At 43.9% G+C, this 288358-nt stretch overlaps 2 protein-coding genes across 3 annotated transcripts; both read left to right on the top strand.

Annotated features, from left to right (window-relative positions):
- The first annotated feature begins 23667 nt into the window (after window positions 1-23667).
- On the top strand, window positions 23668-206547 carry HTT (huntingtin). 2 transcript variants are annotated; one of them, XM_075857408.1, is made up of 67 exons: window positions 23668-23981; window positions 40118-40201; window positions 44145-44265; window positions 55263-55322; window positions 56307-56386; window positions 57539-57677; window positions 58331-58472; window positions 59325-59503; window positions 60554-60758; window positions 62991-63038; window positions 67175-67255; window positions 67916-68268; window positions 70743-70866; window positions 71160-71275; window positions 71579-71690; window positions 72561-72698; window positions 74152-74310; window positions 74698-74795; window positions 76230-76369; window positions 85009-85072; window positions 86269-86369; window positions 89063-89209; window positions 89653-89773; window positions 90327-90472; window positions 100023-100174; window positions 101787-101989; window positions 102312-102438; window positions 103315-103436; window positions 104649-104759; window positions 105222-105299; window positions 107202-107425; window positions 107510-107588; window positions 108302-108463; window positions 109020-109075; window positions 109183-109331; window positions 109455-109591; window positions 112136-112252; window positions 112481-112603; window positions 112701-112939; window positions 114303-114445; window positions 117263-117470; window positions 122310-122454; window positions 124170-124349; window positions 131644-131820; window positions 132634-132710; window positions 133037-133175; window positions 134442-134564; window positions 135883-136096; window positions 140375-140520; window positions 140599-140776; window positions 155735-155824; window positions 156072-156259; window positions 158072-158198; window positions 159434-159534; window positions 160329-160483; window positions 161397-161536; window positions 169388-169470; window positions 171757-171887; window positions 175951-176080; window positions 191010-191165; window positions 193471-193661; window positions 194062-194176; window positions 195410-195623; window positions 197061-197166; window positions 197625-197787; window positions 203884-204044; window positions 205179-206547. In XM_075857408.1, exons 1-67 carry the CDS (start codon window positions 23887-23889, stop codon window positions 205390-205392), a joined length of 9327 nt encoding a protein of 3108 aa, XP_075713523.1. In that variant the 5' UTR covers window positions 23668-23886; the 3' UTR covers window positions 205393-206547. The 2 variants fall into 2 exon arrangements, with proteins under 2 accessions (XP_075713523.1, XP_075713513.1); XM_075857398.1 differs by lacking the exons at window positions 23668-23981; window positions 40118-40201; window positions 44145-44265; ... (5 more) ...; window positions 60554-60758; window positions 62991-63038 and adding an exon at window positions 64288-64376 and having other exon boundaries at window positions 67175-67264; window positions 122310-122463; window positions 131644-131824; window positions 132632-132710.
- A 39938-nt stretch (window positions 206548-246485) lies between these two features.
- On the top strand, window positions 246486-263386 carry MSANTD1 (Myb/SANT DNA binding domain containing 1). The gene is made up of 3 exons (XM_075857421.1): window positions 246486-246781; window positions 253138-253410; window positions 259262-263386. The coding sequence occupies exons 1-3, from the start codon at window positions 246528-246530 to the stop codon at window positions 259500-259502; spliced, it is 768 nt and encodes a 255-aa protein (XP_075713536.1). The 5' UTR covers window positions 246486-246527; the 3' UTR covers window positions 259503-263386.
- The last annotated feature ends 24972 nt before the right edge of the window (window positions 263387-288358 follow it).

A 288358-nucleotide genomic window follows, 5' to 3' on the forward strand; every position in this document is an offset into this window, starting at 1 on the left:
CATGGCATCCAGCACCTGGCCTAACCACCACCATCTCAAATTGTCAAACTCCCTCGGCCATCTCCAACCTTATCCATTGCCAATAGAACTCTTCGGATGTTTGTCACTGCTGAACGGCCCTTTACGAAACCCACCTGCGATGGGCCTATCAGTGAGGGCAATATCAAAGCCAAACGGTTGGCCATGAGCTTAGCCAATACCTTGAGGACCTGATCGATAAGCGAAATCGTCCGATAAGAGGAGGGACAATCAAGATCTCGACCCTCTTTAGGTATTAGCTTGATGTAGGCTAAATTATTTCGGAAAGCCCGATCCTGTCCTGACAATACGTTTTTAAACAGGCTAGTCAAGATGTGCGCCACTTGCGTCCCCAGAACCTTATAAAATTCACCTGGGTATCCATCAGGCCCAAGAGACTTGCCCGAGGGCAAGGCCATAATTACACTCCGCACCTCCTCCGCGGTTATCGGTGCGTTGAACGCGTGTAATTGTTCCTCAGAGATTTGAGGTAAAGAAAGGTTTTGCAAAAAGGTCTCGCCCTCCGGCAGTTCCCCCGGGTCGTCCCGGTACAGAGAAGCATAATAATTCCCCAGTAATGTGTTAATGGACTTTGGGTCTTCTGTAACATTGCCTCCCGGGGATCTCAGGCGTTGGATACAGTGGAAAGGTCTCTTTCCCCTAGCCAGGTTTGCTAACAATTTCCAGGTTTATCTCCAAAACGTCTGTAAATTACTTCCTGCTGGGTCCTAATAAAATCCTCCCGACGCTCAGCCCATATATCGAAGTCTCCCCTGACTGATATCCATAAGGTTTTAGAGAGTGGGGTCTGCTTTACTAAAAAATCGGTATATGACCGTCGCAACGCTGCACTTGTCTTCTCGTATTGTAACCGTACCACTTTTTTAAGTTTACTAACATGCGCTATAATGCGTCCCCTCAAAACTGCTTTTGCTGTGTTCCAAAATAGCTGAGGATCAGATACATGCCGCTCATTCGTAGCCCCATATTCAAGCCACCAACCTCTCAGAAGCGTCAGAAAACTTTCATCCTTGGCCAAAAAGGATGGAAAGCGCCACAGATAAGCGTCTCCCTTAGGATGAGTATCAAGCAGTTCTATTAAGACAGGTGCGTGATCTGAAATAACTAAGTCTGTAATTGAGACCTCTTTGACCATGGGAATTAATGCACGACTAAGTAATACATAATCAATACGCGACCAAGAAGAGTGGGGGTGAGAAAAATGAGTATACTCCCGGTTACCAGGATGAACATGTCTCCAACCATCAATCAAAGATGCAACCGACAAAAGACCCGCCAAATAAGAGCCAGCGACAGGGGTCGTCAGATCTGTAGCTAGTCTGGACGATCTATCTTCCTGCTGCGACACCACCCCATTGAAGTCCCCTCCCACCACTATTTCCGGAGATGAATCAAGGAGCAAGTTGTCACGGAACTTATCATAAAAGGGTTTCTGCGAGCTATTCGGAACATACACATTATATAACCTCATCGTACCCTGAGGACTGTGGAGTTGGAGGTGTATCATCCTGCCCTCGTCATCTGTAACTACATCAGTGACCGTATGAGGAAATGCCCTACGAATCAGTACCAAAACCCCTGCTTTCCGCTCCACTGCAGGGGACCCATACACCTCCCCATCCCATAGTTTGAGCATACGTGGGAAATCTTCTTTAAGGAGATGGGTCTCCTGCAGTAAGACGACATCTACCTGAAGTCTTTTCAAATGGCGCAAGACCATCATACGTTTGGCTGGGGACCTAAGCCCTTTAACATTCCGATTTTCATGTCACAGGTGTACTATAAATATGAGCAACTGGATAGGTCATTAATACGCGGGCGCCAATCCCTATTGAGGGGCCAAGATGGTGACAGCTAAAAGATATCTCCCGAGTGAGTAACTGCAGTCTAAAAGTGCAACAGTAGATTCCAATGGGAACTAATGCAGTAAAAGGCACATTAAACAAAGTGCAACAGTGCATAGGAACAAGTAACAAGTATATCCAACAATATATGTCTAGGACTCCCAATATTCTTGTACTTAACGTTACACATCTACTCCCCTCCCTGTTGTACAGTTAAGAACAAGGGGAACAACCTCAGAAGATAAACCCCAAGACATGACTTTTTGGGAGACCAGACTCATGCCCTTCCCTCCCGCAGCAGTGTAACCCATATTGACAATTAGTTAGGTATACTCAAGTAAGTCCCAATGTTGCGACACGAAACCATCTCGCTCAGATACATTCCTCAGTCTGGCAGTCGCGATCCACTTTGACTGCCTTGTGTGTAGTGCGCTGTGACTTCGGACTACATGGGGACCCCTTTGCTTCGGTCAAAGAAGGAGAGCTTCGCGTTGATTAGGCCGATAAGGGTGGCCTGCGTCTAGGTGAGGAGATGGATGTCCCCATATCCGGGATCACGATGTAGCAGGTGAAGATTCAGAAGCTAGGAATCGGTCCGCTGCCGCCGGATCTCGGAACGTCTGGAAAGTTCCATCTGGGTGTTTAATGCGAAGAATAGCAGGATACAGGAGTTGAAATCGAATGTTCTTCCGAAACAGCAAGGAACACATGGCACTGAAAGCTCGTCGTTGTCTTGTAACATCTGCTGAATAATCTCCCAAGAGGAGTATACGTGCACCTTGAAAGGTAAGTGGTTCCCTTCGGGTACGGTAAGCATGAAGGATGTCTTCTTTATCCACAAAATCCAAATATCGCATTATGACTTGTCGGGGCCGCTCAGTACTGCCAGCATTATGGTCAGATGCAGGCGGTTTGGGTGGGGGGTGAGCTCACAGCTCTATTTGGATGAACGGTGAGATTAAGAATGTGTGAAAAAAAAGAGAAGTCAATCTGTGGATGAAATGCTTCCTAAAATCCACAAAAACGAAAAAAAAAACCCTCCTGGAAGACCCATCATCTCAGGTAGGGGCAGTTTAACCGAAGGTGTCTGTAAATTCATTGATTACCATCTTAAAAGTCTGGTTACAAATTTGCCTTCTTATCTTCGTGACACCGCTGATCTGCTACAGAAGATCAGCGGTGTCAGTATTGAGGAAGATATGCTTCTCGTCACAATTGACGTGGAATCGCTTTACACGAGCATAAGACATTCGGATGGGTTAAAAGCAGCGGAGTATTTTCTCTCGATGTCTGATTTGGAAAAACCCTTGTGCTCATTCATTATTAAAATGTTGGAATATGCCCTAACACATAATTTTTTTGTTTCTAACGGTAACTTCTACCTGCAGCTCCAGGGCACAGCAATGGGGGCAGCGTGCACACCGTCGTACGCCAACCTGTTCCTGGGGCTGTGGGAGAGGGATCTCTTCTCAGATGTAGGGGATGACTCAATGGACCGGGTCCTTCTTTGGGTCCGCTACATTGATGACATCCTGGTCATTTGGAAGGGTACACAGTCTAACTTGGATGCATTCATGATTAATTTGAACGCAAATACACTAAATCTGAAATTCACTTATAAATCGCATCCTAAACAAATAGAATTCCTTGACATTTAACTTTTTGCAGATACACACGGCTTCTTCCAAATCGACGTATATCGCAAGGAGACCTCCGTGAATTCACTTTTACATTCTTCTTCCTCCCATCCTCCACAGACTATACAGGCAGTCCCCATCAGACAATTTTTGCGGATCAAGAGAATATGTTCATCAGACAAATTGTTTGAGGAACAGGCAGAGGACTTAAAAAATTGTTTGCTCAATCAGGGATACAGTATGAGGCCCATCAAAAAGGCTTATCATAGGGCGAAACATAGTCCCAGAGATGACCTTCTCTTTCCTAAGAAAAAGATAGACACACAGACCCAGGTAAGATTTATAACCAGCTATCATTCCAGATGGTCACAGATGAGGGACATTTTTAAACGATATTGGCCCATTTTATTGACAGACCCCACATTGGAGAGATTTATCACAAAATACCCGAGCATCACAGCAAGACGCTCCAAAAACTTGAGGGACCACCTGGTGAGGAGCCATTACGATCCAATGAAAACAAAATATCCTTTTGGGACCAAGGGCCCGAAATGGGGCTGTAACCCTTGTGGACATTGCATCGCATGCCCCAATATAGAGAAGGTATCAACATTTACAAATGCTCTAGGTACTAGAACATATAACATCACCCACCCAATAACCTGCACCACAAAGGCTGTAGTATATTATGCAGTATGTCCTTGCCCTGAAATCTATGTTGGTCTTACATCTAGAGAATTGAAGGTCCGAGTAGAGGAGCACATGGCTGACATCAAGCGAGCAAGCGGGTTGGACAATTTGGAAGATCTTAAAACAGTAGCCCGACACTTTAGGTTACACCATTCCTGTGACCCATCTCAATTAAAGGTGAGAGGAATTGATCACATTATATCGGGTATGAGGGGGGTTGCCGTCAAACAAAAACTGGCACAATGTGAGACCCGCTGGATATGGACTCTTGGGACAATGTATCCACATGGTCTGAAAGAATCTTTGAGCTTCGCTCCGTTTCTATAACCATTGACTCCTAGTCCTGGTTTTTTAATCGTTCCATGCTTTGTATTATTTTATGTGGCTGATTACCCTCTCCTCTTCTATTTTTTTTTCCCATATAGAATTGGTCATTTATAATCTACAAGGGAGTCACCGAGTGGACTCAATAGGAAGAAACAAAGAAGAAATTAGACATCACTTATATATATGTATATATGGTTTTGATCATATACCCCGGCTTCTTTCCAATTGACATATACTCAGTGTGACAACATTTATCATTCTTTAATTTATTTATTCTTCATTCATCCCTTATCCGCTTTCACCCACACATTGTCTTCTCTTTTTTTCACACATACTTAATATCACCGTTCATCAATTGATTTTTCTTGTTATTCCATACAATCACTCACAACATGCACTTGCACTTCACTACCCTCATGTGCCGTTATGGTCTTTAAAAACTCCCCCCCCCCCCCACATTCCCTCCACCTTTTCTCCCCCTTCCTTTTTGTGTTGGCTGATCACACTGGCCATCCCGGTATTTATTTTATGTCATTTTGTTTGATATTTATTCACCACACATCGGTCACTTATCATTATGTATTTTTCATGAGAATTTCTTTTGGACCGTCTTCGCACTCCTTAGTTTTGTCCCACTTCCCTTTCCCTTTTTTTAGTTTGTTCCCTACACGGGTTCCCCCTCCATGACACGCGTCCACACTACACACTTCTTTAGTGTTTGTCCCCATGTTATGCTGTATACATCGGTTTCTTATCTCCAGTGTAATATAATACTATTATAGATAACCACGTTTACAATATGTCTGAAGAATAATATATTTGTGTCCACTTAGTGTTTTGTCCTCTGATTATATATTAGATACCTGCCACACTCTTTTCCATACATTGTGGTTACATCGCGTATATTATTCTTTTTCTTTATTCCATTCATTGGATTCAGCGGTGGGCGGGTGCGCTCATGGGGGGGAGTGGTCTACGCACCTTCCGTCCGTTGCCTGTGACCAGGGCGGTATGTGGGAGGCGCTGTCAGTCATCGCTGTCCCACAACTTCCCTGATGACGCGGCTACCGGTAGTGGGGCGGCTTCCATCTTTGTAACCCCCATCTGACGCCGATTTCCTCCTTCCGTTTGTTCCTGGTGATTTCTTTCATTCACAACACATGGGATAGACAGTATATAGGAGGGGGTCCCGCTAGGATGATGCCACCCCCAGACTAAGGATTTGCCGAAACGCGCTCCGGGTGAAAGCGTCCCTCCTGTGTACGACCATAACTTTTGGTATATAACTCTTTTCTACATTTGTCAGTCATTCTATATTGGCAGTTCTGACATGATCCAGCCCTCTGTAGTATATCATTATTAGCCTCTCCACTTTTGTGGTCTTGGCATATTTATCAAACATTGTGTGTATTCACCATTGCATATATTAAATTGCCGCACATTCAATAACTATCTGATACACTTTACATATGGTTCGGCTGTTTCTCTTGGTCTTCATTATATACTTTGCCTGTATTTTGCTATAAATATGTGTAAATAAGCCTATTACATCTATTTAATGCTTTGGTCTAGCATAGGTTGACGCCTATTCATTGTGTGACTCATCTTTTTATTCCATCTTTTTTATCTTGTTATGTCTAAATGTAATAAAGTTTATATTTTTATATCTTTACAATTTGTGCCCAAGTTGATCATTTTTTCACTTCATAGTGTTTCTTTAATATAACTAAGACCCAGTCTTAGTACCTAAGATCCAACTTAGGTTTTTATCACATAACCTTATGCATCTAAATATGAAAAATAATAAAAACATATATATACAAAATTATATTACCTTTATTCAGATGAAAACTTAAATCCTCAATTCCTCTCTATAGGTTCTTTTAGAATCCTTCACTCCAACCCTGTGCGTCCCATCAGACTGGCCTCTGGTTGACAGCAATTCAGCTGGAGGTCTTTATTTTTAGTGAGTTCATAGAATAACTCACCCCGTGCACGGTAAGCAGTCCTCGGGTAGACGAGGCGTCAGGAGGTGTGGGATTCCCGGCCAATCGCACCATTTGTTAGAAGAATTTTTGTATCTATCAATGAGATTCAAGGAGTCACCGGAACAAATTGAAGTATTGCGGCCTTTTATCCTCGTTAATGAGGAGACAAAACGACATCAGATTAAGTCATCTTTCAGCCTCTGTCTACCTCTATCCTGAATGACAGAGTTTTTATACATATTCTGAGAATAACATGTCTGGACTAGTTCTTGTTACATTTTGCTTCATATATCACAATTGACAAATTAGAAGTTAAACCTTTGTCTGGAAATTCTAATCTTTTTAAGAATTTAGCTACCCCCTCCTCATATATAGTATCAGTTATCTTAACAATAAAACATACTAGACATTTTTTTTAGTCAAGGCTTTACAAATACACAGTTTTAGTCTTCATTACATAAAGTAATTATAAATGTAAAACTTTTCTAACAATAGTGCCACACAGCTACCCCTTGTGTATAGTGCCACACAGCCCCCCCCCTTGTATATAGTGTCACAAGGCAATGGTGCATCCGAGAAAGTTGTATCAGCCAGGGAGATGTCACTCAAACATTTCGGGTTTGGAGGCAGGACTATGTGACTCTTCAGAATAGCGGCACCGCCCCATGACCCTCTAATGAGTAATTAGCATATAGTGTGCGGTGTTTTAAAAGTGGATTTTAAATATTTTTCTGCATCTGAAAAAAACATACATTTGGAAATAATGTCAGGTCATGTATCACAACATGGTGGCGGTTCAAGGGGTTAAAACTACCTGACTGATTCCCATTAAATATACAATGAAATGAGAACAATTCCATCTGCCCTGCAATTTTGTTATTATAAATATATCCTATATAACTACAGATCCAGAACCAAGCTCTGACATATATACAGCACCAGAACCAACCTTAGTACATAAATACAGCACCAGAACAAACCTCAGTACATAAATACAGCACTAGAACAAAGCCCATACATATGTACAGCACCAGAACCAACCTCAGTACATAAATACAGCACTAGAACCAAGCTCAGTACATATATATACATCCCCAGAACCAAACTCATTACATATATACAGCACCAAAACCAATCTCATACGTATATACAGCACCAGAACAAAGCTCAGTACTTACATAGGGCAATATCTCCGTGCCAAACGTAACTGCTCGGACGAGCAGTCTTTTGAATTGGAGTGTAGTGGGCTTTTCACTAAGTTTTTGGCACGTGGATATCCCAAAAAATGGCTACACAAAGCGTATGCCAGAGCGAGAGCCACTGATAGAAGAGATCTATTATGTGAACGTAAATCCGTTACTGATCAACAATTAACAGTCACTGGCAAATCTGCTGTAATGACCAGTGTAAGATGCATTGGGACCTTTGATACTGGCTCCCAACAGGTTCGTGATATTCTTGAACGTCACTGGCCGGTTCTCCTGGCAGACCCTGACTTACAGGGTGTTGTTCCTTCCACACCAAACATCACATATCGAAGAGGTAGAAATCTACGTGACTATCTGGTGCATAGTCATCATTCTGGAGTGATTTCTGTGTCAAAAAATTGGCTGAAGACATCGGTCACTGGTTCTCATCCATGTGGCCGATGTTCTTTTTGCCACTTAATGGCTACTACAAAAGAATTTACCAATCCACTTGATAACAGATCCTATCGGATTAAACAATTTATTAATTGCCGTAGCAAGGGAGTTATTTACATAGCCAGCTGCTCTTGTCCTAAGTTATATGTAGGGAAGACAATACAAGAATTACGGAGGAGAATTTCTAAACATCTAAGCACTATAAACCAAAAAGAGGATACACCACTGTCTAGGCACATCCGTCTTGTACATGATGGGGACATTCGCTCCTTGAAATTCTGGGGCATTACGCAAGTCAAACTTGGCCCTAGAGCAGGTAACCTTGACCGCAAGTTGTTACAGGAGGAGGCACGTTGGATCCATCGCCTTGGATCTCTCAGCCCAGGAGGCCTCAATGAGGGATTTACGTTTGCTGCTTTTCTGTGAATCCTACACGTTACCCAAACACTGGAACTATACTTCAGTTTGTGTGATTATTCTGGTACTGTACTGACAATGTAGTCATTAAACTCTTTATAATCTGCCTTACTATCCACATTTCTTATATCAATATACTACTATCAATCATACTTAGTATTTGCTTCAGGTACCCCCCAGGCTACAGCTTGGTAAGCGACATAGCGGCGGTTTGAATATTTTGATCAATTATAACTCACTGCGTTTCTTTATGAGTCACTTTGATAGCAACTGACTCTGAATGCTTGGTCTCTACTAAGCCCGATGAGTGTAATATCTCATACCTTTTATCTATCCATAGATATTTTTGTATTATTCTGTATACTACTTATATCGCTGTCTGACATAAATGGCATTCTTACTATGCCGTTCTGGTACACCTTTGCGCGTATATCTCTGGTATTTCAGCGTGTATACTTGTATACTAATTTGCAATGCCTATCATGAATCTGCTCATTTTGATTTACCCTAGTTTATTAGCGCATTGATCTATTAGTCCACTGATAACCTTCCCAGATCACAGTAACATCTTTTGTGCTGCTTACAGTAATTGTAACATCACCTTTAATCACCTCACAGCGCCAGCGTGTTAAATTGTATTATTATTGTATCACTCTGTTCACATTGTGCGTTTGTGCACCGTTTTACAAACTCTCTAGTAAACTTTTTTTTTTTTTTTTAATAAAATTGTAATATTATTGTATCACTCTGTTCACATTGTGCGTTTGTGCACCGTTTTACAAACTCTCTAGTAAACCCTTTTCCTTTTTTTTTTTTTTAATTTTATTTTTTTGCATAATAGCAGTGTCCCGATACTGTGTATAGCGATTATCTTGCTGTCCGGCATATACGGCATTCTGATTGAGTCATGCCAGTACACCAGTGTGTCTGTCTCCGTGTGTAGACTCGTACACTTATCTACAGTGTCCATGATAACTCTGCCTATTATGTCTTTCTACCCTATAAACGTATTGATCTATAAGCCCACTAATAACTTCTTTAGATCATAGTAATATTGTTGTGCCGCTCACAGCAACTATAATATCGTCTTTAATCAGGGCACAGCGTTTGTACCTAGAATGGTACTATTACTAATCACATTCGTTACTATCCCATCACTTTCCTCACTTTGTGCCTCTGTGCACTTATCTATAAACTCATCGGTGACCTCTTTCTTGTATTATAGTAATGTTATAATTATATGTACAGCGATTACCATCAAGCAGCCTGGTGTGCTTGTGCACTTGAGTGCTGTTCATTGGTGGCATCTAACTAGTAAGTGATTGGTGGCAGAATCTGTCAATCAACGGAGGAGGAGGCTCGGTCCTCTATTCCTCCTTGGATAGGCTATCGACTGATTGTGGACACATGTTCAGCTAGTTGCAGTGAATACTTAATGAGACTGACACCGCCGCTCGCTGTCATTGGCCCCGATACCCCTGAGGACGCTACATCGTAGCGAAACATGTCGGGGGGGCTTCTACCTTTATTTTAATAATTGTCCTATTGACACCTTTGAATCTAACTAATAACTAACTGCATGTAGCGCTCTGTGGTTGTGGTACTTAACCCTTTCTAGACAGAGCTCTTACGTCTGGCACTGTGCTAATTGCTGTCAGAAATGGACATTAACTTTTAAATTTCATGTAGTCTGTCCTTGTTGCAAATTGAATAAAGACTTTTTTATTTTTACTCTTTAATAATGGTTGGAAAACAGGGCTTATTTCTGCCGGCAGGCAGCCTTTTTTGAACAGTACTTACATACAGCATCAGAACCAAGATCAGTACATATATATACAACACCAGATCCAAGCACAGTACTTACATACAGCATCAGAACCAAGATCAGTACACATACACTACCGTTCAAAAGTTTAGGGTCACTTAGAAATGTCCTTATTTTTTAAAGAAAAGCACAGTTTTTTTCAATGAAGATAACATTAAATTAATCAGAAATACACTATATACATTGTTAATGTGGTAAATGACTATTCTAGCTGCAAACGTCTGGTTTTTAATGCAATATCTACATAGGTGTATAGAGGCCCATTTCCAGCAACCATCACTCCAGTGTTCTAATGGTACATTGTGTTTGCTAACTGTGTTAGAAAGCTAATGGATGATTAGAAAACACTTGAAAACCCTTGTGCAATTATGTTAGCACCGCTGTAAACAGTTTTGCTATTTAGAGGAGCTATACAACTGACCTTCCTTTGAGCTAGTTGAGAATCTGGAGCATTACATTTGTGGGTTCGATTAAACTCTCCAAATGGCTAGAAAAAGAGAGCTTTCATGTGAAACTCGACAGTCTAATCTTGTTCTTAGAAATGAAGGCTACTCCATGCGAGAAATTGCCAAGAAACTGAATATTTCCTACAACGGTGTGTACTACTCCCTTCAGAGGACAGCACACACAGGCTCTAAACAGAGTAGAAAGAGAAGGGGGAGGCCCTGCTGCACAACTGAGCAACAAGACAAGTACATTAGAGTCTCTAGTTTGAGAAATAGACGCCTCACAGGTCCTCAACTGGCAGCTTCATTAAATAGTACCCGCAAAACGCCAGTGTCAACGTCTACAGTGAAGAGGCGACTCCGGGATGCTGGCCTTCAGGGCAGAGTGGCAAAGAAAAAGCCATATCTGAGACTGGCTAATAAAAGGAAAAGATTCATATGGGCAAAAGCACACAGACATTGGACAGAGGAAGATTGGAAAAAAGTGTTATGGACAGACGAATCGAAGTTTGAGGTGTTTGGATTACACAGAAGAACATTTGTGAGACGCAGAACAAATGAAAAGATGCTGGAAGAGTGCCTGACGCCATCTGTCAGATTTGTACAAGGTAAAAGGGATTTTGAATAAGGAAGGCTATCACTCCATTTTGCAACGCCATGCCATACCCTGTGGACAGCGCTTGATTGGAGCCAATTTCATCCTACAACAGGACAATGACCCAAAGCACACCTCCAAATTCTGCAAGAACTATTTAGGGAAGAAGCAGGCAGCTGGTATTCTATCTGTAATAGAGTGGCCAGCGCAGTCACCAGATTTCAACCCCATAGAGCTGTTGTGGGAGCAGCTTGACCGTATGGTACGCAAGAAGTGCCCATCAAGCCAATCCAACTTGTGGGCGGGGCTTCTGGAAGCATGGGGTGAAATTTCTCCCGATTACCTCAGCAAATTAACAGCTAGAATGCCAACGGTCTGCAATGCTGTAATTGCTGCAAATGGAGCATTCTTTGACGAAAGCAAAGTTTGAAGGAGAAAATTATTATTTCAAATAAAAATCATTATTTCTAACCTTGTCAATGGCTTGACTATATTTTCTAGTCATTTTGCAACTCATTTGATAAATATAAGTGTGAGTTTTCATGGAAAATACAAAATTGTCTGGGTGACCCCAAACTTTTGAACGGTAGTGTATACAACACCAGAACAAATACAGCTCAATTTAGTGTAACCCCTGCCATATAGGTTTGTACGGCATAAAACTACAGCTCCCAGCATGGCCCGAACAATGGTGAGGATATGCTGGGAGATGCTGTTTCACAAGAAATAATCATACCGCCCATAATCTCGCTGCAGATCATACAGCGACTACAGTGCTGATCATGTATTGCGGGTTGAAGCGTTGGATCAGGTTTCCACAAGAGAACTAAAGCGGCCGACAAAGTCACATGTTTGTTGCATACAGCTAGAATGGAGGAGGAGATTGCCCCCCAGAAAGGAATAATCTTTGGACAGCTCCACCAGATGTGCGAGAGTGAACCAGTGTGGGCTCTGCAACGCCAACAGAGATCATCTGGGGAGAAACCTAATTTGAACAAAAATTCCGGGGTCCTATACCACAGAGTAAGGGTTTTAAATGAGTTTTCTTGAACTCTCACACATCTAGTGAAACCATGAGAACCCCTAAGTATCTGGGTTAAGTCGGGTTTGTCTATAATCATCCCCAATTCCACTTCCCACGCCTGAATGAAATTCGGTTTTCCGCCTGCAGGGACTTTACGAATCAAGATGTCAGAATGGATTTTGGACAATAGTTTTTTAGGGGGTGAGGGGAAGCGGGTGAGAACATCTAGCCAGGAGGCTGCAGGGAGAACAGGGAAGCTATTTTTGAAAGTTTTACACGAATGGCGAAAACCCCACAAGTGCAAAGAGTTAGTATGGTGCGATGGTAAAATGGATGAGACATCTGCGGAAATCAGGTCATCAAAGACCTCTGAAATAGGGATGTTCCCTAATGAGTCCCAGATGCCCTCCAGTGGGGGTTTACCGCCCAATATAATAGGGACCATACGCAAGGGGGCGTGCGGGGAAAACTGTGTGGGCGGATCTGTAGAGGCAAGATAGGAGCGAAAAGCTATTATAGTGCCTCTGGAGAGTGGACTAATGTTTTTTGGGGACAGGAAGGTGCGGAAACAATCCCCACAAAAGCGGGGAGTGTATATCACCCAATAAGTGGCGTTCAAGCGCGAAATGGGGGGGATCTTCACCTCCTCTGCACAAGGACACCCATCTACTTAAATGTGCCGCCTGATAGTAATCAAACGGGTCTGGCAGACCAGCCCCACCCTGGTGCAGTTGTAGGGACAGTGAACAATACGACAGCCTGGGGTGCTTTTTGGACCACAAGAAACGCGCAAACACTCTCCGTAATTTAATAAAAAAGGACAGGGGTAGGAAAATGGGTACTGCCTGAATTAAGTATAAGAATTTGGGGAGAATGTAGGTCTTAAGAAAGTTTTTCCTGCCCAACCATGCCACAAAGGGTAAGGTTAGACCGTCCAAGTGTGTTTGAATGTGTTGTAAGAACGAGCTAAATTTGAGAGTGTACAAAAGGGCCGGATCTCTAGATAAGAGGATACCCATGTGTTTAATCGCAGTGTTTGGCCATTTAAAGGGTGAGCTTCTTCGAAGGATCACCGGGAAAGCGGGTCCAGGGTTACTGATAATGAGCAATAAATCATCTGCAAAGGCAACAGTCTTGTGTGTAAAATTTCCTACCTTTAGACCCCTGATCTCATCTGACCCCCGGATCTTCTGGATGAGAGTTTCCATGGTTAGTATGAAAAGGGAAGGGGATAAGGGACACCCTTGCCTGGTGCCATTCAGTATTTGAAAGGATGGTGAAAGAGTGCCGTTAAGTTTCAATCTAGCCCTAGGGGAAGAGTATAATGAGAAAATGGCCTGAATAAACCCAGGCAGGAAACCAAATTTTGACAAAACGGCTCTCATGTATTCCCAATTGACGCGGTCGAAAGCTTTCTCCGCATCAGTACTTAAGAATACCAAAGGGACGTGTGATTTTCTAGCATAATGTACGATATTTATTAAGCGGGTAGTGTTGTGTCTGCCTTCCTGTCCCGGGACAAACCCAGCCTGCTCCGGACCAATCAGGTTGTGCAACAAGGGTTTAATCCTGTTTGCAAGTAACTTAGCCCACAGCTTCACATCCACATTCAGTAGTGAAATAGGACGATAGCTACCACATTCAGTCTTGTCCTTCCCCTCTTTGGGGATAAGGGTAATATGAGCTTTGAGGGTTTGAGGCAACAAATGGGAGCCCTGGAGTAAGTCATTGCAAACAGCAAGAAATTTGGAAAGAAGGAGACCCTGAAATCATTTAAGGTAAGAGATGGGAAAGCCATCAGGACCAGGGCTTTTTCCCTTGGGTACCGAACTCAGCGTGAGGGTCAGCTCCTGTATGGTAAACGGGGCCAGAAAAGGAATTCTATCCGTTTTGGAAAGAGAAGGCAGACTCAAAAAGCTCAAGAAATTTTCGATGTGAGTGGAGGATTGTGCATCTACCGGCAGATTATAGAGAGAGGTGTAAAAGGACAGAAATTCCCGGGTAATATCGGCGATATCCGATACGGTAGAACGCGTGTTAGTTTTAATTTCCGATATATGAGCCACCCCCACCCGTTTATTAACCAGGGAGGACATAACTTTAGATCCCTTATCACCGTGCGCATAGAATTTAAATTAACTACGTTGATATAGTTTGGCTGATCTGAAATTGAGAAGGTCCCTAAGTTGGCGTCTTCAGCTTCTTACTTTTAAAACATTTCTGCACCTATGAAAGAAGTTAAAATTCTCAGCACCTCTAAATATAATAAAGCGCCATACACTGCACCTCTAACTATAATAGCGCCATAGACTGTGTCCTAGATAGTGCCCACATATGGACTCCAGAGCTCCAAGGCAATAGTGCTAACCACTGAGCCACCGTGCTGCCCTACATATAGCTTCCCCTATAGATAGTGCTCCACGTATAGCCCACCTCTGTAGACAGTCTCACATATAGCTCCCCCTGTATATAGTGTCCCACATAATGCCCACCCCTATAGAAAGTGCCCTAAAAAATAGCTCCCCTATAGTGCTCTACATATAGCCCACCCCTGTATAGTGTCTCACATATAGCTCCCCCGTGTACATAGTGCTCCACATATAGACCCCCTGTATATAGTGGTCCACATATAGACCACCCCTGTATATAGTGGCCCACATATAGACCCCCCTGTATATAGTGGCCCACATCCCCACATTTAGACCACCCCTGTAGATAGTGCCCCACATCCCCACATATAGACCCCCCTGTATATAGTGGCCCACATATAGATGACCCCCCCTGTAGATAGAGGCCCCACTATAGATAATGCCACTAACAGTTTTATTAGAGAAAAACATTACATACTCACTTGATCCCGTTCCCGCGCAGTCCGATGGCAGGTCTGAGCAGGTCTGCTGGAGCTGAACGACGCATCGTTCAATGACGCTGATTGGCAGGGCAGAATGATTTGCCCCGTCAATCAGCGCCTTTCAAGCACAGAAGCGGCGCGATGACATCATCGCGCCGAAAGCGTCGTTGAAAGGCGCTGATTGGCGGGGCAAGTCATTGTAAGACCATTCAGCCCTAATGCATGTATTTGGCTGTTGCTAGCATCGGATCCCCGTCCGGTGCTAGCGACGCCTACGGGCATGAGAGGGCTCGGCGGCGCGGGCCCCGTAGTAGCGCCACTACCGCTGTAGCAGCCATAACGGCTGTCAGCGGCGCCACCTGGCATATGTGGGGAGGAGTGTCGGCTGGCGACATGGGCCCCCTCAAGCTGCAGGCCCCTACTACGGCTGCTACCGCAATAGTAACACTTATTTGCTATCAGTCCTGGACTGCACAAAGACTTTTTGTGAAATACAAGGATTTCCTATAATAAAGACTGAGCCCCTGAATAAAATAGTACCAAACGCAGTACCCCTAAATATTATAGCACCATAGACTGCGCCCCTGAATATAATTGTGTCAAACACTGTAACCACATACACACAGACCCTGTAGATATCGACACACACAGCCCCCCTATAGATAGCACCACCCCCCCTGTGGATAGCGCCACACCCCCTGTAGAGAGTGCCACAAACATCCCCCTGTTGATAGCGCCACCCCGCTGTGGATAGCGCAACCCCCCCCCCCCCGTGGGTAGCGCCACACACATCCCCTGTAGATAGAATTACACACAGCCCAACCTATAGATAGCTCCACACACAACCCCCTGTAGATAGCGCCACACCCCCCTGCAGATAGCGCCACCCCCTGCAGATAGCGCCACACACAATCTCCTGTAGACAGCGCCACACCCCCCCTGCAGATAGCACCACACCCCCTGTAGAAAGCGTCACATACAGCCCCTGTAGATAGCTTCACATACAGACCCCTGTAGATAGAGTCACATACAGCCCCCTGTAGATATCGCCACACACAGCCCCCTGTAGAAAGCGCCGCACACAGACCCCTGTAGATAAAGCCACGCACTGCCCCTGTAGATAGCGCTAAACACAGACCCCTGTAAATAGCGCTACACAGCCCTCCCTCTCTTTAACCCCTTCGCGCCATTTCACGTACAGTTACCTCATGGGAGATGCCCTTTTCCCGCATCTCCACGTAACTGTACCTGAAGGAGATGGAGCTGGCTCAGGAGCTGAGCCAGCGACATCACCGCCGGGTGACAGCTGTATGTTACAGCTGGCACCCTGAGGTATCGGCCAGGACCGGAGCTAGCCTCCGATCCGATCGATTAACCCCTCACATGCTGCGTTCAATAGAGATCGCAGCATGTGAGGAGTTTATAGCCACCGGCACCCCAGCAACGTGATCGCTGGGTTGCCGGTGGCTGCAAAGGCGATCGGAGGGCTAATACTTACCTCCCGGTCTGCCAGTAACGGAATCCTTCTATGCCCCGTCGTCGGCGGGGCCCAGGAGGCTTTCGGTACCATCGGCAAGATGGCGCCGGCTCAGCTTCCGGCTCAGAAGCTGAGCCGGCGTCATCAGCAGTGGGTGTCCGCTGTATGTTACAGCAGACACCACGATCTATCGGCAGGAACCGGAGCTAGCGCCGATTCCTGCCATTAACCCCTTCAATGCAGCGATTCAATGAAATCGCTGCATCAAAGTGGTTTGTATGCAATCGGCAGCCCTGCCATACGATGGCAAGGCTGGCGACTGTTACTATGGCAACAGGATGCCTAACAATGGCTTCCTATCTGCCATTACGTTAGCCGGTTAGGCCCCGCCCAGAGGCGGAGCCTGATCGGCTTGCTGTCAGTGAACAACTGACACTTCTAATACATTGCACTACATAAGTAGTGCAATGTATTATAACATCAAACAAACAGTTGGACCTTCAAGTCCCCTAGTGGGACTAAAGAAAAGTGTAAAAAAAAAGTGTAAAAATGTAAAAATAAAAGTTGTACAAAATCCAATAAAAGTTTCAAATAATAACACAAAACACAATCTCCCTTTTTCCCTTATCAAGTCATTTATTATTGAAAAAAATAATAAAGCCATACATATTTGGTATCGCTGCGACCGTAACGACCTTAACTATAAAAATATTATGTTATTTATTCCGCACAGTGAACACCGTAAAAAAAAGAACTAAAATATACTGACATAATTGCTATTTTTTGGTCACTTTGTCTTCCAAAAATTGAAATAAAAAGTGATCAAAAAGTCGCATGTACCTAAAAATGGTACGTATAAAAACTATAACTCATCTCGCTAAAAACAAGCCCTCATACAGCTCTGTCGACGAAAAAATTAAAACCGTTATGGCTCTCACAACTTGGCGACAGAAAAAATCTATTCTCTTTACAAAAGTTATTTTATTGTGCAAAAAGTTGTAAAACATAAAAAAGTGCTATAAATGAGGTATTACCGGAATCGGACTGACCCACAGAATAAAGCTAACATGTAATTTATAATGCGTGGTGAACGCTGTATAAAAAGAACTAAAAAAATATGTCAGAATTGCTGTTTTTTGGTCACCTTGCCTCCCAAAAAAAAAGGATAACAAGTGATCAAAAAGTCGCATGTACCCCAAAATGGTACCAATAAAAACTACAGCTCGTCCCACAAAAAAAAACAGCCCTCATACCACTACGTCTATGAAAAAATAAAATTAGTCAAGGCACCAATAAGCCAGGAAATAAAAATATGCAGTTGTGCCGGCCCGAGGGGAACGTTTCTTCTGTTTCAAGTGGCGAATTATCAAGGCCCCTAAAATTAGGGAACCAGGAAGGGGAGGGCCCAAACATATCTGCTGGTAGTGAGGGCGCCCGTATTATACCAGGACAACACTTTCCCAGCAAAATTCCCCAAACTTCAAAGGTGCCGAGTGTGGACCAAAAGGGGAATAAGTAAAGACCATTTATTAGTGCGACACCGGCCTGTGCAGAAAGGATTGTGTCACAGCATAACACACATCTATGAATTATTTTATTGTTTTTTTTACCCCACTATACCACCTGACTATGCCCCTTATATACTCCGCCCGCCTTACATGTACCCCCACATTATAAACTGAAACACCAGTAAGACTCAAAACAAAACTACTACAAGCAAAATCCACGCTCCAAAAGCCAAATGGCGCTACCTCCCTTCTGAACCCTACAGTGTGCCCAAACAGCAGTTTACTTCCACATATATGGCATCGGCATACCCGGGAGAACCCTTTTAACAATTTTTGGGGTGTGTGTCTCCAGTGGCACAAGCTGGACGCCACATATTGGCATATCTATTGAAAAAACATTTTCACTCTGGCAGAAATTGGTGTGCACTCGATGTTGCAATCACCTGTGGGGTTAATATGCTCACTACACCCCAAGGTGAATACCTTGAGGGGTTTAGTTTCCAAAATGGGGTCACTTCTGGGGGGTTTCCACTGTTTTGGTCCCACAGGGACTTTGCAAATGCGACATAGCGACCAGAAACCAATCCAGCAAAATCTGTACTCCAAAAGCCAAATGGCGCTCCTTCCCTTCTGAGCCCTACTCTGTGTCCAAACAGCAGTTTATGACCACATATGTGGTATTGCCGTACACAGGAGAAGTTGCTTTACAAGTGTTGGGGTGCTTTTTTTCATTTATTTGTTGAGAATATGAAACATTTTCAGCTAAAACTACGTCTTATTGAAGAAAAATGATTTTTTTTATTTTCACTGCCCAATTCTAATAAAATCTATGAAACACCTGTGGGGTCAAAATGTTCACTACACCCCTAGATGAATTCCTCAAGGGGTGTAATTTTGTGAATTGAGTCACTTTTGGGGAGTTTCCACTGTACTGGTACCTTAGGAGCTTTGCAAAAGTGACATGGTGTCAAGAAACCAATCCAGCCAAATCTGTGCTCCAAAAGCCAAATGGCGCTCCTTCTCTTCTGATCCTTGCCGTATGCCCAAACAGCAGTTTATGACCACAAATGGGGTATTGCCGTACTCCAGAGAAGTTGCTTTACAAATGTTGGGATTCTTTTATTCCTTTATTTGTTGAGAAAATGAAAAATTTTGAGCTAAAGCTACGTCTTATTGGAAAAAAAGGATTTTTTTTATCTTCACTGCCCAATTCTAATAAAATCTATGAAACCCCTGTGGGTTCAAAATGCTCACTACACCCCTAGATGGATTCTTCAAGGGGTGTAGTTTCCTAAATGGAGTCACTTTTTTGGTGTTTTCACTGTTTTGGTCCCTTAGGGGCTTTGCAAATGCGACGTGGTCTCCGCAAACCATTCCTGCTAAATTTGAGCTCCAAAAGCCAAATGGCGCTCTTTCCCTTCTAAGCCCTGCCGTGGGTCCAAACCGCTGTTTATGACCACATGCGGGGTATTGTTTTACTCGGGAGAAATTGCTTTACAAAAGTAGTGGTGCATTTTCTCCTTTTAGTCCTTGTGGAAATTAGAAAAAAATAGCTAAACCTACATTTTCTTTGAAAGAATGTCGATTTTCATTTTCACGGCCTACTTCCAATAATTTCTGCAAAAAACCTGCGGGGTCAAAATGCTCACTATACCCCTAGATAATTTCCACAAGGGGTATAGTTTCCAAAATGGGGTCACTTTTGGGGGATTTCCACTGTTTTGGTGCCACAAGAGCCTTTCAGACCCGACATGGAGCCTAAAATATATTCTAATAAAAAGAAGGCCACAAAATCCTCTAGGTGCACCTTTGCTTCTGAGGCCGGTGCTTCAGTCCATAAGTGCACTAGGGCCACATGTGGGATATTTCTAAAAAGTGCAGAATCTGGGCAATAGATATTGAGTTGCGTTTCTCTGGTAAAACTTTCTGTGTTACAAAAAAAATAGATGAAAAATGAATTTCTGCAAAAAAAAAAAGAAATTTGAAAATTTCACATCTACTTTGCCTTAATTCCTGTGAAACATCTAAAGGGTTAAGAAACTTTCTAAATGCTGTTTTGAATACTTTGAGGGGTGAAGTTTTTAAAATGGGGTGACTCATCGAGGGTTTCTAATATATAAGGCCCTAAAATCCACTTCACAACTGAACTGGCCCCTGTAAAAATAGCCTTTTGAAATTTTCTTGAAAATGTGAGAAATTGCTGCTAAAGTTCTAAGCCTTGTGATGTCATAGAAAAATAAAAGGATGTTCAAAAAACGATGCCAATCTAAAGTAGACATATTGGTGATGTTAATTAGCAACAATTTTGTGTGGTATTACTATCTGTCTTACAAGCAGATACGTATAAATTTAGAAAAATGCTAATTTTTGCAATTTTTCGCTAAATTTTGGTGTTTTTCACAATTAAATACTTAATGTATCGAGCAAATTTTGCCAGTAACATAAAGTCCAATGTGTCACGAGAAAACAATCTCAGACTCGCTTGGATAGGTAAAAGCATTCCGAAGTTATTACCACATAAAGTGAAACATGTCAGGCTGTGTCCTTAAGGCCAAAACAGGCTGTGTCCTTAAGGGGTTAAATAGCGCCACACTGCCCCCTGTAGATAGCGCTACACACAGACCACTGTAAATAGCGTCACAAAGCCCTCCCCCTCTTCTATATAGTGCCACACAGCCCCCCCTTGTATATAGTGCTACACAGCAATCCCCCCCTTTAGATATAATGATACACAGCGCTCCCCCTTCTATATAGTGATATACAGCAATCCCCCCTTGTATATAGTGGCACACAACGCCACCCCCCCCTTGAATATAGTGCTACACAGTGCCTCCCCCCGTTGGACCTGCAGCCCATAGCTGCCCCCACAGTATAATGTCCCCCATAACTGCCCCCACAGTATATTGCCACCCACAGCTGTCCCATATAGTATAATGCCCCCCATACAATATAATGCCCTACATAGCTGCCCCATACGCTATAATTCCCCATACAGAATAATACCCCCTATAGCTGCCCCATACTGTATAATGCTCTACATAGCTGCCCCATACAGTATAATACCCCCTATAGCTGTCACATACAGTATAATGCCTCCTATAGCTGTCACACAGTATAATGCCCTCCATAGCTGCCCCATATAGTATAACGTCCCCTATAGCTGCCCCATGCAGTATAATGCCCTCCATAGCTGCCCCATATAGTATAATGCCCCCATAGCTGCCCCATACAGTATATTGCCCCCTATAGCTGTCACATACAGTATAATGCCCCCTATAGCTGCCACACAGTATAATGCCCTCTGTAGCTGCTCCATACAGTATAATGTCCCCATATGTATGTACCTAATAGAAAAATAACAACATAATTACTTACCTATGCCAGTTCCCACGACATCTGGAGGATGCTTCTCCTCCTCTGCACTGTCCCGTGAGTGACTCGGTCCAGACAAGCGCGATGATGTCACTACATCGCGCCTGCCTGCGCTGAGCCGCTCACAGTAGAGTGAATGCTGGAGCGAGGCTCCAGCATTCAACCCAACTAAATCTGTCTCCTGAGGACGCAGGTTCAGTTGGAAGCAGGACCAGCGCGGTCCACATCGGCAGTTAGCAGCGCTAGAGCGCTGCATAGTTTTTTAAGATTATGTGCGGTTCGGGCGGCTATGGGCCCCCTGGGAGCCTCGGGCCCCGGGCGGCCGCCCGAACCACCCATATGATGATCCGCCATTGTGTGCCAGCCACAGATTACCTCGCCCTCAAAGTGCCCAGACACATGATTACCCATGAGGCCAGCAACTGCACTGTGAAGTTGGTTGTCCTGATGCCACCGACATTCGGAATTTGACAAATGCTGGACGCAGGGAGTTTCCAGGGTTCGGGATTTTTTTTCTTTCAATTCAGCTACTCTACGTTATTTCTGTTTTTAGAAACGTGAATCCGTCTGTGATTGATTTCTTTTGAACTACGGAACCCGTTCACAATGGTGACAAACGGAAACCATTAGCAAAGTTTCTAAGCTAAGGTTTCTGTTTGCCTTTCCGTTGAGGGGTTAACCCGACGGAAACCTCCGATGGAACCCCTCAACATAAGGCTGAATTCACACGAGCGTGTGCGTTTTGCGCGCGCAAAAGGCACTTAACAGCTCTGTGTGTCAGGCCCGTATGATGCGCGGCTGCGTGATTTTCGCGCAGCCGCCATCATTATGACACTCCGTTTGGATGTTTGTAAACAGAAAAGCACGTGGTGCTTTTCTGTTTACATTCATAGTTTTACAGCTGTTGCGCGAATCACGCACGTCCCACGTGTGGTGCGCATGATTTTCACGCACCCATTGACATCAATGGGTGTGTGATGCGCGAAATACGCACAAAGAATGGACATGTCGTGAGTTTTTTGAAGCGGACTCACGCTGCGTAAAAATCACGCAACTGTCTGCACGGCCCCATAGACTAATATAGGTCCGTGCGACGCGTGTGAAAATCACGCGGGTTGCACGGACGTATATCCCGTTCGTCTGAATAAGCCCTAAGGACAACGCTGATGTGAACAGGGCCTAAGGCTATGTTCACACGGCATATGTTCAGGCTGAAAAATACTCAATTTATTTTAAGAGAAAACAGATGTTTTTGGAGCTTATTTTCAAAGCGTTTTTTGATTTTTGCTACATTATCAAAGCGTTTGACAATGGGAAATGAGAAAAATAATCTTGTAAATTGTCATGTCACTTTTTTATGAAGCGGATTTCTCGGAGGCATTCTCAAATTCAGCAGCGCAATATACGCCTTCTATAAACTACACAGGGGGGGGGGGGATTTATCAAAACTGGTACAAAGGATAAATAGAGTAGTTGCTCATGGCAACTAATCAAGTTGCTGCGTTCATTTCTCAAAGGGCCTCTGAGGAATAAAAGGTGTAATCTGATTAGTTGGTATGGGCAAATACTCAACTCTTTCTTTGCACCTATCATGATATACCCACCCACCCACCCCCCAGTGTATTTTCCAATTAAATCAACAACTGTGTTGCTAATAGCAACCAATGGTAAACCAGCTTTCATTTTCTTGGGGCAGGTTAGAAAATGAAAGCAGAGACTGGATTGGTTGCGATGGGCCCCTCCTCGGTTTCTCCTTTCCATGACACAATAGTAAACACAGTCCCCGGCAGCTGCTACCCATGTGCTCCAGTCACTGCGACCGGTAGGCGGAGCTTCCATCACAAACCACGCCCCATGACCTTCTTTTCACTACCCGTTGCTAACAGGTTCCGCCTCTTCCTCGTTACACCAATCATGTTTTGGGTTATGTCACCTGACAGTGCCTCGTTATTGGTCGATTTTCCTGTCATTCTGTTGGCTGTGACGCTTCGCATTGGTTGGGAGAGGTAAAGCGGGTTAGGCTGCGGCCGGAGCTGTCAGTGATGATTCCTCCCGGTGCTGGTGACTGGTGATGGCGGTTAGTGAGCGGCGTCTGGTAACAGGGAGGTGGCGGAGTGTGGAGCCCGTGGAGTGAGCTTGACTGGCCGGGGTTGTGGTGACTGATAGAAGCCGGTCGCGGCCTTGTTTGCGCTGCTGAACGAACATGGCCACCATGGAGAAGCTGATGAGAGCATTCGAATCCCTGAAATCCTTCCAACAGCAGGGACCGGCAGTGACTGAGGAGCCGGTGCATAAGGCGTGAGTACCCCACAATGTCCCAGGAGAATCACAATGTAACCCCGATATCCTGCAGCCCCAGACTGCGCTCTGTCCTCGGGTTATGTGTGGTGCGACGTCCGACCAGTTGTGGGACTTTATTATTCTCTTCAGAGTAGTCAATGGAATTGTCATCAGTCATCGAGCGATCTCCATCTCTCAAAGGAAGACGATGGTCGCACGAGGGTCACATCACTCAGAGCTCCGTGTTTTGTGAGCGGGTGCCGGCGCGCAGCGACTGTGAGGGGGTGCCGGCGCGCAGCGACTGTGAGGGGGTGCCGGCGCGCAGCGACTGTGAGGGGGTGCCGGCGCGCAGCGACTGTGAGGGGGTGCCGGCGCGCAGCGACTGTGAGGGGGTGCCGGCGCGCAGCGACTGTGAGGGGGTGCCGGCGCGCAGCGACTGTGAGGGGGTGCCGGCGCGCAGCGACTGTGAGGGGGTGCCGGCGCGCAGCGACTGTGAGGGGGTGCCGGCGCGCAGCGACTGTGAGGGGGTGCCGGCGCGCAGCGACTGTGAGGGGGTGCCGGCGCGCAGCGACTGTGAGGGGGTGCCGGCGCGCAGCGACTGTGAGGGGGTGCCGGCGCGCAGGGACTGTGAGGGGGTGCCGGCGCGCAGGGACAGGGACTCCGTGTGTCAGCCCCGTATGATGCGCGGCTGCGTTATTTTCGCGCAGCCGCCATCATTGACACTCCGTTTGGATGTTTGTAAACAGAAAAGCACGTGGTGCTTTTCTGTTTTCATTCATCCTTTTCACTGCTGTGGCGCGAATCACGAGCGTCCCACGGAAGTGCTCCCGTGTGACATGCGTGGTTTGCACGCACCCATTGACTTCAATGGGTGCGTGATGCGCGAAATACGCCGAGATATTGAACATGTCGTGAGTTTTTCGCAGCGGACTCACGCTGCGTAAAAATCACGCACCTGTCTGCACTGCCCCATAGACTAATATAGGTCTGAACGACGCACGTGAAAATGAGCCCTTTTAAAGATGTATTCTTGCTGTCATTGAATAGGATCATCTTTGTTTGCACCCAGAGGCAAAAAACTTGTCCTGATCATGTCCAACTGACACAGGAGCATTGAGTAAAGGTACGTATCTACACACGCAGTGAATACACCCTAAGGCCTGATTCACACGAACGTGTTAAACATCCGTGGGACGGCCGTTGAAACAGTGGCCGTCCCACAGACCGATGTTATTCAGTGTGGCCGTTCACACAGCCTTTGTTTCAATGGACCGTGTGAAGCGTCCGTGCGAAAATAGGACATGTCCTATCTTTTCACGTATCGCGCATCCCTCCATAAACTCATCTATGTTGGATGCATGACCTCGCGTCGCGCAGCGCCGAACACTGTCGTTTTTCACGTCTGAGGTGCGCAACGCTCGTGTAAATAAGGCCTGAGCCTCATTCACACTTGCGTATATTGGGCAGTTATTTTCCATCCACATTTGAAATCCAAAACCAGGAGTGGAGCCAAAACATGAGAGGCGCCAATCTTTCCATCCCTTTCTCCGCTTATTTTCCTTTCCTGGTTTTTACTTACAAATACCGATCAAAATATGCAAGTGTGAATGAGGCTTTATCGTCACTTGTGTCAGTTGGACGTGATCAGAAGAACTTCTAAAACCCCTGTATGTAGGATTCAGAAAACACAACTTGTTATAGAAGTCGATAAAACAAGTTTATTCTGTGATTTGGTAGTACTGAAATTCTCCGGTTATGTATGTATGTGTGTGTATATGTATGTCATTAGCATGTTAAACAGTCCTTAGCTGATGCTGTTGACTGATCTGATATTATTATTATTATTATGCTGGTTTAGTATTTATATATGGTTTTGTTGCTGTTTTTTGCCAGATATATATTTTGTATTCTTTTTGGATGTACTTTATGGCCAATTGGGAAGAAGAGATCCGTGATCATGATATTTAGCTTTTCTCCTCTTAGGGTGTGTTCACACAGGGCGGATTAGCAACAGCTGTCATTGCAGTAAATCGGCGGCATATTACCATAGCAGCAAAGTGGTTCAGATTGAACAAATGTCATCCACACGCTGCAAAAAAAATCTGTAGCGAAAACGTTCATAAATTGACCTGCAGTGTTTTTGTTTTTTTAAATGTATTTATTTATTTTTTTAAATCCTCGACATGTCCATTTTATTTTGCGGAATCGTTTCACTTTTGTTTCGCTTTGTCCCCATTTAATTTAATGGGGAAGTAAAAGCCGCCACAGATAGCAAATGTTGTTATTTTTGTGGTGAGAAAGCTGCGATTCCGCTGCCCAAAAAATCACAAATCTGAAAAAAACAATAACTTTTCAAGGTTAAATATAATAAAAATGTTTATACTTATTCCCATAGCGTTGTCATAGCGATGGCTCCTTGTTCCCCCTGCTATGCTCAGTGCAGCTCCACCTCCTGGGATGACGTTGCATCCCATGTGACTGATTCAGCCAATCACGGGCTGCAGAGGTTACATGGGCTGCAGCGTCATTACAGGAGGCCGAGCTGCACCGAGAACAGAGGGGCCTTTCAAGTGTTGTGGTGTTTTGTTTTTTTTTGGGGGGGGGGGGGTTTATTTTTTTTATTTTCTGCAGACTTGACTCCAGTCGAAAATCTGCACCACAATTTGATGGGTTTTCGGCCCGAATTCCCTGCGGTTTCTGGGTTGGATACACTGTGTACTTTTACGCAGCATATCCACTCTGTGTGAACGTACCCTAAATGCCATAAACAGTAGCTTGTCACTTCTGATGGACTGCAGGGAAAGCTCAGGAAATGTGCAGGGAAATGTGGAGGGATTCCAATAGAAGTGCGTTGGGGAATTGCTGTATATGGACCTCACTGCTATACAAATGTATGTTTAGTACAGGTGGACCTCCCCTTTAAGTAGCTTGTGACTCTCAGCATGACAGCCAATAGCCTTGGATTTGGCTCCAGAAACCCCTGTCGATCAGTTGATGTTGCCAGCTATACACTTCCCCTGCAGCGGCCGCTGTAGGATAAATGTGGTATTACATGTTTGCGATTTAAATTCATGGTTGACCATGTTACATGTGGATGAGCAGTGTCCAGAGTGTGTCTCACGGTTTGCTGTATGGGACTGCTGGCCGAGCCCTGTACTCGGCTATCTCCGGTAGTTCCGTACAAAATGAATGGAGCAGAAGCGCTAATGCGTGACCGCAGCTCCCAGCATTCAGGGGACTTGGGACCCCCGTTCTCTTGGTAGGTGTTCAGCAGTGGGACCCCCAATGATTTAAACCCTTCTCCCCTATCCTGTAGGTAGATGATTTGTTTTGGTGGGTTGACCCAAGAAATTAGGAGCCAAATAGCATATTTTGGTCACATTTGTGACCGTTTTTAATCACCATCTGCAGCCCTGCCTGAAAGAGTATTTGTCGTCATGAGGAAACCCCTTTAAGGCCTAATTCACATGACCGTGTTCAGTCTGTGATATACGGACCGCATGTTGGCCGCATTTCCCGGACCGAACACACTGCAAAGAGCCGGGCTCCTAGCGTCCGTTACCTATGACGCTAGGAGTCCCTGCCTCTCAGCGAAACTACTGTCAAAACATGATTACAGTACGGGACAGTTGTCCCGCAGCGAGGCAGGGACTCCTAGCGTGATAGATAACTATGATGCTAGGAGCCCGGCTCCCTGCAGTGTGTTCGGTCCGGGAAACACTGCCGACATACGGTCCGTATATCACGGACTGAACGAGCTCCTGTGTGGGAGGCCTAGGACTGTTAAGATTTATAGAACCCAAACTTTACCATTCAGGTTTATTGCTCGATCAACACCACTTCAGTATCTGCCAGTCATCCTAAAAGTAATTGATCGCTTTACCTTTGGGTGCTATTTTGCAGCTTATATACACTGTTCATCCGTAACATTAAAACCACCTGCCTAATATTGTGTAGGTCCCGAGTGCCGCCAAAACAGCTCTGACCCGACGAGGCATGGTCTCCACAAAACTTCTGAATGTTCCTGGCGTATAGGCCACCAAGACGTTGGCAGCAGATCCTTTAAATCCTGTAAGTTATGAGGTGCGGCCTCCATGGATTGGACTTGTTTTTCCAGCACATCCCACAGATGATCGATCAGATTGAGATCTGAGGAATTTGGAGACAAGTTAACACGTTGAACTCTGATGCTCATGTGCCCATTGTAGACCCTTTCGGCAATGGACAAGGGTCAGCATGGGCACTGTGACCGATCTGCGGCTACCCAGCCCCAAACGCAATAAGCTACAATGCTCTGTGTTCTGACACTTTTCTATCAGAGCCAGCAGTAACTTTTTTTTGTGCAATTTGTGCTACAGTAACTCTTTTGTAGGATCGGACCTGCGGGCTAGCCTTCGGTGATTTTAACCCCTTTACAACGAAGGATGGATATATATCCGTCCTATGCAGGAGCTAGTTCCCACATAAGGACGGATATATCCGTCCTCTGATCGCGTAGGTACTGGCAGTGTACCCACGCGATCAGCGGCAAGAGCACGGCTGTTCCAAACAGCCTGGCTCCTGACGCAACTGCTGGAATCGAAGCGCGCGCTGATTACGGAAGTTTAACCCATTTGATGCCCCTGTCAATAGCGACAGCGGCATAAAATGTGTTCGACAGAGGGAGGGAGCTCCCTCTGTCACCCCATCGGCACACCCACAAACAAATCGCAGGGCGCCGTTGGGTTTCCATGGCAGCTGGGGGCCTAACAGAGGCCCCCAGGTCTGCCTTCAGCAACTGCCTATTAGGCCCTGCCAGAGCCATGTCCTAATGGACTGCCTGTCAGTTTTACACTGACGGTCAATAATGCTTTTGTACACTAAGGCTATGTTCACACGGGGTCTTTTGCCGAGTTTTTTGACGCGGAAACCGCGTCGCAAAACTCGGCAGAAACGGCCCGAGAACGCCTCCCATTGATTTCAATGGGAGGCGTCGGCGTCTTTTTCCCGCGAGCAGTAAAACTGCCTCGCGGGAAAAAGAAGCGACATGCCCTATCTTTGGGCGCTTCCGCCTCCGACCTCCCATTGACTTCAATGGGAGGCAGGAGAAAGCGTGTTTTCTGCCCGCGGCGCTCAATGGCCGCGGGCGAAAAACGGCGCGATCATTGCTATTCACACAGAGTATTTTGGGGGAGGAATATCTGCCTCAAAATTCCGTTTGGAGCTTTGAGGCAGATATTCCTCCCCCAAAATACTCCGTGTGAACATAGCCTTATCAAGACCCCATGCACACGTCAGTATTTTGCTTCAGTATTTGGAAGCCAAAACCAGTAATGTAACATAAACAGAGAGAACCTATAATAGAAAGATTTTCACCTCTTCCGTGTTTTGGACCCACTCCTGGTTTTGGCTTCCAAATACTGAAGCAGAATACTGACGTGTGCATGAGGTTAAGTGTACCAAAGCGTAATATAAGCGATCAGAAGATCGCATGGGCAAGTAAAAAAATATAAAAATGTAAAACAGTTAAAGTTTATGGAAAAAAAAAAAGATTACAGTAAAAATCAAATCAAATCACTTTTTTCCCCCAAAAAAGTGGTTTTATTTAGTAAAAGTGTCAAAACAAATAACACATACGCATATATGATATCCCCACGATCGTAACGATTCGAACAATAAAATTAACGCATTAATTAAACCACCGGATGAACGGCGTCCAAAAAAAACGGCAAAATAATTTTTTTCTCACATCCCCCCCCCCCCCCATAAAAAACAAAATAAAAGTTAAGTCCCATGTACCCCAAAATAGTACTAAAAATAAAAAGTTAAGTCACCGCTCTCGGAATTCCTTATCTTGTACTGATCCTGACTATACTCCAGAGCTGCATTCATATTTCTTTTAATTGCCACTGGACTGTCAACTTACTGTTTACAGACCTATGGCTTCGTTCACAAACTGCGCCAGGGTCCCGCTCCGATGTTCCGTCTGAGTTTTCTGTCACAACGGGACCCTGACTGACACAAACGGAAATCATAGGTTTCCGTTTCCATCACCATCGAGTTCAATGGTGACGGATCCGGGGGCCAATGGTTTCCGTTTGTCTTCGTTGTGCACGGGCTCCATCGTTATGACGGATCCCATAGCGTAGTCGACTGCTCCATTGATTCCGTTAAAATGACCTATGGTTTGTGTCAGTCAGGGCTCCGTTCCGACAGAACGTCGGAACGGGGCCCTGTCGCCGATGTGAACGAAGCCTAAGTGGAATTTCCATAGTGTGGTGCACTGCATTCTGGGAGTTTTTTTTTTTTTTTCCTATATCTAATAATTGTACTACGCTTCCCAGAATGTATAAATCTCCAAAGCAAGCTCTGCATAGATACTGAATCGGCAGGGGATGCAGGCGGATTTGATCTAAGGAGCCTGCAGAATTGTGAATGCAGCTCTGGAGTATAATACAGGATGTAACTCCGGATCAGTACAAGAGAAGTTATACAATGTATTTACAAATCCATTACATGGTGGCATTGTTTGCTCTCCATCAGGGGTTCCAGTATATTAGTCTGCCGCGCTATTCTTGCAATCAATAATAACGGATCCCCTGACAAATCTGACGGATCCTATTGTTAATCAATAGGAGGGGTCAGGATTCGTTGGGATCCTGTTGAGAAGGGATCAGTCGTGGCTCTTTGGTCACATTAACACCAACATTTCTGTTCATAAGAGTCTTGTTCTGGGAGTCCTCGTGAATGTTTTACATAGAAACACCAATGTAATTAGATGAATCATAGTCGTCCTGGATCAAAGTCCGTCTGGATGAGGGTGATCTAGATCTGTTGTGCATTTCTTTGTTTGACTTTTTAAAATTGTTATTGCTTTATTGGCCCTTCCACCTAATGCAATGAGCTGTAATGTCTTCTATTTGTAGTCGGTTTATTTCCCTGGTAGTAATACAAGTCACAGGGAACCACTTGACATCGACTTGTAGTCTGAATCCTCCGCATGCAGTAACTCCTCCCACAGTGATGTCATCCCAGAACTACATTGTCCAGCATGCTTAGCTGCAATTCAGTATGGGATGATTTTCCACTATCCATATATTTTTTCAGTGTGTGTGCAAATGTATTCTTTATGTGCTTGTACGTATATATTTAAAGGGGTTTTCCAGCCAATAAAAATGAATGGCCTATACTCCGGATAGGCCATCAGTGGCGGATGAGTCAGGGTCTGACTCCCGGGACCCCCACCGATCAGCTGCTGTTTTGAAGGGGCCGCAGCGCTTGCACGAGCGCTGCTTGCCCTTTATTTCTTCTTGCTCACTGTGACTGTTTGACACGCTTTTAGTGGCAATTCACAGGTATTGCAGCCTTCTCCCCCATTTAAGTGAGTAGGAGAAAAGGCTGCAATACCTGTGAATCGCCGCTTGTCAAAGATTCACAGTGAGCAAGAAAAAAATTAAGGGGAAGCAGCGCTCGTACGAGCGCTGCGGCCCCTTCAAAACAGCTGATCGGGGGTCCCGGGAGTCAGACCCTGATCCATCAGCCATTGATGGCCTATCCTGAGAATAGGCCATATATTTTTAGTGGCTGGAAAACCCCTTTAAAGTGGATGTTCTGTTCAAAGGGGCATCCGGGTTCAGAATAATGGTCTACTTTTTCTTTAGAAATAGTGCCACACATGTACGTGGGCTATGCTTGGTATTGCAGCCCAGAACCAATGTCTGCTTTGGACAGTCCCTTTTTGTTGAAGGGTTTCTTGACCATAAATTGGGGCCCCCAACAGTGAGCTGTTATCTGTGGAGGAAACCTGGCACCATTTGCTTAAAGGGTAACTAAACGTTCAACAAACTTCTGACTTGTCATATTGGCAAGTCAGAAGTTTTGATCGCTGGGGTCTGAGCACTGAGACCCCCACCGGTCGCTAAAACGAAGCTGCAGAAGCGCTCGTATGAGCCCTGAGCCACTTGCTTTCTGTTCAGCTTTTCTCGGAAAACCGAGCAGTTGGCGTACGGACTCTATAGAAAGCCTATGAGCACATTCACTGCTACATCGGCTTTCCGAGAAAAGCCGAACAGGAACAAAGCGGCTCAGCTCTTACCCGAGTGCCCCTGCTGTTTCGTTTTAGCCATCGGTGGGGGTCTCCGTGCTCGGACGCCCAGCAATCAAAACTTCTGGCACTGTCATAGACCTGTCAGAAGTTTGTTGAACGTTTAGTTACCCATTAACCCCTTAATGACCGGGTCTGGAAAGGCCTTAATGACCAGCTACATTTTTCTGTTTTTGCCTCATGACTTTCAGCAGCCATAGCTTTTATTTTTATTTTTTCATTGACGTAGCTGTATGAGGCCTTGTTTTATGTGGGAGAAATTGTGTTTTTTTTTTTTTGTTTTTTTTGTGCAGTTTGTGGGTAGAAAAAAAATTCACTGTGTAAGTTATAGAATTTATTTATACGGTGTGAATATAGGAAAAAACGATTCTCTGAATTATGTGGTTTTTTTGTTTTTTCGTTTTTTTTCCCCCCCCGTTCACGATTCATGCTAAATAACCTGAATTATCAGGTTCTTATGGGTGTGTAGATACCTTAGGCTTCGTTCACATCTGACGTTCTGTCAGAGCTTTCAGTCAGAACGAGACCCTGAACAGTCACAAACGGAAAACAGAGGTTTTCGACTACGCTATTGCTTCCGGCAAAACGACGGTACCGGTGCACAACCGAGAATAACGGAAACCATGGGCAACGGATCCGTCACCATTGAAATAAATTGTGATGGAAACGGAAGCCTCTGTCTGTTCAGGGTCCCGTTCTGACTGAAAGCTCCAACGGAACGTAAGAACGGGACCCCAACGCAGATGTGAATGAAGCCTAATGCGTAGGTTTTTTGTTTTTTATGTAATGTCGGCGCAATAAAATGTATTGAAAACCTATTGAAAGTTTTTTTTTTTTGTTTTTTTTTTTTAAATCCCACTATGGGATAAATCTATTTACACATTTACATTTTTTACTTATAATATATTAGTATAGTCCTGTGTACTAATACATTACACTGTGTCACTTTGATACAGGCTGCTGTTAGGCCAGCACATAGTGTTCCCTAAGAGCAGGCACTCTGAACAGACAGCCTTGGGGTCCTTTCTAGGTCCCCAGGGCGGACTGCACAGGGATTCCTCAGTCTTAGAGCGCGTCATGGGGTCTCCAGGGTTTTATTTTGAATAAACAATGTATTACATTAAAGGGAATTTGTCACCTAATTTTTAAAAACGTTTTGCAAGAAAATACAATCAGAAAATAAGAACAGAAAAAAATATATATTGTTGGCCTGTCTCCTATACATGATTATGGGGACGGCCATCTTGCCTGAGCTCTTGCTCTCAGCTGTGACAGCGGTTCAGGAGATTTGCTTTACAGCAGCCACATGGATATAATAAGACTTGGTCAGAAAACGACTCATTGATTTCTGATGCAGAGTGTTGTGGGCATGCTCTTTGACTTGGGCAGGGAAGGGTGAGCTTTGTCCACCGTTAGTGGTGGATCTTGTGTAATCTATATAGGTGTTACCTGTCAGTGTAATCCTGCCTGTGATAATAATGAGATGATGCTGAGAAGTGATCTCTACAGAACAGGAAGGATCAGTCTATTATGAATGGTGGATCCTGTGTTATCTATATAGAGGTGTTACCTGTCAGTGTATTGTGAGGCTCATTGACTGCAGTAAAACCTTTTCTCTATATAGTGACATGGAAAACACCACTAAAGTCACACTTGTTTATTTCAACGTGAGGCAGGGGCATTTTTTTTTTTCTCCGGGCGGTTCTTAGCGCCTCTCAGAAAAAAAGCGGCATGTCCTTTCTGGCCGTGGTTCCGCCTCTGACAACCTATTGAAATCAATGGGAGGCAGAAAACACCTGCGCGGCTCATTTGCTAGCTTTTTTTGTGGTGTTTATTTGCCCATGGTCCTTGCATTGACTTCACTAGCCACGGGCGGAAAAAAAAGCGCAGGCAGGTCAATGGAGGAAGGAATTCTGAGGCAGATTTTTTTTTTCCTGCCTGCAAAAAAAACTGCGTTAGAAGCCTTTATCGGACGGAGAAAATACGCAGCAATTCCGCTACGTGTGGAGAAACCCTAGTAGGTTCTATCGGCTTTCCGTCGGGGGGGGGGGGGGGGGGGTTCGTGCTTTTACTGGACACAATGGCGCAGCATGCTGCTCTATTGTCTCTGGCAATTCCTGCCGGATCTGCCTCCGACGTAGATGTGAACGAAGCCTTACAGGGGTATAAGCCGCTCTTGCCTTTGTGGCCTCCTAGTCTGCTGCTGACACTTAATCAAAGAAGTGATATCTGCCATTGTTCTTTACGCTTTTAGTTTGTATAAATGACTCCGTAATAGAAAAGAAAATGCGGATGTAATGCTATAAAAAAACAACCACATATGATGCAGTCGAAAATGTTATTTACACCACGTCCATCGCAGATTGGATTATCAAACTGTTTCTGGACAATTCACTGTCCTCCCGGCCTATAGATTGGCTTTGCTGTGTGTCAATTTGGAGCGGTGACATCGTCTCATCACCCCCCCCCCCCCCCCAGCTCTTCTGAAGTGGAAGTTTTTAAAAGTGCCAAGTGGAAAACTGGTCACATCCGACCGCTCTCTGTAAATTGCTTTTACAAGTGGAGATATAATGGGCAGCCGGACCGCGGGTCTCAGACTTTGGTTGCAGATGTTCCTGGAGCGATTTCGATCACTTTGCCCTGCCATTTATTTGAGCAACTAAGGAAGGTTTTATATACAGGTTTTATGTTTACCTTCAATATATGAAATCATTTGATGGACCGCATGTGATCTGCTGGAATGATCAGGCCGGCCCCTTTAATAAAGAGCTGATTTATGCCATTCAATGCACCATGCTGTCATTTTTATTTTCTCAATGGGGCAGAGTATTTATTTTCAGAGAGGTTTGAAAGATAAGGGATCTTATTGGTTGCTGCTTTTTGGACTGAGCAGATTCCTCACCATTTTGAGGGTATGTTCACACACAAACTCAAAAAGTCTGAAAATACGGAGCTGGTTTCAATGGAAAACAGCTCGTGATTTTCCGAAGTTTTTTTGAGCCACTCGCGATTTTCCGAAGTTTTTTTTTTTTACGGACATTTTTGGAGCTGTTTGTCTATAGAGTCTATGAAAAACCGCTCCAAAAACGGCTGAAGAAGTGACATGCACTTCCTTTTCACTGCTGGTTTTTTACGTGGCCGTTGTGAAAAACGGCTGTGAAAAAAAGTCCCGTTGGAACAGAGACATTTTTCCAATTGAAATCAATGGGCAGATGTTTGGAGGCGTTCTGCTTCCGATTTGTCAGACGTTTTTCGTGACGTTCTTCGGCCCGAAAAACGCTCCGTGTGAACATACCCTGAAGATGTCCGCTAGTGGAAACAAAATAGTTTAGATCCTGAGGCCGAAAACCTGGCCATGACTCTTAGGATATGTTCAGACGCTTAGCAAAAAACGTCTAAATTACGGAGCTGTTTAAGAGCAAAAACAGCTCGTGATTTTCAGATGTTTTTTTGAGCAACTCGCGTTTTTTGCGGCGTATTTTACGGCCGTTATTGGAGCTGTTTTTCAATGGAGTCCATGAAAAACGGCTCCAAAAACGTCCCAAGAAATGACCTGCACTTCTTCTTTTTCTGCGCCGTATTTTGAAAACGATGCGTAAAATTACGCCTCGTGGGAACAGAACACCGTAAATGCCATTGCAAACAATGGGCAGATATTTGGAGGCGTAATGGTGCAGTTTTCTCAGGTGTAATTCGAGGCGAAACGGGCCGAATTACGTCTGAAAACATTGACATGGCACTTTGATCTATGTACCGCTGTTCGTTTTCAGCCCCCTGGATGTTAACAAGAATGGAAACCTTCACTGACGGCAAGTAGAAATAATATATTTGCTAAGTTGCGTTACTTATCATTCTACAGCGATTTAGGCTTTATTTACAGAACCTTATGGGTAAACCATTCCAAATTGAGTTCAAACCAATCTCTTATCACATCGGCTGCCACTGATGCTTATTACTTGGCTGATACATCGTATAATTACAGAATGTTTGGCCTGTTTTGGCTTTGGAGGACTGTGAGGAGCTGCCCACCGAGCCTTATATTGTGCACAATGAGGATCGGGAAAATTGGTAATCCAGATTCTTAAAAACTTTGCCAAAGGCAGGAAACTTCAGGTCCAGTCTGCTTCTCTGCAATGATCAGTGTTCGGGTATGTGCACACGGCCTCTTTTCAGACGTAATGGAGGTGTTTTACGCCTCGAATTACGCCTGAAAAGACGGCTCCAATACATCGGCAAACATCTGCCCATTACTTGCAATGGGTCTTAAGATGTTCTTTGCAGACGAGCTGTCATTTTACTCGTCGCTGTCAAAATACGGCGCGTAAAATTACAGCCGCGTCAAAAGTGCAGGACACTTCTTGGGACCTAATCGGAGCCGTTTTTCATTGACTCCAATGAAAACCAGCTCCAATTACGTCCGTGAAAGACGCCGCGAAAACGCGTGCACTTGTAAAAACGTCTGAAATTCAGGAGCTGTTTTCTCCTGAAAACAGCTCCGTAATTTCAGACGTATATGGCGTTGTCGTGTGCACATACCCTAAGTCCGCGGAGAACTTATTAGGCAACTTATAGCTGTAGAGAGAATCCTAGGTGACGCTCGCGATGACTACATGAGCTCCATATCTCTCTAACATGATTGTGTTTGGCCTCCTTCATAGACCAAGTGCTCTCTTATCAACTAATAACCTGTAATCTTTTTATTTTATATATGTATTTTTATTATAAAAACCCAGTATTCACACATCTCAAGGGGTGCAGTTTTTTTTATTTTGACTTTAAGGGGTATTCCCAACTTAGACATTTTGTGGTATATGCGTGGGATACGCCATAAATGTCTGATAGGTGCAGTTTCCAGAACTGGGACCTGCATCTATCTACAGAACGGGGATCATCCAACCCCCATCCCGCCTGGTGAGTCGGCCGTTGGCTGGGACGTCTTGGCGGACAATGAATAGAGCTGACCGCACATGTGCTCAGCTTTTTCTGTAACTCTCGTATCACGGTATTGAGACAGCCGCGGCCACCTCTCCATTCATTCTCCATCTAGACGTGAAGGATCTATAAATCAATAGTACAAGGTACTATTGTTTTATAGATAAGGTACTTTGTTGCATATATTACAAAAAAATGCCTCTTTCTGCACTTACCAGCCCCAGGTTACAGCTGCTGCCCATAGATGTCTATGGGGAGGGGAGGAGGGAGCTGCTGCAGCCAAGAAAGGCAGAGAGACAGACACTTCTTCTTGTAAGTGTTTCACTCTCTCAACCCACTGCTAGATCCACAGTAACACTGGTCATTACTTCTGTAAATTGTCCTCCATACTACTTCTGCTGAGGGGGTGCTACAGAGATATAGGGGAGCAGAATCACCTCTTCTCTGTGTGCAGTGTAGGGGAGACATCATAGCAGCTAGTCTACATCCCTCTAGAGAGTCTGTAGAGGGGGGAAACGACTCAAAAAGGGCAAATACAAGTCATATGATGGTCAGAAATAGTGTTATTCCTCATGTGCGCACAACTTTTAAAGGTGATCGATCAACAGGTCCCTCCATTGTTTCGTTTGATCTGTATTTAGGATATTACATCTACTAGACCGGATAACAACAATGGTTCCTGGTAGATGGCAATATGCCTTTTGTCTGCTTTGCTGTAGATGAAGTCTGCTCTAGAAGTATTGCTGCCAGGGGAGAATACAGTGCTGCATGGAGGTACCATATGGCAGCACACAGATCTCACCTCCGGGACCCCCACCTGTTGGAAACGGGGGTCCTGGGACCCCAATTTTGCAATGCTCTACATGGATGTAGCTGTCTTGGCACCTATCCTGTGACTGTCGTATATGTCTAAGGTGTAGACACCTTTTTTTTTTTTATAGCTGTCTTTCTATGTTGTATTAAAGTGGCTTTTCACAAAGCAATTTCTTATTATGGGATAATCAAGACGCAAACCCATTGGGAGACACTGGCAAAATCACCGGACTACTTCAAAGTCGGCTGACGGCTGCTGCGTAATCCAAGCCTTCGTGACCAAGAGGCATTGCACTCGGTTATCTCCCATTCACTACAGGGGCGGATTCACACACGGCAGATTTTGTTGCAGAAATTTCCATTTATGTGAATGTGGTTGTTTCTGCAGCAGGGGTTTGGGTTTCTGCGAGTTACATTCAGATAAATGGAACGGAATTTCTTTTCTGCAATGATCTGCCGCGTTTGACCGTACCCGTATTTTTGGTCTCTTGTAGTAAACCGTACAAATCCCTGGAGAAGTGAATGTGTGAAATATTCAGTCCATTAATATCCTGTAAATCATCGGAAATATTATTGTATTAACTAGAATGAGCTCTTTGTAGCATTATCTTCCTTTTCAGAGGTCGGTGCTTTTCCTTAAGGTATTATTAGTATTATTGTTATATATTTTTTTTTTATGATGGGTTTGGTCAGCAGTTAGCTGTGGATAAAGGGTTGGTATAATGCTGGTATGTAATATATCCACTTCATTCTGCACACTTGGCCGCGTCAGGGAACTTGTGTAACGCATGGCGCCCAGGACGATGACTGGGATCCATGTAGTACACGGTTGTGCTGTGGAGACGTGGAAGCCGCTCTGTACTGTGTCTCTCCGGACTGGCTAATAGAGAGGGGTCCGGAGCGTGTGGACAGGGGTTGTGCTGATGGGATAATCCCTTTTTAGGGCCCCCTTAACATCTTGTTATTGTACAATGTGTAGTGTGCACATCAGGAAAGCTCCCGCTATACATTCTAAATGTGTCCATAGGAATCAGTCAGCCCGACCGAGACCAAGAGAGTGTCCTTTATGTCGCATCGGGCTGGTATACGTCCTTACAACGGAATCCTGTAAGAAAAACATATACCGCGCACTATACAGTTATTTTTAATTTTTTTTAAATAGGAGCTTATGGGTGAAGTAGGCCACTGCATGGCATATATTTAACGTATACATCGTTGTCCAGTCATAACGTATATATTAAACTAATACTAGATACAATAAACTGATGCCCTTCTATCACCGCACATACTAGTGGCTAATTCTGCAATACTGTGTGGTTCCCGGAACAGTCCAAGACGAGCCTCTTCTCCCGCTATCCTACGTTGTACGCGGCTCCTGAGACCAGGCAAAACGTTTCCTGCGCCCTTCTATATGGAGGCCTGTCTTCTGCTTTATTCCACACCGACCTCCTGACACAAGCCCCAGAATAATGAAAAACCATCTCGTCGTCGTCCTATGCAGTGATACTAGAACAGGCGGGATCCCCAACTCCTCATCTCACAATTGGACAAAACCTCGGTCTTGTACTCTTAGGCCCTGTTCACACTGAGTTTTTTTTGTTTGCAGAAAATTCTGCCTGGAGAAATCAGCTCCGGTTTTTTTGAAGTGGTTTTGCACCACACGCAGTTTTGCTGCGTTTTTATTTTTTGTGGCGTGTTTTTCTTTCCTATTTCTTCCACAGACAGAGGGAATAACCGCAATTTGTTTTTTGCTGAAAAACACGTCAAATCGCCGCAAATAAAGTGGAAAAAAATACGTTTTATTTCTGTCTCCCATTTATTTCAATGGGGTTTTTGAGACGGAAAACCACCAAGATAGGGCACGTCGCTTCTTTTTCCCACGAGCGTTTTTTTGCTCGCGGTAAAAAAAAAACGGCTCCACCTCCCATTGAAATCAATAGGAAGCAACCTCGGACGTTTTTTGCCACGGTTACCGCAGAAAAAATTGTGTGAACAGGGCCTTAGAGCCCCTACCAGAAGTCTTCCCCTAAAATAGTCTGTTAATTTTTTATTTCTTTCGGAATCCTTTGCAACTTTACCAGAACCCCCTATTTTCTGTTGATTTTGGCTATTTATACTTTATTTGAAAAAAAAAAATGAAAAAAGGAAGATCAGAAAAATGATTGTGATTTGAGCATTGGATCGGAGGGTGTCACGCAGAAATGGATTGGAAAATCGAGCGGTTATTGCAAAGTTGTCCCAAACCCTTTTTGAGGGGAGATCGTTGCTGTATTTTACCCGAGTTGATGCCTGTCCTGTTATAACATTTAATTTATTTTTTTTCCAGGAAGAAAGAGCCGTCTACGAACAAGAAAGATCGAGTGAATCATTGTCTGACCATATGCGAGAACATTGTTGCTCAGTCTCTGAGGTATTGCTCTAGTATCCATATTACTCATCATGGTCCATACTGCCGTATCTCTGTATTATTTCTGCTCTTCTTTAAAGTTTACCTCCAGGAGACCCTCTTGGCGTCATACGGTTACCTTGGTAACGTGACTGCCGATCTGTGTTTCCCGCAGTCGCATTTAAACTTCAGGTGGTCGGCGCCGTCAGGAGCAGCTCTGGAGACACAATTTTATATATTCCGCAAGCCTTACTTCCAAAGTCTAACTTGACATTGAGTCACAGGCAGCTCTGTCCTCCATACATTAGACTGCCTCTCCATGTTACACGATTAAAGCACCAGGGTTTATAAGAAGTCTTGGCGGTTAATCGTACAGCTTCAAAAAAAATATTTAGGAATAAGACTGGTGGGGAGAAGGGTGAGAGTTGATGCTCTGGGACCTGCATCTGTCTCGAGAACGGGGGTCCCCTGACCACATCCCCACCTGGTGAAGCGGCTTCTGGCCGCCGCGTCCAGTCTGAGACTGCGGAGAGGAGGCCGGGCTTACGAAAAAAGCATAACTAGCTGTTCGACACGGTTTACCGAACTACTAGAAAAGTGAATGTGAGTTACGGAATCCGCATAGCACAGCGAAATATGGTTTTTCCGTAAGCCTGGCCACCTCTCCAACCAGTTTCCGCTGGTCGGGGGGGACACCGTTCTCGAGATAGGTACATTTATGGCATATCCTGTGGATATACCATCAAAGGTCTAAGATGGGAATACACCTTGAAGGCCATGTTCATACAGAGGATTTTTCCATTTGAAAAATGTGACATGGAATTGGGTGAGATTCCGCAGCTGAAATCTGAGGCTATCCCTTCGGTTTTGCATTAAAACCTGTTGCGGTTCTGCATGCTAGTTAGGCTCATTCAATGAGGCTAATCTGCGTGTAGCTACCCGGTGCTGTTTCTTTTTCTTGTCTTTCTTCTCTGTCCTTTCTTCTCTTTCTTCTTTCTTTCTTCCCTTTCTTCTCTTTCTTTCTTCTTTCTTCTGTCTTCTCTTTCTTCTTTCTTTCTTTCTTCTGTCTTTCTTTCTTCTCTTTCTTCTCTTTCTTTCTTCTGTCTTCTCTTTCTTTCTTCTGTCTTCTCTTTCTTTCTTCTGTCTTTCTTTCTTTCTTCCCTTTCCTGAAATTTTCACCCTGTACAAACAATGGCGCGGTTTCTTATTGAGAACAATGAAAGTCATTTTACAAGCAGAATTCGCGCGAGTTCCATTGCGGGAAAACCCGTCAGAATTGGCATGAATTTCCCTCCATGTGAACAAGGCCTAAGGGATTAAAAGGGCTTTTCATTGTTACACTTAGGGCATGTAAAGCAATCGCAAGGGGCCCCTATTCTCATGGAGACGCACAATGAAATGAATCGGGAATGAAAGTTGTGTGAACGCAAACGTAATTCTGCAGCTCAAGGGTCTGTATCCCGCTGCATAGCTCTAGTAATTTGGTAGAACGTACCTAGGGATTCGCTTTTTGGGAACAGGCCCTGTGATCTGCTTTATATTAAGGGATGCAAAACTTTTTTTCCCCTTGGTCCTAGATCTACGTTGTCCGATTGTACTTCTCAAAGGGACCACAATAAGGTTTTTTTTTTTGCTGTTCTGTACAACCTTAAAACGTATGTGAAACTCCATTCAATGAGCTTTATTCTTTAAAGGGGTTATCCCACGAGTCTGCTTGTCCCAAAACCTGTAGTGTTGCAGTAATCTTTTTTTTTTTTTTTTTTTTTTTGCACTGTTTCTAAGTGTAAATTAGCGGTAATAATTTTTCTTGCATTGCTTGAATCTTGTCTTACGTTCTGTGCCACAGCCAAGCTGCGCTATTGTGAGTGGGCTTTAGAACAGGATCACGTGATCGTTTCTTTCATCCTACAACGTCTAAAAACCCTTTCATCAGGACAGAATATGCCTTAAATATCTGAAAGATGTGGGTCCAAACTCTGCACGTTTGTCGAGAACAAGGGTCTTTTGACTCCGTTCCTGTCTGGAGAGGTGGCCGCTGGACGTTGCATCAAAGGGAGTCTCAATGACCAGATGGCCTGGAGTACGGAAACTGCCAAGCTTTCTGATATACGCTCTTTCCTTAACTCCTATAGAAGTGTCTCATGCTGCTGCTCTCTCCGACCCCTGTGCTTTACACTGCAGCTCTGTGCACTAATATGACACTAATGAGAAAAAGTTTATAAGGTAACCGAGACACACAGACTGAGTCAAATGTACCTCCGTAAGGGCTGGGCCTGAAGATTTTCTCTTAAGAGGTGGCCTAAAATCGGTGGGGCTCAGTAAAATAGCCCAAAGCGTATGCAAGCATTTCACCAGAGAAGGTTAATAGGATAAGGGACCAGTTCTTCTTGAGACCTATGGCCGTTTCAGATCTGGGCAACCTTTTATTTGGGCTTACGGCTTTTTATGCATTTGCTTAAAGGGTTCAACAAACTTCAGACATGTCACTAGTTTTGATAGGTGGGGGTCCGAGCACGGAGACCCCCACCAATTTGCTAAAACGGAGTGGCAGAAGTGCTCGGATGAGCGCTCAGCTGCTTCGTTTCTGTTTAATCAATGGTAATTGAAACCTATGGTTTCCGTTTGTGTCAGTCAGCTCTCCGTTCCGACAGAAAGCGCCGTCTGAACTGAGCCTTGACGCAGATGTGAACGAAGCCTTAAAAATATTTTCCCCTACTTGTGTTCCTGTGTGTTGGGAAGAAGACTCTGCTAGGCAGAAAGCATACTTGGCAGAATTTTTATATACAGATTGTATTTAATAATATATGACGGCTTACAATATAACGGAGTCAGTAAAAGACAAAATAAAGAAACTTCAATTCTTAAGTGCAGTTCCCGTCGTGATTCTGAATATCGCTCCCATATGACTGAGGAGGAGCTTTCTTCTGTGCTCCCATATGACTGAGGAGGAGCTTTCTTCTGTGCTCCCATATGACTGAGGAGGAGCTTTCTTCTGTGCTCCCATATGACTGAGGAGGAGCTTTCTTCTGTGCTCCCATATGACTGAGGAGGAGCTTTCTTCTGTGCTCCCATATGACTGAGGAGGAGCTTTCTTCTGTGCTCCCATATGACTGAGGAGGAGCTTTCTTCTGTGCTCCCATATGACTGAGGAGGAGCTTTCTTCTGTGCTCCCATATGACTGAGGAGGAGCTTTCTTCTGTGCTCCCATATGACTGAGGAGGAGCTTTCTTCTGTGCTCCCATATGACTGAGGAGGAGCTTTCTTCTGTGCTCCCATATGACTGAGGAGGAGCTTTCTTCTGTGCTCCCATATGACTGAGGAGGAGCTTTCTTCTGTGCTCCCATATGACTGAGGAGGAGCTTTCTTCTGTGCTCCCATATGACTGAGGAGGAGCTTTCTTCTGTGCTCCCATATGACTGAGGAGGAGCTTTCTTCTGTGCTCCCATATGACTGAGGAGGAGCTTTCTTCTGTGCTCCCATATGACTGAGGAGGAGCTTTCTTCTGTGCTCCCATATGACTGAGGAGGAGCTTTCTTCTGTGCTCCCATATGACTGAGGAGGAGCTTTCTTCTGTGCTCCCATATGACTGAGGAGGAGCTTTCTTCTGTGCTCCCATATGACTGAGGAGGAGCTTTCTTCTGTGCTCCCATATGACTGAGGAGGAGCTTTCTTCTGTGCTCATTGTCTCCCCCTTCTGGAAAATAGACCAGAACAGTGGGGAAAGGGGAGTGACAACTTTGCTGAGGTCATTTCTGGCTCAAGTGCTTGTCACTTGATGCCATAAGTGAAGTATAATGTACTACTACTCCAGCAATAATTACTATGTCCTGACGGGCAGCTATGGATATAACTGGAGACGATCCACGTGTGACTGGGATTGTGGTACAGTAAAGACATGATGGTCTATGCAGGTTGCCGGGAGCTGCATTGTTGGATTAATTTTTTTTATTTTTTTTTGTATTTGCAGGAATTCTCCAGAGTTTCAAAAGCTGCTCGGTATAGCCATGGAGCTCTTTCTCCTGTGCAGCGATGATGCCGAGTCTGACGTCAGGATGGTGGCTGATGAGTGCCTCAACAAAGTGGTGAAAGTACGACTCATCATCCCTTCTTGTTACCTGTTTATTTCAGTAGAATGGCTGTGTGACACAAATCTGATAGAATAGAGATGTCCTTTGCTTTACTTCACTTCATTTGTTCCCTAATGCAATCCATAGCCAGCCGTGAATGGCAAACATGCCCATAAAGATACCCAGGCAAGAATAAGAATTAAAGGGGTTTTCCAGCTTCTGACAACTGATGACCTATCCAACGGATAGGTTATCAGTACATGATCTGCGGGGGTCCGACACCCGGGCCCCGCACAGATCAGCTGGTCCGGTGCCTCCGGGCATCGGACGTACAAGCCGGAAGCAGTTTTCTCCGGCCACAGAATAGTGGCCGAGCTGCAATACTGTATTCAATTGAATAGGAGCAGACCTGCAGTTGTGCAGCACGGCCGCTATGTATGGAGCCAACTGCTTTCGGGCTCCGTACATAGCATTATGTGCCACAACATCTGGTACCCGCAGGCCACCAGAGCGGCTTATCGGTGCGGGGTCTGGGTGTCGGACCCGCACCGATGACTTACTGATGACCTATCCGGTGGATAGGTCATCAGTTGGCAGAAGTTGGACAACCCCTTTAAAGGGACTTTGTCACCAGTTTATCAATTCTCTATCTCCTAACTAATCTAATTGTAGTTATCAGCATCACAGCGACTGTGTAATTTGTTTTCAGAAACGTTTATTATTTGCAGTTATGAGCATTTTTCTAAATATGCTAATTTGGCTAAACTTGCCAAATAAGAGGTGACTCTATTTACTCTTGGCGGTGTAATGTTTTCTGTATGACGATGTCCAATCGGCATACAGCTTCTCCCCCTTTTCTGCCCAGAACTGCGATCCTGGTGTCATTTGAAAGATTAGAATCTCCTCTTTCATATGCCACCACTATTCTAGGTGGTCACAGCTATGACTATTTGAAGTGATCCCCCTTCCCTCCAGCCTCCGTCTCTCACACTGTGTGAAGCAGCTTCGTGCTGATAGGACAGGTCAGAGGCTGTGAGGAGGCTCCACCTCAAGAAAATTTGCTGGTGTTACCTCCCACTTGTCTAATAAAGGCTCATTTACATATTTAGAAAAAAAAATCTTATAACTTGTAAAATAATAAAAGTTTTGGGACACAATTTTCACTAGTATCAGTGTGACAGCACCTATTAGATTAGCTAGGAGATTGGGTTTTACGAAACTAGTGACAGATCCTCTTTAAAGGCAATGTGTCGCTAGAAAAATATTTTTATTTTTTTTAGTTAAACAGTTAGTGTATAAATGATTAAACCTTGTTCTAATTTTTTCACGAGTCAGGAAATATTATAAATTAGATTCTAATTTATAACATTTCCCAGTGCTGGTCACTAGATGGAGCAATTCCCAAAATTGCAGCATTGGCATGTGGTAAAGCAACCACATTGCTTTATGCTGCAAAATTTGAGAATACACACTCGCTTTAGTGAGTTCACAGAATCCCCCCCTGCCTTATCCTGGCTAGTGCCAGGAGAAAGGAGGGGGTTGAACGTTCAAACATCCTACACTGTGTGTCGCCATTTTTTGAGCTAACACACAGTGTAGTAGGTTTACATACAGTGGTAATCACACACTAAAACACGTACATACACAGACCTAACTTACCTGCTCCTGCCGCCGCCGCTGCCTCCGGTCCGTCCGCTCCGTCTGCTACCTCCTCTCCAAGTGCTTGCATTAGAACACAAGTCCGGAAGTAGTAATCTTACTGTCCGGCCGCTGCTTCCGGTCCACAAGAAAATGGCGCCGGACGTCGCTCGGCCAAAGACCTTCCATTTGGACTGTGTGGGAGTGGCGCATGCGCCGTTCCCACACAGACGGCGTACAGCATAGTGAATGGAACGGGTCCCGTTCGCATTCTCTATGGGGATGTATGTGCCGTATTCCATGTCTGTATGTGCCGTATTCCATGTCTGTATGTGTCGTTAATCGTTAAAAAAAATGGCAAGACAAGAAAAAGTTAAAAAATAAAAAAAATTAAAACACAAACACACAAATAAAACATTTTTTAATAAAACACTAAAAGCAAATTGATATAAAAATTTTTTTTTCGCGACACCCTTCCTTTAACCCCTTCACGACTGCCATACGGCTATATACGTTTACGTTCTAACAGCTGATGCCCTGTGCAGTTAGCACGTGTATAAACGTTGACAGCCTGGAACGGGTTTAATGAGTGCAGTGCTGCTTCAGTTTGACACTAGCATGTCGGCCGGGGCTCTGAGAGCCACGGAATAGAAACCCCCACTGTAGATAGTGCCACCCACAACCCCCTGTAGGCAGCGCAAAACCTTCTGTAGATAGGGCCATCTAAGCTCCCTCCAGCATCGGAATCCCTGGCAAGTGCTCTGGCTGAGGATTCGGCTCCTAAACGGAGCCCCCGCCGTCTCTCCATCCCCGCTGCAGAAAGTGTCATCCCCCTGCAGATAGCAACCCCCTCCTGCTGCAGATGGCATTGCACCCCCCACTGTAGATAGCGCCACCTGAACTGACTCTAGAAGCGGAATCCTCGGTGTCCGATCGCACTGGCTGGGAATTCCGCTTCTAGAGAGGGCCCCTGACGTCACTGTCCATATATGGACAGTGATGTCGGGGGCTACTCCTGGAGCGGACTCCCGGCTCTGGCAGGGGATTCCATTTTTAGAGTTAACCCCTGAGGTCACTGTCCATATATGCACAGAGACATTAGGGGTTTCCTGTAGGAGCAGAATCTTCGGCCAGAGGGATTCCGCTCCTACAGGGAGCTACAGTGGTGCTATTTACAGGAAGAGGATGCAATTTACGGGGGGGGGGGAGGTCGCGGCGGCGCTAACTGCAGCGGGGATATTGCTAAATACAGGGGGATGTTTCTATATACAGGGGGATGTTTCTATATACAGGGGGATGTTTCTATATACAGGGGGATGTTTCTATTTACAGGGGGTGGTGCGATTTACAGGGGGTGGTGCTATCTACAGCAGGTGCTATATACAGGGGGGGTGGTGCTATCTACAGGAGGTGCTATATACAGGGGGTGTGGCGCTATCTACATGGGTACTGTGGCATTATATTGCCATCATCTACAGGGGACACTGGCGCTATCTACATGGACACTGTGGCACTATGTGGGTGTTATCTACAGGGAGATTTACACGATTTACAGTGGGCACTATCTATGCGTGCAATGTGGCACTATCTACAGTGGTATTGAGTCACTATCTACATGGGCACTGTGGCGTTTTCAGGGGGTTGAGGCAAAAAAAACCTAACTAATAGAATTCATCCATTATTTTTTAACGTCCATGAAAATGGATGGCAAATGCCAGTTAAAAACTGTCAGACGGCCGGGAAATGGATTCAAATTTTGACACATGTTGATGCAAAACAGCCATGAAAAACTGACCGATAATTCGTTGTTGACTGCCATTTTTTTCTCACGGTCGTGTGTGTATATAGCCTTATAGCCCTCTTCACTATCCCCTCACAGCGATCCAGGGTGACGGAGAGCGGTGTGTGTGGTGTGCGTGTGTTAGTGATTTGTCTGCTCTTAATAAAAATTAAAACACTGAATTAATGAAACTAATCTAGAAAATGAAAGCCTCATAAGTCTTGTAAAAATAACAAAGTAAAAATAGTTATATTCAAAGCGGTTCCAAACATATTATCGTTTAAAGAAGTGCATATCAAAAATTGAAAATTTGACCTGGACACAGGGGCATCAAGGAGCCTTGGTCATGAAAGTGTTAAAGAGAAACTCCACCTTTATACAATTCAGATAATTTTCCTGCTTGTGCAATAATTATAAACTTTGTAATGTATTTGTTGTACTGTTATATCTTTCTTCTTACTAAAATCCTGCCTCATGCAGCCCACCGTAATGAATCTGTAGCGTTAAGCCATGTTCAGACGTGGCAGAGTTTTTCCGCTGCAAATGTTGGTGCAGATTCGGGGCAATTACACAACGAATCTGCACCAACATTTGCATATTTGACAGGTAATTCAGACGTTGCAGACAGATTTTAGTTTTAGCATTGCAAAGGCTGAAATCCGCAGTGAAATTCCGCTGCTTCTCCGCAATGTAATGAGCTGCTGCGGAGGGGAGATTCTGCACCGCAGCCTCATTTCCGCACAGTTATTTTCTGCAACTTCTGTACTAAAGAGTCTGTCACCAGATTATAAGTGCCCTGTCTCCTACATAATCTGATTGGCGCTATAATGTAGATAACCGTGGTTTTTATTTTGAAAAACGATCATTTTTGAGCAAGTTATGAACAATTTTATATTTGTGCTAATTAGTTTCTTAATGCCCAACTGGGCGTGTTTTTACTTTTTACCAAGTGGGCGTTGTACAGAGGAGTGTATGACGCTGACCAATCAGTAACCAATCAGCGTCATACACTTCTCATTGTCCCAGCCCATTGTTACAGTGTGATTGTGCAGTGAAAGAAGCTGGGCTGGGACAATGAGAAGTGTATGACACTGATTGGTCACTGATTGGTCAGCCTCATACACTTCTCTTTACAACGCCCAGTTGGTAAAAAGTAAAAACACGCCCAGTTGTCTATTAAGAAACTAATTAGCATAAATCTAAAATTGTTCATAACTTGCTCAAAAATGATAGTTTTTCAAAATAAAAGCCACTGTTATCTACATTTCAGCGCCGATCAGATTATGTAGGAGACAGGACACTTATAATCTGGTGACAGTCTCTTAAAGAGGCTCTGTCACCAGATTTTGCAACCCCTATCTGCTATTGTAGCAGATCGGCGCTGCAATGTAGATTACAGTAACGTTTTTATTTTTTAAAAACGAGCATTTTTGGCCAAGTTATGACCATTTTTGTATTTATGCAAATGAGGCTTGCAAAAGACAAAGTGGGCGTGTTTAAAGTAAAAGTCCAACTGGGCGTGTATTATGTGCGTACATCGGGGCGTGTTTACTACTTTTACTAGCTGGGCGTTGTGTATAGAAGTATCATCCACTTCTCTTCACAACGCCCAGCTTCTGGCAGTGCAGACAGCGTGTTCTCGAGAGATCACGCTGTGACGTCACTCACAGGTCCTGCATCGTGTCAGACGAGCGAGGACACATCGGCACCAGAGGCTACAGATGATTTTGCAGCAGCATCGGTGTTTGCAGGTAAATCGATGTAGCTACTTACCTGCAAACGCTGATGCTGCTGCAGAATCATCTGTAGCCTCTGGTGCCGATGTGTCCTCGCTCGTCCGACACGATGCAGGACCTGTGAGTGACGTCACAGCGTGATCTGGCAGAAGCTGGGCGTTGTGTAGAGAAGTGGATGATACTTCTCGTCAGAACAGCCAGCTAGTAAAAGTATTAAAAACGCCCCGATGTACGCACATAATACACGCCCACTTGGACTTTTACTTTAAACACGCCCACTTGGACTTTTGCAAGCCTCATTTGCATAAATACGAAAATGATCATAACTTGGCCAAAAATGCTCGTTTTTTAAAAATAAAAACGTTACTGTAATCTACATTGCAGCGCCGATCTGCTGAAATAGCAGATAGGGGTTGCAAAATCTGGTGACAGAGCCTCTTTAAGTTTTCTAAAAATGTATAGAAACAAATGTAAAAAAACGGCTGCTGCAGAATTCCACGGCAGACTTGTCTTCAGCGGAATGCAACAGCAATTCCGCCAGGTGTGAATGTGCTCTAAGGGTTTATTCACACAGTATGGTCAAATCATGTTGAAAGGCGTGTTGAATTTTTACTTCCTCACTATGGCAATAAAAGGCGCATGCTTAGCGGCCTCTGCGTACGCGTTAGTGACGCAGTTAGCTGTGGTAAGAACGCTCGCTCAGCCGGCGGCTGGGTAACTTGTAAAGTATGGCCAGCTTTACTTGTTACCAAAAATATTCTGCTTGTGAGATTGTATTAGGGATTTACCAATAATGACCTTCCCTAAAATATTATCCTGTGTGTCTGCAGACTAGAGAAGACCTAAAAAGATTCTAGAATACACACAAAAGGGGAAAACCTTTTTTTGTCTGTAAGTGTGAAGATACTATTGCTTGAGACTTCTCACCCAGCACCTGAACCTCCCTGCTCCAATGTCCCTATGACAACACTTCCGCCTCTCCTTAACTAATTATTTCATTGTGTGTGTGGAATTGCCCTCTTAATTTCAGTAAATCTTTTTTTTCTGAATTTGAGAACGTCGGTTCCTTGTGTTCTTTCCTAAACCGCAGCAGGTGCTCGCACTGCAGGATACGCCATATACACAATGTTCAAGCTGCAAACCAGACCCCAAAGAAAATATTTGCAATCGTTCATAATCCCAACCTAGAATATTACACGATATGTAAATGTGCCATTTAATTTCTTAACCCATTTGTCCCACTTCTTTATTTATACCCCCCCCCCCCCCCTATCACATTGACTGACTATTTCTGCCGGTATAATGGACCGTCGTATTCTGGATCTAGCAGTCGGTGTTGCATTGGCAGCTCGTTTTCTAATAACCTTTTTTTATGTATCATCTGTTGAATTAGATTATTTAAAAAATGTTTCATTTTCTAATTTCTCTCAATGATGTGCAGGTGAAGCAGGTATTTGTGCTGCCTTTCAGATTTGAACATCATGTCAATTCTCCTACGTCATCCATACGATTATCTTGCCTTTGTCCCAGAGTGTAGGAGGCCCATGAATAGGACTATGGGAGTACCGGCGGCCATAGCTGTAACCATCTCAATTTTTTTTTTCCACCAAAATGAATAATGGATTTCACGACGGTACTAAAAATGTTACATTTAAACCTATAGTATTTTTATGTTCTGGTTACCCATTGGTCCATTGGTACGGACCTGTATATTATGAACTTCGTTCTTGGCCCTGGCCTTCTGCTGAACCCTTGATTTTTAAGATTTCTACTGTTGTACGCCTTATGGTACATTAATATCCTTTTACAGGCGGGAAAAAGCAAATCTAGTGACCCTTGGAATTTATAGTACAGGCCCTCTGCAAATCACATATATGCCCGATGTTTAGTGTGGACGTCAGGAAAGCTGATATACACGCTGAACTTGTCCATAGGGCTTTATTAGCCCGACGAAGACCAGAGTATCCTTCTCTGTATGGCTATATAATCAGTAAATGTTTTTTTTTAAGGATGAAATGGCGTATTAGACTACGTTTTTCCATCCCGCTGTATCCGCCAAAAAAGGTACACCACACGGTATAGGTGTTTTTGTTTCTTTTAACTTGACGGATCAGTGGCGGATGCCTCTGTATGGCATCGGTCACATGCCTCTGTATGGCATCGGTCACATGCCTCTGTATGGTATCGGTCACATGCCTCTGTATGGTATCGGTCACATGCCTCTGTATGGCATCGGTCACATGCCTCTGTATGGCATCGGTCACATGCCTCTGTATGGCATCGGTCACATGCCTCTGTATGGCATCGGTCACATGCCTCTGTATGGTATCGGTCACATGCCTCTGTGTGGCATCGGTCACATGCCTCTGTGTGGCATCGGTCACATGCCTCTGTGTGGCATCGGTCACATGCCTCTGTATGGCATCGGTCACATGCCTCTGTATGGCATCGGTCACATGCCTCTGTATGGCATCGGTCACATGCCTCTGTATGGCATCGGTCACATGCCTCTGTATGGCATCGGTCACATGCCTCTGTATGGCATCGGTCACATGCCTCTGTATGGCATCGGTCACATGCCTCTGTATGGCATCGGTCACATGCCTCTGTATGGCATCGGTCACATGCCTCTGTATGGCATCGGTCACATGCCTCTGTATGGCATCGGTCACATGCCTCTGTATGGCATCGGTCACATGCCTCTGTATGGCATCGGTCACATGCCTCTGTATGGCATCGGTCACATGCCTCTGTATGGCATCGGTCACATGCCTCTGTATGGCATCGGTCACATGCCTCTGTTTAATGTATATATGAGGAGCTTTTCTCTACATTTATATTAAATGTAGACAAAAAATGTGATTTCAAGTATTCCGTAGTGATCATGTGGAGCTCTCCAGTCTAAGGGTATGTGCACACGAGGGCATTACGTCCGTAATTGACGGACGTATTTCGGCCGCAAGTGCCGGACCGAACACAGTGCAGGGAGCCGTGCTCCTAGCATCATAGTTATGTACGACGCTAGGAGTCCCTGCCTCGCTGCGGGAGAACTGTCCCATACTGTAATCATGTTTTCAGTACGGGACAGTAGTTCCACGAAGAGGCAGGGACTCCTAGCGTCATACATAACTATGATGCTAGGAGCCCGGCTCCCTGCACTGTGTTCGGTCCGGTACTTGCGGCCGAAATACGTCCGTCAATTACGGCCGTAATGCCCTCGTGTGCACATACCCTTATGTGACTGCACTTTTTCTTATATATTCGTTTACTAACTATTCTCTGGTGGATCTTCCCTTTCTTATCATTTCCCTAGTTCCAAGAATAGTCCCAGCTGTTGAAGATTTATCCCCCCTACACTGCCCCCCCCCCTTCCCTTCCTCCACAATTGTCTTATTGTTTCTGGAAATTCCTTCTGTGTGTGAGATTCAGTATTTCAGAAGTCGTTTTCCCAGAATAAATCGATACAAAATTTACATCACAATTAAACTAAAAGTTAAATAAAAACGTCAAGCCCCCCCTGTAATAAACAATAAAATAAACAAAAATGGGCTTAGAGGGAATTGTATACGTCCCGGGGAGCGGCGGCCGCCATCTTGTTCTCTGCGGTGCTGGACCTGATGTTTTGAAGCTGTGTATTTAATATACGTCGCCAGCACTTTCAGTTGATTTTGCGTTTGGCACATCTATATTTCCACAAGAACGTCTCTCTACGCCCAATGTCAGGTCGGACAGGAGTTCACAAGTGGAGGAATAATTTAATGGCGTTTTCCCACAATAGAATAGACGTGTTTTGATTCTGGTGGCCGGCAGAGAGCAGGCCACGTGTTCACGGTCACTCTCCATTGAAATGAATGTGTTATGGAAAGGGACAAGTGCTTCTCAACATTTGTTGTGGGTGTATACCTTTAAGAGAGGCGGCGTTGCCATCAATGCTTCTACCTTATGTATCACGTGTCCATTTGCTCATCAAATGTCTAAATCTATAATGTAACCAGTAAAGACTGAACACGTCCGGTACTAGATCACCTTGTAGTAGAGAACATGGACTCGTGTGCGGCAGATAATTTTCAATGTAATAGACTTTATATAGCGCCAACATATTCCGCAGCACTTTACAATTCAGAGGGCACATGTACAAGCAATTTACTGGGCAACTAAGTAATTAACGAATCGAACGAGGAGTGACGGCCCTCCCCACAAGAGCTTGCAATCTATGAGGAAATGGGGTTGACAGAAGAGGTGAAAGTGCTTTTGTTTTGTACAATGGTCCAGCCATCTTTATACAAAACTGCAGAAGACATGAGGGGGAGACTGATCTGTGATAGGTCGCAGTGATCCGACATCGAGGTGCAGTTAAAACCACATCGAAAACCACTTGCGTTTCTACCATGATTTAATGCTACAGTAAAAAAACCTCCCCAAATTTAAGTAAAAACGCATGCGGTTTTTGGATGCGGTTCTAACCATGTGTGAACGGACCCTTAGAGTTTGGCAGTGAGGAAAGGGCGGTTCTTGGAGATTTTCTGCTGGCATTAAAATGATCGGTTGTCCGCTGCAAATCTCCTGTGTAAACGGATGTTCTGCCGACAATGAATGAAATTGTATGGAGACTGATTGTACTAACGACCCAGGACCGATGATTGCTCCATGTAAATGGAGCTTAATGAGCGCCGATCGACTTGCTATATGGACGATTGGCGCTCAATACAGGCAGAAAATTGACAGTGTAAAAGGATCACAACAATCGCAACGCAACACACACAACACACAACTCAATTTCACAAAGTAAATGAACTGATCAGTAGGTTTTTGAATTGTAGCCACAAGTTCAAACCCAGGACCCCCATACTGATTTGTAGGGTTGTTTCCCATTAATGATTCCTATTGTCTGGCTACTAAAAAATCCTACTTGCTACTGAAGTGGTCGAAGTGGCTCATAAATTCTCCTGTAATTTGTCCACGCCTAAATTGTATCACAAAGTGTCAAATTTTGAACCCAACTATGATATGTCTGTTCAGATGTAGAAGAGCGTTATCCCATTATCATTTGTAAAACTTCAAGGGGTATTCTTAAAATCGACAATTATCACCTATCTGATCGCTGGTACCCCAACGATCACGAGAACGGGGTTCCTGAACCACAGTGAGGAGGTGCTTGAATGGAGCGGCTGACAAGCATCCGCGCTTCTGCTCCATTTGAGGTCTATGGGAATGACGGACACATCGAGTACAGCGCTCGGCTGTTTCCATCATTCTAGACATTGAATAGAGCTGCGGGCGCATGCTCTACCACCACTACATTCAAGCTCCTCCTCATTGCGGTCGAGCAGTGAGGATGAACAGGGGTTTGGGATCCCCGTTCTGGTGACTAGTGGGGCCCCCAGTGATCAGACCATTATCACCCATCCTGTGGATAGGTGATAATTGTACATTTTTGGGACAACCCCTTTAACTTCAAAAACAAAGTTACAAAAGTGTCAAATTTTTCATCTAAGCTACGTTGTGGGGGAAATTTCCTTAAACGAAGTGCTTCAGAGTTCTTGCACAAATTACTCCCTAAAAAAGTGGAGTACGTGGCAGACGGCAGTTTTTTTTTTTTTGTGTTTTAGACACTTTTGTGCTTTCATAGACCGCATGGATAAGAGTGGCAAAATGCGCCAGAACTGTATATGTGATGAGGTATGAGGTGCCCAAAAAATTCTGCACGACCTTCCCATTATGTGTCCATGTTATGATCTCGGCCAGAGGGCTGGACGTGCACCTTCTACCTGGTTTATGTCTCGTGAAGATTACACACATGCAAAACCCTTGTAGGATGGAAATGTATATCTGACCGGTGTGATCGGGTTTCTCTTTTGTTATAGGCTTTGATGGACTCGAATCTCCCACGGCTACAGCTCGAGCTGTACAAAGAAATAAAAAAGGTGGGATCCTCTCCCCTCTGTACTGTACGTCCCTCTGTATTCTAATCATTTATTCATTACAGGCGACAGCCGTTATGCAGAATCCATGTACACGTGTCGTCTATGTATATACTGATAGTGTGTGTATATAGCTGTGCGATATTGTTCTCCCGCCACTCTCCAGCTTTCTCTCTAAAAACACTAATACAGGGAAACTGTCCATCAGAAACTGGAGGATGCCGCATCTCATGAATCGCTAAACTGTGTTTCCCAACCTGTGGCTCTCCAGCTATTGCAAAACTAGAACTCCCAGCATGCCCTGACTGCCACTGGCTGTTAGAGCATGCTGGGAGTTGTAGTTTTGCAGCGGTTGGAGAACACTGCACTAGACTCACAGTATGTACAGAGGATCTGTGTGCGCAAAGTGATAAGTTGTAATTCCACAATTTACTTGAAGGAAAATGCAGTCTCACAATGTGGTCCTTGGACCAAAAATGGTTGTGCACCCCTAGAGCAGGTTAGAAATACCGTTTGTAGCTGCCCTGCACTTAATGAGGCTCTGTCACCAGATTTTGCAACCCCTATCTGCTATTGCAGCAGATCGGCGCTGCAATGTAGATTACAGTAACGTTTTTATTTTTAAAAAACGAGCATTTTTGGCCAAGTTATGACCATTTTTGTATTTATGCAAATGAGGCTTGCAAAAGTCCAAGTCCAAAAACGGCCGTAAAAAACGCTGCAAAAATCGTGACTGGCTTAAATAAATTTTCCCTTGAAAACAGCTCGGTATTTTCAGACATTTTTGAGTTTGTGTGTGAACATACCCTTAGCGGCAACACAAATGTACTGTATGTTTGGGCAATTCCTAATTTCACTCCTATATTTGGGCCATTTTTACATCAGTATGCTGAGCCCTGAACAGTATTTTAGATAATGTGTGCGTGTACTTGTGTAATACAAAAAAATGGAATTGGAATCAAGATAATAGATATACTTTCCTTCTAGAATGGCGCACCCCGGAGCCTCAGGGCTGCCCTCTGGAGGTTTGCTGAGCTGGCACACCTTGTTCGACCACAAAAGTGCAGGTAAATTATCGAAACCTGAAGTGTATCACTGCATACTATGACACCGGTAAACATGAAAAATTGATGGGCCCTTCCTTTCATGACATTCTAACCTTATATGTGTAAACCATTCTGATGACTAGTTCTAAATTATAGTACTTCTTTGAAAGCTATGGCCACCTTTACAATTCATTTAATTTTATCGTCTCTACGCATTTAAAACGAAAATGTCTCGCCATTTGGGGACTACAGCTCATGTGCAGACTGTTTCCATGGTAACAGACAATAAAAACAAACTCTGTGTGGTCACATCCTACAGTCAAACACCCTTTTTATTTGTTGCCTACTTCTTGAAAAGGTACCGAATGTTTGGTAGTAGGGAACAGAGAGTTATGACTGCAGGATCAGACTACACAGGGTTTGTTTGTAGTCTGTTACCATGGAAACGCATAGTTTGGTATAGACACTATAGACCAAAAACTGTAGACATGTTGCATAGTTTTAAATGCATTCGGACAATAGGAAAAAAATTGTGGTTGTGAAGTTGGACATTAACTATAAATGAGTGAGATGCATTGGATATGTAATACATTTTGTATTATGGCTCCTTTATTCCAGAACAGGGATCGGCAGACTTCGGCACTCCAGCTGTTGTGAAAATACATTTCCCAGCATGCCTTGACCGCCTTTGGCTGGAATATTCATGCATTCGGCTGTCAGGATGCTGGGAGTTGTAGTTTCCCCACAGCTGGAGTGACACAGGTTGCTGACCCCTGTTCTGTTCATGTCACTATTGTGTCCGTGTACGCCATGTCTTTTTGTTGATGCATGGATGTGTCTTTGAAATGACAACCATCGATTGAATAACCCGCGGCGGCCAGCTGTTTTCTGGAGAAAAAAATAATCTTCAAAGTTCTCCATGAATTGATGTTAAGAAAAAGTGTTTTCTCTCGTCGTCTTCCAGTCTAAGCCAATGCAAATGTAATTCTATTTCTTTATTATCTGCATATTGGCAGCCTGTTCTGTCACGCCTCCGAGGGCCGATGGAAGTGTTTCTATAGCGCGGACCAGCATTGTGTGTACTAATGTAGGAAGCGTTTAACATAATAATTCCCAGTAATGCAGCACAATCTGCCTCCTATATATTCAGCTTTTTTTTTTGTGTGTCTGTAGACCTTACCTGGTGAACCTGCTGCCTTGCCTCACAAAAATATGCAAACGTCAGGAAGAATCGGTGCAGGAGACTCTGGTTGCTGCGGTTCCAAAAATCATGGCTGCCTTTGGTAACTTTGCGAATGATCATGAAATCAAGGTAAGGATTTATTACTACTGACCTACATGATCGAATCTGCAATGCCGTATTCAGACGAGCGTCTGTCAAATCAGCAGTTTTTCACGGCCGATTTGCACCCGTGCGGGACCTGTTTTCATGGAACCTTCGTAGACTTGGGTCCTGGGATTCGTGGAAACGGACAAAAATAGGACATCCTGTTTTTCTCACTGTCCGTTCACACGGTCCGTTAAATCAACGGCCGCGTGAACCGCTCCATAGAAATGCATGCAGCCATGTGATGGCCGTTAGAAAAAGGCAGTCTCACGGACGATTTAAACACTCGTCTGAATAAGGCCTTACACGCAGGATAGAGCTGTTACCGATCACATCTAAGTTCATAACTTAGATGTGATCGATAACGGGTGGATCCTGCGTGTCAGAGACCCAGTCAGTTCCACGGACCTGACTGATTCAGATGTCCGTGCACGATACAGCTGCTCTGTATACAGGATACAAAGCCGCTGTATCTCAAAGCAAAAATTATTAATAAAAACTAATTAGAAAGTTGCACCAAACAGAAGATAGACATTTTTAGAAAAAAAAAAAACCACTTTAGAAGGCGTACATAGCCTCTAAGATATATATATATTGTATATTGTGCTATAAATGAATAAACGCATTTGATTTTACAGGTTTTGCTGAAAGCGTTCATAGCCAATCTGAAATCTAGCTCTCCCACAATCCGACGCACAGCAGCTGGTTCTGCCGTCCACATCTGTCAGCATTCCCGCCGGACACAGTATTTCTACACATGGCTTCTCAACGTAGTCCTGGGTATACTCCTCTGTTTAATTTCATTCCAATTTGTTCTCACCCACAACCTGATGTTGCTTTTCGAATCACAGCAGTGATGATATTGGGTATATAATATGAATATGTAATAACTTCAGCAGGCTCTGATAAATAAGCTACAGAAATCCAGTAATGCGCATTATTTCCCAATATTTTCTATACCATACAAGCACAACGTGCAGCCCACAATGCCATTCATGACCGGGGCAGTCCGACCTCAAGATGCTGTAAGGTCGTGCTAAAACAGTGTCTTATTGACCTACATCTGGCCGGTATGCATCGGTAACTTTTTATCTGTTTTGGAAAACCATAGTCCACTACGCTTTGCAATACAAGAGCATCTGCATTGGTTCAGAAATATCGCCACCCCTGACCCAGGTTGTATCTGGTATTACAGCTCCGCCCCATTTTAATGGACCTGAGCTGCAATAACAGAAACAAGCCATGGGCAGGTGTGGCGCTGTTTGTGGAAGAAAGCCGCTATGTTTTTCTCATACTGTACATCCCCCTTTGCGACTGTCTGCTATAACGGCACCTGAACGAAAATACATAATTAGCAAGTGACTGCAAAGCTAATTATTGTGAGGTCGATCAGTACTATCCTATTGAAGCTACGTCCGGAAGAGTGTTTTTTTTAATATGTAGGTTGCGAATATTCTAGGTTTCAAAAATTCAAGGCTACATAGTGAGATGGATATGAGTGTGAACCGCAGACTATTCTGTTTTTGGTCTCTTGGTTGTCGCTTTCCTGATTTTAAATGAGATGATCGGGGTGTCGACGACTGTCTATTCTGTTTGTGGTTACGATTACATCCTTTGTTCTTGTCTTTGCAGGTTTGATGGTTCCTGTCGAAGTTGAACGCCCAACTGTTTTGATTCTGGGTGTCTTGTTAACACTACGCTATCTAATTCCACTACTACAGCAGCAGGTGAAGGACACCAGTCTGAAAGGAAGTTTTGGGGTGACTCGGAAAGAGGCTGATATCTCCCCTTCAGTAGAGCAGCTAACACAGGTGAACACCTTATGGCTGCTGGACTCCATGTTTGCTTTTACTGGTTATCTACCACAAGGCAGAAATGTCCTCAATCACATTTAAGGAAATAGACTAGGAAAAAAATGTAATGGAAGGTCTCCACTATTGATTGACCGCCTTCCCTGCATGAATGTGCATATAGAAACCGCTGCCAATTAGAGTAGGACCGCCCACTGGACTCTTAAGTCCAGAGTTAACTGGGATTTAAATAATTAAATGACTGGTTACCCTGTATCTTTTCACACCCAACTCTTTATCAATCTATTCTTATCCTGCTCTAGAACATGCTGCCTGCCAATCAGACTGCATGTTTGACATGACCGGTTCTCTTAAAGGGAACCTGTCCGCTCTTCTTACATACCTGTTTTAGTAAATACTTAAATTCCCCATAAAATAACTCTGGAGCATCTTGTCTTGGAATGCTGGGCTGTGCCGTCCCTCTGTTATTCCTCCTGGTATTGTATGAATAAATTGACAACTGGACGGGACCATTGCCCTTGTTAATAAATCGGGTGCGTCCCTACTCAGTCTGACACTGTCCAATCGGTGGTGACCGTGACACACTAGAGACTCTGCCTATTTCCATATACCCTTCATCAATGGTTGTGCTGTACTGGGCACTTGTCATACTAGGGGCAAAACTCCACTTCATATCTCTTCTTGTTCTGATGGTTTTCTGGAAGTACACTACCATGACACCTAACTTGGGACTATCTTAGTGGTACTGGAACATAACCTGTAAATCCTTTGGCACTGATAACTGGCTGAGGTTCGGGTAGTCTCCACATAAACTTCTTGTTGTTCTGACTTCCTTTGTTTTCTCCTCTTATTTCTCACATTGGTTGACTGTTTAGTGGGTGAAATCGGTTGCACATGTTAATTTTAGCTTTATTTTGGGCATCTTACATTTGCTGGCTGTGGGGTCTCTGGCCTGATAATGTGACACGAGTAGACCGATATGTTGTGTTCATGTTCCTTCTTTCTGCTTTACTGGTGAATTCTCATTTTATTTCATTCTGTGTTTTGTAGATTTATGAACTGACGTTACATTACACCCAACACCGAGATCATAATGTGGTGACGGGCGCTCTGGAGCTGCTGCAGCAGATATTCAGGACACCTCCTATTGAGCTTCTCCATGTTCTGACCGCTCCTGGGGGCATTCCACATGTCAGCGTATGTCGTGATGAAGCTCAGGGCCGCAGCCGCAGTGGGAGCATTGTTGAGCTCATAGGCAAGCATTATAAAGCTACTTTACTGTTCTCCATTTTCAAGTGTTTCTTGGCTGTTCAAAGTGAAACCGGGCAATTATTTATAATTTGTAATGGGAAGCTACTAGGGTCATGTACCACCGGAGAGGTCATCGACACGTGATGTGTAGGGGTCCGACATCCGGATCTCGCACAGATGAGCTGGTCCGGTGCCTCAGTTCACCGGACGTATATGCCGGAAGCAGTTGGCTCCGGCCAAGGAATAGCGGCCGAAGCTCTGCTCCTATTCAAGGGAATAAGAGCAGAGCTGCAGTTCGGCAGCACGGACGCTATGCTATGTACGGAGCCAACTGCTTTCTGGCGCCGTACATGGCATTATGTGCCATAATCAGTGCCCGCAGGTCACCGGAGTGGTTTAACGTTGCAGGGTCCAGGTGTCGATGTTGTCAGAAGGTGGAAAACCCCCTTTAAGTCTTTCACTTTTTAACTCCGCAGGAAAAAAAACACCTAAATGGCTGCATGATACTGAGCTGTACAGGAGAAGTTGCCAAAACAACACCCTCCTCTGACATCACTTAGTGCTCTGCAGCTATTGGCTGAAGCTGCACCTCACAGACTTCCTGCTCTTCCTGCCCCTGCATACACACTACACCTAATACTGTTATATGTATGTGTAGCTGCCCAGACCTATGTAGGCAAATATGATGAGCACACAGCTGATGTCCTGGGGTGGGAGAAAATGTGTCAAGTAGAGAACAACTTTCCACTTCATTATTATTGCCCTAGGTTAGAAGTGTTTGAGTTCAGCCGTTGGTGGTGGTTGCACTGAATACTAAATGTGCAGCAATTTTACGGTAAACTCGGTGGTTCCCGAGCTCAGCGATTTTACACACTCATACTTTATGTATAAGGTGTGTACATTGATCTCTATGTTGGCATGTGTAGAAGTGTAAAATCCAAGCTGCCCTTACGTCTCCGGTTCTCAAACCGATATCTAGAATACATTGCAAGGTTATTTCACATTTATTGTTCATGTTATGGTCACTAAATACTGTACTCCTAAGACCCCTTTAAAGTGACACTGGCTAAAGATGGTAAATCCAGCTTGTGGGTACCGACACACGTAGCGCTTTTGTTGTGGATTTTCCACCGCAAATCCGCAAAAAAAATATGCATGTGTCCGGTGCGGATTTCACCCCTTTTACATTGAAAGGATGAAATCCGCTGTGAACATCCGGAACAGAATGAGCAAGGTGCAGATATGAAAATGTGCGGTATAATCTGATTTACGTGCGGAAAATGTTCCACCGCATGTGAATGAGCGTTTTTAAAGTCTCATCCACATGGCTGGTACTGTAAACCGTAGACTTTCCTTGAACAAATACGCACAGAAAATCTGCAGCGTTTGTCCCGTGTGTAGAGGGCCGGTGCCTGGAGAAGAGACCTCCACTCCTCCACCTAAGTCTCACATACATGGTTTACAGCCGGTTGGGGGAGCATTGAGTGTATTCACACAGGATGTAGGTGCAGACAGCCAGAGGACACCCATAAATCCCTCTTGCGTAGGTGGGACCTGGTTGGTGGGCACCTGTACTACAAGTACAAGCTAGATTCTCAGTTTTCACATGGCGCGTCACTTTAAACTGGTAAGATTGTTCAAGCTTTTTACTTATACTTTCTGATCTGACAAAATTGCGTTACACTGCGCCTAACATAGTGTGTATTAGTTCACTACAATAGCATGATGCTCCACAGCAAAATCCCGCAGAACTCGCCATATTGGACCATGTGATGCTGGACTATCCGATCATCTAGATTCCCCTGAGAAATAACCGCTGCGTTGTATAGTTCCTAAAAAACTTTTCAAGAATGTCATTCTGGTCTTTAAGGAAACTGAAATAGTCTATGGTAGTCTTAAGGAGCTGCCTGCAGAATACAGACTGTTATTTACAGTGGTAGGAGTTCCTAAAGGTAGAGCGTCACTTATAATGTCCAATCTTTATTTTCTGGTAAATCTTTTATAGTCTACGATCACACTGGTCCCGTGGATGTCCGTCTAACAGACTGCTGTAATAATCTTAGATTTCACACTAACTATTGAACTATCTGTATTAACTTCTATTAATGAATGTATCGCTGGAATGACTGTGGGGCGATCCTCTAACACAGATCATACCAGAGAGGCGCTCCCCTCATCTGATTCTGCATGCTCCCTATTAATCTCTGTACACTCTTCCATTATTTGTGATTTGCAGCTGGCGGGAGCTCTACCTGCAGTCCTGTCCTGTCCAGGAAACTAAGAGGTGATTACTGTTTCTTCTTCCCCTGACCACCCATCCCCCCGCTCTGCTTATCACTGTATTTACGGCTTTCCTAATCTCTCCAATCATTTGCGAATCAATTTTATCACCATATTGTTTGCCCATGCGAATGACCAGCAGAATGTGCGCCTGCACGGAGCGAATATACACCGATCAGCCATAACAATAAAACCACTGACCGGTGAAGTGAATAACATTGGTTTTCTCGTTACAATGGCGCCTGACCAGGGGTCTGATATATTAGGCATCAAGTGAAGAGTCAGTTGTTGACGTGTTAAAAGCAGAAAAAAAGGGGCAACTGTAAGGATCTGAGCGACTTCGACAAATTGTGATGTCTAGACGACTGGTTCAGAACATCTCCAAAACGGCCGGTCTTGTGTGTTACCAGTATGTAGTGTTTAGTACCTACCAAAAGTGGTCCAAGGAAGGACAACCGGTGAACCTGTGACAGGGAGCCCATGGCTCATTGAGGTGCGTGGGAAGTGAAGGCTAGTCCGTCTGGTCTGATCTCACAGAAGAGCTACTGGAGCACAAATTGGTGGAAAAGTTACTGCTGGCTCAGATAGAAAGGTAATGGATGGAGATGCACCACATCTTTTTCATGCAAAATTCATAGGTTTATAAATTGAACACACAGTGCTTCTGCCGGCAGGTCAGAGTAGTGATAGGTAAACGTTTCCGGTCAATCCAGACCTTCATCAGACCTTCATCAGACCTTCATCAGACCTTCATCAGACCTTCATCAGACCTTCATCAGACCTTCATCAGACCTTCATCAGACCTTCATCAGACCTTCATCAGACCTTCATCAGACCTTCATCAGACCTTCATCAGACCTTCATCAGACCTTCATCAGACCTTCATCAGACCTTCATCAGACCTTCATCAGACCTTCATCAGACCTTCATCAGACCTTCATCAGACCTTCATCAGACCTTCATCAGACCTTCATCAGACCTTCATCAGACCTTCATCAGACCTTCATCAGACCTTCATCAGACCTTCATCAGACCTTCATCAGACCTTCATCAGACCTTCATCAGACCTTCATCAGACCTTCTGACTGTCCAAAGTTGTAAGCATAACAAAGGTGATGTGGCGTCTAAAATAATTAAGCAATTTATATCGCCACATCTAAAGTGTGTCGTTTATTTCTTTTTTTAGTCCGCCTTGGGGACTCAAACATGCGATCGTTGGATCGCTTGTACCATACATTGCAATACTTCTGTGGAATCCATGCCCTGAATTGTCATTGCTGTTTTGGCAGCACGAAGGGGGCTTGCAACATATTGGGCAGGTGGTTTTAATGGTGGCTGAACGGTGTGTATATCATTGCTATGTCTTTAAAAGTGAACTCTATTACTAATGAAGAGTATAAATCTACATGAAATGTTGCACGGACTTCCCTCAATACTGACCCATAGTACACGCGGTGTGGTACGGACTTGAGGAACCATAACGTTGTGTAGAAGCAATGCTTCTAGAGTAGAATACCTCTCTATTACTGCATGCAATAGAGCCATGTTTTACATGTAAAATAGGAGTCACAGAAAGGTACACTATGGTCTTATAGAATTATATGGGCGCAGTACTTGAGATCTATGTGACACAAATCCTGAATACAGCCATGTGCGTGAACCCCTACTTTGGTTTACGTATTTTGTTCTGGTTTTTCAGTTATGGCAGACAACACGCTTCATGTAACTTAATAGGCAAAATGTAATAATTACACAATAAAGAGTAATTGTATTGAAACCTAAGGCGCTGTTCACAAGTGTGGGATGTGACACGGATCCGCATTAAATCTGTATCCCATGTAAGTGAATGCGGTTTTCACAACACCGCTCACATGCTACGGAAAGTTTCTGTGCAGATTTTTTTTTCACACAGCGGAAAAGCCGAGGATTAGCCCCATTCAATGACAATAGGGCTAATCCTCATGCGGATCTACGGCACATCCGCGGCAGAAATCCATTGGTACGCCTCTTATCTCTGCCGTGAAAATACACGTTCGATATGAATGGCGACGTGTAAACAGAGCCTTAGATGGCTTGTGGGCACTTCGTAAGTTTGCCCTTATTGGATGGACACGAATGTATTTGTTCAAGTGCCCCGTGTGGGTGGTGGGGGACTATTTAAACATTAGAATTTTTTAAATTTTTTTTTAATTTTTTTTAAACTTGGTATAGACTCTATTACATAGAGAAGTAATGAAAAAGTAATTATTCATGATCTAAAGTGAGAAGATTGACTGTATTGTACCGACAGTATTGTATTGATATCAATCCTCCTCCAATGGGTATTTTTGGACACTCCCTCTGATCACATTTTCCTCTGCTTAGAACCCCAGCCTTCAGCTGTAAATTTTTTGGGGACCCCGACAGCAAGTATTCAGTTCTTCTGCAGCACCTGCATTGCACAATTTTCACGGAAACAATAGGTGGCTGTGACGGCTACTGGGTTCCTATTCCAGTATGATACTTAAGGGGGTTTTACACAGGACGATTATCGGGCAGACGAGGGTTCATATAAACGCTCGTTGCCGATAATTTAATTGCCCTGTCTAAACAGGGCAACGATCAGCAGATGAACGAGCAAACACTCGTTCATCTTCTGGTCGTATAGTTGCAAGAAACTCCCTGCATGTCCCATATTGGTGCGTTTTCACGCACCTAAGCGCCCATTGAAGTCAATGGGTGCGTGAAAACCACGCACCGCACACGGATGCACATGCGTGTGCGGTGCGTGATCTGTGCATCAATTCCATTGAAAGTAATAATTAAAAAAAAGATGTGCTTTGCGAGTGCGTGAATAACGCATGCCACTCGCAAACCACACTGATGCATAACGCAACACACACACACGGACAAGATCCACTCGCGTTTTTGACGCGCGTGATTCGGATACGCTCGTGGGAATGTAGCCTTAACTTGTGTGTGCTAATGTGATACCGCAGACCGTTATCAGGAGCAGTATAGGACATTTTTCTTTCAGCTGCATCTGTGCAGTTTTTTTATTTTTCACGATTTGTGGTTTCGGGTAATAACACTTAATTACTTAATTAGTGTTTATATTTTATTTAGTGTTTTTATTGCCAAAGACTAACTTTGAAATATATATTATTTTACCTCATTAGACTTAATAGAACCAAAGTGCAGGTATTGAAAGTTGAGATTAATGTCTAATAATGATCGCTGGTTCACAATGCTAGATGGAGGAGTCAGGACCAAAATTAATTTCTATGAAAGGGTTTTTTTTTTGTTTTTTTTTATTTGGCACGGAAATAATAACCAAACTGGCTCCTGGAGTGAGGTCATTGGCTCCTAAAGTCCACTGTAGTATGACCACCTCTGGATTAAGAACAAATGGCAAGTGCCTAAGGTCTTAGATTGCATATTGCTAGTCTATATGCCTTCACGTTACGATCAATGGGTGTCTGACCTCAGGGACCTGCACTATCCTTAAAAACTACGGCAGTTTCACTGCACAGCCAGGGTCCCATATACCTGTATTGCAGCGTACTGTAACACCCATCAGCCGGGTCCGATAAGCCTTGCATTATGCCATCTTTTCTTCTAGTGGGAAAACCCTTATTACCATAATAAAGGGGTTGTTCAGTTTAGAAAACCCATTTTCATACACCCTATTAGCGAATTCATAGTTATTCGAGGGGGTCCTCTGTTCAGGATCCTCATCTCTTGGCCAGAGTGGAGAGCGACTACAAAGAGCGTCTCTCGCTTTGGAGGACCTGTCCTGTCCTGTATTTTACAGAAAACCCACTGATGTGAATGGGCAAAGTGTAATACGTTATTTCCCCTGTAGAGGTGCTGCAGGGAAATTGAACAATTACTGACAGGTTTTCCCTCAGATTACTGCTGATCACTGGGGGTCTCAGCAGGGGGGCACTTTATGATCTGCTTATTGTTAAGTGACCCTTCTAACAAGTAGGGATTTTCCAAACGGAAAACCCCTTTAATTTTCAAACCCCTCAACTACATTGAACTGTGTATTCACATAAAATGTGTTTAGATGATGGTATCAATCGCTTTATGTATTCTATAATATGTAATGGTTATGGAGACAGTTATTTAATGTTCAGTGTTATCTGGTACGTTCAGGTAAAATCCACCTGGGAGAGGAGGAAGGCTTGGAAGATGAGACCGAAACCAAGTCTGATGTCACTGCGGCTCCGTTTATAGGTCCGTCATGTACGTGTACGACATAATGACCTCCGTACGATATTGATGAATGGGGTTGTATTACTTATGCATAAGCTTGACCTATTAGATTCTCTCCTATTACTAGGATATGCCATCAATGTCTGATCGGTGAGGTTCTGTCAACTGTGTGCCCTGCCAGTTAGAACTAATGGGCGTTCCGCTTGGCTTTTTCTTTTGGGGGCCATTTATTTAATTTGGGTGGTATTCAAGGGAAAAATAGGGATATGGTGGAGGAAGAGAAGGGCAGCATGACCGAGGAGCCCACTGGTGATTTCCCCAGCATGGCGGTCGCTAATGCCACGTCGTGACCTGAGTGAAGGCTCTAGCGGCCAATCAGGAGACCTCTAGAGCCATCACTCAGAGGGGCAAGGTTTGCAGCGTGCAGTAGAGGAGCCCTTGCGCATCAAGTCCCGCCTCAGTGGCACTTGAGATCGACACGCTTGGGAAATTAGACATAATTTTCTCGGTCAGGCGACTTTCACGACTGATAAAAGAATACGTTTAAGATGCCCTCCCCCGCCCCTAAATCGCCCTGTCAGCAGTTACGAGACCTCAAAACTGCTGACGGGTTCCCTTTAACACTGATCTGCCGCTGTATTTTTTATTTTTTTCTCTTATGTTACTTAATTATTTTTCCAGCTGGTGTGAAGAATGAGGAATCGTCTGATATGGGAGCGTCTTCTGCGCCAGCTGCTAACACATCTCTGGACTCTACAACTCATGATATTATAACCGAGCAGCCACGGTCACAGCACACCCTGCAGTCTGACTCTGTAGACCTGAGCAGCTCAGACCTGGCCAGCGCAGTGACAGAAGGCGACGACGAGGACATTTTAAGTCGCAGTTCAAGTCAAATCAGCACTGTCCAGTCCGACACAAATATGGACTTGAATGAGGGAACCACTCAGGCTTCCTCACCAGTGAGTGATAGCTCACAAACCACCACAGAAGGTCCAGATTCTGCTGTGACCCCTTCGGACAGTTCGGAAATTGTAAGTGTGCAGCGGGCAGAGGGGGGATCCCGGTCTTCTACTGAAGGGCCTGACATGTCTCAGAGTTCCTCCATGGAGGGCCCAGAGTTGGATACATCTACCTATTCATCATTCTCCTTTTCACTCTCAGCCAATAGTTTTGAAAAGGTCAGCATACCTCCACCTGAGAGCATGACCTCCTAGGAGGATACCCATGCATGGTGCACCAAAAGCCATTTTTTGGGAACCACCATGTAGTGCATCTGCCTTTCTTTTAAGCAAAGGCACCCCCCCCCCCTTTACAAAGCACGCTTTATTTAATTTTGCACAGTTATTTTAGAGCTTTGCAATAATTTTGCTGCGGCAATTTTCAAACCGGTCCTCAATGAAACCTAAACTTCTTGTGAAACTAATTTCATTCGAATTCTCTCCATTGGTATATAAACAAAATCTGATTGTAGTATTGGTATGTTTTTGATACCCTGAAGAGTACTTCGTGTAACATACTTGATGCTAAGTGCCCCCAAATCTTTCCATTGTGGCCAGTTGATGAGAAAGTGCTATACGGAGGGTAGATGAGTGAATTTAGCACTACCCCCTATGTCAACTACTTGAAGGGATCTTATCACAATGACCGTTCCCTTAACCGTAAGGGTATGTTCACACGCAGTGACCAGAAACGTCTGAAAATATGGAGCTGTTTTCAGGCGAAAACAGCTCCCGATTTTCAGACGTTTTTGTAGCCACTCGCGTTTTTCACGGCATATTTTACGGACGTTTATTGGAGCTGTTTTTCAATGGAGTCAATGAAAAACTGCTCCAAAAACGTCCCAAGAAGTGACATGCACTACTTTTTCGCGGGCGTCTTTTTACGCGCTGTATTTTGACAGGGGCGCATAAAATTACACCTTGAGGGAACAGAGCATCGTAAAACCCATTGAAAGCAATGGGCAGATGTTTAGGCGTATTAGGGGCGTTTTTTCAGGCGTAAAACGCCCGCATTACGCCTGAAAACACTGCGTGTGAACATACCCTTATTCAAAAGCACTGCATTAGAGAGCGGCGTTTTACCTACTTGAAATCCTGGCCATACACTTTCAATAGCTGTCGACTGATTGTTCGTTCAGCCGACCGTTATTCCTAACAAATTCTCCATACACATGCAGTATTCATGTGATTTAGATGGGGAGAGGGTAGTTAACCGCTGCCAGGCGGCTTATCGATATGCCCGATCCTTCTTTTCCCCACCATTTGTCGGGAGGCCGCCATACACATTGACTGGTTTGGCCTACATTAATCTGTGTATGGGGGCCTGAACCAAAATAGCCAGATATGCTGTATTAGCGTTTTTTTGGGGGGGGGATCCCATAGAGCTCATAGTCATTTTTATTTTTTTATTTTTTTTTTAGCATTACATAGGGCTGTTTTTTCTCATTACATGTACCTGCCTTTTTTTTTTATCTCGGGTGTATAGTGCTGCACTGGTGTAGCAGGCCACAGTAAACTTTTGTCCCAGTGAGGAAGTAAACTGGAAGTTGGACCCTCTAAGGCTATGTTCACACGGAGTATTTTGGGGGAGGAATATCTGCCTCAAAGTTCCAAACGGAATTTTGAGGCAGATATTCCTCCCCCAAAATACTCCGTGTGAACAGCAATTATCGCGCCGTTTTTCGCCCGCGGCCATTGAGCGCCGCGGGCATAAAACACGCTTTCTCCTGCCTCCCATTGAAGTCAATGGGAGGTCGGAGGCGGAAGCGCCCGAAGATAGGGCATGTCGCTTTTTCCCGCGAGGCAGTTTTACTGCTCGCGGGAAAAAGACGCCGACGCCTCCCATTGAAATCAATGGGAGGCGTTCTCGGGCCGTTTCTGCCGAGTTTTGCGACGCGGTTTCCGCGTCAAAAAACTCGGCAAAAGACCCCGTGTGAACATAGCCTAAGGAGGGTTGAGATGTAACCACATATCTGTATCTTACACTGAGGGGTGAAGCTCGGTCCACGACTTCCCTGCAGTGCAGCATCTTACTTATTTCGTGGTCTGCTGCAGAGATCTGCTATTGACTTGATGTAGATGTCGGCCCCCGTACCGATGTCGGCCCCCCTACCGATGTCGGCCCCCCTACCGATGTCGGCCCCCGTACCGATGTCGGCCCCCGGGGCTTTACATTACTGTTTATTGAACAAAAAAAGGCTCTCTTCTGTAGCAGAGGACAAGGATTATGGCTGCTTCTGCGGACTCCCACACAAGTCCCAAAGGAGCGGTTTGTTTTATTTTTAGTAGAGCAGATTCAACACTTCAATGTTTTTTTTTTAAATATTTCCAAACACTATGAATTCCCCTTTAATTTTTCCTAACGATTATGGATCTCTGTGGGTCATTACGGGACTGGTATGAAAACTGCTCTTCAACCCCTTCATATTTTAGCATGTCTTTTTAAAGGTTTATTCTTTAGGACTTGAACTTGTAATCATTTATAATTGGCTTATATTAATTTTCAGGTGATGGATGGCTCTGATAACCAGTATTCTGGAATGCAGATAGGACAGCTCCAGGATGAAGAAGATGAAGGGGCAATCCTGCACCAAGGAGAGCCCGCAGATCACTTTGGAAACCCGTCTCTTGGTAATTTGACCTCAATTTGTGGGATTTTTTTTATTTTTTTTTAAATTTGTAAATGGGTTTCCAACCTTGGCCACTAATATATGCCTGGCCAAAGTTTTAAATATGTTGGGTGTTCTTTAGACGGGTCCAGCGGCAGGAATATAGCAATGTGTACGTTTTTATTTTGAACTGCTCCTTGAAACGTTTGTTGTGATTTCTACATATGTATAATTTGGGTTTTCATATTTGTGAGAAATAAAAATAATAGATTTCAGGATTATAAATGTAATCTGAATTAGTTTTTATCTATAAAGGTCTTAACCATCATCTGTTAAAGACCATGGGTCACAGCCGCCAGTCCTCTGATAGCAGCGTTGATCGCTTTGTCACCAAAGAGGAAATGGTGGAGCCGGGAGACCTCGAAAATAAGGTAAAAAAATTCACATTTGTGTCGTAGCCTCCATCACATGCATCGCTAATAAACGACGGAGCAGCTTCCTGCGAGTGCCGCTTGTTGTCAGTCGTGTTACGGTTCCGTCACGGCGTTCTAGACAGATGCCACAACATAGTTGGGAATAGAGGCTAACAGATACTAGTGCCTAGATTAATGTACACCAATGGTAGCACTTGTATGTGCCTCCCAATATAGATATGTCAAGGGCTGTTTGTGCCGTTGCGCCAGAGGTTATAACTAATTTCTTGTCTTGTATGTCTGTCATTCTTATTGTTGCAGCCGTCCAGGATAAAGGGGGACATTGGTCACTACACAGATGACGATGCAGCTCCCCTTATTCACTGTGTACGTCTGTTATCCGCTTCCTTCCTGCTGACTGGACAGAAGAGAGGTAAGATCACTGCTAGAATTGATTTGAGAGAAATGGAGGGAGTTGTCCCACCCCATGAACTTTTAAAAATGTTCCACGTTGGTATACTAGAACAAAAGAAGTAATACTCTCCTTGTCAATCTCGTGATGCCGCTTCCCCGGTCCCCCGCCGGTCTCTGTTGTTCCTGATCCGTCGTTGACATGTCGACACGACCGCAGCGTTCTCCTCAGCGGTGTCATCAGCAGGAAGGACAGAGACCGGCGGGGGACCAGGGAAGCAGCAGCAGGGGATTGAGACGGTGAACATTACTACTTTTGTTATAATACACCATTGTAAGCCGTTGTCTAGAGGTTGGACAACCCCTTTAACCTAAGTGTATTGTATATAAATATGGCGTATAGCATACCCGTTACCTAACCGTTTAAACTGTCCGGCTCAACACACATATATTGGAGTGCTGTCTGCTGCACTGCATTCTGGGCAAGTTTATTTTTTCTACTTGAAAGACCGCTCTGTAAAGTCATTGAACAGGTGGGGGGGGGGGTTACAGGGAGATTTCAACCTGCCTGCACAATAGAGGATATAAGAGCAGATGAGCACAAGACAAGTTACGCTAAGTATTTCTGAAGTTGCTCAACTTTTTATGATTAAATCTATGAACTTGCACGTTAAACTTTTTAAAACAGACCCGTCAATTACTACTGTAGTGAACAGGCCTCTTCAGGCCATAAAGAAGTCGCTGTAGTAGGCACTCATTGTAGGGGATGGAAGGCTGATTTATACAACATATAAAAACACTGTACAACGATCTGTTTTATGTGACCTTAACATTCTAGAAAACTTCTTTCCTTGATGTGTCTGTGAACTTGTTGTGATTTTGTGTTCTCCAGCCATGGTTCCGGACAGAGCAGTGCGGGTCAGTGTGAAGGCGTTGGCGTTGAGTTGTGTCGGGGCCGCTGTTGCTCTGTACCCTGAGGCTTTCTTCAGCAGGCTTTACAAGCTGCAGCCAGAGAGTGTAGATCATCCAGGTAACGGATGAAACTAATATCGTAACAAATACTAATTTTATAACTAATATGAGCCATCAATCAGGCGGGTCATAAAAGTATATTAGGTGGGGGGTCTGACCCTCCGTATTGCATTGAACAGCAGCCCCGAATCCCTGTTCTTGGACGGAGTACAATATGAGCATTCTCCATCCCCCTATAGAACTGAATGGGAGTTTCAAAAAGAGTGCTCTCTAGTCAGTGATTTTGTCAGCAGTGGAGTTCCATAGCTTGGACGTCTACTTCGCTTCTATGAAATGTTTAACTACATAGAGCACCGTTTAATAAGGATAAGGAGCGGCTTATCTCCTTATGAACCCAAAAAAACGGGCATGTTGACATTTAACATGTCCGAACTTTTTTTTTTTTCCTCGCGTCGGCGGGTTCGGCCAACCTACATCTAATGTGTGACCAGCTTAAAGGGTAACTAAGCTTTTATCCCCTTCCCGTCGTAAACCGTTTTCAGATTTTCATTTTTTCCTCCCCACCTTCCAAAAGCCATAACTTCTTTATTTTTCCGTCGCTATAGTCCTTTGAGGGCACGATTTTTGCGGGACGAGTTGTAGTTTTTCGTAGCGCCATTTATTGTGCCATATAATGTACTAGGAAACGGTATCAAAATTTTACAGGGGGAAAAAAATGAAAAAAACACAACTGATTCCTCCATTGTTTTTTGCGCTCCTTTTTTACGTAAGTCACCGTGCAATTAAAACAACATGTTAACTTTATTCTGTGGGTCAATACGATTAGGCCCCCAAGGTGTTATAGCAGCAATTGCCATCCCGCCATTGCATTGTGGGGGTCGCGACGAGCTGCTAGAAGGGGTCGCCCCTCTCTTTCTAGCTATTTAAATGCTGTGGTCGCGTTTTGACGAGCACGATCCCACTCGTTACTGTGAAGTGTCGGCTGTAACATACAGCCGTCACCCACGTTGTATATTGACTGTGAGCCCGCTCCATACTTCCCCCTACCCTGCTATGACGTAGCCATACGTCAAATGTTGGGAAGGGGTTAAAAAACATTTTACATGTTATACGTTTTGATTGGTGAGACCTCCGCCGATCGCTAAAACAAAGGCGCATGGGTGATTGCTACGCCGCTTTATTTTTGATTTTTTACTTTCCGAGAAAAGCAGATCAGAAATTTAGCAGCGCATCGCTCACCAGAGCGCTACCGCCGCTCTGTTTAACCAATTGGTGGGGGTCTCAGTGCTTGGACCCCCACTGATCAAAACTTCTGACGTGTCACTTATATGTCAAAAGTTTTTTAAAAGTTCAGTTACCCTTTAATACTCGGAACTCCGAATGCATCCGTATAAACCAGCCCCGTATCTCGTTACTATGTTACGTTCAACACTCAGTTCCTACTATTTTATTATGCTTTTCTGTATATGTGTTGTTTGCAGGTGACTTGAATGCTTATATCTTCCCTTTAGAAATGCAGTTTGTGTCCGATATCTTGAACTATATTAATCATGGGGACCCCCAGGTTAGAGGAGCCATGTCCATTCTCTGTGGCACCATAGTCTACTCCATACTGAACAAGTCCCGATATGATGCCGAACGTTGGCTGACTGTTGTTAAAAACCGTACAGGTAACTTATGGGGTCTTCGGCATAAAACTGCTATATTTCAGTGTCCTATAAAAAGTACTAATATGAGTAATAGGTGTGATTGCTGCAGTTCTTGGTAGTGCCAGTAGGTATATTTTAATAGCTAACATAAACCTATTTAAAGGGGTAGTCTATTGAAGAAAACCATATCTTATTAGGGCATATGGACTTCATTGGTCTGGGATCTACATCGTGAGCGGCTCGCCACTCTGTCTCATAGAAGAATGTCCATCTGGGGGCCGTTTTCTTTTTTTTTTTTGGGGGGGGGTCAAGCTGGGTGACCTAGCTTTATGGCAATCATTACATCTCCCAAATGATTTTGAAAATTGTACAACGATCGGTAATAGCTGAAATATTCTTTGTTTTTAGGGAACATCTTTACTCTGGAAGATTGCATTCCTTTATTGCAAAAATCCCTTAAAGATGAATCGTCGGTTACATGCAAGATGGCTTGTGCAGCAGTCAGGGTGAGTGGAAATAGGTTCATCTAAAAAATGGCTTCGTTTCTGTCTTAGGGTATGTGCACACGGCCTCTTTTCAGACGTAATGGAGGCGTTTTACACCTCTAATTACGCCTGAAAAGACGGCTCCAATACGTCGGCAAACATCTGCCCATTGCTTGCAATGGGTCTTACGATGTTCTGTGCAGACGAGCTGTCATTTTACACGTCGCTGTCAAAATACGGCGCGTAAAATGACGGCCGCGTCAAAAGAAGTGCAGGACACTTCTCGGGACGTTTTTGGAGGCGTTTTTCATAGACTCTATTGAAAACCGCTCCAAAAACGCCGCGAAAAACGCAAGTTTCTCAAAAAACGTTTGAAAATCAGGGGCTGTTTTTTCTTGAAAACCGCTCCGTATTTTCAGACGTATTATGTTAATCGTGTGAACATACCCTTAAGGTTATAAAGTGAACCACACTGGAGTGCGCAGCATGCGGTCTGATAGTCCGTGGCCTTCCTACTTTTGTCCCTAAACAAATAACTGTCTTTATCAGGCCAGACGGCACTGTAATTGGCATATGGCACACTCCCGTTAAGGTAGCCGCTCAGCGGGTACAATAGCACCATTCAAATCACATTACAAATAGCATCTTAAAGCTGTATGCACATGTTGTAGAATAAATGCAGGTAAAATTCACACTTAATACTGCACATATTTTTATGCATTTTGAGGTGCGGATTTTATTTATTGACGTAAAAACAGATGCAGATTTTCTGCTGCAGGTTTTGATGCGTCGCCCTGTGTATTTTGCTGTTGCGGAATCCTTTTCAGGCTGCCTCATGTGTCCTGTAGATATAAAGCTATTACCAACCAGTCATTTGTGGACGTCCCTGCAGTTTGCTGGAGTTTGCAGTCTGCAGCTTCTCCTGTGCCTTAGACCTGCGGGTCGCCGGCTTCCTGATCTCAATTTAAAATGATCTATATTGGAATATGTTCTATAAAGTTTCTCTCAGATGTGATCTGGCCACATATAGGATTCCTAGTCAAGGCATCCTGGGACGTGTAGTTACTCGAGCTACTGGTCTTCAGGCAGTGATTTTCTAACATCAGGACGGTGGACAGAAGCTGGATTATATTCTTACAGGTGGCATGTGGGAAAATAGAAGACAAGTTATCGTTTGGGCTAGGTTCGGGGTAGTAGATTTGGTCATATGTGTGTGTTTGCAGGCGTTTATCACAGATACTGCCTAGGTTTGGGGTTGTAACTGACCAGCTCTTGTTGTCCTCCAGGCGTAGTGTAATCGAGCTGCAGGTTACCACGTGCGGGTTGGTGTTCAGTTCATATTTGTGTGTTTCTATATTATAAAAGACGGATAAGAAGTTGTATTTCATGGTCTGCATTATATGACCTCCACTCTCACTTTTTTTCCTTTTTTTTTTTTTTTTTTTTCCCCCCCAGCATTGCATTTCCAGTTTGTGTTGTAGCACATACAGCGAGCTTGGTTTACAGCTGATGATAGATCTGCTCACCCTAAAGAACAGTTCTTACTGGCTTGTGAGGACGGAGCTCCTGGAAACTCTTGCAGAAATTGATTTCCGGTTAGTAAAAGAACTCTTAAACTAAGAAATTTATTTTTGCACACATGTTTTTCCTTTGAAAAAAAAAAATAAAAAAAAAATCTTAACCCCTTTCTCAATGTATGACGTATCCTTGCATCATAGCTGGGTAGGGGAAGTATGGAGCGGTCTCACGGGCTGAGCCCTATTAAGCCCTGCCTGCAGTCTTAATAGAAGCCTGTCAGAAAGACGATATACTGCAAGTCCCCTGAGGGGGGACTAATAAAAAAAAAAAGTGAAAATCGGTTAAATACATTTTTCTTTTTTTTTTGTATTTTTATGTACGAAAAAAATCTATTACGTTTAAAACAAACCCCTTTTCCTATTTCACCCCTAAAGCATTGTCATTTTTTTTTTGTAATAAACAAAAATAATTGGTATCGCCACATCTGTAAAAGTCTGAACTATTCGAATATATCATTTAATTAACATGCATGGTGTATGCCGTAAAAAAAAAAAGTAAACAGCCAAAATCAGTTTTTTGGTCCCCTCATCTCCCACAAAAATGTTTTATTAAAAGGTGAATTAAATAATCGTATTGACCCACAGAATAAAGTTAACATGTCATTTTATTGGCATGTGAACGCCATGAAAACAAAGCCCAAGAAACAATGGTGGAATCAGTTTTTTTAACTTTCTACCCCACAATTAATTATATGGTGCAATAAATGGTGCCATGAAAAACCTACAACTCGTCCCGCAAAAATCATGCCCATATCGACAGAAAATAAAGAAGTTCTCCCTTTTGGAAGGTGGGGAGGAAAAAAGTGAAAATCTGACAAATGGCTGCAGCGGAAAGGGGTTAACATATGTTTTTTTCATGATGCTCAAATTAGGCTTTTGTGATTCCTTGTGGGTTATTCTCCACGCTCTCGTTCCATGCCGAAACATATCAATAAACTAGCACGTAACCAGCATGAATCATACGAGCAAGGTGACGACACTGATTGTTTAGAAGTGGCAGTATTCCCGCTTCATGTTGGGGTGTTTTTGGTTTTTTTCTAGCTGTGCTTAACCCCTTAACGCACCATGACGTAACTGTACGTCAAGGTGAGCAGTAAGTTCGCGCACCTTGACTTGCAGTTACGTCTGTGCTTTGACAGTTAACCGCCGTGCGGCGCTACACCGCAGCGGCGGTTAACTGTGCAGGGTGTCTGCCCTGCATTCTCCATTGCCGATCAGCGGCCCATCGCCGCTGATATCGGCAGTTAACCCCTTAATAGCGGCGCTCGATTTTGAACGCCACAATTAAGGTGTTTAGCGCCGATCGGCAGCCCCCATGTGAAATCACGGGGGCTGGCGATCGTACCCATGGCAACCGGACGCCAGACAATGTCTTCCGGGTTGCCATGTACAGAAGCCTATGAGGACCAGCCGGAGGGTGGTCGTCGTAGGCTTCCTGTCAGTGTGACTGTCACGTCTCAATGACAGTTGGAATGTATTACACTACGTAGGTAGTGTAATGTATTCCAGCAGCGATCAAAGCTGCAAGTCTAAGTGTCCCCTAGTGGGACAAGTGAAAAAAGTAAAAAAAAGGATAAAAATGTTTTAAAAAAAGTGATATAAACAAGAACTGCTTTTTTTAGAAGTCTTTTATTATAGGAAAAAAAATGAACACGTAAAAAATAATTACACATATTTGGTATCACCGCGTTCGTAACGACCCCAACTATAAAACTATAATATTATTTTTCCCGCACGGTGAACACCGAAAAAAAAAAAAAAAACAATGGCAGAATCACTATTTTTTTTGGTCACCACCCCTCACAAAATATGTAATAAAAAGTGATCAAAAAGTCGCATGTACGCCAAATACTACCGATGCAAACTACAACCGGTCCCGCAAAAAACAAGCCCTTACACAGCTTTTTTGACTGAAAAATAAAAAAGTTATGACTCTCCAAATATGGCGACACAGAAAATAATTTATTTTCTAAATAAGTGATTTTATTGCGCAAACGCTGCAAAACATAAAAAAACCTATATACATCTGGTATCGCCGTAATCGTACCGACCCGCAGAATAAAGTATAATAGTCATTTATAGCCCAGGGTAAACGCCGTCAAAAATAAATAAAAATCATTGTCAGAATTGATGGTTTTTGGTCACCCGGCTTGCCGAAAAATTTAATAAAAAGTGATCAACAAAATCGTATGTACCCCAAAATGGTACCAATGAAAATTACAGATTGTCCCGCAACAAATAAGCCCTCACACAGCTCCGGTGGTGAAAAAATAAAAAAGTTCCGGCTCCCAGAATATGGCGATGCAAAATGTGCAGAGCGTTCCAAAAGCGGATAAGATCGGGCGCCATTTATAAGTGCGACACCGGCCACATATGTGCGGATTATTATTTATTTACCCCATTATTATACCCCATTATTATGCCCTGATGTACTCCGCACAGCCTACATTTGCGCCCACATTATAAACTGAAATACCAGCAAAACGCCAGAGCTACTACCAAGCAAAATCTGCGCTCCAAAAGCCAAATGGCGCTCCCTCCCTTCTGAGCCCTACAGCGTGCCAAAACAGCTGTTTACGTCCACCAATATGGCATCGCAATACCCGGGAGAACCCTGTTACTATTTTATGTGGTATTTGTGGCACAAACTGGGCACAACATATAGTGCACTAAAATGACACATCAGTGGAAAATTGTAATTTTCACTCTGCACCATCCGCTGCGCATTAAACCCTTTGCGCACCATGACTTAATAGCATGTCGTGGTGTGGGATATATGGAGTGTCTCACTAGGGATGCACGGTGCATCGAAACTTCGATACTGTGCATCCCTAAACGGTTCGATACCGCTATTTCCTGTATTTCGATACTGAGCTGCGCAGCCGCACAGCTCAGTATAGTAATACATGAATGTATGGGAGCGCGGCTGCGGCTGTGTACTTCAGCCACAGCCCCGCTCCTGAGTCATGATAAGTTTGCGGGGTCAGGATGATGCGATGCGGCCAGTGCTGCACTAATGATCTGCGGCACTGAAGACAGAACATGGCGGGCGCACTGCAAAACACCCCCATGTTCTGTCCTCAGTGCCTGAACCTCCGCTCATTAGTGCAGCGCCGGCCGCATCTCCTCATGCTGACCGCGCGCGCACTTCCTGTCAGGAGCGGGGCAATGGCTGTATTACACAGCCGCAGCCCCGCGCTATAACGGCGGAGATCAGAGAAACCTCTCATCTCCGCCGTTATTCCCCTGAATGCTGAGATCACAGCTGACTGCAGCATTCAGGAGAAAATGAGCAGGGGGGATGCCCCTGCATCGCGTCACAGGGAATTCCTGTGACGCGATCGAGGGCCATACCATATATGGGCAGACAGCCCAGGGTCTATTGACGGACCCCAGGGCTGTCTTACCATATTTCATGTTGTTAGGACATACCCAAGTATGTCCTAACAACAGCCTGTGTATTATCCGTCCACAGGCTAATGTACTGGCACATATCTGATATATGTCAGTACATTAGAGTTTAAAAATAAAGTAAAAACAAAGTATTGTTAAAATGAAAAAAAAAAATACACCTTCACCTTTTTTACAATAAACATTAAAATAAGTCTCAATACATAAAATACACACATTCAGTATTGGCGAGCGCAACAATTTTTTTGCATCATTTATGACGTGTACGCTGTAAAAAAAGGAAACACGGCTTTCATACACTTATTAATGTGAGGCGCGAGGTGCGATGAATTTACCCTCCATGTGCCTCACATTAATAGTAATTAACCCCATCATGTACCTCGCACATTAACCCATTATGACTGAGAAACATGATGGGATTAATTACTATTAATGTGAGGCGCGATGTGTGATGAATTTTGAACGGAAGAATTTTTTTTTAATTACTGTTGGCAAAAGTATCGAAATTGGTATCGAAATCGCAATACTAAACGAAGTATCGGTATCGAAGTCCAAATTCTGGTATCGTGACATCCCTATGTCTCACGCACTGAGCCCGTGCCATACGCTGCGGGTGTCAGCTGTGTATTACAGCTGATACCCGGGACTAACAGACAGAAACAGCGATCACGCTGTTACAGGAGCCTGTAAAAATGACAATATACTGCAATACATTAGTATTGTAGTGTATTCTACCAGTGATCTAACGATCGCTGGTTCAAGTCTCCTAGGGGGACTAATAAAATATGTAAAAACAAAAGTAAATGGTTATTATTAGTGGAAAAAATTAAATAAATATTTAAAGTCCAAAAATAAACCCTTTTCACATTTTTTCTCTAAAGTAATGTAAAAAAATTTAAAAAATACACAAAATTGGTATCGCTGCGTCCGTAAAAGTCCAAGCTATTACAATATACCATTATTGAACTCGCACGGTGAACGCCGTGAAAAATAAAGAATTTTAAAACGGCAAAATCACAGTTTTTTTGGTCACCCTGGCTCTACCAAAAAATGTAATAAAAAGTGCTCAAAAAGTCTGATGTACCAATAAAAACTACAGCTCGTCCCGCAAAAAATATGCCCTCACACCGCTCTATTGACGAAAAAATAAAAAGTTGTGGCTCTCGGAAAGCGGGGAGGAAAAACGAAAAAGCAAAACATGAATCAGTTCGTAAAGGGTTAATTACTTTCTAATGAAAAAACTTTTATGACCACGTGGGGTATAGCCGCACTCGGGAGAAATTGCTTTACAAATGTTGGGCAGCATTTTCTCCTTTATCCTTTGTGAAATTGAAAAAATTCAACATTTTATTGGAAATAATGTTGATATTAATTTTCACGCCCTAATTCTAATAAATTCTGCAAAAGACGTGTGGGGCCTAAATGCTCACTATATCCCTAGATAGATTCCTTAATTGGTGTAGTTTCCCAAATGGGGTTACTTTTGGGGGGCTTCCACTGTTTCTGTCTCTCGGGGGCTTTGCAAATGCGACATGACACCCAAAAACTATTCCAGCTAAATTTGAGCTCCAAAAGCCAACTAGCGCTCCTTCCCTTCTAAGCCCCGGTGTGGGTCCAAACAGCAGTTTATTACCACATATGGGGTATTTACGTAATCAGGAGAAATTGTTTTACAAACGTTGGGGTGCTTTTTCTCCTTCATTCCTCGTAAATATTAAAAATGGCTACCTTTTTTTCAGAAAAAAAGTAGATTTTTACCTTTACAAACTAATTCCAATGAATTCAGCAAAACAACTGTGGGGTCAAAATGCTAACTTTACCCCTAGAAAAATTCCTTGAGGGGTGTAGCTTCCAAAATGGGGTCACTATTGGGGGGTTTCCACGGTTTTCATCCCTCCAGTGCATTGCAAACGCGACACGGCACTGAAAACTATTCCAGCAAAATCAGAAATCCAAAATCCAAATGGTGCTTCTTCTCTTCTGAGTCCTGCTGTGGGTCCAAACAGCAGTTTATTACCACATATGGGGTATTGCTATAATCGGAAGAAATTGCTTTACAAATGTTGGGGTGTTTTTTCTACTTTATTCCTTGTAAAAATTTTAAATTTCTACGTTTTTTCACAAAAAAAGTAGATTTTCATCTTCACATACTAATTCAAATAAATTTAGGCTGGGTTCACACGACCATGTTATGTCCGTAATGTACGGAACGTATTTCGGCCGGAAGACCCGGACCGAACACAGTGCAGGGAGCCGGGCTCCTAGTATCATAGTGATGTACGACGCTAGGAGTCCCTGCCTCGCTGCAGGACAACTGTCCCGTACTGTAATCTTGATTACAGTACGGGACAGTAGTTCCACGCAGAGGCAGGGACTCCTAGCATCATACAGAACTATGATGCTAGGAGCCCGGCTCCCTGCACTGTGTTCGGTCCGGGTCTTCCGGCCGAAATACGTTCCGTACATTACGGACGTAACATGGTCGTGTGAACCCAGCCTTAGCAAAAAAACTGTGGGTTCAAAATGCTAACTATACCCATAGATAAATTCCTTGAGGGGTGTAGTTTCCAAAATGGGGTCACTTTTTGGGGGTCTTTACTGTTTTGGTACCACAAGACCTATTCAAACCTGACATGGTGCCTAAAATATATTCTAAAAAAAGGAGGCCCCAAAATCCTCTAGGTGCTCCTTTGCTTCTGAGGCCGGTGTTTCAGTCCATGACCGCACTAGGGCCACATGTGGGGTATTTCTAAAAACTGCAGAATCTGGGCAATAAATATTGAGTTGCATTTCTTGGGTAAAACCTTCTGTGTTACAGAAAAAATGTATTACAAATGAATTTTCGAAGTAAAAAAATTAAATTTGTAAATTTCACCTCCACTTTGCTTTAATTCCTGTGAAACGCCTAAAGGGTTAAAACACTTTCTGAATGCTGTTTTGAATACGTTGAGGGGTGAAGTTTTCAAAATGGGTGAATTATGGGGAGTTTCTAATATATAAAGTCCTCAAAGCCACTTCAGAACTGAACTGGCCCCTGTAAAAATCGCCTTTTGAAATTTTCTTAAAAATATGAGAAATTGCTGCTAAAGTTCTAAGCCTTGTGATGTCATAGAAAAATAAAAGGACGTTCAAAAAACGATGCAGATATAAAGTAGACATATGGGAAATGTTAACTAGTAAGTATTTTGTGTGGTATTACTATCTGTTTTACAAGTAAATACATTTACATTTAGAAAAATGCAAATTTTTGCTAATTTTCTCTAAATCTTGGCGTTTCTTACAAATAAATATTGAATTTAACGGCAACATTTTTTCAGTATCATAAAGTCCAATGTGTCACGAGAAAACAATCCCAGAATCGCTTGGATAGGTAAAAGCATTCCGGAGTTATTACCACATAAAGTGACACATGTCAGATTTGCAAATATGGGGCTGGTCCTGAAGGCCAAAACAGGCTTAGACACTAAGGGGTTAATGGGTTTTTCCTGGCAAAACTAAAAAAAAAGTCTTACTGCTGTTGTGCCGCCCGGACGTGTAACAAGCCGCTGGACTATGTGGCACAGCACCTTGCTCTTTGACACCTGGGCAGGTTGGAGTAGTATGGGTTTAATGGCTGTAAAAAGCTTAATGGGAATGTATCACCGAATGACAACCAGATAGTGCAACATAATTTATTTTTATTTTTTGATTGTAGATTTTTTTTTTTTTTAATTCTATTTTCTGGTCGTGTTAATAGTGGGCAGCCATCTTGCCTGAGCTGCTGTTTACAGCATTTGGAGGTATGCTTTACAGCAGCCACATGGACCATACAAACCTGTAAACCGGATGGGACCCATTGACGTCTATGAGAGTTTTCTAGGCATGCTCTGACCTGTGCAGGGAGGGGGAGGAGGGGATCTGTGTCCATTACCTATTGACAATAGTGGATCCTGAGTAATCTATATAGAAGTATTTCCTGTCATTGTGCCTGCGATGATAATGAGATGACTGCTGGGAAGTGATCTCTACAGAACAGGAAGGATCAGTCTAATATGAGGCTCAGAGGCCAGAGTGAAAACTGCAAGATTTTAGGATTATTTATTTAATATAAATAATAACATACAAAAAAACCCGCCACATAATTTAACATAAAAACTTGCTTTAAATAGGTCACTTTACATTCCCTATAACTCCAGTCCATTCTACATTCCCTATAACTCCAGTCCATTCTACATTCCCTATAACTCCAGTCCATTCTACATTCCCTATAACTCCAGTCCATTCTACATTCCCTATAACTCCAGTCCACTTTACATTCCCTATAACTCCAGTCCATTCTACATTCCCTATAACTCCAGTCCATTCTACATTCCCTATAACTCCAGTCCACTTTACATTCCCTATAACTCCAGTCCATTCTACATTCCCTATAACTCCAGTCCATTCTACATTCCCTATAACTCCAGTCCATTCTACATTCCCTATAACTCCAGTCCATTTTACATTCCCTATAACTCCAGTCCATTCTACATTCCCTATAACTCCAGTCCATTCTACATTCCCTATAACTCCAGTCCATTCTACATTCCCTATAACTCCAGTCCATTCTACATTCCCTATAACTCCAGTCCATTCTACATTCCCTATAACTCCAGTCCATTCTACATTCCCTATAACTCCAGTCCATTCTACATTCCCTATAACTCCAGTCCATTCTACATTCCCTATAACTCCAGTCCATTTTACATTCCCTATAACTCCAGTCCTGCTGTTACACATCGGTTCATGTTTATCAAAAGAAATGGGAAGAAAAATGGTGTTTATCCAAATATATTATGCAGAGAATGTTGTTCCTACGACACCATTGAAATGAGAGCCCCGTTGTGTATTTGAGTTTTTCCAAGTGAAAACTCAACTCTGCTACATCTGTATGTTAAATCATGATCTAGATGGACCGTTTATTTATGTGCTCCAGACTGATAAAGATACTGCTGTAACTGAACTGGCTTGCAGTTTTGCCTATAGCCACACAAACACGTCATAGATGGCTGGCTTTTCGCGTCTTTTTGTAACGTGTGGCCCCTATCAAACGTCTTAAGTTGTGATAAAGTTAGATTGGGAGCCTCGTTGGTGGACAGGGACTGATGTGAATGGTGACCATCTCTGTGAAACACTACAGAATATGTTGGCGCAACAGAACATAATAAAAATGTCACGTCCTTCTCTATGTGCCGCAAACGTCACACATCCAGCTTCTCTTTCTGCAGGTTAGTCAGTTTCTTGGAAGGCCGAGCAGAAGGATTACATAGAGGTGTCCATTTTTATACTGGGGTAAATATGCTTCATCTTTTCTTTGCATATGTTAAATGAATCGGTTACATTCTAGAAATGTGTAAGATCGTTTTGCTCAAACCTTCCATTATACAGGGTGGGCCATTTATATGGATACACCTAAGTAAAATGGGAATGGTTGGTGATATTAACTTCCTGTTTGTGGCACATTAGTATATGGGAGGGGGGAAACTTTTCAAGCTGGGTGTTGACCATGGCGGCCATTTTGAAGTCGGCCATTTTGTATCCAACTTTAGTTTTTTCAATGGGAAGAGGGTCATGTGACACATCAAACTTATCGAGAATTTCACAAGAAAAACAATGGTGTGCTTGGTTTTAACGTTACTTTATTCTTTCATGAGTTATTTACAAGTTTCTGACCACTTATAAAATGTGTTCAAAGTGCTGCCCATTGTGTTGGATTGTCAATGTAACCCTCTTCTCCCACTCTTCACACACTGATAGCAACACCGCAGAATAAATGCTAGCACAGGCTTCCAGTATCCGTAGTTTCAGTTGCTGCACATCTCGTATCTTCACAGCATAGACAATTGCCTTCAGATGACCCCAAAGATAAAAGTCTAAGGGGGTCAGATCGGGAGGCATTTCGTCTGCGGTGTTGCTATCAGTGTGTGAAGAGTGGGAGAAGAGGGTTGCATTGACAATCCAACACAATGGGCAGCACTTTGAACACATTTTATAAGTGGTCAGAAACTTGTAAATAACTCATGAAAGAATAAAGTAACGTTAAAACCAAGCACACCATTGTTTTTCTTGTGAAATTCTCGATAAGTTTGATGTGTCACATGACCCTCTTCCCATTGAAAAAACTAAAGTTGGATACAAAATGGCCGACTTCAAAATGGCCGCCATGGTCAACACCCAGCTTGAAAAGTTTCCCCCCTCCCATATACTAATGTGCCACAAACAGGAAGTTAATATCACCAACCATTCCCATTTTATTTAGGTGTATCCATATAAATGGCCCACCCTGTATAGACGTTTTATGTCCTTCATAAGCCCAGGTGTAGTTGTGTTCTCTACCTGTTTTTCTCTGATAAACTAGGATAATATGTAGCGCTATAACCTGAGCGTGTATCCGTCATGTATGCTGCAGTACAATGTATCGCTAAAAGCGATTTGATAATTTCTCATCAGAACAGATTTGACCGTCTCCTCTACGTTTTATATTACAGTTGCTTCATCTTCAGGAACGTGTATTAAATGGCGTTGTCATCAGCCTTCTGGGAGATGAAGATGCTCGGGTGAGACGCGTAGCAGCAGCCTCATTAGCTCGGTAAGTCTAAAATGACTGAGCGGCGTTGGACGGAGTCACTATCGTCTGTCTTTTAGTCGTCACTGACACGTGGTTGAAGAAAATCGAAAAGCCGACTAGACTTGGAAAGCAAAAATGTTCTTAACCCCTTCCCCCCCCGCTTGCATTCTGGGCTCTAATGACCAAGCCGGTTTTTACGTTTTTCCATCGTCGCATTCGAAGAGCTATAACTTTTTTTTTATTTTTGCGTCGGCATAGCTGTATAAGGGCTTGCTTTTGCGTGACACGTTGTATTTTTTAATAGCACCATTTTGAGGTACATATTATTTATTGACTAACTTTTTTATTAACATTTTGGGGGGGGGGGGGTAGAAAATCTGAAATTTCGCCACTCTTTTTTCGTCCTAAATCTACGCCGTTTACCGTGTGGTATAAATAACACAATCACTTTATTCAGCGGGTTGTTACGATTGCAAAGATACCAAATTTGTATAGATTTTGTATGTTTTAGTACTTTTACACAGTAAGAACTTTTTTTTCAAAATTATTTGTTTTTGCGTCTCCATATTTGAAGAGCCATAACTTTTTTTTTTTATTGTTCCGCCGTTGTGGTTGTATGAGGGCTTGTTTTTTGCCGGATGACTTGTAATTTTTATTGGTAGCATTTTGGTGTAGATGCGACTTTTTGATAACTTTTTTTTTTTTTTTTTTTTTTTATTAACTTTTCTTACTTAATTACTTTTTTTTTTACTAGCCCCATTAGGGGAATTTAATATGCGATTCTCCGATCACTTTTATAATACACTGCAATACTTTTGTATTGCATTGTATTACTGCCTGTCCGTTTAAAACGGACAGGCCTCTGCTAGGTCATGCCTCTGGCATAGCCTAGCAGGCATATCTGGGGGCTTTTATTAGGCCTGCCATAGAAGACACAGACACTCGGCGATCTTATCGCCGGGTGTCGGTGGGAGAGAGAGGGAGCTCCCTCCCTCTCTCCAAAACAACTCCGATGCGGTGCTCGCTATTGAGCACCGCATCTGAGGGGTTAAATGGATGAGATCGATACTAATATCGATCTCACACGTTCGAGCAGGGATGCCCCCAGCTCTCAGCTGCCTTTGGCAGCTGAGAGCAGGGAGATTTGACGCTCCCTGCTCTGTTTACTTATCCTGATGCAGCGCCGTGAAAAGGCGTATCGGTGGTCATTAAGGGGTTAATATACTTTCAATAGTCTTTTTTTCAAAATTCTAAATGATAACCTGTACGGTAAAGGGGTTTTCCAAAATCCTCCTGTATTTCGAAAAACTGCTTTTAAATGGAACCTGTTTGTCGCCACTAAACTACCTACATGCCGTTCTGCAGATAGGGTTTAGTCTTCTAAACCTTCCAGACTCAAAAACGGTCGATTCGGGAATAGTTAGTTAATATATTTACAATTTACTGTCACAAGACCGGGGCCGGCATCGGGTGCACGCGCATAGGACCGTACACTACGCAGTAAAGTGAGGTGTACTATCCTCAGCATCATGTGCGCAATATGCATACTCCTCTCAGTATGTTGTCATTTAGTTTACTAACTATTCCAGAAACAGCCGGTTTCGAGGTTCGCAGGTTTGGAACACCCCCTGCTGCTTAACAACATTTTGGTGGTTGAGTGGCTCCAAACCAAGTGACCGGTTTCCTTTTAAATTGGCTCTGTCACCACATTATAAGTGCCCTGTCTCCTATATAAGGAGATGGGCGCTGTAATGTAGGTGACCGTAATGCTTTTTATTTAAAAAAACGATCTATTTTCACAACGTTAGGAGCGATTTTAGTTTATGCTAATGAGCTTTCTTAATGCCCAAGTGGGCGTATTTTTACTTTCGACCAAGTGGGCGTTGTACAGAGGAGTGCATGACGCTGACCAATCAGCATCATGCACTCCTCTCCATTCATTTACACTGCACTAGCGATATAGATATATCACGGTGTGCAGCCTCATACACAAGCCCTAACATTACTACAGTGTCCTGATAATGAATATACATGACCTCCAGCCTGGACGTCATGTGTACTCAGAATCCTGACACTTCTGAATCTTTTCTGTGAGATTCCGGCAAGTGAAACCAAATCTCGTTTAGCTCCGAGATCTCGCGAGATTTCGTATCCGTTGCTGGAATCTCACAGAAAAGAGTCAGAAGTGTCAGGATTCTGAGTACACATGACGTCCAGGCTGGATGGTCATTTGTATTCATTATCAGGACACTGTAGTAATGTTAGGGCTTGTGTATGTAGCTGCACATAGTGATATAACTATATCGCTAGTGCAGTGTAAATGAATGGAGAGGAGTGCATGATGCCGATTGGTCAGCGTCATGCACTCCTCTGTACAACGCCCACTTGGTCGAAAGTAAAAATACGCCCACTTGGGCATTAAGAAAGCTCATTAGCATAAACCAAAATCGCTCCTAACGTTGTGAAAATAGATCGTTTTTTTAAATAAAAAGCATTACTGTCACCTACATTACAGCGCCCATCTCCTTATGTAGGAGATAGGACACTTATAATGTGGTGACAGAGTCTCTTTAAGGATCCGCTGCTGCTGAACTTGATGGTAGGAGTGTTTTCCCCTTAACTTTGGAAGCCTTATTAACCCAAAAAATATATCCGGACCTAAAAAAATATAATTATTTTCAGTCTTTTCACCCATTTATTGACTTTCCCCACAGGCTGGTTCCAAAGTTATTTTACAGCTGTGATCAAGGACAGGCCGATCCTGTGGTAGCCTCGGCTAGAGACCAGAGCAGTGTTTACCTGAAGCTTCTCATGCATGAGACCCAACCTGCATCTCACTATGCCGTCAGTACAATCACCAGGTGAGGAGTCTTCTCCGGCAGACATAAGATTAGATATTTTTCAGAATTTTTTTTTATAGTTCATCGACCAAGCTTCTTGTAAAGCTGCACTGAATATATGAAAAAAAAATTCAGGGTATTTTTGTATATTACAAATGTAGACTATTATTGCTTTTCCCATTCATTGTCTCATTTGTTTGAAGATTTGTGATTTTAAAAGGGCTATACACTATATGGACAAAAGTATTGAGACACCTACGCTCTCTTCAGTCTCGACGGTTGAGTATTGTAAAATGTTGCCTAGTCTGCTTGTGTCGCGTTCATCTTTTAGTGTATAATTCTCAGGCAGTGGCAACTCGCTGTATGTACCAATGATCATTTCCTCCGTGCTCTTTCTCAGAGGTAACACGTTATCACTTATAAAGCTGTTACTTTGATGCTAATGGTTGTGATACTTCTTACAGGATCTACAGAGGGTACAATATTCTACAGGGTCCGACAGATGTCAGTATGGAGAATAACTTGTCCAAGGTTATCACGGCAGTCTCCCACGCATTAACCACATCAACCACGCGAGCTCTCACGGTAACTTTTAATTTTTTGCTGTCTAACCACTTGTATCCCATGTTAAAAAAAAATAATCCTAAATAATAAAATCTATACCAGGCAGTTTACGCTTTTTGCGAGGTGCCTCTAGATAGAATAGAGATGTTGACTACTACTACGCTATTCTATCCAGCAAACAAAATGTAACCCCGAAGGGTGCCAAAAGGACACTCTTCTAAACTCGTATGATGGGTGCTTATGGGTCTGTTTGACGTATACGCCCGGAGTGTCCCCGATACATAGGTCAAATGTGTTAGAGGGGGCCAATAATTATGATTTTTCTATTAGAAACCTTGCGTAAAAGCACAAAGTAAAATGAGTGGTGGGGGAGTTGTCAGGTTTGACCAACTACAAAGCTTAATGTAGAGGGGAGCATGCCCTACAATACTACAGTGCATAGCTATGGAGGTCACTTTTTAAGCCCCGGTACCGTCAGCTGGGAATCCATGGAACAGACTTTGTAGTTAGAAAATGGTTAGAAATGTTCTAGATGATGCACAAATGACTTCCATGATTTCCGCTTGCTTTATAGTTTGGTTGCTGTGAAGCTCTTTGTCTGCTGTCAACTGCATATCCAGTATGTACGTGGAGTGTTGGATGGCATTGCGGGTACATCATATACTCTGGGTTCCAGGCCTCACGGATCCAAGTATACAAGAATAGGGGACGGTCCTTCAGGTAAATCAACCCTGGGTAATCATGGAAAATTAAGAAGTGAGATTTACACTGAACGAGGTAGATACATTTATTGGGTTTGGCTTTTTGTATAATTGGCAGGGGTGTAATGTGTAGGATTGTACCGTAAGAGCAGTGAGATCACGGATTTCTCTGCCGCTGTGTCTTTGTAATGATTCTTTTTATAATTTTGGTTTTAATGTTTTTTTTAAAAAAAAACATATCACGACCTGTCTGTATTAAAGGGGTTGACTACTTTGTAAATTGGCTTATGCCTTTAAATTGAAAGTTATGGGACTTATAAACACGTTACAAATCGTCAGGGGAAGCACAACTTATAAAGACCAACTTATGAGCAAGTGACATAACGTTTAAAGGGACTGTCACCAGGTTGATCCTGCCCTGTCTTAGGGTAGCATAAAACCGTGCCAGCGACCCCGATTCCAACGCTGTTACTTGTCAATGATGAGGTTTTATAAAAATCTCTCTATCCTCATGCATTATGTATTCATGAGCTGCAGATAGAACAGGCCCCGGCCGCTGATTGACAGCTTTTTTTTATCTGTGTATAAGGAGAAAGCTGCCAGTCAGTGGTAGATAGGCGGTTAGAAGCGGTCCGATCTCCAGCTGTTGCTCCAGAGATTGATTCCATCTTAGTCAGTCTCCTGAACCTCTCCAGCCGTCTGCCCGTTGTTACAGCGTGGCTGGTGAAGACACGGTTCTGAGGGCCCAAAGTCTTTGTGCCTCTCGTCCAGACGGTGTTGAAGGTCAGAAAGCCTCAGCTAAGATGTACCACCGTACCTGGAAAACGTATTTTTGCAGGTGTGAACAGCGTAATTTCCATTCTTGGGTATGTTCTACATCTAGAACTCCTCTGTTTTTCCTGCAAAAATACCTTGATCTGGGACTTGGATTGTGTTCCCTTAAGGCTGGGTTCACACACACTTTTTTTGCAGGCAGAAAATCTGCCTCAAAATGTCGTTTGGCATCTTGAGGCAGATTTTGCTCTGCCTGCACTCCGATTTTCGTGGCATTTTTCACCCGCGTCCATTGAGCGCCGTGGGCAAAAAAATGCAGCGAAATACGCTTTCTCTGCCTCCCAATTGATGTGAATGGAAGGTCAGAGACGTAAACGAACGAAGATAGGGAGTGTCCCTTTTTCCCACGAGCCGTTTCCGCTCGCAGGAAAATAACGCCTCCGCCTCCCACTGAAATCAATGGGAGGCATTTTCTGACTTTTTTTTTATGGTGCGTTTTTGGATGCGGTTTCCGCGTCAAAGTGTCAAACTGTGTGAACTGACCCTAAGGTTTATGCTCTATCCCTTATTTTCCAGCTGGCCTTGACCTTTCGTTCACAAGTGAAAACTTTCCTGCGAGGAGTTGAGCCTTGGACTCTGTTTGGTCAGTGGAGCTCTTCAGGATGCTCTTTTTGAACCTTTGAGGGACAATTTGTTGCATTTACTTTCCTGAAATGGTTGTCTTCTTGGTAGCGGTCGCTTCTATAACACTGGTTTCGAAACAGGTTGCCCTGTCTTGCAAGTCCCTCTTTATGGTCATCCATAGGGATAAGGTGGTTTTACGACCTGTCCCATCTTTTCTCCCGAAGGTCTCTCGGCCTTCCATATCAACAAAGTTCCTCCCCTTCAGGTCACTGCCTATTCTACTAGGGCTGTTGTTGCCTCCTGGACTACAGTACACACTGTAACTTTTCATATATTTTCTTCCCACTTTCTGGGACTTTTTTAGGACTTCCCATCGTGCTGTGTCTTCCAAAGATCTACATGAAAAAAATTGCATTTTCATACTCACCGTAAAATCTTTTCCTCGTTGTATTGATCGAAGACACCGATCTTGCCCTCGTTTTGGTTCGTTCCAGGACCGGGATCTGTTTTGACGGTTTGTCTTTCTCCCGGGAGTTTGGACATATTGTTGTTTTGTGTTTGTCTTAAACTGATTTAGCCAATGTCTGTAGGAAGGGTATGACATGTCTGACGATTTTAAGTCCATGGCCCCAAGTTTGAATTTCTCAAAGGTTAAGCATTTCCTTCTCAACCTCAGAAATCCACCCTTGGGGTTTCCCTTGATCGTTCTCCACACTTGGGCACTTCTCGCATCAAGGAGACTATTTTTTTCAGTTTCTTTTCTGTAGAGATCAGTCTCTATTTCTCGTTTTTGATTGATACAGATTTTGATGTCTAAAAACTGAATTTCAAACATTTAACCCCTTAAGGACGCAGCCTAGTTTGGGCCTTAAGGCTCAGAGCCCATTTTTCAAATCTGACATATTTCACTTTATGTGGTAATAACGTCGGAATGCTTAAACCTATCCAAGCGATTCTGAGATTGGTTTCTCGTGACACATTGGACTTCATGTTCGTGGTAAAATTTGGTCGATATATTCAGTGTTTATTGGTGAAAAATGGCAAAATTTTTAGAAAATTTTGAAAAAATAGCATTTTTCAGAATTTAAATGCATCTGCTTGTAAAACAGACAGTTATACCACCCAAAATAGTTACTAGTTCACATTTCCCATATGTCTACTTTAGATTGGCATCGTTTTTTGAACATTATTTTATTTTTCTTGGACGTTAAAAGGCTTAGAACATAAACAGCAATTTCTCATATTTTTAAGAAAATTTCAAAACCTTTTTTTTAAGGTACTTCAGTTCTGAAGTGGCTTTGTGGGGCCTATGTATTAGAAACCCTGATAAATCACCCCATTTTAAAAACTAGACACCTCAAAGTATTCAAAACAGCATTTTGAAAGTTTTTTAACCCTTCAGACATTTCACAGGAATTAAAGCAAAGTGGAGGTGAAATTTGCAAATTTCATTTTTCTTGCGGAATTTCAATTTTATTAAATTTTTTTCTGTAACACGGAAGGTTTTACCAGAGAAACACTACTAAATATGTATTGTCCAGATTCTGCAGTTTTTAGAAATGTCCCACATGTGTCTCTAGTGCGCTCGTGCACTAAAACACAAGCCCCAGAAGCAAAGAAGCACCTAGTGCATTCTGAGGCCTCTTTTTTATTAGAATATATTTTAGGCAGCATGCCAGGTTTGAAAAGGTGTTGAGGCGCCAAAACAGTAGGAATCCCCCAATAGTGACCCCATTTTGGAAACTACACCCCTCAAGGAATTTATTTATGGTTGTTGTTACCATTTTGAACGCACAGTTTTTTCACAGCACGTATTTGAATTGGGCTGTGAAATTAAAAAATGTCATTTTTTCCAATAAGATGTCATCAAAATTTCTTATTTTAACAGGGAACAACATACCCCATTTTGTTGCCCAATTTGTCCTTAGTGCGGCAATACCTCATTTGTGGTGATAAACTGCCGTTTGGGCCCATGGGAGGGCTCAGAAGGAAAGGAGCGCTATGTGTTTGTTGGAGTCCAGATTAGCTGGATTGGTTTTCGGGTGCCATGTCGCATTTTCAGAGCCCCAGAGGTATCAAAGCAATGGAAACCCACCATAAGTGACCCCATTTTGGAAACGACACCCCTCAAGGAATTCATTTATGGGTAATGTGACCATTTAGGCCCCATAGTTTCTTCACAGAACTTATTTGAATTGGGCTGGGAATTTAAAAAAAATATATATTTTTTCCAATAATATGTCGTATTGGCTAAAAAAAAATTATTTTTACAAGAAATAAAATACTCCATTTTGTTGCCCAATTTGTCCTGAGTGCGGCAATACCCCATTTGTGGTGATAAACTGTGGTTTGGGTCCATGGGAGGGCTCAGAAGGAAAGGACCACCATTTGGCCTACTGGGGATTTTCTGGTGCGAAGTCATGTATGCAGAAGCCCCTGAGGTACCAGTACAGTTGAAACCCGCAAGAAGTGACCCCGTTTTAAAAACTACACCCTTAAGACCTTCATCTAGAGCTGTAGTGAGCATTTTGACCGGAGACATACACCCCATAAACTGTAATGTGGGTTCTCCCGGGTATGGCAATACCCTACATGTCGCTGTTATCAGCTGCCTGGGCACACAGCAGGGCCCAGAGGGGAAAGATGAGGGGGATAAGATGTGCGGAGTGCATCAGGGTAAGTAAAATTGGGGTAAATTATAAACCAAGGGATGTATGATAAATTTTAAAACACTTTCATACAGAGCTCTGGTTTTTCAGGACACGTGTCACATTGATATATTGTGTCATCCCTTATCGCCCTCTTATAGCAGACTTTGTACCTCTTGACTTTTTCTCTTCTTGCCAGTTTGGGGAACTTCTCCTGGAAAGTGTTGCCCTGGTACGATGCGTGTGGCCCCGCTTCCAGAAGTACTGGGTGCCCCCCCCTTCTTGGTCCCTAAAGATTAGGTTCTTGATAACCACCTCTTGAAATTCAAGGAAAGTTCCCGTCTGGCCTGTACATCGATGTAGCACGTACACATTGTACAATGCCATCTGTATGATGTGCCCGGCCAGCTTCTTATACCACACCGCATGGCGCTGTAGGGCTTCAGGACTTGATCTGACAAGTCCACCCCTCCCATGTACCTATTGTAGTCCAGGATGCAGTCTGGTTTGGGGGTCTCTGTACTGGTACCTCGTACAGGTACATGGGTACTGGTGTGGCATCTCTCTTGTCCTTGTACGTGACACACAATATGTTGCTGCTAGAATGTGCCCTGCTCTCACTCCTGAGTATTTGCCCAAGCAGAGTCTTAGGGAGGCCTCTCAGATTTCTTCTAGCAGTGCCGCATGCCGCAGGACTTCTGGGAGCGAGGCAGTTGAAGAATGGGACGCTGGTATAAAAATTATCCAGGTAGAGGTGGTAACCCAGGTCCAGCAGCACCAAATCCCACACAATTTTTGCATTATCTCCAGTAAGGGGGGGGCATTCTGGGGGCTGAATACTGGTGTCCTTCCCTTCATATATCCTAAACCTGTAGGTATACCCGGATGCACTCTCACAGCTTGTACATCTTCACGCCATACCTTGCCCTCTTACCCGGCAGGTACTCGCGGAATTGAACCCTCCCTTTAAAATCTACCAAGGACTCATTAATAGAAATACACTTCTCGGGGGTGAATGCTGGGAAAACCGGGCACTGAAACGGTCTAATAGGGGTCTCCATTTATACAAACGGTCAAAACTGGGGTCATCTCGGGGTGGGCACGGCTCATTATCAGTATAATGTAAGAAGCGAAGTATTGCCTCATTTATTAATTTTTTTAGGTTCCAGTTCAGTTCTGAAGTTGCTTTGCGGGGCCCATATATTAGAAACCCCTATCAAATACCCCATTTTAGAAACTAGACCCCTCAAAGTATTCACAACAGCATGTAGAAAGTTTATGAACCCTTTAGGTGTTTCACAGAAATTTAGAGCAAAGTAGAGGTGAAATGTACATATTTTTTTTTGTCAGAAAATCCTCTTTATACCATTTTTTTTATAACACAAAAAGTTTTATCAGAGAAACGCAACTTAATACTTATTGCCCAGATTCTTCAGTTTTGAGAAATATCCCACATGTGGCCCTTGGGCGGTAATGGACTGAAGCGCCGGCCTCTGAAGCAAAGGAGCACCTAGTGGATTTTGAGGCCTCTTTTTTATTAGGCACCATGTCCGGTTTGAAGAGGTCTTGTGGTGCCAAAACATTGGGAACCCCCCAAAAGTGACCCCATTTTGGAAACTAGACCCCTTGAGGAATCCATTGTGGTTTTCTTGGGGTGCATGCGACTTTTTGATCAGTTTTTATTCTATTTTTAAGAGGCGTGGTGACTAAAAAAACCGCAATTCTACTATTGTTTTTTTTTTTTTTTTTTACAGCGTTCACCGTGCGCTATAAATGACATATTCACTTTATTCTGCGGGGCGATACGATTACGGCGATACCAGATGTTTATAGTTTTTTTTTATGTCTTATGGCGTTTGCACAATAAAATACGTTTTGTAAACAATCATTTACTTTTTGTGTTACCTTATTCTAAGAGCCATAAAGTTTTTATTTTTCCATCAATAAAGTCGTGCGAGGACTTATTTTTTGCGTAATGAACTGTAGTTTCGATCAGGACCATTTTTCGGTACATGTGACTTTTTGATCTCTTTTTATTCCATTTTTTTGGGAGGTGAAGTGACCAAACAATTGTGATTCTGGTTCGGTTTATTATTATTTTCTTTTACGGCGTTCACCGTGCGGGATAAATAACGACATAATTTTGTAGTTCAGGCCTTTACGGACGCGGCGATACCAATTATGTATAGTTTATTTGTTTATATTTATTAAAAATAAAGGACTGATAAGGGAAAAGAGGGATTTTTACTGTTATCACTTTTAAAACTTTTATTTTCTTATATTTACACAACTTTTTTTAATTTGTTTTTGACTTTATTACTTTGTCCCACTAGGGGACTTGAAAGCACGAGGCCCTGATCGCAATTCTAATACACTGCACTACATGCGTAGTGCAGTGTATTAGAGCTGTCAGCTACTCACTGACAGCAAGCATAGTGGGTCCTGACTTCGTCAGGACCCACTAGGCTTCCGTTGATGGCGTAGCCAGAGTCCATTGTTAGGATTCTGGTTGCCATAGTCACGATCGCCGGCCGCTATCGCGGATCAGGCCGTCGATTGTGGCTTAACCCTTAAGAAGCCGCGCTCACTATTGAACGCGGCTTCTAAGGGGTTAATCGGCGGGGAGCTCCGCGATCGGTCCCAGCACATTGAGCAGTGATAGTCTGCTGTCTGAAACAGCAGCTGTCACAGCTCATGAACGCGCCCCGCACGAACGGCGCCGTGTTTACACCATGACCTACTATTAGGTCACTGAGCGCGAACGCTATAGTTAGCATGACCTAATAGTAGGTCATGGAGCGTTATGGGGTTAATATTCGCTAAGAAAATATTTCAAAAGTAGGAGAGGACTCATTTCATATCCTTGTTTGAGATTGAAAAACAATCTCTTTGTTAGTTACAATATATGTTCTCCTCTGAACTACGTTGATGCATAATGTGCTATACGTTCTAATGCAGCTCTTTAGTCTTCATAATCTTTGCTCAAACTATCTATGCACTATCCTATTACCATGAAGAAGTATCTTGTAAAACAATGTTACTTTGTAGCCTACTGGTGATTGGTCAAGTAAACTGTCAATCACTACCGGCTTTAAAAGACGTCAAAAACCGAGCATCCTCGCCCCTAGAGGAAGCTCACTGACATCAGCGAAACGCGCGTTAAGACACACCCTTTTGTAGATAAGGGACATCTTAATCAAGGGATAAGTGATACATGCTCGTAGCCTTGAACTTTATTTGCCCTGCTCTGCTTAAATACAGCGTACGCATAGCGGAGCAATCTCCACAGACTAGCGATCTGTGAAAACGGCGCAGTGTATATTGGGTTGCACACCCGCCTGCAGTGACGGTCTGGGGAGAGAGCGGCATACAAAATCGCCGCTCCTCTCACATAACCTCTGATTGCTGTGACCTCTGCTGGACACGCAAGCTTTAGGAGTTTTCTTTCACTATAAATAAGTGAGAGCGACTTCTAAGGGTATGTGCACACACACTAAATACGTCCGTAATTGACGGACGTATTTCGGCCGCAAGTACCGGACCGAACACAGTGCAGGGAGCCGGGCTCCTAGCATCATACTTATGTACGATGCTAGGAGTCCCTGCCTCGCTGCAGAACAACTGTCCCGTACTGAAAACATGATTACAGTACGGGACAGTTGTCCTGCAGCGAGGCAGGGACTCCTAGCATCGTACATAAGTATGATGCTAGGAGCCCGGCTCCCTGCACTGTGGTCGGTCCGGTACTTGCCGCCGAAATACGTCCGTCAATTACGGACGTAATTAGTGTGTGTGCACATACCCTAATACTGCTGCACTTTTGGTTTGATTCCTCATTAGTTTGCTCACTGTGAAATTTTCAAGCGTGGTTATCAGTGTCAGGCTGATTTTTTTTAAGCATAAATCAAATAGTTGAACCTTAAATGCAGCAGTTTCTGTTTCACGTTTTCTTGTGCCAGTTATTGGTTTAACCCACTAATCACTGATCTGTTCAAGTCTCATGCAAAGAGCAACAACATTCTCCTATAAGGCCCCATACCCACATCCGTTTTTTCCTTCAGGGTGCTAGCCGTTATTTTTGACGGCTAGCACCCTGACCCGTTCATTTCAATGGGGCCATTCACACTTCAGTTTTTTTGATGGTCCTGTTCCGTTCCGACAAAATTAGAGCATGTCCTACTTTGGTCCGAGATTCCGTGACCGCGGGGCCCATACAAGTCAATGGGTCCGTCAAAAAAACTGAAGGCACACGAAAGGCATCCGTGTGTGCCTAGCAACGGCCGGGTGGGCAGAAGCGCACGGAGCGAGAGAGAGATATTGCACTGCACTAATCGGCAGCCCCTTCTCTCTATCCAGCACTGATAGAGAAGATGCTGCTGATCAGTGCTGGATAGAGAGAAGGGGCAGACCTTTCGGCAGAGCATCCGCAGCGATAGAAAGAAAAAGCAGTTCATACGTACCCCGGCCGTTATCTTGGTGACGCGTCCCTCTTTTGACATCCAGTCCAACCTCCATGGATGACGCAGCGGTCACATGGGATGAAACGTCATCCCAGGAGGCCGGACTGGTGGAAGAAGCAGGGAGTTCTGGGTAAGTATAAACTTATTTTTTTTCTGAGTTGGGGTTTTTGAAGGAAACATTAGTAATCTATATTGTGAGCGCCGCGCATGGTACTCACTGTCCAGGGTGCTGAGATACCGCCAATCAGTGCAGCCCCTTTTCTCTTTCCAGCACTGATCGTAACTCTTTCAGCACCCTGGACAGTGAGTACCATGTGCGGCGCACGGAAACACGGAAGTGTACACGGAGTACACACGGGACCCACGCTGATCCAATCACGGACACACGGATCTGTGAAAAACGGGTGTGAAATCGGTGATGGAAGTGTGCATGAGGCCTAAGACACTAGTATGCGTGTTTACTTTACACTCAGTGCGTCTTCTAGGGAAGTCTGAATTGACACATTGTGGCTCCTAGGTTACTCTGTTTGTAACCGTGTTGCCATTATTCACTCCAGCACTTGCTTTTACGGCAATATACTATTTGTTGCTGTTAGAATACACAATATTCAATTCAGACTTCTTTCAATGCACTATCCCTCTCCATTCCCACTAGGTTTTTCATAAAGCTGTATATGACATCCTATGCTAAGTGGGATTTGATATGTTATAGGGTGTTCCATAAGGGACCGCTCACTATTTGGTAATCCATTATTACCACAGCTGGTCTTTGGATAAAAGATTCAATATCTCAACTTCTTGCCCTATTTTCTCTTTTTTCCAACATCCGCCTTTCCTGTATACTAATTTCTATTATTGGTGGTGCACATCAGGGCAGTGAAATAAGAAGTTCAAAGATCTCAATGAGTTGTTTATTACTCTTCGTTTCCATAGTAGTTTGTGGTTTTTGGTATTGGCGCTTTTATGCGTCCGTTCTAAACCCTTTTTTTGCGATTTTGTTCTAACAACCTCTGCGCTTTTGATCTTGAAAGTGTATAAATCCTTGTTTTTTTTTTGCTTCCAGCACTTCCCAGCACAGTCCTTTGGAGGAGTCTCACAAGAGCTGCACTGCTGGCATGGCCAACATGATCTTGTCGCTGCTATCCTCTGCCTGGTTCCCTCTTGATCTCTCTGCTCACCAGGATGCATTGATCCTAACTGGAAATCTATTGGCAGGTGAGCCTAGCCGCTTTCATTATAGCACTTATGCGGTTTTATCCAGGGGTGTGTGCCCTTACCTAAAGTATGTCATAATAACCCTGACAAATTAGGCGTTACTACACATTGTATGGCGAATTGGTCTATATATCATGGTTTGTGTATTAGGGTTTTATTGGAAAAACTCCAATAATGGGTAATTCTCAACCAACCAATCTCCGCCCTGGCATTTAATCGCAATATCAGCGGTTTTCCCATGATAGACATTTATGGCATATTGACTGGATATGCCATAAGTCTCTTCAGACCCCTGGGACTCCCAACTACCCTGTGATGGACTGTTTCTGTACAGTATCTGCTATTCACTTTAAAAGAGTGATTTATGATGGGAACAATTGGTCCGCAGCTGTTAGAGCCCAATGGTCAAACATTTATGGTTTATCTGATCAATGGAAAGCTGGCGTTTCATTAAAACTTAAATAATAATTATGGGAAAACCCCATTATCTATCGGTAGGGGTCTGACCGCTGAGACCCCCACCGATCACACGAATGGGCTTACCTTGCCGTTTTTGGGAGCCCCATAGGAATGGGGCTGTAGTGCGTATTCTCTACCTCTGCTCCATTCATTTCTATGGGGCTGCCGAGCACTCTCTTCTTCAGTCCCATAGAAATGAATGGAGCGGTGGTCAAGCATGCGCACTATTACTCCTTTCATATGTAAATGCATGCAGAATATCTCAGCCAGACTGGACCTCTGCTTTTAAAGTGATTTTGTCTCCGGAGGACAACCCCTTTTTCAAAAGAAGGTAGTGTGGCGAGCTAACCTTGGCGATCCGCTGTTATCGAGGGGCACAGCCACATCTAGGTATTACATGCCGGTTATACAAATTCATTGATGTGCTGGATCTGCCAGAGCAGAAGCCGCTCTCTGTTCTAGCACATAGAGAGGGGGTCCCGAGCAGAGGACCCCCTTCTATGAGGTCCGGATGTCCTAGCCGGCAATATGAACAGGGGTTCTAATATTGAGCACAACTTAGATAGTACTGTATGTAATCATGCAAAATCCATGCAGCCCGCTCACAGAATAGGAAAAAAAAAAAGTTTCAGGAGATTCCCCTTTCCTGTGGTGAGATCTATGCTTAGAAGTGGTGAATATAAACAGATATGGAACCATCTACTTAAAACGGAGTGCATGGGATGTTTAGCTGTTAATAAAAAAATTTTAAAAAAAGTGCTTTATGTGTTAAGATATCATTCTAGCAAATACTATAAACCTCCTGCCGCTCCAGCGCCGATACTCTAATGGTTCCCCGTTGGTTTACATTGCAGCAGTGAAGACGTGCAGGATCGGCACATGACTGTTGCAGCCAATCGGTGACCGTTCATTATTTTAACACATACTCAGCAGCCAGACTATAGATATATAATTTTATATATTTTTTTTTAACAGCAGGACAACCCCTTTAATAAACTCTGTCTTTTTGGGTTTAGGAGTTGTTGTTTTTTTTCCCCTTAAGCCATATTTTTTTACTGATTATTTAAAATTATGAACATCGGAAATTAAAACCTGATCCTATTTTTATCATACATTTGTACCCAATCCATGTGGGGTTGGTATTGCATTCCAGCTACTGCTCCTAAATCTCTGAAAAACCCATGGACACCTGAGGACGAAGCGAACCAGGCAGCTAACAAACCGGAGGAGCCATGGCCTGCACTCGGCGACCGCTCAATAGTTGGGATGGTGGAGCAGCTATTTGTCCACTTACTTAAGGCCATCAACATATGTGCTCATGTGATTGATGATGTCACTCCTGGGCCGGTGGTAAAGGTACGGATCATATGCTATAACTAGTAAGGATTTTGGTATTAAAGGGGTTGCCTGATATTAATAAAAAGAAAAGGCTCGGATTACCCCCTTATAAGAAAAATCTGCTCTTGTCCATGTGTTGTGTCTGGTATTGTATCTCCGCCCTATTCAAGTGAATGTCCATAGGCTGTGACTGGTATAACAAGAGTGACACGTGAAAAATTAGGCCCTTCTTTTTTTATTTTATTTCAATTTCAGGCAACCCTTTTAAAATCTTTTCATGACACCCATGTATTTGCTCATTTTCTATTTGAATGTATATTTATTTGTATTTCACCTTCAGGCCACACTGCCATCTCTTACTAACCCACCCTCTTTAAGTCCCATACGACGGAAAGGAAAGGAAAAGGAAATTGCGGAGCAAACAGCGGCACCATTAAGCCCAAAAAAGGCCAGCGATGCCACTCCAGGTAAATGGGGCAATGAAGCAATAGGGGCCAGCGTGCTTTGTATTCTGGTTTCAGGACAAATAAGCTGTTTTATTGTATATTAAGTTATACCGTTTTCTATTCTATTTCTTATGGTTTTCAAGGTCTCCGCCTATAGCCACTGAATGGAAATTTTCATGGTTTTCATCCAGAGGCTGAAAAATCTGTCCTGGTCATGTGATGGACACACAGGTGTACGGTTTATTACAAGACACGGCTCCGATAACTGTATTGTAACGAGCCGTGCACCGGTGTGTCCATCACATGACCAGGACGGTTTTTTTTATCCTCTGGAAGTAAACCAGGAAAGTCTCGAATGAATAACTACAAGCCGAGATCTTGAGAACTGTGAGGGATTAATAGACTAGGTATATAAGGCAATTGAATAACTTTTTATTATGCAGCGAATAAGCTTTACTTGCAAAATCATAATAACTCCTTAATTCACACACATCCGATCACTTTTAAAATGGTCTACTAATAACAAATTGGTCCCTGCGGAGAGGCACGGTCCTGTCAAGTTGCGAGTCAAAACTGAGATTGAACTTGTAATTTTTGTAAGTTCAGAAGTTTCTTAAAGTCCATTGTCTATAGTTTTCTAGTCCGTGTGCCATAAAGGTATTATAATGGGAAAACCTCTCTAACTCTAATTATACATTCGTGGTTTGACTTCATGACATTTTAAAGGCGATCTGGTATTTAGTAATTCTGAGGAGCCGCTCTCAATATTTTTCTATCCGAAAGCGGATCTGTTTACAGTGGAGCCACGCAACTTTACGGATCATTGTTTTATAGCATTGTAAGTTTTCCTCTTAGTTTCTAACTACTTTTTCTTTTCTTTTTTTAATTAAATAAAAGCTTCTAGGCAGACAGATGCTTCAGGTCCAGCTCAAGCAAGCAAAACTCTTGGCAGCTTTTACCATCTTCCATCATATTTAAAACTATATGATGTATTGAAAGCAACATACACCAACTACAAGGTATGTGTCCTCAAGATCATATCAAATGTAGAGTCCCATGTAAAACCCCCTCAAAAGACAAGGGGGCATTCCCTCCGTCTGGAGAAAAAAAGGTTCAACCTGCAGAGGCGACAAGGCTTCTTTACTGTGAGAACTGTGAATCTATGGAATAGTCACCGCAGGAGCCGTCACAGCAGGGACAGTAGATGGCTGCAAAAAAGGGTTAGATAGTTTCCTAGAACAAAAATGTATCCGCTCCTATGTCAATGTGTAGAATTAGTTTCATCCCTTCCCTTTTTTTCCCCCATCCCTTGGTTGAACTTGATGGACATGTGTATTTTTTTTAACGGTACTAACCATGTAACATCCTACTAATGTTCCTACGTTAACCGCAGCTTTCACTTGGTTTTCATTTTAACTCTGTATAAATATGTGGCTTTCTGAAACCCTCAGCAAGCTTTTTCATCTTTCCACCCATCGGAGAATCACCCACTAAAGTGGGTCCCTATAAACTATCAGGTGCCACTCTGATGCCATGAAAATGGCCCGTGTGTCACTCGGTCGTGTGCAAGAGGGCTAAGGATGGGCTCGGGCACAGCACAGTTTTTCTTCTGCGGACTTTGATACCACTTCATGGCAAATCAGCGCTGTGGACCTTCATTCCCAGGATTGCTGTGGGTCCTGCTAGTTGGACCCCCACTGATCGCCAAGTGATGTCATACTGTAGCCTTATGCCATTACTTTGCGCAATTGGAATACCCCTTTAATTCCATGTTGATTTTATTTATTTTTTTTCCACTACAAGTGGATGGGGGTTTAAGAACTCCATCCGCATGTATTGGACCGTAAATTGTTGCAGATTTTCGGTGCACAATCCACACACGAATATCTGCAAAAAATCTGCCACGCTGGCAGCCCTCTCAACACCGGGTAAGCCCAGTCAAAGTAATATGTATTTGTGTGTTCTGCAGACGGTCTGGATGTTCTTGTGTTATTGAGCTGAGATGTCATAATTAGAATAAACCTAAGATAAATTCCAATCGATGACTATGAATGCAGTTTCTTGTAGTTTAGAGAAATGTCCCATTTTCGGACAATACTTTATGGAAAATGATGACTATCTCAAAATTTAAATATATATATATCATTTTTTTAATAGCCCTTTTGCTTTTTATTTTATTTTTTGGTCATTTCTTTTTGTGTTGGATTGTTCTCATTCTCTGAATTTCCCAGGTGACCCTGGACCTTCAGAATACCAATGAGAAGTTTGGGGGTTTCCTGCGATCTGTCCTTGATGTTTTGTCACAGATTTTGGAACTTGCTACACTACATGATATTGGCAAGGTGAGGACCAACATATGGCGTCTTACTGCATTTCCTGAATATTTTTTACGTTTGGATCGTTTTTATTAAGGGAATACGTGAAACACTTTTTAACATTCAGAACATTCAAAAACAAAACCGTAAGATCTGCAAAGTCAACATATCACCGCAGCATGAAGTAAAGTGCATCAACGTAACGGGATGGTCTCCTCGTAGAAGACAAAAAGACCAGTATGTGGTGCATTTTGTGAATATTTTTTGTATTTCTGGAAGCACGAATAAATAGCCGGTTACCGCACATTTCACAGACTGTCAGTGCGTCCTGGGCGGTGCGACACCAATTTCGGTTTGCAAGGCTGCTACCTGGGCTACGGCGCATACATTTACGAAGTTCTACCAAATTCATACTCCAGCCTTCGAAAAACAAAAAAAAAGGACGGTTTCTGTATCCCCCCCAATGACATCTTGGTTTTGTTTTTACAGTGCGTTGAAGAAATTCTGGGCTATCTTAAATCCTGTTTCAGCCGTGAACCAGTGATGGCCACTGTCTGTGTTCAGCAGGTGAGATTAAACAAGCCGTGTAACACGGGCAAGCGGTAGGTTAGAAATGAGACAAATGCTATCAAGTCCTTCACAGTCTCTGTTCTTGTTACACCTTGGTTGTATTCCATAGACACACATCAGGAGTATTCTCGGGCCTGTACCTCCGACTTATGCCCATGTTTAGCCATACACTGGCATACGTTGACCATTGTTCACAATGTTAAAAACATGAATGCCATGTGGCCCACTGTATAGGACAGCGCGGTCTGCTGCACTTTCCTATAGAGTAAAAAGAAAGTATGCCCGCTTTAGGCTAAACAAACATTTCTTTGGCCTCTGTCTGGTAAATGGGTGCCTATGGGCACTTTCGGCATATGCACTGGGAGCTGTCTTAGGGCACACGCCGAACGTGTCCGTATATCGATATGCGAACATTGAAGTCTCCTTCGGCAATCAACTGTTATCACAAGGGGAGGCTCCATGGAAATGTAGTATTACAGGAACTCCTTTAAATGAATGGGTAACTGTAACACGTGGTTGGAAGTCCACTGGACCCGTGGTCATTTGCAGTGGCTCTGGCTCATAGATGTGGTACCAAGATGGAACTTTTTTTCAGCTGACCCTGCACAGCCCAATTCTTTTATTATTGCCAGCCCCAGTATTGCATACAGAGTTTTTCTCGTATATGATGTGATAAAGCTAATACTCCCCTTGTCTCATAGAAAACGGAGATTGAGCCACTGTATTGCTAGTAGGGCATATGGCTTCTGTGGATGTGTTGGTGCGACGGGTTTCACATCTATTACTTCAGAGCAATGCATTTGATGTTGTCCGGCCTTAGTCTACTTGGATATATTTTGCTTTATCAGATTTCCGTTGGTGCCTCTGCTGCCAGTTTTTCATAGTCTGAGGCAGCACCAGCGATACAATCTGCATATTTTTTCATGTATTTTAATAATTTTCTTGCAGACATGCCCGACTAGTGCAGGTCTTTTTTGGTTACAATAAAAATTAGAAATATGGCATTGTTTTAGTATGTCTTCATTATTGTCTTGCTGTTTTAATTCTGTGCAATGTTAAGAGAACCCTGTTTCTACCTGGAAACAGTCAACAAGCTGTTGTTGTCTGACCTGTTCTTATGTTTTTTTTTACTATCCAGTACTTTAGTGTTTCATGGTTTACTGCTGTCAATTGGTTGTGGGTCTAATTTAGTCATTAGCACCCAACTCTGCAGGAGCAATAATCATCAAGGTTATTCCCACCTCAGGCATTTATGGCATATCCAAGAGGACCCGCACCTATATCTAGAACAGGGGTCAACCAACCCCCTGTCCTGCCGCATCCAGCGTAGAATGAATGGAGAGGTTGGCTGTTCATGTGCTGGGCTCCCTCCATTCATTCCTATGTGATTTATGGAAACAAGCGGACATACGTGCTCTGATGTTTCTGTAACTCCCATAAAACAGAATGGAGAGATCTGCGCACATGCACAGCCGCCCCTCCATTTATTCTCTGACTGGATTCGGCAGCCGGTGGGCACCTCAACAGGCGGGTCCGGGTTGAGTTCTTCTCTTCTGGAGGTAGACAGGGGTCCCAACTCTCGGACCTGCATCTATCTGACATTTATGGCATATTCCATGGATGTGCCATTAATGTCCTAGTTGGGATTAACCCTTTTAACACATGAAACCTACAATTCAGGCAATAGATATTCATATTTTAATCCATTTATTTGGATGTCATTTTATGGATGAGCTGGAATAAGTAAAATAACAAAACATAGGACGATATTTCCAATTTAGTCAGTAAAAATAAAATCTAACATCCTTTTAATATGTTGGTAGAAGGTGGAGCTGCAGTTTATTTCTGAATGTAATCTACTTGTATATTTAGTCATCTAATAATCTGTTTTCTTTTCAGCTATTAAAGACACTTTTTGGGACTAACTTGGCATCACAATTTGAGGCTTTATCCTCTAACCCTGGTAAATCACAAGGCAAGGCTCAGCGCCTGGGATCCTCTAACCTGCGTCCCGGCTTGTACCATTACTGCTTCATGGCGCCCTACACGCATTTTACTCAGGCGTTGGCAGATGCCAGTCTAAGAAATATGGTTCAAGCAGACCAAGAGCAGGACGCATCAGGGTAAGCTGACACATCTAGTGATCCCTCATCTCTTTATTATCACCTTTATAGATGGATGACCTGTTACTCATTTACCTCTTACAGATGGTTTGATGTTCTCCAGAAAGTTTCTTCCCAGCTGAAGAACAACATAACTAATGTTACTAAGCATCGCGCAGACAAGGTAATCTTGTGGATTGCGATCATTGATCATAAAGGATTTTATCGATCACTGACCTCTTGGGATCAGGTCTTTAGCAAGGGTGTCTTGTCCCAATATTCCACTCGCACCTCATTTGTTGCACTCGCACACTGTCAAAGAACCTGCGATAGTAGTTATTTGCAAGGGTCATCATCGTTTTCTAGGCTAAACCCTGCCGAGACACCGGAAAGGAAAAACATTGGTGACCACCAAGTATGCTAGTGACATGTCAGATGTTTAGCGATCAGTGGTGAGACCATTGATCGCTAAAACGAAGGTACAGAATTGCTCACGCTTTGCCTCTTTGGCGGCGATCGGCAGTCCTAGTATGCCTGAAGAAGGGCTAACGTTAGGAAGTCTGAGCATCAGGCTGAAAACGCGCTCATACATAGACTTTCTATGTGAATCCATCTTCAGGCATACTAGGATGGCCGATGGCAGCTGGAGAAGCAAAGTGCCCGAGTGAGCGATACTGCCCGTTCGTCTTCGCGATCAGTGGGGGTCTCGGCACCCGGACCTCCACCGATCAAAACTTCTGACCAGTCATTATGACGTCAAAAGTCTGCTGAAATGAAAGTTACTCTTCAATCCGCTGCTTCAGTGTATGGAAGTTTTCTAATACTAGGATAATATCTCTACAGGAGTTGTTAGTGGTAAAACAGGACATGACCGTTGTTTTCCCTCACCTGTTGCAGAATACTGTTCATAATCACATCCGTCTATTTGAGCCCCTGGTGATTAAAGCCTTGAAGCAATACACCACCACCACGTCTGTGCAACTACAGAGACAAGTCCTCGACCTGCTCGCTCAACTGGTCCAGCTCCGAGTCAACTACTGCCTGCTGGATTCTGATCAGGTAATACTCATTATCTAGCCATAAAAAGCTAATGATGGTGATCCATTGATTACACGTGTGGACCTTCTCTGTAGTTTTAAAGGGGTAGTCCCCCCCCCTTTTTTTTTTTCAATTTGTTTCTTTTTCGAATAGGAAATCTTACAATTTTCCATTGTGTTTTCGAAATTCTGCTCACATACCTTCTTTTTTTTTTTTTTTTTCTTTTTTTTTTTTTTTTATACCAGTGTAGTAGGCCCCTGTCTCTTCACAGTAGATTGGTATTGTCCACAGATTAGTCCGCTGTAATGCATGAGCTAACTAAATAGGACTAAACGTGGCATGGTGATGTGTGGGTGGTGGGTTAAGGACTAACGCCATGTTTAGTCCTCTTCATTTAGTTCTGAGATGCAGGACTAATCTGTGGGCTATACCATTTTTTTAATTTCTTTTTTTAGAACCATGCTATAAGAAATAAATGTTATATTCGAAAACTGTATTATTTCCTCTTCTGCAAATAAATGAAACACATTCAAACCCGACAACCCCTTTTTCACAATTTTCCCATAATTTTTCTTAGGTGTTTATTGGCTTTGTACTGAAGCAGTTTGAATACATTGAAGTGGGACAATTCAGGTAAGGCCCTCTCTAAACTTTCATGTTACTTTATTTATTTTTTTAGCTATATCTATAATGTAGATAATATCCCTTTTAAGTTAAGTGTTTTCCTTTAAACTAAACAGGGAGTCGGAAGCCATCATTCCTAATGTGTTCTTCTTCTTGGTACTGCTGTCCTACGAGCGCTATCATTCCAAGCAGATCATTGGCATTCCAAAAATCATCCAGCTGTGTGATGGTATAATGGCCAGCGGCAGAAAAGCAGTGACCCATGGTAGGTAGACGTGATCTACTGTCTTCTGCGGTCCTACAGGCCTAAATGAAGCAATTATTGTGTGTATCGTTACTTCCTAGTATTCCAGAAGTGGTTAATGTGTGTTTTTACTCTGTATTGTAGCTATTCCAGCTTTGCAGCCCATAGTCCATGACCTTTTTGTATTAAGGGGAGCAAATAAAGCCGATGCAGGAAAAGAATTGGAGACTCAGAAGGAAGTTGTGGTGTCAATGCTTCTCCGGCTGATCCAGTATCATCAGGTGAGGGCGCATCAGCCGTTACATTTTTAAAAAACATATCCAAGGACAGTCATTGGAAAAAGAAAAGCGATCCCAAACTCTTATTACGTATAGCCGGCACAGGTAATGCTGCTTTTTGTTTTGACCAGTCTTATGTGAATAATCAATGACCACTCTTATAGGGTTCAAATCTTCCTAGAGTGGTCATTGTTTAGCCCCACAGAGCGATCAAATCTTCTAAACAGAGACATTAACCCCTTCCCACAGCTTTTCGGTTGAATTTTTCCTCCCCACCTTCTAAAAGCCACACCTTTTTTTTTTTTTTTTTTTTCCGTCGATAAGGCCATATGAGGGCTTGTTTTTTGCGGGATGAGTTGTCGTTTTTCACGGCACCGTTTATTGTACCATATAATCTACCTGGAAACTGGGAAAAAATATTTGTGGGGTGGAATAAAAAAAAAACCGGCGATTCCTCATTATTTTGAGGGACTTCGTTTTTACGGCTTTCACCGTACGGCAAAAATGGCATGTTAACTTCATTCTACCGGTCAATACGATTACAGCGATACCAAATTTCTATAGTTTTTCTTTATTTTACTACTTTTACTAAGTAATTGTTAAAAATAAAATTTGTGTTTTATCGGCACGTTCTGAGAGCCATATTTTTTTCTATTTTTCATCTGATTGAGCGGTATGAGGGCTTATTTTTTGAGGGTCGGGCTGTAGTTTCTACTAGTACTGTTTTGGGGAACAGGAGACTTTTTGATCACGGTTTATTTCATTTTTTGTGGGATATGAAGTGACCAATAAACGGAGATTCTGGCAGTTTTATATTTTTTTTTCCTCTTTACTGCGTTCACTGTGGCGTTACATAATGTTATATTGTAATAGTTTTGACTTTCATGATTGTAGCGATACCAATTTTGTATAATTTTTTTATTTGTTACATGACTTCAGAGGAAAGATTGGACATTTTTCTTTTTTTTTTTTTTTTTTTAACTTCTATACATAGTTAGTTAGTTTACTTTACACTACAATAAACTCTATTAAACTTTTTTTTTTTACACATTTTATTCGTCCCCCTAGGGGTCTAATAACGATCACTGGTACAATACACTGCAATACTAATGTATTGCAGTTTATTGCCATTTTTACAGGCTCCTGTTAAGCACTGCCAGGGCTTAACAGGATGTCAAGCAAGACTGTCCTGGTGGCCATCATTAGACCCCTGGGTTGCCATGACCACCATCGGCACCCACCGATCGCGTTGTGGGGGTGCCGATGAGCTGTCTGAGGGGGATGCCCCCTCTTTCTAATGTGTTGGATGCTGCAAACATAATCGCAGCATCTAAGGGGTTAAATGACCAGCAAAAGCGCGATCGCTGTTGCTGGCCGTTGGTCCCGGGTATCAGTTGTAATACACAGCTGACACCCGCAGCATATGGAACGGGCTCAGCGGGTGAGCACGCTCCAAACATCACCCCCTGCATCACGACGTGCTGTTACGTCGGGGTGCGGGTAGAGGTTAAAGAGGTCTTCCCTTAATCTTCATTTATCACTTATCCCCAGGATATGTGATACATTTCTAAAGCGTGGTGGTCCGACCGCTGGGACCCCCCTACGATCATGAGAACGGGCTTACCGTGCTGTTCCTGGGAGCCCCATAGGAATGTAGCGGTATTGCACATGCTCAGCCACCGCTCCATTTATTTCTATGCCGAAGTTAGCGGAGCAGCAGCCCCTTATAAATGAATGGAGTGGTGGCCGAGCATGTGCTATACGGCTCCGTTCCTATGGGGCTCCCAGGAACGGCAATGTAAACCTGTTCTCGTGATCGGATATGTATCACTTATCCTGTGGATTGGTTATTAAAAATTATTATGGGAAAACCCCTTTAATGGCTTATCCACCACTGAGACCCCACCTATAGGGACAAAAGAGGTACGATCATAATCCACATTTTGCAATCTAAGGCAACTGGCATTGGTGACCAATAGGTGGCGCTAAATCACCTCCTATTTGCAGGTGCCACCAATATTTGCAATATTTGTTTTGCGAGACCCCTATACGTGTGGGTCTCACCTATCAGACATATATTCTATGTCTTGTGGATATACCATATATGTGTTTGGTTGGAATATCCCCTTAAACAGCAGCCCAGATATATAATACTTTTGATTTGCAGTAGGTTTGACCACTGTTTTTTTTTGTTTTTGTTTTTTAAATGTTTGAAAAAAAATCGCAGGCCTTAAAAAGTAACGTTACACCATTTGGAAAGTTGCTCAGGTCCCTTCTGCTTATAAAGTGAATCTGTATTTAGATGAAATACTTGGTGTAAATGGAAATGCTCGGAATAAAATGACCGCTAGATAAAAGAACAACGTATCTTTGAGCCTTGTCCAAATCTCTGCTATTTAAGGGGCCACACTCTATAGCAGAACTTCCATTGATCCCGTTGGACTTTCTTGCCTACTCCTGGTGAACCACAACACTCTGGGTTCATTTCTTTCAGAAGTTTCTGCAAGGTTTTATTTCGGTGATCTAGTGTAGAGTTTTGTATTTTAGGTCCTGGAGATGTTCATCTTGGTGTTGCAGCAGTGTCACAAAGAGAACGAAGATAAGTGGAAAAGGTTATCCCGACAGATCGCTGATGTTATTTTGCCCATGTTGGCAAAGCAGCAGGTAAGTGTTCCTGTCGCACGGTTTTCTTTACATCACATGAACAGAACATCGTGCTGGGGTCAAAACTTCAGTACTCCAACTGTTGTGAAACTACAACTACCAGCATACCCTGACAGGCCCAGGGTTTCAGTGCATGCTGGGAGTTGGAGCTTCACAACAGCTGGAGTTCTGAAGGGCGCAGACCCCTGACATAGAGAATGATGTTTGACCACTTGATTTGTCTCCTAGATGCACATAGATTCTCACGAGGCTCTGGGGGTATTAAATAGTTTATTCGAAACATTGGCGCCTTCATCTCTACGTCCAGTAGACATGTTGTTAAGAAGTATGTTCGTCATTCCATACACTATGGTGAGTAAGACGCAATTATAGCTGTAATATCACGAACATTACACACCAAATGCTCATCATCATTGGTCATTGTGCTTTGTACATTGGTATCACACAGGCCTCCGTGACCACCGTCCAACTGTGGATATCTGGAATCTTGGCAATTCTCCGTGTCCTTATCTCACAATCTACAGAGGACATCGTGCTGTCCCGGATCCAGGAGCTGTCCTTCTCACCTCTCCTGTTATCATGTCAGAATATAACTCGATTAAGGGACCCGGACAATAACCATCATAACTTAGAGGAGGTCGCTGAGCAGAGCCTGGTCAACATTCCTCCAGAGGAAACTTTCTCTAGGTAGATTTTACTCTTCAGTTATTCATCTACATACAACACTGAGCTGAATAATAGCCGCTCCTCGCACAGTTATACTGTAGGGGGAGATTGTAATCCATCAGCACTGTCCTGACCGGCACCAATCAAACAGCTTAGCTGCTATAATGCAATGCATTTTGCTGCAATGCCTTGTGGGAGATGTTTTATACATGCTGTAAGTAGTTGGTATTTCCCAAAATAAATGACATCTGAGCAACTGCTGCAAGGGTGATCTCCCACAGCTTGTGTAAAAATCTAGCAGTTCTTAATGCAGCTTTGGTTGTGACTGGAGTATAAGTCATCACTGAACACAAGTAACATAAAGAAAAGTTACTTTGCATTATATGTAGCTTTAATGCATGTTTGATGAGAACCGCTTGTTTGTGGTTTCGTATGCCCTCTTCTATAGTCCTTCTGATTTGGGGGACCAGAAAGTGCAGTAGATCCCGGTCTGTCAGCAGATCCCTTTCAATCGGCATTACCAAGAGCCATTCAGAAAGACCATGGAAGTGGCATGCAGTACCATTGAACTTGGTTGTGGGGAGTTATACACTGGGCTCCTAGTATTACACTTCAGATTGCCTTAGGCTTCTTTCACATCTGCGTTGGAGGCACTATTAGGGGTCTCTGTCACAGTCCCTGTCAAAAATGATGGACACTGGCGGAAACGGAACCCATTTAAGTCAATGGGCTCCGTCGAGCGCTGATGGTGTCCTTCATGCAACGGATCCGGGTCTTCCGGTATTTTTATTCTGCGTCTATGACGGGGCAGATCAACGGAAATATCGAACGCAGAAGTGAATGAAGCCTCGTTGTTCCTAGTATAAGATGCATCCATTAGATAAAGAAAAAAAAATATTCAAACCAATTAAAATGTCACACGCCGTACCTGGTAATGAGTTATCTGCATCCAGCTCCAGGGTGAGGTGTTCAGTCACTCACATTAGTAAACTGCAGGTGTGCCGACTTACCTGTGTGCGATGCCATCTGTCTCAGCAGTGAACATACTGCCCACACATCTGCTGGTCGGCCTGAGACCTCCACATGAAGCTCTACAGTGTTTTATTGGAAAAAATCATCAAACATGTTTAGTGAAGTAGGTAATGTCAGCAATGTTGTACACTGTCGTGCTTTATACCTGGTACATGATGATCTGACCGTGTTCTTCTTGCTTCATACTGTAATGTCATAAGAAGTCCGAGCGGAGATCATTTATCAGACTGAAGCTCATGAATAGTCCTCGTCTTGTGCCCCAGAGTGGCTCTTCGTTCTTTTCCTGTGTTCTTATATAAACCTAAGTTTTCGAGCTACTGTGGCAGTCATTTTTTATTTTGTCCTGGTCTAGGTTCCTATTACAGCTGGTGGGAATACTCCTGGAGGACATCGTGCACAAGGAGCTGAAGGTGGACCTGAGTGAACAGCAGCATACATTTTACTGCCAGCAGCTGGGAACCCTACTCATGTGCCTGGTCCATATCTTCAAATCTGGTAAATAAATCTGCACACAACGAGCCCGATTTGTTAAGGCCCTTTTAGGCTGTGTTCACATGAGCGTTGGCTTTCCGTTGAGAGGTTCCATCTGAGGTTTCCATCGGGTTAACCCCTCAACAGATAGGCAAACAGAAACCTAAGCTTCGGTTTGCATCACCATTGATGTCAATGGTGACGGAAACGTTGCTAAAGGTTTCCGTTTGTCACCGTTGGGGCAATGCTGATGTGAACAGGGCCTTACTCAGGCCAATTATCAGGCAAACCGGGCGTTCACAGAACGCTCGTTCCCGATCATTGCCTTGTATAAACAGGGCGACGATCAGCGGCTGATTGTATTGTTTGATTCCAGAAATATTAACGTTGTCGTCAGCACATCTCCGTGTAAACCGGGAGACCTGCTGCTGACATGATAGAAACGTATGAGGACGAGCGATCGTATTATTTCTTGTGAAAAGGGCAAACGAGCGCCAATCAACAAGCGGTATTGATCAGCACTAGTTTACATGGCCCACGTCTGGATGATTTCATTTAAGGCGGTTTTTGTTTTTTTAAACATTGTTTCTTACAAGAAGTAATCAGGTTTGTATTCTGACTCCTACAGCTACGCAGTCCGCCTTGTGGATATATTTAAAAGGGTTTACCCAAGGTCCATAAAAAAATAAAAAAAAAACAACAAAAAAAAGTGTAATTCGCATTACACCTGGCTAAAGCCAGTCTGACTGCACAAAATCATATTTTTGTGTTACCGCACTTCGGTGTAACGATACTACCGCTCTGCAACTTCATTGTTATGGGTGGCACTTGCAGTTTCAACGCACCTCCTGAAGACTGCAAGTCCCGTCATGCCCTACCTTGCCCTCATCCTCTGTATGCATTCCCACCCTCTGCTCTGCGCATGTTCATGTTTACAGCTGTCATCGTGCCCAGCCACGTGCGATATACAATGCGCAAGGAAACGAGACTGCGCTGTGAAAGAAAGGGGCTGGCTTACTACTTCAACTTCGTCCCAGGGCCAGTTTCCTTGCAGTCATGTGCTCTGATAACGTACCGACACGGGGGAGAAGGGACTGTGTTGGCGCGTCATCAAAGCGGAAAAAAGGACTTGAACTTCCGGGACCATGTGACTCTGTATTTTCATTCAGGGAATTGGCGCACAGCAAGTATGTTAGTAACTCGCATAATTTAATGTCACTACATGATTGCTACATAATTTTCGGTCACTACATGATTGCTACATAATTTTCGGTTACTACATGATTGCTACATAATTTTCTGGCACTGGATAAGAATGTTAAGTTGCCTGCACACTGTAGATATTTGTCGACTGGTCTGACCAATATCCAAAAGGATCTGCCCACAATATAATGTGTATGGAGATAGCCGACTGTCTAAAGGGGGTTTTACACAGGACGATTATCGGGCAGATGAGTGTTCATATAACGCTGGTTGCCGATGATTGTCCTGTGTAAACAAGGGAACGATCGGCAGATGAACGAGCAAACGCTCGATCATCTGCTGGTCGTATCGTTTTAAAAATAAGTAAAAGATTATTGTTGTCGGCAGCACATCTTGGTGTGTAAACAGGGAGACGCGCTGCCGGCATGATGATGATGGATGGGGACGAGCGATCGGAGTAACGACCACTCGTCCCCATGCATAGCTCCTTGAGACATGAGCAAACGAGCACCGATCAATGATGTCTTGTTGATCTGCACTTGCTGCATCGGCCACTTATCGGCCAGTGTAAAAGGGCCTTAAGACTTGTGGTTTAGGCTTAAGTTGCTTCCCTCTGGGATTGTCCGTTCAAGAAGTTTCTTTAGCTGCTTATCCCCCTACCTATTGTAATATCCGTTTTGTCAAAATGACGGACACCACGATGGAACTTGATGGATCCCATTTTAAGTCAACCGGGTCCGTCAGACACAGTTTGGGTCCGTCAAGCGACAGGTCCGGCACTTTGTCGTGCTTTCTGTTTTTAATGGAAACCACAACGCAAATGTGAACAGAGCCTTAACGCAGAATAAATAACCGGATTCAAGTAAATATCTCTGGTGCTTTTGATATTTGAGCTTTGAAAAATTGCAGTTTTCTTCCCAACCATTAGATGGGGATAGAGCGCCATAGATTGATTTAGTCATTCGCAAGCTGATTTCTCACTGCTTTGAAGGGCAGGTATTTAACCCTTTTGCTGCTGGGACAATTTTTATACTTTTTGCCTAACTCAAATAAAACCTGAATTATAAGAATAATAATTTAAAAAAAATAATCATATTATACGCAGCACTTTACAATAAAAGCCTTAATGCCATTTTCTCATCAAATCTTAACTTTTTATAAAATAATGCGTACACATTCAGATATGTGGCTAAAAGTCTGACCCATGCAACAACACCTCCTAGAAATAGGTTCCTAAAAATAAATTCATTATATATAGAGTTCACACATGTCGCTTATCCCTACGTATTCATGCACAAATCTTCGTATAATCGCCAGAGCGAAAGAGACCAAAGATCCAGATGCCGGTAAACCTCAGAGTCACGGAATCTACATACGTCCTGATTAGGTGGAGGGGGTGATTAGATAAGAAACTGCTCATCTTTTCACCCCTGTAGTAGGAAAACGATTGGTTAAGTGGCAACCAATATGGCTGCCGTTACCGCTTTGGGAAAGCTGAATGAGCGGCAAAACATTTCAGACACCTGAATAATGTAGATTTTTGACGACTCAGATTTGATTATTTAAGTTTTTTTTTTTTTTCTCCCACGTTTTTAGGTGAAATAATCTATAAATATTTTTGATGTTACTTTGTACTAGGAACTTTCCGTAGAATCACTAATGCGGCTTCAAGATTGTTCAAGGGGAGCGGCGACAATGGCACCTTCTACACGTTGGAGAGTCTGAGCGACTTGGTGGAGTCCATGTTTCCCACCCATCCTTCTCTAGTTCTTCTCTGGTGTCAGTTCTTGCTGCTGGTTGACTACACAAACTACAACTGGTGGTCCGAAGTCCACCAGACCCTTAAGTAAGTCCTTGTTCTGTATCTTCTGTAGGAACGGATGTTAATAACTGGACACTCTGTATGTGTGATGTTTGTATTGGATTAGATCTGATACAGTAGGGGCCACCCAGGATTAGAAAAAAAGGGTCTACTTTTTCCCCCTAGAAAGCCCACGCTTGTCCCTGTGGTATTAGGTATTGCAGCTCATTCTTATTCAAGTGAGTAGGGCTGAACTACAATATCAGATAAAACTTTTTTTCTAATCCTGGAAAGCCATATGGGCTACGTTCACATGACAGGTTTTTCCTGAAGATTTTCCACGCCAGTAATCTGAGGCTGACCCTCGGATTTCTGCCACGATTTTGCACTTCTACACAGCCGTGTTCCTGCACGCAGATTACTTCCGTTCAATGGGGATAATCTGCATGTGGCTGACGATTTGTGTGCCAGAATACGCCACAGAAACCGCGTTTAGCATTGAAATGTTTCTTTCAGCAATGCGGTTTGCAGTTCCACCAGCTGAAAATTCAAAGCAATTAGAGACTCTTTACAAGCGGAATTAACGCAGATTCCGACGTGGAAAATGTGTCAGAATCCGCATAAATTGTCGGTCGCGTGGGGCCTACAATTTTTTTTAATCTAGAAGATGGAGCCAAATGTAGCTTGGGCAGTGTTGGGGGGGGGGGGGGGGTGCAAAAGCAGGAGCTGCATTGTTCAAATGAATAGAGGGGTGTCAGTGGATTAGTATTGGGCAAGTGTTTTGACTCCTGCATGTATGGATGTACTGGTACGCCGACCGTTTAATCCTCGAAATCTAAAAAATAAAGGGATTAACAGCTAATGGCAAATTAGACTGTATTCTCTGATGTAGGCAAGTGGCGTGGTTACCTTGTCTAACTGGCCAGATTATAGGCGCCAAACCCAAAGTTGATCACACAGAGAATTATTTCCTGTACAAATTCTGGAGTGGCTCCTGACATTCGCGGCTCAGATAGTCCTAGTGAGTGCAGATCGCGGTAGGGGCCTCACAGTAGATGGCAACTGGCTAAGAGCAGGGCTCCAAATGGTGAGTAGAAAGGTCACAAGTGCAACAAAAAAATATATAATTTGGCTCCTACACTATGATACCAGCCAAAGATGCCCAATAGATGGAGCCCCTGTATGTGCAACTTCTATTGAGGTAAAATAAGAAACCTATATAGTTGCATACATATTGCACCCCCTAGTGGTAGGAACAGGCAGCCAAGATTTTTAAATCTGTTTGGAGGAGTTCAGCAGGACATTGCTCTATACTAATGAAACGTAGCACCAGAGTCTTATATATATTAGGAATCCCTTTAAATCATTCTTGCTGTTAGTTTCTTCTGTCTATTAGATATTCTGTATTTTTTCTTCTGTCCGTTCAGATGTCCGTATGTCCTTGTTTTGTATTCTCCTTATTGTATGGATTCTTATGATTTCTTACCTTAATAACAAACAACTTAAGCATCAGGCTTTGTTATTGAGCGTTACTCTTGGCGTAGGAGGAAGGCCGGCGCAATGATTGTGCTCACAAATCTTCTAGGACTTCTCCTTCATAAATACAATGTTGGCTCCTACGCAGCCATCACACACAGTGCAATTTGTTCCACCAATTTGTATATAATTACTCGGCCCCATATAATTAATTGAGAAGCCTAACGAGTTATTAACTTTTTGCTGCCATGGTTACCACCTTTCACCCAATGTGAAGCGAACGATTCAGGCAGCGGCTTCTGGATTATTATGTAACATTTTCTGTAGTGCCGGCTGTACAGTGAGATGTAAGCCCCCATTAACGGGGTCCTCATTAATTATCCCTTTTACTACATGGTTGATATTTAAAGTTTTCCTTCTTAAGCCCCATGCACACAAACTTATTTTTGCGGCCGCAATTCACCGGCAAATCTGCGGGTGAATTGCGGCCCAAATTATTTCAACGGGCCCATGCACACGACTGCGGTTACCACGGTCCCTGTGTTGCCCAGGTGCCTGGACCGCAAAAAGATAGGACATGTCTTATTACGGCCGTATTTTGCGGTCCAGGCGCATAGAAATGAATTCACGCGGCCATGTGCACGGCCCGTGATTTGCGGGCGGCCCACGGGTGACACTCCGCGGCCGTCAGAGCCTCATATCACGGCTGTGCACACCACTAAGGTCGTGTGCATGAGGCCTAAAACTATTCATATTTGGCCACTTTAAGACCGGATAGAATGCTCGTATGGCCGACAGCTATTTTTCCCGGCTCCCCTATAGACATGCATGCTCGGCTGAGCGTGCGTTCTCAATAGGGAGAAGGCGAAAAGCCGCTGCCCGACTCTTCTGGAAGTGGCTTATCTCCTTCCAAACAAAAGGATCGAGCATGTTGGAATTCATCATGCCCAACTGACATTCGCCGTCGGAGGAGAGTCGGGACACTTACAGATTCTTTAGGTACTCGGCTGACGCCTTTCGAAATCTGCGGTTCCCGCCGACATGCATCTAATGTGTATGGCCACCTATACCCCAAAAACCTTCAAAGATACCCGGAATTCTCACTACGTGCCCTCTGTCATCAGCCACCCAAGAATCTGTATAGAACATGCTCCTTGTGGTGAAAACCTATATATGCTCAAATTCCTTATGTAATCCCTGTATACAGTGCATTCTCCTGGGAGCGAGTCATATACACTGAGCATATTCCTTTCTGCCAGGCAGGCTGCCGTTCTCTCTGCAGAGGCATGGGGATGTAGCATCATAAATAATGATCGACATTGGACATAAAGCTCTTTGGTTGCACTTGATCCAGGTAGCCACATGATTATTACTCAGGACTTATCAATGGGTTTCCCGCAATACCAATATACAAAGCCAATAACAGGGTAGGGAAGTTTCGTAGGTTCCCTTTAGAATGTTGTGAACATAGTTGCGCATATGTGGAATCACTAATTAACCAGTCTTCCCCCCCATACCCACTGTGCTATGGTCCAAGAGAACCAATGCAGGGAATCCATTCCGGATGTTATAGCAGTACATGTGAAACCGCTTTACACAGCTATAGGAAAGCTTCCGGGTGCCTGTATGCAGCGGACGAGCGGCTGTGGGGAGGTTTTACATTGAATTGCCTCGTTTTTGTGATGCACAAGGATTTTGCGATTGTGAAGGACATTGCAGTTCCTTGTTTTTAAATTTTTGTAATTACCAGTATGTCCTTTATCATTCATCAGATTTATTGATCATTTATTCCTTTTTTTTTTCTAAATCTAATCGATTCAGTGTCACCTGGATGCGTTGGGTTCAGTTCTTTTAAGTTTTAGGCTGGGTTCACACGAGCATGTTACGTCTGTAATGTACGGAACGTATTTCGGCCGCAAGTCCCGGACTGAACTCACTGCAGGGAGCCGGGCTCCTAGCATCATAGTTATGTACGACGCTAGGAGTCCCTGCCTCTCCCTGGAACTACTGTCCCGTACTGAAAACATGATTACAGTACGGGACAGTTGTCCTGCAGAGAGGCAGGGACTCCTAGCGTCGTACAGAACTATGATGCTAGGAGCCTGGCTCCCTGCAGTGTGTTCTGTCCGGTACTTGCGGCCGAAATACGTTCCGTACATTACAGACGTAACATGCTCGTGTTAACCCAGCCTTAGGCTCCGTTTTTGTTTTTTTTGTTTTTTATTAAAATGGACACACACTTCAAACAATTTATGCTTATCTAATTGTATACCTGAGATCTATATAGATATATATATATATATATATATATCAACTTTGCCGTTTACTACTTTTAAAATGTAGTAGTTATATCCATGCAAATTCTGTGTGAAGTTACTGCCAATAGGTGTCTCCCTTTCTGTAATCTGCTGTCCACCCCTTATTAAGAAAACTACCGTGTGTTCCGGCCGCGTCGTAGCCGTGATCCATTGCAAGATAGGACAAGTCGGGTTCGTTTTCTCTCGCTAAAGTGAATGGGTCCATAAAAACTATTGGATGCCACTCTGATGCTGTGGAAAACGGCCGGAATGGCACTTGGTCATGTGCAACTGCACTTACATATGGACTGCAGAAGGTCGCTGCCTGCTATACAAGTCTATAGAAAAGGGAGCAGCAGGCGGTAGCAGATAAAGGATCCACAGACACGTTGTCCATACAAGCCTATGGCTGGGGAGGGAGAGCAGCAGGAGGGAATAGAGAGCGAAATAAACAGACATGCTGCCCAGAGAAGTCTATGGGGAAGGGAAGGGAAGGGGGAGCAAAAGCAAAGGAGTGAGAGACCAAGACAGACGTGTTGTAGCTTCTAGTAAGTGTTATATCTCAACCTTGTGCTGGATTCTCAGCTACGCTACTCATTACTGCTGTATAATCTCCTGTGTGTGTGTGTGTGTGTGTGTGTGTGTGTGTGTGTGTGTGTGTGTATATGTGTGTGTGTGTATATATATATATATATATATATATATATATATGGATATGCCAGCAGATTTCCCTTTTCTCTATGTGTGCAGTGTATAGAAGACATGATAGCAGTAAGGCTAAACCCACTGGCTCGGACATCACCGTGTTAGAGCCTGCAGGGGGGATAACTGCTAAAAAATGCAGAATTCAAATCATTATAATGGCCAGAAATGGTGTTATTCCTCATGTACACAAACACGATTGTTCTGAAACGTCACGTGAAAGGGTAGGGATGGTTATAACATTAGGGGAGATTTTTTTTTTTTGCCCCCTTTAATAAAACCTAATGACACGTGCTATGATGTGTTATGGGTTTGCATTACTGTAGAGTGATTTCATGATTCGTTTTGTCTTGTCTTTATTGCTGCGCAAAATCACCACAATAATAAACTTCTCTAACCTGATGTGTAGGAGAAACAACCTGTCCAGTTCCAAACTGCTGCTGAGCCCTCAAATATCAACAGACAGCGACGAAGCCGAGTCCCAGTCCAAGCTAGGCATGTGTAACCGGGAGATAGTCCGCCGGGGCGCCCTCATCTTGTTCTGTGACTACGTGGTAAGTATGGTAGGTGACTTGTATTCTTAGTACAGTGGCCTTGTGTTGGTAATCACTCCTCTACCCTTATATTTTTTTTACTTTCTATTAAGCAGTTTAGTACTATGTCTAATACAGAGAATTATATGTCTCAAGATTAAATGTATAGCGGAAAGAAACTGCATTTTAGATGCAGGATCATAGTTCTGCCCAAAAATGTAAAACTTTTAGCAGCAGCTGCTCCTCCTTATAGTAAATAAAGTGGGCATTGTTGAGGCTATGGAGAGTTCGCTGCAGTCACCCACCTGCTATACAGAGATACCATGTTTACAGGTTTTTTTTATTATTTGGTTATTAACTAAACGCTTTAAAAACTTTTGACTATGTCAGAAGTTTTGATCAATGGGGGTCTCAACATGGAGACCACCACCGATCGCTAAAAAAAAAGCAGTGAGTGCTGTGGCGCTTCGTTTCTGAATGGCTTTCCTTGGAAAACTGAGCAAGTGGTTTCTGGACTTTCTAGTGAGCTTGTACTCTGCTCTCTTGGCTTTTTGAGGAAAGCCGATCAGAAACAAAGCGGCAGATCGCCCACCCGAGCGCTTCTGAAGCTTCCTTTTAGTGATCAGTGGGGGTCTCCGTGCTCGGATCCTCACCGTTTTAATCTTCAGACCTGTCACTGACATGTCCAAAGTTTTTTAAAAGTTTAGTTACACTTTAAGCTGGCCATATATTGGTGAAATATACAGCTGTTTTATGAATGACTTGTCATCTACGCTTGGTTTGTGAAGTTTGCCGTTTTGGACAACAACGCCACCTTAAGTTAAAACGACAAATCGCCAATCAATCTCGGCCTTGTTCTGTGCCCTGGTCTGGACTACTATTGATGCAGATCTGTCAATTTGGCATGAATTACTTCACAAGACTGCACCCGACAATGACTGAAAAAATCCAACATGGCAGATTAACTTTTCCACATAGATCTGTCTCTGCTCGGCATCTGCCAGGCTCGTTCATGTCCCAAAAAGGCGCTGACAGTTGGCAGAAAATGGTCTAAATCTTCCTCTTCGACTGTCCAAAATCCCTAGTACATAGCAGAAGTTAGTACACCCCCCCCCCCCCCTTATTGTTTTTTTTTACTCTGTCCCAGTTAGAGGATGTTTTTATTGGTTCTTCGTTTCAAAAACCAATCCATTGAATCTCTACATATATTTATTTATATATTTTGCTGGCACTGATGCGTTGTACCAAGTGGGCACAGGAGAGAGATTTGTGCTGCTGGTGAAAATCAAACCAAACTCTGAGGTATGAGAAGTGTTATGCCTCAAGCACGCGACAGTTGTGCCACTCGGGCCGTTTTTGATGCCATCCGAGTGGCACCCAATAGTCTTCACGGACCCATTCACTTTAACAGGTGAATCGGGTCCGTGAAAAATGGGCAGAGTCTCCGATCCGAGGAAAGCTAGAACATGTCGTGTCTTTCCTTGGATCACTGACGGGACTCGGACGGCACACACTGCATGCGGAGTTAGGCCTGTGCCGGTTTTCAATCTCTGAATATTAGCAAATATATTTCCGTTCAGTGTCAACAGGCAGAGATCTTGAAAATGGGGTTGAATTAAACGCAAAGTATGTTAGAAAGTTGCTGAACTTTTTCGCGATTTCAGTGATTTAAGCTTTTTTTTTGTAATTTCTATCATTTAATTCTGTTTAATCTTCTTGTTTTTTGTGTGTTTTAGTGTCAGAACCTGCACGATTCGGAGCATTTGACTTGGCTGATAGTGAACCATGTGCAGGATCTTATCAACTTGTCCCATGAGCCCCCAGTGCAGGACTTCATCAGTGCAATACACAGGAACTCTGCTGCCAGCGGCCTCTTCATCCAAGCAATCCAGTCCCGCTGTGAGAACTTGGCAACGGTGAGTGTCTTATTTCTCTAGGAGTAGACGGCTGCCTTTCTTTGTGATTTTGTTTATAGTGGTTTGAACATTATCGCTACTTTGCACTAAAACGAGTTTAACCCTTTCACTGCAAGGGACCGATGTAATACTAAATGACTCTAAGGCCCTATTCACACGACCGGGATTCCTGGCCATGTGACTGCTGATTTTTTTGACGCAGCATTCCCTATATTTGGCCGTTCTACCGGCCGCACGGCTCCCATAAATGTCTATGGGGCTGTGTAAAGCACGGCTGTCACTCGGATGTGATCTGAGTGACGGCCGAGCTTTCTGCCGCTCACACTGTTCTCCTGCTCACAGTGCGAAGTGCATGTGAGGAGGAGGGTACTTTTGTGCTCCCTGTAGGAGCGGAATCCCTAATCCCCCAGCCACCGCATTGCCAAAGCTGTGGCCAAGGATTCCGTTCCAGGAGAAGTCCTTAACTTCACTGCCCATACATGTACAGTCACGTCAGTGACTTCTCATGGAGCGGTCCCCTACGCCTGAAGCGGAATCACCGGCGCTGTGGCACTACCTACAAGGGGGGTAGGCTGTGTGGCGCACTACCTACAAGGGGGGTAGGCTGTGTGGCGCACTACCTACAAGGGGGGTAGGCTGTGTGGCGCACTACCTACAAGGGGGGTAGGCTGTGTGGCGCACTACCTACAAGGGGGGTGGGGCTGTGTGGCACTACCTACAAGGGGGGTGGGCTGTGTTGCGCACAACCTACAAGGGGGGTGGGGCTGTGTGGCACTACCTACAAGGTGGGTGGGGCTGTGTGGCACTACCTACAAGGGGGGTGGGGCTGTGTGGCACTACCTACAAGGGGGGTGGGGCTGTGTGGCACTACCTACAAGGGGGGTGGGGCTGTGTGGCACTACCTACACAAATTAAATTCATCAGTTTTTAAAACGGACAGGGAAAAAAAACTGATGAAAAACGGGTCAAAATCGTCCGGTAAAAACTGAAACACGGCCCGAAACGGAAAGGATGCAAAACGGTTGTTTTTATCGACCGACCCTTGGACCCTGTCGTGTGAATAGAGCCTAAAGCAGTTGTCTGGCGAAAATAAAAAACATTATTTTTTTTATGAAAAGAAAAAGTTTCTTTTTTGTCGGACAACTGCTTTAAGCGCCTGTCTCGTATTGTAATATGGTATCCTATAGTAAACCTCATAATCTAAACTTTTAAATGAAACCAAGATCAAAGCTCTAGGTGTAATATTTGGGCTGCCGCACTCGCTTCAAGTTTGGGAGCTGCAAGAAAATCTTTACTTCCTGGTTTTGGGTCTTTATAAGGGAAGGGAAGCTGCGAGCGAGAGCAAGAAGAGAGATCACAGCCTTCAGGGCCAATTATCAGGCAAACCAGCGTCCACAGAACGCTCGTTCCCCATCATTGCCCTGTGTGAACAGGGCAGCGATCAGCAGATGAACCAGCAAACGCTTATTCATCAGCTGATTGTATGGTTTATACAACCAAAAATATTATCGTCGTCGGCAGCACATCTGCCTGTTTAAACTGGGAGATGCGATTACGTATGATAGAAATGTATGGGGATGAGCGATTGTAGTAATGAGCGCTCGGCCCCATAATAGCTCCTTGTAAAGGGAGCAAGCGAGCACCGATATTTACGAACTCGATCGGTGCTCATTTACACGGGCCGTGCCGGGCTGTGTAAGAGGACCCTTACGGTCATCTATTCCCCTGTAGTGCCTCCAGTGACCACAGTGGGGCGATACAGGGACTTATCTTTGAGTTCTCACCTCCCTTACCAGTCAGAGGATAAGTGTTTTCTGTTCGTCTTTCCTACTACAGGGGTGAGAATATGAGCAGTTACTTATTTAGACAACTTGTCGACTCTGTGACTCGGTCGTTTACCGGCATCTGGATTGCCGAGAGTTTTGGTCTCGGCTTTTCTGGTGATTATGTGAAGATCCATGCATGTGGACATAAGTGTCATGTGTGATCTCTGCATATCCTCCACTTTTATTTGTTGGCGTAGATGCCTATGAGTGTAAAGTGCTGGGCGGCATTTTTGCAATGTGTGAGGTGTCTACTTTGGTAAAATATATGGGTTTGGTGGTATAATATTTTTTTTGTATTGTGTTTTTGTGCGTCAAAAGAATGAAAATGGTCTTAGCAGCAAAAGGGTTATAGAGCTGTCTCGTTGATCGGCGCTCGTGTACACGTCCAGCTTTGGCATTGCTACTTAAAATCCCAACGGCTCTTTGGCACCATGTTGTCTATTGCCAACAGCAGCTGACATCATATTAAATGGCAAATCCTAGTGAAAACCTACCCTTTGAAGATATGGGCACAGTAAAAATGCCTTTTAGTGTTCAGTGAATTGGCAGGAAGAGTAGCAGGAGGGGTCCCTCCCCAATTACAGGCTTTTCACAAATTGGCATCTCAACAAGCTGTTTTTGTTGGATGCAACATCTCTTTGCAGCCATAGCGTGGCATCCTTGCACCTCTCTTGTGTACAAAATAGATTGGAAAGTAGATAGATAGATATGAGAGAGAGAGAGAGAGATATGAGAGAGAGAGATATGAGAGAGAGAGATATGAGAGAGAGAGAGATATGAGAGAGAGAGATATGAGAGAGAGATATGAGAGAGAGAGAGAGATGTGAGAGAGAGAGATGTGAGAGAGAGAGATGTGAGAGAGAGAGAGATGTGAGAGAGAGAGAGATGTGAGAGAGAGAGAGATGTGAGAGAGAGAGAGATGTGAGAGAGAGAGAGATGTGAGAGAGAGAGATGTGAGAGAGAGAGATGTGAGAGAGAGAGAGAGATGTGAGAGAGAGGGAGATGTGTGAGAGAGAGGGAGATGTGTGAGAGAGAGGGAGATGTGAGAGAGAGAGGGAGATGTGAGAGAGAGAGGGAGATGTGAGAGAGAGAGGGAGATGTGAGAGAGAGAGGGAGATGTGAGAGAGAGAGGGAGATGTGAGAGAGAGAGGGAGATGTGAGAGAGAGAGGGAGATGTGAGAGAGAGAGGGAGATGTGAGAGAGAGAGGGAGATGTGAGAGAGAGAGGGAGATGTGAGAGAGAGAGGGAGATGTGAGAGAGAGAGGGAGATGTGAGAGAGAGAGGGAGATGTGAGAGAGAGAGGGAGATGGGAGATGTGAGAGAGGGAGATGGGAGATGTGAGAGAGGGAGATGGGAGATGTGAGAGGGAGATGGGAGATGTGAGAGAGGGAGATGGGAGATGTGAGAGAGGGAGATGGGAGATGTGAGAGAGAGAGGGAGATGTGAGAGAGAGAGGGAGATGTGAGAGAGAGAGGGAGATGTGAGAGAGAGAGGGAGATGTGAGAGAGAGAGGGAGATGGATAGACAGACAGGAGACGGACAGACAGATACAGTGTCTTGCGAAACTACTCACCCCTTTGGTATGTTAAAGAGGCTCTGTCACCAGATTTTGCAACCCCTATCTCGTATTGCAGCAGATCGGCGCTGCAATGTAGATTACAGTAACATTGTTTTTTTTAAAAACGAGCATTTTTGGCCAAGTTATGACCATTTTTATATTTATGCAAATGAGCCTTTCTAAAGTACAACTGGGCGTGTTTAAAAGTAAAAGTACAACTGGGCGTGTATTATGTGCGTACATCGGGGCGTGTTTACTACTTTTACTAGCTGGGCGTTGTGAATGGGAGTGTATGATGCTGACGAATCAGCATCATCCACTTCTCTTCGTTAACACCCAGTTTCTGGCAGTGCACAGACACAGCATGTTCTCGAGAGATCACGCTGTGACGTCACTTCCACAGGTCCTGCATCGTGTCAGACGAGCGAGGACACATCGGCACCAGAGGCTACAGTTGATTCTGCAGCAGCATCAGCATTTGCAGGTAAGTGGCTACATCGACTTACCTGCAAAGTATTTGCTGATGACCTGCTCGTCTATCTCCCAAATCCGCATATATCTCTTCCTTCATTGATGTCCAAGCTGTCCCGTTTTGGAACATGGTCCTTAACCTTTCTAAATCAGAGGCTTTAAACGTTTCCCTATCGACCTCAACAGTGCCGCTCCTTAAAAGTAATTTCCCCTTTTCCTGGCCTAATGGGGGTATAACCTTTCTGGGAATACAAATAACAAATGACCTTTCCCAACTGTTCACACATAATTTCGTCCCCTTACTATCCACATTCAGTGTAGATCTTGGAATAAAAAGGAATTTTCCTGGTTTCGCCGTATTAATATCATAAAATGTCACTCCTGCCTAGATTATTGTACCTCCTGCAGACGATCCCCATCTCTATCCCATCCTCCTTTTGGCTACGTGTCCAACAATGCTTTGGATCCTTCATGTCACCCCCGAATAAGTAGGACAATTGTTACACGCACAAGAGTTGCTGGTGGGGATGGTCTGCTGGATTGTCGTCTCTATGAACTTGCGGCGACCCATGCGCGTGTTCTTGACTTTTTTCACAGTACCCACTCCAAAATATGGTTTTGCTTAGCCCAACAACTATGTATTCGTGCCCCATCCACCCTCCCGTGGACATGGACCTCGTCCATGACTTACTCAACCCAAATCTTTTGTTGTGTCTTAGACTCTCTTGGTGCTGCACTCCTCGGGAGTGGGAGGTGCTCTTGTAGATCCATTAGGCCCACCGACCCCCATTGCTGACAACCCAGCTTTCCCAGCAGGATAAACTCGTCTTTCCTTCTTGGGGAGATCGTCCCATAATCCCATGTACTTTACGTAAGTCCTTTTTGACTCTTCCCTATTCCCATTGACCACGATCCTCTCAACTGAAGCAACTTCAACACGCAACCAGTTTGAATATAACCAATTAAAGCACTTTTATAAAGTAACGCAACGTCATGTCCATCTGCACCGCGCGTTAACGGGCTTTGAATGCTTGTGTGTTTCCACCACGTACCCCACGCACACTATCTCTATACTATATAAATTGCTCGTCTCCCAACGCTCACAACAACTCCCATTCTATTGCAAGGCTTGGGAGGAGGAACTTCGCACGCAATTCACTGACATGCGATGGAAGAGGTGTTTTTTTCCTTTCCCAAAAGGCCTCCATTGCAATACGGGCCCAGGAAACCAGTTATAAAATCATCTCCTAGATGGTATCGGGTCCCTACCTCCCTCCATAAATGGTACCCATCCATACCAGACAATGGTGATGTGGGTAGTTCTGTGTCTCATATTTGGTGGAGCTGTTCCTCCTTGCAGAGTTTTTGGACTGCTGTAGTTCGAACTATATCTGAAGCCACAGGGCTGTTGGTCCCCAGCTCCCCTGAAGCAGCTGTACTATTCGTGTTCCCTATGCCTCGTTCCATACATATATAAAAGATACTTCAAGAGAACCTTTCACCTGCCCATACATGTGCAGCACTTCATGCTTCCCTCTGCTGACAAGCTTTATGGAGACGCTGATTTCATTTTCCAGCAGGACTTGGCACCTGCCCGCACTGCCAAAACTACCAATACCTGGTGTAATAACCACAGTATCACTGCGCTTGATTGGCCAGCAAACTCGCCTGACCTAAACCCTATAGAGAATCTATAGGGTATTGTCAAGAGGAAGATGAGACACCAGACCCAACAATGTAGATGAGCTGAAGGCCGCTATCAAAGCAACCTAGACTTCCATAACACCTCAGCAGTGCCACAGGCTGATCGGCTCCATGCCACGCTGCATTGATGCAGTAATTCATGCAAAAGGAGCCCCGACCAAGTATTGAGGGCAGATACTGGACAGACTTTTTAGTAGGCGAACATTTCCGTGTTAAAAATCATTTTTTGAAATTGGGCTTATATAATATTCTAATTTTCTAAGAGTAACTTTTGGGTTTTCATTAACTTTTAGGCCCTGTTCACATCAGCGTTCGCTTACCGTTGAGGGGTTCCGTCTGAGGTTTCAGTCATGGAACCCCGCTAAGGTTTCCGTTTGACTTTCCGTTGCGGGATTCCAGGATGGAAACCTCCGACGGAACCCCTCAACGGAAAGCGAATGCTGATGTGAACAGGGCCTTAGTCATAAACATCAGCATTAAAATAAAAATAATGCTGGAAATAGATCCCTCTGAGTGTAATGAATCTATAGAATATGAGCTTCACTTTTTGAATTGAAATACTGAAATAAATTAACTTTTTGATATTCTGATTCATTGAGAAGGACTTGTACATATGACGGCTTATTCTGAAAAGTCACCTCAAAGATTAGGTACCCTTTAAAGGCATAGTGTTGCCAGAAAAACATGATTTTTTTTTTTTTTAATTAAACATTTAGTGTGTGGGTGATTAAACATTGTTCAAATTTTTTTTTATTTTTTTCACGAGTCAGGAAATATTATAAATTAATTCTAATTTATAATACTACCCATTTTTGGTCACTAGATGGAGCTATTCCCAAAATTGCAGCATTGCAACATTGGGTTAAAAGCCCTCGCTCTAGTGAGCTCTCAGCATCCCCCCCTCCTTTATCCTGGCTAGTGCCGGGATAAACGAGGGGTTTGAACGGTGTAACCTCCTACACTGTGTGTCGCCATTTTTTGAGCTAACACACAGTGTAGTAGGTTTACATACAGTAGTAAACACACACAAACACGGACATACATTGAAATCTCTTACCTGCTCCTGCCGCCGCGGCTCCCTCCGGCCCGTCCGCTCCGTTTGCTGCCGCTGGTCCAAGTGCACAAATCCGGAAGCCGCGACCGGAAGTAGTAATATTACTGTCCGGCCGCGACTTCCGGTCCACAGGAAAATGGCGCCGGACGGCGCCAATTTCGAATTGGACTGTGTGGGAGCGGCGCATGCGCAGTTCCCACACAGACGCCGTACACTGAAGTCAATGGGACGGGAGCCGTTCGCAGTCCCTATGGGACTGTGGCTGCCGTATTCCATGTCTGTATGTGTCGTTAATCGACACAGACAGAAATGGAACAAAAAATGGCAGCCCCCATAGGGAAGAAAAAGTGTAAAAATAAGAAAAAGTAAAACACAAACACACAAATGAATATAAACGTTTTTAATAAAGCACTAACATCTTTAACATATAAAAAAATAATTTGTGATGACACTGTTCCTTTAAGGAACTGCAAAATGTGCAACTCCACAATATAGACCTTCAAAAGGGACCCTACACTTCAAACATGAGCAGAGAAGCCTGATTTTTATTGTTTGTTTTTTGTTCATTATCATATTTTTTTGCATTTTTGTTTGTTATAGGGCGAACTAGTGGAAAATAATCTGAAAATATAAAATATTTACCCAGAACCTGACGGCCCCCTCTTCTTCTTTATCCATTAGCCATCGTCCCTGAAGAAAACTTTGCAGTGTCTAGAAGGCATCCACCTCAGCCAGTCCGGTGCCGTGCTGATGCTGTACATTGACAAGCTGCTCTGCACTCCATTCCGTGTGCTGGCCCGCATGGTGGATACGCTGGCGTGTCGCCGGGTAGAAATGCTGCTGGCTGCTACGCCACAGGTAAAGGAAAGTATCGACTTTGCTGTAATTGGTGAGCGGCATTGTTAGTCTAGACCGAACAACGTTTTATAGACGACTACTCCTTTCAATATTACTAACCATTCATACAAAATTTGGTATCGCCGTAATCCTAATGACCATCGGTTAAACGGTGTGTCTTGAGATTAAAAGTTCTCTCGTAACCACAGGATCGGTGATCAAATGCTGTTTGTGGGGAACAACCACTGGGACCCCCACCAATCACGAGTACGGGAGCCCCGTTCCTTCAAATGAATGGAGCGGCATGTCACTCTTGCGCCCTTCTGCTCTATTCATTCTCTAAGTCATTGCTGGAGATAGCCGGGCGCTGTACTCTATCTCCGCAGTCCCATAGACAGTGAATTGAGCGGGGAAATCGGGGAACGAGACCCGGTTCTTGTGACCGGTGGGGTTCCCAGTGATCAGACTCCCACCGATTAGCATGTTAACGCCTTTCCTGTGGTTAGGAAATACGTTTTAATCTTGAGATAACCCATTTAACAGGTCATATATACCGCACGGCGAACGCTGTAAAAACAAAACCAAAAATACAATGGTGAATTTTTAAAAAAAAATATATCTTATACTGTTTTATACTGGAACGTATGAATGATGCCATTAAAAAAATACACCCCCCCCCCACAACAAACAAGTGTCTACGTTGATGGAAAAAGTAAACCAATAGCTGCATCCTTCCGGGGTTCAGGGATTTCCTATAATATTTATAGAAAATATATAAAATTTACAGTCAAATATTTGTCTTCACTGTATAATATCTGTGTTGTTTCCGTACAGAATAGAACGTGTCAGTTACCTGTAGGGGAGTTGGACAGAATACAGGAGTATCTGCAAAACAGTGGATTAGCGCAAAGGTAATCCTAAAAATAGTAGAATTGTTGTATGGTGCAGGGTATACATATGTATTAAATGTTTAATAGATGTGGGCCACAACTCTGGGGCATGGAGATGTCAGGAGAGCGGGGGTCCCAGGACTCACATTTGCTAATTCGGGCTGGCTCCTCTCCCCATAGAAGCTAATAGTGGTCGCACATCCTTTTATTGAAGTCTATAGGAATTATGGAAAGTGCCGAGCAATCTTATCCCATCATTAGCGTATTGATTGGCAACTATTGGTGTTTACCATAATTTGCCTCAAAAAATACCTATGTAATTCGCTCTTATTTTTTTACTTCTTCAGGCACCAAAGACTTTATTCTCTGCTGGACAGATTTCGGTCAACTGTGGCACCAGAAACAATCAGCCCATTACCTTTAGTGACATCTCACCCGCTGGACGGGGAAAATCAACCACGGCTGGAGACGTTGGAACCTGATGAGGTGGGTTTATCATATGTACATAGGGTACACTGCCTACAAGTCCAAATTATAAACGTTCAATATAACCAGACAATCGGCCGTTATTACTCTGATCCTGCCAACCGTGTTGGATCATAGAGATAATGGACCTCCTTTATCAAAAATGACGTTTGTCCAGGCCAGTGTAAGATATTAAAGCTCTGATTGGTTGCCAATAGTAACAAGGCCAGTTCTTCTGACAGTCTTGATAAATGAGGCCCATTATGTGTATTAAAAATGAAAATTATCAGTACAATCCGATTTGATCCTAAAGATGTTCTGATCACTACGGTTGTAGAGCGCAGGTATTTGAAAGAGAACTCTTTGGGTAGCAGACATTTTTTTATTGAATAATAGCAAATAATCTGTCCTTTTGGCCCTATAACAAATGATAATGCAAAACTGTATTCTCAGAGTTTAGACCCCTGTCCTGATAATTACCTGAGCAATAGTCTGATTTAACCAAAAATTAGTTTAAGTTAACCAAGCGTCGGTGAACTGTCCTATGAATTGTATTTAAAGGGGTTATCCAGGTTCCTAAAATTTCATGGCAGAAATGATTTGTCACCACTGAGCCCTCTCATTGGCTGCAGTGGGAACCTGCTGCCTGCATGTAAACTATCACCAGGAGTGCCGCCGGAGCATCAGCGCTGGATTGCCGTGGGAAAGAATAAGCGAGTACTTATTTTTAAAGTATTTTTAGTTTGTTGTTTGAGGCCAGTAGTAAAAATTAGGAACCCGGCTAACCCCTTTAATAATGTACTATATGGGGAATAGCCCAATTAGGAAACCTGCCAAATTTTTAGTGCTATATTCTGCTTTTTCCGTCAGTCCCATAGACTTTGGAGTGGCAGCACGCATGCTCGACAGCCGCTCCAATCAATGTCCTTCTCGCTGCAGTCGAGCAGTAAGGAGAAACGGGTTCGGGACCCCCGTTCTGATCAGTGGGGGCTCCAGCGGTGGGGCCCCCCCAGCAATCAGAAAATCACCTATCCTGTGGATAGTTGATGATTTAGGATTCTGAGAAAACTCCTTTATTTTTGGGTTCAGCAGAAATTCCTTATTGGTCATCTCGTTCCGTTCTCTGCTTCTGGTTTTGTGAAAGTCTACTTTATATGTCAGTTCTGTGTTGGAAACCAGTGCCAGATTATCTGACCTGGATTTTTTTTTATTTTTATTGGATTTCTTTTATTCACTTTTAGTAATGTTAATGAGACTGTATATCATTTCTCTCACCTCTCATGACAGGACTGGTATGTGTCTCTGGTACGTTCGCAGTGTTATACACACTCTGATTCTGCACTGCTGGAAGGAGCAGAATTGGTGAATAGGATCCCTCCTTCAGAGCGTCTCTCCTTCATGGCCAGCAAGGTATGACCCACATGATTTACTACTAGAGGGCTTCTTCTCTAGATTGAATGAAACTTACACCAAAATAATATGACCGCTAGGGAATTGGATAGTGGTAAGTTCTCTGTGCTGTCTGACCAACGTCAAATAATCTTTACCAAACCTCAGTCACTCAGATCAGCTTTATCTAGTCTGCTAGATCTTCTTTGTAGCCTCGGAGCTGCAGACAAGCTGTTGGGGTGTCTGCTCATCCCGCCGCTCTGGGTGGGGACAGCAGCCGTGACTCTTGTTCATCACATGCAGAACGGCAGCTCCTGTGTCTGAGAACTTCTGTAAAGGACATGTAGACGTGCTGGTACACATAGAGAATATGTCAGTGCACATATACATAGGGGGAGATGGGCAGTTTTTACGACAGAACAGATGATTCCCCCACCCCCAAAGAACGAGCAGGTTTTATAGTAATAAAATGTCTTGCTCTATAAACATATGTTCACTACATATCCAGAGAGCGGCAGTGTTCTTCTTTCTGGAGGAGAGCTATTTTGCATACAGTTTCCCAGAGGTCATTGCCCTAAAAACCTCCCTGCAAGCTGGACCTCCACAAGGTGAATCATTACCTTCCTGAACTTTAAATGTTTAATTTTAGATGTATAAAATATATTGCAAGTTGTTTGTCTAAATTTTCATAAACTATTCATCGTTTTATTTTTGCTGTAAAGGGAACCTGTCTCTAGGTTTGGAGCCACAAAACCAAAACTGCTCATGTCGAAAAAGTCAGTTTTGGCAATTGTTCGTAAAAGAACTTACAACGCACATGAAGTCGAGCACCGTACGCTGCACATGCGCAATCCAGAGGTGTACTATGCTCGGCAGCATATACGCAATGCACAAGTTCCCGATGCCGCTGGATTAATTTCTTGGACTCAACTTGAAATGTCCATTTTTGACAAGGGCAGGTTTGAAACCCTAAACCCCAGCTGCGTGAGGAAATGCTGGGGGCTTAGTAGCTCAAACCTAGTGACAAGTGCTCTTTCTGGTGAATCTTTTGATGTATTTTCATATTTTTGGGCTCTGCTCACACTTGCACCATGGCTTCCGTTTTTAATGGGCCATGACGCCAAGTCATGTTTTCGAACAGATCCAAACTAATACGATTTACTATGATATCCGTCATGGTTCAATCAGGCTTTCAATATTTTTACCTCGAATAACGCAAGCTGCACTATTGCTTCCTTTGAAAATACTGGAAAGCTTGACTGAAACCCCCAAACACCAGTATGAACAGAGCCCAACTTATGGAATTGGTTGCATTACAACCTTATTTCTTTCAATGTAGGAGTTTAACTTGAGCCTGCTTGCCCCTTGTTTGTCCCTGGGAGTGAACCAGATGTTAGGGGATCAGAACAGCACTTTCTTTGAAACCACAAGGTCTGTGGTTCTGGATCTCATCTCACAGGCTGTTCAGCAGCTTCCAGACGCTCATCAGCTCTTTCTTCCTCTGCGGCCCTTGGACGGAAGCCCCTACAGGGAGAAGCTCAGCACGGTTTTAGGTAAATAACAAAGCACCACACCGCATTACCAATATGTTAAGAATTGAGACATTAGACGTATGGTAAACAGGAATGGCACTCCATAGTCCCAGCGCTACTATTTGTTCAGCATCCACATGATCAATGGAGTAATTGGAGTATCGGATTCTGGATCCAGCATATTTCTGACTGTCAGTATGTGAGTTGCCTGTAGTAATATTCAATATTCCAGTCATTTCAGGCTTGTATATATTGTAAGAACATGCAGACAGTAAATCCAGTGCAGTCGTGTCCTTGCTATAGTTAGGCCCTGAATTATTTGGACAGTGGCACAATCTTCATGATTTGGGCTCTGCTGTCACCACATTGGATTTGAGATGAAACAACTGAGATGCGATTGAAGTGTAGACTTTCAGGTTTAATTCAAGGGGTTGAACAAAAATATCCTGTGAAAGGTTTAGGAATTGCAACCATTTTTCTACACAGACTCCTCATTTCAGGGGCTCAAAAGTAATTGGACAAATTAACATTACCAGAAATAAAATGTTTTTTTTAATACTTTGTAGAGAATCCTTTGCAGGCAATGACGGCCTGAAGTCTGGAACCCATGGACAGCACTCAACGCTGGGTTTCCCCCTTTGTGATGCTTTGCCCGGCTTTTACTGCAGCTGTCTTCAGTTGTTGCTTGTTTGTGGGTCTTTCTGCCTTAAGTTTTGTCTTAAGCAAGTGAAATGCTCGATCGGGTTGAGATCTGGTGATTGACTTGGCCATTGCAGAATATTCCACTTCATTGCCTTATAAACTCCTGGGTTGCTTTCTCAGTAGGTTTTGGGTCATTGTCCATCTGTACTGTGAAGCGACGTCCAATCAACCTGCTGCATTTGGTTGAATCTGAGCAGAAAGTAAATCCCTGAACACTTCAGAATTCATCCGGCTGCTTCTGTCTTCAATCACATCAATAAACACTAGAGACCCAGTGAAGCCATGCACGCCCCCACCATGCCATCACACTGCCCCCACCATGCCATCACACTGCCCCCACCATGCCATCACACTGCCCCCACCATGCCATCACACTGCCCCCACCATGCCATCACACTGCCCCCTCCATGCCATCACACTGCCCCCTCCATGCCATCACACTGCCCCCACCACGCCATCACACTGCCCCCACCACGCCATCACACTGCCCCCACCACGTCATCACTCTGCCCCCACCACGTCATCACTCTGCCTCCACCACGTCATCACTCTGCCTCCACCACGTCATCACTCTGCCTCCACCACGTCATCACTCTGCCTCCACCACGTCATCACTCTGCCTCCACCACGTCATCACTCTGCCTCCACCACGTCATCACTCTGCCTCCACCACGTCATCACTCTGCCTCCACCACGTCATCACTCTGCCTCCGCCACGTCATCACTCTGCCTCCGCCACGTCATCACTCTGCCTCCGCCACGTCATCACTCTGCCTCCGCCACGTCATCACTCTGCCTCCGCCACGTCATCACTCTGCCTCCGCCACGTCATCACTCTGCCTCCGCCACGTCATCACTCTGCCTCCGCCACGTCATCACTCTGCCTCCGCCACGTCTTACAGAGGATGTGGTGGCTTTGAATCATGAGCCGTTCCAAACCTTCTCCATACTTTCTTCCTCTTGTAATTCTGGTACAGGTTGATCTTAGTTTCGGGCCAGTTCACATGGCGTTTTTTGACGCGGAAAAAGTGTTGGAAAACGTGTCAAACGTCCTATAATGCCTCCCATTGATTTCAATTGGAGGCGGAGGCATTTTTTCTGTGACATGCCCTATCTTCTGGCTTCTACGTCTCTGACCTCCCATTGACATCAATTGGAGGCAGAGAGTTTATTTCACAGCTTTTTTTCCCGCGGCGCTCAATGGCCGCGGGTGAAAAATTCCACGAAAATCCGTGTGCAGGCAGAGCAAAATCTGCCTCAAAATTCCAAACTGAATTTTGAGGCAGATTTTTCCACCTGCAATAAACTCTGTGTGAACCCAGCCTTCATGCTGTTCCAGAACTGGGCGGCTTCTTAGACGTTGTTTGGCAAAGTGTAATGTGGTCTTTCTAGTTTTGAGGCTGATTAATGGGTTGCCCATCGTGGTGAACCCTCTGCATTTGCTCTCATGAAGTCTTCTCTTTATGGTAGACTTAGATACTGATACACCTATTTCCAGGAGTGTGTTCTTCACTTGGGTAGATGTTGTGAAGGGGTTTTTCTTCACCATGCAAAGGATTCTGCGATCATCCACCACTGTTGTCTTCCGTGGACGTTTAGGCCTTTTGGAGTTCAAGAGATCACCAGTCCTCTCTTTCTTTCTCTTTTTTTTTTTTTTTTTTTTTTCTGGAATGTACCAAACTGTTGATTTGGCCACTCCTAACATTTGTGCTATCTCTCTGATGGATTTCTTCATTTTTTTCAGCCTAACGATGGTCTGTTTCACTTGCATTGAGAGCCCCTTTGACCTAATGTTGTGGGTTCACAGCAACAGCTTCCAAATGCAAATGCCACACCTGGAATCAACTCCAGACTTTTTACCTGCTTAATTGATGATGGATTAATGGGGGAATAGCCCATGTAGCCCATTAAATAGCTTTTGGGATAATTGTCCAATTACTTTTGGTCCCTTGAAAAAGAGGCAGCTACATATTAAAGAGCTGCAATTCCTAAACCCTTCCTCAAATTAGGATGTGAATACCCTCAAATTAAAGTGGAGAGTCTGCTCTTTGAGCCGATACTGATTATATAATTGTACGTTCAATATGTTTTGGTAAACAGCAAAAATGCTAAAACTGTCACTGTCAAAATAATTCTGGACCTAACTGTATATTTGGGGAATTACCATCGTTTGAACATTCATTTAAAGTGTAACTAAACTTTCAAAAAGCTTTTGACATGTCATAGTAACATATCAGAAGTTTAGATCGGTGGTGGTCCGAGCACTGAAACCCCCACTGATCACTTAAGTGAGGCGATCGGGTGAGCGCTGTTCCTCTTCATTTCTCATCGGTTTTCCTCGGAGCGGTGTACATTTTCAATAGAAAGATTGAGCCCGTACACTATTTGCTCGGCTTACCAAGGAGATCTGATCAGAATCTAATCAGCACAGTGCTCACTTAAGCGCTTCTGCTGCTTCGTTTTAGCGATCGGTGAGGTTTTCAGTGCTCGGACCCCCACCAACCTGAATTTCTGACATGTCACTATGAAAATTCAAAACAAAAATTGGAACGTTTAGTTACCCTTTTAAGGTTTGAGACACGGTTGATAAATGTACTTTCTTCTTGTCTGTCAGCTCAGGGTAGGAGAACACCTGCTGGGGTTTACTGTGACACTTGTAAAGCATTTGGGATCGCTGGCTTGTTTGCCTGCGGAGATTCAGCTTTTGCATTTGTAATAATTTTGGATGTGGTTACGTGTTTTTTTTGCTACTGGGGTATGAATCTGTGCAGTTCAGACTATACGAGTATTTATGTAATAATACGGTGAACCCTCTTCATGATAGGCCTGTAGCTGTATATGGTTCCTGGGTGTTAATGACTGAAAACCACATTTGGTTCAGTTCACACAGAGGCTTTTTTGTCAGGTAGAAAAAATCTGCCTCAAAATTCCTGCAGGATTTTTGAGGCAGATTTTGAAATGCCAGTGTTTTCGATGCTTTTCTTTTGGTGCGTTTTTTTGTTAGACTTCTTTAAAATGACTCCAATACAAAAACCGCGCCGAAAAACTCAGTTTTTCTGACTCCCATTGATTTTAGTGGAAGGCGGAATCCGCTCCAAAAAAAGGAACATGTCGTTTTTCTTTGCGAGTGGTGAAAACCTGCTTTTAAAACAAATAAGTCTCTGCCTCCCATTGAATTCAATGAGGGGAGATTTGGGGTGTCTTTTGGCGTTGTTTCAGTGCCAAAAACCTCTGTGTGAACTGACCCTTACTGAACAGAGAGGAACTGCTTGGCTTTCTCCACATTATAGTCAATGGCCGAATGTATGGTGACCCAGAAAACACTGAGCAGAGCCAACCGTGCTTTACTAGCCCCACTGCCAATTTGTTCTAGTGATTGTTGGGGGTCATAGCGGTCTAACCTCCACCAATGAGGCATTGGTGGCATATTGTCTGGATGGTATGGATATGCCACCAATGTCTGTCATGTGACAACCCCTTTTAAGAATTCTTGAAGCAGCAAAAAAAAAACAAAACTGTAAAAACCTTACACATTTTTTTTTTTTCATGGAAAACCTCATTTACACACCGAGATCATGCTGTTTTCTTTGGATTAAGGTGATGCGGATGTCTACCACTCTCTCGTCACCCTCTGTCGAGCGCTGGCGCAGTATTTGCTGTCTCTACCAAAAATACCTCCATCTTTTCATATAAATCAGGAGAAGGAAGTGGACATTGTGAAGTTCATGGTGATGTCAGTTGAGGTAATATAATATACAGGTATTTTTTTTTTCTCTTGTCTATTTTCTATTAGCAGTGGGTGACTTCTCTTGTCTCTACAGGCCGTGTCGTGGCATTTTGTACATGAACAGATCCCGTTGAGCGTGGACCTCCAGGCTGTGCTGGATTGCTGCTGTCTGACCCTCCAACAGCCCGTCCTGTGGAATCTGCTGATCTCCGCGGAGTACATGACACATGCCTGTTCTCTCATCAGCTGCGTGCGCTTCATTATAGAGGCCGGTAAGTTACTGACCTTTTCTGCATAGAATCATTTCACTGCTGCTTCTTATAAGATTCTTATATAGTGATTTTTCCGTCTTTGAAAATGTTTAGATCCAGTTCTGTGCTGATTCATTTAATAATTTTACTTATTAGGCTGGGTTCACACGAGCATGTTACGTCTGTAATGGACGGAACTTATTTCGGCCGCAAGTCTCGGACCGAACAAACTGCAGGGAGCCGGGCTCCTAGCATCATAGTTATGTACGACTCTAGGAGTCCCAGCCTCGCTGCAGGACAACTGTCCCGTACTGTAATCATGTTTTCAGTACGGGACGGTAGTTCCACGGAGAGGCAGGGACTCCTAGCGTCGTACATAACTATGATGCTAGGAGCCCGGCTCCCTGCACTGAGTTCGGTCCGGGACTTCCGGCCGAAATACGTCCGTCCATTACGGACGTTAATGTGCTCGTGTGAATCCAGCCTTAGGGCTTCACTTCTCCATTTTTATGATGCAGAGCTCTTCGTCCCCAGCTTCTTTTTAACCATAGATTTAAAGGGGTTTTCCATCACTAAGAAATTATTGGCTTATCCTCCGGATAGGCTAACAATAGCTGATGGGTACGGTTCCGACTCCCAGCTCCCCCGCCAATTATCTGTTTTGAAGAGGCTGTGGCACTTATACGAGCACTGCTTCCCCTTCATTCCTTACCTGCTCGTACTGTGATTCGCTGGCACACTTGTAGTGACAGTCCACAGTATTACAGCCTTCTCCTGGTCACTTGAATGATTGAAGGCTGTGATCCTGTGAACCGCTGCGATAAGTGTAGCGACGATTCACAGTACGAGGAGGTTGGACTGAAGGGGAAGCAGCGCTCGTACAAGTGCCACAGCCTCTTCAAAACAGATGATTAGCGGGGGTGCTGGGAGTCAGTCCCCTGCTGATGAGGAATTGATGGCTTATCCTGAGAATAGGCCATCAATTTCTTAGGATTGGAAAACCCTTTTAAATAACACAATTCTAGCTGTCTGCAGCCGCCTCTAGGGGGAGCTTAGGAGTTTTCTACATACGGGTTTATTATTGTAATATTAGGCATGTGGATTATGGTAATAATGTTAGATCTTCGGGGGTGCAACTTCTGGGAGACCCACCGATGGCTAGAACGGTAGACCCCAGTCCTCATCAACCCCACCTGCACAGCGAGGATGATTTAGCTGGAGATTCCCCCCTTTAATTGCATTCATTTTAAGCAGATGGTAACTTATGTCTATTTCTATTATGTGTAATGAATAAATGCTGTCTGTATGTTTAGTGTATTATGCGTTTATAGATATATATACTTTCTATAAAACGTGTATCTACAATCCCCATGCTGCAGATCTTTTCACTCTTATCATAGTTGTCATTGTGTCAGTTTTTTCATTATTCTGTGTATTTTTGCGCAGGGACTTGGATCTAGAATTGCACGCGAGACACATTATCCGTGCAGGCAGCGCTTACAGGGAATTGCCTTCAGTGAGAAAACTAGGGTATTAAATAATGTAATGTTGTTACAAGTCAGTGATCCGTGCGGAGAGCAGAGATTGTAGAGATGCCAGGCATTATTCACTGCGGAGAGCAGAGATTGTAGAGATGCCAGACATTATTCAGTGCGGAGAGCAGAGATTGTAGAGATGCCAGACATTATTCAGTGCGGAGAGCAGAGATTGTAGAGATGCCAGACATTATTCAGTGCGGAGAGCAGAGATTGTAGAGACGCGAGACATTATTCAGTGCGGACAGCAGAGATTGTAGAGATGCCAGACATTATTCAGTGCGGAGAGCAGAGGTTGTAGAGATGCCAGACATTATTCAGTGCAGAGAGCAGAGATTGTAGAGACGCGAGACATTATTCACTGCGGAGAGCAGAAATTGTAGAGATGCCAGACATTATTCAGTGCGGAGAGCAGAGATTGTAGAGATGCCAGACATTATTCAGTGCGGAGAGCAGAGATTGTAGAGATGCCAGACATTATTCACTGCGGAGAGCAGAGATTGTAGAGATGCCAGACATTATTCAGTGCGGAGAGCAGAGATTGTAGAGATGCCAGACATTATTCACTGCGGAGAGCAGAGATTGTAGAGATGCCAGACATTATTCAGTGCGGAGAGCAGAGATTGTAGAGGTGCCAGACATTATTCACTGCAGAGAGCAGAGATTGTAGAGGTGCCAGACATTATTCACTGCAGAGAGCAGAGATTGTAGAGATGCCAGACATTATTCACTGCAGAGAGCAGAGATTGTAGAGATGAGACATTATTCACTGCGGAGAGCAGAGATTGTAGAGGTGCCAGACATTATTCACTGCAGAGAGCAGAGATTGTAGAGGTGCCAGACATTATTCAGTGCGGAGAGCAGAGATTGTAGAGATGCCAGACATTATTCACTGCGGAGAGCAGAGATTGTAGAGATGCCAGACATTATTCACTGCGGAGAGCAGAGATTTGTCATTACATACAGTGAAAAGTAGAAGGACCGGTCCTTTTTGAATATGAAGGGACTTGCCCCCTCCTCTTGATGCATTAGGGACCTGTAAACATTAGGGACCTGACTTTGACCACAATGAGTTTGTGTAATATGTTCGGTACATAGGCGCGTCCCGTACTTCAGATATAGCCGGTGTGTAATGGTGAACTGTTGGGGGGACTGATGTAAATACTGGAGACACATTCCGACAATTGAGGAGTTTTAACCCTATGTGGAAGGGTAACTCCAAAAAGTTTTCCTATACAAAATAAGACGTCTCCCAAAAATAAATGGTTACAAATGATGAGCCTAGTGAAGATGGAAATGACTTCCCGTATAGTAAGAAAATACATTGTTCGCTGTATAAATCAGAGATTTTTTGCTGCCATCGCTCCTGAAGGGAGGAAAATGTGAAAAGTAGCGCTGCGATCGCACGGTTATTATGGTTGGATCGCGTTTATATTTGTCGTACTGTAATAACGTGGGATAGATTATAGGGAATGTCATGTCAATGGTTAGTTGGGTCTTGAGGGATCTTTAATCGGTTTAAGAGCCTTTACTTTATTTGTGGGTCAACAAAAATATTGGTAAGATTTACTTAAATGTCCCAAATATGCCTCTCACGTCACTCGCATCCTCATCCAGCCCCGGTACCTCCCGATCCTGGTGCCGGCTATTTTCCAACCCTCTATAAAGGGTTTTAATGAATTTGAATTAGATTAGATTTTTGCTTTTTTTTTCTCGTCCCGTTTATTGGGGAACACAGAGAGGACCGTGGCTATACTGTAGCTTCTGCCTCTAGGAGGCGGACACGAAGTGAAAAGTGTTAGGCCTAGTTCACACCTGCATCTGATATTCCATTGTTCTGCTCCATCAGAGGAATAACTGGAAGCGCCGAATGCGTTGCACCGTGGACATCACCGACTGAACCTATTGACTTTAAGTTCTGTTGGCTTTTTGTCGGGGTTGGGGGGGGGGGGTGTTCATGGATTTACCGGAAAAAATAGTGCAACATTCTACGCTATTTCCAGTATTTTTGGCGGAAGCCCCTAATTGAGCCTCCCGCGCAGATGTGAACAAGGCCTTGGCTCCTGGTAACCAGCTGTGTCCCTCCTGCAGGCACTAATAAATTCTAAAATGCGGATTAAACAGGCATGGGGGGGGGGGGCCAAGTGCAAGTTTCAACGCTGTTTGGACAAACTGGTGGAGTTTTTATCCTCCCTTGAATACAAGGGGTAACTGAGTTAGGCCGGATTTACACGAGCGTGTGTGTTTTGCGCACGCAAAAACCGCTGCGTTTTGCGTGCGCAAAAGGCACTTAACAGCGCCGTGTGTCATGTTCATATGGATGCGTGGCTGCGTGCTTTTCGCGCAGTCGCCATCATTATGACACTCCGTTTGGATGTTTGTAAACAGTAAAGCACGTGGTGCTTTTCTGTTTACATTCATTCTTTTACTGCTGTTGCGCGAATCACTAGCGTCCCACGGAAGTGTTTCCGTGTGGTGCGCGTGATTTTCAAGCACACATTGACTTCAGTGGGTGCGTGAGGCGCGAAAAACGCCAAAATATAGAACATGTCATGAGTTTTACGCAGCGGACTCACGCTGCGCAAAACTCACGGACAGTGGGCACTGCCCCATAGACTTGCATAGGTCCGTGCGATGGACGTATAGCACGTTTGTGTAAATAAGCCCTTAGGCTTGGACGTGCAATATTGTTTTTTTTTTTTTCATTTCAAATATAAAGAAAGAAAGGAGGAGATGATTGGCTGACAGGCGGCAGTTGTACTGAGTTGTAACTGAGGATTTACTTATTTAGAGTCGTTGTACAATTGAATGTTTTGTTAGACATTAGACATAAATGTACGTTGTAGTCGGTAGGGGGGGGGGCCCTCAGTCTGAGCATGCTCCATACGCTGTGGGTGTCAGCTTTATATTACAGCTGACACCTCGGACTAACGGTCGGAATCAATGATAACTCTGTTCCTGGCCGTTTAACTGTTCGATGAAGGTGGGGCCCTGTCTGTCACCCCATCGCTCCTCCCTCCCGCGAGGTGATTGTGGGGTGCCGATGGTTATCATGGCAGTTTGGGGCCCTAATGAAGGTCTGCCATCTTGGTACCCAGGGCTTAATAGGAGCTGACAAAGTACAATACCCTTATAGAAGTATTGCAGAGTATTGTGTAAGCGATCAAACTATCGCATATTCAAGTCCCCAAGTAAGACTAAAATTAAAAATTAACTAAAAAACTTTAGTTATATATAAGAAATATTAAAAGTAAAAAAAAAAAAACTTTTTACATTTTCCCACTAAAGTAATGTGAACTATTAAAAATATTATATATTTTTTTTAAATCAGACAAGTTTTTATTGAGAATACAACATGTATTACATCTTTTGCATTTCTGATAAAGTACAAAGGAAGCACTCAACAGGAGAAAAACAAATCAACAGCATAACATCGTGTGTTTAGTACAAAGTTCCTGCAATTACATTACACTTTGCATTTCATCATCTTTAGTTGTACCTTCATATACCTCCCCCTCCCTAACCCTAACAACCAAACTCCCCCCCCCCTCCTCGCAGTACCTCCTCTGTTCCCTGATTCGCCAAACCCCTCCACCTCCTCCATCCTTCCTGTATTCCAAACAGCGATCCCGCCATACTTTGAACATATAAATGCGTCAGCCCACCTTCAAATCTCATCTAATGTGTCACATTACTATAGGTGTTCACCCATTTACTCCATTGCTTCTCATACTTATGGATTGCCCCTCTTTTCAGATATATCCGATGTTCCAGTGATACCGTGCGGTTAACATATCCAACTAACTCAGCCACCTCCGGGGGATCCGCTTGCAGCCAATATTTTGCAATTAATTTCCTAGCGTGATACAAAACCTTTTTTGATAGCCAGTAATTCCACTCCATCCCCTCCTTCCTCCCCCATACAACCCAATAAAAAGATCTTCGGTTCCAGTGGGAAATCTCTACCATATACTCTAGATACCATTCCTTGAACTGCTTTCCAATATACATTTAGCATCGGACAGCTCCAAAACATATGTTTTATGTCCGCCCCATCAAACATACACCTGGGACACTCTTTTGTTGTTCTAATTCGCATTTGCCACAACACCTTAGGTGTCCTATACACCCTATGCAATAGAAAGAGTTGCGACCTCCTGTGTGCTACACTAATAGAGACTATTTTGGGCGATCCAAGTATTTCCTCCCATTCTTCATCCGCTATAGTCCCTACATCCTCTTCCCATTTACGTCTAATCTCCACCAGCGGATCTCCCAGAAATTTGGCGAGTAGCATACTATATAGCACCGAAATAATCCCCTTAGTGTCCTGTGCCCCCAGCACCCGTTCCATCCCTCCCATAGTGGAGCAACTCATGTCCACCAGCCTCTCATGTGTCTGCGTTGCATGCCTTAGCTGAAGATATTGGTAAAACCGCCAGTGTGAGAGTCCAAACTCTTCCTGTAATTGTGCAAAAAGCTTGAGAGTCCCTCCCTCGTATAACTGGTGCACATATCTGATCCCTGCTTGTTCCCAATCCTGAAATCCTTCCAAAATATTAAATTCCCATAGATATGGATTATCCCATAAGGGCATATAGTTGGAGCATCCTGTAACCCCCAATATCTTCTTACTTTCCCACCAAACTTTATGTAGTAATAGTAGAGTCGGTTTCCCTCTCGCCTCCCTCCGTAATTTATGCGACTCCATGGCCTCTAATAAATCCGTTCTCTGGCCCATATAGTACACCAGTTTCCCACTAGAGTTCCAATCCTCCCTATTCTTCCATCCTTTAAAGTGTTGTATTTGAGCTGCTAAATAATATATCCACGCATTTGGAATAGCTAACCCCCCCTGTTCAGCTGGTAACTGGAGCGTTTCCATTTTAATCCTGGGGATCCCCCTTTTCCACACCAAGTCTCTAAACAAATTATGTATTCTCCTGAACCAGTGTTTAGGCAACCACACTGGGGCATTGTGCACAATATAGAGAACCTGGGGCATCAGAATCATTTTGATGAGATTTGCTCGTCCCAGTGCTGACAGCGGTAACCCAAGCCATACTTTGGTCCTATCTGTTAACTTATTCATTAATGGTATCACGTTCAACTCGACAAAGTCCTGCACCCTTGCTGATACCGTAATTCCAAGATATTTAAACTTCCGTACACACGGAACTTCAATTCCTCCAACCATCAATGGCGTATCTACTGGCTGGAGTGGTAACAACACCGACTTGCTCCAATTCATTTTTAATCCTGAGAATCTGCCAAACCTCTCCAATATCGTCATTATCACTGGCAGTGAATGATCTATCTCCCCCAGGAACAACAGTATATCGTCCGCGTATAGTGCTATACGCTCCTCCAGCTCCCCACAACGAAACCCTTCTATCCCCGGATGTTGTCTTACCATATTTGCTAGGGGTTCAATCGCTAGTGCAAACAGCAACGGAGAAAGTGGGCACCCCTGTCGCGTCCCCCTCTCCAGCCTAAAAGAGTCCGACATCCTTCCATTTGCTCTGACCCTAGCTACCGGTTCCCTATATAATAGTTGTACCCATTTTATAAAGTTCCGTCCAAAGCCAATCCACTCCAATACAGCCCACAAGTAGCCCCATTCCACGCCTTGGCAGCGTCCAAAGACAACACTGCTCTACACCGCGCCTCCGGAGCATCTGTCTGCAAATTTAAGAAAAGTCTATGTAAGTTAACTGCTGTAGAACGTGATGGCATAAATCCCGACTGATCCGTCCCTACTATTTTAGTCACTACTCGCGACAACCTATTAGCTAGTATTTTGGCTAAAATTTTTACGTCCGCGGTTAACAGAGATATCGGTCTGTAAGAGTCAGGTTGCGTCCGATCTTTCCCTTCTTTGGGAATTACAACTATAGCAGCTTCATACATTGTCTGCGGTAATCGCCCTCTGGCGAAACTATCCTGGAACACCTCCAGCAACTCTGGCAGAACCGTCTCTCCATATGTTTTATACAGTTCAGTGGGTATACCATCTATCCCTGGGGCCTTTTCATTCGCCATAGAACTCACCGCTTCCTGTATTTCCTCTAAAGTAATTGACTCCTCCAACCCCCCTCTCTCCTCCTCCCCCAAGGTAACCCATGTCATTTCTGCCAGATATTCTGACAGAAGATCCTCTGGATAGTCCACCTTAGTGCGATATAGTTCCTTATAAAATGATGTCAGCACCCCTAATATATCCCCTGTTTCCCCCACCATAGTCCCGTTTGCTGTCTGTAGCTGATGTATGAACGCGCTCTCCCGCTCCGGCCGTGCGATATTTGCTAATAATCTGCCCGTCATTTCACCCTCCTCATAATATTTTTGTTGCAAAAACAATCTTTTATTAGCTGCCTGCTCCAGCTGGTGTTCCTTAAGCAATTTTTGAGCAGCCTTCCATTGGGCTAAGGTTTCCGCAGTGTTATTGGTAATGTGACTTAGCTCTGTTATTGTCACCCGGTCTGTCAAATGTTGACCCACCTGCCTTGTCTTCGTTTTTATGTGCGTGATCTCCCTTATATACACCCCTCTTATATTCGCTTTCATAGCATCCCATAGAATATCTGTAGGGACCGTACCCTTATTAAATTCGAAGTATTCTCTCAGGCTCATAGTTATGGTCTCCTCTCCCACCAAGCGTATCCAAAACGGGTTGAGACTCCAGTGCATTCTCAACCCGCCCGTCTGTAAACCTGTTCGGAGCTTCAACCACATTGGAGAGTGATCAGACAGCGATCGCGGTAAATATTCCACCCCTTCCATCCCCATTCCATTATTAAACATTAGGTCTATTCGGGACAGTAATCCATATGTAGATGATACACACGAGTATTGCGTAGTAGAAGGCCACTTTGCCCGCCATATATCCGTGAGCCCAACTAACATCATGTATTTACCAAACCTCGTCAGACAAACATCTCTCTCCCCCCCCCCCCCCATTTGGAAATTTATCCCACCCTTTATCCATTATGTTGTTAAAGTCTCCCATCAATATGGTCGGTATCATAGGCCATCCAGCCAGTTTCTCCAACACCTCTCGTATTGGGACCACAGAGTACGGGGGAGGCACATACATCACCACTATTATACATTCCCAGTTAAACAATTTACAATGCACCCCGACATATCTACCTTCCCTATCCTTAAAGGAATCCAAACAGCTAAACGGCACATCTCTATGCATTAGGAGGCTAACCCCCCTCGAGTATGTAGAATGAAAGGAATGGAAGCTGTGCCGTATCCACACCCTATGTATCTGTTGCACCGTATCAGCAGTAAGATGAGTTTCCTGCAAGCCCATCACTCCAGCGGACTGCCCTTTCAGGTAATCCAATATAGCTCGCCTTTTAGCTATCTCCCCCATACCTCTCTCATTCCAGGACAACAAATTTACCCTACCCCCCATCTGGACATTTCTTGCTTTTGACAGTGGCTATTCCCATTACCTCCAGTGGTCATCAGAGCGTACTGCGTTTCAAACTCCCTTTCCCTCCAAAACCTTTCCCCTCCCCCCACCCTAACCCCCCCAACTTTCCATAAATATACCCTCCTAAGAGGGCTCAGGCTGGCGAAGAAAACTTCACCACTATGACCATACAGCTTCCCACTCACTTCGTAGAGACACATTCTGTTTCCCTACAGTTTTAACCTTCTGAACCAAGAACCTCCCGCTACCTCCTCCGCAATAAACAATTAGTATTTTTATGACTCCAATATCCCATTCTGCCCTTAAACTGACAGCACTTTCCACCCCTCCAACCATTAATGACATATGAACTTCAGCCCAACCTTAGACCAACATATAAATGCATAAAAACAAGGCCTTATGCCCTCATGTAACTCATCTTCCTCCTTTCATAGGAGAGTCCCCTCTTTAACCATCCGCCTGTTGATCACGCCGCCGCTTCCTCTTGATCCGGCCGTAAGCGATCTTCATGACTGTCCAGCCATCTTAGTGCATCTTTCGGATTCTCAAAGAATTGCACGGATCCCAACGCCGCCACCCGAAGCTTTGCAGGATACAGCATGGAATACTGAACCCGATGGTTCCTCAGCCGCCTTTTTATGTCCAGAAATTGCATCCTCCGCTTCTGAACTTCTGCAGAGAAATCCGGATAAAATGACACCTTCACACCGTTCACCCGAATATCTTGCCTTTCCCGGGCCTGTCGAAGAATTATATCTCTATCTTTATAATGAAGCAGCTTTACCAGAACAGGTCGCGGTGGCCGCCCTGGTGGACCAGGACGCGTGGGTACTCTATGTGCTCTTTCCACTGCAAATAATGGGGTCAGCGACTCTTTTCCAAAAACCTCCAAAAGCCATTTTTCAAAAAAGGAATCCGGATTGGACCCTTCCACTTTTTCAGGTATTCCCACCATCCTCACATTATTTCGTCTTAAACGGTTCTCCAAATCATCAGCTTTGGATAAGAGATACTTAACATCCTCCGCCACCGCATTTACATCTCTTCTCATGGGCAGCATTCCATCCTCTAAGTCGCTGACTCGGCCCTCCACCGCTGTTGTGCGCTCTGACACCTTCTGTAAGTCATGGCGTATGATAGACAAATCCTCCTTAATTCCCCCCACCTGGCAGGTAAGCTTAGCCAGCGTAGTATTACTCAGGCTTACCGCCGAAAACACATCTGCCAGCGTTGGGCCAGGCTTGTCCAATCTCTGCATGCCGCCATCTAATCCTCCTCCTGAACCGCTTGAAGCGTCTCCTCCATTTTCCTCCTCCTCCTCTGACTCCATCTGTGCTCGCAGCGGCTCATATCTCGAGCCTGTGCGGCCAGCCTGCTCCTTCCCTCCATCCGACGTCCCTCCATCTGCCTCAGGTTTCATAGGGGCCTTCCTGGCAAAGCGTTCCAGCCTGGATGCTGCCGCCCCTCTCACATCCCTGCTCTCTGCATGCGAGCACATGTCGGCGCCATCTTGCAGCCCCAGCTCACCGTCCTCTGCTGCCTTAGATTTCCTGGACTGGGTCATAACAGCCTCTGTCGGATCCAGAATTATGCCTGCAGGATCACCGCCGTCTCCTCTTTCACCACAGGTATGTCCGCGTTAGTATAGTGGAGTCTCAGGATGATTTCCAGGATATCGGCTGCGGGAGCTCCGGTTCCTGCGTCCTCTTACATACGCCGCTAAGCCACGCCCTCCCACAATTAAAAATATTTAACGTAATTGGTATCGCCACGTCTGTTACAGTCCAAACTATTACAATATAACGTTAACCCCTTAGTGACCAGCCTATTTTAGGTCCTACTGACCAAGCTATTTTTTTCGTTTTTTTTAATAGTCGCATTCAAAGAGCTATGACTTTTTTATTCTTCGATCGAAATAGCTGTATTAGGACTTGTTTTTTGCGGGATTAGTTGTGCCTTTTAATGGCACCATATCGGGGTACGAATAATTTTTCTATTGACTTTTTTATTAACTTTTTTTTGGGGGGGGTAAATAGAAAAAAAAAACTGAAATTCCGCCATTGTTCTATGCATTTTTAATTGACGCAGTTCACTGCGTTGCGTAAATACCAGGTTACCTTTATTCTATGGGTTGGTACGATTACGATGATATCACATATGTAGAGGTTTTTTGTGTTTTTTGTCGCTTTTGCACAATAAAACTTTTTAACAAGAATTATTTATTTTTGCATCGTCTCTATCCAAGAGCCGTAATTTTTTTTATTTTTCCAGCAGTGTAGTTATATGTGGGCTTGTTTTTTGCAGGACGAGATGTAGTTTTGATTGGTACTGTTTTGGGGTACGTGGGACTTATTGATTAACTTTTATTATGGCTTTTGTGGGGCAATGGAAAAAAATTGCAATTTTGCCAGTTTTTTGCGTTTTTTTTTTTATTTTTACAATGCTCCCCTTGCGATTTTAAATGACACTTTAGCTTTATTGTTTGGGTCATTATGGTCGCGGTGATACCATATGTGTAGTTTTATTTATTTTTTACACTTATACTAAATAAAACCACTTTTTATAGAAAAAATGTTTTTCTTTTTACTGTAATTTTTATTTCACATTACTTACTTATTTTTTTAGTCCCACTAGGGGACTTTACGTTGCGATCTATAGATCGCTTCTATAATGCTTTAGAATACTTAGTATACCAGAGCATTATTGGCTGTCATATTCCCAGGCCCCCTTTTTATCAGGCCCCCGGCTGCCATGACACCCCATCAGAGACACGCGATTGCATTTGTGGGCCACCGATGGGTGACAGAGGGAGCTCCCTCACTCCCTCTGCAAATGATTTAAATGCCGCGGTCGGTATTGACCGTGGCATTTAAGGGGTTAAACGGCCCGTGATTGAAGTAAACTTCGATCGTTGCCAGTGGAGCAGGAGCCCAGCTGTCATCAGAGCCTAAGGCCCCTTAGTGACCGCCGTGAAAAGGCGTATTGGGGCTCATCAGTCATGGTGATGCCATGAAGAAAAAAACAAAACCGGTTTGCTGTATTGTGGTCACCTTGCATTCCAAAATAAATGGAATAAAAATTGATCAAAGCGATATTCATAAAACTACAACTCTTCCCGCAAAAATCCAGCCCTAGCACAGCTCAAACGACGTAAGATATAAAAGTTATGGCTCCGAATATGACAACACAACACATCTATTTTTTTTTTTTTTTTTTTTTTTTTTTTTTCTACAAATTGTTTTTGTTTTTTTGTTAAAGTTGTAAAACATTAAAAAAATATATACATTTGGTATCACCGTAATCTTATTGACACTCAGATTAAAGCTAACATTATTTTTACCACAGGGTGAACAATGTAAAAACAAAAAAAACATGGAGGAATTGCTGTTTGTTTTTCCCATCAAAGACTACAACTTGTCCAGCAAAAAAATCTCCTCGTATGGCTATGTTGGGGAAAAAATAAAAAGGTTATGGCTTTTGGAAGGCAGTGCGGAAAAAGGGGAAAATGGCTACGGCGGCAAGAGGTTAATAATGAATAGAAGAATATATGCATGGATTTATTGTATCACATCTGGCTTATTGGATCACATCCGGCTTATTGGATCACATCCGGCTTATTGGATCACATCTGGCTTATTGGATCACATCTGGCTTGTATTTTACTCTGTGTAAATTAAGAATTTAAAGGGAAAAAAAATACCTCTGGTGCGGCTTCTCTTTCTAGACTACGGATTGGGCAACGATTGACGATAACCCTCTTTTTGGTCTGCTCATCAGCTGTGTACAAAAAACGTCCAGACCCATATCATCATAACCGCTGTGACTGCGACTTGTCAGGCATTATAATGAGAGCGCTTATAAAATGTATTGGTGTGATACACGTGGCGCTTATGCTTCTCGTCGTCTGAACGTCCGCTTGTCATGTTTAATTCAGCAACCCGAAAATGATCACATTCTGTGTCTTACTGGAAACAAAAAAATAAGACAAATACGGCGCTCCCCTAGGGTGATCACATTTGGACCGTGGGTGCAGTGGTGGATAGGTGATACAAAAAAGCTCACCTGGTGGAGTTGTGCTGGATGGTTGGCACAACTCAACTTTTTTGCATCTCAGGTCCCAAATGACCTCAGTCCACCGTGGTATGCTGACTCTGGGCATCGGTACCCTGGATATAGGGATCCTCCCAGCGTCCAATGAACATAGAAAGTAATAGAAAATAAAGCTCCTATATGGGGCGCTCACGTTTGGCGGTATTATTGAACACACAGAACATTGGAATACTTAGTTTAAAACTATAAGTAAAATATGAAAATACAAGACGATCAGCTAGCGCCCATACATGAAAAGGCTGGAGCTCATCAATAAAACTAATTGTAACTTTTTTTTTTTTTATCTTTTTATATAAGAATTCAATTTTGCCATATTTAATATAGATATATAGATAGAAATACTTTTTATGTAAGTTTAATATGATAATTTTTAGTTTTATCAATTGCAAACAAAGGAACGGGAGTTTACCACTCCCTTCCTGAACTATTACATCCGGAAGTAATTCCCTTCGGATGATATAAAAAGGAAAGTAATTGTCTGTTTATTTGATAAGCCTGGTGAAGACCTAGGTCGAAACGCGTTGCATAATGTACATTTGTTTGTTTTTTAAAGTCATTTACAATAAATGAAACAAGGGAAAGAAATAACTGTATTTCCGTCATTGAATACGTGCGCATATACCACCAAACGGGAGCGCCCCATATAGGAGCTTTATTTTCTATTACTTTCTACATTCTGTGTCTCTGAAGTCTGAGCTTATACCTTTTATCCTTCTCTCATAAACTAACTGAATGGCTGTCTGTGTATTACATGGATGGGCTGGGTCCGCCAGAGCAAGAGACGCTCTCTCTTTTCGCTCTTCTAATAGGGGTGTCCTAAGCGAGAGATTCCCCTCTGACAGCCATATATATACCCTATTATGGTGTATGATCAGGCATAGTCTTAGTGAGAGAAACTAGTTTAAATTTTTACTTTTTTGTTTACTCGCACCCAGAGCTGTATTCAGAATTCTGTTGTCATTTGGAATTCTGCTGTTTGTCTGCTGTAAACTTATTTCCCACAATGCACCACAGAAAAGTACAGACCTTGAGTCGTCAAGGGGCAGCAGTGAGACTATGCAGCCTGAGAGCTAACAGGAAATCGGCTAAACTTTAAGTGGAACTGAAAAATGTAGCTCAAGGCCTGTTGTAACTCAGGATCGGTACCAGATTGTGTACTTACTGTTTCTTAACCTCAGAGCATTCACTATATAACTATCAAATGGTTTAAGAAAGACAGACTGATTGATACACATCGTCATCTCTGGAACTACTTGTATAGGACTGATACAAAGAGGCCACAAACTGTTGGGTGTCTAAAGTCTTCAAAGTCAATAAGCAGCATTACTATGTGAAGACCCTAGGCAGCCGCATTACTGTGAACCCATACTTTGAGCATTTGATTCACTCATGTCCCCTTATCGGTTAGTAGAGGAAATTGTGTGATGTCACATTTATATAGTAACTGCAGCAGCATGGAGGAGATTATATAGCAGTAATGAGCAGAGTAGCTGAGAATCCAGCACTGGGGTGATATTGAGGGTATGTTCATGCGACAAATGAAAAATAAAATAGAGCGGTTTTAAAAAATAAAAAAAGCCCTCTGATTTTCAGCCGTTTTTTTATACATCGAGCGTTTTTTGTTGCGTTTTTTTTTTTTACGGCCGTCTTTGGAGCAGTTTTTCAATTGAGACAATGAAAAACTGCTCAAGAAGTGACATGCAAAATTTTAACAGTAAGTAAATAATAAAGTTGATCCATTTCAGGTATACTATTAGATTAGCAGAAGTTGATTTACAAGTTAGTCTCTATTTAAGAGCATAATATAGACTGTAAAAAAGGGTCTGCTTACCTCCATGTCCACGACACAAGTCGAAACATCATGGCGTAATACCTTTTGTGTTTTAGTTGCAGTCAAACCTGGGGAGCAACTTCTGAGCCCTGAAAGGCAAAAAAACAGTTCATCAGATGAAAGCGCAGCAGATGATGTGGAATCAGGTACGCGACGTATGTAATAGGAGACCTATATGGACAGCTGGATGCAGACTGTCACCTAATTATTATGCACACCTAATCTATAAATCAGATGTATGTATATATATATATATATTCTGATATATAACCAGTCCATTTTATGTAAAGGGTTAATGTACATTCATTCTGCTTTAACATTGACTATTGCGACTGTGTGTATGTGAGCAGCCATTGTAATCTTGCAGAATAATGAACGTTTCTTCTTGATTAGGTGCAGCATTTGTCCGGACTGCCTGTGTATTGATGTCTGAAATGGTGGACTCCTTGCAGACCGTTTTGATGTTTGGGCACGAGAGAAATGACAACATAGCGGCGTTCCTCACTCCGATTTTCAGAAATATAATCATCAGCTTGGCTAGGCTACCTATAGTCAACAGCTATACAAGAGTACCCCCGCTGGTGAGTAAACTCTGACTTCACATTTTAGTTAAAAGGGAACCTGTCACCAGCATTTCACCTATTGAACTCTACTCACCCCTCACTGGCCGCTGCTGTCAAAAGTTCATTGCCGTTATCCCCTCTCCTAAACTCCTCCGACCGTATATAACGGTCTGCAAACATTTTTCGCCTTTTATCGTAATCGGTCAGTCTCGTTCGGTCCGCTTATGCCCGCCATGCATTCGCCCGTCATGCATGGTCCAACACCCTTTCCTGTTTTGTCCAGGGCTCAAATCTAGTTACTGTGCATGCGCCGCTATGATGTCCCATTGCGCGCACGCACCCGAACAGGACATCGATGCGCAAGCACAGGATTTCGTGTGTGCAGGGGGGAGACTAGGAGCTGTCAATCAAAAGTAAGGAGACAGGGTTAACTCAGAAAGGCTTGATGAATGAAGATATGACTCCTGCTCATTCGCATACGCATACGCATTCCCGATTTAGTAAAGAAAGGTAGCCGCGTCCTTCTGATGAAGAGAACTAGTGCCGTCATGTTACAGCAGATCAGTTGTTTTTCCTTCACTAATCCTTGAAATCGGGACGGGTCATAGAAAATACATGTGAGCGCCATCTGGTGGCTGCTCTCATGTAGCCTCCTTGTTCGAGAAAAGAGGAGTGTTGCAGAAAGCTGTAGCAGGGACCTGTAGTTACTAATGGGGGACGCTGATTGGCAATAAAAGGGGGCACTGTGTGGCTGACACTGTTATGGGGAACAGAAAATTATTTCTGTGTTAAGCAACTTAAACGAGTCATTAAGGCGAAACCAGTATCTGTTTTAAGATCTGTGACAAAGTATTTTACATCATACTTGATCAGCACTTTGACAGGCTATTTAGTGAGTAGAAGTGTATGTTCTAGTTTTAGTGATATTAGGACTTGTTCTGATGACTGTTCCCCTTTCTCCAAATATCTTATCGGTTTATCATTTCTAAGCCAAGTAATACACTGGTATTTTTATTTTTTTTCTGGATACTAGAGTTTACTGAAAAATATAGTTATTTGCTGGTAATCTTCGTCTGCTTTTATTCACGCCTATTCGTTCTTACTAGGAGGTACAGATATCGACCTAGAAAGAAAGATTGGGCCTTTAAAGAGTCACTGTCCTTTCAACAAACTTCCCATAGATCAATAGTACAAGTGAAGATCAGAAACTTTGTAATGTATCTTATTACAGAAATATGTTGTGTTTTTTTATCCATTTATTAGACTCCCCTCCCCTCCTAAACTGATCCATTTACGCTCGCTCCGTTCACTTGTAAAATCCATCTTAAATAAGGGAGAAATTAGACGGGTTTTCAGCTTCACTGAGAGATCATGTTTCAGCTGCTGCCCATTGAAGTATTTGGACAGGAGGAGGAGATAGCAGCTGCAGAGCGATAAAGAGGCACAGAGACTCTGCTGATTGTAGTACATGTTCTACTGTCTCACCCCAGTGCTGGATTATCAGCTACACTACTCATTACATCTACATTATGTCCTCCTTGCTGCTTCTGAGTTTGTGTGTGAGAAAGAGATAGTGGAGCAGGATCTCCTCTTCTCTTTGTGCTGCGTATGGGAGATATCATGGCAATTAGTCTCTGTCAACACTGGAGCTGTGTTTAGGGACAACTGACAGAGCCTGCAGAGCGGATAACTGTTGCTAAATGCAGGATACAAGTCTTATAATGGTCAGAAATAGTGTTATTCCTCATGTACACACACACATGATGGCTAATTCTGAAACCTCACCTGAAATGAAAGATACTTTTAAAATGGGATTTTTATTTTGTCTAGGTGTGGAAGCTCGGGTGGTCCCCTAAAACTGGAGGAGAGTTTGGAACATCACTCCCCGAGATCCCTGTTGAGTTCTTACAAGAAAAAGAAGTATTCAAAGAATTTCTGTACCGCATAAACACACTGGGTAAGAAACTTCATCAACAGATTGAGTTTGGTCTTTCCCTTTACTGTTGATTTCTAGGGATTTCTGTCACTTAAAGAAGTTTTCCTTCCCCCATAATAAACGGCATATTACATTGATACTATTGGTGAGGAGCAGACTGCTGTAGCCGCCACCAATCCAAGAATGAGGGGGTTGGATGATTGATGTTGAATTATTGATCGGTCATCCATCTGCCGGATTGTTTCCCCTCTTACGTCTATGTAGTATACCTTATACTGGTCCACGTGTTTGTGCGTGAAGGCAATAATCTAATAAAACAAACCTTGCCATCTTCTGTATCTTTACTGTTTAATTTTATAGTTCTTTTAATTTAAGAGTGGTTTTATACCATAAAAATGTCAACATTTTTTGAGCATAGGATACTTTTGAAAGCTCTGCAAAAAAGAATCCGTATATAATATATATTCTGCACAGAAGCAAAATCATCCTGTATGAGCCCCTTGGCAAGCCCCACAATCTGTATAGAAGCGTCCAGATTCTGTCCCCGGGGCACTAGTTCATTAGGTCTAGGTCCCCTTTAATTCAGTTGCAAAACACCCACCCAATTATTTCATGTCCTCGTTGCCGCATGTCACATATTTCCTGTTCTAAGGGATGTCACACGAGCTTTTGCCATATTAACGCCTCATCGGCTACACAACGGCTTTGATCCATCAGCCATTGCACTGACCACTCTCAATGACTATCCCCTGTCACTCATCCTTGGGTACAGCGTGTGTCGTCTTTTCTATGCGTAAGCCTCACATTGTGACAGCAGACGGCCTTCTCTCTCACACTGCCGGATCATTGTTCGGAATTGATGGCTGGAGAAGCACCATATGTCACACACACCACTGCTCTCGGACTTAAAGTAATATTTCATTCTGTCTTGAAAACTGCTATGATCCATATTGCAGTACAGAGGGTGAAAAATAGAAAAACCATTCTTCTGTATGTGACCCAGTAGGCAACAATTTTTGCCGGCTTCCCTCTAGTGCTTATGGGTGAAAAACAGAATTTAGGGGGAAAGGGGAGGAGCTTAGACTAAGGCCGGCAGAGCTTGCCCCTTCAGCTAGTTTCCAGCTGAAGTTGGGGACCTGGAGGGGATGTATGTTTATTTTTTTCTCATTTATAGCTTGTGTCCTTCTATAAACCAGTGTTCGAGCAATATCTACATTTTACCCACACTACGCTGACTTCTCCCATTGTTCCTCTAGGATGGACTAGCCGGACCCAGTTTGAGGAGACATGGGCCACTCTGCTTGGCGTTCTGGTGACTCAGCCTATTGTAATGGACCAAGAAGAAAGTCAGCAAGAGGTAGGACCATGGTGCACCAGGGCCACGCGGCAGTTTTTCAACTTAAATCATTTGCAGCCTCATCGAATATTATGGATCTAGTGTGCATTAACTATATGTCCTGCAGTCTAATAGTGATCCATCAAAGGAAGTGTCTCCATGTCCCTGTCAGCCAGAGGGGGAGTCAGAACCTAACTATCTGCTAAGGAGTGGAAGATAATCCTAAGCATAAATCTCAGAATACTTGGAATAGATTTTCTGCAATGTAACTGTAGGGTAATAGGTTTAAAGGGGTTGTCTCATAAAGAAGCTGGTCTGCCAATCAGCTGCTCGGCACGTGTCCAGCTATTATAACCCCTGGCGATCAGCAGCTATCGCCCAGGCGAGCAGCGTCCAGCTACACATGAATGGTCGTCCTGGTAATGCAATAATGTGCCAAGTCTGCCGGAGTAGGGGCCGCTCTTACAGGCGGCTCTCTGTTTTGGCAAATAGAGTTGGATCCCAAGTTAGGGACCCCCTCTGTGATGTCCACATACCCTAATAGAAAATTTATGGACTGGGGTTGTCCTTGATAGCACAACCTCTTAACACCAAAGTGTATGCTAATGCCATTATTCCTAATAAAAACTGTTTTATATGTAAGTGGCGGTCAAGATAAAAATCGAGTCCAGAAAGTCTGATGATCCCAGATTTTTTCCAGCACTGACACCTGTCACATTGATGTAAAAAAAAAAAAAAGAATTTGATTTTATTAAAAGCAGTTGCTTCCCTTCTAAAATACAAAACGTACGCAATTTCTTTGATGTTGGTTCTAGGAAGACACGGAGAGAACGCAAATAAATGTCCTGGCGGTACAAGCCATCACATCCTTGGTGCTGAGCGCTATGACCATTCCATCTGCCGGAAATCCAGCCATCAGCGCCCTGGAGCAGCAGCCACGAAACAAGGCTTTAAAAGCGCTTGATACCAGGTACGTTTTATACTATATTGTATCATTTTGTGTTTTTAATTTGCTAATGTGCTCAAGATTTCAGTCAATGAATGGAAACCTTTAGGGGCTGAAAACCCTTCATGGGGCTTTTCCTTTTCACACGGCTCCGGGGTTGTTACAATGTGTCTGTAGGGAAGACTATCCGCCTGGAGCGCAGGAGAGGAGAACTCCTTCTGCTGCTGTGTTCTCTTATTTTTACTAAATAAACTCTTTTTTTAAGATGAAAAAAGAAAGGTATTTGTGTGTGTGTATATATATATATATTTTTTTTTTTTATTTTTTTATTATTACGTTGTTTTAACTTTTTTTTTTTTAGTAGTCTCACTATGACTAATAGCTGCGTTCTTTTGATCGCTGATATAACTCTTCGGAATACATAGCGTTAAACTCACAGACCATCTATAAGGCAAACTAAAGAGTCTTGTACCTTGCCCCCAGCTGCAATTGTGAGTCCCCTGCACCCAGCGATCCTGTTTCGGGGGAGCCTATGGGCTGACAGAGGGATCACCGTTCCTCTTTCACGTTCCTAAATGTCGAGAAATCTCAGGGGTTAAACGTGATCTCCAATCTCGGCCATTAGAGATCACGTCACCTGCAAGTGATGGCGCGGGCACAGCTCCTGTGCCCTCACCATCACTGCAACGTAATAGTACAGCGGTTCACAGGAATGGACCACAACCCGTGATGTACTGTTACGTTGCAGGATGTAAAGGGGTTAATGAGGGTTTTGCAGCAGATGTATATTTACAAGTAATATGCAAATAAAAATATACAGACCATGATCTCTAGGTCCGCATTGATCCCTAATAGTCCTTTTTTGTGAAACTCCTGGCTACTCCATAAATGCAGAAGGAATATGCCAGTAATTGGGTGATCTTTCCTCTGTTTCTAGGTTCGGCAGGAAGCTGAGTGTTGTTAGAGGAATTGTGGAGCAAGAAATCCAAGCAATGGTATCCAGAAGAGACAATATCGCCACCCACCACGCATATCAAGCGTGGGACCCTGTACCTTGTTTATCTGCCGCAACTACAGGTATTTCTTACTACAGGTTTATACAGTTACTGTGCAGGTTTACTTCACTAGGAAGGGAGTGGAATAAACCTGCTGCGATTGGTTTTGATCTTCCAAAAACAGGTTTGGACATGTTGAAATCCAACAAGCCTAAAGCCTCTTTCCTCTGATATCTGCTGTCAGGAACAGTCTGGAGACACACACGCACGCACACACGCACACACGCGCGCGCACACACACACACACACGAGACCTTTTGCCGAAATCTGCAGGCTTATATGTCAAGTGTACGGCCAAGTGTTAAAGATGTGTAATGAGTTTTATTTGCAAAATCTTTGCTCTAGGTTGAGTGTAGTTACACATTAATGCGACTGTCCAGTCTTGAGCATACATATATGTTACAGACCTACTGTACAGGTGTTGCTTGCATGCTTTTTATTTTCCTCGCTGCTTGGTTGCTCCATTAGGGCAGAGCAGTGATCTGTGACTACAGCTTAGCCACAGAGTGTCTGTGCTCTGAGACACGCCCCCTGTCTTGTTATTGGTTCAGGCTTCTGCTCTGTCCCTCCCCCTTGCAGCTCTGCCTTTTCTGATTGGCTGATGTGTGTAAATACAAGCACATCACAACTAGCCACGTTGTCGGATTATATCTTTGCACATTGGATGTTGTGAATGGTATGTCTGATGTAATGGGAACCTTTTAGGCTGATTTTGCACAAACAGATGTTAGAAAATTTCAGACCTGATTAAAATATATTTGCTCCATAATCACCATGGTTATATGTGTAAATGCCAAAGCACCCCCTTGCCGACAGGTGTCCCGTGCCACCTGGAGCGGTTGCCAGGCTGTCTAAAGACAGCCGGGGTCCTGATCTAATGACCAGGATCAGAGTTCCCTCCGATCCAGGCAGTTTAACCCCTCAGATGCCACTGTCAATTACTACTGCAGCATCTGAGTTGTTTTAGGGAAATGGGGCTCCGTCTGTCAAACAATCAGGACCCCCATAACACAATCGCAGGGTTTCACTGGTTTCCATGGCAGCCGGGGGCCTAACAAAGGCCTCAGGTCTGCCAACAGTATTGTTTTCAGGCCCTTCCAGTACAGAAGTATTGCAGTGTTGTAAAAGCGATCAAACAATCGCATGGTGAAGTCCCATAGTGGGACTAGCAAAATGGTAAATAGATTAATAAAGTTTATAACAAAGAAATGAAAAATCCCAAGCAAAAAGAATGAAAAACCCATTATTTTCCCCTTACAAAATGCTTTATTATAACAAAAATAAAAAAAGCTGCACATTCTTGGTATCAGCGCGTCCATAACGACCCGAACTATAAAACTATTACGTTATTCAACCCATGCGGGGACCACTGTAATAAATATAATAAAAAACCATGCCAGAATAGATTTTTTTCTGTTCATCGTGCCTTCCAAATAATGTAAAAAAGCGATAGATTCGTCGTATGGCACCAATTCAAAACTACAAGCCGTCCCTAAAAAAAATAATCCCTCAGGCAACTACAGTACATCGTCCGAAAAATAAAGTTATGGCTACACAAAAGCAAATACTTTTTTACTTTTTCTTTTTTTTAACCCCTTAATGACCAGGCCATTTTGTGCGTTAATGACCAAGGATTACTTTTTTGTTTTTTCATTCTAAGAGTCGTCACTTTTTTTCTATTCCGTCGACATAGCCGTTTTAAGAGCTTGTTTTTTGCGGGACAAGTTGTATTTTTCAATTGCATCATTTTTGGGTGCATATAATATATTTATTAACTTTTATTTTAGGAAAGAATTGAAAATTAACGGCCATTCCAGCATTGCAGCATTTTCACGTTATAAATTTACCCCGTTAACTATGCGGCATAAATATCATGTTACCTTTAGTCTGTGGGTCGGCACGATTTATGGGGATACCAAATACGTAGAGGTTTTATGATTTCCTACGTTTGCAAAATAAAACCCTTTTTTTAAAAAAAAAAAAAGAAAAAAATAATTAACGTTTTTTGGCATCGCCGCATTTCAAGAGCTGTAACTTTTTTTTTTTTTCCCTCGATGTAGCCATATGTGGCTTGTTTTTTGCGGGACAAGGTGTAGTTTTCATTTGTAGTATTTTGGGGTACATGGGACTTATTGATTAACTTTTATTTTACATTTTTATGGTGGGAATGGGAGGAAAAAAAGGAATTTTGCCATTGTTTTTTTTTTTGGATGCCGTTCACCCGGCGGTCTAGTTAATGCATTAACTTTATTGTTTGAGTCGTTACGATTGCGGTGATACCGTCCGTATATGTGTAGGTGATACTTTTTTTTTTTACTTTTTTTTTTTTACACTTTTACTAAATAAAACTACTTTTTGGGGAAAAAAGTGTGTATTTTATTTTTACTGTCATTTTTTATTTTTTTTCTTCACAAACTTTATTTAACTGTCTTTTTTTTTTTTTGTAGTTCTACCAGGGGACTTCACTATGCGATCTGCTGATCGCTTATATAATGCTTTGTTATGCTTGGCATACCAAAGCATTATTGCCTGTCAGTGTAAAACTGACGGGTAATCTATTAGGCCATGCTGAAGGCAGACCTGGGGGCCTTGGTTAGACCCATGGGAACTCAACGGCGCCCCGTGATTTCTTTGCGGGGGCGCCGATGGGGTGATAGAGGGCGTTCCCTCCCTCTATCAAAACACATTAGAGGCCGCTGTCGCTTTTGACAGCGGCATCTAATGTGTTAAAGTGCCGGAATCGGAACGCGCTTCGATTGCGGCAGGAGCCAGGCTGTGTATAACAGCCGTGCTCCTGCCGCTGATTGCGTGGGTACACTGGCAGTACCCACCAGATCTGGATATGTCCGTCACTATGCGGGAACTAACACCTGCTTGCGACGGATATATCCATCGCTCGTCGTTAAGGGGTTAAAAAGTGATTTTATTGTGCAAAAGTTGTAAAGCATAAAAAAAAACATAAAGAATAAAGTTCTCATGTCATTTATCCCACACTGGAAACAACGTAGTTTTAAGATGCAAAAGAAGAATGGCGTAATTGCTCTTTTTTTTTTTTCCTCCAAGAAAAAGTTAATGAACCCCCAAAATTACATCCCGCAAAACACAAGCACTCACACGGCTATGTGAATAAAAGTAAAAAAAGTTATGGCGATGAAAAAAATCACTTGGTCATTAACCCCTTCAGGACTGAGCCTGTTTTGGCCTTCAGGACGAAGCCGATTTTTCAAATCTGACATGTGTCCCTTTATGTGGTAATAACTCCGGAATGCTTTTGCCTATCAAAGTGATTCTGAGATTGTTTTCTCGTGACATATTGTACTTTATGTTACGGAAAAAAATTTGGTCGATAAATTCAATATTTATTTGTAAAAAACACCAAAATTTGAAGAAAATTTGCAAAAATTAGCATTTTTCTAAATTTAAATGTATCTGCTTGTAAAACAGATAGTAATACCACACAAAATAGTTACTAGTTAACATCCTCCACATGTCTACTTTAGTTTGGCATCGTTTTTTGAACATTATTTTATTTTTCTAGGACGTTACAAGACTTAGAACTTTAGCAGCGATTTCTCATATTTTGAAGAAAATTTCAAAAGCCGATTTTTACAGGGGCCAGTTCAGTTCTGAAGTGGCTTTGAGGGTCTTATTTATTAGAAAGTCCCCATAAATCACCCCATTTTGAAAACTGCACCCCTCAAAGTATTCAAAACAGCATTCAGAAAGTGTTTTAACCCTTTAGGCGTTTCACAGGAATTAAAGCAAAGTAGAGGTGAAAGTTACAAATGTCATTTTTTTTTTACAAAATTCATTTGTAATAAAAAAAATTCTATACCACAGAAGTTTTTACCCGAGAAATGGAACTTATTATTTATTGCCCAGATTCTGCAGTTTTTAGAAATATCCCACATGTGGCCCTAGTGCGCTAATTTACTGAAATACAGGCCTCCGAAGCAAAGAAGCACCTAGTGGATTTTGGGGCCTCCTTTTTTTTAGCATATATTTTAGGTATCATGTCAGGTTTGAAGAGGTCTTGTGGGGCCAAAACAATAAAAACCCCCAAAAGTGACCTCATTTTGGAAACTACACCCCTCAAGGAATTTATCTATGGGTATAGTTAGCATTTTGAACCCACAGTTTTTTTGCAAAATGTATTTGAATTAGTATGTGAAGATGAAAATCTACTTTTTTTCTGAAAAAAACGTAGAATTTTTTTATTTTTTCAAGGAATAAAAGAGAAAAAACACCCCAACATATGTAAAGCAATTTCTCCCGATTACAGCAATACCCCATATGTGGTAATAAACTGCAGTTTGGACCCACAGCAGGACTCAGAAGGAAAGGAGCACCATTTGGATTTTGAAATTCTGATTTTGCTGGAATAGTTTTCAGTGCCTTGTCGCGTTTGAATTGCACTGGAGGGAACAAAATAGTGGAAACCCCCGGAAAGTGACCCCATTTTGGAAACTACACTCATCAAGGAATTTTTCTAGGGGTAAAGTTAGCATTTTGATGCCACAGTTGTTTTGCTGAATTCATTGGAATTATTCTGTAAAGGTAAAAATCTACTTTTTTTCTGAAAAAAGGTAGCCATTTTTAATTTTTACAAGGAATAAAGGAGAAAAAGCACCCCAACATTTGTAAAACAATTTCTCCCGATTACGGAAATATGCCATATGTGGTAATAAACGGCTGTTTGGACCCACAGCAGAGCTTAGAAGGGAAGGAGCGCTATTTGTCTTTTGGAGATCAAATTTAGCTGAAATGGTTTTTGGGTGCCATGTTGCATTTGCAAAGCCCCTGAGAGGCCAAAACAGTGGAACCCCCCAAAAGTGGAAATTACACCACTTAAAGAATCTATCTAGGGATATAGTGGGCATTTAGACCCCACAAGTCTTTTGCAGGATTTATTAGAATTAGGCCGTGAAAATGAATATCAACATTTCTTCCACTAAAATGTTGTATTTTTTCAATTTCACAAAGGATAAAGGAGAAAATGCTGCCCAACATTTGTAAAGCAATTTCTCCCGAGTGTGGCAATACCCCACGTGTGGTCATAAATGTTTTTTCATTAGAAAGTAATTAACCCTTTCTGGACTGATCCATTTTTTTCTTTTCCTTTTTAGTTTTTTCCTCCCCGCGTTCCAAGAGCCACAACTTTTTTATTTTTCAGTCAATAGAGCGGTATGAGGGCTTATTTATTGAGGGACGAGCGGTCGTTTTTATTGGTACCATTTTTTGGTACATACAACTTTTTGAACACTTTTTATTACATTTTTAGGTAGAGCCAAGGTGACCAAAAAAACAGCGATTTTGCCGTTTTAAATGCTTTATTTTTCACGTGAGACGCTCCATGCATCACCCCCCCCCCCCACACTACGACATGCTATGTTGTGGTGCGCGCAGGGGTTAATGTGCAGCGGATGGTGCAGAGTAAAAATTACAATTTTCCACTCATATGCCATTTTAGTGCACTACATGTTATGCCCAGTTTGTGCCACTGAAGACGAATACCTCATAAAATATTAAGGGGGTTCTCCTGGGTATGGCGATGCCATATCTATGGGCGTAAACTGGTGTTTGGGCACGCTGCAGGGCTCAGAAGGGAGGGAGCAGCATTTGGCTTTTGGGGCGCAGATGTAGCTTGGTAGTAGTTCTGTTTGGGGTTTTACTGGTGTCTCAATATATAATGTGGGGGCATATGTAATCTGTGCGGAGTACATCAGGGTACATGTTATCTGTGCGGGGTACATCAGGGTATAATAAGAGGGTATAATAATGCAGTAAATAAATAATAATCCGCAGATATGTGGCCGGTGTCGCACTGATAAAAGGCGCCCGATCTTATCTGCTTTTGGAACACTGCACATTTTGCATCGCCATATTCTGAGAGCCAGAACGGTTTTATTTTTTCTCCACCGGAGCTGTGTGAGGGTTTATTCTTTGCGGGACAATCTGTAGTTTTCATTGGTACCATTTTGGGGTACCAGAAATTTTTTTGATCACGTTTTCTTCAATTTTTTGGCAAGCAAGGTGACCAAAAACCATCAATTCTGAAACAGTTTTTTATGGCGTTCACCCTGGGCTATAAATTACCATTATATTTTATACTGCGGGTCGATACGATTACAGCGATACCATACGTATATAACTTTTTGATGTTTTGCAGCGTTTGTGCAATAAAATCACTTATTTATAAAATAAATTCTTTTTTGTGTCACCGTATTCTGAGAGCGACAACTTTTTTTATTTTTCAGTCAAAAAAGCGGTGTAAGGGCTTGTTTTTTGCGGGACGGGTTGTAGTTTGTATTGGTACCATTTTGGCGTACATGCGACTTTTTGATCACTTTTTATTGTCGATTTTGGGAGGGGTGGTAACCAAAAAATTGTGATTCGGGCACTGTTTTTCGTTTATTTTTTTCGCGGTGTTCACCGTGCGGGAAAAATAATATTACAGTTTTATAGTCGGGATCGTTACGAACGCGGTGATACCAAATATGTGTACTTTTTTTATCGTGTTAATTTTTTTCCTATAATAAAAGACTTATTATAGGAAAAAAAGCATTCTTTGTTTATATCACTTCTAACTTTTATTTTTACACTTTTTCAAAACATTTTTATTATCTTTTTTTTACTTTTTTTACTTGTCCCACTAGGGGACACTTAGACTTGCAGCTCTGATCGCTGCTGGAACACATTACACTACACACGTAGTGTAATGTGTTCTAACTGTCATTGTGACGTGACAGTCACACTGACAGGAAGCAGAGGAAGAACGGCCGGAGGCTGATCCTCCGAGGCTTCCGTACATGGCAACCCGGAGGTCATTGTCTGGCCTCTGGTTGCCATGATAAGGATCGCCAGCCCCCGCAAATACATGTGGGGGGCTGCCGATCCGCTGTAAACCTCTTCAATGTGGGGATCGCAATCGACCACCGCATCGAAGGGGTTAATTGCCGATTTCAGCGGCGACAGGCCGCTGATCGGCAACAGGGAGAGCAGGGCTGACACCCTGCACAGTTAACCGCCGCTGCGGTGTAGCGCCGCGCGGCGGTTAACTGTCAAAGCACTGACGTTAATGAACGTCAAGGTGCGCGAAGTTACTGCACACATTGACGTTTATTAACGTCAAGGTGCGGGAAGGGGTTAAGGTCCAAAATTGGCCTGACTCTAATTAAGGGCCACAGGAATGTTGTTGTTTTTTTTGTGTTGCTGCATTCAGAGAGCCCCCTCCCTCCGTCCAACCACTGTCTTACTGCCTTAGTTATTGACCGCGGCATCTAAGGGGTTAAACTGTGTGTTTTTGTTTTGTTTTTTGTTTCCCCGCTCCCGTCAGGTGTAGCGGGAATCGTTCTGTGCTCTATCGCCACTTGCCTGCTGCAATCTCGTGGGTACATTGGCCAATGCCCATAAGATCTTAATGAGAAATCTCTCGTCGCCAGTCGTAAAGGGTTATTGATTTCAGCAGCCTGTGCTACCAAACAAAAATGATATAATCACTTCATCCATTGCTCGGTTCGGTTTTCCTGCAGGTCTGTGTTTTTTTAGACTGCTGCCTTTATTTTATATTCTGTATGTGGATTCCTGCTTTAGTGACCTTTCATACCCAGCGGGAGATAGCGCGGCACCAGAACACGCCACAATAGTATTACCGGCCATTATCCCTACTCCTGTGTCTCATCCCGCAGGGAAACGTTCATGTCAGATCTCCACAAAGCTCTCAACCTTGATGTTATATGTGGTGTCGTGTCTTATACCATCTCTTTCATTGCGTGTAATTATTCTCTGAAGCCGGCTGCATTCTCTGTTGTTTGATGTGTTCGGGATAGCTGTGGATACAGGGCGGTTTTTATCTCTTGTACTTCTATTTCAGGAGCTCTGATCAGTCCTGAGAAGCTCTTACTGCAGATCAATACGGAACGTGAAATCGGGAACATGAGTTATAAGTTGGGACAAGTGAGTCATTCAAGGAGGTTTTTATTTTTGCTTATAGACGTTCTCAACTCTTCAGTTTATTACACTTTAAAATGTATTTTTCATCTACATGCAAAGGAGGCAGACATGTTTTTTTCAAAGGAGTACTTACCGAAAGGAAAAAAAAAGTTTAGAACTAGACAATATAACGTAGCCAGGTCTAGAAGCCAACTCCAAAAATCTGACTGCAGCGACGACATGCTGTAGGGCCGGGTCCTCACTGCAACTGCGAGCCCGGCCTTACACTTCACGGTAAATCCATGCATTGTTGTGTTTTTTGCCGCAATCACTGTAAAACTGTGGCATGTGTTTACAGTTTTGGTTTTTCCAGGGTGCTGTAATGGTACAGCTCTCAGTAGGCACAACACCCCTCCTCCCCCAGCCTCCTGTCAATAGTCACAGTAAGGTTTCTCACCAGCTCCCTAATCCTAGCAATGACCAGAATAAAGGGGCTGTGACTTTCCTTTCTTTCTTTTCTCTTCTTTCTTTTCTCTTCTTTCTTTTCTTTTTCTTTCTTTTCTCTTCTTTTTCTTTCTTTTCTCTTCTTTCTTTTCTTTTTCTTTCTTTTCTCTTCTTTCTTTTCTTTTTCTTTTCTTTTTCTTTCTTTTCTTTTTCTTTCTTTTCTCTTCTTTCTTTTCTTTTTCTTTCTTTTCTTTTTCTTTCTTTTCTTTCTTTTCTTTTTCTTTCTTTTCTTTTTCTTTCTTTTCTCTTCTTTCTTTTCTTTTTCTTTCTTTTCTCTTCTTTCTTTTCTTTTTCTTTCTTTTTCTCTTCTTTCTTTCTTTTTCTCTTCTTTTTCTTTTCTTTTTCTTTCTCTTCTTTCTCTTTTCTTTTTCTTTCTCTTCTTTCTCTTCTTTCTCTTCTTTCTCTTCTTTCTCTTCTTTCTTTTCTTTCTTTTCTTTCTTTTCTTTTTCTTTCTTTTTCTCTTCTTTCTCTTCTTTCTTTTCTTTTTCTTTCTCTTCTTTCTCTTCTTTCTCTTCTTTCTCTTCTTTCTTTTCTTTTTCTTTCTTTTTCTCTTTTTTTCTTTCTCTTCTTTCTCTTCTTCTTTCTCTTCTTCTTTCTCTTCTTCTTCTTCTTCTTCTTCTTCTTCTTTCTCTTCTTCTTCTTCTTTCTCTTCTTCTTCTTCTTTCTCTTCTTCTTCTTCTTCTTCTTCTTCTTTCTCTTCTTCTTCTTCTTCTTCTTCTTCTTCTTCTTCTTCTTCTTCTTCTTCTTCTTTCTCTTCTTCTTCTTCTTCTTCTTTCTCTTCTTCTTCTTCTTCTTCTTCTTCTTCTTTCTCTTCTTCTTCTTCTTCTTCTTCTTCTTCTTCTTCTTCTTCTTCTTCTTCTTCTTCTTCTTTCTCTTCTTCTTTCTCTTCTTCTTCTTCTTCTTCTTCTTCTTCTTCTTTCTCTTCTTCTTTCTCCTTCTTTCTCTTCTTCTTCTTCTTCTTCTTCTTTCTCTTCTTCTTTCTCCTTCTTTCTCTTCTTCTTCTTCTTCTTCTTCTTTCTCTTCTTCTTTCTCCTTCTTTCTCTTCTTCTTCTTCTTCTTCTTCTTCTTTCTCTTCTTCTTCTTCTTCTTCTTTCTCGTCTTTCTTCTCATTCGTTCAGGTGAATAGGATTGTGTTTGAATTCAGATGCCGCAATTGGTAGGGAATGGGGCTGGTTTGGTAAAACGAAAGGGCTGCAGTAATTCACGAACCGTAAGGACTCCTTCGTTCTAGGCACTGCTGGGGGTTCCAGTGGTCTGTTCCCCTCCAATTAAACTCATGGGATATCCATTTGACATGTCATCAATGCCTATGGTAGAAAAATGCCTTTAATTTGAGTCCATATTTGCTGTAGTCCACACTGAAGAAAACATGGCGTTGTCTTAGTGGGGTATTACAAAATTGTAAACTGTTTGGGCTCAAAATAAAACAAAGAAATAACAAACTTCACCATATACTTACCAAATTCACTCTCTGGCACTGTTCCCTGCCACTCCTGTTTGTCTAAACATGCGCTGACGTACTGTTTATAGTGAGTGACATCACGCTGGATGACTGTGGTGGGCAATCGCTTGGCGCAAAGGTGGGCAGAAGCCAGCGATTTGGCCACTGTGGTCATTTGACATTCCATTACAATAGACAGCAAGTCGCAGCACAGAGGAGCAATGGCAGCGGCACAGGGGACCAAAGCGGAATCGGTAGGATTTGTGATTGCAGTTTTGTTATTTTTCCATTATGAGCTCATATGCTGATGTTTTAAAATCCCGGAAAACCTCTAATAAACTACTATTTTATGTGTTCTCACGTAGGTCTCTATCCATTCTGTCTGGCTGGGAAACAAGATCACCCCCCTGAGACAAGAAGAGCTTGATGAAGATGAGGAGGATGAGAGTGATGTCCCAGCCCCATCTTCACCACCAATATCTCCTATAAACTCCAGGTTTGTCCTTCCTTCGTGCTGTGTGTAAACGGTTTCAGTCTAGTGTTATATGTTCACACACTCAGGATTTGCACTAGACAAACCCGCCTTGGATTTTGAGGATAATCCGTGACAGAAATCTATAGCTGAATCTCGGATTTTTGCCGCAAATTGGCATGCGCATTAGGTCTATTAAAGTTCTAAGGAACTACAGCAGGATGGACATGTTCTTTGTGAGTCATCACCTATTGTCCTGGGCTCTGGTGTCTCGGATTGGTTTGATGATCTGGACAGATCATGCGCCAGTTTTCCTCTCACTACGGTTCCCTCGGGGGGAGGCGAGGGAATGGCATTGGAAGCTAAATCCTCTTCTTTTGAAGGATTCGGTGTGTCGAGCGGCTGTTACCCGTTCGATCTCAGAGTTCTTAGATCATCACAACCTAGATCCCACCCCCCTACCGATACAGTGGGAAGCGCTGAAAAGTTTCGCGTGAGGTATCTTTATCCAACAGGGCTCCAGGCTTAAAAAAGAGAGAGCTTTTAAAATGAAGAAGTTACTGTCTGGTATTCAGTCCCTAGAGTCTGCACATAAACAGTCGAGACAGCCTCAAACGTTAGCGGAATTATCAGAGGCCAGGAATTCCTTGAGAGAGTTGCTGGATCAGGCTCAGGCCTCTTTCAGAGATCGTGCTAGGGGTTTCTTTTACCAACACTCTAATAAGTGTGACAGAGCACTAGCCAGAGCACTCAAGCCATGGGTTCCCACCTCTTATATTCCAACGATTAAGTCATGCTCGGGTGACCTTAAACATAAGCCAGAAGAGATAGTGCAAACCTTTCGGGAGTATTACCACTCCTTGTATAATCTCAGGGGACCTTTACAAGATATGTCCTCTGCTGCTCTGCAAAGGAAAATTGACCAATATGTGGCTAAAACAGCTCTGCCAGAACTGGAAAGGGCTGAGACCGAGGAGTTGAGCGCGGATTTTTCTGATGAAGAAATCCAGGGCGTTATCAAGTCCGCTCCGTCGGGTAAAAGTCCGGGCCCGGATGGTTTCCCGACGTCCTTCTACAAGGCTTTTCTTCCGCAGCTCCTTCCCTTTATGACTAAGGTATTCAATTCGGTCACGTCGTCAATGCCCTTCACGCCGCAAACGTTGGAAGCTACCATTACGGTTATTCCTAAACCAGGGAAAGACCATTCTATCTGTGCCAATTACCGCCCGATTTCGCTAATAAATGTTGATGTTAAGCATTATTCCAAGGCAATTGCAAATAGATTGGCACCTCTGCTCCCGGGAATCATCCATACTGATCAAGCGGGGTTTGTCCTCCGGAGAGAAGCGAGGGACAATACCAATAAAACTCTTCTCCTGATGTCCCACGCGAAGAAAAAGTCCATACCCACTTGTCTGATCTCAGTTGATGCAGAGAAAGCTTTCGACCGAGTCCACTGGGTCTTCTTGAGATTGGCCTTACAACAAATGGGAATTGGCCCGGTAATGATAGAAAGGATCTTTGCTCTATATCAGAAACCCACGGCTAGAGTCAGGGCCAATGGCATTTACTCCGCAGCTCTACAGATTGCTAACGGAACCAGACAGGGGTGCCCGCTGTCCCCATTACTATATGTGATCACAATGGAACATCTGGCAGTGGCGATCCGTACATCTCCAGATATTTCTGGGATTAGGGTAGGTGGTGAATACCATAAGCTGGCGTTATATGCAGACCTCTTATTGTTCATTACTAATCCTGTTATTTCCTTCCCGGTGCTTATTCGAGAATTTGAAGAGTTCGGAAGGGTCAGTAATTTCAAGGTCAATTACACAAAGACGGAAGCGCTAAATGTATCGCTTCCACAGGAGTTGGTTGATCTTCTAAGATCATCCTTCTCTTTCAAATGGCAAGCGACATCTATCAAATACCTGGGGGTTCAGATTTCTGGCACTTTAACGGATCTGTACTCCCTTAATTATCCTCCCCTAATGCAACGTACGCTGAAAGATCTCCAATCCTATGACAGAGCACAATTGTCATGGTTTGGACGTATTAATGCCATCAAAATGGATATCCTCCCTAGGTTCTTGTATCTATTTCAGGCAATCCCTGTTATGGTTCCTAGGGCGTATTTTAAGACATTGGAGGCAGCGTTTCGTAAGTTCGTCTGGGGCACTCTGAGGCCTCGCATTAGTATGAGCTCATTGTCTCGCCCTAAGCTGAAAGGGGGAGCGGGACTCCCAGATTTGGGGTTGTACCACCAAGCTGTAGTGCTTTCTAGAGTGATAGACTGGTTTCATAATGACACCAATAAACAATGGGTGGGGATTGAGAGGTCCTTGGTGGCGCTCTCTCTGAGATCGCTGCCGTGGATTCTGCCGGATCATCGACCACCCCTCTCGACCCTTCCTATGCTTACCCATCATTTTCTCACTCTCTGGGACAGATTGATGGTTCGAAAGGGGCTTTCCCATAGACCAGGACTTCTTAGCCCTCTGTTCGATAACTCTGAGTTTCCACCAGCTGTTCACAAAGCTACCTTTTTGAGTTGGACCGCTTCAGAAGATACTAGGCTATGTCAGGTGATGTCGGATGGGGGTCGCCTCCCTCCGCTACATATGTTGAGAGAGACCTGCCCGGAGAGGACTCTTTCATGGTTGGAATATGCACAATTGTCTACCTTTTTACACTCGGCCCTGCCGGATGGTATCTGCATCTCAGTGACCACGTCCTTTGAATCATTGTTGCTCTTACAAGAGCCACCTACTCGTGTGATCTCCAAGATGTATGCCATCCTATTAAAGACTTCTGTCAATCAGCCCCCTGCATATGTTAGCGCATGGGAAGAGGACCTAGGTTTCTCCATATCTCTGCTTGATTGGGACAGGGTTTTCCTCCTGACCCATAAAATGCCAATGGCTTGCCACGCTCAGGAAACATTTTTTAAAATACTGACCAGATGGTACCGTTGCCCACAGATTCTACATAAAATGTACCGAGAAGTATCAGAGGTCTGTTGGTGGTTTAGCAACGAGACTGGCACGATGTTGCACATTTGGTGGTCCTGCCCATTGTTGCAGACTTTTTGGAAAGCGGTGTTCGACATCTATGCATTGATGTAGTGTGCTCCTATCATACCCACTCCTCAGATGGCTCTGTTATCCTTGATTCCGGGTCCTCTGTCAGGCATAAAAAAGGGCCTACTCAGACATTTCCTGACAGCAGCACGGACAGTAATTCCTAGACACTGGAAGACTTCTGCGGTGCCTACGATTGGTGAATGGGTTGTGGAAATGGACCTACTGTGTAGAATGGAGTCTCTTCTTGCAGAAGACAGAGGCAGCTATGACGCGGTTCTTTATCTGTGGAACGCATGGTCATCCTTCAAATCTGGTCCTCATTTCGCAGTATTCCATATGGTGGCCTATATAGCTAGGTCCTGATTGGGCTTCATCAGAAATGGAGGCGGTACAATATTCCTCTTGTGGTAATGTCTCTGCTCCCAGCACTCATTAAGATTCCTCATTTTCTTTCCCTTGCTCTTCTTTTGTCCGTCTTCTCTTCCCTTTCTTTTTGTCTTCTTTTGGTTTGTCTTAATCTTTCCTCTTCTTACCTGTTCGGGGGGGGGGGGTCACTTTTCATAATATGTGTCAAGTCAGGGAATATGTGCCTTGCAAATATAGAAAGGCATTCTCTACCTCATGTGCCATGTGCCCGACTGTATATTTTTCTAAATGCAGGTGACAACTGCCCCGGAGTAACAAGGATATTGATGTACATAAGCGTTTGCTTCGATCTATATGATAGGATTTGTTTTGATTTGATATGTTCTGTTCTGATCGATTACGAAAGTATTCACGCACTTTATTCTTGTTCTTGTGTGTTTGTAAATTTTACAATAAAAATCTAAATTATGAAAAAAAAAAAAAAGTTCTAAGGAACTAATCTGATCCTTTTTTTCGGAGCTTTTGAATGAGCATAAAATGCCCCACTCAGGTGCATTGTCTGCAGAATGGTTGCGGTTCCTGTTCGGATTTAGGCACGGAGTCCACGTTAGTGATGTCTCCCCTATATCTGTTTGCAGGAAGCATCGTGCTGGAGTTGATATACATTCCTGTTCACAATTTCTTCTCGAGCTCTACAGTCAGTGGATTCTCCCTTCTAATACCGGCAAGAAGACCCCGGTCATCCTGATAAGTGAGGTGGTGAGATCGGTAAGTCGCAGGTTATAGTACTTGACTATGTATATTGTCCACGTGGTGACGCTGTTAAAAATTACTTTGTAGGTTTAGTGTGTAGCCATGTTTTGTGGAAGAGTGGGTGATTGGCATATCTCTAGGTGTTGAGACCAGAGTTGAATATGACTCATAGTAGGTGTCAACTGTGGATATAATACTGGAGAACTAGAAGCTGTAATGCTGCTGTCCAAGTTTCCATGTTCTATCTAGAACTGCATACTGTGGACATTCAGGTTATATTTGAGATTGAGTCTTAAAGGAAACAGGTCAGCACGTTCATGCTGCACTAACCGCGAACAGCATGATTTAGCAACAGATGCCCTCATTCCATTAAACTATGTTTTACTCTAAAGTGCTGAGCTCGGGGATACGTGTCAGCTGGGCAGCTCTCCTCCAAATTCTCCCTGCCGAGCTCAGTTTCATTGAGAGGTCTTCCTCTATATTGGAAAAGACCCTTTAATCAAGCGGAGCCTGCAGGGAGAAGCTAGAGGGAAGTCTCTCAGGGGGACACTTCTCCTCGTACCAAACTCTTAACATTGGCCGCAAGCCGGTGTTAAGATTGATGCAGCCCTAACTGAAATCAATGTACTGACTCTTTCCCTTTCATTTTATTCTTCACATACTGGATAGGACGTAATCGGGCCCAGGCTTAACCGTGTGGTCTATCCGCACAAGTAGTTTCACCCATAGGACCGAATAAAACACACAGGTCTTGCAAGTGCAACGTTGACACGACCCAGTACATTACTGCAGTAGAAGTGAATGGTAAACTGTTGCCAATATTTGTGCAGGATTTGCCATTTACCCTGGAATTCGACCCATGGAGAAAAGTTACATCCCCCTGTGGGATTAAATTACTGGAGTATATAGGTTCATACTTTCTTTCCATGGCCAGCTTAGTCTTTTGTTGCAAAAAAAAATAAATTGGCTTTACAATTCTAGCAATAGAGACCTCAAATAGAAAGAATACAAAAGGCAAATAGGTCCACATGACCCGTGATTATCCAATCACATGTATCGAAACATCGGTAGGTCAGTAAAAATAAAGCAAGAATGGCAGTATAAATTGAAGACATTATAAACGTCAAGTGACTGGACCAATATGAAACCGATTGGCTCTCGACACCTGGGAAGACGAAGCGTAGTGGGAGAGCTAGGAAAGACAAACCTAAAAGGAGGGATTAAAGTGGGGGGGGAGGGGGGGGAGAAAAAAAAAAAAAAAGTTAAACCATACACTTACGTGACCAAAAAACTGAGGTGGTGAGGAACATCAGGCCTGGGCAGGCACAAGACCAGCTTATTCAGTAGTGGAAATGCAGTGGAGCCAAAGGGACCACGTTTTGTCAACTGCTGCTGTTCGTTTCCTCCCGAAGGTGGTCAGGTCTAGATAACGATTGAGGAATGATTGGTGGTGTAGTGGAGTTCCAAAGAGCCGGAACACATTCCCTCGCTGCAGTCAGAGGTGTCTTAAAAGCGAGTGTTTGTAGTTGTGCAAGGAAATGTCGCTGTGATGGAGGACGAAGAGACCCGGTTCGTAAGGCAGGGTGTGACCAGTAACATTAGAAGTAATGGAGTGAACTGCCTTCCAGAAAGGGGAGAGGACATCACAGGACCAGAATACATAAAGAGTGCCATTCTCCACTCCACATCCCCAGCATAGGGGGGAGGTTGCAGGGAACGTCTTATGCAGTACTGTCGAAACTCTCTGTACCAACGTGAGAGTATTTTGTAATTCGTTTCCTGATATCTAGAGGAGACAGTAGATTTGTGGGCCAAAGTTAAGATCTTCTGTTTGTCCTCCGTAGTCCAAGATGCCTAAAGATGCCTTTCCCATTTAGCAATGATCGGGGGAAACCAGTCCACTGGTGGGGAGGGGAACCATCTGTATATCATGGAAAGTGAGCGTCGTACTGGACCATGAGCTGAGCACAGAGTTTGCAATGCAGTGAGAGCGTGGTCTGGAGGTGTCACCGGGGGAAGTGAAGAAAGGAAAGTGTGTAAGCTGGGATAGGCGCCACGAATCCAAGGGGAGTATATCATTCGGGTCTGTGAGTAAAGATCCCGATATCCATTGAGAGTCCTTCAAAAAGTGTCTAACCTGGAATCTCCCTCCTTTAAGCCAATCATGAAAACATCCGCCTGCCAACCCAGGAGGGAAGGCAGGTTTACCTAAAATAGGGAATAGGGTTGAAGGAGAGGGGAAGAGCCCTAGTTTAACGAAAAATCGGGAGGCAAGACGCAATGTCGGACCAATCGTCGGATGAGAGCATATGGCAGTATCGACTGGAGTGTTGAGCCAAGGGACGTTGAAGAGCGGTATAAGTGTGGACACTTGTTCTACTGTTGTTCAGCATTTTTGTGAGGAGTGTCGACACCTGTCAATTATTCTCGTGAGGTGTGCTGCCGTGTAGTATTTATAAGGGTGTGGGAGCGCCGCTCCCCCGAATCCTTTCCGAGTGATGGAATAGACCTGACTATACGTGGGGAACCGGGATGCCAAATAACCTTGGACCATACATGCAGAGATTGAAAGTGGGATATGGATGGGAAGAGCATGAAAGAGGTATAAGAGACTGGGTAGGACATTCATTTTAATGATGTTGCATCCACCAAACCATGAGAAAAAAACGGTACGCCAGGAGTCGAGGCCTGACTTGGCTAGCAAGGGAGGGAAATTTTATGCAAAAGTATGTGTAAGATCAGATGATAGCTAGATACTTAATCGCGTTAGAGGCCCAACTGAAGGGGAAGTTAGTGCGAAGCCTGGAGAGAGTAAATGGAGAAAGAGCCTCGGATTTTTGGAAGTTTATTTTAAAGGTAGATAAATGACCGTATGTATTCAGCTCTTTCATTAGATTAGGGAGAGAAATGTGGGGGTCGGTAAGGAAGAACAAGAGGTCGTCCGCATATGCTGCTACTATTGACGGGAGCCTATGGACAGCCCAGAGATATCAGGATTGTTACGTACTGTGCGAAGGAAAGGTTCAAATGAAAGGGGTCTGAGTAGAAACCATTTACTTTAACCGAGGCAGTCGGGCTAGAATAAAGAGATAAAATCCACGAGAACATGGAGTGTCCTAATCCTACATGTTTCAGAGTTTGACAGGGTGGATTGGGAATTTCTTGCTCAAACGCTTTCTCGGCGTCCGTGGAGAGAAGTAACATGGCAGTATTCCAAGTGTGCGCATAGGAAATAATGTCCAATGCTCTCGGGGTGTTCTCCCTCGTCTCCCTGGAGGGGAGGAATCCGGCTTGGTCTACATGTATGAGTGACCGCTAAGATACCGGCCTCCAGACTCAGACCTCATCTTCAAACAGTTTAGCATCTACATTGACTAGAGGTAGCTGGCACAACGGGTCGGGTCCTTGCCCTCTTTGGGAGTCACGGTTATATGCGCAAAAATAGTAGCCCTCGGCATGCCAAAGTCTTCAGTAAGGGCATTATAAGCGTGCCGAAAACCATCTGAGAGGATAGGAAGGAAGTGTTTGTAGTAGGTAAGAGTAAAACCTTCGGGTCCTGGGGCCTTGCCAGAGGAGGTCTCCTTGATAGCCCAGGCCAATTCCAGAGCAGTCAAAGGGGTCTGCAGTGAAGCAATGGTCTGCTCTGAAAGTGAGGGTCAGCCGGATTTTGTAATATAATCACGAATTTTCGAGGAGCGAGAAGGTGCTGGTGAGTCAAGGTTATAAAGGTTGGCATAAAATTGTTTAAAGGAATGGGCAATGTCTTTAGGTAGATGACGGAGCGTATCAGATTCGTTGTATATTCGCGGAACATATGTACGTGCTTGTTTACGTAAGGCATTCGCTAGGGGCCTACCACATTTATCTCCAAATTCATAGAACGTGCTACGACATTTGGTAAGAGTAGCCTTGGCCGTAGACGTTCCCTGAGAGTCGTATATTCTGACAATCTAGATGTAGTGGGGTTATGTTTATGGGATGTTTCAAGACGTCTCATCTGAGACCTAAGTTTAGGGGTTGTTGGCTACGTAGCAGTTTAGCTCGGGCGCCGTGTTTGATAAAAACTCCTCGGATAAAACATTTATGTGCTTCCCACACGGACAAGGAGCTGATAGTGGGGTCGGAATCCATATGGAAAAAATCCTCCAAGTTCAGTGAGGATCTGCTTAGAAATGGAGGGGTCCTGTAGGAGTTATTCATTCAAGCGCCAGTTACCCTTCGTAGGGAGAGTTCCCTCTAGTGTAATGGTTAGAGACACCAGCGAATGATCAGAGATGTGATTTCGACTGTATTTTTATTGAAAAGTTTCAAAATACACACGGGACAAAAAGACGTATGGGCAGGCCATACAATCCATTTGACATATTAGAAAATCTAATCAGACAAAACAAGACACCGGGAGAAAGACAAAAGGGAGGGGGGGAGAAAGCAAAAAAGGTCAATCAAAGACCAATCAAAGTTCTAACTCAGAGATAACGGTAGCCAATACTTGTCCCACGGATCCCACACCACTTTGAATCTGTCCAGCGTATTGTCAAGTGAGGCCGTCATATGTTCCATAGTGTGAATTTCTCTAATTCTAGTCAGTAAGTCGATGTGAGAAGGAGGGGCAGTCTGTCTCTGTCTCCACTTCCAAGCAATTAGGGTTTTAGCAGCAGTGAGAAAGTGACGAAAAAGTCGAGCTAGGGGTTTCTCCAGGGACCTAGGAGGAACATTCAGGAGATAATGAAGAGGGTCTAGCGGAATATCCTGCTGTAACACCGCCACCGCCAAATCCCTAACCTCCAGCCAAAACTGTTGCACCAGGGAGCAGCTCCAAAAGATATGGAACAGGTCTCCCCTCTGGTCTCTACATCGCCAACAATCTGATGGGATACCCGGATTGAAGCCATGCAAGTGGGCAGGGGTATGGTACCAAAATATAAGAATTTTATATTGATTTTCTTTATATGTAGTACAAAGGGAAGTTTTAGCTGCATGTGGCAGATCATCTGGTCACAACGAGGAAGGGATGGATTTATTCAACAGGGTCTCCCACTTTGACATATATCTATGCCCAGGTGGAGGGGAGTTATCCGGGGACAGCAAAATTGTGTAAATAGCGGATATGAGCCCTTTAGTAGTGGTAGTATGGCGACACAGGTTTTTCAAAGCTCGTAGGTGTAGTGACCCGAGAGGATCTGAAAGTTTGTTGCATATAATGTCTAATTTGGAAATAGTGGAAAAATGTAGCAGAGGGGATGTTATGATGCCGTTGGAAATATGAAAACGGGTGAAGCTCTAGCGTGTGAGGATCAACCATATCGGCCAGGTGGAACACCTCTGCCCCCGTCCACAATCGGACCACTCGGGTGGTAGTACCCCCTGGAATAGTAGGAGTATATAGTACCGAGGTGAAAGGCGGACAACCCGACGCCAAACTAAAGCGTTTTTTGCAAGCTTCCCATACCTCTCGTTGAAAGCGCATGGGACCCAACAGAGACTAAGAAGGCAAGGCCAGCGGGTCGCCCCATAACAACGAGTTAGGGTGAACAGGAACCATCCACAATTTCTCAATTTCAGTCCACTCGTTGTATGCCCGAAGGGATACCCAACAGGGAATGCGGCGAAGATGGGACGCCCAGTAGTACTTCACAACGTCAGGAACAGACAACCCCCCCTGCAGATCGACCAGACAATAAAACAGATTTCGGGATTCTATGTCTGCCTGAACCTGAGGATGGAAGACTGCATTGCCCTCAGTTCCCCCATAGGTACTGCCACTGGTAGGGTCTCAAAGAAGTACAATAATTTAGGGAGCAGGGTCATTTTGACCGCTGCAATACATCCAAAAAAGGACATGGGGAGAGAACCACACCTGGCCATAAGTCTACGCAGTTCTACAAAAAGAGGAGGGAAATTAGCCTTGTAAACCGATGTCTAAGAGGGAGTGAGCTGGACTCCCAAGAAAGTCAGGGAGGCCTCCTTCCAGTTGTAGGTGTAGTTTTGTTTGGGGAGCATTAGTTCTTGGTGTGGGACATTAAGAGGGAGCGCTTCCGTTTTAGAGGTATTAGTTTTATAACCTGAAAGCCGCCCATATCTATGGAGAACGGTAGTAAGGGTAGGAAGGGAGGTATGAGGTTTAGTGATAGTCCAGAGAACGTCATCTGCAAATAAGGAGACCTTGAACTCTTTATCTTGTATCTTGACCCCTGCTATATCTATGGATTGCCGTATTTGAGCTGCAAGGGGTTCAATACAGAGCCGAATGATCAGAGATGTGAGACGATTCTATCAGAGAATCTGAAACTACACTAGAATCAATATTTTTCTTACTAAACATCATGAACTTAGTGTAGAGTGCCGAATAAAATGAGTTGTCCTTTTCTTTTGGGTGGAGGATAAGCCAAGAATCTAACAACTGGTGGGAGTGGAGGAGACGTTTCAAACGTCTTAGTATGGAGTGGGGCAAAGTGGTCGCTCCTCTTGAAGCATCCAGCTCAGGGTTCAGCACCAGATTAAAATCGCCACCTATTATCTGAGTACCCTCTGCGAAGGCCTGGAGGGAGTCCAGCATTACCCCTATGCAAGCAGTCTGGCCAGTATTGGGAAGATAGACGTAAACGTAAATGTTTGGGAGGCTATCGTACCCTTTAATGCAAGGAATCTTCCCTCCCCATCACAGCAAGTGTCCTTGAGTTGCCAAAGCAAAGAATGAGACCCCAATATACCCACTCCCCTGGATCTAGAGTCAGCAGAACAGCCATGATAACTATAGCCATATCTTCGGTCGGAAAGTTTAAGAATGCGGTCTTGTCTGAAGTGGGTTTCCTGGAGAAGAACCACTTGAGCTCGGAGACTCCAGAGATCATTGAGGAGCATAGTCCGTTTCTCAGTGGTGCCCAGGCCTTTGACATTGAAAGTGACCACCTTGAAGAGGGATGCCATCTGATAAAAAAAAAAAAAGGGGGTGTTAGGAGGCAAGGAAAGTAAAAAAAAAAGGGGGGGAAAGTCCCGCAAGGTCAAGAACCAGTTCAACCAAGGAGAAAGGTGTGAGTGGGGAAGAGTCATACAGGCGGACGCAACGCCTTCCGGTCACCGAAATCTGCTAAGAGAATACGAGAAGAGGACCAATGGAGAAGAAATAAGTCCTGTAGAGGGTGTGAGAAATAAGAGTATCTGTCCCAAGTCAAAAGCCAGAGGTGGGGGGGAGGGGGGGTCAGTAATAGTAAGGAGGCCACGGTGTTGGTAAGCCTCGCAGTTCATGGACTATAACAGGAAATCCATAGTGGGAGAGCAAGTCACCCAAACAATATAACCAAATATAGGTAAGCCCTGGAAAGAGAAACATGTTCATTGTAATGCTGTTGAGGCTGCAATCCTGTCTATCAATACAGTTCATTCACAATACTAATAGGCAGTAAGCGGAGCAAGATAACCGGGTATATTCGAACAGTCCCGAGCTAATAGCCAGGGGAGGGTCAGTGTGGGGAAGGGCATTCTATTGAGGATAGGCCTCACACTCCATAGACCACCACCCGAGAGAAGTGTCCAGATTAACTCCTTAATAACCATCCATCGTGTTGTGGCGTACCTTGCATTGGTGGTTTGGCATGACCTGTTGGAGACTCGTCTCCTGCCTGAGAGGGAGGCAGTGTTTCGGCCGCGGCGGCCATATAGTGGAGCGGGTGATGCCGATCGGTGTGCCACGGCTTCCCCTCCTCCTTACCATACCTCAATGCACCGCAGAGAGGGTAGAGGACGGTCCTTTCGTCCTGGTAGTGACAGGGCAGCAGGAGCTCCGGTGAAGTGCATCCTCACGGTGCCATGTCTTGGCCACGCCGCAGACCGTTTACTCTTATCCCTCTGTTGTTCAGCCCTATCATAGATTCTGTCGCAAGATTTTATATTCCACAGCGCATTGTACATTTCTAAGGGCTCATTCAGACGAGCATCTATGTCGTCCATGTGACGGTTGTTAAAACAGCGGCCGTCACACGGACACATGTATTTCAATAGGGCCGTTCACACGACTGTTGTTTTAACGGAGCGTGTGACGGGTCAGTGAAAAAATAGGACATGTCCTATTTTACTGAGTGTCACGCATCCCTCCATAGACTCTATTCACGTCCCGTCCCGCACGGGTGCACCTCGGATGTGAAAAACTTTTGTTTTCCACGTCCAAGGTTGGCAACACTCCTCTGAAAAAGAAGAAATATGTTACAGAAAGTTTTGCTCACCGCGTTTCCAATGCATTAGTTGGTGCATGTTGGTACAAGTTGAGTTAATCCATGTGCTGCAGGTGCTTGTAAATACTCCCAATGAAGTCCTGTGTCGACAGCAGGTATACAAGGTAATCGAGGTAAACCATGAAAGGTGTATCCAGCACTCAGTATAAAAGTTAAATGGTTTATTCACAGCTATGACTAAGGACCCTAGCCGTCTGAAACGCGTAAGCGTGGTCCCGGGATCTTTGTTTTAAACCTTCTGTTTTAAAATGACCGAATAAACCATTTAACTTTTTATAACGAGTGCTGGATACAACGCTCATCTGAATGTAGCCTTAGTGTGTTAAAGATTTAAGGTCCCATCAAAAACAAGATTCTCTCTCTGTAGTTACAGCGTTGGAGACAAAGTGCTTAACCCCTTCCGCTCAGCTCAGTACTATTACGTCGTGCTGAGCGCATCGTTCGGTTCAGCTCAGTAGTACTACTGACCTGAGTTAACACAGCGCAATCTTCCCCTGGCGCGTGTTTGAGCTGTGATACCTGCTGTTTCCGATAGCAGGCTATCATAGCTCAGTGTGCAGGGACCGATCGCGGTGGTCCCCGCCGATTTAATCCTTTAGAAGCCACGTTCAATAGCGATCGCGGCTTCTTAGTGGTTAAACCACCATCGACGGCCCGCTAAACTATAGCGGGCGGCGATGGTGACTATGGGAGCCGGAGGTCTAACAATAGTGTCCGGCTATGCCATCTACGGAAGCTTAGTGGGTCCTGACAAAGTCAGGACCCACTATGCTTGCTGTCAGTGAGTAGCTGACCGCTCTAATACACTGCACTACGCATGTAGTGCAGTGTATTAGAATTGCGATCAGAGCCTCCTGCCCTCAAGTCCCCTAGTGGGACAAAGTAATAGAGTAAAAAAGTTGTGTGAAAATAAGTTTTAAAAGTGATTAGGGAAAAAGGGGTATTTTTAATTTTATCAGTCCTTTATTAATAAAAACAAATAAACTATACATAATTGGTATCGCCGCGTCCGTAACGGCCTGAACGCCAAAAGGAGCGGAAACCCGCCATTCAGACAAGTAGCGCCAATCTGGACACTCCAGCAACTAGGGTAACAAGAAATTGATACTTACGACTCAGTGTGCCGAATACTTTTTCACAATACGATTGGGTTGGGACCCTATTCGTGCACCTACCCTGATCTAGTGCATTCCGAACCAATCTCTACAAAATTATGTTATTTATCCAGCGCGGTGAACGCCATGTAAGAAAGTAATAAACTCTACCAGAATCACAATTGTTTGGTGACTTCACCTCCCAAAAAATTTGATCGAAAGAGATCAAAAAGTCGCATGTACCTAAAAATGGTTCTGATCGAAACTACAGTTCGTTACACAAAAAAAATAAGTCCTCGCACGGCTTTATTGATGGAAAAATAAAAAAGTTCTGGATCTTAGAATAAGGTAACACAAAAAGTAAATTATTTTTTTACAAAAAGTATTTTATTTTGCAAACGCCATAAGACATAAAAAAAAACTATAAACATCTGGTATTGCCGTAATCGTATCGCCCCGCAGAATAAAGTGAATGTGTCCTTTATAGCGCACGGTGAACGCTATAAAAAAATAAAAATAAAAAACAATAGTAGAATTGCTGTTCTTTAGTCACCACGCCACTTAAAAATAGAATAAAAACTGATCAAAAAGCCGCATGCACCCCAAGAAAAGTACAAAGGATTCCTCAAGGGGTCTAGTTTCCAAAATAGGGTCACTTTTGGGGGGTTTCCAATGTTTTGGCACCACAAGACCTCTTCAAACCGGACATGGTGCCTAATAAAAAAGAGGCTTCAAAATCCACTAGGTGCTCCTTTGCTTCGGAGGCCGGCGCTTCAGTCCATTACGGCACTAGGGCCACATGTGGGGTATTTCTAAAAACTGCAGAATCTGGGCAATAAGTACTGAGTTGCGTTTCTCTGGTAAAACCTTCTGTTAAATAAAAAGGATTTTCTGCCAAAAATAATAAACATGTAAATTTCACCTCTACTTTGCTCTAAATTCCTGTGAAACACCTAAAGGGTTAATAAACTTTCTACATGCTGTTGTAAATACTTTGAGGGGTCTAGTTTCTACATTGGGGTGTTTCATAGGGGTGTCTAATATATGGGCCCCTCAAAGCAACTTCAGAACTGAACTGGAACCTAAAAAAAAAAAAATAATGAGGCAATACTTCACTTCTTACATTATACTGATAATGAGCCGTGCCCACCCCGAGATGACCCCAGTTTTGACCGTTTGTATAAACGGAGACCCCTATTAGACAGTTTCAGTGCCCGGTTTGCCCAAGCATTCACCCCCGAGAAGTGTATTTCTATTGATGAGTCCCTGGTACACTTTAAAGGGAGGCTTCAATTCCACGAGTACCTGCCGGGTAAGAGGGCAAGGTATGGCGTGAAGATATATAAGCTGTGAGAATGCATCAGGGTATACCTACAGGTTTAGGATATATGAAGGAAAGGACACCAGTACTCAGCCCCCAGAATGCCCCCCTTACTGGGAGTTAATGCAAAAAGTGTGTGGGATTTGGTGCACCCACTGCTGGACCAGGGTTACCACCTCTACCTGGATAATTTTTATACCAGCGTCCCACTCTTCAACTGCCTCACTCGCAGAAGTCATGCGGCATGCGGCACTGCTAGAAGAAATCTAAGACTCTGCAGGGCAAACACTCAGAAGGGGTGAGAGCAGGGCACATTCTAGCAGCAACATATTGTGTGTTAAAAGAACTTAAAGTCCCATATGACGCAAGAATCTCTTAAAAACCTTTATTGTACCCAAGCTTTTATATTTGATACAAGCACTACCGATATGGCTACCTAGAACATTCTTTGATAAGGTTAGGAAGATGTTCTCTGCCTTTTTGTGGAATAACGCTAAGCCACGCCTTAAATACAGGTTACTAATACAGAAACCGCATTTTGGAGATTTGCGGGTACCGGATGTATTCACTTATTATAGGGCAAATCACTTAAATAGATGGCAATCCCTGATTAATACAGCACAGTCCACTTTATATGTAGAACTAGAGCGAGAACTGCTTAGGTTACCAGACCGGCTTTTTCTTTGGGGCCTGAGATACTTCTCACCGAATTCTATTTGCGCTAGCACCTTGGTGAGGGGCATGATTAGGGTGTGGCAAGAGGTTAATGTAAAGGAATCTTTTATCTGACGATCATCCACTATTGCCTTTGAGTCTTCTTATCTGGTTGATACAAAAAGAACCACGGTAATCTCCTTTTAGAGACATCTTGACAATATAACCGTGTCGGAATTTTTGGAGTCTGAGTCTCCGGATTTGGTAGCTCTATTGCTTAGAACTACAGGTCTCCTATCTGATTTTATTCAGAAGCCGGATTTTCAGACCGTGTGTGACAAGTACAAAACCCGTTTTATCAGTTCTATAAATTTGTCCCCTTTTGAAAGTAAATTACAACAAATTATACCCCAAAAAGGTGCTCTCGCTAGATCATAGGATAGGCTATTGTTGAGGGAGAAAGAAGACAAACTAGACTGAATAGCTAGGTGGGAACAGGACTTCCACTCTACCTTTACAGAAGAAGAACAACGAATTATCTTGAAGCGTTCACATGGGTTTTCGCAGTGAATTAAAATTAGAGAAAACTCTTACAAATTTATATCCCGGTGGTATAAGACTGCGGTATGGCTGCATGCGATAAATCACCGGATATACCAGATACATGTTGGAGGTGTTCACTAAATAAGGGTTCTTTGCTACATATATGGTGGGAATGCCCCTTAATACAGGGATATTGGAAAGCGGTTATCTCTGAAATAAATTCGATATGTTCAACATCAATTTCTGATTCTCTTATGGTTGTCATCAGACTCCTTTACGCCCAGGAGACACGATTTAGCGACAAGTTTAATCACTGCTGCTAAGTTGTTGATCCCTTTACTATGGAAATCCACCAGGCCACCTAATATAGAAGATTGGGTTAGGAAGGTACAAGAGATACATAGGTTTGAGGAACTTATGCACTGGGAACGACAAACTAGGCCTAAATTTCTGCGTCTTTGGTCACCTTGGCTGGCCTACATGGATAAATCCAGATCTCCCTGATAAATTTATTTGGGGGTGTTATCTCGTAAAAGACGAAGACTAATCTTTGGTTATTGGGATGGGGAGCAATGTTTGTTCCACAAGATTTTGGAGATTCTACAATTCATATCACATGACATGTTAATGTTTTGGTTAACTCATTTTTTCACGTTTTGGGTATTAAAAACTCTGTGCCTTATTGTATTCCTAATAGCTACATCTTTGTGCAAGGACAGTTTGCAGGAATGTACTTTTTCACAATGTAAAACTGAGTTTGTAACATGTATGGTATATGATTTATTTCAATACTCTGTGAGATTCTCAATAAAAATTGTTTGAAAACAAAAACAAAACAACATATTGTGTGTCAAGTACAAGGACAAGAGAGATGTCACACCAGTACCCATGTACCTGTACAGAGACCCCCAAACCAGACTGCATCCTGGACTACAATAGGTACATGGGAGGTGTGGACTTGTCAGACCAAATCCTGAAGCCCTACAGCGCCATGCGGTGTGGTATAAGAAGCTGGCCGGGCACATCATACAGATGGCATTGTACAATGCGTACGTGCTACATCGATGTACAGGCCAGACGGGAGCTTTCCTGGAATTTCCAGAGGTGGTTATCAAGAACCTAATCTTTAGGGACCAAGAAGGGGGGGGCACCCAGTACTTCTGGAAGCGAGGCCACACGCATCGTACCAGGGCAACACTTTCCAGGAGAAGTTCCCCAAACTGGCAAGAAGGGAAGAAAGTCAAGAGGTGCAAAGTCTGCTATAAGAGGGGGATAAGGGATGACACAATATATCAATGTGACACGTGTCCCAAAAAAATAGAGCTCTGTATGAAAGAGTGCTTCAAAATGTATCATACATCCCTTGATTTTTAATTTACCCCAGTTTTACTTACCCTGATGTACTCCGCACAGCTTATCCCCCCTCGTCTTTCCCTTCTGAGCCCTGCTGCGTGCCCAGGCAGCTGATAACAGCCACATGTAGGGTATTGCCATACCCAGGAGAACCCACATTACAGTTTATGGGGTGTAGGTCTCCGGTCAAAATGCTCACTACACCTCTAGATGAATGTCTTAAGGGTGTAGTTTTTAAAACGGTGTCACTTCTCGGGGGTTTCAATCTAAACAATTAGTATTTAAGTGACTACACATTGTTTAGATTCTAATTTATAACATTTCCATGTGCTTGCCTCTAGAGGGAGCAGTTCCCAAAATTGCAGCATGGTCACTGTGGTAAAGCAACCTCATTGATGTATGCTGCAAATTTGGGGTGGACACACTCTCTCCTCTAGTGTCCTCACACAATCCCCCCTCCCTTCTTCTGGCTAGTGCCAGGAGAAGGAAGGGTTTGAATGTCTTCAAACCACCTACACTGTGTGCTGCCATTTTCTGAGCGACTGCACAGTGTAGGAGGATTAGATACAGGGCTCAACAGACAGTATCACACGGACATAATACACACGAACATAATACCCACGAACATAATACACACATCACATACACGAACAGAAATTACCTGCTCCTGCCACCGCCTCCGCTGGTCTACGCTCCTCTTCCTTGCACCTTCGCTTCGCATTCGCCGTTCCCACACAGACGGCGCACGCAACCGAGAATGGAACGGCTCCCGTTCGCATTCTTTATGGGGTTGTATGTGCCGTATTCCATCTCTGTATGTGTCGTTAATCGACACATACAGAGATGAAAAAAAAAAATGGCAGCCCCCATAGAGAAGTAAAAGTCAGAAAACATTAAAAAGTAAAACATGAGAACACAAATAAATAAAATTTTTGAAAATATTATATTAAAAGCAATATGATAAAAAAAATAATAATTCATGACACCTTCCCTTTAAGGGGTTAAAGGGTATGTCCACCTTTTGAACACCTGTTTTACATAAAAAGCTGATTAAAGCTGTACAAACACTGTATTACTTCATGTACTATTGCCATCGGACGTACGGCTGAGCTAGGATAGGATAATGCAGTAAGAGTTATTTTTCCAAAATCAGATTTATTTACAGTGTCTGGTGTAAAGAGAACACCCCTAAGAACGCAAATTACCCAAGCAAACTCTGTGTTGGAATTTAGCCTACGAAGAATACTGGTAGATTTCAGCTCTGAAGCCTGCAGAATTGTGAATGCAGCTCTGGAGTATAATGCAGGCATTCGGAAGGTGGACAGCAGGTGCTCCCCCTGAGATTTGCTTGCTAGGCCCTTTATTGCATATATATTCATTCATTATATATTGCATCCCTTTATGTACCCAGGTTAAGCCACATCGTATTGTAAACAATTGTAGTAGTCAGCTACTTTAAGATGGGAGGCATATCACCCCTAGCTACATAAACTGAGATTGGCTTGGTGCTCGTTGACCGTTAATGTTTACTGGAAGACCCCTCAACTTGCCGGTCTGTTACATGAATGTCAGAGGATGCCTTGTGTAAGGTGACAATGCAGAGCCAAGTAAGCGTAGACTATGCATACGAGCGATCATTAATGAATGCAGGGTATGCAGTGACTGTGCTTATTAATGTACATGTGGTTTTATTGTCCGTGCGTTACTCCGGCTCTGCTGTGTCATACCATGTTTGTCCCTCTCACCCACAGTTGCTGGCAGTATCTGATCTGTTCACCGAGAGAAATCAGTTTGAGATGATGTACACAGCTTTATCCGAGCTCCAGAAGCAGCACCCGTCAGAGGATGAAATTCTCATCCAGTATCTTGTGCCTGCAATCTGCAAAGCTGCCGCCGTGCTGGGAATGGTAAGATAAGCTCGCACAGCCTGAAGCTCGATCGCTCACGGTGGGAGAGAGTCTGATTGCCGTCCTAATTGCTTGGTTGTACATCTTTATGTTGTCCATTCCATTAGCTGTTCTTTCAGGACTATTATCTGCCAGCGTGTCAGGTGCAGTGGTGGGAATAGCGGACTATGTTCTCTTTGCGCAGTGGGGGGGGGGGGAGTGATTTCACGATTATCATTGTTTTCTGATTATATGTGATTACCTTTAGTGCCAACATATATTCCACACTGCGGTTTAGAAATTGCACTCATATCAGTCCCTGTTCTCAGTGGGGCTCACAATCTAACTTTCCTGCCTCAGGAAGATTAACTTAAAGGGAATGTGTCTTGAGAAAATGATCGAAAGTTTAAATCAAGTTTTTATTTTGTTATGGGTTTTTCCTTTTCCATGTCATTATATTAAAAAAAAAATAATAATCCTGAAATCTTGCAGTTTTCACTCTGGCCACTGAGTCTCATAATATACTGACCCTTCCTGTTCTGTAGAGATCACTTCTCAGCAGTCATCTCATTATTATCACAGGCAGGATTACACTGACAGGTAACACCTATATATAGATAACACAGGATCCAACATTCATAATAGACCGATCCTTCCTGTTCTGTAGAGATCACTCCTCAACGGTCATTTCATTATCATCACAGGCAGGATTGCTAAAAAAGACACTGAATGGCCACTTTATCAGAGACACCTGATTTTCAAGATTGGAGCTTCCGTGTACAGAAATTAGAGACGTGACCCCGGGTGCAGCATGAAATCAAGTAAGCAAGTTTTTCCATGGATCAGTTTCACTGTGAATCCACATTAGAATGGAAAAATCGAACAACTTGGATTGTGGCATGATCATCGGTGCTAGACTAGCCGGGCCCGGTATCTCAAAAACTGACAACCTTGTGGGGTTTTTCGTGCAACGGTGTGAAGACTAAACCGGGAAGGGTTTGATCGAGAAAAAACATTCCAGGGAAAGGGGATCCTGTGAATGTCAAAAACGTGTTGATGAAAATGGTCAGGAGGATGTGAAAAATCGTTGTGACGAACAGGCCGAATTCAACGCTGGTGCTCCAACTAACATGTCCGAACACACAACTTGTGGTTTCTTAGCACGGATGGCGTATAACCGCAGACAAGCAGTGCGAGTGCCATTGCTGTGTAAGGGAAACAGAAGAGCAAGACTCCAGTGGAATAAGGATCACAAAAATGAAATCTCTGAGCAGTGGAAAAACATCGCCTAGTCAGATGAATCCAGATTTCCGTGGCACCATGCTGATAGGAGGGTCAGAATTTGGAGCAGGCAGCATGAATGGATTATCTCTTCCTGTCAGGTGTGAACCGTTCAGGCTGGTGGAGGTGGTGTAATGATGTGGGGAATGTTTTCTTGGCCCACCCTAGGTCCTGTGGATGGACGTATGAACAGTAGGACTTACCTAAGCATTGTGACCGACAAAGTTCATCCCTTTATTGCAGCTGTTTACTCTATGGCAGAAGCGGCCGCTGCGAGAAGCTTTCCTGTCCGCATGGGCCAATTGTCCTGTAGAATGATTATAACACCTAGTGACGTCTATACAACAACAAATGCCAGCGGTTCTGAAGGCCAGAGGAGATCCAACGCCCTACTAGATGGGGGTCTCTGAAAAAGTGGCCGTTCGGTGTATATAGATCACACAGGATTCACCATTGACAATAGATGATGGACACAGCTCCCCCCCCCCCCTCCCTGCACAGTGACCTTTGCTCAGGTCACAGAGTATGCCCACTACGCTCTTCCATAGAAGTCAGAGTCTTCTCCAGACGTATTCTTTCCTACTTTCCATGTTGCTGCTGTAATCTATATATCTGAACCCGGTTAACAGAGCAAAAAATCGACAATCCGAAAATAAAAATAGACTAGAAGAAAATATATATTTTTCAGTATCTGGTTTTAATACATAAAAAGGAAAATATAGGTGATACATTCCATGTAAAAGAGTTCTCACTTTACCCTTTTTCCATTGCCCGATTTAGGGCACATGGATGTCATAAGTGGGGTAGGGTACAGAGAGGCACCAGGTATTAGCGGCTCTGGCGGACCCAGTCTGTCACTGTAGTACATGGACGGCCATTCATTTCCATATCCAGTATCGACACAAAAATAGGAGTACGTACAACCTGAAGCCAAGACCGCAGTGCCCTTAACTGTCCTGCATTCTATTTTTGGGTTCATGAGTGGACTATAGGGATGTAGATGCATTTTTGTTGCCGGAGACCAATATTTTCATTGTTTTCTCAGGATAAGGCTATAGCAGAGCCTGTCAGCCGCCTACTGGAGTCCACACTGCGGAGCACCCACATGCCCAGCCGCATCGGAGCGTTACATGGCATCCTTTATGTGCTGGAGTGTGACCTGCTGGATGACACGGCCAAACAGCTCATTCCTATCATCAGTGATTACCTGCTCTCCAATCTGAGGGGCATTGCACAGTAAGTGTCCTACTAGTGACTAGTGTTGTATTGCTCAGCTTGACCATAAATGAAGACATAATGGCAGTCTTGTCTGAAACCCAAAAAAGGGAGGTGCAATTTAAAGGGGTTCCCCCGCACATAATATTTTAATAAGACCTATGCTGTAGAAGTGTGATCATTGGGGGAGTCCTAACGCAGTGAACCCTGCCAATCCGATGGACGAGGTTGGGTCCTGGTCCCAGTTCTCAGCTAAGAGGCGGCTGTGTGCTCCGTGATTCTCTATCTGCATGAATTGGAGAGCCACAAAAAGCCCAGTGAGCCCCCACAATCACATTTGGTTTGACGTGACCAGTTTTTCCTGGGAAACCCTTTGAACCCCTCTAAATAACATATTCCCTTTTATTTCTTCTTTTTCCAGCTGTGTCAATCTTCATAATCAGCAGCACGTTCTGGTGATGTGCGCAGCCGCATTTTACTTAATAGAGAACTACCCCCTGGATGTCGGGCCAGAGTTTACTGCGGGCATCATTCAGGTATCATGGCGATGGGTTATCCCTACTGCAGGGTTAAAACCACCCCAAAATCTAACCTTTATCTTACAGCCATTGTTTGCACGGCATGTGCATGAGTGGAAATGGAAATTGTGCCATCAATTCCTGTTAAGTCTGGATCCGACTGATCCTCAGAGGCTGCAGTGACAGGGGGCGCCACTGAGCAGGAAGATGCAAAACCGCTGCATTGACTTGAATAGAGTTGTGTTGCAGTTCCCTATTCAATGAGTGGATGAGACAGTCACTCGGTCCCTTTGTTTTTGGGATGAGCAGAGGTCGGACTACGACAATTATAATGTTATGACCTATTCCTGCCATATGCCGTAACATCATAAGATGGGAATACCATTTAAGGACGGTGTATGGAAATTTAAAGGGGTTGTCTGGTATTATGAAATCATGGCTGCTCTATTCCAAATACTTCCCCACACCAGTCCACAGGTTGTGTGTGGTATTGCAACTCAGCCCCATTCACTTTACTGTAGCTGAGCTGCAATACCAGACACAACCCATGAACAGGTGTGGCGCTGTTTTTAGAAGAAAGCAGCCATGTTTTTTTTTTCTAATCCTGGACAAACCCTTTAAGGGAAGAAGTTCATGGTGTATTAAATAGAAATGTTATTTTTACAAAGAAATCTATTATAATACCCTTCGTTGCAGTAATGACCTTTGCAGAACTCATGAACAAGAAGAATTTTCATTAACTTTCTGAAGTGTTTGGGATTTTCGGGCTGGAGTTCCACAGCTCACTGCCAGTTTTAGCGCCGTGGCAATGTGACACAATAAGGCAAATTCAACTTTTCTATGAGGAACTGTCCTCATTACACTGGATTTCCAGGGTCTCGTGTTATTAAAGTTCATTGCCTCTTACTAGTGGTTTATTTGCTTATTATTTAAAATACTTCAGTTCTTGTTAATATGGAAATTCACTTTCCATTTACTGACTTCCTGATAAGCTGGTGTTCAGACACCGCTGCCAACCTGAACAAGCAGTGCTGCTGTGTAAAGTATGGGGAGAAAGAGAGCGGGAGACTATATATTTTTTGATGAGACAGGAGGTGGATTTCAGCCTTCTATTGAAGAAAAATAATTGAAAATTACTCATTGATATCGAACATAGAAAGTTTAAGGCCTCCATTCAGCTCCCGATTTTCTAACCATTACCTACGTGAAAGACTGTTCTCTGCAGCTGATATTTGTGCGCTTTGTCCTTAGATGTGTGGAGTGATGGTGTCTGGGAGTGAAGAATCCACGCCATCCATGATCTACCACTGTGTCCTGAGAGGCTTAGAGCGCCTCCTGCTGTCTGAGCAGCTCTCAAGACTGGACGGGGAAGCCTTGGTGAAGCTGAGCGTGGACAGAGTCAATATGCACAGTCCTCACAGAGCGATGACCGCATTAGGTTTAATGCTGACCTGCATGTACACAGGTGAGGGACCGCATGCTCTTTAGACGTTTCTATGTATTTGGAGCTCGGTTTTATATATAATTATGATATATTCTTGCGATCATGTGTTAAACTGCTACTAAAATTGTTACCAAAGGGACCCAGTGAATAGCCCCTTGAACAGGGTGGAGGGGCTAAAAATAGAGCACTTAATTGTTCTTTGGAGTCACATGATCCCTCTCAGCCAGTCAGCGGATCTAAAGAAAGGACTGGCTGAGCGGGATCATGTGGTACACCATGTGACTTCACAGAACCAGGAAGTGCTTTTGTTTTCGTAACCCTGTTTGACTCTTTAGGGGACTGTTTGGTGGATGTGATTACATTATTAGGATATTATACTGATCCTTTAGTTCAAACAGGTCTCTCATAGCAACAGGTTCTCTTTCTTTTTAAAGGACTTGTCCTCCTTCCCTCCCACCACGTGAAACAACGCCTCTCTTCTCCATGGGCTGTGACTGGTATAGCAGTTCAGCCCCATTCACTTTGGTGATAATAAACTTTAAAGGGGTTTGCCCATCACGGACATTTATGGCATATCCACAGGATATAGACAGAAGATATCAGCAGCACTGCCAGCCATAGAGCAGGACGGATCAAGTTTAAATCCCAACTTTGGGAGGGTGCTCGCAGCAAATCATCCCAGTCCAGGGGAAACAGCAGATCCAAAGAAGAGGAAACCGCAGCACCCCAGTAGACAAATAAGAATCCTTTATTCACCAAAGCATCACCTGCAACGTTTCAACCCTCACAGGGTCTTTGTCAAGCATTACAAAGACCCTGTGAGGGTTGCAACGTTGCAGGTGATGCTTTGGTGAATAAAGGATTCTTATTTGTCTACTGGGGTGCTGCGGTTTCCTCTCCTTTATTTATATCCACAGGATATGCCATAAATGTCAGATGCGGGTCCAACCTCCAACCTATCTCTTAGGCCTCCTAAACCCCGTTCTGCCGCTTGTAATTTTCCGACCATGTAAACCGAAAACGGCATAGCTCGCGTACTACGCTGCTTCCATAACTGCCATTCACTTCACTTGTAAACCGAAAACAGCGTAGCTCGTGAGCTACGCTGTTTTCCCGATAACATGGTCGGAAATGGCCAGCGGGAAACAAGAAAGTTAGAACCGGGTTTAGGGGGTCCCGTTCTAAAGATTAGGTGCATATCCTGTGGATATTCCATAAATGTCTATGACGGGAAAACCCTTTAATACCAAACACAGCCCATGAACAAGAGTGGTGATGATTCTGAAACACTAATCCCAGACAACCCCTTTAAGTCTTGAACTCTGTATGATGTTTCCGTGTATAATTTATACTCTGATATATTTGTACTTTATATGCTGTTCGCACTCAGACCACAAGCCACCGGAGGAGAGACTTCTGGAAACCAAATGATCCGATACTTTTTACTATTTAATCTAGGAAAAGAGAAGTTCAGCCCTGGACGTACAACAGAGCCGAGTCCCGCAGCACCGGACAGCGAGTCCGTCATTGTCGCCATGGAGCGGGTGTCTGTGCTATTCGACAGGTACTTGGTTTACTATTAATGCAATCCGAAGTGTTTTACAGAACGGCATCGTTCTCACTATGACTCTACAATGTTCAATTAAAGTGTCCTTTCTCCTGACACAACTGCTTTACTCCATTCCCCATGAAAAAAATAATGCTGGAGCATCTTTTCTTAGAACTGTACGATGTGCCGTTCCTCTGTTATCCCTCCTAGAAATGTATAATTAAACTGACAACTGAACATTACCATTCCCCTCGTCAATGGGGTGTCTCTATCCGGTCAGCATTGATTGACAGTATCAGAGTGTGTAGGGACAGGCCTTTCTGACAAGCAGAATAGTAATCTCCAGTTGTCAATTTATTCATACATGTCGAAGAGGAATGAAATAGGAGCGGCACAACGCATTGTACTTGCGGAAAGATGTTTCAGAATTGTTCTTGTTGTTTTTATGCATCTCATTTCGTTTTCTGTCTTAGGATACGGAAAGGATTTCCATTTGAGGCAAGAGTGGTGGCAAGAATTCTCCCTCAGTTCTTGGATGACTTCTTCCCGCCTCAGGACGTGATGAACAAAGTCATTGGGGAGTTTTTATCCAACCAGCAGCCCTACCCGCAGTTCATGGCTACTGTCGTTTACAAGGTATTTCAATCGTACATGATTGTGATTGTTTTTGTGAGAAAAACCCTTTAAAATTCAAACTCACTCCGTACCCTGCTGAGTCAGAGCGGAGAGATGTTAGGAAACTATATCTCTCACCCTGGCAGACATACTTTTAAATACTACTCTATATGTGAGAAGCTGAACCCATGTCAATCCGTGGATCCCTGGGTCGGGTTTAATCTAGAAATGTGGCAGTCTGTTTAAGATTTATTTATCTTTCAGGTCGCCTAACCACATGGATATATTAATAAAACACTTGGCTGTGGATCCCCTTTCTACTGTATCTGACTAAAATATTGCATTACATGCTAGCCATTTAAATAAATGGCCATCCATGTAATGCATTAAGGCTCTGCGATCCCCATAGGGGCTTTCCAGTAAGACTGGCTCATAGAAGTGGGTATTGAGTGGGGGATCCCTCTCTCTATTATGTCCCTATAGACAGGAGTTGCAGCCGTGGCTCTGCCTGTGCACAGAGATCTGTGTGGCCACTTTTTATCCAATTAACCCCTTCCCGCACCTTGACGTTAATGCACGTCAATGTGTGCAGTAACTTTGCGCACCTTGACGTGCACTAACGTCAGTGCTTTAACAGTTAACCGCCGCGCGGCGCTACACCGCAGCGGCGGTTAACTGTGCAGGGTGTCAGCCCTGCTCTCCCCGTTGCCGATCAGCGGCCTGTCGCCGCTGAAATCGGCAATTAACCCCTTCGATGCGGTGGTCAATTGCGATCACCACATTGAAGAGGTTTACAGCGGATCGGCAGCCCCCCACATGTATTTGCGTGGGCTGGCGATCCTTCTCACGGCAACCAGAGGCCAGACAATGACCTCCGGGATGCCATGTACGCAAGCCTCGGAGGATCAGCCTCCGGCCGGTCCGCCGGTGCTTCCTGTCAGTGTGACAGTTACGTCACAATGACAGAACACATTACACTACGTGTGTAGTGTAATGTACTCTAGCAGCGATCAAAGCTGCAAGTCTAAGTGTCCCCTAGTGGGACAAGTAAAAAAAAGATAATAAAAATGTTTTTGAAAAGTGTAAAAATAAAAGTTAGAAGTGACATAAACAAAGAATGCATTTTTTCCTATAATAAGACTTTTATTATAGGAAAAAAATTAACACGTTAAAAAAAGTACACATATTTGGTATCACCGCGTTCGTAACGACCCCAACTATAAAACTGTAATATTTTTCCCACACCGTGAACACTGCAAAATAATAAACGAAAAAACAGTGCCCGAATCACAGTTTTTTGGTTACCAACCCTCCCAAAATATACAATAAAAAGTGATCAAAAAGTTGCATGTACGCCAAAATGGTACCAATACAAACTGCAAACCGTCCCGCAAAAAACAAGCCCTTACACCGCGTTTTTGACTGAAAAATAAAAACGTTATGGCTCTCAGAATACGGTGACACAGAAAATAATTTATTTTATAAATAAGTGATTTTATTGCACAAACGCTGCAAAACCTAAAAAAATTATATACATCTGGTATCGCCATAATCGTATCGACCCGCAGAATAAAGTATAATGGTCATTTATAGCCCAGGGTGAACGCCATAAAAAAAAAAGAATAAAAAACATTGTAAGAAATGATGGTTTTTGGTCACCTTGCTTGCCAAAAAATGGAATAAAACGTGATAAAAAAAATTTCTGGTACCAATGAAAACTACAGATTGTCCCGCAAAGAATAAACCCTCACACAGCTCCGGTGGAGAAAAAATAAAAAAAGTTTTGTCTCCCAGAATATGGCGATGCAAAATGTGCAGAGTGTTCCAAAAGCGGATAAGATCGGGCGCCATTTATCAGTGCGACATCGGCCACATATCTGCGGATTATTGTTTATTTACTGCATTATTATACCCTCTTCTTATTATACCCTGATGTACCCCGCACAGATAACCTATGCCCCCACATTATAAACTGAAACACCAGCAAAACCCCAAACAGAACAACTACCAAGCTACATCTGCGCCCCAAAAGCCAAATGGCGCTCCCTCTCTTCTGAGCCCTGCAGCGTGCCTAAACACCAGTTTACGTCCATAGATATGGCATCGCCATACCCAGGAGAACCCGGTTAATATTTTATGAGGTATTTGTCTTCAGTGGCACAAACTGGGCATAACATGTAGTGCACTAAAATGGCATATGAGTGGAAAATTTTAATTTTCACTTAGCACCATCCGCTGCACATTAACCCCTGCGCGCACCACGACATAGCATGTCGTAGTGTGGGGGGTGATGTATGGAGCGTCGCACGTGAAAAATAGAGCATTTAAAACTGCAAAATCACTGTTTTTTTGTCACCTTGGCTCTACCTAAAAATGTAATAAAAAGTGCTCAAAAAGTTGTATGTACCAAAAAATGGTACCAATAAATGGTACCAATAAAAACGACCGCTCGTCCCTCAATAAATAAGCCCTGACACCGCTCTATTGACTGAAAAATAAAAAAGTTGTGGGTCTTGGAACGCGGGGAGGAAAAAACTAAAAAGGAAAAGAAAAAAATGGATCAGTCCAGAAAGGGTTAATTACTTTCTAATGAAAAACCATTTATGACCACACGTGGGGTATTGCCGTACTCGGGAGAAATTGCTTTACAAATGTTGGGCAGCTTTTTCCCCCTTTATCCTTTTGTGAAATTGAAAAAATGCAACATTTTAGTGGAAGAAATGTCGATATTCATTTTCACGGCCTAATTCTAATCCTGCAAAAGACTTGTGGGGTCTAAATGCCCACTATATCCCTAGATAGATTCTTTAAGTGGTGTAATTTCCACTTTTGGGGGGTTTCCACTGTTTTGGCCTCTCAGGGGCTTTGCAAATGCGACATGGCACCCAAAAACCATTTCAGCTAAATTTGAGCTCCAAAAGCCAAATAGCGCTCCTTCCCTTCTAAGCCCTGCTGTGGGTCCAAGCAGCAGTTTATTACCACATATGGCATATTTCCGTAATCGGGAGAAATTGTTTTACAAATGTTGGGGTGCTTTTTCTCCTTTATTCCTTCTAAAAATTAAAAATGGCTACCTTTTTTCAGAAAAAAAGTAGATTTTTACCTTTACAGAATAATTCCAATGAATTCAGCAAAACTGTGGGGTCAAAATGCTAACTTTACCCCTAGAAAAATTCCTTGATGAGTGTAGTTTCCGGGGCTTTCCACTATTTTGTTCCCTCCAGTGCATTTCAAACGCGACACGGCACTGAAAACTATACCAGCAAAATCAGAATTTCAAAATCCAAATGGTGCTCCTTCCCTTCTGAGTCCTGCTGTGGGTCCAAACAGCAGTTTATTACCACATATGGGGTATTGCTATAATCGGGAGAAATTGCTTTACATATGTTGGAGTGTTTTTTCTACTTTATTCCTTGAAAAAAATTAAAAATTTCTACGTTTTTTCTGAAAAAAAAGTAGATTTTCATCTTCACATACTAATTCAAATAAATTTAGCAAAAAAACTGTGGGTTCAAAATGCTAACTATACCCATAGATAAATTCCCTGAGGGGTGTAGTTTCCAAAATGAGGTCACTTTTGGGGGTTTTTATTGTTTTGGCCCCACAAGACCTCTTCAAACCTGACATGGTACCTAAAATATATGCTAAAAAAAAAGGAGGCCCCAAAATCCACTAGGTGTTCCTTTGCTTCTGAGGCCTGTATTTCAGTAAATTAGCGCACTAGGGCCACATGTGGGGTATTTCTAAAAACTGCAGAATCTGGGCAATAAATAATAAGTTACATTTCTCGGGTAAAACCTTCTGTGTTATAGAAAAAAATGTATTACAAATGAATTTTGTAAAAAAAAAATGAAATTTGTAACTTTCACCTCTACTTTGCTTTAATTAGTGCCAACCTGTCAAGTCTGAAGAGAGCTCTTACACAGCGTAGCCGCATTCAAACTAATTTAGGTTTTACCCAAAATGTGCTGTCCATGGAAAGATGAAAATCTGCTATTAAGTGAGACAAATTACAGCATTTATCTAGTGATCTGCATGGATTTGGAAAACAACCAGCTATCCAGCCTTCTGTATTTGGCGGAACTTTTTTTTCTTTGTCATAGAATATATCATCACAAAAATGTCATTATTTAAATCTGGTGTTTATTATAAACTTTTGTGTTTGATGATTTTTTATTTTTTTTTATGTGACTATTCCTATAAAAATCTTTTGGAAATATTGCAGTTTTCACACCGAAACACTCTGCTGACACTTCTGTTTTCTGAAGCTCACTTGTAAGCTTTTCTGTCTAGACTGGGACAGAGTCCGCAGAGACAGCTCTATTGTACTGCTAGAGGCCTAGATAAAGCAGGATAATAACATACACACAGATAAGAATTTATATGCAACTCCCTGGTCTCCGGGGGGAGGGGGCTGTACGCCATTACTTCCTGGAGACTGTAGTAGTAAATTGTCAGAGTTGCCATAAAGCACAAACACCCTGCTGCACGGCTACAGATAATACAGAAGTGTGTGTCTACAATATGGCCGCCCCAGGAAAGTTTAATAAAAAGAACTACAAAATTTCAAGCCATAAACAGAATAACATGTTAATTCCCCTCCGCAGGCTTACATCTAATTAATTCAACTGATTACACGCACGAGACGTTCCCTTTAGAGTCATTTTGTATTGCTCCTAATACTAATTTACTAATTTTTATATCCATATTGAACAGGTGCAGTTGCCTTTTAAGTATTGTCAGAAGACACTCTGAGCACAAGAGGTTTTTACAATTTAGATAAAATAAATGTTAAGCACATCCTGATGGTCACCCGGTGTGCAAGGCCAATCCTAATTCTGTGTTTCCTGCACTGATGGTGCCCGCAGTGTCTGCAGTAAAGTATCGGGAGTAAGAGTTCATCCCAATCACATCACCATAAGGACCCGCAGTGCATGACATTTGCAGGCCAAGGATGTGTGAATTGGTTAAGACCATAATAACCGCTTTTCCGTGTGAGTGGGTTCTGGGTCCGGCAGGGAGTCTTGTAATATGAGCATATTAATTTCCATAGGCAAAATCTACAGTAGAAGTGTCATCCTGTCACTCAGGGCACATTTACAAGTGCTGGATCAGTGCCCGCCCTCTGCATGGTACAACTGGCTGTAGATCTACAATAATTTCTGTATGCAAATTGCTCTGCCCAAAGGTCTCGGTATATGTAAGGCTGGGTTAAATGTGCCAGTTACTGGGGCAAAAATATCCCGGATGGACTCCTAAAGTGGACTAGGCAAAATAGATACATCACTGCCGAACCAGGACGTCTCGGATTCTGAGAATGGGAACCAAAATCAGGATTGCAGTAGTTTAATATTCACAAATGTAGCCGACCATTACCCTAACATATAACATGAAAACATCGGTCAATACAGATCTTAAGAGTCCCTATAATCTATTAAAGTTGTCCAGGATTAGAAAAAAAGATTTGCTTTTCTGTCCAGAAACCGCGCCACTCTTGTCCACAGGCTGTGTTTGGTATTGCAGCTCGGCCCTATTGGTGGATTCTGCTGGATCAGATACAACCTATGGTCAGGAGTGACACTGTTACTAGGAAAAAAATCATTTTTTATAAAATCCGGAACAACCCATTAAAAAAAAAAAAGAATCTGTTTTTGGAAAAGCTGAGGGACGACCAGTACCAGCTCCCACAGGCGCTGGCATCCATACTACTTAATGGTAAATCTGCATTGTTATTCAGCGATTCGTTCCCCGCTCTGGAATTGCTCGATAATAAGGCATGTGAACCATTAAGCAGCCTGGAGAGCTGCAGGTTACAAGGTAGTGAAAGTGACACCTCTGGGACCCCCTGAGGAGGAGACCCCCCCCCCCGGTCCACTAGCTGAGTCTACCTGCTACATTGGAGGTACCGAAGCAACTGAACAGGTGGCCACCTCCCCATTCACCTACCGCCTATTTGCGGCGCCCTTGTCTGGTGGTACAGGAGACCCCCATCTTTAAGGATCTGTACAGTATATTGTGCTCCCGTTTCTAACAGTAATACTACGTAGAACAGGTATGATGTTTTCTGCATCGTCTACTATGATGTTGCTCAGTTGACGATCTGCTTCTTCTTCGCAGGTGTTTCAGACATTACACGCCACAGGACAGTCGTCTATGGTGCGCGACTGGGTCATGTTGTCCCTCTCAAACTTCACGCAGAGAACGCCGGTCGCTATGGCGATGTGGAGCCTCTCCTGCTTCTTCGTCAGCGCTTCAACCAGCAAGTGGATCTCTGCAATGTATCCTTAATGCTCTTATCCTGCTGTAGCCACAGGCCAATACACTCGCTATCTCCAACAGCTTTATCGCTGTGAGGAGGAAAATGCATATTTTATTTGCCTCAAGGCTTTATATTTCCATCAGCGCCTGCACCATGTCTGTACTTGTATTAACCGTTCATAAGACAATGATAGGAGTGTCCAGAGGGTTATCATCTGGGAACAATGTAAGTAGCTCTTATACAAGGATGTTTACTTTCACAGTCCTATATATCAACCCTTGTAAGGACAGATATAACCTGCCCCATCTACTATAATCCTGATTCATGAGTGCCGTCAGCTGATATAATATGCTAGCGCTGCCTGCCCAGTCTATACATCTGGCCTGGCGCTGTGTCTGAGCTTACACGGAAAGATAATTGGCAAGTGACCTTGCACTTCGATCACTTGTTAATTATTTTGCAATGATCCACTAATGACGGTCTTCCGCATATATTAACACAGCGAATGCTGCTACAATTAAAGGGGTTGACCACGTTGGACAATCCCTTCTTGATAAGTCTGCCGGCAGTAAGCTGATGATCGGTGGTCTCACTTCTAGGATCCCCAGTGATCAGATGTAATCTGTAGATGTAGCGCTCAATTTCCCTGCAGCGCCATCACAGGAGTAGTGAAGCATTGCACAGTTCCCATTAATATCAATCTGCTGTCTGTGTAAGGCACAGACATACTGGGTCCTAAACGCTTTTTGCAGCCAATTCTTGCTCTAGCTAATAGATCAGGGTCCTGAATGGGAGACCCCCTATATAAACTCAGAATTCCCTAAAAGAGTATTAGAAAATGGGTTTTAAAATTGCTGTCCACAGGTTGTGTGTACTATCGAACCTCGGTCTTATTCACTTGAATAGAGCTGACCTGCAATACCAGACACAACCCATGGGCGGGTGCGAAGCTGTTTCTGGAAGACAGCAGTCATGTTTGTCTAATCCTGGACAACCCCTTTAACTTTACCACTGTCCACGCCCTTATTTTGAAGCCATTAATGTAGTCCATAGAGCCACGTCATCTCTCTAATATATCTGTCTTTCTCTAAGCACCAGGTGAGAATGATTGTTTCCTTTTCAGTGTATGTGTTCACCTTAACCTTCATTGCAGATTACCGCACGTGATCAGCAGAATGGGCAAATCGGAGCCTGTAGACATCAACCTGTTCTGTTTAGTGGCCATAGACTTTTACAAGCATCAGATAGATGAAGAACTGGACCGCAGAGCCTTCCAGTCGGTGTTTGAGCTGGTGGCGGCTTCCGGAAGCCCCTATCACAGTCTGTTGACGTGCTTACTGAATGTGCACAAGATCACCGTTTCCTAAGCACTTTTATGGGTGAGGTTGGTATTAACCAACAGGAGCAGAGACCACAATACAGGGGAGTACCCTGCACCTCTTCCGATGACCTCTCCTCCTAGGTCTTGAGCGTTCTCACCAACCCCCCACCCTGGAGTCACTGGGACTCGCACTCTGCTCTGAATGTTGCTTCTTGTAAATATGTTCTGGTTGCAGCTAGATTATTTTTCTTTAATACAGTGAATGTAAATGTCCCGTTCATTTACACGTTTTACTCCTCGGAGTTGTGACAACCTAAACCTGCATCACTAAACCATATCTAACAGTCCAGTCAGTCGTCCTACTAATCCATGAGTAATACTTTGGGGAGTGTCCCGACAATGGCACCGAGCACTGCGTTATTAGCCTCTAGTAGTGACAGCCATACAAGTATTAATGGAAGGTGACGTCATTGAACTCCACAGCTATAACCACAGACACATCGTATAATGAGTATTAAAACTTCTAATTTCTCTGCTTGCAGTCCCTTCCATTAGCGTATTCTGCGAACTGTGATTGTTCAGGTTGCCTGGCAACCATCTGACTTTCTGCCCAGGTGACCACCGTTTAAATACATGTACTGAAGTGGTCACAGGAAGTTAGATCTGCTGTACAATAGACTGCCTCTCTGTTGCACAGACTTGTTTTTAAGCCCTTCTCATGAGAAGTCTGCACAGGAAATCGCTGGAGCAGGAAAGATTGTGAATTAGGTGTCATCTGTAAACTGAAAGATATTATGTAGCAAAAGGAGATGGGCTTTAATGCCAGTGACATGTTGTAATGCTGCTGCTGGAGGGGTGGTGTTGCTTTCCTGGATGTTGCCCTGTAGACGTGGGGCATCGGTGTGTAGCGGGCAATGCAGTCCTCTCCTGATTTCCTTCACTTAATTTGGGTATTCTTGGTTTTAACTTCTATTCTAGACCATGTAAGATATGTATAATTGTAAAACCTATAGCTTCAATTACAAAGCCGCTCTGCTACATCACGATCATCTCATTTGTACCGTCTACTTTCTTGTCGATCTGTGGCCCAAACATCAGATCTTGTCATCCCATCAAAAAGTTCTTACACACAGGCCTGCGGACATGCCGGATGAGATGTGATTATAGGGATCTGTCGAATAAATATCCTTTATGTATTGTACTATATTGTTTTTAATATAAATTAAGGAATTGGCGATGGTCACGAATGTTCTGGAACGGTCATTGTAACAGATTTTGAAATGATTAAATGGGAATTCTACCTAAAATTATAATCTAATATAACACTTAAAGTAGAACGGAAGTCATTGAATATCGCTGCGGAGGGTCCGGCGCTCTACCGTGGATCTGGTCCATCGGTGGAAGTCTCTGCTGTATAACCTTCACAGATGTATAACCTGAAATGTTGGATTGTATGAGGAATTAAATAATACATCTCCCTTTAAATGGTCCTTTATAGCCACGTGTGATCACTCCTGGAGTAATTGCTATAATAAAATATGAAGTAAATATTATATGAGCAGTTCCTGTATGGATATTGAGGAGTTATTTTAAAAGCAGAGTTTATCAATATTTTTGGGGTGGGGGGGACGGGCAAATATAGTTTTTTTGCTGCTGCAGAAGTTTACAGCAGTGGTCAGAGAAAAGAAAGAAACTGGCAGATTCATTTTAAGGACAGATCCGTCAATGTTAAGGATGGAAGCCATGACGCTAATGTGAACGGAGCCTTACAGACCGATCCGTTGCACAGAACGGCTTTAAAGGGTATGAACAGTTTTGCAAACATTGTTTTCATATTGCGCTTATGCATCTACAATTAAAATCGAGCAGCTTTGCAAATGGTCGTGATTAAAAAAAGAAATGGTACGTATGTTTTTTGTCTACATCTCCTAGGCAGACCGGTGTTCTTCATGGTTACACACTATAAAAAGAAAACTTGGAGTAGTCCAATTCTTCAGTCGTGTTACGTCACTCCCCTGTGCATCATTTTCTTGCTAAGCTACAGACCATAGAAGGGGGTGATGGGATGAATAACACATGACGGCCGGATCAGACTACACAGGGTTTGTTTGTAGTCTGTAACCAAGGTTACACTCACATCTGCATAGGAGCTGTAGGAGATTTTAAGATCGTTTGCAAAGTGGCTTTATCTTTTAATTTAAGATGTATTGGAGCTAAAGACGTTTTGTTGCAAAAGTGTGCATGGCCTTTAATAAAGCAGAAAAAAAATAAAAGCAGAAACTATTTTTTGTGGGTTTTTTTGTGTTGAGTATTTGCTTTGGCTCCTGGCCGCAAATTGTTCAAATGAGTTGTAGACCAAGACAGACGGTTATTAGTTCATTTACGGCTAATGGTGACATAACAGAACATTTACTCTTCAAAAGTATTGTCGGGGAGAAGATAAGAAAGGGTCTGCTGTCTTTTTTTTTCCCCCAGAAACGGCACCACTCTTTGTGATACTGGACACAGCCTATTGACATGGTTCACTTCAATGGGCATTCTTTTAGGCCTTGTTCACACAGAGTTTTTTGCAGGCGGAAAAAACGCTTCAAAATTCATTCAGGCAGAACATTTGACACGTGTTTCAGTCGCGGCCATTGTGCGCTGCGTGCAAACTCCACTGCGAAAACCGCTTTCTCTGCCTCCTATTGATGTCAATGGGAGGTCAGAGACGGAAACGCCAGAAGAAAGCAAAGTCTACTATGGTCTTCTATACCTTTTTTTATTTTTTATTTTTTTTGCGTTATTCAAACGTATATACCACCTGACTGAGTCCAAAAGGACTCCCTTTTGGCCTCCGTTGGGTGAATGGGGACCTATGAATACGTATAATGTATCTACGCCAGGATGTGCACAGAGCCTTAGGGAGATAATGAGTACACTTGCGGAATTCTGTGGTCCCCATGCACATTAGATTACCAACAAATCCAGCTAAAAATGGTAGATTCCAAGGTTTCCCTGAAAATCTTATGGTTATGGGGTCCGACACCCTCAGGTATCTTGTTTAGGGAAAATAAATCAGCCTCGTGCTTCCTTACATTATAAGCTGCACGAGAGAGGTAAAAGGAAACCCTATTCTAAATGATAGGCTCTGTCCTAGATACATGTGAGATCACGTTATTCCAAGGAGTAACAGTGAAAAGGTATACGTTTAAATTACTAAGATGTAGAATTTCTGCCTGTATAAACGTTTAAAATGATTCTTTATTTATCAAATTATATTAAAATTGGTAGGGCACAACGTGCCAAAAGATCCAGGTACAGGCGTTGGCAACCAGATCAAAAAACGCAGACTGAATTGTATGTGAGACAAAAGAGACAGTCAGCACGCACCCATTCATGGATGCCTGACTGAGTCAAGGTGAATTGTCACAAAAACCAGTTCAGAATGCTTAGCAAATAATGATAAGATCTGATTGCCACAGATTAGTTAGCAGGCACACTCCCAACGCGTTTCTGCACCATGTAGGGGAGCGTCCTCAGGGGTACGAGTTGCCTGAATTATTAACGTAGAGTTAAGAAAGAGCCTGTCAGCTGATATTCAGCTGTTCGTTAGGTGTAACGACGCATATGAGACATCTGATAGTGGTCTAATGCGCGCCGGGGAAACTCGGAAGTTTTATCAACACAAGCCCCACCCATAGAGGCGTTGCGTAGTATCGGGCTGTCCAATGAGGGAGTAAGGCGTGTTGAAACCCACGCCCCCACACGGGGCAGCTCCATGGTAACCACGCAGCCAATAAGAAAGATGCATTAAGCATCGCTGGTAACAAGGGGGAACACAGGGTGGCCAAAACATACAAAGCCGATACCACGGCTGGAATAGGCGCCATGTATGCGACATAGGAAATCCAATGAGCACATCACTGCACACAAATCAGCCCAATTGCGTATCAACGGCAAATGCCAGACAACAATAGGATCATCAGATCCATAATTAAACGAAACATACAGAGATGACATCGGGAAACAAGTCTAATGGCACAAAGAAGTCAGAGAGAGGTCAGCGCCAGTATATACTAAATTGGCAGAGCATGTTACAGGAAAGGAAGATAGGATATAGACTCATTGAGGCCCATTGGTTTGATGGTTTGCATCCTGAAGATCCACTGTGCTTCCTTCTGTAAAATACGTCTATCCCAATTGCCTCCTCTGGCAGGAGCATTGACATGTTCCATACCTTGGAACCTGATAGAAGATGGGTCTCCCTTGTGGTTGTCCCATATATGTCGAGAAACAGGGGTGTCAGCTTTCTTCTGAATGTCACAGATATGATCCCGAATTCTGCGTCTGAACTCCCTTATTGTTTTGCCAACATATTGCATACCACATTGGCACGTAATCAGGTACACCACCCCCTTGGTAAGGCAGTTGATAAATGACCTGTTGGAAAAGATGACTCCTGTTACAGTACTCTTGAATGTTTTACTTTTCCAAACAGAGCTACATGCTTTACATCTACCGCACTGGAAGGACCCAGTAACTGTGGTAGAAAGCCATGTGGTGGCAGCAGCAGGCATCTTCAGATGACTGTGCACCAATCTGTCCTTAAGATTGCGGCCCCTCCGAAAAGTGATCAGAGGACGGTCCCCAACTAAGCCCCCAACATCCGGGTCTGCTTTAAGGATGTCCCAGTATGAGGTAAGTATCTTTCTAACCTCAGAATGTGCAACGTCGTAGGTACCAATTATCCTCATGGCATTATCCTTTTCAAGAGGCATTTTAGGGTTCAATAGGGATTCCCTATTCGATGTAATGGCGTGTTGATATGCCGTTTTTAAAACGCCACTGGGATACCCTTTATGCTCAAATCTCTTTCTGAGACTATTGGCCGACCTTTGAAAATCTGACAGTGTGGTACAATTACGCCTAGCTCTAATATACTGACCCTTTGGGATGCCCATTTTCAGGGGTCTAGGGTGACAACTGTCCCATCTGAGAAGGCTGTTAGTGGCAGTACTTTTCCTAAAGATTTGTGTCTGGATATGTCCCTGGTCAGTCTTCTCTATTTGGATGTCAAGGAATGTAATATGATTATCCTTGATTTCCGAGGTGAAGTAAAGACCCAGGTCGTTAATGTTCAGAATTGAGACAAATTCACCAAATTCTGCTGTGGTACCCGACCACAGAATGAAAATGTCATCAATAAATCTTAACCATAATAAAATGGAAGAAACATATCTCTCCATTTTATCGCAAAACACAAACTCTCTCTCCCACCAGCCCAGATAAAGATTGGCATAGGTAGGAGCACAAGGACTACCCATGGCAACCCCCCTGAGCTGGTGAAAGAATCTTTGTTCGAAAATGAAGAAGTTGTGCTCCAGTACAAAACGCAACAAGGTAAGCACAAACTGATTATGCGCCCCAAACTGAGCCCCTCTCTCATTGAGGAAATACTCTACAGCACCACATCCCAAGGAATGGGGGATGGAGCTGTAAAGGGCCTCTACATCCAGACTGGCCAAACGAACATTAGATTCAACCTTAATCCCCTCAAGCTTCCTAAGGACCTCCATTGTGTCACGCACATAGGACGGGAGTGCCGTCACAAAGGGCCTCAAAATCCTATCCAAATAAATACTAGCGTTCTGAGACACACTATCGATCCCAGAGACAATGGGTCTTCCTTTTAATGGACTGAGACCCTTGTGAATCTTGGGAAGACTATAGAAGGTGGCTATCTGTGGACATTGCCCCACAATGAATGACAACTCTCGCGCATCAATGATCTTGGCCTGTTTGGCCTCCCCCACAATCTCTTTGAGTTCCGCCATATATTTAACTGTAGGATTGGCAGTCAGGATGCTGTAGCACAGTCTGTCCTTCAAGATGTTGTGACACATGGTGACATACTGCACACGGCCCATCACAACAACATTACCCCCCTTATCAGAGGGCTTAATTATGATCTCCGTGTCATTCTCCAATGCCTTGAGTGCCAGTGTTTCATCCCGTGATAAATTGTAATGTAAATATTTATCTGCCTCTAGTTTCTGCAGTTGATTAGTGACAACCGTGAGAAAAACATCCAACAGAGTGTTATCATTGATTGGAGGATTAGTGGATGAGGGAACCCTCAGATCAGTGAAGGGGCCCTCACCCACTCCTCGCTGCCCCTCATCCAATAGTTCCTGCAGTACCCTGACATTTGCAAGATCTTCCTCCTGAATGCCCAGTTCAGCACATTGTCTCCTATCATGGGTACAGAAGAACTTCCTCCACTTCAGTTTTCTAATGAATAAATTCAGATCCTTAACCCAGGAGAAGAGATCAAATCGATTAGTGGGGATAAACGAGAGACCCTTTTTGAGAACAACAGTCTCCCAGTGCGATAGAGTTCTCCCAGACACATTGATAATTTGCATTTCGTCATCCAGATCTGGGAACCCCATCATTAGATGTCCCTGGGGTCCCTGTGGAGGTAGTCGAGAATGGGGTGGCTCTTGCCTAAAAAACCGTCCCTAGTGGGGGCTCTTCCCCTAGTTCTCCCTCTTGGGGTACCACGTGAGAAAGTTTTACCCTGGGTTCTATTATTACGGGCTGTCCTGAGAGGATACCTCTGAGTATCCGTGTCTGATAGATCTGGTTCAGAAGAAGATAGCTCGGTCTCTAACTCCTGATGCCCCAGTTGTTTCAGGCCAAACTCAAAAATTCTACCCTCCTTAAAATCATTCGTATCACGGACGTATTGGAAATGCTTGCGTTCCTTTATATGTGCAGTAAATTTTTCTATAGTTTGCTGAAGAGTGGTTTCTCTTCTTTCAAAGTCTGCAGTACCAGAGAACTTCTGGGCCAGTTCAATACCGTCCCTAAGATCCTTAGAGCTGCGTAGCAGCAAGCTCTTTTCCTCATCCAATAAAATACCCATGAATCTGAGAGATGAATCAATCGATTCTTTCTCCCATCTCTTGAGTAGATCCACTGAGCGTAGCCTAACCGCAGGAGTAAGTGAAATTCTAAGCCCTCTAGGGACGATGTTATTCTTCAGATAAGTCTCAATAGTCTGGACCTCCCACCATGACCTAATGTGATCCTTGTATGATTTCGTAAGATGTTTGAATGCACTATTAATACTTAAATTGTGTGACTGTGGCAGTAATTCACTCTCAGAGAATACCTCTCTCGCATCACACATCCATCTTTCCACATTAATATCGGCTGTGAGAAAGCCTGCCATCCCCCACACAGATAAGGATTAAAGAGATATTCCAAGGAGTAACAGTGAAAAGGTATACGTTTAAATTACTAAGATGTAGAATTTCTGCCTGTATAAACGTTTAAAATGATTCTTTATTTATCAAATTATATTAAAATTGGTAGGGCACAACGTGCCAAAAGATCCAGGTACAGGCGTTGGCAACCAGATCAAAAAACGCAGACTGAATTGTATGTGAGACAAAAGAGACAGTCAGCACGCACCCATTCATGGATGCCTGACTGAGTCAAGGTGAATTGTCACAAAAACCAGTTCAGAATGCTTAGCAAATAATGATAAGATCTGATTGCCACAGATTAGTTAGCAGGCACACTCCCAACGCGTTTCTGCACCATGTAGGGGAGCGTCCTCAGGGGTACGAGTTGCCTGAATTATTAACGTAGAGTTAAGAAAGAGCCTGTCAGCTGATATTCAGCTGTTCGTTAGGTGTAACGACGCATATGAGACATCTGATAGTGGTCTAATGCGCGCCGGGGAAACTCGGAAGTTTTATCAACACAAGCCCCACCCATAGAGGCGTTGCGTAGTATCGGGCTGTCCAATGAGGGAGTAAGGCGTGTTGAAACCCACGCCCCCACACGGGGCAGCTCCATGGTAACCACGCAGCCAATAAGAAAGATGCATTAAGCATCGCTGGTAACAAGGGGGAACACAGGGTGGCCAAAACATACAAAGCCGATACCACGGCTGGAATAGGCGCCATGTATGCGACATAGGAAATCCAATGAGCACATCACTGCACACAAATCAGCCCAATTGCGTATCAACGGCAAATGCCAGACAACAATAGGATCATCAGATCCATAATTAAACGAAACATACAGAGATGACATCGGGAAACAAGTCTAATGGCACAAAGAAGTCAGAGAGAGGTCAGCGCCAGTATATACTAAATTGGCAGAGCATGTTACAGGAAAGGAAGATAGGATATAGACTCATTGAGGCCCATTGGTTTGATGGTTTGCATCCTGAAGATCCACTGTGCTTCCTTCTGTAAAATACGTCTATCCCAATTGCCTCCTCTGGCAGGAGCATTGACATGTTCCATACCTTGGAACCTGATAGAAGATGGGTCTCCCTTGTGGTTGTCCCATATATGTCGAGAAACAGGGGTGTCAGCTTTCTTCTGAATGTCACAGATATGATCCCGAATTCTGCGTCTGAACTCCCTTATTGTTTTGCCAACATATTGCATACCACATTGGCACGTAATCAGGTACACCACCCCCTTGGTAAGGCAGTTGATAAATGACCTGTTGGAAAAGATGACTCCTGTTACAGTACTCTTGAATGTTTTACTTTTCCAAACAGAGCTACATGCTTTACATCTACCGCACTGGAAGGACCCAGTAACTGTGGTAGAAAGCCATGTGGTGGCAGCAGCAGGCATCTTCAGATGACTGTGCACCAATCTGTCCTTAAGATTGCGGCCCCTCCGAAAAGTGATCAGAGGACGGTCCCCAACTAAGCCCCCAACATCCGGGTCTGCTTTAAGGATGTCCCAGTATGAGGTAAGTATCTTTCTAACCTCAGAATGTGCAACGTCGTAGGTACCAATTATCCTCATGGCATTATCCTTTTCAAGAGGCATTTTAGGGTTCAATAGGGATTCCCTATTCGATGTAATGGCGTGTTGATATGCCGTTTTTAAAACGCCACTGGGATACCCTTTATGCTCAAATCTCTTTCTGAGACTATTGGCCGACCTTTGAAAATCTGACAGTGTGGTACAATTACGCCTAGCTCTAATATACTGACCCTTTGGGATGCCCATTTTCAGGGGTCTAGGGTGACAACTGTCCCATCTGAGAAGGCTGTTAGTGGCAGTACTTTTCCTAAAGATTTGTGTCTGGATATGTCCCTGGTCAGTCTTCTCTATTTGGATGTCAAGGAATGTAATATGATTATCCTTGATTTCCGAGGTGAAGTAAAGACCCAGGTCGTTAATGTTCAGAATTGAGACAAATTCACCAAATTCTGCTGTGGTACCCGACCACAGAATGAAAATGTCATCAATAAATCTTAACCATAATAAAATGGAAGAAACATATCTCTCCATTTTATCGCAAAACACAAACTCTCTCTCCCACCAGCCCAGATAAAGATTGGCATAGGTAGGAGCACAAGGACTACCCATGGCAACCCCCCTGAGCTGGTGAAAGAATCTTTGTTCGAAAATGAAGAAGTTGTGCTCCAGTACAAAACGCAACAAGGTAAGCACAAACATCTTCTATCAGGTTCCAAGGTATGGAACATGTCAATGCTCCTGCCAGAGGAGGCAATTGGGATAGACGTATTTTACAGAAGGAAGCACAGTGGATCTTCAGGATGCAAACCATCAAACCAATGGGCCTCAATGAGTCTATATCCTATCTTCCTTTCCTGTAACATGCTCTGCCAATTTAGTATATACTGGCGCTGACCTCTCTCTGACTCCTTTGTGCCATTAGACTTGTTTCCCGATGTCATCTCTGTATGTTTCGTTTAATTATGGATCTGATGATCCTATTGTTGTCTGGCATTTGCCGTTGATACGCAATTGGGCTGATTTGTGTGCAGTGATGTGCTCATTGGATTTCCTATGTCGCATACATGGCGCCTATTCCAGCCGTGGTATCGGCTTTGTATGTTTTGGCCACCCTGTGTTCCCCCTTGTTACCAGCGATGCTTAATGCATCTTTCTTATTGGCTGCGTGGTTACCATGGAGCTGCCCCGTGTGGGGGCGTGGGTTTCAACACGCCTTACTCCCTCATTGGACAGCCCGATACTACGCAACGCCTCTATGGGTGGGGCTTGTGTTGATAAAACTTCCGAGTTTCCCCGGCGCGCATTAGACCACTATCAGATGTCTCATATGCGTCGTTACACCTAACGAACAGCTGAATATCAGCTGACAGGCTCTTTCTTAACTCTACGTTAATAATTCAGGCAACTCGTACCCCTGAGGACGCTCCCCTACATGGTGCAGAAACGCGTTGGGAGTGTGCCTGCTAACTAATCTGTGGCAATCAGATCTTATCATTATTTGCTAAGCATTCTGAACTGGTTTTTGTGACAATTCACCTTGACTCAGTCAGGCATCCATGAATGGGTGCGTGCTGACTGTCTCTTTTGTCTCACATACAATTCAGTCTGCGTTTTTTGATCTGGTTGCCAACGCCTGTACCTGGATCTTTTGGCACGTTGTGCCCTACCAATTTTAATATAATTTGATAAATAATGAGATCACGTTAGTGACGTCTGTGATCTTGGGCTCCCATAGGTTTCCAGGATGAAAGGGCTCTATAATAGAAATCAAACTCTTTTTGATACTGCACAGAGATTTTTGGTCCTGAATCGGTGCTGGTTCAAGATCACAGGCTTCATCAATGTGACCTCGCATGTATCTATGACCTATAAAAAGATCAAGTACTGTCGAGGTGAATATAATTGGGGTGATTTATGAGTCGTTAGAAGCTTAACAAGGTAATCAAACAATCATCCTGGTTAAAATGGGTTGTCCCATAGACTTTGTTACATCACTAACAATTTCTAGTACATTTTTGTACATCACACAAAAGGACTTGTCATTTCCTTAAAAAAATAAATAATAAATCCTTCATTTACACCTAAATGTAATATGAATTAAAAGATAATATACGAATAGGACTACCTCCAGTGACCACTAGAGGGAGCTTATTGCATACTAGTTTATTATTGAGCACCTTGTATAACCGTATGCAGTAAGCTCCCCCTAGTGGTGACCACAGGCAGCTAGAACGTTATGTTTTAAATCTGTCTGTACAGGGATTTGCAGCTGTGCATCAGAAAATAAATCTCCAATAGCAGTAAGTAAATATTAATAAATAAGTCCGCACAGAATGTTTAACCTATTCCCGTACTGTTGGGAGCTTTCCTGATATACACGGTAAACAGGGCAAAAAAACCGTGATGTGACCAGGGCATAAGTCTAGTTAGTCTAATCCTCAGAAAAATGTTTCCCAAGAAAACAATTGACATATTTGTGATGAGTTAATGGGAATCTTTCATGGCAGACCGACCGACTTGTTACCGTATGTGCCTACTTCCAGTATTGACACCATTTTAGACGTATTATTTCAAGGTCATTTGGCGGCAAAAGTCCCAAAGTCTACTGGGCAAAATAACTTCACAGAGACCTACCAGAAGAATTCTATTAAAGCTCATCTGTGTTTTAAACATTGAAAACCATATGTTAAATATTCCGTTATGAAATTCTCAAAGATTCCCGGTGTGCCCATGACAACACTCCCTATAAAAAATTAGATTATCATAGCATACAAGCAGAGACACTGGACCTCCTCAACCAATCGGAATGTAGGTTTCATTTGTCTTGCACATGTTCGCAACCATTCAGAACAGTTTTTTTTCTGATAACTCTAAACTGCCGGAACGCAGGAGAAGAAAGTGTTGTCATAGGGAAATTGGCAGACAAATCTTTCTTACAGAAGGCCTGTAACTTCTGCTGACGACTTGAGTCTGGGATAAGATCAGATAAAACCACAATCCCCCTACTATAGTCACATTGGACGAGCATGGACGCCTGCTTCCTGCCTGAATGTACCCCCCTACCCAGGAGAGGCTGTATTACTAGTGTTCCTATTACATCGCAAACCTTACTAAGAGTGTGTGCTGCTCGGGCCAGTCCACTGTACTGCTCAAATGTTATCATCCACTGACCCATCTTTTCCACGTGGCTTGGTTCCTGCATGTTGTATGGGCCCGATCATTCTTTCTTAATCCATGTCTCATCTCATGTTCTTCCAGCGTTTCATTGAACCGACCACTTTGTAATCTTCCCTGGACTATGATGGCAAATCACCGGAGTCCAAACTCGTTTGTTTTCACAGTATAAGAGAGAATATATTAAGATTTATGTTTAAATTAAAGATTGCTGGTTATATTGCACACTTGAATTAAAGAATTGTTAAAGCCTCAAAATTCTTGTTTTATGATCTGTAGGTAAAGCGGAACTCTAGAATTACAGTGCATGGGGGATGGGAGTGCTACGCTTGATCTTCTATACAACACAATGCCTCTCCATGCCGCACAGACTTGTTTTTGGCCCTTCCCAGTATCTGACAGGAAAGATGTGAAGATTATTCAAAACGTAATTCAGAAAAAACTAACATTTTAAGCGGTTTAAGTCTATGTACCGAGAAAAATGGAGATTGGCTTTCATTATACTTCCCAGTTTCTAACCATGGGCCGGATTCCCGTTAATTCCTTCCCTATCAAACTTCTAAATTCTAGAGAGGAAAAATAATGGTCTGTCTTGTAGATCAAAAGTAATGTGGTGGGAGGGGGGAAAAAAATTGAACGGATACGAGCAAGAAAATACAAACCGAGACAGAATATTTGGTCAGTGATCATCCATCAGTAAACTCCTGTGACAACACTGACAGGACAGTAGAAGTAATGAGGAATAACCCAATATTCAGTGCCGTACATAGAATATAATCTCATTAATCCTTGTCACTTTCTAGGGCCAAAAGCCAGCGAACGTATTATTAGGCTTTATTCACATGGCCGCACTATGAGTTTGCTGGTCTCTGAGCATGCGTGGTAAACGCTGCTGGTCTCTGAGCATGCGTGGTAAACACTGCTGGTCTCTGAGCATGCGTGGTAAATGCTGCTAGTCTCTGAGCATGCGTGGTAAGCACTGCTAGTCTCTGAGCATGCGTGGTAAGCACTGCTAGTCTCTGAGCATGCGTGGTAAGCGCTGCTAGTCTCTGAGCATGCGTGGTAAACGCTGCTGGTCTCTGAGCATGCGTGGTAAACACTGCTAGTCTCAGCATGTGTGGTAAACACTGCTAGTCTCTGAGCATGCGTGGTAAACACTGCTGGTCTCTGAGCATGCGTGGTAAACACTGCTGGTCTCTGAGCATGCGTAGTAAACACTGCTGGTCTCTGAGCATGCGTGGTTTCTACACTAGCAGTGTTTACCACACATGCCCACTCCTGCGCTATCACAGTGCCTGTGCGTCGTTTTCTCCCTCCTAGAAGCGGACCGGAAACTATTAGAAGAAATTATGTGATGTCAGGACAGTGTGGAATCTCCTGACATCAGAGTCCCAGCTCAGAGCCTATACAAGCCTAGACGTACCCGTACATATATGGACAGAGGTGTCAGGGGATTCCAGAGCAGAGCCAATACTAGCACTCTGCCCGGGACTCCGGCTCTGGGGTCAAATTAAGTTTTATTTTTTTACCGTTCTGTACGAGAGTGTTGTTTTGGTACAGCCCTGATACATTGCAGGTTTATCGTTCGCTCTCACTGATCTAATGAGAGCAGTAAAATGGCAACGGAAATTAGAAAATGTTTATAGCTGAGTTTAGTAGGTGTCGCTGCAGAATTTACTTTGTTAACTTTGGATATTTCTGCATTTGTCTATGAGTTCCCTAATTAGTGAATGCTCTCTCACTGGTGGATCTGAGAGAGGCCGGCCGGAGAGACCACGACACGCAGCGTCAGTGTTCAAACAGTCTCTGCCCTAGAGGGCGGATCCGTCTTTATTTATATGAAAATGAGAGTAGGTGGTAACCTTAACTTGCAAACATAAACATTCTACATATGGTAATATCCCGAATCCCCATCTCCTCTTCAGTGTATATATATATATATATATATATATATCTCTTTAGCCACAAGAAATACAATGTCATCACGTTTTCTTACGTTGCCTTTGTAACAGCTGAATGCAGTCATACACCAAACGACTTAGAATAGAATAGCCATCCCCCCTGTAGGCTGTTGTGTCAGCAGATCTGTGCGCTCCAGTGACAACTGTCCGTCCATGTGAAGCAGTTTTAGGTTCACACATATAAAGATATTAAAATATTTTTTGACAATTCCCTTCCTTTAAACATAAATTTGCTTAGCCATGTATTAGAATAGCCATCCGAGATTACGTTCTGGTCAGTTCCCCTGAATCAGGGCATCTCATGCCATTCACCTTTGGATGGGTACTCCGTATACGTGTCTAGCAATAGGTGCGTGTACAGCGTTACATACCGTACACACCTGAAGATTTAGGGAATTACAGGTTTCACAATTCGGGCAATACCATCTATCTTGGTGGTTTTCTACGGCTTGACAGATGACTTTATCAAGTATGGAATCATTTATTGAAATGTAAACAGGTGGCTCTGGATGTCTCCTTACTCCTCGGTTCTTAGGGTGTTCTGAACCTCATGCACTTTAATATCTTGTGCTGGTTTCTTAACTGCTGATACTTTTGCAATCACACATGTTACAAGTTTAAACATAATATGTCTCTATCTCAGTAGCTGATTGTAGTCTGGCTAAGGTACATTCTTCTGTGTGGAAACCACTTATATGCCTCATACCCACATATATGACGTACATGTTGGGTTGAAGCACATCCCCGGAGTGATAAAACACTCCTGCAATCCAGGAGAACAAGATTATGTCCCGTCCGGTGGCATTCATCGATGCCAACCCCTTTACCAGTTAGATTACCACGTATTGCACCTTCTAGGCCCTACATCATCCATTTTCTAGCGGTCTTGGAGCTGCCAGTTGCTCTTACCACCACACATTATACATATTCCGTGTTTTCTTTCCCTCAGTCAGTGAGGTTTACAGCATCAACCATGTCATTTTTATTAACCTGACCCATGTTTACACATCACACGGTGTCATTGGGGTAACATCTAATCACGGACGGCAGTATTCCTGGCCTGAGATCTATTTCCCATAGCGCTTCCCTCTTGGAATATCTTACACCCCTCTTGGAATATCTTACACGGTAAAACAGCCAGGGACCAATGCCCCAACGCTGCTATTACAAGAGAAACAACTCCAGAAGAGTAAGGGTATGTTCACACGCAAACGTAAAATACGTCTGAAATTACAGAGCTGTTTTCAGGCGAAAACAGCTCCTGAATTTCAGACGTTTTTCACAGCGTCCATGACGGACATAATTGGAACTGTTTTTCAATGGAGTCAATGAAAAACGCCTCCAATTACGTCCCAAGAAGTGACATGCACTTCTTTGAGGCGGCCGTCTTTTTACGCGCCTTCTTTTCAGAGCGGCACGCAAAAAAAAAAGCCCGTCTGCACAGAACACCGTAAGACACATTGAATTCAATGAGCAGATGTTTGGAGCCGTTTTTTCGGGCGTAATTCCAGGTGAAAAACGCCTGAATTACATCCGTATATAGGGCATGTGAACATACCCTTAGGGTTAAGCGCTAGGGAAAAGAGATGGGACTGCAAGGCCAAGGCAATAACTTCATCTATCTTCAGATCTGGCATCGTTTTTGAAGAAAGAGACATATACAACAGTCCAGCAATTTAGTCAATACTGAGATCACTTGATGTTTGATAAACTTGTTATTAAACTCTTCTTCTAGCTCATCATTTAGACCATAGGTAAAGTGGAGATGACAGAGAAGAGGAAGGTCAGCTGGAGCTTGACGAGACCCATAGTTCAGCCTCGTGATTGAGGACCTTTCAGCAGTGACCGGCGCGTGTCCAAGTTCTTTCCTTCCAATTTAAAGGGAATGTGTCACTAGAAAAATTTTTTTTTTTTGTTTAAGTTAAACTGTTAGTATATAAATGATTAAACATTGTTCTAATTTTTTTACATTTTTTCACAAGTCAGGAAATATTATAAATTAGATTCTAATTTATAACATTTCCATGTGCTGGTCACTAGAGGGAGCAATTCCCAAAATTGCAGCATTGGCATGTGGTAAAGCAACCTCATTGCTTTATGCTGCAGAATTGGAGAAGACACATTCGCTCTAGTGTCCTCACACAATCCCCCCAACCTTTATCCTGGCTAGTGTCAGGAGAAAGCAGGGGGTTGAATGTTCAAACCTCCTACACTGTGTGCTGCCATTTTTTGAGCGAATGCACAGTGTAGGAGGATTAGATACAGTGGTAATCACACAGTATAACACGGACATACACACACATCACATACACAAACATAACTTACCTGCTCCTGCCGCTCTCGCCGCTCCTAGTCCTTGCTTCTGAACACATGGACGGAAGCCGCGACCGGAAGTAGTCATCTTACTGTCCGGCCGCGGCTTCTGGTCCACATGAAAATGGCGCCGGATGTCGCTCTGCCGAAGACCTTCCTTTTGGACTGTGTGGGAGCGGCGCATGCGCCGTTCCCACACAGGCGGCGTACGCTATAGTGGATGGAACGGCTCCCATTCGCATTCTCTATGGGGATGTATGTGCCGTATTCCATCTCTATGTGTCGTTAATCGACACATACAGAGATTTAAATAAAATGGCAGCCCCCATAGAGAAGTAAAAGAAAGAAAAAAAGTACAACACAAAGACACAAATAAATAAAATTTATTTTAATGACATACTAAAAGCAATAACAAAAAGAATAATAATTCGTGACACCTTCCCTTTAACGGATGTGGAAGTTGAGTTGGACTTGGTACGGACGTCACAGTGCGGCTCTAGTGCTTTGACATAGGCGTGATGAGTCTCTGCTGCCGGCGCATTGCATGCTGGGACACAAGTGGCGTATACCGAGAACTGTATGACTGGAAGAGTAAGACAACAAACATACAGAGGTAAACAAAACAGAATAATGGTAAATAAAAATGTAGATCACTATATTCAGGGAGCACTAATGAATAAATTGAGAAGCGTTGCAGTGATTAAAAAAAAAAAAATACTGGAAAACCCCTTTAATATTGAGCCCTAGTCTTTGGTTTTCTCTCATTCTATAAAAATACTATGTGAATATTGTAAGCATATAAGCGCCATACACCAGAAAGATTTGTAGGCATGACACTTATCGCCCCACCCTACTGAGATGTACAGGGGGGATAACATTTTGCTGACATTTTATAATGTCTGTTGCCAAGTTTATATATAAACACCAGGAATACACAAAACACAACAAATACAAAAACAGTAACAAGAAAAATCTAACTGACACTTTATCACAGATCCTTTTCTGCTACTAAATTTCAAAGATTAAATGTTCAACATCTTATTAAATGATTGAGTCAAATTTCCTTGGCTAAGGGCTTGTTCACACGTAACGGAGTATTTCTGCAGCAATTCCGTTGAAAGTATCAGACTTTCCACTGCGGGAAAAACACACCATTTCCTGCGCGTCTGCAGAAAGTGGTGCGGATTTTGCTGCGTTTTTCTCAATGCTGGGAGATGGTGACATCTCCTCCTGAAAAACGCAGGAATACTCTCCACTTTCCGCAGCAGGAATTGACATGTTGCGGTACGAAAAATACGCAGCGCTGGTCAATTTCTGCTCAGAATTTTTACGCAGTGCGTGGATGAGATTTATTCAATCTCATCCACCTGGCTGCTACTGTATTCTGCGTATTTCCCATCTGCAATTCTGGACGGAAAATACGCAGCAATTCCGCTACGTGTGGACAAAATTATTGTCTTTGGATCTGGTTCAGTTGGCCGGATTTTAATAAATTTGCAGCTTGTATCAGACTGAATCAGATCCATTCTTCTACTTACATACAAATGTGGGGAATTCAGATCAGAATTTATTCAGTTATATTGAAGTCCATGTCCATCTTTTATTATGTAGTTTTTAGGGCCAACATTTTGAGTCAAAGGTCAGTTTTTCCTGATACAGAGTTCCAAATCCCCTGTATACAGAGTTAAATAACTAAATTTTGTCTGATTGCAAACACCACAAGAGAGAGCTTACTGTATACCATGTTAGACCACCAGACGAGATAGAGATAGATAGATCTTATGCAAAGGGCATATATATATATATCATTTTACATGATAAATCCTCCCATGTAACATGACTGTACTCCTATCATATAATATTAAACCAAAGAAAGAGAGCCCACGGAGTCTATAAGTCAAAATGTAGAAAACAGTCTTTTTATTTCACAAAAATATTACAATGGTTACATGCACATACTTTTAAAAATGAATCACAGATAAAAACACGATCGCCAAAAGAAGTCAATATTCCGAAAATATGTAATTATGTAGATATACAGTGAAGGAAATAAGTATTTGATCCCTTGCTGATTTTGTAAGTTTGCCCACTGTCAAAGACATGAACGGGCTAGAATTTTTAGGCTAGGTTAATTTTACCAGTGAGAGATAGATTATCTAAAAAAAAAACACAGAAAATCACATTGTCAAAATTATATATATTTATTTGCATTGTGCACAGAGAAATAAGTATTTGATCCCTTTGGCAAACAAGACTTAATACTTGGTGGAAAAAACCCTTGTTGGCAAGCACAGCAGTCAGACGTTTTTTGTAGTTGATGATGAGGTTTGTACACATGTTAGATGGAATTTTGGCCCACTCATCTTTGCAGATTATCTGTAAATCATTAAGATTTCGAGGCTGTCGCTTGGCAACTCGGATCTTCAGCTCCCTCCATAAGTTTTCGATGGGATTAAGGTCTGGAGACTGGCTAGGCCACTCCATGACCTTAATGTGCTTCTTTTTGAGCCACTCCTTTGTTGCCTTGGCTGTATGTTTCGGGTCATTGTCGTGCTGGAAGACCCAGCCACGAGCCATTTTTAATGTCCTGGTGGAGGGAAGGAGGTTGTCACTCAGGATTTGACGGTACATGGCTCCATCCATTCTCCCATTGATGCGGTGAAGTAGTCCTGTGCCCTTAGCAGAGAAACACCCCCAAAACATAATGTTTCCACCTCCATGCTTGACAGTGGGGACGGTGTTCTTTGGGTCATAGGCAGCATTTCTCTTCCTCCAAATACGGCGAGTTGAGTTAATGCCAAAGAGCTCAATTTTAGTCTCATCTGACCACAGCACCTTCTCCCAATTACTCTCAGAATCATCCAGATGTTCATTTGCAAACTTCAGACGGGCCTGTACATGTGCCTTCTTGAGCATGGGGACCTTGCGGGCACTGCAGGATTTTAATCCATTACGGCGTAATGTGTTACCAATGGTTTTCTTGGTGACTGTGGTCCCAGCTGCCTTGAGATCATTAACAAGTTCCCCCCGTGTAGTTTTCGGCTGAGCTCTCACCTTCCTCAGGATCAAGGATACCCCACGAGGTGAGATTTTGCATGGAGCCCCAGATCGATGTCGATTGACAGTCATTTTGTATGTCTTCCATCTTCTTACTATTGCACCAACAGCTGTCTCCTTCTCACCCAGCATCTTACTTATGGGTTTGTAGCCCATTCCAGCTTTGTGCAGGTCTATGATCTTGTCCCTGACATCCTTAGAAAGCTCTTTGGTCTTGCCCATGTTGTAGAGGTTAGAGTCAGACTGATTAATTGAGTCTGTGGACAGGAGTCTTTTATACAGGTGACCATGTAAGAGCTGTCTTTAATGCAGGCACCAAGTTGATTTGGAGCGTGTAACTGTTCTGGAGGAGGCTGAACTCTTTTTTTTTTTTTTTTTTTTTTTTTTTTAATATCCTTTTTATTGTCAGTTTTCACATTTTCTTACAAAGATTTCACGTAAAAGTTACATCATGAGTGCGCAGCACTCAACTGTCATGGAATTGACTTTGAATTAAATTCAACATAACATATAAACATATAAACATGGCATAATTGTCGATCTTCAAATGGACCGAAAGCATGACTTCCCCCAACCCCGACACGACCTAGGTCATCAATAAGTTTCTACTCATCCTTTATCCCCCAGCTGGTTCAAAGTTGCAACCCCCCTAAAGTGCCTGCCAAGAGCTGTGTGCAGTACCACTTTGTGTACTGGAAAGGCCTAACAATTTCCGCTATTTCGGCTGCTGTACATTGCGATTCTATGAATATTTGCCACTTATCAAATAGCTTCTTGGTTCCCGTTTCCTTCCTCCTTTCCACCTCCACCCTCTCAAGAACCAATAACTGTTTCAGCCGTGACACAATCAATTCTAACCCCGGCGTATCTGCCTCTAACCATTTACCCAGGAGGCATCTCAAGGCTACCAGTAAAATCGTGTGCACCAGCACGGGAGATGATCTCACTCCTCGAGCACTCTCTTCCTCCGGCGGCCGCGCCTGATGGAATAGTAGCGCTTGAGGCGTCATTGGGAGATTCGTTTTCCAATGGTCCTCAATATATTTCTGTACCATCCCCCAAAATCGTTTCGTATGTACACACCCCCACACTCCATGGCACAAATTCGTCAGTGGTATATTGCACTTGGGACAACTTGTAATGCGGTCAGGGAAAGATTGTGACTGCAAAATATTAAAGCCATATATAGCTGCATGCATCAACTTAAAATAGGTTTCCCTCCAGCTCTCATTTATAACACTCTTCCGTACCATCTCCCAACCCCCCCAGTATGATCTCTCCTATACCTGGATCCTGAGTCCACCGTTCCCAGATTTTAAAACTAATCCTTAATTGAGGACGAACAAAACCATCTCTCAATGCTCTATACAGCCCCGAAATGGTCGCCCGCCCAGTTGTTGGACCCATGACCGCATCCAGAGTGTGCGAGGTAGCTTCCTTACTCAAATCCCTGAGCCTGGAGGTGCAAAATGCTCGTACCTGAAGTACTTGCAAAAAATTGACCCTACCTGCTATGTGTCTGAGTTTAGTGGTGATTTCCTCCCCAGTTAACCACCTCTTTTCCTCTGTGTGCATAAGATCCCCTGCGTTGCCAATGCCTACCATCCCCCATGAAGCAATTCTGTCCCCCTTGTCCATTCCCGGTAAAAATTCAGGGTGTCCGCTCAACGGCATATATTTCGATACCAGGTGAGGTAACCCAAACTGCTTACGTACCACTTTCCAAGCTAGGACTGTATCTTTCAATACAATGGAGGTTTTGAGACGGCACGGAAGAGAAGCAACTCTACAATGTAACAAAGCTTTCAGGTTCCAGGGTGAGGCATACTCCCCTTCCAGATCCAAGTTCGAATAATTGCTTGTTTCATGAAGCCAATCTACTACATGGCGAAATAGACAGACCACGTTATAACCCTTGACATTCGGAAAGTTCACACCCCCTTCTTGTTTACCCATCATGAGCTTGGTAAGTGCTATGCGAGGCCTTTTTCCTGCCCATATAAATTTAGTGAATGAAGCCGTCAGTTTCGAGACATCCACATGCTTCAATAAGAGAGGAAGTGTTTGAAAAGGGTATAGCAATCTGGGGAAACTAACCATCTTAATCAGATGGCATCTTCCCAGGAGGGACAACGGCAATTGGCCCCATCTAGTGAGTTCCGCTTGTATTTTTTTAATTAACGGGGGATAATTTAGGCCATACAGGGTGTCCGGCACCCTCCCTATTCTGATACCCAGATAAGTAATGCAGTGCTCAACTGGTGATATCCCGCAACCCAAGGATTGCCAAAAGGTCTTAGGCAATGGCCTGCCCAACTCCAGCAGTTCGCTCTTAGCTATGTTGACTTTATATCCCGTGCAATGCCCAAATTCCTGCAAAAATTGAAAAACCGTCCCTAAATGCTCTTGAGGATTTGACATAAAAAGTATAACATCATCAGCGAACAGGGCTAACTTCACTGCACAAGACCCTACTTGAATGCCTCTGAACATATCCGATTCCTCCAGGAATCTAGCCATAGGTTCCAATGCAAGATTGAATAACAGGGGCGACAGGGGACAACCCTGTCGCGTTCCTTTATGTAATTGGAAGGGATCTGATAGGAACCCTGAGGAGTGAACACGTGCCTGCGGGCTATTGTAGACTCCCTTCAGAAAGACCCGGAAGTCTCCCTGAATGTTCATTTTGTCTAGCACCATCCCCAGCCATTCCCATTGTATGTTATCAAAGGCTTTCTCTGCGTCTAGCGCTAAAAGTGCCGGCCTGGTACCTGGCTGGGGATCGTGCCTGACTGTTTCTAGCACCGTCAACACTTTGCGCAGATTCGTCACTGCTGCCCTGCCCTTTACAAATCCTACTTGGGATTTTCCCACCAGTATGGGTAGATACATAGCCAGCCGATTGGCCAAAATTTTTGTGAGCAATTTCTGATCTTGGTCTATCAGTGAAATGGGACGGTACGACCCCGGGTCAAGAGGATTCTTCCCCTTCTTGGGTAACACCTTTATATGCGCTACCTTGGCCTCTGCTGGTAAAGCCCCCGTTCCTAGTAAAATATTATAGTATGCCACCAAGGTAGGGCTGATTTCTTCTCTCAGAGATTTAAAAAACTCTCCTGTGAATCCATCCGGACCCGGGGCCTTTCCGTTAGATAAGGTCTTAATGGCGCTCCAAACTTCCTCTAATGTAATCTCTGCGCTCAAGTGACCATTCTGCTCCTGGGTGAGCCCTGGCAGCTTCACCTTCTCCAAAAATTCCCTCCCTTTTTGGAGATCTATGGGTGTTTCTGAGTAAAGGGCTTGGTAGTATTTACTTAATATGGTGTTGATTTTTTTTGGGTCTGAGGTAGGAGTTCCATTTGATTCGTTAAGTGTTGAAATGTGTGACGGTGCATACCTCCCCTTTGCTAATCGCGCTAATAATTTGCCCGCTTTATTGCCGAAACGCATTAAATCGGCATCAAATTGGGACCGGTAAATACTCTCTCTTTTGTCTAACCATTGATCAAACTGTCGCTTGGCTTCCCTCCATTCCTCCCCCAATGGCAGTGATGGAGAATGTAGGAATGCTGTGTATGCACATCGTAATCTGTCGCTCGCTGCCTTGTATCCTTCGGTCGTCTTATGTTTAAGATTAGACATATATTGCATAATTTTCCCTTGTTTACCGCTTTGGCTGTACGCCAATACAATGACGGTTCCGAGCGATGTGATACATTATCCCCATCAAATTCCATCCACCACCCCTTAAGCTTCTGTATAAAGCCCTCATCCTTTGTCAGAAAGGCGGGAAACCTTCAAATAAAATCCGTCCCTCTAGCTACTGTGTCGGCCAAGGTAATGGTAACCGGAGCATGGTCCGAAATAACTAGATCTGCAATTGCCGCTTCACGTAAACGCTGCGATAATGCGTCACTAACTAGCAAGTAATCAATACGCGACCATGACTGATGAACATGGGAGAAATGTGTATATTCCCGCGCATCTGGGTGTAGACTCCTCCACGCATCTATTAGGGCCGTGTGTCTTAAAAAGTCGGGCAAGATCCTATCTCTATTTCTCTGCGAACTAGTCCCTGCGCTCCTATCTTCCTTTGAAGACCTTACAGTGTTAAGGTCTCCCCGTAGAATCAAAAACCTAGTGCGATCCTGCTGGAGTTGGGTTTCCAAATGACCAAAAAAAACAGTGTTAACCGTATTTGGGCCATACACATTATGAATACTGATGGTTTCCCCTGCATGCTCCATCACCAGATGAATCCAACGGCCCTCGTCATCCCGCTCCTGGGACACCAGCATAAACGCAAAATTTTTATGTACCAAAATTATAACTCCCGCCTTACCCTCCCTTGCCGACGAGCCAAAAACCTCACCCACCCATAATTTTTGCAAATACTTAAACTCCGGCTCGGTAAGGTGAGTTTCCTGCAATAGGGCCACATCTGGGTGCAATCGTTTCATGTGTCGCAAAAGTTTGGTCCGTTTCTGTGGGGATCTCAGCCCTTTAACGTTCCAAGAGACTATTTTCATGTTATTGGGCCATGTATAAGATGAGCTAAAGTGCTTAAAAGTCGTGCTAAGTTCGGGGAGTCAGATCCGTCTTTTTCCAAGAGCCATGTATAAACATTAACAACATAACCAAAACCCGGCTTATATGCCAGAACCAAACTCCATGTCAAGGCCAACCGGCCCTTATCTAACAAAACCATAAAATCACCTACGGCAAGGGTTAGCAACCCCTTAATACCCACTGGTGTACGTGACTTCACTTTTTTCTGTTATGCCAAAACATGCCCCTCCCTCCCCCTCCCCCCCAGCCTGCATATATGGCTCCTTCCATGAGGAAGTAGCACCTGCCCTTGCCACCTCATTACCTCTTTGTCGCCTGTGCACACTTTTATACATTCCCATATCGTCAATTTAACAGCCTAGAGTCCGTTTGGATTATATCCTCACATATCCACATGAATCTTCCTTCGCCTCAAGGTTTCCCTACCTCCTTTTCCCATATCTTCTATCACAATTTCCCCCAGTCCGCCATCTGTGACAGATATAACTAATCCCTTGCGTGGGGGAGGCATTGTATCATTCCCGGTCGATCCCGCCCACAAGGAAAAATCTCAGAGCCTGATCTAACTCCCTCACTAATCTCTTGTAGTGAAAATGCAGGGAAATACCAGAGTGCATACATTTCAACCTTGTAACATTGTAACATTGTAACATTATAACAATAGGTCAACTGTTGACCGGTACAGAGTGCCGTATAAGACCGCCAAATATCTCCCTCAAAACTTTCAAATTATCTGTAAACTTATCTGTAGCCGGTCGGAATCTGCAATTGGCCTACAGCGTCCACAAAATCATCCTCACATCAGCTTAAATAAAATGTGCTGAAAAGGACTTTGTCCGTCAATCAGGAGACGTGGATCGGGTACGGTCCCGCGTTCGCCTCTGCGGTTTCGGAGAGTCCCCACCATTTCCGGCTCGACCCCCCCGGGATCTTCCAGGTGTGGGCATTAAAGCTTCTGCCCAGGTTCGCTCCATATTTAGTCGGTTCCGTTTGGCTTCTCTCGACTTGCGATTTGGACTGTGTACTGGACTGTGACGCTCCTCTTGCTGGGGTCTGTGCCTACAAAGCTCCGTAAGTGCGTCCTCCGCTTCCTGTGGCGTGGTGAAAACCTTGTTCCGCCCGTTCTCTTGAAACACCCGCAAGATGGCTGGGTACTGCAGGTTAAAGCGTATTTTCGCTTGGAACAGCGCGGTACAGATCTTGCTGAAAGCCCGCCTTCGTTTCACAACCTCCGCCGAGAAATCCTCAAAAAGTAGCACTTTCATGCCCATTATTTCCAAAGGACGCGATCTGCTGCGGAATGCTTTCATGAGTGCCACCTTGTCATTGTAACCCAACAACTTAAAGATTACTTGTCTGGGACGTAGCGAACTGTGGTTGTCTGTTGCTGGGAGGTTTCTGGGGTCCGGCCCCACTCTGTGCGCCCTCTCCGCCTGGCATGGACAGGGAAGACCTAAAGCTTCTGGCAATGTCCTCTCACACACTCGTTGCAAATCAGAAGATATCACCGCTTCTTTCAGCCCCACCAGTCGCAGGTTGCTCCTCCTGGAGCGTTTTTCCAGATCCTCCACCTTGTCCCCCAACTGCGTAGTAACAGACAGCACCCCTTTAAGTTTGGATTGCAGATGCTCATTTTCATCCTCCAGCAGCGTCATACGCTGTTCTAACTCATCAGCTCTGATAGTGACTTGTGCCAGCTCCGCATGCACGCGGTTTAGGGAATCTTGCACCGTTTTTTCCAGCGCCTTTTGCAGGTCTGGCGCTATCTGTTTGGCTACTTCACGGGCCAGGGCTACATAATCAATGGCTGCAGGAAAAGCGGACACTATGTGTTCTGTCGGGCTTGAAAGCTGGGACTGATGGTGCTGCAGCTCATCTTCCTGTGTGTATAGCAGGGTCGCAGTGGCGGGAAGCGCCACCATCTTACCTCCCTTTACCACGGCCGCGGCTGAGTCTTCCATGGCTGGCTTCTGCGCGCTTCTGAGGAGGTACCTGTCCATACAGGCACCACCTGTGATGATTCCGTGTGCAGGGCTGGTGACTTCACCGCTGATTGTCGCCGCCGAAGCGACTACTGCGAGCAAACAGGCTGGATGGGAGCGGGAGCTCAGTCTCTCGCGTCCTGCATCCCCAGCGCCGGAACCGGAAGTCCGAGGCTGAACTCTTAATGGTTGGTAGGGGATCAAATAATTATTTCTCTGTGCACAATGCAAATAAATATATATAATTTTGACAATGTGATTTTCTTTTTTTTTTTATTTTATATAATCTATCTCTCACTGGTAAAATTAACCTAGCCTAAAAATTCTAGACTGTTCATGACTTTGACAGAGGGCAAACTTACAAAATCAGCAAGGGATCAAATACTTATTTCCTTCACTGTAGATGTTAGGTTAAGCCACAAGAAAAGTGCATAGTGCACAATAACGGTATAGCTAAGTACAATTACTCTGTTATGTATTTGAGTCCCTGCTATTTGAAAATGGTTTCAGAAATGGTGCTTATATTGTATAATGACATTAGGTTTCCAAAAACCAATAAAGAAAGTGCTGCATACAGAGATTTACTCAGAGTATGACCAGAACAAGATCTCAGCCACATGGGTTAGTACTTTATCCTTTATTGCTTGATCTTGTTCTGGTCATACTCTGAGTAAATCTCTGTATGCAGCACTTTCTTTATTGGTTTTTGGAAACCTAATGTCATTATACAATATAAGCACCATTTCTGAAACCATTTTCAAATAGCAGGGACTCAAATACATAACAGAGTAATTGTACTTAGCTATACCGTTATTGTGCACTATGCACTTTTCTTGTGGCTTAACCTAACATCTATATCTACATAATTACATATTTTCTGAATATTGACTCTTCTTTTGGCGATCGTGTTTTTATCTGTATTCAGTTTTAAAAGTATGTGTATGTAACCATTGTAATATTTTTGTGAAATAAAAAGACTGTGTTTTCTACATTTTGACTTCTAGACTCTGTGGGCTCTCTTTCTTTGGTTTAATAGATAGATAGATAGATAGATATGAGCAGTGGCGTAGCTATAGGGGTTGCAGTGGTCGCAATTGCGACCGGGCCCCGAAGCCAGGGCGGCCCCCCTCACCACATTTGCGTGAGGTTACGAATGTAAAAACGCTACATAAGCAGCATTAAAGCTGGACAGATACTGTTTCCTAGTGGGCTTAAAGGAACAGTATCAACGCAAATAATTTTTTTATATGTTAAAGATGTTAGTGCTGTAATAAAAACGTTTATATTCATTTGTGTGTTTGTGTTTTACTGTTTCTTATTTTTACACTTTTTCTTCCCTATGGGGGCTGCCATTTTTTGTTCCATTTCTGTGTGTGCCGATTAACGACACACACAGACATGGAACACGGCAGCCACAGTCCCATAGGGACTGCGAACGGCTCCCGTCCCATTGACTGCCGTGTACGGCGTCTGTGTGGGAACTGCGCATGCGCCGCTCCCACACAGTCCTATTCGAAATTGGCGCCGTCCGGCGCCATTTTCCTGTGGACCGGAAGTCGCGGCCGGACAGTAATATTACTACTTCCGGTCGCGGCTTCCGGACTTGTGCACATGGAACAGCGGCAGCAAACGGAGCGGACGGGCCAGAGGGAGCCGCGGCGGCAGGAGCAGGTAAGAGATTTCAATGTATGTTAGTGTTTGTGTGTGTTTACTACTATATGTAAACCTACTACACTGTGGGTTACCTCAAAAAATGGCGACACGCAGTGTAGCAGGTTAAACCTTTCAAACCCCTCGTTTATCCCGGCACTAGCCAGGATAAAGGAGGGGGGGATGCTGAGAGCTCACTAGAGCGAGGGCTTTTAACCCAATGTTGCAATGCTGCAATTTTGGGAACAGCCCCATCTAGTGGCCAAAAATGGGTAGTATTATAAATTAGAAATAATTTATAATATTACATGGCTCGTGCCAAAAAAAAAAAAAAAAATTTGAACAATGTTTAATCACCCACACACTAAATGTTTAATTTTTTTAAAAAAAACATGTTTTTAGGGCAACACCATGCCTTTAAGGACCTTTAATGATGTCATGCCCATGTCACCTGATTTGCCTTTGAGGACCAGAAGCCCCGCCCACCGATCAGGTCCTTCTACCACAGTATAGCAGCAGCAGCCCGGCAGAAGAGAAGGCCCGTCCACCTCTCAGGTCCTGGTAACCCCCTCTCTCCCACCATCCCCCAATGTCTCTTCTTTACTTGTCTCTACTTTACTTGTCTCTCCTGACCCCAACTCCTGTAGGGTTTGTTACCTTTTTAATTCACTATGCGTTTTTGCCACAATTTTCGTAAATGCGATAAAAGTGGCACGGTTTTGCCGCGATTATGAAACTTGCAGCAAAACGCACCATTCAAATCACAAATTCGAAGCTTGCTCAAAAAACTTAGTACAAGACAAATAAAAACATGAGGCTTAATTCCCAGTGCGGTCAAATCACATCATGTGTTGCGATTTTGTGAAAACCGTGGCAAAAAACGCAATTTGGCCGCACTGTGAATATTGTACATCCTGATATCACAAGTAGCAAGAAAACACTGGTATGATGAGCGCTGCAGGATGAAGACCGTAGTAGTTATTAATCAAGTCATCATTTAAAGAACTAAGTGGTGCTTGTATCAATTATATGATTACGGTGCCGTAGCGCTTAGGGGGAGTTCACACAGTCTTTTGGCGCTATTTTTAATGCGGAAACCGCGTCGGAAATTGTGCCAAAAAAATTGTGATTTCATTGGGGGGCGGAGGTGGGGCTTTTTCCCGCGAGTGGAAGAAAATGCTTGCGGGAAAAAAAAGCGTTGTGTCCTTCAGGCTTTTCAGTCTCTGACCTCCCATCAATGGGAGTCAGAGAAAGTGTTTTCCGTGGCGGTTTTTGCCCATGACGCTCAATGGCTGCGGCCAAAAAATGCGGCAAGTGTTCTGCCGACAAGTCAAGATCTGCCTAAAAATTCCTTCAGGATTTTTCTGTCTGCAAAAAACTCTATTGTTAAATACTAAGGCCTAGTTCACACAAAGTAATTAATTATTTTTATTAAATCACAAGCTACTAGCTTCCTCCTGTAGCGCTCATCATACCTGTGTTTTCTTGCTACTTGTGATATTACGATTTGGACAGTGGCATAGCTATTGGGATCGCAGCGATCACAATTGAGACTGGGCCCTGAAGCCAGGGGGCCCGCGGCTCCCTGCACCACGTCTATAAACAATTACTATAGTAACTGGGGCCTATGTAATAAACTACAAGGGCCCCTGTTACTATAGTAACAGTATACTCACCCTCCTCGTTCCGGAGCGCAGTGCTACTCTGGACGTCTTTCAGTGTCACAGTGCTACAGTATGTGAACCGCGCACAACCTCATGACGCTCAATGGCATCAGGACCTGCGCTTGCCCCAGAGCTGAACAGGAGGGAAAGTATAAGGCTGGGTTCACACAAGCTATTTTCAGGTGTAAACGAGGCGTATCATGCCTCGATTTACGCCTGAAAATAGGGCTCCAATACGTCGGCAAACATCTGCCCATTCATTTGAATGTGTTTGCCGACGACCTGTAATTTACGCCTCGTCGTTTGACAGCTGTCAAACGACAACGCGTAAAATGACTGCCTCGTCAAAGAAGTGCAGGACACTTCTTTGGACGTAATTTGAGCCGTTTTTCATTGAATTCAATGAAGAACAGCTCTAAATTACGGCCGTCAATGACTCCTCGCAAAATGCGAGGACGAGCAATTACGTCTGAAATTACGGAGCTGTTTTCTCCTGAAAACAGCTCCATAATTTCAGACGTAAATGCAGTTTACGTGTGCACATACCCTAAGATTATTGTCTGCTGGGGCCATGCATCTAAGCCTACCATGTGGTAGGCTTAGATACAGGGCCCAGCAGACAGTATGACATATGGTGTGATACTGTCTGCTGGGCTCTGTATCCAGGCCCGTATTTGCCGCTACGCACTAGCACTCTGCCCGGGGACTCCAGCACTTCTCCTGTTGTTACTGTCCATATATGGACAGTGATGTCGGGCACTCCCTGAGAAATAAGTTTAACATACCTGTGACAAATGCCGTACAGTTGCATCCGTCACCCATAGGCTCCCAGGCCGAATTCACATATGCATTGGAGGCTTTGTTAGGGCCTCCATCGCACATTCCGCTGAAAATCCCGGTAACAATAGCGCAGCATGCTGTGCTATTGTTTTGGGTGAAACCACAGACACCCCAACAAAACTCATTAAAGAAATTTTCTGGTAGATGGCTGCGTTGACTCTGGACTTGATATAACACACTGGACCAACTCTGATGATCAGTGTCCTAAGTCCTGTTTTCAGATGAAAGTAAATTTTGCATTTCATTTGGAAATCCAGGTCCCAGAGTCTGGTGGAAGAGTGGAGAGGCATCAATCCAAGTTGCTATTTGTCCAGTGTGAAGTTTCCACAGTCAGTGATGGTTTGGGGGCCGTGTCATCTGCTGGTGTTGGTCCCCTGTGTTACATCAAGTCCAGAGTCAGCGCAGCGTCTAGCAGGACATTTCCCAGCACTTCATGCTTCCCTCTGCTGACAGCTTTATAGAGATGCGGATTTCATTTTCCAGCAGGACTTGGCACCTGCCCACACTGCCAAAAGTATCAATACCTGGTGTAATAACCACAGTATCACTGCGCTTGATTGGCCAGCAAACTCGTCTGACCTAAACCCCATAGAGAATCTACCGGGTATTGTCAAGAGGAAGATGAGACACCAGACCAAACAATGCAGACGAGCTGAAGGCCGCTATCAATGCAACCTGGGCTTCCAAAACACCTCAGCAGTGCCCCAGGCTGATCGCCTCCATGCCACGCCGCATTGATAACACCTCAGCAGTGCCACAGGCTGATCGCCTCCATGCCACGCCGCATTGATAACACCTCAGCAGTGCCACAGGCTGATCGCCCCTATGCCACGCCGCATTGATAACACCTCAGCAGTGCCACAGGCTGATCGCCCCATGCCACGCCGCATTGATGCAGTAATTCATGCAGAGTCTGAGCCCCGACCAAGTATTGAGGGAAGATACTGGACAGACTTCTCAATAGGACTACTGAATTTCGGTATTAAAAATCATTTTGAATGCGAAATGGGCTTATATAATATTCTAATTTTCTGACACTAAATTTTGGGTTTTCATTAACGGTTACCATAATCATCAACATTAGAAGAAAAAAAATGCTGGAAATAGATCGCTGTGTGTGTAATGAATCTATAGAATATAAGGGTATGTTCACACGACAGCGTCCGTAACGGCTGAAATTATGGGGGTGTTTTCAGGAGAAAACAGCACCGTAATTTCAGCCGTAATGGCATATTGAGGCGCTATTTCGCTGCGTCCATTACGGACGTAATTGGAGCTGTTTTTCCATGAAGTCAATGGAAAAAGGCTCCATTTACGTCTGAAGAAGTGACAGGCACTTCTTTGACGCGGGTGTCTTTTTTACGCCACGCCTTTTGACAGCGGGGTGTAAAAAAAATGACCGTCTGCACAGAACATCGTAAGACCCATTCTAATGAATGGGCAGATGTTTGCCGACGCTTTGGAGCCGCTATTTCGGACGTAATTCGGGGCAAAAACGCCCGAATTACGTCCGTAAATAGTGTGTGTGAGCATACCCTAAGAGTTTTACTTTCTGAACTGAATTACTGAAATCAATTAACTTTTTGATGATATTCTAATTCGTTGAGAAGGAGTAGTATGTGTGGTTCATGTCAATGGCTTCAAAATGGTATCGAATAATAAAGGCCGCTCTGCTCTATGTCAGTGGTCTCCAACCTGTGTGTCTCCAGCTGTAGCAAAACTTCAACATCCAGGCTTTCAGTGCATGCTGAGAGTTGTAGTTTTGCAATAGCTGGAGAGGCGCAGGTTGGAGACCACTGCTCTAAAAAAATGAAATGACAATTTTACCTAAACGATTTCTACATACGTAAGATGGCCACACAGTCACGATTAAGATCGGCCACAATGCGGATGATGAATCGTACGTCGGATCGTTCATACGAACAATCCGGCCATCAACATGCCATACTGAGCTGGCAGATCGGACATAGTTTAAAGTCTATGTACACCTTTCACATCGGTGTTTTTTTTTTAACAAAAATGTCTATCAGTGTGTTTGGTGCAACTTTTTAAATACTTTTTAAAATTATTTTTACTTTTTGAGATACAGCTTAGAGGCGTAGCTAGCAGGGGGCGTTGTCACCGGGCCGACTGAGATTGTGGGGCCCAGAGGTGGGCTGGGATGTTCTCCCAGCGGTAGCATGTCTCGGTTTCAACTGTATCTGCGTCCTCAGGGCATAAATACAGTTGAATCCAATGCTGGAGCAGGGAGCCGTCATTCACTGTGTAACGCCGACCGTGAGCGGCTCGGCAGAGACAGGCACGATGCAGTGATGTTATCGCGCCTGTCTGTGCCAAGCCGCACAGACCGAAGGAGCAGAGGGATTTCCTCCACTTGTTGTGGGAACTGGGTTAGGTGAGTTTTTATTTTATTATCTTTATAAGGCACCGTGGGGAGATTATACTGTGGGGGGCAGCAATGGGGGATTATACTGTATTGGGCCGCTATAGGGGCATTATACTGTGTGTGGGGTACTATGAGGGCATTATACTGCGTGGGTGTACTATGGGGGCATTATACTGCATGGGTGTACTATGGGGGCATTATACTTTGTGGGGAGCCACTATAGGGCATTATACTGTGTCTCGGGCAGCTAGGGGGCATTATGCTTTGTGGGTCAGCTATGGGGCATTATACTGTTTGTGGAGAGGCACTATAGGGGCATTATAATGTGTGGGAGACACTGAGGGGGCATTATACCGTGAATGGAAGTTACGTAAAAAGTGTAGAAGTTACGGAAACAGCGTAGCTCGCTATGCTACTCTCTTTCCGTAACACCCATTCACTTCTATGGAAGTTTACAGAAACAGAGTTGCACACAAAATGACGCTGCTTACGTAAGCTTTACCCCGCCGGATGCGCCAAAGTCAGTTGTAAACGTGTTTGGAGCCCACTCAGATGTGTTCATCCCTCTGTGCTAAACCCCTATCTACGCCTCAGATACAGCTGCTTTGTATTCTGTATACAGAGCAGCTGTATCGAGCGCTGAAATCTGCATCCGTTAGGATCGAGCTGCTAGATGTTCATGGCTTAGATGTGATCGGTAACAGGTGGATCCTGTGTCAGTGACGGTGACCTGACTGATTCAGGTCTCCGTGCATGATACAGCTGCTCTGTATACAGGATACAAAACAGCTGTATCTCAAAAAGTAGAAACAATTTTTAATAAGTATTTAGAAAGTTGCACCAATCACACTGATAGACATTTTTATTAAAAAAAACCCAAACAAGAGCGATTTCAAGGGTGTACACAGCCTTTAAAAAAAATAAAAAATGCAAAATGGCGTAAAATCGTGCCATACACACATAGTTTCAGGTGGCAAAATTAAATCAACATGACCGAACACTTTTTTGTCAGCTCTCACAAATGATCATTTGCGTTTACTTTTTGCCAAAAAAACTCTCTGCCTCTGTTTGTACCATTAATGTCACTATAGAAGAGGCTGGACGCAGCCTGCAGGGCTTAGGAGGGAAGCCTCCATGACAGCCCTAGGAGGGAAAGGGTTAAGTGTTGAGGGAAAGTTAGAAGGAGGTGGAGGAGGGACAAGGAGGAGTTGGGGGCCGTTACTGAGCTTCCCGCTGTTTTCGGCATTGAGCCGGAAGCAGCGGGAGGAGTAACACGCAGCTAGACAAGCTCCCCGTTGCCCCGCTCTGTGTGCCATGTCAGAGGCTGCAATACTTGCGCAGCTGCGCGCCACGGTCCCGGATGGTTGGAGGAGACCGTGGCAGCACTGACAAGAATCCCGGACGCCGAATCGCCACGTCAGGCCCGGCGTTCGAGGTCTGTTGTTGGGGACAGGCTCCCCTCCCCCGGCCCCCTTCCTAGCAGTAATATGGCGGCGGGAGGGGAGTCGGCAACACCCGCTCCTGCTCAGAGCAGGCTGGGAGCGTCGCCAGGGGTGATGGTGACTCAGGCTGGGTCTACCCGTCGCTATCGGCGGTCCCGACCTCCAGAACGCCTCAGCCCGGAGGTGGTCCCGCGGACACGGCGTCGCAGGGGGAGACCTAAAATGGACGCTGCAGGCCAGGCAGCTGGGAGGGCCGCCTCTTCCCAGGCCCTGCGTCCTGGCAGGAATCCCCGGCCGCGACGTGGTCCGGCGGTTATCAGGGAGTCGCAGGCCGGGCTCCCTGTCACCCCTCCCCCATCAGATGCAAGATTTGGAGGACAAGTTACGGCCGCCCCGCCTGGTGATGTTCCGGCCAGGGGGCAGGCTTCATCAGGATCGTCGAGACGGACGCCTAGACATGCAGCGACGTCGAGGCAACAGGTCCGGTCGGAAGTCTGGGTCCCTGCGGTCGGGCGGCAGGTGGCCGGCCCATCGGTCAGCGCGTCATCATCCCCGTTTCGAAGATGTCGGTGGGATGGCCAGTCGGCTGCGAGAGAGGAGCTGGAGGAAAGGGAACTGGACGTGTATCGGCGAGGTCAGGATGGTCCGGCTGAAGGGAACACAGCGCCTGTGCAGCCCGGTGAGTGTATAACTCCATCTTTGTCGTATCCAGCGATTTTTATGTCGGGTGTCGGCGGGGGGCTGCTAGCGTCGCATCGGTGGCCAGTAGTGGCGCGAGCGGGCGCGACGGCGCAGGTCTGGCGGACTTAGTGGGTTGCTTGCGGGAGCTGGTCGGGCGCCTAGATAGGGCGGCGGCGCCAGTAGTTATGGAGGTGTCCCCGGCAGTAGTTTGGGAAGGCCCCAGGGACGGGGGATCGTTGCAGGCGCGGCCCGGGATGGCGGCTAGAGAGGCGGTCGCGGTGTCGGTACAGACTGAGGCACAAAAAGAAGGCGATCGGGTGCGTATTGATGATCGTGCTCGTGGGGAGGTGTATGTTTGCTTCGAAGGTCCGTTAGGGGCGCACTTAAAGCAGGAGGTGCGTGAGCGGATCTGGAAGGACGAATATGTCGAGATTTTTTCTCTCCTGCCGCTTGCAAAATTAAATTTGGATAAGAGCAAGCGGGACGAGAGTAAGAAGGACGAGGAGGAACGTCGGCGGTATAGGCTTATCCCGCAGACGTTCGTTAATTGGTCGCAGGCGTTCGCCATATTAGCCAGTGTAATAGGAGAAAAGGCGCCGGAAAATTGTTCGGCGTTGTTTTGCTATTTTGATGCCATTGGGGAGGCTCATAGGGCGTACGGGGGGCAGGCGTGGCTAAGATACGATGAGCAATTCCGTCAGCGGAAAGCGGTTCGGCCGGCGATTCGGTGGGACCAGAAGGATACTGCTCTCTGGTTACGGGTTACGGCTCCGGTTAGGCAGTCCTTTCCCGGGAGCGCTGGCCAAGGGGGCCAGTCCAGTCAGGTCGGACAAGGGGGCGGGGCGAAGCTGGGATTTTGCTGGCAATTTAATGAGGGCCAGTGTAAGTTCGGGGCCACGTGCAAGTTCAAGCACGTGTGTTCAGAGTGTAATGGTGCATCACACGGGGCTGCAAAATGTATGCGAAAAAAGAGGTCAGGGAGCCAGTCCTCCTCGGCTGGTCAAGGGGTTGTCACCGGTGAGGGTGGAAAGGATGGCCCCTTATCTAAATGAGTACCCGGATAGGGCGGCGGGCAAGTTGCTTTATGAGGGGTTTTGTGTTGGTTTTATTATTCCTCCGCCTCCTTATGAGGTCCCGGTTACGCGGAGGAACCTTAAATCGGCCTACTTGCATGCTGAGGTCGTGTCGGAAAAATTGTTTAAAGAAGTTTCGTTGGGTCGCATGGCGGGCCTTTTGTTGATCCGCCAATAAAAGATTTAGTGGTGTCCCCGTTGGGCATCGTTCCAAAGCGCGAGCCCAGGAAATTTCGTTTGATTCAGCATTTATCGTTTCCCAAGGGTTCGTCGGTAAATGACGGGATTGATCACGAGCTGTGTTCCATAGTGTATACCTCATTCGATAAGGCGGTGGGGTTGGTTCGTGCTGCGGGTCCAGGCGCGCTGCTAGCAAAAACCGACATCGAGGCGGCGTTCAGGTTGCTGCCAGTTCATCCAGAAAGCCAACGGCTGTTGGGTTGTTTTTGGAATGGGGCTTTTTACGTGGATCGTTGCCTTCCGATGGGGTGTTCCCTTTCTTGCGCATACTTCGTGGCGTTTAGTAGCTTCGTGGAATGGGTGACGAAGGGAGTAGCCGGGGTCGACTCGTTGATACATTACTTAGATGATTTCTTGTGCGTCGGCCCGGGGGGTTCGCCGGTTTGCGGTAATCTGCTTCATGCACTGCAGAAGGTGGCGAGGGATTTTGGGATCCCTTTGGCGCCAGAAAAGACCGAGGGTCCGGTACCGACGATTTGTTTTTTGGGAATTGAAATAGATTCGGTAGCAATGGAGTGTCGTCTTCCTGCGGATAAGTTGGGGGCTTTGAGTCAGGAGGTACGTCGGGCTTGTAACTTAAAGAAAATTACGCTGCGTGAGCTTCAGTCGTTGCTGGGGAAGTTGAATTTCGCCTGCCGGATTATGCCAATGGGGAGGGTGTTTGGTAGACGGTTGGCGGCGGCAACGGCAGGAGTGCGTGCGCCACATCATTTTGTGCGGCTTAAGGAGGAGCATCGGGCTGATCTGCAGGTATGGGATGACTTCCTGGGCCAGTATAATGGTCGCTCGCTATGGATGGCTCCAGCGCAGGATACGAGTGATTTAAATATCTTTACGGATGCGGCTGGGGCGGGCGGTTTTGGAGCTTACGGGGGGGGGGGTCCGTGGTGCGCAGGTCGATGGCTGGTTAGTTGGGTGTCCAGTGGACTCACGCGGAATCTGGCCCTGATCGAGCTGTTCCCCATCGTGGTTGCGGCGACCATTTGGGGGGACAGGCTCAGGGATAAGAAGGTTCGTTTTTACTGCGACAATATGGGGGTGGTGCTGGCCATTAATAACATCACGGCGTCCTCTCCTCCGGTAGTGCAGTTGTTGCGACATTTAGTATTGGTGTGCTTGTCGTTGAACGCGTGGGTGGTGGCGGTGCATGTGCCGGGGGTACGGAATTGTATCGCTGATGCTCTTTCTCGATCGCAGTGGGACCGGTTTCGGCAATTGGCACCGGAAGCGGAACGTCTCGGTTTGGCTTGTCCGGAACATCTTTGGGATCTGGTCTCGGTCCCGTAGAAAGATTGGTAAAGAGGTCCTTGGTGCGCACGACGTGGAGTGCTTATTCTGCTTGTTGGAGACAGTGGGAGGAGTGGGTAAGAGAGTTGGGTGACGTCAACACGGATAGAGACAGGTTAGTGGCACTGGTTAGGGGACGCCTGGGAGGCGGGGTTTTCATTGGCAAAGGTTAACCGTTTCATGTCTGCGGTGGCGTTTGGTTTTAAGTTGCGGGGCTTTCAGGATGTATCTAAGGAATTTTTAGTGGTACAGGCTTTGAAGGGTTTGCGCCGAGGTAGGGTGGAGGCGGATCGTAGAAGGCCTGTGTCGTTTTCTTTGCTTGGCTCTTTGGGTGGTTCATTAGCATCGGTCTGTCGTTCTTCGGCCGAGATGAAGTTGTTTCGGTTAGCTTTTTCTTTAGCGTTCTTTGGGGCATTTAGAATTGGCGAGTTGGTGTCGCCGAGTACCAAGCAGGCAGGGGGGGTGAGACTGGGGGAGGTGAGCCTATATGCTGATCGGCTTGAGGCATGGTTGCGTCGGTCAAAAACTGACCAATTAGGAAGGGGAAAGCTGATAGTTTTGTTCGCCCTCCCGGGTTCGGCTATGTGCCCGGTCGCGTGCATGCGGGGGTTTAAGCCACGAGGGGGGTCTCCAGAGTTGCCATTGCTATGTCACGAGGACGGGTCATTTTTGTCCAGATTTCAGTTTGGAGCTGTATTTAAAAAATGTTTGGCGGCGGTTGGTGTCGCAGCGGGCTCATATTCATCTCATTCCTTCAGGATTGGCGCAGCAACAGAAGCAGGGCGCTGGGGGTTGGATGACCAAGGGGTGCGGCGCATCGGTCGTTGGGAGTCCAACAGATTTAGGTCTTATGTTCGCCCCCATCTGTTATGAGTCTTGTTGTTAGCGCTTAAAAAATGTTTGTGTGGAGGTGTCTAATTGTCTTTTCCGTTTCAGATCCGCCTCCGTGTGTGGTGTGGTTGCTGGGTCACTCGTACGTGCATTGGGGGGCTTTGAGGGCGGACGTCCGCCCGGACGGTCGCCAGTTGCGCATTCCGCGGCAGGATGCGGTTTTGCATTGGCTGGGATTTAGAGGTATGTCATGGAGCAGGGTGTTAGCAGAATTCCAGACATATGCCCGGCTTGATAGGGTCCCAGAGGTATTAGTATTGCACGTGGGTGGGAATGACTTGGGAGTCCGCCCTTTTCGTGAGTTGGTGCGTGATATAAAACACGATATGTTGTGTTTGTGGGTGTCTTATCCCAGGTTGGTAATAGTGTGGTCGGACATTGTCCCAAGAAAACATTGGCGGTTGGCTAGGTCAGTGGAAAGAGTCAATAAGGCACGCATTAAAGTTAATCGGGCGGTGTCCCGTTTTGTAGCCAAAAACGGGGGCATATGCGTGCGGCACAGGGATTTGGAAGCGGGTGTGGGGAATTACTGGAGGAGCGATGGGGTTCATTTGACCGAGGTTGGTATTGATCTGTGGAGCCTGGCAATAGCAGAGGGAATTGAAAGGGCGGTGGTGGTGTGGCGGAACTCACAGGCTTAAGGTGGTCAAGGCCTGTTTCGCTGTGGCGGGGGGAGTCCTTGAGGCCAGTCAGTACAAAATGGTGGGGGGGTCGCATCGGGGGTATGCGTCCCCCAAAAAGGGTACATGGTTGAAGACTTCATCGGGTGTTATCCTTTTGAAGTGGTCTTCTGGTGGAAGGTATATCACTTGAAGGCTTCATCGGGTGTTATCCCTTTGAAGTGGACTTCTAGTGGTTGGAGCCATCTGCAGAGGTGAGCGGTGCCTCCGAGCTGGTTTACGGCTGGTGGTAATTGGTTGGTGGTGGTTGCAGATGGCTAACTCGGGGTGTGTTTAAAAGGAATATCTAAAATGGCTTCAAGGACTTCCTCTGCTCGGATTAATGTTAACGTTAAAACTGTTATTTATGATTCTGACCCATGTTGGGTCATGTGAATTATTAGGAGGAATTCTCTGGTGGATTCCTAATTAGTTATCCGAACGTTTCGGATTTAAATTGTTTTTATAAAACTGTGAAATTAATAAACGGCTGCTGTGGCCATTTCACATCCAACCTCGGTGTCACGTGTCTTTTCTAAAGGTGGGGGTGGAGGGATAGGAAGGGATAAGGGAAGGTTCACTAACACACGACTCTACTTAGGCAGGTCATGTGGAATACATCAATTGATTTGCTGTCTGGTTCCTAACTTCATATTTCACACTATACATTCGTTTAGGCTATGTTCATATATATGCGTGGGAGGCTCCGTCATAAATACTGACAAATTTTAAAGGAAATGCCCAACGAGACAACAGACAATTCCGCAGAACCGGCCTGACCCCATTGTAGGTCAACTGGGTCTGTCATGTGACACTGTTATCCGTCCTGCAAGTGTAAGCAGGTCCTTAAAGGGGTTTTCCTAAGACTTTGACTAGATACGTCATAAAAGTCAGCGGTTGGATCCTTACCGATAAGGAGTAAAGAGGTGGATCACCATTCTTGGTGCAGAAGTGACCACGCATGTGTGGGAGATACCTCCACAGGAAAACAGGGAGTGGGCACCTCTATTCTCAGGATTGAGAGTCCCAGAGATCGGACCCAAACAAATCAATATACTATAAAAGTCTCTCTTGGGAAAAACTTCATTAAGAGTGGATTCACACACAGCGGTTTTATGAAAGACGCCAGGTTTTTCCAGGCGTTTTTGGTACGTTTGCGGCAAAAAAAAAAAAGCTGCGGCCAGATGTTAGCGTGAAGTCAATGAGGAAATCTAAAACGAACTACAAACATTTTACTTTAACTTGCGTTTTTGGGGTCAGTGGCGGTTTTCCAAAACTACAGCACGCTTGGCTTTGGCGTATTTTGCATCATTTAGTGGTCTATTTTTGTCCAAAATACCTTCATAGGTTTTTGAAAAAAACGCAAGTATCAATCTAAGTTGCGTTTTTTGATGGTGTTTTTGATGGCGAGTTTTAAGAAAAAAGAGGAATGTTGGCATCACATGATCTGCAATGTGAAAAACGCCACCTAAAATAAACGAAGGTAGTAAAACACATTAATTTAAAAAATGCCACCAAAATCGCCATTAAAAAAATATAAAAATTTGTGATGTTTTTTGAGGCAAAAATCGCAAAATAGAAAGTGTGGTAACATTTTTTTCGTCTTTTTAGTAGTCGATTTTAGAGTGATCCTTATTAAGACCAATATTAGACCAGGACCAAGTGCCCCTCTTTGAAACGCCGGGATGTGTGCCAACCTGAATGTCTTCCTTGATGCCAGATCCTCACCTGGATAATATAAAAATGACCGCCAGATATGAAATGTAATCCATTTTATATTCGACTTTCCTGAGTCTTTGCAGTCCCGGCCTGTTATTGTTGTCGCCATCTTCCTTGACCCCAGTTATGTTCGCTAAATCACCCCCCCCCCCCCGTCTATTCCGGTGCGTGTAACATTTCTATAGAACGAGCCTCCAGCATACAATTAGCAGCCGCACATCCCTGGAACGCAGTTTCCTTTAATTAGCATTCTAACCGGAGCGCTCGCTTTGTGTGTTCGGTCTCTTCTCCCTTTCTGTGTCTTTGAAAAAAAAGAAAAAAAAATTTGCCATAAAGAACAACTTAAAAGCTTCTTGTAGAAAGCCTGACCCCATAGACCGTGCGCATCTTTTATCGCCGAACCATTTTTTTTTTAAGTGTTTAAAAGGTTTAATATTGAAGGCCTGTCAACTTTGTCCTGATTATTTGGCTTTCAGTTAAAAGGTTTTTGTTGTTGTAGCTTATGCAGTTGCTCTGTTTCTATGGGAACGTGACATCAAGCTGACGTTTTCCTGTTTAAAAGCTTTTAACTAAATTCCAGCCTGTCAGCTGTAGGCCCCATTTTATGCTCTCAGACTTCAATCTGTTGCAAAAGGGTTTCATATGTTCTCGTGTCATTCAAATGCTCCAGCCATACACATGCACCAGGCCGGCTTTACAGGGGGATTGCAACTTAAATATCATCTCTGAGCTGAGGGTTGGGGGTGGTGGTGGTGGTGGGGGGTTTCGTCTCTCTTTTAAAAGCCCTTTCATCTGCTTCATTGAGCAATGGCTGCAGCCGAGGTGCCCAGTTACCTGCTCTCCTCTCAGAGTGAGAAGCACAGGAGGGCCCGGAATTGGACCGATGCCGAAATGAGGGGTCTCATGTTGGTCTGGGAGGAATTTTTCGAGGAGCTCAAGCAAACGAAGAGGAACGCCAAAGTTTACGAACGCATGGCCAACAAGCTCTTCGAGATGACCGGAGAACACCGACACGGCGAAGAGATCAAAATCAAAATTACCAACATGACTTTCCAGTACAGGTGAGTTGGTTAACCCTCAGCGTCCTCTTGGTCTAGGCCTGCGGAATAGCTGATCGGGGCTAGACTGCGGCAAAGCAAGCAGAGAGGATTCTGGGATTGTTTGGCTTTGTGACCGGCCTGGTTCAGTGACACATTGGACTATTCCCATTTGGTCATTACGTGGATGGTGCCGCTGAGAAGACACGATAGGTCCCGGATCTTTAATAAAGGGGTTGTACGGGATTAGAAAAACATGGCTGATTTCTTTGATAACAGCGCCACACCTGTTCACAGGTTGTAAGCGGTATTGCAGCTTAGCTCTTTTGAAGTGAATGGGGTTGAGCTGCAATACTACATACAACCTGTGGGGCGCTGTTTTTTGGGGAAAAAAAATCAGCCATGATTTTCTAATCTTGTACAAACCCTAAATTTTATCGATTTTATCTCTCCTTCTAGGGTCACCGTGCAAGAACAGTATATGGGCCCCTTGATCTCTGATCGTAGAATAGCCCCCCAATCCGACCAGAAATGGTGATCTATGACATTTATTCATAATGATCATCTTTATTTATCTTTATTGCCTATGACCTTCATTAGCTTAGTCACTTACATGCAATCTAATAGACCGTACGGAGCCATGTGGGTTGCAAATTTGGTAGTCGCCCCTGTCCGGGGTTATTTATCAAGGTCATGACATGAAGCATTCCTGAAGGACCAGGTACAGGGCAGCACCTACCAGCATCAGACATGGCGTTATTCCGAAATATTACACCTGCCAAAGCCGTTGTCAATGGCCCTATAAATACTTTTCTATATACTTTAGTTACAAGTGATCCCATATATTAAACTGCCGAAATAAGATCTGACAGTTCCTGATGTTATAAATTTATTGATCATTCATTATCATTTCACCTATTGCTAGGTTTAGAAGAAATGGCGGCGTGCAGGATCTATCAATAGTACGACACGTGAGGGATTTATTGTGGTGTCGCAACTCAAAGTGGAGGAAGTTTGTGTTTATGTTCTGTCCTGCACGGCGTGGTACATGACTTATTATTATATAGTGCGTGTGTTTTGGTTACAGTATTCAGGTCTTAGTGAAAAACCCTATGATATGCCGCTACAGATGTAGCATAGCTAAGCTTGTCATATTAATTAAATATGTGGTGGTATCGTGTGCATTGGACTGCTGTCGATTATGATAATATAGAATGCATAGAACAGTTAAATGACAAATTCAGCTCTGCTACATCTACGTCTGTTGTGTCATTACATACCAACACATACCTGAGAAGCATTTTGTTCCGTGTAGGTTTTGTGTATTGTATTTTTTCACCCTTCCCCCTACAATAGTTACTAAAATCTCCATCCAATGTCACAGTTTGATACTGGAACTTTCCCATACAATAGTTACTATTCTCCGTCCCAATTTGATACTGGAACTTTCCCAGAACAGATACATTTATGGGGTTATATGCCATATACTAATTCTTCAAGAGTTAAGATATTGTAGTCGTCACTGATAACACACAGTGGCAAATGCCAAAATCAGCACTGCTACATATGTAAATGAATGAGTTCCGCCTGTAAATTAATGCATTTCTGAATGTTGATCTGTTTTGGATTATGTTGTTGCAGTCACATGTCTGTGTTTCTTCTGGGCACCGTGACAGAGCGCAGGACCGCTCAGACCACCAATGTTATAGATAGAGAGATAGATAGAGATATAGGCTATATGTATATATATATATATATATATATTATATATATATATATATATACACACACACACACACGCACGCACACACACACACACACACACACATATATATACACGCACACACACACAGACACACACACACACACACACACACACACATATATACACGCACACACACACACACACACACACACACACACACACACACACACACACACACACACACACACACACACACACACACACACACACACAGTGATTCCGAACGGATGGTGTAAAAGTAAAGGCCTGCAGTTAAAGTAACATCAGTGGTAAATGGCCAGTGACTGAAAATCAAAGGAAAACTGGCTTAGGTGCCCATAGCAACCAATCACAGCGCAGCTTTCATTTTCAAGAGGCAAATTAGAAATGTGCTGCCATTGTGTGACATACGACGGTGACATCGAAGCAAGAAAAAGATTTTTGTGTGTTGGAATTTGCAAGAACCGGGTCTGTTGTGACAGTACAGAGAAACTTTCACAATAAATTTGGTAAATGTGAACCGCATAGAAACAGCATTTGGCGTTGGGTGAAGCAATTCAAACACACTGGGTGTTTGTCATGGTCCGGGCCGCCCAAAGACTTCGGAAGTGACCGTGAAGAGGATTCAAGCCGTGTACGAGCGTAGTCCTAGAAAGTCGACCAGGCTGACTAGTATGGAACTACAGGTGCAACAACCATCTTAAGCTTTGTAAGCCATACAGATTACATCTTCTTCAGGAGATGAAACCAGACGACAAACTGTAACGCTGTGACTTTTGCATTGACTTGCATGGTAGATTGGAAAAGGACAACTTCGCTGACAGGCCAATCTTCAGCGATGAGGCGACCTTTCACCTCAGTGGAAAGGTCAATCGCCACAGCGTTAGAATTTGGGGCTCAGAAAAAACAATGTGCCCTTATGAAGCACACGAGGGACTCACCTAAAGTAAACATGTTCTGTGCAATGAGCAGGCGCAAAGTCTGAGGGCCCTTCTTTTTTGCCGAGGATAATGTCACTGGCCACTACTACCTGGACATGTTAGAGCAATGGCTCATGCCACAGATGGACTACGTCTTTCTGTAGGGCTACATTAAGGACTCAGTGTATCTGCTCCCCCCCAGCCACACGATGTGAACAACCTGAGACCGTTGGAGTCCATATACGAGGATATGCTGGCACGCGTCTGGACAGAACTGGACTACCGCCTAGAAATCTGCCGTGTCACTAATGGAAATCTCTTTCAACATTTGTAGTTTATAGATACAACTTGGGCAGATAGTGTGTCTTTTCCTGTTAATACATCTGTGTTGTGTTCTCTCGGTTATGAATAACGAGGCTATCATTTTTCACCATCCATTTTGAATAATCCTGTATATATATATATATATATATATATATATATATATACAGTATATATTGCAAATAGATATTAATGGCCAAGTAGATGAATAAAATATGACATTTTATGGGGTCGTATAGGGGGAGGTAACCTGAGAGTGGTGGAGCGTGGTTCTGACATGCAGGAATCTTACAGAACAGGTGGAGAGATGCAAGACCCTGCGTGGGAGGCTCCGTTGCAGATTCTGCCAAAAATACCAGAAACAATAGCGCAGCATGCTGCGCTATTGTTTCCGGTAACTCCATGGACATCCCGATGGAAACCTGACACAACCTATTAAAGTCAATCGGTTCCACCGGGCGCCGGTTGTCTCCGTTGTTCAATGTTGCCTAAAGCATTTCTTTAAAACTTTACATAATCCTTCCGAGTAGGTGGGGGGAAGCTGGTAACCATTGCGAGAGACCCTCCACCTCATTCTGCTGACAGCATATATAAACAGCGCCTGTATTCTGCTGACAGAGATAAGACCGCGGCTCTAGGGAATTTGATTTCCCCTTTTCCTGATAACTAAAATGCCTCTTAAAGTAAAATCCCCTAATATTTTTCTTAAAATAGCTCCAAATGTGCTGATATTTCTGTGTAAACGTTTCAATGGTTGCCTTTTAATGTCAGACCACTGTAAGCAATTTACTCTATATTTTCTTATTTAGCAATAATCAATAATTAAGGAAAATGCCAAAGGAAAAATTTAAAAAATGTCCTTCGACATGTTCTTTGACTACAGACAAATCTGATTTTACTGCATACAAGCCAATAACGTATATAAAGACCCCCATAGAATGTTTCTATATAAAGACCCCCATAGAATGTATGGTCTATTTTACTGTTAAAGTGTAACTAAACGTTCAAAAAAATTCTGACATGTCATAGTGACATGTCAGAAGTTTTAATTGGTGGGGGTCCGAGCACTGAGACCCCCACCGATAACTAAAATGAAGCGGCAGAAGCGCTCGGGTGAGCACTGAGCTGCTTTGTCTCTGATCGGCTTTTCTCGGAAAGCCAAGCAGTTAGTGTACGGGCTCATAGACTTTCTATTGCCGCTTCGTTTTAGAGATCGGTGGGGGTCTCAGTCCTCGGACTCCCACCGATTAAAACTTCTGACATGTCACTATGACATGCCAGAAGTTTTTTGGACGTTTAGTTACACTTTAATACAATTTTTTGCCCAAAAATGTAAATAGATTCTACAGGAGGAAAAATAAAGGGTTTTGCTTCTTCCTTTGCTGCAATCAGAGGCGTAACTTTAAGCTCCTGGGCCCCAATGCAAAATCTGTAACAGGGCCCCCCCAGCCCTGAAGAGCATTTCCCTGTAGTAAAATATGACTATAATTATTATACCAGTAACGTTAAGTCATTGAGTTGTCTATCACTCTGCTAAAAATGGTATTCAACCATTTCTAGAAAAGTTGGGTAACAATAAGGCTATGTTCACACACTAAAGTAAAAACAGCTGTAAAATACGGGGCTGTTTTCAAGGGAAAACATCCTCTGATTTTCAGCCGTTTTTGGAGCTGTTTTTCTATTGACACAATGAAAAAGGGCTCCAAAAACAGCTCAAGAAGTGACATACACTTCTTTTTATGGGGCGTTTTTTATGCGTCGTTTTTTAAAACGGCCACGTAAAAAAACACCCCATCTGAACAAAACGTTGTTTATCCCATTGAAATCAATGGGCAGATGTTTGGAGGCGTTCAGCTTCCCTTATTTCAGGCGTTTTCAAGGCTTTTACGCCCTGAAAAACACCTGAAAACACTTTGTGTGAACATACCCTTACATCTACAACACCCAAACCCCCTCACATCTTAAATAAACTGAACTTACATTGCTATAGTACCCTATGGTGACCCCAGTTTGGTTCAATGGAACTGTTGGGATTCGGATGTTGCTGGCCTAATACAGGCGCTAAATTTACTTCATGCCTGCCATACACTCCGTAGTATTGAAGGGCATTCATCACAGATTGGCAGTGAAGTTCTATCTATAATGATAATCTCCCCTATTGTTTTGTGTAGGATGGAAGATAGCATTTCTAGCGCACGTTTATACATCCATATCTGAGGTTTGGTTACCATTTGCATAATCCTTGCCAAAAATGTTAATAAATCCCAAGAAGGAAAAGTAGGCCCCATTCATGTCCCATTTTTCCCCTACATTTAGTGAGTATGCCAGGAAAGATCCCATCGTACACGCTAAACGTGTCCATAGGGCTCCGCCAGCACGATGGAGTACAAAAAAGTGTTCTTTTGGCCTCTGTTGGGCTGGTGTATGTCGGTATACCCTTTTTTTTAGAGGTATGGAATACCATAGTAGACTATGATGTTACATACAATGGGATCTTCTAAAAAAACAAACATACTGTGAGGTAAAATGTTTGCCACTGTACGCCATTCATCACAGGCATTTTCATCAAAGGCTTTTCAATAGCTTGTATTCATAGGAAGGCTCCTGCCTGTACCCACCACTGATCACACGACTCTTGCCCATAATTACGGGGAGGCTGTCAATCCCGGCGCCAAACAATTTAGGATTCAGCAAGCCAACCATCATTAGGGTATGTTCACACGCTGAGCCAAAAACGTTGTTTTTCGCTGCGTTTTCGCGCCGCTTTTTTGGCCATTTTTGGAGCTGTTTTCAATAGAGTCTATGAGAAAATGGCTCCAAAAACGTCCCAAGAAGTGTCCTGCACTTCTTTTGACGAGGCTGTAATTTTACGAATCGTCTTTTGACAGCGACGCGTAAAATAAGAGGTCGTCGGCACAGTACATCGGCAAACCCATTGAAAGCAATGGGCAGATGTTTGCCGACGTATTGGAGCCGTGTTTTCAAGCGTAATTCGAGGCGTAAAACGCCTCGTTTACGCCTGAAAATAGGTCGTGTGAACCCAGTCTTAGAATTGAACCTGTGCACAATACTCTTTGCCACCGCATCCATACAGCCCATCGTGCAGGAGCATCTCCTCACACCCGATGTTTTTTCAGGCGGGAGAGTATAACTGGCCTGACACTTTGAGTACACAGGCCAGAGTGGACATATAAGTGCAATAGCCCGTGGATATGACCTACAGTTTGAAGTTGGGAATACCCCTTTAACGTATGACACATGGCCCTCAGTCACACCAAATAGATGGCCTACCCTGTGCCAGCAAATGCCAGAATGGACAGTTTTTATAGGACGTCTTGTGAATTATTTTCAGACATTTGACTGTTACTTTACTATCACTGTTTGTTTTTCTGTAGGAAATTAAAATGTATGACAGATGGAGAAACCGTTCCTCCCGACTGGCCTTATTTCAAGACTATTGACCGGATCCTGTCTAAACTACCAGAACAGAATGATGGAAAGTTACAGCCTGGGCCGTCCACATCTCAAACCGAGGCTTCCCAGTCCCCGTCTGCAAAGTCCACCCCGCTCTACCTTCCTTATAACCAGTTCACATACGAGGAGAGGGAAGGATGTTTTGAGGATGACAATTCAGGAAGCTCAACAAGCCTGCAATCCTACAAACTGAGGTAGATTGCCAGACGAGCTGGATTTTTCTAGAAAGTCGCTATTGTTTGAAAGGTCAGCACTGTGGGCGTGGGCATCCATCTACGTGGACGTAAACATTCTTAAAGTGCCACTGACATGTGACAGTGGCGCTTTAAATACAGCAGTTAGGATAGCGGTTCGGAGTTCGAGGGTGCTGTTCACCGCTTCCATGGTCTCTGTGAATGAGACTTGTAGGCTGCACATGAGGAGGAGAGCATTGGCAGTCTGCAGCGTAAAGAGATGCCCACCCATCATAAAGAATGCGTGGGCATCTCTTTAAGGGACGGCGGAACCAACAAACAGCCCAGCCATGAGCACAATAGGTGCTATATTTGTAGCATTTGTTTTTATTGGCATTTCATATTTTATTTTTCTATTCATACTCAGAGATGATATAAAAATTCTGCTGGTTGCCCTTGGAGACAGACTCAGTTTATCTCTCCTCTGTTATCAGACGTGACTTATCGCTCTAACTCTGTCATCTGAGCTCCCACAATACATTCTCTCTGCTGAAATCAAAATTTTAAATTTAGCATCACATAAATTCAGAATATTATTTAAAGGTTAATTTGTGCCTTAATCAACTGAACCCCAAGGACCAGGGCTGGCCTCAGGGGTATGCGACCTGTGCGATCGCACAGAGCACCATAGCCAACTCTGCTGAACGGGGCTCTACAGGGCATCCTAATATCATTTGTATAGCAGTTTTATTTAGATATTGTATGTCACTGTTATTAGATTGCTTTATGTATGGAGCTGTTATTTGGTCACTGTATATTGGTATTATGTGAGCACTGTATGGTGGTATTTACATAGGCATTGGGGAAGGTTTACTAAGACTGGCGTTTCATTTGCAAGTCTTAGATTTCTGCTTCGCTGGAGTAAGATGCGACAGATTTATTAAGGGGAACAAACCTCTTAATAAATTTGTTCCATCTCTACACTGGACTTGCACCACAATTGTGGCATAATGACCGCCGGCCGTGCCGCAACCACTTCCGACCACCCATGGAACATAAAATGAAAAAAAAATGTGACTTATCTGACCGCTTCTCTTGGCTTCTCCCCTCAGGCTCCCTCAGCATGCTGTGGCTCATACAAGGTCCTGACCCCGAGCAGCGTCGGGGCATTGTCTGCAACATAGTACTCAATGTCCTGAGTGCTGTGTCACGTACGACATCGCAACACCGCATGGTGTAGCACCTTGTATGAGCCGCAGCATGCTGAGGGAGCCTGAGGGGAGAAGAGGAGCTGTGAGGTGAGCATACTTTTTTTTATTTATATATTTTTTTGGGTCCGATGGGCGGAGTAGTCTGATATAGAAAGGTTGATAGATTCCACTCATAGTGTTTGGGCAAAGTATGGCCACTGTTATTTGGGCACCATTCCGTATGGCTATATGTATAGGTATTTGTACACTGTGTGACAGAGTGGATGACACCAATAGCACAAATATCGCACAAAGCACCATCCAATGTAAAGTTGTCCCTGCCAAGGACTTTGGTTAAAGAGGCTCTGTCACCAGATTTTGCAACCCCTATCTGCTATTGCAGCAGATAGGCGCTGCAATGTAGATTACAGTAACGTTTTTATTTTTAAAAAACGAGCATTTTTGGCCAAGTTATGACCATTTTCGTATTTATGCAAATGAGGCTTGCAAAAGTACAACTGGGCGTGTTGAAAAGTAAAAGTACAACTGGGCGTGTATTATGTGTGTACATCGGGGTGTGTTTACTACTTTTACTAGCTGGGCGTTCTGATGAGAAGTATCATCCACTTCTCTTCAGAATGCCCAGCTTCTGGCAGTGCAGATCTGTGACGTCACTCACAGGTCCTGCATCGTGTCGGCCAGGGGCGTAGCTAGAGGCTCATGGGCCCCGATGCAAAAATTCTTACTGGGCCCCCCCCCCCCGCAAACTTCTCATGGCCGACGGTCCGCTTTCAGCTGCATCGCTGGGTCTCCTAAGTGACCCAACAATGCAGCACTAGCAGCCGGGGCGTCACTAAGGCTGGGTTCACACACACTATTTACGGACGTAATTCGGGCGTTTTAGCATTGAATTACGTCCGAAAATGCGGCTCAAAAGCGTCAGAAAACATCTGCCCATTCATTTGAATGGGTCTTACGATGTTCTGTGCTGATGGTCATTTTTTTTTACGCGCCGTTGTCAAAAGGCGGCGCGTAAAAAAGTGCCTGTCACTTCTTCAGACGTAAATGGAGCCGTTTTCCATGGACTCCATGGAAAACCAGCTTCAATTACTTCCGTAATGGACGCAGCAAAAGACGCCTGCACATGCCATTACGGCTGAAATTACGGTGCTGTTTTCTCCTGAAAACAGCACAGTAATTTCAGCCGTAACAGACGCTGCCGTGTGAACATACCCTCAGGGCTTTAAATGTCAGGGAAATAGCCCCAATACATATGTGTCCGCCCCAAAAAAAAGTGTGTATATGAGACAGCATAGCATATCTATAGCACTACGACCCTATAAACTATGGATAGGATTAGATACAGTGGCTGAGCAGACAGTATCACACATGATAGGATTAGATACAGTGGCTCAGAAGGCAGTATCACACATGATAGGATTAGATACACAGCTCAGCAGACAGTATCACACATGATAGGATTAGATACAGTGGCCCAGCAGACAGTATCACACATGATAGGATTAGATACAGTGGCTCAGCAGACAGTACCACACATGATAGGATTAGATACAGTGGCTAAGCAGACAGTATCACACATGATCGGATTAGATATAGGGCCCAGCAGACAGTATCATACATGATTGGATTAGATACACAGCTCAGCAGACTGTATCACACATGATAGGATTAGATACAGGGCCCAGCTCGCTGACATTGCGGCTCCAGCGCTGGACCCAGGATAGGTAAGAATAATAATTTTGCTTTTTTATGTGTTACTGATTATTTTTGTGTGTTTGTGTTTTTTTTTTACAGGTTCGGTTGTTGGACTTCGGATACGAGGACTTCAATGACGGCGTTTTTTTTATTCTCAATAAAATGGTTAATGAGGGTTGTGTTTTTTTATTTCAATAAAATATTTTTTCTATGTGCTTGTATCTTTTTAAACTTTAATATCACCGCCTTAGTAATGGCCACTGGCTGATTGACAACCTCCATTACTAAGGCGGGGCTTAATGTTAGCCGGTGCAGAGGCTACACTAACCCCCATTATTACCCCGGTACCCACCGCCACCAGGGGTACTGGGAAGAGCCGGGTACAAACCAGTACCCGACCATCTGTAGTGACGGGCAGGCACCGGGGTGGCCGCAGGCTGGTAGTATTAGGCTGGAAAAGGCCAAAAACAGTGGCCCTTCCCACCCTTGTAATGCTGCCTGCTGCTGCTGTGTTGTATCTGGCTGGTTATGAAAATTGGGGGGGACCCGACATCGTTCTTTCCAATTATTTTTTATTTATTTTTAAATGACGTGGGGTCCCCCCCATTTTCATAACCAGCCAGATACAATAAAGCAGCAGCAGGCAGCATTACCAGGATGGGAAGGGCCACTGTTTTTGGCCTTTCCCCTCCTGATAATACCAGCCTGCGGCCACCCCAGTGGCCGACCATCACTACAGATGGTCAGGTACTGGATCGTGTTAGCCTCTGCATCCGCTAACACTAAGCCCCGCCTTAGCAATGGATGCTGTCAATCAGCCGGCGGCCATTACTAAGGCGGTAGTAATATAGTTTAAAAAAAACCACAAAGACATAGAAAAAATATTTTATTGAAATAAAAAAAAACCCACACAACCCTCATTAACCATTTTATTAATAAAAAAAAAAGCTGTCATCGAAGTAGTCCTGGAATCCGCCGTAGTCCAACGACCGAACCTGTAAGAAAATACACAAAAAATGATTAGTAACACATGTGTTAGGGTATGTGCACACAGACTAATTACGTCCGTAATTGACGGACGTATTTCGGCCGCAAGTACCGGACCGAACACAGTGCAGGGAGCCGGGCTCCTAGCGTCGTACTTATGTACGACGCTAGGAGTCCCTGCCTCGCTGCCGGACAACTGTCCCGTACTGAAAACATGTTTACAGTATGGGACAGTTGTCCTGCAGCGAGGCAGGGACTCCTAGCGTCGTACATAACTATAATGCTAGGAGCCCGGCTCCCTGAACTGTGTTCGGTCCGGTACTTGCGGCCGAAATACGTCCGTCAATTACGGACGTAATTAGTGTCTGTGCACATACCCTAAGGCTTAGATACAGGGCCCATGTGTGATACTGTCTGTGGGACCCTGTATCTAAGCCTACCACAAGGTAGGCTTAGATACAGGGTCCAGCAGACAGTAATCTTATACAGTATAAGATTACTGTGTGCTGGGGCCCTGTATCTAAACCTACAGTGTGGTAGGCTTAGATACAGGGCCCAGCAGACAGGATCACGCATGGGCCATGTATCTAAGCCTACCATGTGATTGGCTTAGATACAGGGCCAAGCAGACAGGATCACGCATGGACCATGTATCTAAGCCTACCATGTGATTGGCTTAGATACAGGGCCCAGCAGACAGGATCACACAATCTGTGATCCTGTCTCATGGGCCCCCTAAGCCTGCTACATCGTAGGCTTCGGGGTTGTGCAGTCCCTAAACATTGATGGCCTATCCTCAGGATAGGCCATCAATAGCTGATGTGTCGCCCGGGACCCGCCAATCAGCTGTTTTGAAGGGGCCGCAGCACTCGTACGAGAGCTGCTTCCCCTTCATTTCACTACTCGCTCACACTGTGAATCGCCGACACCGATTCACAGTGTGACCGGAATGAAGTGACAGGAATGAAGGGGAGCAGCTCTCGTACGAGTGCTGCGGCCCCTTCAAAACAGCTGATTGGCGGGTCCCGGGAGTCAGACCCCGCCAGTCAAGGCTAACCTTACCTTCCTCTTCGGCCGCGGCGGGAGTTCTGTAGTCTCGATGCTGTGCGCGGCGGCATAGCGCTGTGACGTCATGCGCTGCGCACAGCGCTTGACGTCAGGACCTCCGCTGCGATCCGGAACCAGGAAGGTAAGTAAAGTATGTTACTATAGTAACAGGGGCCCGCGGCCCGAGTTACTATAGTAACTTTTTATTGATGTGGTGCGGGGGGCCGTGGGCCCCCCTGGCTTCGGGGCCCGGTCGCAATTGCGACCGCTGCGACCCCTATAGCTACGCCAGTGGTGTCGGCACCAGAGGCTACAGTTGATTCTGCAGCAGCATCAGTATTTGTAGGTAAGTAGCTACATCGACTTACCTGCAAACGCCGATGCTGCTGCAGAATCAACTGTAGCCTCTGGTGCCGATGTGTCCTCGCTCGTCTGACACGATGCAAGACCTGTGAGTGACGACACAGCGTGATCTCTGGAGAACACGGCTGTGTCTGCACTGCCAGAAGCTGGGCGTTCTGAAGAGAAGTGGATGATACTTCTCATCAGAACGCCCAGCTAGTAAAAGTAGTAAACACGCCCCGATGTACGCACATAATACACGCCCAGTTGTACTTTTACTGTAAACACGCCCAGTTGTACTTTTACTGTAAACACGCCCAGTTGTACTTTTGCGAGCCTCATTTGCATAAATACGAAAATGGTCATAGCTTGGCCAAAAATGCTCGTTTTTTAAAAATAAAAACGTTACTGTAATCTACATTGCAGCGCCGATCTGCTGCAATAGCAGATAGGGGGTTGCAAAATCTGGTGACAGAGCCTCTTTAACTCCAATAGAAGAACAATGCCCATCTTGAGATAAAGCCTAGGAATTATGTTCTACATTATGTACAGTGACTTTATTGCATAGTAACTTTTTTGTTCTGCTTCAGGTCTGGTGAGCGGTCCATCAAGAAAAGGAAACTCCAAAGCTGTAGTTTTCAGAAGAAGAAGTTAAAGATTATGGAAAACATGTTAGAGGAACATAAGAGGCTGAGCCGAGCGATGGAGGAAACCTGCCGGGAAGTCAGACGAATCTTGGACCAGCAGAACATCATTCAAGTACAAAGTCTCCAGCTCCAGGAACGGATGATGAATCTACTAGAGAGAATGATCACTAAATCCTCTCCTTAATGTACTCTACAAGATCTACCGGATCTTATGTCGAAAGCTCCACCACATATCTCCTTGTTCCTGTGCCTTTTAGGCCACCTATGAATTCTAGGAAAATGGACGCAATGAGGATAGACTCTTTGAGGAGGACCAAGAAGAAGAATAATAGTGATGTGTTGAACTACAATGGAGATAGAGCACTGGATGTGGATAATTATAGTAAAGTCTCCAAATGACTGCAGCTTTTATTATATGATTTAAAGGGGTTGCTCATTATACACTTCCCCGCTCATATTGGATCATCCGCTGCAGGGAAAATGTAATGGTACATGGCTGCCAATAAGATGAATGGCTCCAATACAATAATATATGGATTCCGCAGAGTGCCTCTTTGCACTGACTCATATATAGTGACGGGGGGGGGCCAAACGGTTTTGCTGTAATGAGACAACCCCTTTAAGCAAGCCTACAGTTTTCGATGATGTTCAATGGTTACTAACCAACCCAGTCCTTGGTGAGAGCATCTCCTCAGCCATATTAAGTCAACTGAATATTCCACATATATTGCATGTATTATGCGGTATGTTCCATGTCTGTGGGGAAGACATGTAATATTTACAAAATCACGTGTGAAGCCTATGTCCACTTTAGTAACTCCATATATATATATATATATATATATATATATATATATATGTATACATACTTTATTCAGTCATATATTACTATGCAGAATTTACACTTATTTATCTTGTTGCAAACACCCTCCCCCCCTTGTATATCCTGCAGGGTGTATAAGACTAGGTCACCTAGCAACCACTTGATTTCCCATGTGAGTGACCACTATTTGAGTACATGTAGCAACGTGTACTGAAATGCTCACAGGAAACCATATCTGCTGCAGAAGAGACTGTCTCTCAATTCTACACAGACTTGTGTTAGGTCATCCACGCATTCAGCTAAGCATGAGAAGATCACACAAGAAATCATACAACAGTATAAGGTATAAAGTGGCTTAAAGGAGTCGAACCAGAATAAAAAACTGATCACCTATCCACAGGATAGGTGATAATTTTCTGATGGCTGGGGGCCCCACCGCTGGTGTCTTCACCAGTCGTTAGGACAGTGTCCCGAACCCCTTGTTGCTCCCAACTGCTCGACTGCAGTGAATAGCACATTGAATGGAGCGGTGGTCCAACATGCGCACTGCGGCTCTATTTAAAGTCTATGGGAAGTACAGTGCTCGACTCATTCCGCCAGTCCCATAGACATTGAATGGAGCGGTAAGCACATGCTCGACCGCTACTTTCAAGCTCCTTCTCACTGCGGGGGATGCAGTGAGGAGGAACGGAGGGTTCCTGCAATCAGTGGGGATCCCAGCGATCACACATTTATCTCCTATCCTGAGCATAGGTAATAATTTTTGAGCCTGGGAATACTCCTTTAAGGTTGTTGTATTTGCATGAATTACAGGTATTTTAAGTTCTACTGCATACACTTAGGGACTCTGCAATTCTACAATTGTATCTAGTCTCGGCCATCATCTCTCAGCTAAAAGGCATATTCACACAGGGAAGTGTGGTGCGGCAAAGATCTGCAACATTACCGCGCCGCAGAAACATGTATTTTTCACAGTGGTTTTACGGCAGTTCTGTTTTCTAAAATCGGAACAACAACAACCTGAAATTGCAACAACAACAAATATACTCAAACAGTAACAAGCTGATCAGGACAGAAGAGAGATTTGTTCTGCTAATGTTTTTGGCTTATAGATAATTGCAGTTGCAGAAAGAATTCGGTCTGTAGGGGTTTTCAGACACTGGATTTACACAAGAATATTTCCAAATTTCTGTCAGCAAGCAGAGATCTTGACAATGGTAACGGTTACACAAAGTATACTTGAAAGTTGCAGAACTTTTAATTATAAAGTTTTTAAAGGTAGGTCCATTGAACATCATTTTATAACTTGTATATTAATATAATTTACTTCAAAAGTGGAGTAACATTGTAAATATACACTCCTCAACATTGAAAGGGCAAGTCCTAAGGTTATGCAAATCGAGGAAGTATTAGCAGCTTAGTTTGGAAGTTGACAAAACAACGAATTGGAATGACAGCAAGAAGGGCGCGGAGGCAAACCTCTGCACAGACAATCTGATTGGAAAAATGGCGCATAGTAATCCATTCGGTACTGCAAGTGAAATTGGGCGTCACATCCCAAGCCTACGGCGGCAACCAGTGTCGACACAAACCATCAGAAGGCATTTGCCAGACATTGGGCTATGAGCCAGATGTCCAGCTACAGGTGTTCCACTGACCATGCGCCACCGCTCTCAAGGGCTATCATGTTGCACAGCAAGACGGCAATGGAGGTCTATCCTCTTCAGCAATGAGTCCCGCTTTTGTCAGACGAAGTGATAGCTGGAGATTGGTCTAGAGACCACGTGGGCCACGCCATGAAGAGGTCTTCACAAGGGTACGTTACACCGGTCCTACTCCCGGCATTATGGTGTGAGTGGCATAATGTACGATGCCGCACCCTTCTAGTCTTCATTTCAGGTACACTAACAGCTCAGCGTTCCATTGAATTGGCCGTGGAACCAGTGGTACAGTCATTTCTCCAGAATCATTGCAACAGGACATCGACAGGCCGCATGTTGCTCGTGCTACTGTGAGCAACCTGCGTGGCCTAAATGTGCTACCATGGCCTGCAGCGTCTCCGGACTTGTCTCCCATCGAGCACATTTGGGACTTCATTGGTTGCCAATTGCAAAGGGAGCTGCTGGCAGCCAATCTTGATGATTTGAGTGCCCAAGTGCATTCAGCGTGGCATAACATTCCTCAGACAACCATTAATAACCTCAGTGATAGCGTGCCAAGGCGTGTAAGTGCAGGGATTTCTGCACGTGGTGCTCATACTCCATACTGAATAAATCAAGGTGTTTGGAATATTTTGTTTCCATTTTCTCATAATTTGCATATAATGATCGATTTGTGTGATTTCCACAATTTCAAAACTTTTCCATCTTGGTGTTGCAATTTCAATGTTGAGGAGTGTATTTTGTGGAGATTTACTAATGTGGCAGAATTTAGACACTTTCTGTGCCTCGATAGACAGTTTTGAAAAGTGCCTAGAAAAGTGGGAGTGGCTAAGTGGAGTCGGGATATGTGCCAGATTTATTAATGACAGGCAACATTTTTTTTTGGGGGGGGGGGGTTTGGAATATTGGGAAGCCAACCAAGAAATGGCGTAAGGAAGTTATGACTTTGGTGCACTTTCTGCTTGTCTTGTCTAGTTGTTTAACTATAAGACAGTATTATTAAATCTGCCTCATTTTATTACTTATCTTGTACTGATCCAGAATTACAACATGTATTATACTCCAGAGCTGCATTCATAATTCTGCTGGTTGTCATCGTATCCGTCAACAAGCTTGTCCACAGACATAGCTCTAATGGCTTAGCTGAACACTTATAATGCTTAGAAGATCAGCACTGGACATTAATAGAAAGGTAGACACAATCTTGAAACCTCATTTATATAAAACTCAGATAGACCAGTAGCTGAATCTGATCTGCAATATTAGCGTGATTGTGTTACGGTCCTGATCGCACATGTCTGGCCACATTTCCATTGAAATCAATTGTAGTTATAAAAACCACTTGCTTAGCAAAAGTTTGTCATAGAACATCTCCCTTATGTCTCTCTCACTATACATCAGTGATTAAGTCCCTTACATACAACCTAATAGACTGTAGGAAGTTGCAGTGGGCCCTCTATCTACAGACCCCCTGTACAGCTGCATCGGTTGCACATATGATATATCCGCCCCTTCATAGGCTGATCATAATCAGACCTCTAGTTTATAGAGCACACAGGTCTGGTTTGATTGTATAAGGATCTAATGAGGGTATGCATATTTTATATATATATATATATATATATATATATATATATATATATATATATATATATATATATATATATATATATATAATCAACTTAAAGCAGTTGCAATGTTAAGAGAATCGGTTATTTTCTATGATGCTGGTGATACTCGCGGAATCAGAGCTGTAGTTTGTTGGAAGATACAGATGTGATCTATTTTTTCATGTTGTATTATTTGTGGCTTATACTATCCAGCATCAATGAGCATTAAATTGCTACTGTGAGTACGTCAGAGCTTTTTCAAGGTAATAAAAGAGATATTGAGTACTCAGAATTGTATTTTTAGACAGCATATTCTTTAACCTGGACATGATATTTTCCAAAACATGCAATGAAATTTATTCAAAATTAAAAAAAATAAAAAAAATAGTACCACTTACGATCATAAGGTGGCAGCACATACCAACCACTGTTTCCTTTCCAGACAATCCCAGGGCCTTCCACATACACAGGGCCGCCAATCAGAAATTTCAGGGCCCCATACAGCCAAATTGTCTGGGCCTCCCCCTCCCGTGGCACTGCCTATTAAGGGTATGTTCACACGGCAACGCCAATTACATCTGAAATTATGGAGCGGTTTTCAGGCAAAAACAGCTCCTGAATTTCAGACGTTTTGACAAGTGCACGCGTTTTTCACAGCGTCTTTTAAGGACGTAATTGGAGCTGGTTTTCATTGGAGTCAATGAAAAACGGCTCCAATTACGTCCCAAGACGTGACATGCACTTCTTTGAGGCGGCCGTCTTTTGACAGCGGTGCGTAAAAAAAAGCCCTTCTGCACAGAACACCGTAAGACCCATTGAATTCAATGGGCAGATGTTTGGAGCTGTTTTTTCGGGCGTAACTCCAGGCGTAAAACGCCTGAATTACGTGCGTAAATAGGGCGTGTGAACATACCCTAACGGTTCCCCCGTCCAGCCCCATATCACGCTCTTTGTGTAAAACATAACTAATACCTTTTGATTTGATTAAGGCCTCATGCACACGGCCATGCCCGTAATCACGGCCCGCGATTGCAAAGAATGGGAGCACGGACCGTAAAAAGCAAAAGAACGGACAAGTCCGATCTTTTGCGGTACACTTCTTCGGCCCAGACACCTTTCCGTAAATAAACAGAAAGGTGTCCATGGACAATAGAAGTGAATTTGTCCGTAATTGCAGTCCGCAATTAAGGACGATTTGTCATGTGCATGCGGCCTGAAAGATTTTGACGTCGTGAGCGTGAGATCAAGATCAGAAGTCTGCTATAGGGGAGTATAATTGTTTTTTAATTTTCATATTACTAACTTATTTTTTTTTTGTTTTGCAGGTTCCTGCTGGACAATTTGGACTACGTCGTAGATTTGTTGGCCTACTTTTTTAAGTTTTGTTTTTTATAAAATGGTAAACGAGGGTTGTGCGGCTGAGTTTTTATTTCAATAAAAAATATATATTTTTAATACTTTATTAGCTCCTTAGTAATGGTAGTTGTCTGTATGACGACCTCCATTACTAAGGCGGAGCTTAGTGTTAGCCAGTAAAAAGGCTGCAACTAACCCCCGATTATTACCTCTGTACCCACCGCCACCAGGGGTATCGGGAAGAGCCAGGTACGATCCAGTACCCGGCCATCTGTAGTGACAGTCAGGCACTGGGGCGGCTGGTTATGAAAGTGGGGGGACCCCATATCATATTCGTCAATTATTTATTCATTATTTATTTTTATTTTTTAAATCGACGTGGTGTCCCCCTCATTTTTATAACCAGACAGATACAATAAAGCAGCTGCTGCCTAGCATTACCAGGGAGGGAATGCCCATGGTTTTTGGCCCTTCCCAGCCTAATAATACCAACCTGCGGCTGCCCCAGTGCCCGACCATCACTGCAGATGGTCGAGTACTGGATAGTACCCGACCCTTCCCGATACCCCTGGAGCCTTTTTACTGGCTAACACTAAGCCCCGCCTTAGTAATGGACGTGGATGTCGTCTTACAGACAACTGCCATTACTAAGGCGCTAATAAAGTATTAAAAAACGCACAGAGACATAATAATTTTTTTTTTATTGAAATAACTTCCCCACACAACCGTCTTTCACCATTTTATTAAAAAAACAAAAACGTAGATCATCGCAGTAGTCCACCGAATCTACGGTGTAGTCCAAATGGTCCAGTGGAACTTGCAAAACAAAAAAAATTAAGTTAGTTATATGAAAAATAAAATACTTATGCTCACCTCCAGCAGACGTCTGTCTTCTCCCCTGCGCCTCAATAGAATTTAGACGTCAATGAACTGTAGTCAACTGCACCGTCTGCTGCTTCTGGTTAGGCTGGTGCTCAAACCAGAGCACCGTCTAACCCAGCCTCGCATCCCTCACCTCCTCCCCTTCCTCTTCCCCTTGTCAAGGGGACTCCCCCTAAGCCTTGCGGCTCGGGTACGGCCGTTCTTTATGCTTGTAGCAGGGGTTCATAGTATTATAGCATTCTCCCATTCACTTGAACGGGAGAAGGCTGTAATACTATTAACCCCTGTTACATGCATAACGGTGATTAACAGTAGAAGCGGGGAATGTAGGGGAAGTAGCGGCGTATGAGCGTTGCTGTTCCTTCAAAGCAGCTTATCGGCGGGGGTGCCGGGAGTTGGATAGGTCATTATTTTTTATGAATGGAGAGTTCAATGTGACCGGGATACCAGCGGTCACATTGAAAGTAGCTCAACGAAATCTCATCCACTCCGCTGAAAATTTCCGCAATGAAATCCGTTCTGTAAAATCTGCAGTGGTTACGCTACTTGTGAACATACCCTAATAGTAACACTTGACACTAAAAGGTACACAGCGTATCCGCCCCGGGAAGACTGGGCGAAAAAACGTACCAAGTTGTGTTGCAGTTTTTCGCCTGGAATGTCCGCTGCGGAAAACTGTAGAATTGATGTTTCATCCCATGTGTCCGCCGCTACAGCCTGTGACTTGCTGCAGTGGTCACATGGGATGAAATGTCATCCCAGGAGGCCAGCCTGCAGAACGTCAGAAATAAGTATAAGGTGTTTGTTTTTTTCTAAGTTGCGATTTTTGTGGCGTAACCCCTGCGATTTTGTGAATTCAATGTAGAAAACCCGCAACAAAATAGTGCCGATAGCGCAAACATACGTGCTGCGGCTTAAAAAACTGCACCGCAGGTCAATTTGTGTGCGGAAACTCTGCATATGACTTACGCAGCGTGTGGATGAGCACTCCTCTGCTACTGTATTATGCTGCTGATTTTCCGCAAGGAAATACGTTGCGGAAAATCCGCAGTATTTACGCCACGTGTGGACTATCCCTTATTCAGCACTTTCGGACACATTACTTACTGTGTCAGAAGCGCTGCTGGCTCCCAATTCAGTCCTTGTCCCGACTCCCATCGATGATGAAGACATCCGGCTGCAGCACACAGGTCCAGGCTCCAGAAAATGGCGGTGGGCTCAGAGAATGCCCAGCGCCACGTTATGAATTGGGACATGACTCTTCCTCCTCTCCTCACGCAGGTACACGGTATTACGTGGAGTAGGAGGAGGAGGTCAGTAGAAGAAGAGGGGGTGGGCGGACGAGCGGACGGGAGGCTTTGCAGATAGCAGAAGTTTACGAGCGAGGGGGCGGGGAGGGAGGGGGCCCGGCCGCTGCACCCTGCCCCCCCCTGCCTGGAAACTTCTGCTATCTGCAGCCCAGAGGTGGAGAGACTGGCGGGCCCCCTCCTTGGTTTGGTTTCTTCCGGGCCCCTGACAGCAGTACCTCTAGTACTGCCCTGATGGCAGCCCTGCACATACATGGTGACTTGCTGTAACCTCTCACATAGGATACAGTATTGCAGTTTTCTGTGTAGCATCAAATTTCCAGGACTGATCCACCCCAAAAAAAAATGATGGGCCTCCCTTTGTGCAGTTATGGGTGTGTCAGGGTTCATTAGCCTGTATATTGTTTGCAAAAATATTATCTTTACATACATATTTATATATAGCAGTATATTACACAAAGAACTTGAATGGAACAAGATGGAGTCTGCATAAGGAACTTGCCTATGGAAGACACCACCCCTGGAATGCAAGAGGAGTGTGCAGATGAACTCACAGCTGAATAGAGCCAATAGGGCTTAAGCACGTCCCACCTTCCTACAGAGAAGATTTGTTTGTAACCTCTTTGTTCAATAAAGTTTAATTGTACCTCCTGCTTCACTGAGGGAGGATGTCTACCAACTTGTCTGCCTGGTATATCTCTTCCACGCATACCCTCAGTTTCCAATTTACAGAGGTGGCTATTCGGTGTGAAATAACAGGGAAAAAGAAGTTACCCTGACAATTGGCACCCTAACGTGGGTCTACACTCGAGGGGACCTCGGAATCCGGACAACCGACAATCACAGGGTGAAACAGACGACCCGGGACTGCCCACTGAAGGAGCCTGATCACCTCCACAATAACACGGTAAGTCAGTTGATTTTATAAATCTTCGACTTATCTGTGTTAGTGGACGGTCTTGTGGGAATCTGTATAACCCTTGTCGGTTGGCTGGATTAGCTCAGGCGACAGGAGCGACATCCCCGCTGTGTGGTCACGAACCCGTATGAAATTAGTCGCGCCCGACTAACCATCCTCTGGGTAATTAGGGAATAGATAGAAAATATAACCTGTCTTATACAGGGGCACGCGGGCACATAAGACGTGTGATAAGTCGTGGGTAATATTTTGGCCAGACCAAGAGAGTTGCAGACCAAAACGTTGTTCCAAAATGTCGTTATATTTCGGCTAGACCAAGAGAGTTGCAGACTGAGAAATTGTAATATTTCGGCCAGACCAAGAGAGTTGCAGACCGAAATGTTGTTATATGTTGGCCAGACTACGGTGAAACCGGTCACCAGAGAGTTGCAGACCTAACATTGTTATATAGATTACGTGAAGGATATAGAAGGTTAGAATGGATGGTTTACGGTCCATATTAAAATCATCAGGATCACCCGTACCCGGACGATCCTATTAGTATGATTTGGTGAAGCGAAGGGAAGGGAAACAGTATGTGAGTAAAACGAAGAACTTGATGGAAGTGTGTGGGATGTATAGGGGAGAGCGGCTACAAGCCGGAGACTGGGCAAAAGGTATTCGAGAGAACAAAGGGAAGTTAGAAATAAGAAAGGCATTGTATTATGTTATATGTATTATAAACCACAGGACCAGCCACCGCCCTATAATGGCGGCAGTCCCTCATGTTGGGTGTGTCCTCATTGTGGGCATCAAAACCCCCTCACAGCTGAGCAATGTGTTTCCTGTGGGAGAGGCCGCCCCCCACCCCCTGATGTGGTCACACCCGGCCCAACCAAATCAGTATGAAATTATAGCCTTGTTAATTTTGTCATTTCCCTCAGTAAAGAGTTGCCAGTATCACATACTGCAGTGTTTTCTTCTATTCCAGATTCCGTCCCAGGGGTGCAGGACGCTGTGTGCTGGTGAAAAGACACGTCATCATAATATAGAGATAGTGGCCGACAGATTGGACACTGTTACAGATTATGTGGTTGATGTTTTGAATGTAGATAATTCCTATACAATAGTGTGATGAATGATTGCAGATACGTACGTTATCTTGAGTTGTTGTACAGATGTGTGACTCTTGGAGGTTCATTGTATTGGGAGAATTTTTGCTGGCATTGAAATTGTTAAGATTGTGAGAACAGAAGCTGTGAGGAGTGAGTGTGTAACCCCCTCCTGTAGAATGTGATGACTGATATCGATTGTGTGGGGGAGGGGGGCTGTGTGATGTAACGTGTGTGTGTGATATAATGTGTGAAGTCTGAAAAGCAGACTGGTATAAGCTTATATATAGCGCATGGACTGATGAGACAATGGATTACAATATTGCACTGATTTTAGATCTATATTGTATGCTCTTATTTTCAACAGCACTAATGTCTGGAAAAAAAAATTCTTAGTGTTTTGTGCATAGGGTTAAAATCTGTTTATTTTTTTCTGGAAAGGAAAGTTTCTTATCTTTGCGCATGCGCTGTTGTCCGTAACTACACCAAGCGAGGAAAATATTACAGACCGCTGGATATGTCTGCAAAACGATAAAAGTTACCTGCATATTTATGTGTTATGATGTGATAAGATTTAATGTTGGAATGTTTTGATGTTAATTCAAATGACTTAAAATACAGATATTGTGAGACACGGGGTCTTGATGATGTATGTGCCCCCACTGTTCCCTATTCTTATATATAGTTTATTGGTTTGCAGTAATTAATATTACCAGATATATTATTTTCTGTTTAATTGAATAAATAATTACAATTGTTTTTGTTTGCACACATGAGGCACGTGCTATAGGTGCGGCCTAAATGTTATTTTGGAAAATATGAGATGTTTTACAGTTAAATGGTTGCAAGTCATTTTAAAGATAAAATGTATTTTTGTCAGGAAAAAGTCATTTTTGTTCCAAGCTGTTGTGTATTACAGGGGGTTAAACTAGTGCCCCCCAGATAGAGTGCCCAACCTTATTATGTTGAGATGTAGTTTTGAACTCTGCTACATTACTTTCGCAGAGTCCAAAAAGGGGGGAATGGTGAAGGAACTGATCAGGTACAATTTTGGTTTGTTTTGAATTAATGAATTTGGTTCCAGGAGATCTACAAAATGTGTAAGAGACCATCCCCCTCCAGCAAATTTACACAAGAGGCCGAGGTCACTCACAGATGAGTCTTTACAGATTTAGTAGGGAAGGAGGTGAAAATTATCTGAACATTGTTAATTTTATGTAAAGATTTTAGCAATTTTTATTTGTTTTTGTATTAATCAAGTATTTACAGAACCCGATAAAAGTGAGATTCTCAAAGTGTTCTGGATTATCAGATGATTGTGGAGAAGTGTATAACATTTGTTTTATTTTTGAGAATGAAGACGCCATCCCTTTGAAATGTTCTATCTATATGTGACATGGGTTTCCAATGTAAATTTGTAATGTAGAAATACTTCATCATATACAGTATGTACAAGGCGGGATACGAGGCACCAGTTAAAGGAACAGTGTCATCACAAATTATTTTTTTATATGTTAAAGATGTTAGTGCTTTATTAAAAACGTTTATATTCATTTGTGTGTTTGTGTTTTACTTTTTCTTCTTTTTACACTTTTTCTTCCCTATGGGGGCTGCCATTTTTTGTTCCATTTCTGTGTGTGTCGATTAACGACACATACAGACATGGAATACGGCAGCCACAGTCCCATAGGGACTGCGAACGGCTCCCGTCCCATTGACTGCAGTGTACGGCGTCTGTGTGGGAACTGCGCATGCGCCGCTCCCACACAGTCCTATTTGAAATTGGCGCCGTCCGGCGCCATTTTCCTGTGGACCGGAAGTCGCGGCCGGACAGTAATATTACTACTTCCGGTCGCGGCTTCCGGATTTGTGCACTTGCACCAGCGGCAGCAAACGGAGCGGACGGGCCGGAGGGAGCCGCGGCGGCAGGAGCAGGTAAGAGATTTCAATGTATGTTCATGTTTGTGTGTGTTTACTACTGTATGTAAACCTACTACACTGTGTGTTAGCTCAAAAAATGGCGACACACAGCGTAGGAGGTTACACCGTTCAAACCCCTCGTTTATCCCGGCACTAGCCAGGATAAAGGAGGGGGGGATGCTGAGAGCTCACTAGAGCGAGGGCTTTTAACCCAATGTTGCAATGCTGCAATTTTGGGAACAGCTCCATCTAGTGACCAAAAATGGGTAGTATTATAAATTAGAAATAATTTATAATATTACCTGGACTCGTGCAAAAAAATAAAAAAATTTGAACAGTGTTTAATCACCCACACACTAAATGTTTAATTTTTTAAAAAAAAACATGTTTTTCTGGCAACACATTCCCTTTAAATCATCCAGAAACCACTCTCACCTTCTTGTTTATCTCAAGGATAGAGCTCGAGGTGCTCGCTGAGACTTGTAACTTGGCAGAAGGTAAGACGGCCGACATTTACACTGACTCTAGGTACGCTTTTGGCATCGCCCACAATTATGGGCCCATTGGTAATAGGAACTTTATTGGATCATCGGGTAAGCCAATTGAGAGAGCAAGAGAAGACAGAACTGACAACAAGAGTATGTGCAGCCAGGTGTCAGTAAATTGGCTTGTCCCTGGATACAATAATGCCTCCACTAGGTTTGTAGCAGCCTGCATGATGTGCGCACGGCATGACATAGGTAAAACAGCAAAGGTACCTGTGAAAAGTGCAGCCTGGCCAGATGACCCGTCCCAGCGACTGCAGAACATACAACTACCCGAGGTAGAAGTGTATGACAATGTGCTCGTGTGTGTAGACCTGTTCTCAGGGTGGCCTAAAGCCCGGCCGGTATCTTCCCCACTGCAGACGTTGTGTGTATTGACACGGGAACAGTGTTATCCCAAGTATTGAACTGGTGTTTGTACAATGATAAGATGTCAGCAGTTCTCCAGATGTTATTCCAAAGTTAGTTTGTTTACTAACGATATTCAGAAAGTGTTGTGGGAATATGAAATACTCAGGACTTGCAATGAACTGATGGGACCCAAAACCTGAGAGTGATAGCATGAGATTGGTGATAGCATTATATTATTAATTGAGGCCCTATTGTTTATATTGTCTGAGGTTTATAATTATAATGTGTGTAAATATGCCGCGGCACTGCAAATTACAATCTGAGGAGTTTTATGTGGAGGTGTGAGGTGAAGGTCACTGGTTGTTGTCAGTCATATGTAAGAAGTACATGGTAGCAATGAGAGCCCGGAGGTTATGTTACCTGGGTGTCTTTAGGTTTGGGGAAGATGCTGCCCATGACCTGTTATATCTGCAGGGGTAAAAGTCCCATTAGGACAGTAAGTGACAGTGCGATAATTATGACCAATACAAGTGCCGTGGAGGAAAAGTTTGGATTATTGCCAATATTAGTAGGCTTAAAGAGGCTCTGTCACCAGATTTTGCAACCCCTATCTGCTATTGCAGCAGATAGGCGCTGCAATGTAGATTACAGTAACGTTTTTATTTTTAAAAAACGAGCATTTTTGGCCAAGTTATAACCATTTTTGTAATTATGCAAATGAGGCTTGCAAAAGTCCAAGTGGGTGTGTTTAAAAGTAAAAGTCCAAGTGGGCGTGTATTAGGTGCGTACATCGGGGCGTTTTTAATACTTTTACTAGCTGGGCGCTGTGAAGAGAAGTAACATCCTCTTCTCTTCAGAACGCCCAGCTTCTGACAGTGCAGATCTGTGACGTCACTCACAGGTCCTGCATCGTGTCGGCAGCAGAGGCTACAGTTGATTCTGCAGCAGCATCAGCGTTTGCAGGTAAGATCGTTTTTTAAAATAAAAACGTTACTGTAATCTACATTGCAGCGCCTATCTGCTGCAATAGCAGATAGGGGTTGCAAAATCTGGTGACAGAGCCTCTTTAAGGGGGGATTCACACAAGCGTGTATTCGGTCCGTGTGGGCCGCGTGGTTTTCACGCGCCACGCATAGACCAATACAAGTCTATGGGGCAGTACAGACAGTCCGTGCTTTTTGCGCAGCGTTTGTTCGCTGCGCAAAAAGCGCGACAGGTTCAATAACTCTGCGCATTTCGCGCTTCACGCACCCATTGAAGTCAATGGGTGCGTGAAAACCACGCAGGTCGCACGGAAGCACTTCCGTGCGAACCGACTGAAACAGCGCACCAGCTGTCAAAAGGATGAATGTAAACAGAAAAGCACCACGTGCTTTTCTGTTTCCAAGCATCCAAACGGAGTGTCTTGGAGATGAGCGAACCCGGCCAACCGAACCAAACTTCACCGGGTTCGGCCGAACTCGCTTTGGCCGAACCCGGCAAAAATTTTTCCGGTCCGCGACGTCAGGAGACAGTCACTGTCCATGGTGCTGAAAGAGTTAAACTGTTTCAGCACCATGGACAGTGACTTCCGATCCCAATATACATGAACCTGTAAAAAAAAAAACGAAGTTCTGACTTACCGAAAACTCCCGGCTTCTTCCTCCAGTCTGACCTCCCAGGATGACAATTCAGTCCAAGTGACAGCTCCAGCCAATCACAGGCCAAGCACAGGCTGCAGCGGTCACATGGACTGGCGCGTCATCCAGGGAGGTGGGGCCCGATGTCAAGAGAGGCGCGTCACCAAGGACGCGTCACCAAGGCAACGGCCGGGAAGTTCTCGGTAAGTACGAACTTTTTATTTTTTTTTAACAGGTTTTTCGATATTGTGTTCGGCATTCACTGTCGAGGGTGCTGAAAGAGTTAGCTCTTTCAGCACCTTGGACAGTGACGGGCGTCGACTAGCCTCATCTCTATGATGGCGGCTGCGCGAAAACGTTCGTGTGTATCTGCCCTAACAGTAAAGAAGGCGAGGGGCTTAGAAGCCAGATTCGAGGGTCCATACCAGGTCCTCCTGATCTCGCCCATTGCAGTTAAGCCGGAAGGAAGGCCAACATGGATGGCATTGCAAGAGGGTCTCTTCCAAAGAATGACTATCACCATATACATCCTGTATCCTGAGGAGAATAGGGAAAGTTAGGACCACTCCGAAACCTTGGAAGTCCAGGTACAAAGGCGGGTTACTCATAAGGAGTAGCTCGTCTCAAGCTGGTGAAGAAATCCAAAACCCCTACCCGCCTGGTTCGAGTGGTCAGTAGTAGGTTGCTAGGTAAGACTCAGGGATAGAGTAATAATATTTTTAGGGGGGACTGTCAGGGATCATTAGCCTGTATATTGTTTGCAAAAATATTATCTTTACATACAAATTTATATATATCAGTATATTACACAAAGAACTTGAATGGAACAAGATGGAGTCTGCATAAGGAACACGCCTATGGAAGACACCGCCCCTGGAATGCAAGAGGAGTGTGCAGATGAACTCACAGCTGAATAGAGCCAATAGGGCTTAAAGAGGCTCTGTCACCACATTATAAGTGCCCTGTCTCCTATATAAGGAGATGGGCGCTGTAATGTAGGTGACAGTAATGCTTTTTATTTAAAAAAACGATATTTTTTCACAACGTTAGGAGCGATTTTAGTTTATGCTAATGAGCTTTCTTAATGCCCAAGTGGGCGTACTTTTACTGTCGACCAAGTGGGCGTTGTACAGAGGAGTGCATGACGCTGACCAATCGGCATCATGCACTCCTCTCCATTCATTTACACTGCACTAGCGATATAGATATATCGCTATGTGCAGCCTCATACACAAGCCCTAACATTACTAGTGTCCTGATAATGAATACACATAACCATCCAGCCTGGACGTCATGTGTACTCAGAATCCTGACACTTCTGACTCTTTTTTGTGAGATTCCAGCAACGGATACGAAATCTCGCGAGATCTCGGAGCTAAACGAGATTTGGTTTCACTTGCCGGAATCTCACAAAAAAAGAGTCAGAAGTGTCAGGATTCTGAGTACACATGACGTCCAGGCTGGATTTCATGTGTATTCATTATCAGGACACTGTAGTAATGTTAGGGTTTGTGTATGAGGCTGCACATAGTGATATATCTATATCGCTAGTGCAGTGTAAATGAATGGAGAGGAGTGCATGATGCCGATTGGTCAGCGTCATACACTCCTCTGTACAACGCCCACTTGGTCAAAAGTAAAAGTACACCCACTTGGGCATTAAGAAAGCTCATTAGCATAAACTTAAATTGCTCCTAACTTTGTGAAAAAAGATCGTTTTTTTAAATAAAAAGCATTACTGTCACCTACATTACAGCGCCGATCTCCTTATATAGGAGACAGGGCACTTATAATGTGGTGACAGAGCCTCTTTAAGCACGTCCCACCTTCCTACAGAGAAGATTTGTTTGTAACCTCCTTGTTCAATAAAGTTTAATTGTACCTCCTGCTTCACTGAGGGAGGATGACTACCAACTTGTCTGCCTGGTATATCTCTTCCACGCATGCCCTCAGTTTCTAATTTACAGAGGTGGCTATTCGGTGTGAAATAACAGGGAAAAGGAAGTTACCTTGACAGGTGCACCCAGAAATAAGACCTAGGGTGGTCTAGGAGTCATATTCGGGAGAGCCACTATAGATTAGCTTAGAGGTTAATATCTGATCAGAAAAGTCTAGCTTGATCGGAGAATGCCATGCAACACCCAACTATTGTATACAGTGCACAGACAGCACATTCAGGGCCCAATTCATGCCTTGCCACTCCCATATACGTAGTGAATACCACATTGCCTAGGGTGCCATACTTTCTCCAGATAGTGTTATATAGTGCCTACAGAATGCCAAACCTAACCACAGAAAACCAAACAACATCCATAGAGTACCACATTCGCCCACATAGAGCCATATTGTGCCCATATAGAGCTATTTAGTGCCCAGAGTACCATTTGTTGTACAGTAAAGAAGACCCTGTTATTCTGATGGTAAAACACTCTAGTCAGATCTAAGTACTGTTGTGCCGCCATACAATGCCCACATAGTGTCATATATTTCCCTATAGTGACATAATGTGCTCACATAGTTCCATAGGATAGCAAAAGTTTTAATGGCAACATCCAGGTGTTCTAGGGTGGTGAAGGATATTCTGCATTTATCAAAGAGGTCACTGCAGGGGAGAGGACTGTGAGGGTAAATCTTAAAACCTGTATAGATGTCTTGATGATCGGACTCTGCCCCATCACTAAGGAAATGGTCTGGTGGGTGGGTGCAGTGGTGCAGGACCCTGTGGACGCTCAGGCACACAATATTCAACAAATTCTGCGACAAACGTACACCAGGAATCACTGCATACCCTGAAAGTTAAAAAGTAACTTTTGCTTGGAATGCCCCCCGTATGTTTCTATAGTGCCCCAAATCCCCTGAAGAAGTTCCATGCAGAAAGTAAAGCAGTTCTATTTGTTTTTAGGCTGATGACCTTTAAGTCCAGGTACGCTGCAAGTCATATTAATACATCTTTATTATTCAACACAGAGGAATGGCGCAGTAAAGGGAAATAATATCGATTTGCATTTCCTATTCCAGCCAAATATTACATTTGTATTCTTCAGCAGAGCTCAGCGATACAGACCATTAACTACAGGGAAGAATATTTAAGCCAAATGGAAGTTTAGCATTTCGAACGGAAGTGACTTATAACACAATTTCATATAAATGATGTCATTAAAGGAAACAATAGCCACAAGCTACAATATGTGGTTATATTAACCCTGAAAATATCCAGCATTATTCAATGTCAGCCTGACGTCCCTCTGCAGCTCCATTCAACAGCATTAGAGTATGTTCACACGGCAGGCTCCGTTACGGCTGAAATTACGGAGCTGTTTTCAGGAGAAAACAGCTCCGGAATTTCAGACGTAATGGCATGTGCAGGCGTTTTTCGCCGCGTCCATTACGGACGTAATTGGAGCTGTTTTTCCATGGAGTCAATGAAAAACGGCTCCAATTACGTCTCAAGAAGTGACAGGCACTTCTTTGACGCGGGCGTCTTTTTTGCTCGCCGTCTTTTGACAGCGGCGCGTAAAAAAAATGACCGTCGGCACAGAACATCGTAAAACCCATTCAAATGAATGGGCAGATGTTTGCCGACGCTTTGGAGCCGTATTTTCGGACGTAATTCGAGGCTAAAACGCCCGAATTACGTCCGTAAATAGGGTCGTGTGAACCCAGCCTTACCCTCCTGATCCAGAAATTCCCCAATGAATATAAGTTATATATTGAGTCGTCTTCTCTTATCGTTAAAAATTCGACTTCCTCTTGTATCGTATAATAACTATCCTAATGTCCATAACCAGAGAACGCAGCATGTCAGTCACCTGTTGTATCATCAAGTCTTTTCTCCCGAGGCCCCATAAATATAAAACATACTTAGGCAGCCGTGCATAGTTTGCCAAGTATAGTCAGTGCCTCCATAACATTGTCATTCCCATTTAGTGACCCCATAACGTTGCTACACACTAGGAAGCAAATTAACATATGTATTTTTTTTGTGGGAGAAAACCAATGTAGAGGAAGAACAGATAAACTACAGGACCCATTGCTATAAGGCATCAGTACCAGCCAAGGAGCCCACCATGCTGCACATTATAATAAATGTTATAAAAGTTCCGCAAAATAAGGGCATGACCACACATGGCGGAATTCCTCCGCAACTGTCCGCATCAATGCCGCACAGAATCTGCGTTGCAGATTCTGCAGCGGATCTGCACAAAATGTGCAGAAAATTGATGCGGACTGGCCGCTGCGGACTGCAGGAAAAGTGCTTCTCTTCTCTCTATTCAGTGCAGGATAGAGAGAAGGGACAGCACTTTCCCTAGTGAAAGTCAAAGAAATTCATACTTACCGCCCGTTGTCTTGGTGACGCGTCCTTCTTTCGGCATCCGGCCCGACCTCCCTGGATGACGCTCCAGTCCATGTGACCGCTGCAGCCTGTGCTTGGCCTGTGATTGGCTGCAGCCGTCACTTACACTGAAACGTCATCCTGGGAGGCCGGACTGGAGACAGACGCAGGGAGTTCTCGGTAAGTATGAACTTATATGTTTTTTTACAGATACATGTATATTGAGATCGGTAGTCACTGTCCCGGGTGCAGAAACAGTTACTGCCGATCGCGTAACTCTTTCAGCACCCTGGACAGTGACTATTTACAGACGTCTCCTAGCAACGCTCCCGTCATTACGGGAGCCCCATTGACTTCCTCAGTCTGGCTGTAGACCTAGAAATACATAGGTCCAGCCAGAATGAAGAAATGTCATGGTAGTAAAAACAATACGCTCCGCAGCACACATAAGATCTGCGGACTTCATTGCGGAATTTTGACTCTCCATTGAAGTCAATGGAGAAATTCCGCCATGAGTCCGCAACCAGTCCGCCACTGCTCCGCAACAGACAGAGCATGCTGCGGACAACAAATTCCGCTCCGCAGCCTATGCTCCGCAGCGGAATTGTACGCATCGTGTAAACGAACACTGCTAAATTAAAGTGAAAGTCAATGGAGAAACGGCTCCGCTGCGGATTAACGCTGCGGAGTGTCCGCAGCGGAATTTAAGTGAAATTCCGCTATGTGTGAACCCGCCCTAAATGTACCAAGCAGTACAATATTTCATTTTCAACTGCTGATTAAAGTAAAGACCTCTGGTGCACATGGGTTAAGTTCTAAGTTTCCTTTATTATATATGGGAATTTTTTTTTAGTGGGATATTAGGGTTCCAACAAATAAAGGGTTTCTTTGTGTAATGAAAAGTTTTGCAGTTTTCTAATATATTTTCTCTATCAATTCCTCACAGTTTTCAAGATCTCTGCTTGCCGCCATTTAATAGTAACCTTTATTATTTACTTCCAGTGGATAAAAATCTGTTCTGGTCATGTGATGGACACACAGGTGCATGGCTCGTTACCAGACAGCTCTAATTACTGTAACCAGCCATGCACCTGTATGTCCATCACATGACCACGACAGATTTTTATTTATTAGAAGTAAACAATCACTTTCACACACAGCAAGCAGAAATCTTGTGTTACTTTTCATTATACAAAGAATTACCTTTATTTGGTTAAATAGACACTGAACTTTGAAAATTTTTTCACAAATCATTAGTACAAGCCAATAAAGAAACTTTGTAATGTATCTTATTAGAGAAAATGCCTTTCTCCACTTATCAGACTCACTCACTCCCCCCCCCCCGCCCACTGTTCATTCACTCTGCATTTACTGCTTTCTCCATCTTGTACAAGATGCACTCTCAGCTCACTGAGAGCAGGTTACAGCTGCCCATAGAAGTCTCTGCTGTGGGGAGGAGGAAGCAGGAGCAGAAAGAGAGAGGAGAAATACTCACTGCTGCAGCTTCTAATAAGAGTTATATCTCACCCAAGTGCTGGATTCTCAGCTACTCGGCTTATTACTGCTGTATCATCTCCTCCATGCTGCTTCTATATATGTGATAGAAATAGGAGAGCAGAATTTGTCTTCTATGTGTGCAGTGTATAGAAGACATGATAGCAGTTAGGCTCTGCGAGCTAGCTCAGAGACAATGGAGAATTATAGAGAGAGAGAACCTGCAGAGAGGAAAACTGCCAAATAATGCAGAATGCACATCATATAATGGCCAGAAATAGTGTTATTTCTCACGTACACACATATGACCGATTATTCTGAAATGTCATCTTAAAGTTTAGGTAAGCTTTACAATGTAATACCCCTTTAAGTATTTGTTCCCTAATGTTACTTACAAAATAACAATCAGGTATGTCCCGGAAGTTCACATTCACTGTGGTTTCCTCTTTCTCAGCAGACTACTAACTTTTTTACAATAGTCTGTAGACTTGCATTTACAGACAGCAGACTGCAATTAACGACAGCCTGGAGTCTGCTGGCAGATCCTAAAGGAATTTCAAAAAACCTGGAGTAAACAGAGTGGTTCCATTAATGATATCACAATAAGGAATGGCTTTATATGTAGGTCCGGGGTCCCTAATGTGTTTGCAAAGTGAACCGTCTCTTTAAGTAAAAAAAAATATGATTTCAATATTGTGAGGAACAAGCAGATTTCAATGTGGAAAGAAGGGCCTGCACCTCACAAAATAAGCACTAGAGGGCACATAGATTTCTGTTTCTCTTTTTTTCTCCATTCAATATGTTCTACGCTCAGGACATCTGGAATCGCTAGATTTCACCCCAGACTCGAAACTGATGTAATGGCGTATTATTATTCACTCACTATCAGTATCCAGTAGAAGCAGACATATTACCTGGTTGAATAATGGTGTATGCCAAACCAGGGGCAAGGTCCCAGCCTCCCCAATAGTACAGAAAAATGATGAAGTGCTATACAATGCCCCCTGTAGACAGGGCTATACAGTCTCCCCATACAGTGCTATACAGCCCCCCCTGTAGACAGTGGTATACTTTCAAGCATCACAAAGAGGGACAGCCACGCCTCTAATCCCACCCAATCCCCACCCATATACACCCGGTTCAGTCCACACAGTATCATGCTCCCATAGGGCCTACCGCACAGTACAATACCAAATAGCTGCCACACAGTATAACGCCCTCCAGCTGCCACCATACAGTATAATGCCCCCATAGCTGCCACTATACAGTATACTGACCCATAGATGCCCCCGTACAGTATAGTGCCCACACAGATTCCCCAAACAGTATAATGCCCACACAGATGCCCCTATACAGTATAATGCCCACACAGATGCCCCCATGCAGTATAATGCCCAAATTCCCCCATACAGCATAATGCCCCATAGCTGCCCCATGCAGCATAATGCCCCCATAGCTGCCCCATGCAGTATAATGCCCCATAGCTGCCCCATTAGCTTAATGCTTAATGCCCCCAAAGCTGCCCCCATACAGTATAATGCCCCCATAGGGTATAATGCCCCCTAGTTTCCCTTATACAGTATAATCACCCTTTAGCTGCACCTAGTGCCAGTGCCCTTGTAGACAGTGACACAGTGCCCATGTAGATAGTGCCCCTATAGCGTGCCACAGTGTCTATGTAGATAGAGCCACACCCCCCTTGAAGATAGCGCCACCCCCCTAGATAGCACCATTGGGACTCCCTCTAGGAGCGGAATCCCCAGCCAGAGCATAGGCCAGGGATTCTGCTCCAGGAGGTGCCCCTGACATCAATGTCCATATATGGACAGTGACCTCAGGGGTTTCCTCTGGGAGTGGAATCCCCAGCCAGATCAACGGCAACGGGGATTCAGCTCTAGTCACTGATGTCACTGTCCTTAACCCCTTAAGGACGCAGCCTAGTTTTGGCCTTAAGGCTCAGAGCCCATTTTTCAAATCTGACATATTTCACTTTATGTGGTAATAACGTCGGAATGCTTAAACCTACCCAAGCGATTCTGAGACTGTTTTCTTGTGACACATTGGGCTTCATGTTCGTGGTAAAATTTGGTCGATATATTCAGTGTTTATTGGTGAAAAATTGCAAAATTTAGAGAAACTTTTGAAAAAATTGCATTTTTCAGAATTGAAATGCATCTGCTTGTAAAACAGACGGTTATACCACCCAAAATAGTTACTAGTTCACATTTCCCATATGTCTACTTTAGATTGGCATCGTTTTTTTAACATTATTTTATTTTTCTTGGACGTTACAAGACTTAGAACATAAACAGCAATTTCTCATATTTTTAAGAAAATTTCAAAAGCCTTTTTTTTAAGGTACCTCTTGAGTTCTGAAGTGGCTTTGTGGGGCCTATGTATTAGAAACCCTGATAAAACACCCCATTTTAAAAACTAGACCCCTCAAAGTATTCAAAACAGCATTTAGAACGTTTTTTTAACCCTTCAGGCATTTCACAGGAATTAAAGCATTTTTCTTGCTGAATTTCAATTTTATTCATTTTTGTTCTGTAACACAGAAGGTTTTACCAGAGAAACACTACTAAATATGTATTGTCCAGATTCTGCAGTTTTTAGAAATGTCCCACATGTGGCCCTACTGCGCTCGTGGACTAAAACACAAGCCCTAGAAGCAAAGAAGCACCTAGTGCATTTTAAGGCCTCTTTTTTATTAGAATATATTTTAGACAGCATGCCAGGTTTGAAGAGGTGTTGAGGTGCCAAAACAGTAGGAATCCCCCAATAGTGACCCCATTTTGGAAACTACACCCCTCAAGGAATTCATTTATGGTTGTTGTTACCATTTTGACCGCACAGTTTTTTCACATCACGTATTTGAATTGGGCTGTGAAATGAAAAAAATGTCATTTTTTCCAATAAGATGTAATTTTTTATCAAAATTTCTTATTTTCACAGGGAACAAAATACTCAATTTTGTTGCCCAATTTCTCCTGAGTGCAGCAATACCCCATTTGTGGCAATAAACTGCCGTTTGGGCCCATGGGAGGCCTCAGAAGGGAAGGAGCGCTGTGTGTTCTTTGGAGTACAGATTTTGATGGTTTGGTTTTCAGGTGCCATGTCGCATTTGCAGAGCCCCAGAGGTATCAAAGCAACGGAAACCCATCAGAAGTGACCCCATTTTGGAAACTATACCCCTCAAGGAATTCATTTATGGGTAATGTGACCTTTTAGACCCCATAGTTTCTTCACAGAACTTATTTGAATTGGGCTGGGAATTAAAAAAATATATATCTTTTCCTATAATATGTCATTTTAGCTCAAAAATTCTTATTTTCACAAGAAATAAAATACTCCATTTTGTTGCCCAATTTGTCCTGAGTGCGGCAATACCCCATTTGTGGTGATAAACTGCCGTTTGGGCCCATGGGAGGGCTCAGAAGGAAAGGAGCGCTGTGTGATCTTTGGATTCCAGATTTTGCTGGATTGGTTTTCGGGTGGCATGTCGCATTTGCAGAGCCCCAGAGGTATCAAAGCAATAGAAACCAACCACAAATGACCCCATTTTGGAAACTACACCCCTCAAGGAATTCATTTATGGGTGTTGTGACCATTCTGACCCCATAGTTTTTTCACAGAACTTATTTGAATTGGGCTGGGAATGAAAACAAAATTATTTTTTTCAAATAATATTTAGTTTTGGCTGAAAATTTCTTATTTTCACAAGAAACAAAATACCCCATTCTGTTGCGCAATTTGTTCTGAGTGCCGCAATACCCCATTTGTTGTGATAAACTGCCGTTTGGGCCCATGGGAGGGCTCAGAAGGAAAGGACCACCATTTGGCCTACTGGGGATTTTCTAGTGCGAAGTCATGTATGCAGAAGCCCCTGAGGTACCAGTACAGTTGAAACCCGCAAGAAGTGACCCCGTTTTAATAACTACACCCTTAAGGCATTCATCTAGAGGTGTAGTGAGCATTTTGACCAGAGACCTACACCCCATAAACTGTAATGTGGGTTCTCCCGGGTATGGCAATACCCTACATGTGGCTGTTATCAGCTGCCTGGACACACAGCAGGGCTCAGAGGGGAAAGATGAGGGGGGATAAGCTGTGCGGAGTGCATCAGGGTAAGTAAAATTGTGGTAAATTATAAACCAAGGGATGTATGATAAATTTTAAAACTGACTTTCATACAGAGCTCTGGTTATTCGGGACACGTGTCACATTGATATATTGTGTCATCCCTTATAGCAGACTTTGCACCTCTTTTGACTTTTTCCCTTCTTGCCAGTTTGGGGAACTTCTCCTGGAAAGTGTTGCCGCCTTGGTACGATGCGTGTGGCCCCGCTTCCAGAAGTACTGGGTGCCCCCCCTTCTTGGTCCCTAAAGATTAGGTTCTTGATAATCACCTCTTGAAATTCCAGGAAAGTTCCCGTCTGGCCTGCACATCGACGTAGCACGTACACATTGTACAATGCCATCTGTATGATGTGCCTGGCCAGCTTCTTATACCACACCGCATGGCGCTGTAGGGCTTCAGGATTTGATCTGACAAGTCCACACCTCCCATGTACCTATTGTAGTCCAGGATGCAGTCTGGTTTGGGGGTGGCCTTTCCTTCATATATCCTAAATCTGTAGGTATACCCTGATGCACTCTCGCAGCTTATACATCTTCACGCCATACCTTGCCCTCTTACCCGGCAGGTACTGGCGGAATTGAACCCTCCCTTTAAAATGTACCAGGGACTCATCAATAGAAATACACTTCTCGGGGTGTATGCTTGGGAAAACCGGGCACTGGAACGGTCTAATAGGGGTCTCCGTTTATACAAACGGTCAAAACTGGGGTAATCTCGGGGTGGGCACGGCTCATTATCAGTATAATGTGAGAAGCGAAGTATTGCCTCATTTATTTATTTTTTTAGGTTCCAGTTCAGTTCTGAAGTTGCTTTGAGGGGCCCATATATTAGAAACCCCAACCAAACACCCCATTTTAGAAACTAGACCCCTCAAAGTATTCACAACAGCATTTAGAAAGTTTATGAACCCTTTAGGTGTTTCACAGAAATGTAGAGCAAAGTAGAGGTGAAATTTACATATTTTTTTTTGTCAGAAAATCCTCTTTATACTATTTTTTTTATAACACAAAAGGATTTATCACAGAAACACAACTTAATACGTATTGCCCAGATTCTGCAGTTTAGAGAAATATCCCACATGTGGCCCTAGTGCGGTAATGGACTGAAGCACCGGCCTCCGAAGCAAAGGAGCACCTAGTGGATTTTGAGGCATCCTTTTTATTAGGCACCATGTCCGGTTTGAAGAGGTCTTGTGGTGCCAAAACATTGGGAACCCCCCAAAAGTGACCCCAATTTGGAAACTAGACCCCTTGAGGAATCCATTGTAGTTTTCTTGGGGTGCATGCGACTTTTTGATCAGTTTTTATTCTATTTTTAGGTGGCGTGGTGACTAATAAACAGCAATTCTACTATTGTTTTTTTATTCTTTTTTTTTTACTGCGTGCACCGTGCGCTATAAATGACATATTCACTTTATTCTGCGGGGCGATACGATTACGGCGATACCAGATGTTTATAGTTTTTTTTTATGTCCTATGGCGTTTGCACAATAAAATACGTTTTGTAAACAATCATTCACTTTTTGTGTTACCTTATTCTAAGAGCCAGAACGTTTTTATTTTTCAATCAATAAAGCCGTGCGAGGACTTATTTTTTGCGTAACGAACTGTAGTTTCGATCAGTACCATTTTTCGGTACAGGCGACTTTTTGATCTCTTTTTATTCCATTTTTTGGGAGGTGAAGTGACCAAACAATTGTGATTGTGGTTCGGTTTATTATTATTTTCCTTTACGGCGTTCACCGTGCGGGATAAATAACAAAATAATTTTGTATTTCAGGCCATTACGGACGCGGCGATACCAATTATGTACAGTTTATTTGTTTGTTTATATATTTTTATTAATAATAAAGGACTGATAAGGGAAAAAGGGGATTTTTACTTTTAATACTTTTAAAAACGTTTATTTTCTTATTTTCACACATCTTCTTTTAACTTTTTTTTTACTGTATTACTTTGTCCCACTAGGGGACTTGAGGGCAGGAGGCCCTGATCGCAATTCTAATACACTGCACTACATGCGTAGTGCAGTGTATTAGAACTGTCAGCTACTCACTGACAGCAAGCATAGTGGGTCCTGACGTTGTCAGGACCCACTAGGCTTCCGTCTATGGCATAGCCGGACGCCATTGTTTGGTGTCCGGTTTCCATAGTCACCATCGCCGGCCGCTATCGCGTAGCAGGCCGGCGATGGCAGCTTAACCCCTAAAAAGCCGCGATCTCTATAGAATGCGGCTTTTAAGGGGTTAATCAGCGGGGACACAGCGATCGGTCCCCGCTGTAGGAGCTGTGACAGCTGCTGAACAAGACAGCAGCTGTCACAGCTCCTGTATGTGTCGGGAGGACGGCCGAAACGGCCGTTACTCCCGAGACGTACTATTCCGTCATGGAGCGCGAACGATACAGCTGCCATGACGTAATAGTACGTCCAGGAGCGGGAAGGGGTTAAAGTACTGCTGTGCATGGGGAGTCCTCGGCGAACAGAGGAGCTCCCTCTGCTCCTTCGCTCCCAACTAATTCTGAACAGGGAGCTGATGGTTCCCTGCTTCAGAATTGAGATAGCGGGACATACCCCTGGCCGTCCGGGACAGCGGGACACCACCTGGATGGTTGGGAGGTATGTGTAGCCTATTGCAGAGCAGGTAGTTACCTACCTGCTCTGTTATAGCCTTCAATTATATTTGTGTCCATGGGCCGCGGGCCCCGTAGCAGCGGTAGTTACGCCACGGCTCCAATCTTTTCTTGTTTGAATTTTTTTAAATATAGCACAAATATAAAAATTTGTACCAACACAAAAAAACATATCTCACAACATCTGGAGATGGTAAAGTAAGGACTAAATAATGCCTTGATAAAGCGTCTGAAGGACGTGAAACAGTTGGCTCTGTTGTCTTTTGAATCCCGTGTTGCCTGCCTCAATCTTGGAATAAAGAGAAACCTTTTGCAAATGGTGAGTGCCGTGCCGTCTTCTTTTCTACATGAAGGAATAAATAAATAAGCCCCCATAAAGTCCATCCAGAGTGCCCCCTCTTTTTTTTTTAAACTATATTACTACCGCCTTAGTAATGGCCGCCGGCTGATTGACAGCATCCATTGCTAAGGAGGGGCTTAGTGTTAGCCGATGCAGAGGCTAACACTAACCCCCTTTATTACCCCGGTACCCACCGCCACCAGGGGTGCTGGGAAGAGCCGGGTACGATCCAGTACCTGACCATCTGTAGTGAAGGTCGGCCACTGGGGCGGTCGCAGGCTGGTATTATCAGGAGGGGAAAGGCCAAAAACAGTGGCCCTTCCTACCCTGGTGATGCTAGGCTGCTGCTGCTTTATTGTATCTGGCTGGTTCTGAAAAATGGGGGGGACACCACGTCATTTTAAAAAAAATAAAAAATAATTGGAAAGAATGATGTGGGGTCCCCCCCAATTTTCATAACCAGCCAGATACAACACAGCAGCAGCAGGCAGCATTACAAGGGTGGGAAGGGCCACTGTTTTTGGCCTTCCCCAGCCTAATACTACCAGCCTGCGGCCACCCCGGTGCCTGACCGTCACTACAGATGGTCGGGTACTGGTTCGTACCCGGCTCTTCCCAGTACTCCTGGTGGCGGTGGGTACCGGGGTAATAATGGGGGTTAGTGTTGGCCTTTGCACCGGCTAACATTAAGCCTCGCCTTAGTAATGGAGGTTGTCAATCAGCCAGTGTTAGTGAGGAATTGTAGCATTGGGGACAGTGTGAATTATTGTATCCTTTAACACTGGGAGTTCCAGGTGCGGTTATCGCGGGCTCTAGTGTGTTTCAAGGTTTATACTACTGTTATGCCCATGGTTATATGCGGATTCCGGTTTGATATCTGTTATAAACATACTGAGTCATAGAGGGTTCGCAATGGTATCAGGACTCAGTAGTTTACTGTTTAATACGTTTTTAAATACACACGGTGGGGCTTTTGTCACAGTGGTGATTGTACCCCTGTTTTTAGAGAGTTATCTAAATAAACTTATATTTTACTCATATATCACTTCAGTGAACCTATAGCTACATCGCTGGATAGAATTGGATGCATTGTCTCAGCAGACAGTACCATAAATGATAGGCTTAGATACATGGCCCCAGCAGACAGTATCACACATGATAGACTTAGGGCTTATTCAGACGAGCGGGATTCCCGCCCGTGTGCTGTGCGTTGAAATAACGCACAGCACACGGACCCGTTAATTTCAATGGGGCTATTCACACATGCGTGAGTTTTCACACAGCGTGTGTTAGTTGCGTAAAACTCACTGCATGTCCTATATTGGTGCGTTTTCACGCACCTAGCCGCCCATTGAAGTCCATGGGCGCGTGAAACCACGGACAGCACACGAACGACATCCGTGTGCTGTCCGTATTTCACGCATCAATTACATAGAAAAAAAAAAAAAAAAGTGCTCGCACGTTTGTGAAAAACACATGCCACTCGCAAAGCACACTGATGCAAAACGCAACGCACACGACCAGATTTAGACACGTTTTTTACGCACATAGATCTGTCACGCTCGTGTGACTGTAGCTTTAGATACAGCGCCCCAGCAGTAAGTATCCTTGTTCTAACCCTCAGTGGCAAATTTGGCACAATTATTACCAGACTGGTAATATAAGTATAGCATACCCAATAATATGTGCAGTTTTAACCCCCCGTGATATAGTAGTGGGTACAGTGCCCAATGCTGGCTGCTCAGGTTCACATGATGCGGAGACCAATTCCTGATATCACTGCACAAGACAATGTGTATGGAGTTATATGCAGTCCAGGAGTACATTATATGCCAGGGGTCAGCAACCTTTGTCACTCTAGCTGTTGTAAAACCACAATTCCCAGCATGCCCTGACAGCCTATGGCTGGAATTATAAAACCTTTGGCTGTCAAGGCATGCCGGGAGTTGTAGTTTCACAACAGCTGGCGTGCCGAAGGTTGCTGACCCCTGTTATATGCAGTTAGTGGTCCCCAGTGA

This window comes from Rhinoderma darwinii, chromosome 1 (assembly GCF_050947455.1).
Source record: "Rhinoderma darwinii isolate aRhiDar2 chromosome 1, aRhiDar2.hap1, whole genome shotgun sequence".
In the NCBI taxonomy this organism is placed as follows: Eukaryota; Metazoa; Chordata; class Amphibia; order Anura; family Rhinodermatidae; genus Rhinoderma; species Rhinoderma darwinii.

Bases quoted from the DNA above. Each gene is read 5' to 3' on its own strand.
- MSANTD1 (XM_075857421.1), top strand. From the start codon at position 246,528: ATGGCTGCAGCCGAGGTGCCCAGTTACCTGCTCTCCTCTCAGAGTGAG. The intron at 246,782-253,137 runs GTGAGTTGGTTA...GTTTTTCTGTAG, and splicing joins AACATGACTTTCCAGTACAG to GAAATTAAAATGTATGACAG. The intron at 253,411-259,261 runs GTAGATTGCCAG...GTTCTGCTTCAG, and splicing joins CTGCAATCCTACAAACTGAG to GTCTGGTGAGCGGTCCATCA.
- HTT (XM_075857408.1), top strand. From the start codon at position 23,887: ATGGCCACCATGGAGAAGCTGATGAGAGCATTCGAATCCCTGAAATCC. The intron at 171,888-175,950 runs GTTTGTCCTTCC...ATCTGTTTGCAG, and splicing joins ATATCTCCTATAAACTCCAG to GAAGCATCGTGCTGGAGTTG. The intron at 197,788-203,883 runs GTATTTCAATCG...TCTTCTTCGCAG, and splicing joins TGGCTACTGTCGTTTACAAG to GTGTTTCAGACATTACACGC.